The sequence below is a fragment of the Plectropomus leopardus genome, chromosome 12 (assembly GCF_026936395.1).
Source record: "Plectropomus leopardus strain MGB_pleo_1.0 chromosome 12, ASM2693639v1, whole genome shotgun sequence".
NCBI classification, from domain to species: domain Eukaryota; kingdom Metazoa; phylum Chordata; class Actinopteri; order Perciformes; family Serranidae; genus Plectropomus; species Plectropomus leopardus.
Genome location: NC_142187.1, coordinates 2,671,057 through 2,959,414, shown reverse-complemented (window position 1 = coordinate 2,959,414; position 288,358 = coordinate 2,671,057). Strand labels below are relative to the sequence as shown.

Genomic DNA, 288,358 nt, shown 5'->3' with positions numbered 1-288,358 from the left:
AGCGACCTGGTGACAAGGAAATGAACTTAGCTAAAATAGAGAGATTGAGAGGGAAAATCATTAGAAAAATTATCAAATAACTGGGAATATATATATATATATATATATATATATATATATAATTACTATACGTATGTAATAAAAATTACAGAAAAAATACATTAATTATTATTACTTATATGTTTATAATTTTATTTTTAATTTAATTTATTTTCTAAATTTCAGGGTATTTCTTCTAACTTTTTGCTATTTTTTATTCTTATTTTTTGCTAATTTTTGGTTAATTTCTTGTGAAGCTGTTTATTTGCTTGTTTCAATGATTTTGAAAGAAAATCCGCTGATCAGGCTTCAGAGAGTTAAGAATGATACTTGTTGTGGTATAGGTTTTTTTTTTGTTGTTGTTGTTGTTTTTTTGCTGTGTGTTTTCTTTTTTCCTTCCCACACCCGCTCTGTTCCTCTCGGCGTGGCACGCTCCGTCTCTGTCCTGAGTTGGCTCACCTGCTCTCAATCATCAGCCATCAGCTCCTCTATAAATGCCTGCTCTTCACTCCTCTGCCAGATAACTCCATCTCATTTGGTTGTGCTTCTCAGTTGTCGTGTTATTAAAAACACTGCGTGAGTCCACTGTAGCTTTTAGCGTAAACTCTTTTATTGAACTGTGTACACCTCACCCTAGTCTGTCTGCCTCCCGCCAGTCACCTCCCGCTGACGTCATCCTGTGCGACTTTGTAGTTCTTTTCCAAGTAACTCAGTTACACCACATCAGTGTTTCTTCCTCTATTGTTTTTCCTGTGCTAACCTTGTATTTCCAGTGGGGTTTTTTTTAAACTTTTTTTGTGTGCCTTGCTGCTTTGCCAACTGACATGTGCCTTGTACTTCTGTGTTTTTTTGTGTTTTACCTGGAGAGTCACCTGCTCAGCAGAAAACCCCGCCAGTGCCAGCCTGCCTTCTGCAACCTTCACCTGCATTTCTTGTGTGAAGTAATTTTTTAAAAGTTAAGGATTCTTGTGTCTGCCTCAGTCATTTGGATCCCGAACAGAGAAACCCATTTTGCCTGTTATCTGATTTGCTATCATTTTCTTCTGCTTTATAAATGAGATTCTTCATAAATCATCTGTAATGGGCAGTTAGCCATGAAATGTACTGAGCCCCATTAATGTTCCCCAGAGGATTAACGCTTTCCGGTTTGAATACTCAATTAGCTCCCAGTGTCAGGTTTAAAATACCAACTTTGCACCCAGATAGCCTTGTACCTCTCAAGTTGTGTTCTTGCAAAACTTAACTGCACATAAGTCTCTGATAAACATTATGAGTAGCCAAATAAGAGGAGATGACTGTTTTGTCATTATCTTGTTACCACGAGATAACAAAGCTCATTTTCTTAAGATCACAAAACAAAGCTATATTTTGTTTTCCTGTGATAACAGGATGTGACATTATCTTAAGGTTTTGGGAGTTTTTTGTTTTTTGTTTTTAAAGCTTGTATTTTTGAGATACTGAAATAATTAATAATTGGAAGCATGGCAGTTCCATAAAAATACATTTATGTTATACTTATAAATGATCACGGGCCACGCTCAACAGAGCAAATCTTTTCAGCAGAGTACTCCACCAAACCCAGAGACCAAGAGACTTGTTTCCACAGTGGACGATTTTACTGATTTTGTTTGATTTCATTACAAACTAATGTAATGTAATGTGAATATGACATACATAGCAATAGATTTACATGAACACATACACTTACATACATACATGAATAAACTTACATATTTTAATAAACCTTTGAAACCTGAGCAAATTGATTTGGTTTCTTAAAACATAGGGGAAAGACAATGAGCACCTTGAGAGGAAAGAAAGCAAGAAATCTTCCTGTCCTGCAAAAAAAAAGAAAAGAAAAAAGGAAATGTCAAGTTCTAATTCTATATTTAAAATTATGTTAGAGAAAATTAATAAGTACATTCTCTTTTTATAAAAAAACATTTTTTTAGTTTTCTTTTCAATCATTGTTCCTCTATGCTTTTTTCTTTTTTCTTTTTCTTTTTTTTTTTTTTTTGCTTATTTTCAATTAATTTTATAATTACTTAAGCTATTTCTTGTAACTTTTTACTTATATCTTGCTCATTTTTGGACCACTTCTTGAGTTGCTAACTGCTTTCTTCCTGTTATTGAAAAACAAAAGAAATAAAAAAGTCTAGCCAATATGTTTAGGCTTCAGAGGGTTAAGTAAGCTGAGGGAACACATCTAATGCTGCTGTGCAGCTCTCTGCTTCCCCTCTTCTTGTTGTTTTAGACATTTTTATCATTATATCTGGGTAGTGACCATAAATACACATTTATTTGGATACCGAATTTGCAATTGGCCCAATTAGTGCAGACAGGATGCTACTCTGTCACAGCAACACACAGCCTCGGGGGACATCTGCATTATTATGTCACAACTTTCCAAGCACAGTTCATTCACTGTAATGAGCCAATTCATTACCCAGAGGCTGCAGCAGACAATTACTGTAGTGAACTGTGAGTTCTCTACTGTATCTTGTAGTGCTGCTAGTGGTTGACTTGTAGACTGAAGAGTAACCTGTAGCTGTGGTGCCTTTGTGGTGCACAAAACCCAGAGGAATGCCAACTGTTTAAAGGAATTCTGTCTGTCAGAGAAGCTCACAGACAGACACACAATAAGGGGGAAGGAAGGAGGGCATGATGCAGAACACTCTTTGCGTCCCAAAAAGGAGACGATAAAACCAAACATTCCCTCTCTTCTTTAATTGGATGCAGCTTCTGTGAAGCTGTTTTTAGCTGCGTGAGGGCCCCCTGCTGTGCTGTGGAACTTTTCCCATACAAATTGTCAAGACACACAAATGACAATTTGGTTTATTTATGGCCCTTTGAAGAACTGAGTACTTGCAACCCCACCCCCCCACCCCCAAAAAACACACTTTAAAAAAGCACCAAAGTGTTTCCTAAAAACAGATATTCAAGTGTTCACCCACTCACACTCACAGTCAGTCCATTTGCTGTCAGTCCCCCAGTGCGTTGGAATAGGACAAGCCTATAATCAATTAGTTGTTCTCTCTTCATGTGGCTGTCAATTAGGCCGGCTGCTGATTGGGGATATGAGTGCTTGGTTCGCTGATCCAGCTGCCCTCCTCCTCTGATTACTACATTACTTACAACCAGTAACCTAATAACAACACTTTCACTTGACATTTATTAGACAGATGCCTCCTACTATGCTCGGCACAACATGATGGCCCCTCAATAACCAGCACTCATTTGACTTTTGACTTGTGGACTTTGAGGAAAAACATGGTGTTTTGTCAGCACCATGCATGCATCCATCTGCACCAACAATGTCTCCAATACCTTTTATTTCAGCTTGTTTGAGGTGGTAAAATCAACCCGAGGCTGGTTTCAATCTCTTCCAGTGAGGAGCATCCAATAGCAGTAAAGAATTAAGTTTGTGAATTCCTTCATTATAATATTCCCATTTCATATACCATAAATCTTTGATTAATAGCACGGGCTATTATTTGCTTAAACTCAACCTTTAACCTTAACCAAACTATATCTTAAAATAATATATCTTTACTATATCTTAATGGAAAATGTGTTGACTTCGAATCAACCTGACTGAGCTGTCTCTACCGTTCAGTTTAGATGCGTTCTGCTAAAAAAATTCCATGTTGCTTTGTCTTTAAACAGTCTGCCTTTTCAGTTGATAGGTTTTCATAGTTTGGCATATTTATTTAACCTTATATTTTAAAAAAAATCTAAAAAGGGTCAAATAATTAAAATAAAATTAAATAGAATAAATCTATGGTAAAAGTTGAGAATCTATGCTAATAAAATTAAAACCGACTATTTGCATACATAAATGTTGTTAAGTTATACATTTAATGTTATCCATTATATATTGGGTGAAAAAAAGTCTTAATCACTGTGAGAGTCTGAGGACAGAGGGATGTCGTATGCTGTAGAGCCCACTGAGGCAAATTGTAATTTGTGATAATGGGCTTTATAAATAAAATTGAATTCAGTTCAATTGAATTTGAATTTACAGCTATGGTTAACTGTGATAATACTAATGCTAATTTATAATAGCAAAAAAAATGCTTGAAACCATTAAAACAAAATTAACTTACCAGAAAGATGAACATCTCAGTCATTAGAGGGCCTTTTAGTACAACCGATCACTGAACAAGAGTTATTTAGACGACCAAAACTTTACAGTTAACTTTGATGAACTGAAAACGTATTTAAATCATCATGATCTGGTTAATTCTGCTATAGTATGGACTATGTTTTTGAGTTTTTCTGTTTTCCTTGTTTCATGTTATTCATGTTCTGCTTCCTGTTTTATTTTGTAGTATCACTCCTTGCGTGTCATGTCTGCTTTTACTTCCTGTCTTTGTATGTTTTCCCCTGGCTGTATCCAGACTTTGATAATACAGCCATGGTTTCCCCGCCTTACTGTTTCCCTGATTAGTTTCACTTGTCCCTTTGGTCTTCCCGCCACTGTGGGTTTCCATTAACCTTCAAATTGTGCACACTGAAATTGCAAATATGTAAATGCCTAGTGGAAACACAGCAATTAAAAAAAAACACCCATTTATCACAAAAAAAAAAAAATTATACCCACATAAGGTGGTATTTCAGGCAATTTGAAAAAACATATTTTACAAAACTGCAATGTAAACACTTTTTGGGGCTTTTCTAGGTCACATGATGCTATGGCTATGTGCTTGTCAGTAGAAACTGTCTCCCTCATGATGCAGCAGGAGCTACAAGAGCTGTTATTGCATCACATAACTCTTCAAAAGTTGAGCTGATCATCTGGAAGTCTTGAATCCAAAATTCGCATTCTGTATACAAAAAAAACAAAAACAAATGAAAGACAATTGACGAGGTTATTATATATTGTTAATTGTGAGATCACAGCAGAAAAAGCAACAGTAGGCGGTTTCAGTAAACCCCTCAAATTACACAAACTCAGGTCACATGATGCTATGGCTATGGGCTTGTCAGTGGAAACTGTCTCTCTCATGATGCAGCAGGAGCTACAAGAGCTGTTATTGCTAACTCGGATCATCATCCAAAAGTTTTAAAACTAAACGTGGAAATTGTGAAATCATGGACTATCATCTCTAAGAAATCTCTCATACCTGGACGCTCCCACGTACAAGGGCCTCGCTTTTCCATTAGCGCTCCATAACACGCTTACGTGGCCTTGGATTGTAAATAATGACGGTTAGTGTGGTGGTATAGAAATAAAGCTGCTGATGTTTTGAAAATCCATCACCATGCTTCTTAGATTGTTATCACCAGAGGAGAAGTTGCAGGACATCACTCAGTGGAAAAGCAGTCATCTTGTAATTGTGTTTTATTGACATTTTGAAAAATATCACTTAATTTATGTGCACATCTTTGTCTTTTGTCTGTTTCCCTGCTGTTTTCTGTCACACCTGTCTTTTATCAGTCTCATCTGTGCTTCCCTGTTTTCAGGGTCTTCTCTGCACACCTTTTTTGTTTTTTTTAGTCTTGTTTGCTCCACCCTTGTGTTCCCTGTCACACCTTTGATTGTTAGCCAATCCCTGTGTTTCCCTCCTTTTCCCTGTGTCCACCTCCCCCAGCTGTGCCTCGTTCTCCTGATTGGCCCTCTGTGTATATATACTTGTGTGTCTCCCTGGTCACTTGGTCTGTGATTGTCCCCGTTGTCTCGCTGTGTTTGCTGCTGTCTCCTCCTCTGAGTTCTTCCTTGTGATCCTGGTTGTTTTCACTTAAGTTTTTGATTCCTGTTGAATGTGTGCTTTGTGTTTTGGTTACCTTTTTGTTTGTTGGACATTTTAATCGCCTTTGAAGCTTGCTTTCCATTTTTACTCCTGTCTGCCCTATTTGTCCTGCATTTGGGTCCTCTTCTGAACTCATACGTGCATGGCACAAACAGTGGCAGCTACGCCTATAATCTGTGACTCTGAGGTTACACCATGATTACATTATCTAACCAATGGTATCACCGTGGTGGTGACATCTCATCAGACAACAGTCACCTGTAACCTAAAGCAGCCACGCCTTAAATTATGCATAACTTTAAGCCTTAATAACATTTAAACAGATGAGTTACATAAACTTATGAATGTTGAAATTAGCCATAAAGACCAAAACTGCTTTTATTTACCAAGTTGTGCTTGTCAAAAAGATTTCCACACACTTACTTACACATTTTGAGGTCATGTTTTGTTAAGTGGCTTGTCACCTTCCCCCAATGTTTTGTCGTACAAATTGCAACAAATTTTACCTAAAAATTAATTTCAAAAAAGAGGGAGGGATTATTGTAAAATAGTCCAAAATTCAGGGAAAATGTCTAAAGAAACTATTTCAATAATTGTAATATATAACATACAATTTCCTATTTTAAATTATGAGATTATGTTCTAAAAAAAAAATAGAAATTATGTTCCACAAAAAATAGTATAAATTGTATAAAATTCTGTACTTTTTCTAGGTCATTTTCTTGTTTGTTTTTGCCTTTTTTAGGTAATTTTCTTGCAACTTCTTAACCATATTTTCTCATTTTAGGGCCATGTCTTTAGCTTGTCACCTTCACCTAATGTTTTTGATAGAAATCAGAACAATTTGACCAGCTTTTCATACTTCAGTAAAATGAACAGGAACTGATGCTGGGAATGTGGACAGACACAGTGTGAAAGAGTGTAAGTTACAGCATGTTTTAGAAACTCTGTGGTAATATGTGACTTTGAGCAAATGGACTCGAGAATGAATTCCTGGTGTGTAAATAAAAACACCCCAGACCCTGGATTCAGTGAAAGATGAGCCAATTTAATCCTCTGCAGTCTTAAAAACAGTGAGCACAATACAAACATTAGAAGTTGTAAACTGAGTGGAGTGTAACATTTATAACTGTTAAACGGCTTTGATATCAGATAATCACGAGCAAAATATGGCAATAACAGTAATATGTTTGGTTGTTATAAAGGTCTTTGTGCGTCATTCAGGCTGCTCTCACACATCAATGAGTCACCATGGAGACTGACTTTAGGTATATATTACAGCCTGTTGAAGCAGCTCAGGAGGGTTTCCTACTCCACGTCTGCCTCTCCTTTCACAGCCATACTCTATTGGTCTGCAAGAACAACACATATAGTGTCGGCACCGAGGCTCGCTGTAAAAGTAATTGGTTTCATTGGAAAGTGGATAAAAAGCTGTGGCTGGTTGCGGAGGACTTCCTGCCGAGTTTGACCGCTCCTGGGTTAATCACGGTCCCTCTGAGGCTGGAAGCTTTCCCAGTCAGCACTGGCCACCAGCCACCCCGAGCTCTGACTTACAGCACAGCCGGCTGGGATCAGCTGCAGGGACACAGGAAAGAACTGTTAAAGGAGCTTTTTTAAAAATACTGCTGATGCAAACCGAACATTTCCTACTGCTGCAGCTTCACATTCAAAGCATTTAACCCATAAAACATGAGATAACTTGCATTATTAAGTAGTCACAAGAAATGTAACGTGTTTGTCGGTGAGATAAGGACATTTGAAGCATTTTGTGAAAGAGGATCAGTTTGACATATTGCAGGGAGGAATGGAAGAGTCATCAGCAGTCACAGGGGTGTTAAATGCAGGGATAGGCTGTACATCTTCAACTTTCACTGCACCCTGCTGTCTGCAGAATCAGGACATGTGCAATGTAAAATCAGACCACAGCTCCTCACAGAATGATGGAAAAATCCCAATTACTGCCTGATTTCCATATTAAAGCAACTGTTTATTTTTCTGTCCAGGAACTCTGTGACCTGCAGTGTTAACCTCTAGCAACACTAATTCTTCTATATAGTTTATATTTTTATGCTTTTATTGCTGTGGGGTCAAAAATGTCAGTGGATAGATGTGTAACAGTTGGGGGTAATTTTGGACTTTTGTGGCTCACACGGACTCACTGTATCATCTTTAAGATTTTTAAAGTGTCAAAAATACAAAAAAATATCTGAAATATGACAGGGTGGAACACAATAGCATGACTCATGATTTTATGGCCCCTGGCAGCCTAAAAACATGCTGATTTGTCTTCCGAAAAATGTCCCATTTAACTTAATTTTTCATCCCATTTTACCTAATTACATTAAATACTCACATAAACTCTTTCCCATAAAAAGTAAAGTATCTGAATAAACTTGGGTCACTTATTGCAAGGAAGAGAAAGAGAGATGAACTCTGAAGTGGGAAGTGCTCTTTATTCAACACTGCACACATTCAACATCAGACCAATCACATTTACATAGACTGGATGTTTCCAATTATGAGACATGGTGCAAAAAGTGTCCCATGACAACATATCAATAATCCAATAGAAACATGTACGAAGAACACAAAACAATGCATGAAAGGCAACGCCTGGGTAACTCAGAGCACATCCAAACAACTTTAAAAATACAGTGTCTCTCGGCATTCTGGAAAAACCCATATATCCCCAACACACAGAATATTGTAAAAATATGTCCAGAAAACCATATTACTAATTAGCATAATTATTTTTTAAAGAATTATTATTTCAGGCACTTTTATATGGTAGTTTTCTTTTATTATTTTTCTGTTTGTATGTTTTTCAAATCTTGCTTTGAATTTTTTTGTGCACTTTTTCCTTTGTTTTTTTTCCCTGTAATTTTTGGTTAATTTTCTTGTACTTTTTTTAACAAAACTTTTTTCCCCCAAATTTTTGGGGGCTATTCCTTCTTAAGATGCTCTTTGCCTTCTTTTCGTGTTTTTGAAAGAAATCAAGTCATTTTTCTCAGGTTTGAAAGGGTTAAAATAGTCTTCTTATTTATTTATTCATATATCACATTTTATTTGGAATGTTTAAGCATTTTTAAAACTTTCCTATTGCTGTTCTTTTCTTTTGTTTGTTTTATCATGCGCTTTTCATTAATGCCTTGCCAATATTTGGCTAATTTTTGTCACCTTTGCATGTTTTTGGTTGAAATCAAGCCACATTAACCAGATTTCAAAGGCTTAGGTCAATCATTCTTTTACATCCTTTGACTTGAGTCAAAGTTAGACTTGTCTAAATAAATTGCCCTCTCAAAACAATGTTTTCTTGTTTGTTAAAGACACACATCTAAAAAGACACACTCAGCTTCCTGAGCTCAGCCAGTCAAATATGTCTGTGAATTATTAACGCTGGGAAATGTTCTGTGGCTTTTTAAAAAGTTTATGGAAAACACCCACAAAGTGGAATAGCTGCAGATCCTTCAAGTCTTTGCTCATTTTCTGGAACTATCTCTGCTGCACCAGTTTGTTTTGCAGTCTTCCCGTTTCTCCCAAAAACACGAGCTGCCACTTGAGCACCATAAACGCAGTATTTTCTGCATGCGGGCTTTTGTTTTTGATTGATTTGACGTCCGCATAATGCTGACTTTCTCCATCCCATCGGCTGACTGAAACGGCCTTTTTGTGCCACTTGACTCCCTCACACACACACAGCTGCATTTGTCTTGCAAATCCATCCCCGCTGCGCCGCGTTCAGAGGAGGAAAAGAGAGCAGTCGGACATCAGTGAAGTTCAAGCCAGCGAACAAGCGGAGAGGCTGTTCCATAGCAGCCGCCTTTGTCGATATCAAAACGGAGAGCTGGTGAAAAATGATGCATGCTTTTACACCTCTGAATCCTGGCAACTGACAGAGCAAGAGGATGGGCACGGCGGGGTGGGGGATAAAAACTAAAAAAAAGAAAACTTTGCCTTCCCTGGAGGCTGAAGTCAGTGTTGGAGGCGAACAAAAGAGCCACGGTCTGAACGGGTTGAGTGTCCTCTAGCGCACGACGGGGATCAGCAGCGCAGAATGTAGGAGATGGATGGAGACGCACACGTACAAACGGCCGTGACTGAAATTTGCATATTTGTAATTTATCACTTTTTTTGTTGAGTTATTCAGGGATTTTTTTTAAGAATTAAAAAAAACGTGGATCATTTATCAACACGTGCGCTGAGCTTTACAACATTTTACAACGCAGGAATCACCAAGAGCCTCAGATCAGCTCTCATCCCCCCCAAAAAATATCACAGTTATTTACTCATTATATTTATGTATTTATTGCTTTTTATTTATTTATTTTGTCTTCCTGCTCTGGAATCAGCCCCAGTCTCCTTCATTTCCATATCTTTTCAGCGGAGCTTCCTCGTGAATAGACTGTAATATTTCATGATGGGGCACGCAAAAGCTGTGCACAATGCCTCTCATATCCACCCTGCTTTCAGCCGCAACAATGATCATAGCGAGACGTCTTTATGGCTAATTCAGTCAAAGGCGCATCTCCCGTCCTCGGGCGCGGAGGTCAGCCCGCCGTGTTCCGTCCACCAGGGGGGTTTTCAGAGGCTATAGGCGGCCAGCTGGCTCCGTCACACGACGCCACACACACACACACACACACACACACACAAAAATAGGCTTAACTTCCAATACAACAATTTCTAATAACACCCTGTACTAACACTTTGTATTTCAGTATGTTGTAAAATAATAATAATAATAATATTTTTAAAAAAATAACCTGTTGAGTGTTTAGAGGCTCGAGCTTGCTAAAAGTAGCGCATTTACAGCTTCCATCGAAAGTCGTTTCCTCGTCACATCCCACTTTTTTATCTCCCATGTTAAATCATCATGTTTTATATTAAATCTGGCACTGGACACATGTTTTTTAACCAGTCTGACTTTTCTCAGTCCTCATCTTAAAGTCATGGGATAAAGACCTGGCCCTGTCTCAGCTCTCGTGTGCGCTCACGGAGGAAATAGATGCAGCCAAGTGTATGTGCATGATCCCAGCGCGCAGCAGACGCACCATTACGCAATAAGGCCAAACTGCGTGATGGCTTGTTTCCAGCCATGAGCTTTTACGCATGAACTCACCGCATCCGAAATCACTGATTATAGCTTGAATGCAGTTTTTATAGAATTCTCCTTGGTGAATTGCTTGTTTGACATATTTTTTGGGCATCCTCCCTCTCCGACTCACGTGTGCACTCCAGTTCCAAATTACGCTTCTTTTTTTTTTTTTTTACTAAACAGAATTTATCACGTGAAGGTTGCAATGGTGACATTTCTGAGTAGATGCTCCTATTTTATTCTTCTGTTTAATCATAATTTACTCCCCGCGCACTCACTTCAGCCTCGCTCTGTCCATGCGTTTTCATAGATATTCATGCGCCAAAACCCCACTCCTTTGGAGCATATACAAGGTAACGCATCTCTTCCGTGGTCCAAAAATATAAAACAAGTTCTCTAAAATGTGCAACAGTTTGTGTCATAAAGAAATAAACTCCTCCTCCGATTATTAACCCATTAATTCTTCTGTCTTAGCCGCGTTGATTTTGTTCAATGGGGAAAGCTGTTCGTGCGCCCCGGAGCCACTTGTTGCCTGCGCATAAAGTTGGAGCTTTTGAGAAGTTAAATATCCCGGAAAGAACACAAGTTAGTATCTCAAGGGCTTCATGGGGACAAAAGACCAGCGCCTTAGCACCATATGCTTAATGGCTACAGCCGTCCAGCCTTTATTAAAGGCAAAAAGTGGTCCTTTAAAAGTTGGAAAGGCCCCTTTATTTGAGTTAGATGGAGCACTTGCGCACAAAACCAGAAGCGCGCATTGCCATTGACTCGGCCCCTTTCTCTTTCTTTCAGGAGTCTGAAGCGGCCACCGTCATCGGCCGTTTCACTCCAACATAAGCTTTTCATCACCCGGCTTTGTTCTCGGTGAAAGTAATGCTGCGAATCAAAGACATGACAATATTTTCCATCAGCTTGGAGACCCTGGACAAGAGCCCTCGAGCTTTGGCAAAAATCAGGGCCGGTTATTCATCCTGTCACTCCGCACCTGTGGTCCTGCATTCAAAGTATACAAACCTGTCCCTATTAACATTAATTATTCACAAACAACACAAAGGCTGAAATAGAGCAGGTTGAAGTCTGTTTATGGCTCCTAAATGTTTTATTCCTCTGAAGATGTGCCCAAAGCTTTTCTCTCTCCCTCGCTTCTAACCGAGTGCCTGTCTCTCTTTCAGCCTTGAGTAGCCCTACAGTTTGGATGTCACAATCGCAGCATCTGCTTAATCTTGCGGATAAAAATATGACACAAAACATAGCTAATAAAGGATTTGTTAAATCCCGGTAATGAGTGATCAACGCGCTAAACAATGGAGGAGGATAGTGAGAGCCGTATGGTTCCAGGGGCACCCGGGACAGTTTGCTCTCTTGTGGAGAAAGCGCCAGGTGATGGCAAGAAAATCGCCGTTCCGAGGAGGAGAACACACCAAATCCACCTCCTTTCTCTCCTTGAAAAAAAAAATAGAAGACATAAATTTAATTGGCTTATCAAGGCGCGGCGAAAAGACCTCGCTGTTAATTGGCTGGGGGCGCACAAAACAAACGCAGGGAAATGTTTAGCCTGGCTGGCCCGCGCTGCGCTTTCAGCCCGGTGTCACATCATTGAAAATGTGTTTTATTATTGCAAAACGTCACATGCTTTACAGTTGCCATATTGTTTCGTGGACAAAGGCTGATGGAACATTAAAGACGCGGAAAACGGTGCCAACCCGTCTCGAAGACACTGCAAGGGCCTCTCTCTTTGCTTGCTTTTAGGCAGCTGCTGTCCAGGGACTCGGGCGTATAAGGACATGAAAAGAGACAAAGTTTGAACAACCAGGTGCATCCCCCGGAGAACACGGCGGAGACCGATCTGTTCCAGCGGGGACAAGGAAGCGCTCATAAAGATGTAATTTAGATTGGAAGGTCACTTCTGAAAGAAAAGAGCGCACGGGAGAAGAGAATGATCCCGGCTGCTTCTCCTCCCTCACACACACACGCTGCTGCTGCTCGAGCACAGTAGACACATGTTGCTCACTGGCGGCTCACCGCGCACAGATCTGCCAAAATCAAACCTGAGCGCCCGCATTGCACGGAGCACAAAGTCTGGACAGGTCACAGCTGGCACACTGATGCCATGCTGGGCAGGAAAAAAACAAAACCTAGAGTCAGAGGTTTTAATGACTCCCGGGGCTGTATTTCCGAAGCGAGATAATCTGAAAATCAAGCCGATTTGTGGCTGTTGTTTGGCGTCTCTCATAGTGCGCTAACATACGGCCTTAAAACGGATTTAATAGATTTAGAGGCGACTCAACCTCTTACTTTCCTCTCATTAATCTATCAGTCAAAGCTGTTTAAATAAAGCTTCACACCTTCACTGCTGCTCAGATGCTTTTTTCCTTCATAATTACTCGATTCAGCTTCAGTCTCAATTGCAAACCAATATTCTCAGCCGCCGGTGCGTAAAAGTGCCAATCTCTGCATCATGCTGCTATTAAGACATCAAGTGACCCGAGTGACTGAATGGGCGCAAAGCTCTGTCATGAAAAGCAAAAAAGCAACAAGTGTCTGTGTGAAAGGAAGAAAATGACTAATTTCTCCCCTCCCTCCCTGCTAATGTGCCCGTTAATAACACCAAAAATGTCCCCATGGTGAGCTGGGAGGAAAATGTGGGATTTGGGGGATGCTCGTTTAAAAGAAGCCTGTATGTCATCTGTAATTAATCGCAAAAATACCTGAAACCCCAAGAGGATATGTATTGAGAAAATTTCACATTACAGTTCAGGCGAGTTGTATTTTAAAGGTTAAATCAAGCGAACTTGATTTTCCATTAAAGTATAAAACACAATATGACGTAAGACTTCATTTGTGGTATATATAAGTAGCCTTTGCGTTATTTCAGAGGTAAAACTGTAGATGCAGTGATATAATAACCGATTTACCTTTTAATGGAATCTAAGTTATTTGCGCTCACATTTATGTTGGAGCAGTTTTTAAGACAGCAGACTTTTAAATAAATAAGACTATTTTCACCCTTTGAAACCTCGGAAAAATTATTTGACTTTTTAAAAAAAAACATGACAAGATTAGAATGCAAAGAGCATCATTTAAAAACTGGCCCAAAAAATGCAAAAAAAAAAAAAGTACATGAAAATTACCCAAAAATTACGAAAATCAAAGACAAAATTTTTTTTTAAAAAAAGTCTAAAAGAAGTCAAATAATAGTAATAAATAAATAATAATACTATAATAAAAATAAAAACCCATAAACATTTCCTGAAAATAATTTTAGATTGGCTATATAACTATAAGGTTAATGTAAATATAGTTTTGGGACATTTTTCCCTATAGCTTTTTTTTTCTCCCAAATCTCCTTATGTTTTATAATAACTTCTTGTCAAGTTGCTCATTTTCATTTTCCCCATGTTTTTTTTTAAAGGCTAATTAATTTGTTCAGGGCTCAAAGGCTTAACTACTTGTGAAGGCGTCCAAACGCAGCAGAAGAAAAGTGATGTCGATCTTGGTTTCAAGGGGTTAAAATAATGGTCTCTTTCTGACTTAAGAGTGTATTTACAACAACACCGTCATTGTTCCAAACGCTTTTATATTTTTTATACCCAATTTGGGTAATCTATCGGAGTGCGTCATGCTGTTATAAATAACAGACTGACAGCAGCAGTCCGATAAATGCAGTGGATCTCAAATCTTTAATAAATTGCCTCTTCTGTAAACTTTCTGTTGAGCTCATGACTTCAGCAATGATGGAAAAGACTGAAATCAGGCACATTTAAAGTCTGAAATTACATTTCATTGAGTAGAACTTTAAGAAGTTCCACATCTGTGGTTGTTATTAGTGATTTTTCCTTCAATAGTTTTAATTGGGACCTGCAATATCTGAAATTCAAACATGCTTCCTGCATTTTCCCGTTTGAAATACGACTTAATTCAGATTTGAATTTCAGAAATCTTAGAATGCGAGCTCAGAAATGATAACAAAAATAAAATAAAATAAAATAAAACGGTTCCTCTTTTGCTTGGCAATGTACCGCGGTGTGGTTAATGTTGGTCTGTCTGTGTGTGGACAGTGTGGACATACTGTAGGTATGAAAGCGCGCTGCCTGTCTGGCTCTATATGGTGAATCAGCGGCCTTTCTTGCGCAGCGCCGAGCCTTTCTCAACCAAATTACCGCTTGGCGTGCCCCCTAAATGTCCAGGCCTGCTGAGAACTAAAGGAAATAAAACCTGTCAGACAGTAAAATGGTCATGTCCTTTTAAGCCTTGCCAAGCCCGTAGCCGGAGTGACAAGATAGCCGGGAGTATTTCAGCCTGTCCCTTCCGCTTGGCTGCGAGCGCACCAAAGGATGCAGAGGCGCTTTGCGCTGCGCACACTAAAAACCATCAAAAGGTGCGAGAAACTACAATGCTACCAGTGTTTTAACCCCTCGGCTGTGCTGCCACAGGGCCCTCCTGCCAAAGAGATGAAGTTGCCCAGCATTGACTCGCTAACATTTGACTTTCTAATGGCTGTAATAGGATTACATGCTCCTGTCGCGCTGGTAATGAGGAGCGGACGGACTCACAGAGGACCTGAGAAGAGAGAGAGAGAGGGAGAGAAACAACGCTGGAGCTCCCCGACACTTCAGAATAAAAAGCAGAATAACGTGGCATCCGAAAAAAAAAAAATTAAATACCCGTTTTTTAGCCGCAAAACACAAAAGAATTATCAGATAATAGTTATAGGATAAACAGAAATCTGCGCTCGTCTACCTGTTGCGCTGGCTGATTTTTTAAAATCCAAACTCTGGCAGTCCTGAGAGCAGCCCTGCAGCAGTGCTTTGCATGTCCCCTCCGCCTTGTGCTTGCAGCTTCAGGGGCCACATGGTTCATATAGGCGGCGGTGTGTTGGTGGTGTGGGGGCGGCCCAGAGGAGGCCGTGGGGACACATGTTGGAGGGATGCCGCTACCACGGGAAAATCTGTCCCGGCAGCACCTGGCAGCACAGAGCGGCATTCAACAGCTTCCCACCATCCTGCTGCACGCCCGCGTGCGCTTTAAACACCTTCAGCTGTTGTTGGTATACACTGTCTACTCATTAGCATCTCATTTGCACATTTATGTCACAATATTGGGCTGCATGAGTTTGGGTTAAGTTTCCCTTATTTATTTTCACTCTGTCACAGCAGTTAAGGAGCAGCATCTGATAGGCTGCTATACTGACAGACTACTCACCCAAATAATAAGATGTTAATATGAGGCATAACAACATGCTTCATTCAGTCAGGTACCAGCAATCATATGTGTGCCATGACATACATTATCTGAAGGAATATCACAACAGAAAATCAGGATCTGACTTAACTCTGCTAGATAAAATAATAATAATTTAAAAAAGGGTCAGTATCAGGTAGTAACATGAAAAGTGTATTGTTATAACAAGATGTTTGTCACGTTTACGAGATCTTTTCATACTATAACAGGATTATTTTCAAGTTTTTTGCAAGACATTTTAATGTTATAACAAGTTATTTTTTTCAAGTTTTTGCAATATATTTTCATGTTAAAACAAGATAGTTTTCACACTTTTAAAAGGCATTTTTATGTTTGTCTATGTTTTCACGTTTTCACAGATATTTAACAAGATATTTTTCGCTTTTTTTCACGATATTTTCATGTTATAACAGGATATTTTCACGTTATAACAAGATTATGAGAAGATATTTTTCCACGTTTTAACATGATATTTTCAAGTTATAGGCAACTTGACACATTACACGTTATTACACGATAGGGGATCACGTTATTAGCCTGCATGAAAGGTTTCACATTGTAAGATAAATTGTTATAACAAAAACAATCTGTTATAACATGAAACATGAAAACTTCTTTAATTTGTGTTGTGAAAACATGACAGATATTTTATTATAACTAGAAACTTTGGACAAGTGGTAACGGACAATGAATGAATGAATGACAACACACACACACACACACACACACACACACACACACAGGATAATGATAAGGACAATGAAAGTTCTTTCATCAGTAAGTGCTTTTATTTTCAGATTGAATATAAATATAAATCATTGTACAACAATATAAAAATATTTCTATCATTCATTGAAATTAAATTAGAACATATATTATCGCCTGTGAAAACATAAATAAATACATGATTGCCAGTTGCCTGAATTACAAAAATAAAATTATCAACATGATAAAACTATATACAACATTGAATACAATATCGCAAACTGTACAGTGAGCTCACATGGTGTTCACATTTTTGTTTTTGCAATGCGCTTTCAAACGCGCATTAACATAGTCCATTTCACATTTACAATGTGCGTTTTCCAGGAGGAGTCAGGGGGACTGAGGGGTTCGGGTTCAGGCCACCAGGCCGAACGGAGGCTCGTTTTCAATGTCTGTGAGGCCCGCTTTGTTGTGCAGTTTTCTGGGGTCCTCCGGGGTCCACACCTTCGCGGTGCGGATGATATTCTGCTCCCGGAGCTGCTTCTCATCCGACCAGGACAGAGAGTGACCGGCCAGGGGTGGCAGGCCGTAGTCCGGATCGCTAGGAGAGGGAGACCCTGAGGAGAGAAAAAAACAACAAAATTAATGTTAGTTATTACTTTTTAAAATTAGTTTTCATTGTGTTCATATGCATAAATCCAAATAATCGCATGCATACATCTCAGGTGCGTAAAAAGACAGTTGTTGCGTCACTTATCAGGATAAATGAGTTGAATCTTGAAATGGACCTACTTGTTCCTCTATGACAGATAATGACCTTCTTGGGCTGCGCGTGCGTCTCGCTGTTGGAGTTTCTGATGGGCAGATCGGACTGCACGAGCTCGGCGAGGAAGTTGATGTAGCCGATGGCGAGCCGCAGCGTGTCCACCTTGGACAGTCTCTTCTCGTAGGGCAGGGTCGGGATGTGGGAGCGCAGCCCCTCGAATGCGTCATTGATGGACTGCATCCTCCGCCGCTCGCGGACGTTGGCGGCCTGTCTCAGCTGCTGCATCTCCATGTCTGACCGCATCCGCCTCCTGCGTTTCAGCAGCGGCCCGCCGTGATGGTGTCCCATCTGCGGGGACAGGTCCGGGGTGCTGTCCGCGCAGCCGTACGAGAAGGTGGAGGACGAGGAGGAGAAGGACAGGTTGCCGATGTCGTAGTCTCCATCGTGAGGCGCTGCTCTGCCCGAGCCCTCTTTGCTGTAATAGTCTTGGAAATGACTTGCGAGGAAGTCCACGTCGTCATCCAAGAAGTCATCAGTGTCCAAGTGTCCGTCTCTCGAGGACTGGTCGGTGAAAAACTCGTCATCGTCGAAGTAAGGAGGGGAGGAGAAAGAGTCGAGCGCAGAGAAAGGGTCCAGCACAGAGTCCATGTTTGTCCCCGCGAACAATGACTCAGTGTTCTTTTATCAGCTCGCTGTGTTCCGCTGCTCGCCGTCAACACTTAGTTTTAGTTGAAGAACCGGCACGCGAGGATTCTTTATAGCGACATCCATAGTCGCGTGCCGCTGGCCAGGAGTGCCAACCAATCAAAGCTCTGTCCGCGCGGCGCACCTCGAGATAATCCCCCAGAACGCCACGCCTCCTGTCCTCGACAGTCCGGGGTCTCCGCTAACATCTCAACTCTGCGCTGACACACACACACACACACACACACACACACACACACACACACACACACATATACACATATACATATATATATGTTCAAGACAGGCTAAATACTTGGCACATCAGCCTGTTGAAGTTGGATTTTTTTCTGAAATATTTGAGTTTTTAATACTGTATACATATTTCCTGTATGTTCTGGTTGTATTTTGACTGAGAAATAAACATGTCGAATAATTATAACTTTGCTAAAATAACAGATTAAGGTGGCCTACAACCTTTTTCACAGTACTGTAGGTCTATTAACAGTTTGTGTGCCAATGACCATAGGCCTATTTTGACTATTTTGACTATTTTGAATGTTTGACGTTGCAGTTATCTGATTACAACAAAGACTGACTTAAAACATGTTAAAGACTAAAGCTGAAGATGGAGCTTATATATGTGGTGGACAATTCAAGTTTATTTCTTTTCATCTTGCAGGATAGTGGTGCAGGACATCAGTGAAATGCTTAGGTCACTAAGCAGCAACAGGTTCCACAAGGGTTTTTCACTCATAATTTCAAAATAAGATACCATTAAATAGCCACAATAGGTTCACACTATGTCAGCTGTAAAGCTTAATTAATAACATTAAGCCAACTTCTAAAAGGGAGCAGTGTGTGATGTCAAGCTGTTTTTGACACCACAGTGATATGAACAGGCACATTGCTGACACTAACAAAAAGCTGCCATTTGTGTTTTGGAACATAAAGCAGCGAACATAACAGCTAACTACAAATTCTTCCAAAATTTCTCAACTTTTCTTCTCAAATTTAATCAATTTTTAAGTCAGCCGGTTTTGAATTAAAAGAAATAAGTTTCTTTTCATAGTATCTTACCAGCAACCCCCAGTTTAACCTTTCAAAGGGGCTGTTACAGGAGATGGAGGCCAAGTCAGTGTCTGAGAATAAAAGCAACAGGTGTTATAAACAAAACAAACATCAGTGTTACAGTAAATGCTAAAACAGAGGACAAGCAGACTGGAAACCCTGACATCAATGATGTTCCTATGTCCACTGTTAAAAGAAAATAAATAATTGTTTTAAGTTAAAAAAAAACAAAAAACAAAACAGAACAAAACTCAGTGACCAGGCTGCCTTGAATTTTTTAATTTGGCAAAATTTGAGAAGACATCTTGAATCATTACAAAATTAGCTCAACTTGTCTTCTCAAATTCAGTCAGCTTAAAATTTAAGGCATTCCGGACACTAACCTCATAAATTTAAAACAACTAGTTTGTTTTAACAGTGTCAGTGGCGCATCAACAGAAATGACACTAACATTATATTATTATTATTTTTATTATTATTATTATTATTATTATAACCCATATCATTTTAAAGTATTTAAATAGGGTTGCATTTTATTAAATTTAACAAATTTTATTAAACATTTACATAACGTGGCAGGGAAAGGCATAGTCATGCAAAAATACTGCAGAAAGCCAAAGTGCATCAAAACGCTTCACTAAGTTATATTGACATTATTTTGACTATCTTTTACATCTAACATTTTTATTGCCTCCTCACACATGAGCCGGTGCAGAGTGTAAATAAACCCTGTCCGCGTGTTGCTGCGCGCGGCTGCAGAACATCAAAAGCTCGTGTAAAGAGCCTTCAGCCGGTCATTTATTCAGCAGTAAGTGGGCAGCACTCTGCCATAAATACGTGCACCAGTAGAGTGGTCGATGCGCTACTTGTGCCAGCCAGTGCGGTTTTTATTGGTAGAACTGGTCGACAAATAAAAGCACAGTGGTGGGCCCTGGAGCGCGCGCCTCTCTGACACCTCACGCGACATGTTAACGCTCCTCGGTATACCGAAAGGAGACTACCCACCGGTCTGGGGTCTATAAGTACACATCTATTCAGTCCATTCAGTGAAAGGGCTCACTTTGTTCTGCACAGAAATGGCCTTTTTTTTTGCAGCGCCGGGCTTGGTGCGCGCGCACCGCGTGTCTGTGGATGTTGGTGGGGCGATAGAAAGCTGCAACACGGGCCGCGGCCGTGGGAAGAAGGCCAGTTGCGTCCCTATCGCCAGTCAATGCAACATGTGTTATAAATGAGGCTTGTGCTGCTGTCTGTCTACATAATGAAGCTGTAGCTGGGAGCCTCTAAACACACACAATACACGCACGTCCCGGTACCAACCAGGTGCTCAACACAACACCAAACCCTGACAGGAGCCCGCAGGACTGCAATCACCTCCATCAGCATCCATCACTCGCTAACATCAACTTTATGGAAATGCGGCGGATTCCTCTTCATCCTTAGTGCTTCATCATCATTAGTTTAGATGGAGCCATAAATCCCAGCGAGGTGTCCTCTGAATGAGAGACAGACAGAGCCGGTCCCCACACACTAGTACATATTTAGTGACTGACCCTGTGTGGACAGTTATTCACTGTTAATTCCGACCATGTCAAACTCACTTTCTATTTTTTTTTTTGTAATTGAGCTGACCTTATGCACTAATCTATAACCCTTATCCAAGACGTCTTTCCCTTTTTATTTATTTATTTGTAATTCAATTCACTGTAAAATCTGACAAGTTGATCTAATAAATAAATAAATTCCTTCGAAAAGGAAACAAATATCAATATAAATCTTAATTTATCTTTACTTTCTATATAATTGTAACATTAACTTAAAAATTATTTATATTTAGTACATTTTGTGAAGTAGTTGTAACTTAAAAACGGCAAGTGAAATGAGCTTTTTCTCTCATTAACATAGTTCAGAAAGTACAAATATGATTGTCTAAACTGCAACCAGCAGAATGCAGATATATAGCACAGTAAACTTGGTTTACTGAAGTTGCAAAAATGCAGAAAGATTGATTTAACTAATCTTATCATTTTTTAGTTGCAACAACTTCACAATATTAAGTAAATATAACTAAGTTTTAAAAAAAATTACCAATTAAATATACAGAAACACCAGTTAAGATTAATTGTTATATTTACTTACATTCAAAGTCAGAATTTTAGAAATAGTGGTTTATATGCAATTAAAGAGGTTCTTTTTGTGAGAACTGCACAACAATGGCTTGATCCTGGTCAAAGAAAAAATAGATAAATAAATAAATAATGATGAATAAAATAATAAATAAATAAGAAAAATAAGAGCTACTATATTGCCATGAGGAAAGGCAACATATCTCTCATCCTTTTATTTTAGAATATGTAAAATTTGCAAACATCTACAGGTGGATTTTTTTTATTGTACTTCAAAAACACTGAACTATTAAAGTGAACTGTATGGCTACATTCCTCCCATTGAAAAGCCTTACAGTCTTGGTTTAACCTCTAAAATAATACATTATTTGCATTTAAAATTCTCTTGAGTCTATGTCATGTGGTCTACCACATGATACCAACAGTTTAAAACTCCTTTTGAAATATGTCTTGCACTGTCAAATCTTAGAATGTTGATGTCATGACACACCATAAGAACAAACTGTTTGTTTTAACTTGGAGAAGACAAGTTGCGGTAATTTTCAAATTATTCAAATTGTCTTCACAAATTTAGTAACTTATACTAAATAACTTATACTATGGTCTGATATATGCAGGATTCCTTTTATTTTTTCTTTCTCTCCTCATTTCAAGATCCCTTCAGATACAAAAGCCAATAGACATAATGTGTTTGAACACTTCAGTCTAATGAAGTGGACACAACATGTCAACCTTCACACTGGGAACAATTTGCAAAAACTTTTATGTTCCTTGCTGACTTTTTTGCAGGACCCTCTTTTATTAAAACTTCAAGGCAACAATGTGTGTGTGCACTGATATGTTTTTTTTTTTTAAGTGTGTGTGTCCCACACCCCCTTTGCTCCAAACCAGATGATAATACGGACCGTGCAGGTTTTTAACGCGCCGTGACCGCGCGCTCCACGCTGCCTCATTGATGAACGTGCTGTCATTCTGAACGGGCCGACCTGCGCAAGTGTTTCGGTTCCCATGCAGTCCCTCGGTCTGCAGCATGCAGCAGGCTGGACGCTGCATTAAAACCGGCCACACCGGTCACGGCGGGGGTGGCGGTGGCGGGGGTATACAGGGGTACCCACGCACGCATGCACACACAGACACACACACACACACACACACACACACACACACACACACACACACACACCAAACAAAACACACTGCACACACGCCTGCAGTTGCCTGTTGGTGGGGTTAAGTTGTAGTTTATATCTCAACATAATAGCGACCACACACAAATGCAATAAAATAATGTAGCTTTATGTCAATCAAATTTCTTTAAATAATTAAAAATCACTAGATACTAATATCAATGAGATGCAGGTTTGATAGGTGTCATTTTGACTTTTGACTTTTTTTTAAACTTTTCTTTAGAACCCAACATCATCAACTACTGCATTTATGCCAGCTCCCATTCAAAATATCCTATAATATAATATAATATAATATAATATAATATAATATAATATAATATAATATAATATAATATAATATAATATAATATAATATAATATAATATAATATAATATAATATAATATAATATAATATAATACAATATAATATAATATAATATAATATAATATATTATAATATAATATAATATAATAACAATCAATAAAAATGGTGGGCATTAAAGTAAAATGCTAAAAAAATGCATAAGAAAACAATGCATGTTGTTTTCAAATGTCTAAATATAACTTACATTAAAGGACAAACATTTTGTTTATTATTCCTGACTTTTTATATTCATATGAAAAGGGGATTTTATGCTACCACTAAATACAATAATTTAAAACACTTAAAAAAAATCCTTTTACATTGAACATAACATTATGGACACATTATTATCCACATCTCCATGAGGAGAAGCACACTTTTATCACAGTTTTCCTCAGTGACTTTGATCCAACAAGTTGTAAAAGTATAGAAGTGGTGTGTGTTTTTAGGTTCCTCTCTGCTCAGTGCCATGAACACCTTGCCTGTCTGGACCTGGAAAAGGAAATTCAGAAAGTGAACTGCAGCAGACAAATGTGTGGTATTAAACGTGGGGTTAATCCTCCCACACAGTGATTCAGTGGTAATCCCTCTAATCTCTGGCTACAGGGGATTATCCATCTGGATGACTAAAACAAATTAAAGGGATTTACTGAAGAGTAATTTAACAACTTCAGTCAATACATCTTCATCCATCACCCTGACCTTTGCTTGTTGGTCACTTGAAGGTCATTGGATTTAACATTTAGAAGTTGAAAAAAAAAGTATAACATTTCATTTTAAAAATGCTGTAGACATGTTCATTTTGGCCTTTCGTAAAACCACATGTACAGTTAAGTTATTATTCTTACTATTATTATTATTATTATTTCATGTATTTACCTCTTGATTCTAGATTTATAGTTTATTTCTTTATAATTTAAATAGATATAACTGTGATTGTGTGCCTTAAAAATGTTGGCTCCCTCTGCTGGGATGAACTATGCTCTCATATGTCGATTTAATTAACTCCACCTGGTGGTTTCTTTGTAATATTGCTGAATCCAAACACTGAAGAAAAATAAAATTATAATTGGAGCGCTGTCTTGATCTCGACCAAGCTGATATCCACTCAGAGGATTCAGCACCCAGTCTCAAAAACTTTAATCGCAAGTGAACACGTTGTGTCTTATTTTTACAGTTTATAGATTTCTGACATTTTACATGTCCTCTATAATATTTCTGGGGATTCGGATATTTCAATTATTATTTTATGCTGGGTTTTTAAGGCTGATAATGACATTTTAAACTAAGTATCTTGACTTTGAGTGTTCCAGCAAAACACCAACATAAATAAAATAAAGAGGCTTAGTGTTCTCTCCACCAAACTCACATATGTGTCAGTGTAATGATTGCTTGAAAAAATATTTAGATAATGATGTGGAATCTTCAGAGAATTTAATCCAACAATTAAATGGATTAATATCATAGCAGTCACAGGGGGCATTTTAGGGCAAAACAAGTTTACTTTTAAATTTACTTTTGATACTTTAACGTACTGACAATACTTCTTACTTTAACTAAAGTAGGCTTTTGAATGCACATATTGTTTAACCCTTTAAAACCTGGATCAACTTCACTCTGTGTTCCTTTCAGATGCCTTTCACAAGTATTTAAACCTTTGAATTCAAAAACAGAAAAAAGACAATTATCAGCATGCTAAGAAATGTTTCATAAATTTCAAATTGAAAGGCTGGGGAACTGTTTCAATTTTTAAGCACTTTTCGGAATTGTTGAATAAGTCTTTCAACATTTTGGTCTTTTCTCTGTTTTTTTTTAACTTTCTTATTTAATTATTTATTTAGACTAATTTTCAGGAAAATTTCTAATTTATTAATAATTTGCTAATTTGGGGGTCATTTCTTCTTTTGTTGCTAATTGCCTTCTTCCCATGTTTTTCACAGAAATCAAGCCAATTTGCTGCGATTTTTTATGAATAAATCTTTATCTCAATGAGGACTGTAGGACTATAGGACTCTGTGTTTCTGTGATTGTGGCAACAGCTCTGACAGTTGGAGATGTATGATTGGTTTGGTCTTTGGGTTTGTTTTTGGGGATCTGTCAGGGACTTTGAGGAGCATCTAGATCTTTGGTGTCAAAGTTTGTTGACTCAATCATCATGTGATGATACTGCTTTGGTTCTGGTTTTAGTGTATGTTTTTGGATGTGTTCTCTCTCTCCCTCCTGCTCTCCTTTCTTTCAGTTCAGTTCTCTGCCTCTGCTGCCTGCTCCTTTGTTTTTCTTGTGTACAATAAAGTCTTTTTATACAGACCTACCTTCATCACTCTCTTGGGGGTCCAAACAGGAAGGTGAAGTTCACTCACCACTGCTTCACACTGGATTGATCATGTTATTTTTCAAAAGATCCAAAACAGTCCATGCCAGCTGATGTGAAGGGTGACAAATCTGGCATCACACGATCCTGTGGAAGATCTGCCAGTTTTTGCTCTTCTGTTTTGGACTGCATTTGTCTGCAAAATACACAAATGCTGAAGAATTTGCAGAGGGCATCCAATATTTTTGCCTGAGTTTGGAGAGCATGTGATTCCTCTCAGAGTGACCAGTCTGAGTGTGTACATGTCTAAAAATTATGTGGGATTTCTTGGGTAGGTAAATTTTGGGTAGGTAAATTTCGCCCCCAGGCACACTCTCAGGACACCTTGATCTAGGATTGGATCCATTTGTAGTACAGGACTGTCTTCTGGGCAAGGTTTTCCTCTTTCAAGGAGGTAAATGTCTTGTGGGAAGTGTTGCTGTAGCTCCAATGCAACTGTAGCCCTCTCAGCATTTTTCATATCATCCACAGTCAGACTTGTGCTGATTTTCACAGCTCTGCAGTGTACCAGAATCTTTCATCTTTTGTTTTTGAACAGTCTCCAAGAGACAATGTCTCGTTGTCTGTATCCAGGCTACAGCCTTTTTGAAGCTGTTCCACCCTGAGTAATACTCAGTCTACTGGTGTGAATTTTTTTTCATCAATGTTCATCACTTTTACAATCACATGCCCATTCACTTCAGGGTCATCTGACGAAAAAGAGCTTTGCAACATTTTGTCTTGGTTCTTAGGCCACTGTTATTCCTCTTTTTAAGGAAATTCTGGTCAGTGGAGCCAGCATTTGGACTTCTAGACAGCCTCATTGTTTAATCTCTGGGAGGCATCATCTGCCAGATTTTGTTTAGATTCAACATTGCCCCACTGAGTCTCCTTTGACAAATTATAAATTACAGCAAGACTGTTAGCCTGCTAATATCAACATAAAATGGCTCTAACATCTCTTATTCTTAAACAGCGATATTATACATAGTTACTATGTTATGGTACTTTTTATCGTAATTTTTCTATTATATAGCTATGTTAATGAGTATGAGCTGTGCTTTGCATATTTTATTCCTTTTAATATGTTTATTGTATTCTTATGTATGGTCAAAAAGCAAAACCAAATCAAACCAGAGCAGACCAGCCCAGCCCAGACCAGACCAAACCAAACCAAACCAAACCAAAAAAGCAAAGTCCCTGTAAGTGAAAACCTTCTTGGCAATAAAGCTTTTTCTGATTCTGATTTTGATTAAACCTGTGCACTTCTGCCTCCATTTTTGATATCCTGTTATCCCCTGGATGCCTCTGCAATGTACTATTTGTATCCAGTGCTAATGTATTACCAACGGATGAAGCATTGTGGCCCTGTAGCAAAGTGGAGTGTAAGAGGGTCATATGATCAAGAATCCAGAGATTTCATCCTGACACAGTCCTGGAATCAATATCTTAACCAAGTGAGTCTTTATGGTCTAACCTTAACCATGCCATAGCTGTTACAAGAGGGAAGAGTACCACTGAGCAACTTCTCTTCTTAAGATCACCTTTATGGCAAAAGTAAAACTTTGTTAACTGTTGGTAAGAGCCTGACCATGAATCCCTCTCACCACCTTCACTCATATCCTCTTCTCTGCATTATAAGAATGTCTGTCATATGACTTTCTGCCTTGAAACTCATGATTACCCACTATGGGACTGTTTGGCACATTTTACGCACTTTTCATCCTTAATTTTTTGATCATTTTAGCTGTGTTAATCCATATAGCATACATTTTGGCAAGAATGTGTATCTTTGTTTTATCTATGAATTTCCAGCTCAGCTCCTACAATAAGTCTAAAATACACCGTGGAAACTGAATTGTTACATTCAGACTGTTAAGTGCAAGAACTGCACCACTGAAACACATTCAAACTGCAATTTTTGATCCCACAGCCATCAAAGCATAAACACATGCACTGTATTATTTCTGGGTGTAATTATGGGGTTTTGCCTTGGAATTTGTCATTTTAACTATTTTCCACCTGATGATGTCATTTTTAAAAAAATAATCTGGCATATGGAGGAAATGCTATTTCCACAATGTGCACTGTCTCAGTAAATGTTACTGCAAATCATTGACATATCCCAGGCTGTAATAACCAAAAACAAACAAACAAACAAACAAACAAACAAACAAACAAACAAACAAACAAAAACAACAACAACAAAAACATAACTGAAATTAATTAAATTAATTAACATAAAAAATAATTCAAAACATAATGGCATCAAATTTAAACAATTTAAACAAACAACATTTAAAGTGTAAAAATTCTTAAAATTAATGAATATTTGATATTAATGATTATGCCTGATGTTGGTTAAAAGAAAAAAAACTCAATGAAACTAGAAAATCACATTAATGTACAATATATTTTATAGCCTGATTTTGAAAAGCATGTTTTGTGTGCACAGCGGTTTGACACAAAAATTAATATTGTATAAAAATCAATGTTGCTGCAGGCTTTGATAGGCTTTGATAGGCTTTTTCATCTAAAAACATAGTGGCATTATGACAAGAACCTGGCATTTAAAGGGTGAAAATGACTGAATGTTTGATATTTATGATTAGGAAGGATGTTTGTTGAAGAAATTAACTTGATGAAAGTAGAAAATAATAATAATCTATAATATTTTTGATGGGCTTTATTTGAAAAGCGCATTTTGTGTGTGTGTAAATAAAGGGGATTAACACAGGTGGTTTCCAGCTGTTTGACCAAAGGACTCTTTTACTTTCCTGCAAACAGGAAAATCTGTGAGCTGTTGTGTCCTCTGCAGGCGAGCCTTCACTCTTGGACTGATAACTGCTGGACCTGGACTGGAGCAGCAAACTGTTTTCAACCAGAAACACAGTCTGAAGCTACCGTCATTACTGTTACACACCTGTAACTGAACATATACATAAACATAAAGCTCCACTTTGTGTCTCTGTTCCACACACACAAACAGACACTCATAGATCCAAACAGTGATGAAAGCAGGTCACGGGGGTGTAAGTGTACGAGCTGCTGCGTTAGCACCGGGGGAGGCCTGGGAATCCCGCCACATGCAGACAGGACTCGGACAGAGCGCGGATAGACGTCAGGAGGGTGTTTGCTCTGTGGACTGAAAGACTCTGTGGAGGATAGTGAGTGTGCACTGCCTGACGTCAGAGTTTCAGGTCAACTTTATGAATGATGACTCAGGTCTGCTGGCTAGACTTCCACAGCACACTTCATTTGACCACACTGATATGGTACAATATATAGTCCAAAATCACAGTATATATAACAATACAAGCAACCAGTGAGTGAGGGGGAGGGGAGGGGAAGTAAACCACACCCAAACTGCTAAAAACATGTTTGAAAAAAAAACAACAACCTTAAAAATTAGGTATATGATTATAAAGAAAACATTCATGAAGAGAATAGTACTTGTCATACTTGGGAGCAGAACAAGTATATGGACATTGAGCATCTAGAAGGATTACTTTTAAGCACTTTTCTAAGAAAAAATAGCAATGGAATTTTTTTCTTTGCATTGTTTAGTTTCTTAAGACAATAAAAATCAATGTTTTTTGTTTCTGACAGACTCCCTAGTGTTTTTAAGTATAGGCCTGTACCAACCGGTTGAGATGACCTTTCAAAACAAAAAGAAACATATTTCAATTTGTAGTACAATGTAATGCTATGTATATATACTTTTTCTAGATATTTACCATTACAGTACTTTGAAAACATCTCAAAAACGGTGACAAATATTATGCTGATATATATTTTTTCATCGGATATAGAATGGGATAACATTAAACATATGGTATTAACAGTGGTGAATATTTATCCTTTTAATTTCTTAAGAAATGTACATTTATTATCTAAGCTTCACTATCATTACCATGAAGGAACAATTCAACCACTTGGTTGAGCATGGCTTTAGACAGTAGGAAAAAAAAGAAAAAGAAAAAAATCATTTTAGCATATATATTTATTTATTTCTGCTCTGCAAATTGCAAGAAATTAGCAAAATGTGACAAAATAAATGGTGTGGAAAGAGAGAGAGAGAGAGAGAGAGAGAGAGAGAGAGAAAGTTATTAGTAAAAAGGGAAAAATGTAAAGGGAACTACATATATATTAATTTTATTTGTTTAACATGACATTACATACATGCATTTCTGTATAAATTTAGCACTTTTTTAAGGTAATTTCTTTTCTTTTTCTTTTCCTTTTTTTACTGTTATTAATGCTCATTTTCAGGACACCTTATTGTAACTTTTGCTAGTTTCACGCAAATTTTTACGGTTATTTTTTTTTTTGAGTTCCTTCTTTGTATGTTCCTGAAAGGCCAGGAAATCAGGCAAGTTTGCTTATGTTTCAAAGGGTTTACTACAACCAACAGAACATATTTTAAAATTGTGTGTTTAACATTCTTAATAGTGAACAGTTTTTCTAGCCCAGTTAGAGGATTGTTGCTTTGCTCAACGACAACTTGACAATAGCTCTAGGAGGAAGGAGGGATGAAGGAAGACAGTCCAGGCAACCTTCAGAGTCTCTATTCTGCCACTGTAAACAAACACCACCCTCAGGAAGAGACCAAAACACCCCTCCCATTCCCTTTCCCCAACAAGACGTCAAGCATGAACACCGCTGCAGTCTGTATTAGAAGGTTGTGTGTGTGTGGTGGTGGTGGGGGGGGGGGTAATTGACTCATCTGATGCTGGCTCTAATTGATTTTGGCGTTAATCTGGTGGCCCCAGACTAAGAGCTGGGCTAATATGTGAGGAGACTGGAGAGAGTCCAACTCTGCCCGGAGGCTGTTGACAGCTACAGGGAGGATTGGAGGAGATTAACAAAGATTTCTGAGCGTCCCGCAGGAACAACTCATCTCAACTGTTTATCTGCTAGTCTGTGGAAGCAACAAGACAAGGTCAGGGTCTGAGGAAAGCCCTGTATGCAAGTGGAGAGTAATTACATTCAAAGGTGTTGCTGGCAGTGTTTTGGGAAAACTGCAGGCTTCCTGGGAGCATCGGGGGCCCTTAGGACTCCCAGGTAGTGAGGACATGCTGGTGTTGAGTGAAAAGTGTCTTTGCTAAAAGTCTTTGACAGGGTTGTGGGATCATTGACTTGATATAGTCCTTAACTGGGATTTAGGGTCCTTGACTGTATATTGAACATTGCTTCTTGAGTTCTTCACTGGAATTAAAATATTTTCTAGGTTCTATAGGTCTTATATCAGGGTCATTTGAACTAAACCAATCTGTACATTGCTTTTCTTATCATCCTGCCACCACAGTCCAGATGAGAGAAATGTTGGTATACTCTATGTATTATCGTCCTTATGCACTAAAAGCAACAAGCTTAAAAAGGAGTAGCAGGGACTGCAGCAATGTGCAGCAATTTGTCAATGATTTTTTCATCTGGGTTTGCATATCAGATTATGTATGGGTTTATTTATTTTATTTCTGAAAGTTATTGGAGCTATATGCAACCTGAAAGAAAGACCGCTGAAAATGCAGGGTTACTTGTGGTTCCCAAAGTTTCCAAAAGTAGGATGTGAGCTGGGCTCCATGCTCCTCTTTAATGGAAGTATTTTCCAGTTTTGGTCAGGGAGGCAGACACTGTTTCCAATTTTAAGGGTAGACTTAAGACCTTCCTCTTAAACTTATAATTAGGGCTGGCTCAGGTTGCCTGGACCAGCCCCCAGTAAGGCTGCCATAATTTAATCTGCCAGGGGACTTTCTATGATACACTGATCTCCTTTTTCCTTCTCATTACTCTAACTCCCTTGTTTCTGCGGAGCATTTCTGCTCCCTTGTGTCCTAGTTTTCCTGGATCCTGGCTACAATCTTGGTTGTGCCTGATCTCAGTGATAGCTGTGCTGGTGCTGTGACCCTGCCTTTGGATACTGTACCTAGGGTGACCAGATGTCCCGCTTTGTGCGGGACAGTCACGCATTTCCATTATTTTTCACACGTTACGCAAATTGAGACGTTGTCCCGCATTGTTATTGACAATCAGACTCCAGTTTTGAAATGCGTTTTTTATACCGGTAATCTTGCATTTATCAAGCGGCTATGTGGAGAAGCAGTGAGGGCTGTCATCAGGGGGCGGGGCGGGCTGTTTAATCATGTCAATCAAACTGCGACGCGGACGGGCGCACCCACCGAGAAGAAACAATACAAACGAGGTGAGAACATGGGTGAGAACGGCATCGGCATGCAGCACAAGACATGGAGGAAAGGGAGGAAAGCTAAGAAAAGGAAATGCAGCTACAACAAAGACTGGGAAACTATCTATTCCTGGATGAAACCAGTGCAAGGCGAGTCTGCCAAAGTTTTGTGTGAAGTTTGCTTGAGTCATTTTTCCGTTTCACACTAAGGGGAATACGACGTGAAACGACACAAACAGTGCAAGACTCACAAAAAAGGAGGCTTCCCAGTCTAGTATGCATACGTTCCTGATAAAACCCAAACAAGATTCAAACGCAGATACGGTAACAGCAGCTGTGAAACACTCCCTATCATACAGGTCAGAAGACAGTGGTAATAAACAAACATCGACCATGTTTCCAGACTGTGAGATTGAAAAGAAAATGTCATGTGGTCTTACAAAGGCAGCATCCACAGTCACAGCTGTGCTGGCACCTGCCTCTGTGGAAAGTAGTTTGAGAGAATTAAAAACGCCAGTGGTTCAAGTACTCCCAAGTGATAAAAAAAGTCCACACGCCATTTTTTTCTGTGGCTTCAGATGCATCTAATCATGGCACTACAAAACTCTTCCCACTGTCTTTGAGATATTGGACACCAGAGCTGGGTTTGAAGAGCAAGATCCTTAACTTTTATGAGGACAGCCATGAGTCAGCTGCTACCATACACCGCCTGATCACAAGCAAGTTAGAGGAAAATGGCCTGCAACTGGACATGATTTCAGCTTGCATTGCTGATAATGCAAGTGTAAACTACGGGAAAAATAATTCTGTTTTCCAAAAGTTAAAGGCAGACAACAGTGGCATCATCAAGGCAAACTGTATGACCCACATAGGACACAACTGTGCAAAGCATGCTGGAGACATGCTGAACATTGATGTTGACTCTGTAGTGAACAAAATATTCACTCTTTTCTCAGTGTCTGCACAGCGCACAGAGGAATTGAAAGCAGTGTTTGCCTTTGTGGAGGAAGACTATCATGTTGTACGGAGACATGTACCCACAAGATGGTTGAGTCTGTGGCCTGCTGTCCAGAGGCTACATGACAGCTGGGCAGCTATCAAGAGCTACTTCTTGTCACTGGGAGAGAATCCGTGTTCCAAAGCACCGTGGCAGCTGTTCAAGACAGATCAGGATGGTGAGGGGACACCCCTTGACCTACAGGCCTACCTTGCTTTCCTCAGTAACATACTGAAGATCTTCCATGACATAATGCTCACCCTCAAGACAAAGCTCTGACAGCGACAGATTGATTCCTTCTTTGGAATGGAGACCAGTGCTATTCTCCAACATTGTCCTGACCAAAAGGCAGCAACAATCAAACATGATTTTTCCAGCTTCTACAGGACTGCACTCAACTACCTGGAAAAGTGGTATGTGGTCACAGACAACAACTACCAGAAGAATGTTGCATGCTTGGCGCTGAAGAGCAGCTTCACGTTCCCCCAGCTCAGTGATGCTGTGGAGGTCCTACAGATAGGGGGGAAACTGGACATGGATGAACTGTATGAGGAGTACTATGTGACTCTGCCATGCCAGCAGGAAATTGTGGAGAGAAGAGCTCCTGTTGTAGAGAAGAGGTCGATCTTGCTTGAAAGCACAAATACACCAAATCCGACTGCTTTTGCATCATTTCTCTTCAGCATCCCCATAACCAGTGCTTCTGTAGAGAGTGTGTTTTCCGTCATGACTGCAGCCTGGACTGACCAGAGGAACCGCTGCTGTGGAGCTTATCAAGAGTGAAATTCAAGTCAAGACCAACTTTGAATGCAGTTGTAAGTAATTCTACAGCTATGCACTTGGGCAGAAGGCCTTATTAGAAGCTGCATGCTCAAGCAAAAAGTATAAAGACAAGAGGAACATCTAAGGTAAGATAAAATTTGTCTAAGACATAAATTAGAATATTGTGAGCACTGAGCCAGTGTGGTGCTAGATTTTAAGTGCATTGTCTGTGTGTGCCCGGCCTGCCTGCAGTTGTTGCTGTGATGGAGAAAACTGAAAGACTTTTGATGGACAAAACTTGAAAAGAAAATCAGCCAGGTCTTCTCCTTGGTGTTGGAAGAGCATTGATTGTGTTAATATGATTGACAAAACTGAAAAAACATTATTTGATTTAATATAAGTTTTTGTTTCCTCCTAACCAGTTCTGATTCGTATTTCTGGTTTTATTTATTTTCTTTATTATTTTATGTTGTGCCTAATTGTATACTCAGTGGTGCCTTTAGTTGGCATTTTCCAGTAAATGCAGATCATTTTCAAATGCATTTCTTTTGTGCAGTTAATCTATATGATTCTGAGCTGAGTGAGTTTTGCTTTGTTCAGATAATCACCCTATGTAGCCTACTACAGTACGTGTAGCCTTTTCCAGTAAAAGTTCTACTTGATTATATGGTTCAGTATATTGTTCTACTAGAATAAACACTTTAATGTGGTTTTTGGAGTTGTGCTGTCATAGCATAGTGTGTCATTAAAAAATCATGAAAATGTCTTGGAAAGATATGTTGCTTAAAAAACATGAAAACTTCATATTATAGTATGCCGTGAAAAAAATATGAAAATGGCGTAGTATGGTTTGTCATTCAAAAATTAGACTAAATTCATAGTATAGTATGTCATTGAAACAATCACAAAAATGTAACTGTGTAGTATACCATTAAAGATTTCATTGTGTAGTATGATGTTATGATATCACAAAAGATATCATAGCATAGTATGTTGTCGAAAATGTCATAAAAATGTCAAAGTATAATATGAAATTGAAAAATTAAAAAAAATGTAAGTATAGTATGTCATTTAAAAAAATCATATAAACATAAAACCATGGAAAAAATTGTAAAAAAATAGTATTATATGTCTTTGAAAAAATCCTCAAAATCATAAATACAAATAAGAAAAATCATATAATGTCTTAGTATAGTTTTTCTTTCAAAACATCATAGTTTAGTATGTCGTTAAAATAATCATAAAAAGGTCATGGTATATTGCAATATTTCATTCAAAAAATTATATAAACATAGTGTTTTATGTCCTTTTGCTGATCATAAACACTTCAAAATATAGTATGTTGATTGAAATATTATAAAAGCATATAGAAGCGTAGTAAAATATGTAAAAAAAAAAGGGTAGTATGTCGTTCAAAAAATTATAAAAAATGTCCTAGTATATTATGTCTTTCAAATAAATGATAGTTATGTCATAATATGGCATTTAAATTTTTTTTTAAAAAAGTCACAGCATAGCATGTCGTTAAAAGAAAATCATAAAAATGTCATAGTGTAGTATGTCGTTCAAACAATCATAAAAACATCACAGCACTGTGGTCTCCATAATTTTTTAACGAAAGAAGTTTGGAACAACCTGGATTATTCCTAGAGCTAGCCACCTGGCTAAACTGAGCATTCGGGGGAAGAGGGTCTTGATTAGAGAGGTCACCAAGAACCCAATGGTCACGCTGGCTAAGCTCCAGAGATGCTGTGTGGAGATGGGAGAAACTTCCAGAAGGACAACCATCACTGCAACACTCCACTGATTTAGGCTTCATGGCAGAGCGGCCAGACAGACAGCCTCTCCTCACTACAAGACACATTTTTTTGTGATACAAAAAAATCACAAAAATGTCATAGTTAAATGTGTCCTTAAAAAAAATTATAAAAACGCCATAGTATAGTATGTCTTTACAAAAAATCATAAAAATGTCATAGTATATTATGTCATTCAGCAAATGATAAAAACATCATAGTATAGTATGTCATTCAAAAAATGATAAAAACATCATAGTACTGTATGTCTTTCAGAAAAGGTTTAAAATGTCATAATACCAAAAAAATTAGAAAAACATGATATTATAGTCTGTTGCTCAAAAAATCATAAATAGACTTAATATAGTATGTCATCCAAAAATGCATAAACATGTCATAGTATAGTATTTTGTCCAAAAATGCATAGAAACCTTGTATTATGGTATGTCATCCAAATATTCATTGAAACATCATAGTGTAGTATGTCATCCAAATATGGCATAAAACATCATAGTATAAAACATCATAGTATAATATACTGTTCAGAATGGCACATAAGCATCTTAGTATGGTATGTCTTAAAAAAATGCATAAAAAAATGCATAAAAATGCATAAAAATGCAAAAAATGCAATAAAAAAGTCATAGTATAGTTTGTCTTCCAAAAATTCCTATAAAAGTCATAGTAAAGTATGTTAACGTCATAGGATAGTGTGTCATCCAAAATGGCATAAAAATGTCAAAGTATAGTATGTTGGCCAGAAATGCATAAAAATGTCATAGTATAGTTTATCGTCCAAAGTGGCATGAAAATGTCATAGTATAGTATATCATCCAAAATAGCATAAAAACATCATAGTATAGTCTGACGTCCAAAAACGCATAAAAACATTGTAGTGTGGTATGTCATCCAAAAGTGCATAAAAATGTAAGTGCATAGTAAGTATGTCGTTGAAAAATGCATAAAAATGTCATAGTACAGAATGTTGTCCAAAGTACTACATCATGTGAAATATCTCACTTCAGGGTCCAAACTCTCTGCGTGCATTATCCAAATTTCACAGAAATGAACCACCGCTGTAGCTGGAGTTCACCAGAACCTCGACATACGTGGGGGTGCGAGGGCCCTTTCATTGCTGCTTGCAGCTTTAATTGATGTTTGGAATCCATGAGGTTGAGAGAGAGAGACTTTGATCCCTATCCACGGCAGGTGAATTTTAAAGTAAGTTGTCCAAAGCAAAGAGCTATATTTAACGTCAAACACAGGTGAAGTGTCAGATGCATGGGCTTTAGTTCAAGTTCAACGGAACATCGAAAACATGCAAAGTGACAGGAGGTTTGGTTCAGTGGGTAAATCAGGCGGTGAGAGTATAAGAGATGAAAATAGGAATGAGAACAGGTTAAGTAGAAGGGACAGAAAGACAGTAAGGGACTGAAATAGGGATGTGAGGAATGTGGCAGAGTGAGTAGGAGAGTCAGGAAAGTAGCAGAGTAGTAAGGTAGGAAAGTCAGGAACATAGCACACCGCAGCCTAACGCGAGTCTGGAAATATGAAAGAAGGAGATGATACATCTCTTAGTTCTTGAATGACAGGGAGCAGTTCTAAAACAAAGGAAGTCCGGTACGTCATTGATGACATACCTTGCAACGAACACTTCAAACAGCTAAAAAACACACCATTTTCTCCCTGTCTTTACTGATTGTGATTTTGATTGTGTCTTTTTCCCTCTGTGGTTTGGACAGCTGCTTGTAAAATTCACCTGTCCTGAGTGAGGTTTGAACTAATGATTTCATAGTCTGCAGACAAGCCCTCTAACCAACTGAGCTAAACTTTCAGACATTTCAGCTGTGTTTTAAGTTACACTTCAGACTCTTCTCTGGGAAGCATCCTGTAAAACCTACCTGCCCTGGATAAGGTCAGAACTCAACATTCCAAATAAGTTTTTGCTTTAATATTAACTAATCAATTAATTTACATGGAATTTTCATGGTATGGTCTAGAAATGATGCACACCAAGATGACGTGGAATTTATGTGCCCTCCAACGCCACCTAGTGGCTGCTGGAAGTACTACACCAGGGACTCTGCCTTAGCTGAAGTCGCACAAGTACCCTGACATATGCCAGGGTGCGAGGGCCCTTCCATCGCTGCTTGCAGCTTTAATTTGCTATATTTTTCTATTTTTTTCTATATTTTATCCTTCGATAGAGAAGCCCTTATCAACATCGGGAAAAGTTATGTGGGGTTTGCACTGAATGCAGCAGACTGCAGGAGGATCCTCACCAAAGGCATATGCCGAGCGGCCAGTCAGACCAGAGGGGAGAAACAAAACTAAAAGTGCTGCACAAAGAGAGCGAGAAGAGCCAGCATCAGGGCGAGGCTGACCCAACTTGGACCCAGAGCTGTTCCCCTACTAAACCTTATTCTGACTAACGTCTGGTCACAGGAGAATTAAGTGGATGAAATGTGATTGAGACTCACTCAGCAGTGTGCATTCAGAAACTGCCCTGTGCACATCTTCACAGAGACATGGTTAACCCCTAACATCCCAGATCAAGCAACTCCAAAGATGTAGCAGGATCAAGGACAAATGAAATTTTGTTTTTTTAACTTTGTTTAAAAAAGACTAATAAATCTGCCTTCTACCCTCTATTTCTGTCAGATTTCAAAGGTTTAAATATTTGTGAAAGATGCCTTAATGTACCACAGGAAAACTGATGTCAGTCCCAAGGGTTAAATACTTACCCTGATAACCCTGATTTCCATATCCTCTACCGCTCCCTCAAATAAATCAACATTGGCACATGATATTTCATACTCTCAAAGGCAGATTGCTTGAATCTAATAGCAAGATGTTAAAATATCAGGGTGTGATGGTAAGTGCAGCCTCCAGGGACAGCTGTGGGGCAGAATTTCATAACTGTAATGTACAATAAAAACACTGGATTCAGGGAATTACTCCAAACACGACTGGTCTAGTCAAAATTAGTGGATATTGTGCTAACTTTGCTCTTCAAAATCAGAAATTATTGCCAAGTACATTTATACATACAGGAAGTTGTACTTGGTGTTTTAGTGCAAAACAATTAACACAGAGGAAGAATAAAAATAGTAACTTTAATAGAATAAGATAAAAATATAGATGCAAAATAAAAAATATAAAATAAAAATTTGAATTATTATTATTATAAGTTACAAACGAATAATTCTTGTATAAATTAGTTTGAAAATAATTGGATGGAATCCCAAAGCGGATGTTAAAATATCGGTGGTTGAAATAACAGAATCAGTCTGCAGAGTGTTGTAGGAGGACATGCAGCCGTCAGTATTTATGCTGAATGTGAATGTGTTCTTCTCTGTAAGCACACGGTGGCAGTAGTGCACTGAGGATTTACTCACCATCTGCTGCAGGATTATACTGAGTGTCCTCCAAAGGGATCCGTGTGCCAAAAAGGCTGACAGATACTTTACACGTATTTACAGTAAGCCAGTACAGTGCCTGTTCAGAGCAGTGCCTGTTCAGAGCACTCCCATGGCTCAGCCTGAGGTTTTGCTACTTGGTTCTGTCTTGAGAACTGCTCATAAATAATTTAGCACTCTACACTGTGCTTCTTTGAGTCCTAAGCAATAAGTCTGCAGCCAAAACAGCTATAGATTAATTATGATGATTACAAGTGGCAAATATTAAATTAAGTTGCTATTCTAACTCATTTTTCCCCAAAATAACCTACAAACGGCCCTTTCTCAGTTATTTTTCATTATTATTTTTACTTTTTTGTGACACACTACTATGAGTTGTTTGCGTGTAGATGATGTACTGTATTATGACATTTTTCTCTGATGTTTTTGACATAGCCTACTCTATTATGATTGTATTTGCATTTTTAATACATTCTATCCTAAAAAGTTTCTATGAGATTTTTCAACTTTCATGAGGTACTATAAAATGATAGTGATGTAGTGACTATAAAATGATAGATAATGATTTGTTGCATTTTTAAGACATTCTATCCAAAGACCCCTTTTTTATTTTATTTTTAATCCCTACATCACTACAGAATTCTTTTTTTAACACATTTTACTGGGATATTTTTATGGATTTTATGACATACATACTATATTGTGATGTTATTATGTTATTTTTGCATTTTCCTACATCATGGAAATTTGTATGATTTTTTTGAATGACATATACTATTTTAATGAGTTTTAAACAACATAAAATAATAAATAAATGAGAAAAATACGACTTTTTGAACACAATATGAGGATCTCCCAAAAGGGCATACGCTGAGCGGCCAGTAAGACCATGATCAGATGAATTGCACTTAATTGCAAAGTCCCTCTTTACCATAAAAATGAACTTACTTGTTGGCACGACACAGGATTGATGGTAGTGCTCACTTTTTCTTCTGCGGACAAGCTTTTTTTTTCAGATGCCCCAAACAATCGGAGAGGACATTCATCAGAGAAAATGACTTTACCCTAGCCTACACCAGGCCATTCTCCAAAAGTATTCGCCTCACTGTGTGTGCAGATGCACTCACACCTGCCGAGTGCCATTCCTGAGCAAGCTCTGCACTGATCCCGCAGTTGAATCAACTTTAGGAGACGGTCCTGGCATTTGCTGGACTCTCTTGGTAGCCCCTAACCCTTCATCACAACAACTGAACCTCTCTCCTTGAAGTTCTTGATGATCCGATAAATGTTTGGTGCAATTTTACTAGCAGCAATATCCTTGCCTGTGAAGCCCTTTTAATGCAAGGCAATGACGACTGCACATGTTTTTTCTTGCAGGTAACCATGGTTAACAGAGGAAGAAAAATTATTTCAAGCACCACCCTCCTTTTAAAGCTTCCAGTCTGTTATTGTAACTCAATAAGAATGACAAAGTGATCTCCATCCTTGTCCTCATCAACACTCTCACCTGTGTTTACGAGAGAATCACTGACGTAATGTCCGCTGGTCCTTTTGTGGCAGGGCTGAAATGCAATGGAAATGTTGTTATGGAGGGGGGGGTTAAGTTCATTTTCATGGCAAAGAGGGACTTAGCAATTAAGTGCAAGTCATCTGATCACTCTTCATAACATTCTGGAGTATATGCAAATTGACATTATAGAAACTGAGGCAGCAGACTTAATGAAAATTAATATTTGTGTCATTCTCAAAACCTTTGGCCATGGCTGTATCATTTTTTTAAAGTTTAAATGAAAATACATTTCTCCTTGATCCTGCTACATCTTTGGAGTTAAAGGATGAGTTAAAATCAGCAGCTACTATGAAAATTCCATCCAGGTGGTTGGGCACATTGCTGCTGATGGCATCATTCAATTCCTGCAGTGCATGTTTTGAATTTGCATCCCAGTTTTGAGTCCTTTTGGCTGCCAGCAAGGTCTGCCCATCCAGTGTATCAGCACAATCTGGGATGTTAGGGGTAAACCATGTCTCTGTGAACATGTGCGCTGAGCAGTCTCTGATTTCTCGTTGCTCAGTGATCCTCAGTCACATCTCATCCACTTCATTCTCCTGTGACCGAACCTTAGCAGAAGAGGGCTTAGTAGAGGAACAGCTCTCTGTCCAAGTTGGGTCAGCCTTCCCCATATGCCGGCTCTCCTTCCTCTCTTCGCCGGGTGCTTTCAGTTTCGTTTCTCCCCTCTGGTCTTACTGGCCGCTCAGCGTATGCCCTTTTGGGGGATCCTCGTATTTCGTTCAAAAAGTTATATTTTTATCATCTATTTATTATTTTATGTTGTTTAAAACTCATTAAAATAGTATATGTCATTCAAAAAAATCATACAAATTTCCATGATGTAGTCTGTATCAAAAATGCAAAAAAAAAAAACATAATAACATCACAATATAGTATGTATGTCATAAAATCAATAAAAATGTTCCAGTAAAGTGTGTTGAAAAAAGAATTCTGTAGTAATGTAGGGATTAAAAATAAAAAAAAAAGAGGTCTTTGGATAGAATGTCTTAAAAATGCAACAAATTATCATTTTAGCGTACGTCATGAAAGTTGAAAAATCTCGTAGAAACCTTTTAGTATAGCATGTCTTAAAAATGCAAATACAGTCATAATAGAGTAGGCTATGTCTTAGACTTAGACTTAGATTTAGACACATTTATTTATCCCACTTGTGGGAAATTAACTTGTCACAGCAGCCGTGTGTACAGAAAAAATATATAAAATATCAATATATACAAAATATAAAATATACTGAAGTGCAAAAATACGCATGTATCAAAGAAGAAGAAAAAATGTACAGGTTTTAAATACAAAAATCAAAGATATACCAGAAAAAAATCAAAGATATACAGATTAAACAAGATGCAGGTAAGAATGTGGGAGAATGAGGGAGCACTGTTGTTGTATTGTAATAAATAGTAATAAGGATAATTAGGCAGGGGCATTTTTTAAAATACAACTGACAGAGAAAAAAGTGACGTGAAAGATGCAACTGGCAGAAACTTTTGATTGTAGTCCAGGTTATTGTTGGCTCAGGCTGGTGTTGTATAGCCTGATGGCCGATAGAAGGAAGGACCTGCGGTAGCGTTCCTTCCTGCAGCGTGGGTACAGCAGTCTGCTGCTGAAGGAGCTGCTCAGGTCTCCCACAGTCTCATGAAAGGGGGTGAGAGGGGTTGTCCATGATGGATGTCAGCTTAGCCAACATCCTCCTCTCACCCACCTCCTCGATGGAGTCCAGGGGACAGTCCAAGACTGAGCCGGCCCTCCTGACCAGCTTGTTCAGCCTCTTTCTGTCCCGCTCTGTTCTTCCACTGCCCCAGCAGACCACAGCATTCGAGATGGCTGATGCCACCACCGAGTCATAAAATGTCCTCAACAGAGCCCTGCTCACACCGAAGGACCTCAGTCTCCTCAACAGGTGGAGACGACTCTGGCCCTTCCTGTACAGGACATCTGTATTGTGTGCCCAGTCCAGTTTGTTGTTGAGGTGAACACCCAGGTACCTGAACTTCTCCACGATCTCAATGTCCAGGCCCTGGATGTTCACCGGTGCAGGCTGAGGTGGTTTTCTCCTGAAGTCAATCACCAGAAACATCAGAGAAAAATGTCATAATACTTAATAACAACTCATAGTAGTGTGTCACAAAAAAGTAAAAATAATAATGAAAAATAACTGAGAAAGGGCCTTTTGTAGGTTATTTTGTGGAACAATGAGTTATAATAGCAACTTAATTTAATATTTGCCACTTGTAATCATCATAATTAATCTATAGCTGTTTTGGCTGCAGACTTATTGCTTAGGACTCAAAGAAGCACAGTGTAGAGTGCTAAATTATTTATGAGCAGTTCTCAAGACAGAACCAAGTAGCAAAACCTCAGGCTGAGCCATGGGAGCGCTCTGAACAGGCACTGCTCTGAACAGGCACTGTACTGGCTTACTGTAAATACGTGTAAAGTATCTGTCAGCCTTTTTGGCACACGGATCCCTCTGGAGGACACTCAGTATAATCCTGCAGCAGATGGTGAGTAAATCCTCAGTGCACTACTGCCACCGTGTGCTTACAGAGAAGAACACATTCACATTCAGCATAAATACTGACGGCTGCATGTCCACACTCTGCAGACTGATTCTGTTATTTCAACCACCAATATTTTAACATCCGCTTTGGGATTCCAGGCAATTATTTTCAAGCTAATTTATACAAGAATTATTCATTTGTAACTTATAATAATAATAATTCAAATTTTTATTTTATATTTTTTATTTTGCATCTATATTTTTATCTTATTCTATTAAAGTTACTATTTTTATTCTTCCTCTAAGTTAATTGTTTTGCACTAAAACACCAAGTACAACTCCCTGTATGTATAAATGTACTTGGCAATAATTTCTGATTTTGAAGAGCAAAGTTAGCACAATATCCACTAATTTTGACTAGACCAGTCGTGTTTGGAGTAATTCCCTGAATCCAGTGTTATTATTGTACATTACAGTTATGAAATTCTGCCCCACAGCTGTCCCTGGAGGCTGCACTTACCATCACACCCTGATATTTTAACATCTTGCTATTAGATTCAAGCAATCTGCCTTTGAGAGTATGAAATATCATGCGCCAATGTTGATTTATTTGAGGGAGCGGTAGAGGATATGGAAATCAGGGTTATCAGGGTAAGTATTTAACCCTTGGGACTGACATCAGTTTTCCTGTGGTACATTAAGGTGTCTTTCACAAATATTTAAACCTTTGAAATCTGACAGAAATAGAGGGTAGAAGGCAGATTTATTAGTCTTTTTTAAACAAAGTTAAAAAAAACAAAATTTCATTTGTCCTTGATCCTGCTACATCTTTGGAGTTGCTTGATCTGGGATGTTAGGGGTTAATCATGTCTCTGTGAAGATGTGCACAGGGCAGTTTCTGAATGCACACTGCTGAGTGAGTCTCAATCACATTTCATCCACTTAATTCTCCTGTGACCGGACGTTAGTCAGAATAAGGTTTAGTAGAGGAACAGCTCTGGGTCCAAGTTGGGTCAGCCTCGCCCTGATGCTGGCTCTTCTCGCTCTCTTTGTGTGGCACTTTTAGTTTTGTTTGACTGGCCGCTCAGCATATGCCTTTGGTCTGCTGCATTCAGTGCAAACCCCACACAACTTTTCCTGATGTTGATAAGGGCTTCTCTGTCGAATGCCAAATATAGCAAATTAAAGCTGCAAGAAGCGATGAAAGGGCCCTCAAACCCTGGCATATGTCGGGGTTCTTGTGCTACTCCAGCTAAGGCGGAGTCACTGGTGTAATACTTCCAGCAACCACTAGGTGGCGCTGGAGGGCACATAAATTCCACATCATCTTGGTGATAATAATTGAGAGTGCAGTGAAATAATTTTCACTGCACTCTCAACTATGATTTAATCATGATCAAATTTTGCAATCAATACAAAACTATGTTTGTTGTTGTTGATTTCACGATATTGTTCCATACAGTAGTCTATAAAACTAAAGATAATGGAACATTGTTTTTTGTCACTGGATTAAGTTTCATGCCCTTCTATTTCTTAAAAAAAAAAAAAAAATGAAAAATGGGGTAGTGAATTACTTCACAAAAACAGAGTGTCTGTTTTTATGTTCTTTATATCATGCTATAAGGAGCATTATGTGTTTATTTATTATCCTTGTATAAAGAAGGCTGGATTGAAAGATACTGTGCAAAAAAAACAAATCCCTTGCCTTACTTGATGTGGTATTTTACAGCGGTAAAATAAAAATGGTAAATATCTAGTCAATTGGGACAACTACTATCCATACAAACCAAAATATCAGATGAACGTATTTACAAATGTTGCAAATGCTTATAAAGATCAGTCATGGAAGAAGAGTTGATAGTTAATTTTATTATGGGTTCATCAATAGTTATGGACATATAATCATCTCTTTACAATACAACATAAGATCAGAAGAGCATGACAGATCACTTCAACAGAATCTCATAGTTTAAAAAAATCAATAAATAAGAGCATAAATAAACCAAATACATGTTCTCAACTTAGATATAGATTCATAAGTACTAATATTGTGTCTGCATGCGTCGTAAAACACCCTCATCCATTTTTCTGTACAAACACAAGAGATCTGTTGCAGGTACGGGTGGAGAGTTAATGTACAGAATGACTTTATGAGGCTACTAGACCGTAATGAGGAAAGGCCCAACATAGAAAACAAGGAAGCACTTTATAGAGACCTCACACACACAGTGCATCTTCCATAATGGTATTATATACATATGAAACACAAACAACCTTCATAACACATAAACACTTGCACACACTCACACAGTTCGAGTGACAGACCACCATGTCTGGGAGACCCTGATTTTAAAGACTACATTTCCCATCTCTTCCTGAGGAAAAAAAAAGCACATAGAGCCAGCTCCAGCACACCATGGGTTGGCGTTACTTGGGTTTTCAGCAGCATTACATCCAAGGTTTGTCCTCTAAGGAAGTCCAGAACTGCCAATTTCAATAAATTTAAATTATGATGTAAAATTAAAATTTTATTTTCCATTTGCGTATACTTGATGTATGACTGATTTTAACTTGAAATGTATGAATCCAGATTATTTATGTTTTAAAAAGTATAATTAGTGTGAACATTTTAATTTCTGTTAACAAATATTGTCAAGCATTACACCAGCATTCAAACAAGGATCAGTTGTTGATGATATCAATATGATTAGACATTAGACTTTTGACATTAATAAAAACACTACTCGAGAAATGACAGAGATGTTTTCATTATATATAAAAAAGTCAAATGTCAAATGACGGTATACAGGAAATAGAAAAAATATTTTTATGGTGACTCTGAAGTATCACTAAATTAAATATCATACCTGCATTTTCAGTATATATTGATTGAAAAACATATTGATTCTTGCTTATTTTCCATATTCCATATTAGTTTATTTTTTTTAAATTAAATTTTGTTTTCTGTCGCATTTTGCTGTTTTCTGTCCTGTAAAATAAAAATTAACTACAACAAACTAAAGTCTAGCTTGCAATTCAATTATTATTATTATTAAGTTTTGGTGGAACTGTTTCTTGCAATCTGAAAACGTAAAGGTCATTTTGCATTCAATTTTCATTATAATCGCATTAACCCTTTGGAATACATTAATGTAAATTTTGACACAGATTGCATACAAACAAATCAAAAATGAAATTTGATCAAACTTTTGTTGAGCATTGGCAGCCTTGATCTTCCACAGTATTTTATCTCTCTATTTTCATGTTTCACAGTTGTCATCTTTGACACCACAGCCTCAAAGTTTGGACATTCTCTAGCCTGTGGCTCTGTCGTAATATAAATCATTGTATCTGAAGAGTCATCAAGGCTTTCATTCCAGAAGCTCCCAGAGCCCAATATACACTAAAAATTCCCAATGTGTACATCCTCCTGTTTACCCTGGTTCATATTCGTGTCATGTTATTCCTGCTCCACTGTTCCTCCCAAACACACAGACAAAAAGCTTGCTACTGGAACACTAAAGAAATGATTAAAAAATGGTAAAATTAAAACAAACAAACAAACAAAAAATCTTTCAGCATCTGTATGGCCCTTTCCTCTTGATAAGAAGGGTATTTCACATTAAATATGGCTCACTGTCATTGTCACTGTCATCGTCATTTAAACACAGAGGTAATTAGATCCTATACAAAATTACAACCCCTCCCCTCCCACACACACACGCACACGCCCACGCACACACACACACACACACACACACACACACACACACACACACACACACGCACACACACATCTAACCTTTACAAAAAGAAGAAAATAAATACTGAATACTTTCATCAACAACACATCATCTTCATCATCATCATAGTCAGCAGAATCCTGTGAATCCTACTTTTGATTTCCAGATTGTTGCTCTGGAGAAATGAATGGCAGTTATATAAGAGGTTGTCACAATAAATGTTGGCATAAGTAGTAGGCTAGTAGTATAAATGGTGTAATCACAGATAAACAACATGAAGTGGCTCTAAAAAAAAATCCCCTTGACCCCAGAGACCTTTGTTACTGGTGTACGCAGGTCTGGTCCAGCTGCTGAATATGAAACGTTGATTTGGAATGTCTTTTTATGGCACTTAAGAACTCTGGTCAGAAACTGTAGCAGCTGATCTGCCGCAAGTGTTGATTCACCTCTGTGACTGAATTCAGTCTTCTGTTGGTGTGTCCACTGCAGGACATGTCTCTGTGCAACGAGTGACGAGTCCAAACTTAATACAAAATTTGGTGTGCTTTATAAAAACTTTTATGTTTGTTTCCTTTTTTTTGCATTTAGAGGGTACTCCAGTGATTTAGCAGTGCACTTGCATTAAATCAGGGGACTCACAGGAGACAGGTTTTTGAAAAGTGGACAAAAATGAATCTGAAGAAGCTGAGATTTTCTCACCTTTAGTCCTAAATTAGGACCAAGTTGTAAAACACTTTCCATAATGCAACCTTAAAGTGTCTCTTTGTCATACCCATAGACTGTATATTACAAACTGATGACATGACAGTTCCACAAAAGTGAATCCAAAACATTTTGGATTGCCCCTTGGTGGCTGGCTGCAGTATCATAAGCCTTGTCTTCACCCACGTTAGTACGTAGGCCAAATTAAAAACTTAAAGTACACGTCAAATACAATTTTTCCCAAAGATGGTTTCTGTCATTTTAGTTGGTTCTTTAGGTGGTTCTCCAGAATTCTGGCTTCACTTTTGTGCAGTGGAGGTAAATGGAGACATGTCATCCATCTTAAAGTCACTGGAGTTAAAGTCACTGGAGAGCCCCTTTAAAGTGACAGCAGAAGAAATGACAATATAGAAGGATACGATTCAAAATTTTGCTTCGCTTATAATAACAGAACCAATGCTCTGATATTAAGCTATGTTAAGCTATCTATGGTATCCATGGCTATATAAAAATAACATGTCTCGCTTGCTATGCTCTGCTGGGAAACCTTGGGTCCCAGCATTTATTTGGAAGTCACTACAGTTGCAGACCAATTATCCCCCTAATGGCAATGACTCTCCCCGATGGCAGTGCCTTCTTAAGCAGAACAATGTTCAATTCAATACCACAGCATACAAAACTGTTCAAGAATATCCTGAGGAACATGTCAAAGAGCTCAAGGAATCGACCCGGTCTCCAAATTCCCCAGATCTGTGTCTGATCAAGTATCCTTGGGACCTGCCGGTACCTCACCTCCATTTTGTTCACATTACCACAGAATTTATCAGTATGTTCACATATACTTTAATACTAACTGTGCCAGTTTGTTGTAACAGTTGGGATGTATTTGTAACAATACATTATCTATGTTTTCATCTGCTCCACTTGACACCGCTGTTCAAAAGTTAAATTTTAGTTTTGTCTCTATAAACAAGGCAAGGATATTTCAATTGCATTTCTATCATCCAGCCATATTGTCATTTCTGTTCCTGTGTTCCTTTAATGCACAGGACAACAAAAGTTTTGGTGAGGTTCACTATCTTTCCTCCAAAGTTGCAAAACCACTTTGATACATGAAAATTATACTCTCACTGGCTAAACCACGATTAACCACTTCACTCCAATTATAACCTTTTATATGTGAAGAGGGTCAGTGTACCTTCTCTGGATAGAGCTGCTGATGGTTCCTGTAGCATTTTAACTAAGCAGCAGCTCCTATTCTTTCAAACAGCATGCACAGAGAAAAAGGGACCCTGAATTTATAGAAAGAAAGAAAAAAATCTCATTGACTTCTATCCATTAAGAGTATAATATAAAATGGGACTTAGAAACCAGTTATGGTAAACTATCAGCACATACTGAAGGATGACTTGTATCACCCCACACAGAAAGCCTGGTCACACTAACATTCATGACAGCGATATTAAACATAATTCAAATGAAGGGAATTATCATGTGCCGTGGGTGTAGTTTTGGTCTCAAAATATTCTCGTTTTTCAAATTACTTTGGTGATTTCTGCTTTGTATAATAGCTCTGTGAACCAGGAGCTGACCTCTTAAGGCTCATTTATGGTCAAAGTTAGATAGGGAGACGGATGGAGCCTCCAATGCAGTTCATTTTATCCATAATTGTGCACGTTTTCTGAAAGCTTACGAATATGTATGAAATTGAGCTGTGCCACTAGAGATGATGGGGGCAGTTGTAGTTCAACTGAGACATGATTGTTAGAGATGAAGAAGTAAACAAATTTCCATCCACATGTTGAAATGTCAATAATGGCCGTCTATCAAATTCAATACCACAATTTGCCTAAGAGGGCTTAACAGCATACAACATCCCTCTATCTTTGGACCCTCACAGCGACTGAGGAAAATCTCCCCCAAAAGACGGGGGGACGGGGAAAAAAATGGTAGAAACCTCAGGAAGAGTTACTAAGGAAGTATCCCCCTTCCAGGACTGACTGATGTGCATTAGATGACATCTACAACATTGCCTTTGTTAAAAGGTACATAATTACAACCTCCTGCACCATCTCCATATTTATTATTGTGTGAAACTTTGAAGCTGTTCTCACAAACTGTATGTATGTTTTCCTATGAAAGGCATTGCACCCAAATTCGTACATATCCTGCATATGTGACCAATGCACTGATGTGAGTCAACAAGAAGCAGTTCCAAGCGGTCTTATGAGAAGGTGGGTTGTGGTGGTGGATAGGTCACAAAAATCTGGAACTTTCCCCCACAACTTTCCCCCTGGAGTGCGCGCAACTTTGAGAACCTGAAGGCATTTTCAGGGACGACCACAGCATGTTTCTTTTCCTAAACCTAACCACAGTGACATAACTTGCCTATACCAAAAGATGCCTAACCACGTTTCATTTCCTAAACCTAACAATAGAAACGTTCATTGCCTAACCTAACCTCCATAACTCTACGTTAATTAACTGTAACTTTATGTCAAGGATGTAATGTCACTTGTGATGAAATAATTTGTATGATTTTTGTTTTTTGAAGATTTTTGAAGTTTTGCGCATGTTATGTTGCAGGATACGTAAGACCAGTTCTTTGAGAAGACATTGAAACTTTTAACTACCCCCTCTAGTGTCATCTAGTGGAAATATCTGTTCCATCATAAAGGACGCATGGAGATACAAGGGGATGTTTACAACTTCTGAAGCTAATGTATCTATTTTCTTATGTAAAAGAAGCATAAATAAGCCTTAAGGTAGCTGCAGAGTCCAAAATAAAGGAGGCCATCTTTTCTGGCTGACATTTCAGTTGGTGTCTTTACGGATAGTGAACCTCTGCCTGTCCTCCTACCTGTCATCACAATGACATTGTCAGCCTGTTTGATGTGACCAGGCCCTCAGCCATCAGAATTCAGTTACATCTCAGGAAAATTTGGAGCTGCATGTTAAACTCAAAACTGCCTCCTGAAGCTAAAACTATTTCAGCATTATAGAAAAGATGATCATATACAACAGATAAAAAGATCAGGCCATCTCTGACATTATTATGTCTCCTGCTCATGACTTCTGGCAAAATGTCAAAGTTGGTCAAAGATGCATCTCATCTCTGTACAGTTCATTGGTTTACGGACAGCTATGAATGGGTATTCAAATGTCATTCTTGTCATTTGTTTTCTAATTAGGACAATATGGTAGTGAAACAATTCTTCTATTGTCATTTTGCTCATGGATTTTTGAAATCACCCCAGCTCCCTGGAAGCTCTTATTTGGCAACCACAGGCTTCCTGCATATGGCTAGATTGATAGCCCTTTGTGTCCAAAACTGTCTGATGGCTGTCTACACAAAGAGAGATGTAACTTCTTTATTTAAACAGCCAGAGGATCCTATCTGGTTACTACCGGTCTTAAATTAGACTTCTTCAACCTGCTTAAATCTTGGCATGGCTCGTCAAAACATCTACCAATCTAATGAAGAAAACAATGCAATCAAACTTCCTAAAATTAGAGATTAATACTACACTGCACATTTGATTCATTCTCATTTCATTGTATTAATTATAGGGTCTTGTGTTACATAGTAAATCTTTGAGTTCACTCGACTAAATCTATCTCTAACGTCATGAAATATTGCTTAAGTTTAAATGTACCCTGTGAAATACAAGTCACCTCCAAATCCAAGAACAGACGTGCAGATCAAACCAAAGCGGGAGGAAACACGTGACCTATTCACAGGTGGTGATCAAACCAAGTCATTTGCCAACATTGTTAGGCATTTTTTTCCATTGTAACAGTGTCTTTGACAATATCAGCACTTTATAATTCACCTGATGGCTTTCTATGTTACACAAGCAGGGTTAAAAGACAATTGTGTTTATTTACAACTTGATTTTTTTTTTTAGTTTTGGTCGTCAAAAGCTGAATTGCTAAAATACAGATGGGGCAACCACACCAGCCAGCAGACAGTTTTGAAACAAATCTTTGAATGTTATAAAACTTGGCTGAAACCTGCCTGGTGGCTCCGGTTTGCGGCGCCCTGTGTAGTCCGTTCGACCCAACTGACGAGTATAAATTGATCGCAACCTAAAAGAATCATGTCCAAACCTATGGAAGTACATCTAAGTTTGTAATAATAACCAAATTTTTCTTTAAAATATTGTCTCCATTTTAAAGAGGGTTCACCATAGAGGAAGAAAATACCAGCTGATCTGTTACAATAATTTCTTAAGTTCAATGGAGAACAGATGGAGCGTGGAGATCAACAGTGATCATGGCATTCTCTTCTCCAGGTGGAAGAGAGAGACACTGTTTTTATATTACAACAGCCTGCAGTTCATACAGCCACGAGACCTGAAAGAATTACCTGTGAGTGTTCAGTATGGTCGAGTGTGAACCAGTGTGACATCCGAGTGTTTTCATATGACATGAGTTCATGATTTTGTGTTTACTACTGTGTGTGTGTGTGTGTAGGGTTGTCCATCACCTCTGTACATGTTTGTGTAATATTTCCCACAGACAAAACCTTCAGCATCTACCAAAAGTCAAACTCTGTCCTGTACGATCTGACAAAAACTGTTAGGCTCTGCCATCACACCAGTGGCTGCAATCTTTCTCTAAAACTTAAGGTATATCCTGCAGGAATTGTCTGTTACTACTTGTAAACACCTTCGCCAGCAAAAGTGAAAGTAAAGGCCAACCCCAGATTGCCTCCACTTGACGTTTTACCAAAAGTCAAACTCTGTCCTGTACGATCTGACTAAAACTGTCCGGCTCTGCCATCACACCAGTGGCTGCAGTCTTTCTCTAACACTGAAGGTATACCCTGCAGGAATTGTCTGCTTGTAAACACCCTCGCCACCAAAAGTGAAAGTGAAAGCCAACTCCAGATTCCCTCCACCTGACATTTTGCCCCACTAAAACACAACTTTTTTCACACTGTGTCTGTGATTTTCAGAGCTTCCCCTTGGATGCGTGCTGCTCACAGTTTGGCATCTGGTTGTTACCTTTTTATAAAGTCCTGGCTGCAACTGCATGCTGTGCCCAGGTACAACCTGTACTCATTCCCTGGTCATCAAATACAGATACTTTATCATGTCCCCTCAACATCACATACAAATGCACAAGGCATCCTTTACAGTCTCTCCTTTGCTGTCACGGTTAGGTTTAAGCAGCTAAACTACTTAAAAACATCATATTTTCATATAATGCTCATACAATGCTCTGTTAAAACAGCACTGAATTTTACTTTAATAAGTTATACCTTCTGAAAAAAAACAGCTTGACAACTTAAGGTATGTTTTTCCACAATGTTTGATGGTTTAGCTGGTCCTACCAGCTTGTGATTTTTACTGTAGTTCAGCGATGTCAAACTCAAGGCTCGCGGGCCAAATCCGGCCTGCCCGTGAGATAATATCAAATGTTTATTGGAGTTGTCCCGCCAGTATATAGCGCATGCACCATTAATAGTACAAATCCCAGAATGCACTGCAAGTGCGTTGGCGCATCAATCAAGATTTGCAAGCGTCCCTTCCTCCTCTGTTGACATTCATTAGCAACCTCATGCTGTCAGTCACCTCGGGCAAATTTAAGCGAAACCTCCAAAGAAATGCCCAAACGAAAGGTGGACTTTATCTGTTTGGAAATATAAAGGACAGACCTGGTTAGATTTTCATTGTAGAAAATTCTATTTTATTCTATTTTTTTTTTGGTTGTTTTGTTGTTGGCCTGTGAAAAAAAGTTATAATTGAAAATGAACTCGAAAGGCTTAAGACAGGGGCATGCAGATTTTTTAAATCTTATTTTATTTATTTAAATATGAAACAAATGCCCTGATGTGTCTTTTATTTGAAATTTGATTTCTCTTGTGTTTATAATATTAATAAGGTTTGCTTGTTCCAGATTCAATGTTTAAGCAAAACGTAAGTTTGTTTCCATATGAAAAAGTTTATCATTGTATATCTGGAGAGAAGGGATAATATGCTTGATTGTAGTCAATTCTTCAATAAATATCGAGACTTAGTCCCAGTTTTAAATATGGTCCACTGTGTATTTGAGTTTGACACCTCTGCTCTAGGTGGTTTATCCACTGAAACCAAATCAATGTCCTTGAGTATGAAGAAATAACAGAGTCATGAGAGGAAAGCAAAGGACATAAATCAGTAAGGCTTCTACCATGGAAAATGCATAAAGATTTTTTTTATCATGATGAAAACAATGACCTTGCAAATGACCATCAAACACCTCTTTGGCATGACCTGATCACAACAGCATGTCTGGCTGGTGGCCAATCCAACTAAACCATGAAAGACAAGCAAAAACTGGGTAAGGACCACCTAAGACCATCTTCGACCAGCTAAAACCAACTAAAACCAGCTACCAGCATAAGCTGTTTTTTTTTCAGCAGAGATGTATTCTTTAAAGGTGAAAGTCTTTGTTAGACTTTCTGACTCTATATACTACGTTGGATAGAATCCTGGTACAATTCATAGAGATGCCAAAAGGATGCCTTTGGCATCACATGTCATGACCTGAGAATGTGAACAGGCTGACAAAAAAAAGCCTGAACATCGCAAAATCATAACAAAAAAAGAAAATCCAGGCAGTGGGCAGAGTCTCTGCAGACAAGAATATCACCACACACTAAGAGTGGGTGATAACTGTGGGTGATGGGGGGGGGGTATCTCGATTAGCCAATCACGGGTGGGACAAACAGAATTGTCAAGCAGTGCAGTGGGACCATCCATCCATCCATCCATCCATCCATCCATCCATCCCCAACAACACTTTCCAGCTCCTCCTGAGGGACAACGAGGCGTTTCCAGACCGGATTAGATACGTAATCCTTCCAGTGTGTTCTGAGTATGCCCCAGGGCCTACTATCACATGCCCAAAACACCTCTAACTGGAGGCGCACAGGAGGCATCCTAATCAGATGCCCAAATCGCCTCAACTGGCCACTTTCGACTTGAGAAGAGCAGCAGCTCTTCTCTGAGATCCCTCTGGATGTCTAAGCTCCTTGCCCTATATCTACAGCTGAGCACAGACACCCTATGGACAATACTCATTTTGGCTGCTTGTATCCGCAATCTCATTCTTTCGGTCACTACCCAAAGCTCATGACCATAGGTGAGGGCTGGGACGTAGATGGAACAGTAAATCAAAAGTTTTACCTCCCGACTCAGCTTGCTTTTCACCACCACAGTCCGGCGCAAAAAACCCAAACAACCTATCCATCTCACGCTCCAGTTTACCCTCTCACGAACAAGATTACATGCTACTTAAACTCCTTCATCTGGGACACTAAATCTCTCCCAGCCCGGAGGGGGCAATCCATGCTCTGAATCCAATTTGGGGATAGTAACTACAATGGCAACCACTGATAGATGAGATAGACGCTGCTATCAAGGGTGTTCTAAATCGACATGTCTTCTCAATATTACCCAACATCACAGTTTGTTTTACTTTGCACAGCTCTACTCTTGAAATCCCTGCAATACCAGGTTGTTGGCATAGCTATGAATAAGTGTGCACTTTAAATAACTTTACATTCAGGTGAATATGTTGGTCTCTAGTGACTGGATAGGGTAAATTGAGGCTTGATTTCTCTTTAAAAAATTTTGGTTACACCCCTGTACCTTGGTTTGGACAACCATACATTTTTGTGTTTGTGTTGTGTATATTGTGTTTGTATGTGTCCTGCATGTCAACCCTGTTTGTCCCTGGTAGTGTCCTCATAGCCTTGTCTGAGCCTCGGGGATGTAAATCTCGATGCTGTCAGCGCTCTCCGTAGCTGAGTTTTGCCGTACGGATGCGGCTCTCTTGGCGGCCATCAGACGCTTCCTGGCCTCCTGTCGTTGTTTCTCTGAGCTCTCCAGTGAGCGGTCTCTGGCCAGAGGGGGGTGGTGGTGTGGGCCCTTGGGTGGCCTTTTTGGCACTGGAGGTGGGAGCCGCCTCTCCTGGTGGTAGAGGACGGTAGGGAGGGAGGGACATTTCAGGAAAAACACAGACGTGTTTGTATTTGAGAGTGTGTGTGTGTGTGTGTGTGTGTGTGTGTGTGTGTGTGTGTGTACATATGTGATGCCCAATGGATCTGCCATCTGTTGTGCACCTTTAGTGACTTTTGGTTTAATGTATGCCTATGCACGAGTGTAGTAAAGAGGTAAGATGAATGAGACATTCTGTGTAATTCTTTTTTGATCATCCTCCACATTTTCAACATACTGTATAACACACTGCTTCAGTAATACTGCAGCTACTTTAAATGCTGTTATTTTGGAACTTATTCCTTACATGTGGTGATGTGGTGATTCATAATTTTATGTAAACTTTTCTTTGCTGTACAACAGTCTATCTGCATGGGGACATCTAATCTCATACCTACTGTACGAATGTGTGTTTGTGTATAACCTGACCTTATGTAGTCTGTGACTTTCATAGGCATGCAAGGCAGGTATTTGGGCATTACTATTGGTAAATATACTGCAATTCATTGCTTTGAAGAGTATCTTGTGTCAGGTTCTGTTTCTGCACCTATTTGATATGTATTATTAACTGTATAACATGGAACCGGTTTCACCTCTGTGAAGATGACATAGTGTCCTATCTTTTTTTTATTTTCATGCTTTATAAATTGAGTCTTCAGCTATGAAAATAATGTATTCTGTTAAGTAATTGCTGAGATCTGGGAACATATTACATGGAAAAGCTGACATCTACAATAAATAGAGAGGATAAAATTTGAAGTAAGAAACTGGTCTGTCATCTCTGATGGATGTTTACAACAGACTGCTTGAATGATCACTTTATCACCCTTTTTTTCTGAAAAAGTTTGACTAACCTTGTTCTTAGATCTCAGCAATTAACTTGTTGTCATAAGTGATGAAAACACTGAGCCAAAACTATGATTATAAGACTAAGTCTGGGCTCAGTTTGAGATGAGCTTTGAGAATTGATGTGACCATCTACAGACCAGCCTGAACACTAATACTCAATTTCCATCGTCAAGTATGCTAATTTACGTTTTAAAGGATAGCTAAGGCACGACCCTTTCTACTCTCCCTGTGACTGGTTAGTATTTATTGCCTTTGTTGGTTGGTTAGGTTTGGTCAAGAGGAGGAAGATCGATTAGGGTTAGGGTAAAAACTTCCAGCTAAGGCAATCAGAAGCAGAGTAAGGCAGAGCTCGATGTCCTTGGAAATGCAAATTCGCATCCAGTACGGCACATGTTAGCTGTACAGGACTGGACTGCACTGGACTCATTTCTATCTTCTCATGAATCCTTTGTTATATTGTATTACTGCGTATGTTTCTCATTAGCATACTGATCTTTAATTAACATTTTAACATTTTTGGTTTTAATTTGATCTCATTTGAAGCTGCTGCATAAACAGTGTGCTGTAAGATGTATTTGTGGAGAAGGAATATTAGCCATACTCTCTTCTGTCCATCTATCTCGACGCTGGCAGCTACAACACACAACAAAAAAGCCACATATGGCGAGGCGACCGCGGGCGGCAGAGGGAAGGAAGGGCAGAAGGAAGCGTGGATAGATGGATGGAAAGACAGACATGATGGATCTACGGAGGCCCAGAGGTGTCAAGGCCTTGTGGTGTTGTTGGCATTGCAGTTATGCTGATTGATGCGTGGCTGTTTGCAAGCGCCTTCACTGTCAACACAAAAAAAGCACAAGAAAGAAAAAGACAACAATGAGAGCAAATGAGGAAGCCAGCAGAGTCAATATTCACAACGATGCAAAGCCACGACAGATACTGCTGAAAGAGAGCAACAGAGCAGGCGGGAGACATCTGAAAGAGATTTACAGATACACTTAGAGATATGCAGAAGGAAGAGTATCTGTATCACCACAGAGACCAAGTCAGACAAGCATGCACTCACTTTGCACCATGAGAGATAAGCTGAGTGATACGGCAAGCTAAAAACAAGGCTTTCTTTGCATTTGTTATGTTATGGTCATGTGTATAGTGTATAGACTGTTAAGTACCCAAGAAAAGTGTGAGTGAAGCTATGTGAATCAAAACTGTCTGGATTCAGTACCAAATCCCCATGTAAAGGTTGTGCCATGAGTTGACTATATGAATGACTATTGTCATCAATCATCAACATTGAAAATATAAATTCAAAAACAGGGGGAAGCAGAGATATGTCATAAAATCGCACCATTGCAGGTTTTGTGAAATACAACAAAAATAAGCTATAGTACCTAAATGAACTGTATAGTTTATATTTTTGGGCAATGACAATACGGCATCAGTCAGTGTAAGCTGCATTTTGATTAGGTGTTTTTTGTCTTTTAGCAGCAGCCAAAGCAAACTGTCAGAACTTAGCCTGAACTTTGTGACACTTTGATGTCAGCTGTTTTTGGTCTCAAAGGCTCTAAATCTGAAGTAGATGAACGTCAAAAGATTTCACCACGATTCCCTCATTGTCATGAACTTTAGTCTAACATATCAGATGTTGTTGGTTTCATCTATCTGTATAATTGGTGGCTTTTGGTAATTCAGATAGATGTGTTTTTAAATTAATGTCCGGTCGGGTCTGGTCTGGTGTACAAGCTTAAACCAGTGAGGTGAAATGTAAAGTAGTTGAGCAGGCATTTGTCATAGTAGAGCATTTTGGCAATGTTAAAAAATAGACTAAATCAGCAACATGTGCCAACAGCATCACAATGGTAAGACTTTGAACTGCATTGGTAATAAGCAGTTACCATATATGACAATGTGATGAACATAACATTATGTTTGTTCATAAATTGTGAGGGAGCCTCTAGTGTCTGGCCTTTGGTTTATTGTATTAAGCACTTTGTGAAAAAAAGTGCTATATAAATTAAGATTGATTGATTGATTGACTGATTGATTGATTACATTATTATTGGGTTTTTTGAGCTAGTGAGTGAAACAAATCTAGCATTCACTTCCAGCAGCATTTGTCTGGTGGTTGGTGCTAATTTCCAACCCTGCGAAACAGTTGATTTCTGTTGAGCCTACTGAATAATTACCTGGCTAACAAAATTTGTGTGTCCACTGGGTGTACCTGAATTGACTCCAAAGCACTAGAGTAGAAGTTAGGCGAAAAACAAGGCTGTTCAGTTTTTGACTAAATGAGATTTGGAAAAAGCAAAGCAGTAAAATATCCCTGTGGTAAACAAAAGTAATTTGTTGTCAAATGAGACATTTAATGACTCATATTCATAATAACCATGAAGTAAAAGAATATTAAACCTTCTACTCAGATGATGGTGTGATCCATGGCTAATCAGTCACATTAGAACTTGTTTGGGTGTGTGTACCTTTCTTTCAGGGGGATCCAGGGGTCTCCAGTTGTTGGCTCTGAGCTGGTGTAGCTCATCGAACTTTAGGCTTATATTCTCAATTGACAGCTGAAGCATATCCCAAAAACCAGCCAGGTCTGAGGCCACAGGACGAGGGTGGGCTTTGGGGTTCTAGGACAGCAGATAAGAGAGAAGGAGGAGAAAAACAGTATCAAAGCTGAAAGCCAGGGAAGAGGAAAATGGATAAAAATAATTTTACAAATTAGGTTGTCTTCATGTTTGTTTTTAGAAAATCACAAAATGTGTTGCAGAAAGGAAAAATATAAATAATTCCATTAATATGTTTCAATCCAGCATTAACATCGGGGGCTGGAAAATGAAGCCAAGGCAAATGTGCCAAAAACTGAAATTCCTCTATTGGCCACTTGAGGCTGGCTCCAAGAGCGAGTCAATGTTAAACCCGCATGTTAAAATGCCCAACTTTACAGAGGAAATAAACATGTTTACAGCCTGGCTGAAAAAAATAGCTTTGATCTCTGTGGCTAATTTCAACATTGATGACAACTGTGCGGGGAAGAATGTCTGAGATATTGGTGACAACATTTGAGACATTTGGAGTAAGTGTACAGATGTTACATTTTTTCTTCATGTACCCTGTTTTTTGATAGCCTTGCACCTACATGATAGGCATATAACTGACTGACTGACTGACAATGCCATCTCAAGAGCCATGCTGTTAGCTAACCCAATCGCCTGAATAAATGTTGGCATTGCACATTTCTGCAAACCATCGATACGATACTTTTACACATTATTATGTAACGGATGCATTGTAACTTTACATTTCAACAACTCTGTTGTTTATGTGTGGTTAGGTTTAGGGACAATTTTGATGGCACAATCTGGAAACGCAGTGATGTTTTGTTAAGAAACAGAAACAAAAAAAACCCACTACCAACAACACAAATTGAAAAACATCAACTGGTCACTAAAAAATACCCATGTTTGAAGCCTAAAAGGCCTTTAGAAACAGAGTTGACCTGCTAAAACCCAACTTGTTTTGCTGTTTTTTAGTCCTGAACAGAGGTCTGCAGCTTGGCAGATGTCTCACCTAGGTGCCATGCCATCAACCATATCTTTCTCCTCCATATGAGCTCATATACAAGATCACTTTAGAAATACTGATATGAAATGTAGAAAATTTTCAAATGTAACATATCCATGGTTTGCAGAATTATACAATGCAAACACTTTCTTTTGTCAACTCCGAAATGCTAACATGCCTGAAATATTTGTAACAATTATTTATTATTGTTTAGATTTAGTCTCATTTTTGGAGGCTAAAAACAGAATGTCATATAAAAAAGTATACACCCATTTAGAAAAAAAAAGACAAAAGAAAACTTGGAGGACAAAGCTGTAAAGAAACCAATGGGCAAAGGACATCAAAAGTAAAACAAGAAATCCATAATGTGTTTGTTTAAGAGTCTATTACATAAAAACTGAAAGGTGTAATATTGGTTAAATGACTGACTACATGTTCTCAGTGTGAGTGTTTCAGACTCACCAGATTCTCTTCACACAGCTCCCTGAACTGCTGAAACTTCTGGGACATCAGTAGCTGAGCACTTCCTACAGCACTCCTCATCTTCCCGAGGACTGTGAGCATACACACAGGATTTAGAAAGAGACTAAACCACAGTACACCCATCTGCTCTCGAGAAAATGTACAACATGTTCTAAACACATTTTGTGCTTGGTGTATTTATCTTTTTATGACTCATAACAACACCATTGCTAAGCAAGTGACAAAAATACTGTTGTCACATTTAGCCATTTTTGTCCTTAAGGGCTTTTGTATGAGTCCACCTTTAGAGGTACTTAGGTACTTTATTTCAATGTGAATATACAGTCAGCTTTTATGTCCCAAAAAACATCCCCACTCCTGAAGTATGGTGGGAATATTAAGACCCATTTACATCTGATATGTTCTTAATCATGCACTTTGCTTTGTTCGTGTGAAATTCTGAATGGTTTTGCATAATCAGGCCTAAAATAAACACACACATTTGAATTAAAGTGTTCACAACATTGACATACACCCTGTGGTGAGACATTTCTCCGTATCAAGTGGTCAAAGCAAAAAAGTTTGGGAACCACATCTATGAGACTACTAGAGTTCAGGGGAAAATTAAATTATGTCTTTCCGAAGTAGGAACACACATACTACAGATGATGAATAACACAAACAAAGACATACTATCTTCAGGCAGGTCATTCTCCCGCTGGTCGAGCTCCATCTGTCGACACCAGCCATCCATGCGGTCAGTCTCAGCCTGCAGCAGCTTCAGAAACCAGCGTCCATCTCTGTGACACACTGACCGCTGCACCACCTGCCATTCAAAACATTCAGATGTTCACTAACATGCATCTGCAGAGGCGACTGGTAAATTCATTATCATGTACCAAAGCCAGCAATGATGAAAATTATAAAGCCTATACATGTCTAAAAGTTAATATTATGTTGCTTGTTATGAATTTACAATTTTACAAGAATGAAATTAACTTGATAAATTACCAGCTCATCCTTGGGTCCAAATGGACATTTCTGCTAAATTTGAAGAAATTCACTAAAAGTGCTGCTGAGATGGAAAAATGAAATGGATGTGTGGACACAGTCATCTTGATTAACATCCCTGGAAATACTGAAACATTTGGACCACCTGGGGCAGCTGGTCCCCTCTGCTAAGAAAACTGAGTCAGCTGCTGTCTAACGAGCTGGTGCAAATGCAAAGAAGCACACACTGCAGGAACAATTAATGAGCACAGAGAGCGGAATCTGTGTAAATAAATAAATAAATAAATAACAATATATATATATATATATATATATATATATATATATATATATATATAAATTTGTGTATTTCGCTTTTATTGCCAAAGGTTTTGGGCATGAGCATTGTTGTTTGCCCCTTATCGAGGCATTTGACATTGCAAATATGGGCCTATCCTCACATGGTGGCCTCACATAATAAACCTTTGCAACCTATCCAGCCACTGACTTTAAAGTGTATAATGATAGGGGCTATCAAAGAATTATTTTTTTAAATTGTGAGTAATACCAGAATTTTAATATGTAATTGCAATTAATTACATTTTTTTAATCTCAGTTATGAAGTCCGTACTGACAAAGTAAAGCAATTCTTACAAGACTTTCTTGATAAGAAATCAAAAGACAGCAAAAAGAAACAAAACTGAACAGTGTCATGGGAAATGATAGGGTTTGGGGTTGGTAAGGGGTAATCTTGGGTGTGCTGGGTGGGTACGTGGGTTTTGGTTTAGGGTAATGTTAATGTGTTTATGCATGTTTTGTACATATTTTTACGTGAGGACTCCAGAAAGAATAGTTGCTACCCTAATAGAAACTATTGGGGATCCGATCTCGTAAATAGACAAATAAATACATTAACAAATAAGGGACCCCTATTTTTCCATTGCCAAAACCAATTCTGCCCCTTTACTAGCATGACAGTCATTACTACTGGATTCCTAATGTCTAGTTTCAGATGATACCAGTATCATCACTCTAGCTTCAAAACTCAACCTGGTACAGCCTCTTAAAGACAGGAATATCTGCTGGCAATTAACACGATTTAAAAATAAAAACAATAGCACGTTATAGAGGGAACTTAATCGCATCGCTATGAACACATATTAGGGTTGTCAGTGCTGACAAATTACCTATCACCCCTTGTCATTTCTTTCATTTTTAATATGAAAATATTCAGAAGTGCAACTTTAACAGCAGCTTAATATGATGGAAGCAGAAAAAAATGACTAATTGACTGGAATTACTTCCCTGGACCTGTTATTATAATGTCACTGAATCTGCTCCCACATACCTCCAGAATAGCAGAGCTGTTGAAGTTGACATCAAGTGAGTCATCTGTTACGCTGTCTATCCAGGGGTCTGGAGGGGGGAGGATGGACGGGTCAAAGCCCACATCATCATAGTCATCGGAGGCACAGGCGTGGTAGTGGTTCCCTGAGCCCTGAATGCTGACAGTAGAGGTGGCAGCATCGCGGGAGTATTGTCGAGAGATGGCACCAGATGACATGACTTCCATGTCAGTGTCTGGGGAGTCTAGAGGGGTGTCCAGCAGGTCCGGCATGTCCAGATCTGCCTGGATGAAATAATGAATGAATGTCAATAACTGACTGAATAAACAAACAGCTCCAAACCAAAATTAAAGGTGTGAAACCTTCCCTGGACCACAGTCTGAACAAAAGCACAGATCTTTCATCCAAAAAACAGAGGTGGTCTTGGTCGAGATCAAACTGACCATGGTTTGACTCATTTCTGGCATGAGGGCATGAAAACAATTTTTTGGGATGTTTTGGACTTTTTGACCAATTAGAGGAAGTTTTGGCAGGCTATTGTCAAGTAATAAGAGTTGTGAAGCATGCACTCCCAACTCCTTTTTCTTTTTTTTTTAATTCATGTTTTTGTCAGACAACAGAGCATAAGAATCATTGACTACAACAATCATTACATCCATATAGTCAGCTCTCTGTCCTTTTTTTTTTTTTGGTTTTGAATAAGCAAGACAAACAGAACTACATAACAGCTAGCACAAAAAAACCAAAAAAAAACAAACAAAAAAAAAAACAACAAAAAAAAAAACAAAAAACACAAACCAACAAACAAAAACAAAGTGCCTACAAACTTAACTTGACATCTGGGTATACTTGACTCTTGACTTTCACATCCAATACAGAATAAACCTAACTCACAATATCTGACAAAGCAGATGCATCCTCTAAATATTGCAAAAAGGGACCCCAGACTTGGTTAAAGATATCTTCTCTCCCCTTAACTCTGTAAGTTACCTGTTCATATAAAGCCATTTTGGTCATTTGTTCAGTCCATTCTTTAAAACAACAAACAATAGATGACTTCCAGTGCCTTAATATTATCCTACAGCCTGTTGTGGTGGCTAGACACACCCATACTCTCTGTCTTCCAGTTAGATTTATGTTATCTGGTAAAAGACCCAAGATACACAAAGCTGGCGACTTAGAAACATTAATATGAAAAAGACCATTCAAGAGCTTAATGATCCCATCCCACAAGTGATCATTTTTTCCACATCCATACAGCATATGAACTAAAGTCCCTATTTCTTTCTGACATTTCCAACAAGTATCTTTGTCAACTAATTTCAGTTTAGCAAGTTTACTGGGGGTCCAATAGTTTCTGTGGAGTAATTTGTAATAGATAAGCTGGGACTGTGTTTCGTGTGAGCAACCATACCAAGATGCAACCAGTTTCTTCCAGCTATCCTCTGAAACCTGAATTCCCAAGTCTTTCTCCCAGCACAGTTTCAGCCCTTCTAAATGAGGTGCACATGCCTCTCTAAATATCCCATAGAACTTAGAAGCTCTGATTCTTCTGTTATCAGGAATTAGGAATAACTCTTGGATACTAGATGGGGGGTCTAGGCCAGTTTTCAAATTAGTTTTAATACAGTGTCTGATTTGTAAAAATCTCCAAAACTCCTTCTGATCTAGGTGAAATTCTTGTTTAATGTCAATGAATGATTTCAAGCCATTTGACCAAATACATCCCCCAATTGGTTAATTCCTGCACTAGCCCACTCAGCCCACATGAAAGGTGATTTACCAATTAATAATTTCTTATTAAACCAAATAGAGGCTCTAGAAGTAAGATAAGGATTGGTATTAATGAATTGATGAGATCTAAACCAGGTTTCTTGTACAAAAGCCAGAACAGGGTCTTTAAATGGTACTGGTCTTCCTTTCTGAGTGAAAAAGGCTTCTAATGATGTGGGAGCCAATAAGCTTTCCTCAGTTGCTACCCATGATGGCCTCATTTCAGGAGAATTATTTATCTTAACTAGCTGGGAGAGAGAAATGCATAATGGTACAAGTCCACCTTGGGTAAAGCTAACCACCATTATCTTGGGCAGCATAAAGTTTGGACCCGATTAAAATATGGCTTTTTGCCTGCCCACACATACCCCTCCACAACTGTATTATAAAGCTTTAATAGGTTGTGTGGAAATGTTATAGGTAACATATATAGAATATACTGGAGCTTTGGGGAGATTATCATCTTTACCAAATTAATTCTGCCCAATAATGAAAGATTCATTTTTGCCCAATTCTGCAGAAGAGGGCGAATGTTTTGAATCACTGGAGAGATATTAGCTTGCATTATTTTATCCAATCCGGGTGTCAATTTAATCCCTAAATATGTTAAGCCCTCAGACATCCACTTAAATTGCCATGTACTTCTAATAGCTGGGGGACAAAATTTAGAGATAGGCATAGCCTCCGACTTAGACCAATTAATAGTGTAGCCAGAAATCTCAGAAAAAGAATCAATAATTGAGGAGATGACAGGAACTGCCAATTCTGGATTACTTGAAATCAAGAGAATGTCATCCGCATACAAAAAAGTTTTTGTTCTTCTTGACCCATAACTACCCCTTTAATGTCTTTACATTCTCGCAATGCAATAGCAAGTGGTTCCAAAAATAAAGCCTTGCCTAGTGCCACGACTTAGGGTAAATGATGATGACATTATCCCATTAGTAAGAACTGTAGCCATAGGATCTGTGTACACTACCTGTAGCCACTGCATAAAGGTGGGACCAAAACCAAATTTCTTCAATGTATAGAACAGGAAGGCATACTCAACTTTATCAAAGGCCTTCTCCGCATCTAGGGAGAAGGCGACAACAGGATCTACATTATTCCTGCTCTTCCATAATACATGTAATATCCTGCATAGATTATCAGCTGAGCACCTATTTTTAACAAAACCCACCTGATCCCTATGTACCAAACTAGGAAGCACTTTCTCAAGTCTAGCGGCAAGTATCTTGAAATAATCTTTTTCATCAACATTAATTAATGAAATTGGGCGATAATTCCCGCAATACTGTGGGTCTTTATCTTTTTTATGTAATAATGTAATCACTGCGGATCTCATACTAGGAGGTAAACTACCCTTCTGTAAGGCATCTTGATACACAGCCAGAAGCCTTGGAGACAATTCATCTATAAAAGCCTTATAGAAATCTGATGGAAATCCATCATTGCCTGGAGCCCAATCTGAGACTACCTATCGCCTGTTTGACTTCATCTAAGGTGATCTCTCTTTCTAGAAAATTTCTTTGATCACTGGTCAAGCTAGGAATTTTAATAGAGGAAAAGAAATCTGACATCCTCTGTTCTTCTACTAACCCATTGGAGGTATATAACTTTTGATAAAATTCAGCAAAGACCTCATTAATTTCTTTTTATTAGTAGTCAATTTATTATTATTATCAAATATAGAAGGAATTAGATTACTGGATTTTATCTGTTTAACCCTAAGCCAGCATTTTACCTGTTCTTTCGCCTTGTTCAAAATATTTTTGATTCAGACAGAAAACTGCATATTCAGCTTTTTTCTGCAACATGCTGTTCATCTCAAATTTAAGCTTAATTAGTTTATTCCATACTTCCCTCTCAGGATGCTGTATGTGCTGTTTTTCAAGATCCTTTATGTCCTGTTCTAATTTTAACAGTTTATCCCTCTGAGCTTTTTTAATGGATGAGCTATATTGAGTAAGACACGCTTTAAAAGCATCCCAAGTTATTCCAACATCGCCAATAGAACCTTCATTAAACTCCCAAAACTCATTCATCTTTATCCTTATAAATTCACAATAACTCTCATTCTGTAATAAAGAGTTGTTTAAGCGCCACCTAAGTGAAGGTTTAACACTTTCAGTACTAGATAAGACAAGTTCAATAGGGGCATGATCAGCTATAACAATGTTACCAATAGAGGAACCAATAGTTTGACACACCAGAGAGCGAGACACCAAGAAGTAATCTATTCTAGAATATGTAGAGTGCGGATGAGAACAGAACGTATAGTCTCTTTCTTGAGGATGTAGTAATCTCCATATATCCACTAGGCTCAATTCTTCTGTCATAACGTCCACAGCCACACAAACTGGGTCATTAATTTGTCTGGGCTGGGAGGATTTATCCAGGAACATATCCCTGACTTGGTTAAAATCCCCCCCAATTACAATATTAGTGTGTCCAATATTCCGTACTATGTTACAAACTTCATGGAAAAATTCTGGTTGAGGAGAGTTGGGAGCATAAATATTAACCAATGTCACTTTCTGTCCCTGCAGACACGCATCCAAGACCACCCATCGACCCTCTTGATCAGTGTAATGCTTGACTACCTGAAAATCTAAGTTTCTCCTTATCAATATAATCACCCCTCTTTTCCTATTAGAGAATGTACTATAATACACTTGGGCCACCCAATCTCTTTTTAATTTTAACGACTCCTCATCATCAAGGTGTGTCTCTTGAATCAGGGCAATGTCTGTTTTTTTCTGCTTTAAATATGTAAGAATTTTTTTCTTTTAACAACATTATGGCAACCCGCTATATTCCATACACTATTTTACACAAAACCATAAAGTCATGCAAGCCATATTATTTTAAATGGGCAGTTAGCCCAAAATACTCCAGTTTGTCTAATCCACACAACCTTAAAACCATTTTCTTGATAAAACCCAGTAGCAGTATAAACACATCTGCACAAAACAGTAGGCACCATAAAATGAAAACGAAAAACAAAAGAGATAAGAACGATTGGGCTAAACCAAGCCCAACATAACAGGAACTCCATTGGTCCGTAGCACTCAATGATCCCATAATGGCTTCCTTCTTCACTCGTTCCTCCTCCCTCCCCCCATCTATATATCACAACCAAAATATGTCGAAAAGTGACCTAAAATGCCCAATTCACTTAATAACATTCCACAAAGTCCAAATCAGGCTGCAAGATAGTTCTTAAACCTTACTCCTCGTGTCGTAAAATTGTCCATAGCCTTGAGTAAAGCAGTTTGTATTCTACAGAAGAAGGAAAACAAATTGCCTAATAATAAAATAAGTAGGCATAACCATAGCTTAGAAAATGCTAAGAGTAAACGCAGAACCCATGTCTACAGTAATACTGCTATGTTTGACTGAACTATAGCTATCTTATTACCCATTTTCCTCAGTGTTGGAAACCTCATCTCCACCTCCATCTGCCGGGTCGATGGTTGAATCCAGGCCGCTGAGAAATCGCTTAACCTCTGCTGGGTTGGAGAACTGATGCCGCTGGTTATCCAATGAGAATGTCATGACGGCAGGAAAGCGAAGGGCATAGACAATATTGCGTTGTTGCAGCAAGTCATGTACCTCGTCAAATTTCTCACGTTTCTCCTGTACTTCCTGGGCGTAGTCCTGGAAGAAAGCGGACTCACATGCCTTTCCAGATGATCTGCTTCTTTCGGGTCAGCCATGCAGTACAGATGCTTTGGCATTGTCCCGTAGAAAGCGGACGACGATGTGTCTCGGTCTCGAATCCGCAGCAGGTGGTGGTGCGGGACCCACACGATGGATTCTGTCTATTTCGTACCAATCATCAGCCTCAATGTCCAAAGCCCCACTCATCAGATCTTTCAAACATCCCTCAAGATCCCGACCCTCAGTTCCTTCTTTAATGCCCGATATTCTGACATTTTGGCGTCGGGAAAATCCCTCCAGTGCCGCCAGCTTTTCTTGCAGCCGCAAGTTCTGTTTCACTTAGTTTTTGCTAACTGAGCTAGCTTTAGCCTCTTCATCTTCCAGACGGGATATTCTTGTCTCTGCTTCTTCGACCCTATCACCAAGGCTGTTGACGGCTTCATTAAGGGACTCAATTCCACCTTTCACCGCATTCATGTCATGATCTAACTTCTCAAGAATCGATCTTATGGCAGTCAGCTCGGCAGCTACGTTGTCTTCAGATGGGCTCTCACCGTTAGCTCCAGCAGGTGAATCAGCCATTCCAGAAGACTTAGCCTGAAAGTTTTTGGTTTTTCCTCGCGATGTAGTTGGCTGGTTCCGCATGAAATAGTGAATTTTCTGACTCCTACCACTGCCGCTTGTAATGCAGCTACACCACAATAAAACTATATGTCGACTGAAACTGTTTTTTAAGGAGGTTTAGGAAGCAAATGAGCTCCGCTCCGGTTTAGTCAGCCATCCTGGGCGGGCGTACCACGTGACTCCGACCCGCACTCCCAACTCTTATTACTTGACAAAGTTGTACCGTGTGTGTGTGTGTGTGTGTGACAGAGAGAGTGATGGTGGATGTGCTTAGAGCAGACAGCTGTTTGCAATTGGAGCTAAGGAGAAATTGGTAGTATGGTTGTAAAGTTTTTCAGTGGTAGTGAATGTACAGTGTAAGTTTAGTTTGTCCATGAACAACGCAACATATCAAAAAGAGCCATGGTAGCACACAGGGAGAGGAGAAGACCACTTTATAAAGCATGAGTTGTACAAATTCACAAAACCACTGACACTGTTACTATTATTTTGAAGAAGATGAGACAGAAAGTACTCAAGAGGATGAGAGAACCCGTCAACAAACCAGTTAATGAGTGTATGGGAGACGCAGCTCATATAGGTGATGACAACAGGACAATGGTATGTCATGTAGTGCACACATAAATACAATATAAAACAAAAACCAAGCGCATCAAATGTATGCAGTGTAGCAAAAATGCAAACCTTGGTTCAGACTTTAAAGTATGAAAGGCTCTAAGTGGGCCAGGTAGGACTTGATTGTGATGTTGTGTCTGCATAAGTACTGAGCATAATCATCACAACCTTGATTCACCTTGGTGCTCTGTTCCAGAAACTACTTTTCACTTTTACGCAGATGATGGTCTGCTGTGTGTGCCTGTAAAGGCAGATGATCATGATACTTTTTTTAAACCTTCTCCTTTGATTTACATGTTAGAGATTACTACAATGTTTGATTCAACTTCCTGAGCATTGCTAAAAGACAGATTCTTTTTTTTTCCTGTCCAAAACTGATATGGAGACCCCTACGCAGGCTTTTGGTTTAATGAGACTAGATCACCGTGTTACTGTATTTGGGTCTGTTGGCTTCTGTCAACATCATTTGGAAAGGGTTTTATAAATCCAGCTATCCTTGTGTCCCTTTCAGATCATGTGTTTTTTAATGTTTTTATTCATATTTAAGTGGGTTTTTCAGGTAATATAATTTCAGACTGAGTCCAAATTTTACCACTCCTGCAGACCACAGCTACATGAACACAGTCTGAAAGCTTTACAAGGAAAATGTGCCCATCACTGGGCTCAGTAGAGTGCTGCTGCTTACAAAGAAAAGGTCATTCTTTGAGTATGTATCTACTATCAGGGACTCCAGTGAAATACCCTTATCCTTCAAACATTACAAATACATGAAAGGACTCATGCAATGGTTAACTTAAAAAAAAAAAGAGGACACAAAAAATGCAGCAGTCATTAAACTGCACATCGATCTGGAAAGATATTTTTACATCAGACAGTGATCAGAGAGTGACACACTTCTGCCAAGGTTGCTCAGTCCCATAAACTGTTATTTATAGACAGAAAATATTATGAAATATGTGACTGGCTGTTCTGACTAAAGATCAAAATATAGATATTTTGTTAAGTAATGACCAGTGGACAGGCAGGAAAAAAATATCACTGCCATGGACGAGCTGAGTAATAACAGCTGTAATGGATGCTTACCTGTACAGCTGCTGTCACACTGTTGGAGCGCTGGAATCGACGATACCTGATCACAAGAGGGAGACAAACAGACAAGACTAAACACCAGGATTTTTCCATTTGTGCTCTGTTACCAGGCAACAGTTTCATGATTCAAGGATTTATTTGTCACATACTCATATTTCTCTTGAGAGGTTATGAAAAATAGGGGACACTGGTTTCTTGTCACAACTCGCAGTCCCTAAATGAACAGGTAAACTGGGGTGCCCTCCTGGGGCCAGCACTGGCAGGGGAGCTCATTGGCAAGTGTCTGGTGGGTGGACCCTGATGCCAGTCAGAAATAACTATCTGAAGTAGCCATGGACTTCACTTGTATAGCACTTTTCTAGTCTTCCAACCACTCAAAGAGCTCTCACGCTACATGTCACATTCACTTATTCACACATTAGTGGCTGAGGCTAACATAATGTACATGGTGCCACCTGCTTCTCATTAACCATTCACACGCCTACTCACACTCTGATGGCGCACCATCAGGAGCAATCAGAGGTTCAGAATCTTGCCCAAGGACACGTCGACAGGTTGACCGGAGGAGCCAGGGATCGAACCTACCTCTGAGCCACAGCCGCCATTACATGCAGGGATAAGCACTCGCCTTCATTGTCCACTGGGCAACACACAAATTTGTGGACCTAGGCCTGCTGACTCTTTGAGTCATAGAACAGATCTTGCACTGTGGAACCTCACCTCTCTCGCAATGAAGTCACCTTGGTTAGTGCAGGAGGTGAAATTACATATAGTTGGGCTCAGCTCAGTGCAAAGCACTGAGTCTGGAATCAAACTCTAGAAGAGGGGCAAGACTCTTTCCTTTTCTAGAGTTGCCCAAGATTAGAGGCGCTAGGTGGATGTGGGGAAAATCTGACCACTGCTGACCACTCATATGTTGGAGTGCGTCCCAGAGAATGGGAGGGTTGCCTCTGTGCAATAATTCCCCAAGAGCAGGGCACTGACTGTTATTTGGACCCTTGAACTGAACAACAGTTCAAGACAATCCAGCCCTGGATCCTCTAGGTGAGATCCAAGATCAGACACTGGTGTTCCCAGAACACTTTGCAGGGATTATATGCACAATCTGGTTCGTCAGCAAGTTATCATTCCAATTCATCACATGGTCCCACTCTGTCAGTGACTTTCCATGTCTAAATATGATGTTTTAGGTATCCTTCTGCCTGTTTACACTGCGGGATGCAGGACCAATCATGTCAACAAATGCACATGGTGGGATGAAGCAGCACACGACTGTCACAAAGATTGGGATTAGGCAACAAAGATGGTTAGGTTTAGAAAAAAAAAAGAGGTACATGGTAAGGTATAGAAAAAAAATCCATACATTTATTTTACAGGGGAAGTTAACTCCAGACTCCCACACGAAAGTCAGTTGTTTGTGGTATCCAACTACCTCCACATCTGTCCACCCTGTAAGCGTACTCACACACCTTAAATTACGTGGTTACCAGGAGTGTTTCTTCCTGACGCGACTGGTTCTGTCCGGCTGAATTCTCAAATAACACCGCCTGTGCATGTTGCATGTGGGCCTGCCTGGTGGTATAATAACAACAACACCAGTTCTGTCTGAGGGCAATCTCATCTGATGCCATCCAGCCTCATTCCAGTTGGATGCAGAAGGAGGCTTTTGGCATCATGCTTGTATGCCGAAAGCACTGACAGAACGGAGCTATATGACATGTTTGGAGTGAGAACGGGCTGGGTTAGTGAAGGCCTTGGAATCTCCCAGGAGGAGCAGGATGACATTGCTGGTAAATGGGATGTCAAAACTACCGTGTTTGCTGGCCTGTTGCGACCACTACCAGGCCATGGGCAAGACACGGAAAACAGACTGATGCATTGATAGACAGACTTAATTTCACTGTCAAGGTGCGAAAGAGGATACATTAATATCACTGGCAAAAAAACCAAACAATTTCTGAGTTTAGATTACTAATTTGAATCATTATCTAGTGTATTCTGAGCAAGACAATGGGTGTAATCAACCCCTGCAACCCTGATGTACTTGAGCCTTTTAATACAGGCACAAATATCTGTGTGGCTTTTTCCACAACAAAATTATTTTGATAGTGAGCATTTCAGTTCAGTTCGTGCACCAGCATATTGAAACATTTAATTGTTGCTGATTCAGATAAAGAGAGGTTTGACCAATGAAATGCCTGAGATGTCACAATCACCAAAAAAGAATCCCACACAGTTCACGCATTTGGTTACTGTGATGCTTTCCACATTACTGTTGGTAAGCATTGTCTTTTGTAAAACATTATATGACAGTTATGCAACATGAAACGTGCTCATTCAGTTTAGTTTCACCTAGTTAAAATGAATGCAGTCCAATTTATGAAAGCCACAACGCCCCGTCCCTGGTGATCTGTTCCAGAGATGTGTTGATTCAACCCTGTGGCCATCCTGCAGGCTGTAGCCGGTGGTATTTGTGAGAGGTATTAATATTTGGTCTACCCTCATTGATATGAATTAGCTGGATAAAACTTTGGACCTGACTAAAACAGTTTCAACAAAAAGTCAGCATTACAACCTTCACAGAGGTTACTGCTGCAGGGCTGCTGGACCAGACTTCTGTCCCAGCTGGGTGTATCCAGCAGACTAGTAGACCTCACAGTCATGGGCTTAACAGCCTCAAAGATTAGGTGAGGGTGATGAGATAATTCAGTCAGTAGGCTATGTGGTGAATATTCTAAGTATACTGAATTGGTACCTTAGGGCAAACCTAGAACACATTGGAGGGATTACATATTACATATCCCATCGAGCCTGGGAGTGTTTTAAGATCCTCCAGAGCTGGCATGTGGAGGGCATGGATGAGGAGGAGAATGTCTGGGCTGCCCTACTTAACATGTTACCACTGTGACCCAGACTCAAAGAGAAAAAAATGATGAATAGATGGTTTAACCCACTGAAAACTTGTTTTCAAATTGAAAAATTGTTAATACGAAAATATAATACTTACACGTACATTTCTTGCCAAATTGGTCATTGCCTTTTACCCATATTTCAAAAGAAACAGAACCAATTTGCTCAGGTTTCAAAGGGCCAAAAAGCTTGTGTAAGGTGTCTGAATGCAGAACATGAAAACTTATGTCAATACAGGTTTTAAAGGGTGAATGTACACTATGTTAAAGTTTATTTGCAGGATTACAGCATTAGAAACAATGTTGCTGTTAAATTTGCATACATATTTCCTTTTCCTCCTCAGTTTGAGGTGAATAGTATTGGTTGCTGTCTGGTTTAAAAGAAACCTTATGAATTCATCAGCAAGACAGATGTCTCTGCATGGATACAATGTCTTTATTATCTTTCAAAATGAGTTGTCACTACATTAGTTTTATAAAAAGCTTGAAGGGACAGAGGTCTGAGAGAAACTATGCGAGTCTGGGACTCAAGTGAGACTTGTCTTCAGCCTCAGATGTTAGAGTTCATTACAGAGGATAACCTTGGCAGATGAGTCTGGGGGTGATTGTTTGTAACCAGAGAGAGAGGAATAATTACACGACAGTTGGAAATGACTCAGCCAGTCTGAAGGAAAATACACCTCATGTAGTGTGACATCAATGACAGAATATTTAATCTGATCAGAGTACCCTACTAAATACTTACTTACTGCTAAAACAAACTAAAAAGACAGTGATCTTGATCTTCTACTCAGTGAGCTGATCTTTCACACAGTGTGAGCTCACTGGTGCAATATTCAACTGTGCATGTAAGAACATTTTCATGTGCCTTGGATACCAAAGCTTTGTACATTGTTTTTTTGTTGTTTTTTAAATCTCGACTCAAGATTAAGTTATCACCAAAAAAACAAAGGACAAAACTGTCCCAAAAACCTGGATGTTTCAGAATTAAGAGGTTAGAGTAAAGATGGATTCATTGCCTACACAAGAAGTTAATCAATAGTAAGGACTGACGGCACAGGTTTTAAGGCTGCACCTATTGATTTTTTTCTCAATAAATCTAACGATTAATTGTTAATTAGTGGACAAATCTAACTAAACAAAATTGCAAGTTTGCCTAAAATTCATGGGATTGGCTGAATTTGTGTTAATTGTTGTTGCAATATTACAAAATACTGAAGGGACTGGATTACTCACCCCGTGTGACTGAATCTGTGGATGAAACTTTGTTTGAAATCTGCTTGTGCATACCATTAAGAAGAGCTCAAATGCAAAGATGTGCTACTTTTCCGTGCATAAGAATGTTCATGCAGAGGTGTTTTAAATTTCAGGTTTTAGCAAAAATAAATGTGTTTGGAAAATACTGAGCATACATCTGAGGCTTGGATTATACTGCATGAGTTGTGTGAGAGTTTGTAAATAACTGTTTTGATTTAGTTTTGCTGTTGTTAAACACAAACCCCGATGACTACTATTCATCAAAAAATTTCTGTCTTTTTGGATTCTCAGGCATCTGATAAAAAAAAAGTTTTCTTCACAAATTCAATGTAGGATGTGGTGAGGAATCGATATATACAAATAGTCATTCTGTGGGTGAAGTTCTACTTTAATTTATGCATCCATCCATCCTATATTGCTACATATTTATATTCACTATCACTGAGGTGCTAGAGGCACGGATTGGTCAGGCAGGTACTTTGACCAGGTCGCCAGTGTCATGCATACTTAACGACATCATTCATATCATGCACACAAAATTGAGATGAAAATAAAGCAGAACGCCAGGGCCAGCACACCACATCCTACTTACAATCTTGGCTTGTGTTTGTTTTTATCTGTCATACTGGATTCCTGTTTAGAGTAAGGAAACTGATAAGATTTTTGTGGATTTTGCCTTCATCACATACATTGGAAACACATTACAAATGGATCACTCAATGATCAGTGTTAACAGGGGAAAGACCACCGTGTGCAGAACCTGTATCAGTGTTCATACGGAAACCCAGCTATTGTTTTATGACAGATTACATACACAGGCAAATGTCTTTTCCTTGCTTGCTCTGAAACCAAACGTTCAGCCATATTCAATGTGGATGTTAACGTATATACTCAGTAGAAGGTCACGAAAAGGGAAGACTGAAAATAAATTAAATGTGTGCCTCACCCTCTGTCATCCTCTACTTGCACCCCTACAGAGGTGAACTTGGATGGGTCCTCTAAATCCGGAATCTCCTCTGGTCCATCCACCTACAGGAGATAGACAGGAAAAATCCAGAAGAATTAATAATTAATATTGACTCGTGGCCATGCATATTAAAGATACACTCTACATCATCATTTAAATAACTGTGGGCGATATTTTCAATGTCCCATCCTCTACGTCCTCCTCTGCTGTCTCTGTCTCATACCTGGATGCCTATGGAGAGACATTTGCCCTTCCTGAGTGCTTCTTTTCTGTATATGTCCCGGTGGTCTTCAACAACTTGTCCCCTGGTCAGGACTGGAGTGGGGGGGCTGACTGTCATAGTGCTGTTACTGACATGCTGACTGGCTGGTCCATGGACCTATAGGACCAGAATGAGAACAGACATTAAGTTAATTGTGAATTTTGTTTTTCATTGTTGCTTGACAGTGTGCGCTCAAGCATCACCATGTTTATATAATCAGGCACTCATGATAATGGACAAAAAGCCTGTGGCCGGTGGCATCACTGTCGCATATTAGAACAAAACAACTCAGCTTTGACAGCTTCATTTATTTTTATTTCCTAAAATTAGTTTCAAATGCATTCACAGTCAAGCAGATGTATTCAAAGAAAAGACAGTAGCGGAGTAACTAGGAGCAGCATGAATGGAAAATTGTAAAACAGCATACCATAAATTTAAATTTGGACAAAAAGCTTCTTCTAAATGGCTATCAACTCTGACACACAAAACCAACTGAAATCAAATTGATTCTAGACCTAAAATACCTCACAACAATGGTCAAGTAATGGCTAAAAGCAAACCAGAGGAGCATACACTCTTAGCTCATTGTGCTGAAAAATTCCAGAGGATATAAGTGTAAGGGTATTGGTGTGTTGTGGTATGTGTATTTTAGTATATATTTTGCTATATGTGTACTGCAGTATGTGTATTGTGGCAAATGTTGTACTGTATGTAATGTGATATATGTATTGTAGCTTGTGTATTGTGGTATGTATTTTATTGTGTTTTCCATGTCATAAATTCAAATTCAAATACAATATTAAAAAAATTATATATAATCACTTCCCAAAATTGGGAGACATTTTTTGTGGTCTATTACAGCAACCCAACTTCATAACAGCCCAAATGTTGATGCATACATGAATGGTACAAAGCACTAACCTGTGCATTAGCAGCTTCTATGGCAGCAGTCAGGGCCTTCATGCTGTCGATGCTTTCTGTTGAGTTACTGAGCCCCGACTGGATGGTCATGTCACCTCTGGGTCCCTCTTCTTCCATGTATGCATCCTGGTTGGTTTAGGAAAACATGGCACATTGATTTATAGTAAACATTTTCATATGACCATTAATGTGACATAGTATAATTTTTAACATTTAAATTAAGTTGAAAACAAAGAAACCTCAACAAAAGTTCATTTGTGTATTTATGTGTTGGCGAAGACATCAGGTGTTTTTTTTCTGTTAGCTTTGCTGTGATCATCAAAACATTTGCCACCCTGGCCATGACGAGCACACGGATATTGTGTCAGTAAAATAGATAAAATAAATTGGACCCAAAGCACTTTAAAGTTAAACATGTACTAATATAAGTGCAGTTGCATAGTAAAAACTAGAAATACTGGCACATGGTACACTAACATTTTACATCCATGTCTGTGAAAAAACAGATGCTTCACACACTGAAGATCTCTACAATCAGCACAGTTTCATGGTGGTTCTTGAGTTATGGCCAAAAACATGCTGAATGAGGTCACAGTGACCTTAACCTTTCAGCTTAGACCACCAGATTCTAATGAGTTCGTTTTGAGTCCAAGTGGATGTTTGTGCCAAATTTGAGGGAAACGCCCTCAAGGCCATCTTCAGATACTGCGTTCATAACAATGAGACAGAAGTCCCAGTGACCTTTGAACACCAAATTCTAATCAGCTCATCAATGAGTCCAAGTCATTGTTAGTATCAAATATGAAGACATTCCCCCAAGATGTTCTTGAGATCTCGCTTTCATAAGAATGAGATGACTTCAATGTCAGCATGACCTTGACCTTTGACCACCAAAATATAATAATAAACTCGAACATTTGCGCAAAATTTGACAAAATTCTGTCCAGGTGTTCTTGAGATATTGCTTTCAGGTGAATGACACAGATGGGTTTACAGTGACCTTGAACTTTGACCTATGACCACCAAACGTTAACAAGTTCTACCTTGAGTCAAAGTGGACGTTTGTCTTTAAAGAAAATCGCTCAAGGCGTTCTTGGGATTTTGCATTCAAAAGAATGGGTCAGATGTACAGATATATGGACAGACGTATGTATGGACAACCTAAAAACATAGTGTCTCTTGTCATGGCTGTCACCGGCACAGAGACATAAAAAGCAGCAAACAATACCAGTGGCAAACATAAACAAGTGTTAGTATCAGTAGGAGTTGTGATGTTTTACTTCAACAATAATGGACAGCTTGCAATGTGCCAGGTACATGAAGGGGCCTATTTACAACCTGCAGTGTCTTTATCAGTACTGTTCACTAAAGTCATTTATCAATAATTGATAGCTTTAAAGGAATAATTCCTCTGTTGTCCCTTATGAGGTTTGGTTCTTTAAATCAAGGTTTTAGAGGGTGCTGTATCTCATATATCTTAAAAAGACAATACAAATGTGTGATTCTGGGATACAGAAATGGAACAGGGTTAACAAAGACAGGAGCAAGTCAAATTCAAGGACTTTCCAGTGCTTTTAAAAGAACTCATGTTTATTTTCAAGGATGATATTGTTTTCTCCACAATCATCAGTTGCAACAGGACTGTGCAAATTTGTTGTAAACATGCTACCTGGGTCTAAAATTAACTTATTATTGACAACTGGTGAAATTATTCAGGTATGCCACTGGTGAAAAACAAAAGGTTTACAACATTTATCTAAAAAGTTTTGTAAAATGATTCTGTTCTCCTCTAAATATATTCAAGTGTTTTTCAAGGACCAAGTTCAGAAATCCAGGAATACCAGGAATTAAAATTTCTAAAAGTCAAATTCAAGCACCTTCACTCACACAAACCAATTTATGGCTTAATTATTTATGATGATTGTAGTAATAATTTCTTTTTATTTGATTTGACATTCTTTTTTTCCTTTTCCTCTTCTTTCTTTTCTAAACAAATACACAATGATTTCTATCATGTCAATGCGGTATATGTGCAGATGTGTGTAAATAAAGTACAATTTTATATCCACATTCCCCGCTACAAACACTTATTACCCAGCCCTCTCTCTCTCACATGCGTGTACACTGCATTTCACAAAAAAAAAAAAAAAAAAAAGGTAGTTTGGCTTTAACCAAATCATCAGTGTTCTTTGCTTTAACACCTTTAGGAAATCTGTCAATATCTGCTTGGCTTTTGGGGGGGAAGGGTTTCTCAGTGAATGACTGCCATTCCCAAGCATCTTGGTGCAGGTGTACCTCCAGAGTTGAAGGGGTGTTCTGTTTTTTCCTGTCCAAACTGCCTAAACTATAGAGGGAAACTCTAAATTTTGAAATGTGCACGTCCATTGATGCTGATTCAGGAATAAGTCCTCAGAGTATTTTCACCATTATCCACAACATACATTATTTAACAAACAGATGTGCTGATGTTCTGTAACTCCACGAGCTGAAGCTGAACATAGTAAATGTGTGTATCTGTGTGCAGTACCTGTGCAGACTCTGTGCTGCTCTGGGCTGTGATGGAGATGTAGGGCTTGGAGGCTGTGGAGCAGGTGGATGTTCGGGGTGGCACTGGTGGAGGGGTTTTCTTATAGGTGGTGATGCATGATGAAACTACAGAGAATGAGAAAGAGAGAGGGGAAAATTGTAGAGGAATAGAATAAAGTTACATTTCTATACAGTAAACTGCACCAAGCTGCTCAGCAAGAAACTCCTATAAACACAAGATCTGGTTTTCTGATTCCACAGGTGTTAGTACACAGTTGCAACAAACTGCAAGAAAAGTGCACATTTGTGGCACACTGTAAAATCTGACAAGTTGATTTTACTGTATCTAATTTTTAAGCTTATGTCCTGGTGATTAAGGTCATTTTTGGTTGGCATTGACAACATGTGTAGTTGTTTCTGCTTGTTGATCTGGTGTGCTTGTACTTTGACACACAAATTTCAAATGCTGTCTTTTAAGCACAATCACACTTGAAGGGGAACTCTGTTGTTGGGGAGCACGACTGCATGTGAGGAAAAAGTTATATAAGCCTTCAGTGTCTCCACAGGGAGCTGTGTGGGCTGAAAACTACAAGGTAGAAAAGTTTTTAAAAAATCTGGGGGTGTGGATTTAAGAAAGACCTGTGTGGCCCGCTCCTCATCACTGCTTCTCTACATTGCAGACACTCCTCCTGCTTGCTTTCTGCTTAGCTGTGATTTTTGCCATTTTTTATACTTTTTAATAACAAATCATATGAGGACGTTTCCTGTAATTAATTGAGCAAATCATTTATGACAACTCTGGATTGCTATTATCTACTCTGAACTCGGGATGTCCCGCTTGGATGCAAAGGATGGGTATTGGGCCCCATTTGAAACATTTTTTAATTGACCAGTATCAATAATTTTGAGCATGCGCCCTGCCTGATCCTTTTTTTCAGATTTGCTGTCACACAGCGATGTAAACATAGAGCACAATTTGTGGAAGATTTTCAGGTTTTACTGTAATATTGCTTCTCTAATATCATAATAATAATAATAATAATAATAATAGCAGTAATGGGATACATAGACTGCAATACAACTACGTAAAGCCAAACAGTCCCTTTGAACCCAAGCGAGGGGAAACAAGAGTGTGGATAGAATTAAAATTAGAGGGCAAATAATGCAAAATGCAAGTAAAATGTCAGTATAAAATAATACAAAGGAATACACAAAAAAACAACTACAGGGGCGATAAAAGTAATAAAACCACAAAAAAGTAAATAAAATAAATTAAACATAAATTAAAAAGGTAAACATTGTTTTTTATGTTCAGCTGAAGATGCTACACTACTTAATTTTTATTGCTGATTTTTAGTGAACTAGTTTTACTATCATGCTGTAATAAACCGAATTCTGACCAATTTTAAGTTCAGCTATAACACTACTTTGAAGGGAAATTTTGATTACATTACTCATTTGTAGTGTTCTGTACTTTTATTACAGTGCTACACATTGAGAGCACAAAGAAAATCAAATGCTGCACTAAGTGGAACTGTGATAAGAGTCATATAAAAATAGGTTTCAGTTTGTTTACTTTGTTATTTTGTAAAGAGAATCATTTGTTTTGCTGAGACAATAGAGAAAAACTATACATGTCAGGTCATGTGATGATAACTCTGTAACTCCACAGTAAGGAAGATGTTGGGATGTGGTTGGAAGCTAGTGAGCAGACCTTGACTTAAGTTTTTTTAGATTTAAAACAGACGTAACAGTTTAACTTCACTGGAAGCCTTTTCTGAATATTGCTGTTTTGAAGCTATCCTCTGTGGGCCCCGTGGTGAAACTGTCTCTGAGCATGCACAGCAGCAGTTTCATTTCATCCATATCTGCATTTTTTGACAATCTGCATCGCTATGCCTCTTATTTAGCCAGTGCCTCCAGAAAATCCAAATATAGACGTGAAATGACATTTATCCATGCTTGTGTTCATGAATAACATGCAGCCTGAGGGGGAAATATGCCACCTCGTTAGCAATGCAGCTAGCTGCTCATACATCTAAATAACAATATCGAGGAAGAAAACAGCCACATATTGCAGAAAACATATATTCTCTTATAAGTAGTAAACCTGTTCTCTACCACACACTGTACTACAAGATTTTACACAGTGATGGTGGTTAGTTCACTGCTTTGGTGTAGACTGAAATTTCCCCCCAAAAAACAAAAAAACTATATGATGGAATGTTGTGGATTTTGGTAGAGCAGGATGAATCCTAATGACGCGATCCTCTGAACTAAAAATGTCCACTAAGCTACTTAGGCGACTACGACACTTTCTTTAGGTGAAAATAAAATTTTTGTTGTTCATTTTTAGTGGACTAATTTTGTATAATGCTGGGATAAGCTAAACTGTGACCGGTAAATGAAAGTTCAGCTATAACACCACTTGAAATGAAATTGTTATTATATTACTCATTTGTAGTCTTCTGTGCTTTTATTACAAAACAACACTAAGTGGATTTGAGAGCTAATTCTGAAGACACATCTGTTTACTTTGTTATTTTACTGAAAAAAAGCTGCACAAGGTGGAATTGTGTTATGAGCCATAAAAAATATTTTTAGTTTGTTTACTTTGCTATTTTGCAAAAATAAAATAATCCTTTTTTTCTTGTATTGCATTGCAGAGCTCTTAAACTGTCAAGCATATACACTGGATTGATTTTAATAATTTTAAAGTACCTGAAGTGTGACTTTATGCAGTGACAAGGTCAAGGTCAGATTTATTTATATAGCACATTTGAAAACAACCAAGGTTGACCAAAGTGCTGTACAAAAGTATTGGACAAAATAAATAGTCAATAGAAATACATAAAATGCAGTATGAAATGCACAACTAAAAACCAACATACCAAACAATTAATCAAATACAAATATGAGGAATGACTGGCTCAATATAAGTCAAAGGCCAACGAGAAGAAGTGGGTCTTGAGCAATGACTTAAATTATCCAAAGTCTGGGAGCTACAGCTGTATTACCCAAGAAAATACAAGTATCAGATTTAGACACGGTATCTGTGGATTCTCAATATCAAATGATGTGGATCGAGTTAAAAAGAACTGAACTGTCTTCTCTTATCCACAATACTCACACTAACAGGAGCTGAGTGGGTACAGACAGACTGTGCTGTCCCTCTCTGCTCATCAGGACTGCAGTATCACAGACTGCCACAACTGTTACAGAACATTGCTTTACTCAAATCAGTGACAACTCTGATGTGACACCTTGACCATTAGCTTACGACTCTCATGTGACACCTTGGTCATTAGCATACTACTGGTCAACCTAGGTTTTATATTCCAGCTCTCTGCCATTCAACTTTTAGAACTGAAAAAGCCTTTTGGAGAAGAGGCAAAACATCTTCAAGAAACCTCAAGTCCAGTTTCCACTTTAAAAGAAACCTTGGATTACCATGACCTAGATGACTGAGAACCTACAGACATGGTAAATATTATATCTGCAAAAGCATGTTACTGTCGCTGCCAATTCTGAGGCCTATGCATAAACAGTCTCTGTGGGTCCCCCACCATTCCCCTATTGATCCATGTCTATCTCACGCACTATTTGATTGTTTTTATTTATTTATTTTTTTATAGTAAAGACATGGCAGTGAACACTGGAGCTCTGGCTGCATTTGGAGACGAATCATAGTGCAAGAGGCGGACTAAACAATTTTGCACATTGATATCAGGTAAATCAAGCTGAGTCACATTTCTTTTTAGAGCATATTAAAAAACAACAAATGTTGACCAAAGTGCTTTCGGGGAAATAAAATAGAACAAAAGCATGATTGAATAAAAACACAGGAAATGTATATAAATAAAAACGGCTATACATAGGAGAAAGTAAGTAAAAGGGGTTTTTAAGGCAGGTGCCTTAGAGAGCTTCCACTTTTTTTAATACAATACTTTAATCTTTCAACCAATTTACTTTTTAATTCAGTGATGGCACAAATTACTTCTTAAACAAAATATTATTTTCCAGCCTTACAGAGAAATACTTGATCTGTTCCCCTAAACCCACAGATTAAAAAGTGTCACTTAGAAAGTGTTCAGCAAATCAATTCATTTCCAAAATCAGCTCATTTTAACATTAACCCCCTCCCCTTTTTCACTTTAAAGGATGGATGGTTTAACAGACAGTTCTTACAAATTTGGGTGGAAAAGGACATTTTCCAATATGTAAAAGGTTAAAATATACAAATATCTTCTGTTATGAACGACAATCATCTGTTAACAGTGCTACAAAATGTCTGCACTGCTTTTTATGATTAAATTCAGTCACACTCTTTTAAACAAATTTGTTTGAACAAATAAATACTAATTTAAAATTAGTATTCCTGCATTTTGTGAATTTAATATATTCTAACTGTGCTGTTAAAATGGCATTACATTTGATTAAGAGCGCATGATGACTTGTTTAGCACTCAAAACTCAAAGTTTAGGATTTAGGACTCAATTGCCAGTCTTGTTTTGGGACTTGACTCAGGACTTGAGTGCAAAAACTTGAGATTTATAACTTGCAAAACAATGACTCGGTCCCACCTCTGCTGAGTGGTCACACTGGCTTTGCTCATACTAACACGATTCCGCCCACCTGCCAGGATTTATTACAACAGGATCCACTTCTTGTGTGGTTTAGAAATAAGAGACGATAAGACATGTATGTCTGGCCTGTAGCATCACGGGCTGTACAGGACACAGTGGAGAAGAAACAAGCTTGCTCATGTACTATTGTCGATAGTAGTACAGCCTGAATGTTGCAAGAACATCACTGATTTCCTGCCAGACTTTGTGATCTGTGTGGGAAACATTTATTTGTGGTTTCAGTGGGAGTTACGTGCTGAATATTCCTTGAGATGGAACATCTCCTTTTCAAGGGACTCTTGCAATAACTCTAACTGAAGACAGCTTCCTGAACACAGCTGTCATCACAGTACTCAGCTGGTTCCTATTTTTTAAAAAAATGAACTCAACAAACACCTTTATGAATCAGCTTCAATGTCTGAGTAAATATGAATATTCAAACTGTAGCCGCATGTCTTCCGCATCTGAAAACTGTCCTCTGACCGCTGCTGGCTCCAAGCCTTTAAAACCTGAGCAAAAAGGTTTAAATCTCTTCAAATACATGAGAAAAGGCAATGAGCAAATTGCAAGTATAAAATACACCGCAAAGAAGTTTTCACGCTCGCATGAGGTGGTATTTCATGCGCTTCGAAAAAAAAAGCCATATTTTACAAAACTGCGATGGAAACATTCTTTTGCCTTTTATAGATCACATGATGCTATAGCTATGTGCTTGTCAGTAGGAACTGGCTCTATCGGCATGATGCAGCAGGAGCGACAAAAGGTGTTATTGCATCACATAACTCTTCAAAAGTTGAGCTGATCATCTGGAAGTTTAGAATCCACAATCCAACAAAGCCTTTCCATTATCGTTCCATAGCACACCTTTGTGGCCTTGGATTGGAAATAATGACGGCTAGTGTGGTGACTGCAATAGAAATAAAGCTGCTAATGTTTTCAACATCCATCACCATGCTTCTTGGAATGTTATCACCAGACGAGAAGTCACAGAACATCACTTTATGGAAACATATTGCAATAGTTTTATCCACTAAAGTTTCAAAAATATCGCTTAAGTTTTGCACAAATCTATAATGGAAACTCATCTACTGGCAGCCCCATCGCTCAGGCAACTCTCCAAATGTAGTTTATATACCTAAACGTTATATTTCAGACTGTCAACTGATTAATTTTTTTAAATTGCAATCAATCACAGAATTTCTGTAGTTAATCACGATTTTTTGCATTTTTTTTAAATCATGTTTTCAATTTCATTATTCTTCATCTCAAAACAGTTTTAAAGTCCATATTGACAAGGGGAGGCATATCTTACCATATTGTCTTGATTAGGAATCAAATGTTAAAAAAAAAACAAAACGACCTTGGACTAGCATAAAGTGAGCACGTCTGTAAAAGGGAAGACTCATGGGTACCCACAGAACCCATTTTCATTCAGTTATCTGGAGGTCAAGGGACTGCCTTGGGCTGAGACCTGTTCCTCTACCAAGCCTTCTTCTGGTTAATGTCCACTCGCATGCAATGGATGAGATGCGACTGGCGACTGAGGCTTTCTCAGCAACGGGAGATCACAGACTCTGCGCACATCTTCACAGAGACATGGTTAACCCCTAACATTCCGGATGAAGCTGTTGCACTGGATGGGCGGACTTTATTCAGAGCAGTCAGGCCACATGACTCCTGCAAGAGGCGAGGAGGAGGGCATTGTGTTTATACAAATGATGCTTGCTGCTCAAAAGCAGTTAAAGTGGATGGACTGTGCTCACCAGGTGTTGAGATTTGGGTGCTAAGATGTCATCCTTATTATCATCACAGGGAATTCACCAGTGTTTTTATTGTTGCTGTTTACATTCTCCCAGATGCAAATTCAAGAAATGCACTTCTGTGCCATCTTCAATGCTTCAATGCTGCCATCAGCAGCAACATCACCAAGCAATCGCTGGAATCTGGTGATTTTAATCAAACAGACCTCAAATCTGTCTTACCCAAATTCCACCAGCATGTCCATATCCCCACCAGAGGAAGGAATATCATGGACCACGTGTATACAAATATTCCTGACAGCTACAAAGCCCTCCCACATCCTCACTTTGGCCTATCAGATCATATTTCTCTGCTCCTGCTGCCGACATATTGTCAGCTGATAAAAAGGCTCAAACCAACAGTAAAAACTGTTGAAGTGTGGACAGATGAAGCCACAGCAGCTCTATAGGACTGTTCTGAGTGCAAAGATTGGCCAATTTTCAAAGATGCTGCCACTCTACATAATAAAAGATCAATCTCGAAGACTATGCATCTTCTGTGACATCATCCACCTATCTATCCATCCGTTTTCATCCGCTTATCCAAGGCCGGGTCGCAGGGGCAACAGGCTTAACAGAGCACTCCAGGTGTCCCTCTCCCCAGCAACACTTTCTAGTTCCTTCTGGGGGGCCCCAAAACATTTCTAAGCAAGACGAGATATGTAATCCCTCCAGCATGTTCTGCATCTGCCCCGGGGCCTCCTACCAGTACGACGTGCCCAGAACACCTCCAGCACCCTGGGGTAGACTTTCCCTGGTAGGCTGAATAGTGTGATACCCCAATATTTGGAGCACACACTCCGTTCCCCCTCTATGAAAATGGGAACCACCACCCCCGGTCTGCCACTCCACAAGCACCGTACCCAACCTCCACGTGACACTAAACAGGTGTGTCAGCCAAGAAAACCCCTACAATGTCCAGAGCCTTCAGCATCTCAGGGCGAATCTCATCCAGACCAGGTGCCTTGGCACTGAGGAGCTATTTGACTGCCTCAGCACCCTGGCCAGAGATACAGATGAAGGTTCCCCCAAGTCTTCAGAATCTGCCTCCTCCACAGATGACGTGAAGGCAGGGTTCAGGAGGTCCTCATAGTGTTCCTTCCACCATTTGACAATATTCCCAGTCCGGGTCTGCAGTTCTCCTCTCCTGCTGAGTACAGCCTGAGACAAACCCTGCTTGACAAACTCCCTTGAGGCTAACTGAAAGTCCTCCTCCATGGCCTCCCCAAACTCCTCCAGAGTTTCTGATTTGCCGACCTCCGCCACTGCAGCCCTTCTGGCCAACCGGTACCTGTCCACTGTTTCCGGAGGCCAACAAAGCCTTGAAGGCCTCCTTCTTCAGCCTGACGGCCGGCTCCGGCTATTCCCTCCCAGAGAGGTAACGTTCCACATCCCTAGAACCAGTTAGTGACACTGAGGATTGAACCCTTTATGAACTGCTCTTAGTCTCGCCCCTCCCCCGAGACCACTTTGCCTTGGGAGACCCTACCATGGGCTAGTATCCCCAGACAACACAGCTCCCAGCGACAGTAAAAACATGAAGATGATTGTTGATTTTAGAAAGAAGGAGACAAAGACACACACTCCTGTCTACATCAGTGGAGCTGAGGTGAAGCGAGTGAAGAGCTATAGGTTCCTTGGAATTACTATCACTGAAAACCTACTGTATCTTGGTCATCACACATCACCACCCATGTTAAACAAGCACAGAAAAGGCTCAACTTCCAGCAGAAACTTAGGAAGGCTTAATTCCAGAGCAAGATCCTGGTTAACTTCTACAGAAGAGCAATAGAAAGCATACTGAGTGGAAACATCACGAACTGCCATGGTTCGTGCACAGCCCAGGACAGGAAGGCTCTACAGAGAGTGATTAAAACTGCCCAGAACATCACTGGTTCCCATCAACAGAGCATCGGTGACCTTGGTGACCTTGGTGAAGTCTGATGCCGAACCACCAGATTCCGGAGCAGCTTTTTTCCCCAGGCTGTGAGACTCCTCAACTCCAAAAAGCCAACGCCAAAAAGATGCAGCAACATTTAGGATCAACTTTAATTTCACTTCTTCTTAAATCACGTTTAAGAAAAATGGAAATAAATCTACTTTGTACCTTGTACATTGTAGATGTTAAAGTGAACTCTTGACTAAGACTGGCACAGTACCTGTTTATGTCCTATTATCCCTTGTGTATGCAAAATATTGCCAGGTGGCTGAAATGCTATTTTTTTAGGTTCCTCTCTGCACCTCGCACTTTCATCTGTACTCATCTTGTCAAACTTTCCTCCTCCATTCATGCAGAGCAGGACAGCAGCACTAAACTTCTAAAGCTAACTTGCATATATGCAGATTCTCAGAGGTGTAATGTAAAAAAAAAAACCTGTATATTATATTTATATTAAGTACTCTGTACTGTTACAGTACTTAAGTATTTTTGGGAGTATTTTTACTTTAATTGAGTTTTTATATTCCTGTCAACTTTCACTTTTACTTTATATTTCATAAATCAATTGTATACTTTTACTCCAATAGTTTTCCTTACTCATCGCAGTTGATTACTGCAAAGTAGGAAAAGAAGGAGGGAGAAGGAGACAGGCAGAGTAATGAAGGAATCTATGGGAAGTAAAAGCTGAATTTGGTTCACTGGAGTTCGTTATCTGTGAGCTGGGTGGGAAACTGATGATGAATTCTTATTTGATGCTTTGTATTTTGATTTATTTAATGTCTTCAGCTGTATGAACACATTGTAAAATGAAGGATCTTCTAAGTAGCACAAGTTCTGTACAATGATTTCATGGGGCAGTATTGCAGTTTTTGTTTTTTGGCTGTGTCCATGTGGTATAAGTGCTGTATTGTTGCTGAAATAGCACATGACTTTTTTTTGTATTAAAACCATTTCCTTAAGTGGAGCCCAAACTCTTAATTCTTTTGTATATGAAACTAGGAAGACAAAGATCCAACAAAATAGCATTTGAAATCTTGTGTTTGATTTCTCACAGATTCATAAACATAACCATGAAAGTTTTCAGTGCAAATCAACATCGCTGTGATTTTCCAGATATGTCTATCAAAAATTCTTGAATATTTTAACACAAATGCAGTTTGCATCACGGTTCCTTCAAAATATGAGACAGTGTACTGTAATCACTAAAACCTCTTCTCTGTTACAGATTAATCAAAGCTGTCATTGCCTACATCTGTCTCAAGCCTCCTCCATCTCTGGCTCTGTAATACTTAGATTAAGACACAAACTTTGAGTGTTGGCTGTGAGGGTGCCTAAGGGCTAAACATGGAATATGAGGATAATCCTTATCGAGGGAGGTTTTTACCCAGTAAATTTAAATATGCAGGGAGAAAAGCCTCCTCCTCCCTGTCTCAGCCTCCCAACCCTCAGCTCGTCTCCAGACGGAGCTGACTTGACGACTGTTTCAGCAGAATAATCTGGTTGCTTTTGGACAGGGTCAGGGCAGCTCAGCTCATGGTTTCTGATGCATCAGCAGAACGTTAAACGTTCACCGTGGCCTCATGTGAAAGAAGGATCTCTGGCTTCTTGCTCCTGGAAGTCAGCTCCTCTGACTGACATGTAATGTGTTGAAAAACTGTTGGGCTGAATGTCAAAGGACAAGCTTCAATTTTTTTTAGTCTTAAAGAGGGACACCACCGATTTGCCACATCAACATGTGTCTCCAGGTGTTGTGGGGGACCAATGCAAAAATTGAAAAAGTCTTCTGTGTGAATTCTGATAAATGTCATCAAGTGATGTCCCATGAGTCAGCATTGGTTGGCTCAGAAGACTAGTTTGAAAAAAAAAAAGAAAAGAAAAGTGTGATTTTGAAAAAAAGTGGGCTGAGCAGATCTCTGTAGCCAGCTGCCCATCTCTGTTTGTAGGTAGAGGCACCAGACTACAGACCACTAGCATGACACTTCTCCATCTCTCAAACCCAGACTAGATCAAAACCTTGTACATGACTGGACTTTGCATGACACACTAACGGGATTTTAATATAAAATGAGGACTTTTAATTTAAAAACTTTATGGCTTTGAACAGTTGGGGGTTCAGTCACAAAGTTTCGTTGGCCTTGACCTTCACTTAAAGAGCCAGCATATTGTGGTGGTCCAGCCTAAAATTCATGTCATGTTAAAATGAAGAACAGAACTTTTACGCATGGGATACACTACACCATTTTCACAGTCCTCAAAGCACAAAAAACTGGGGGTACACATTAACTGACTTTCTTCCACAGATTTTTTATGACAACTTCAAAACGGTCACTTAATGACTGCACAAGATGAGGGATCATAGACTACATGACTTGTAACGCCAACTGAATGCACCAAACTCTCATGAAAACACTCAAGAGAACAAGAACTCTTAAGAAGAAGAGGGAGAAGAAGAAGAAGAAGAAGAAGAAGAAGAAGAAGAAGAAGAAGAAGAAGAAGAAGAAGAAGAAGAAGAAGAGAAACAAACATGGATACAGAACAGGCAGCAGCAGTGTTTATATGCACCAACATCTGCACTGAGAAAGAAAAGAAACAGAGAAAACGCATTTTGCTGAATTGGTGGAGGGGTAGACGTGGGGAGTATGGACTTTACAGACTGCAGAGGGAGCTTGCGGTGAGTGAACAAAGTACCCTCTGGTAAAGTAACATGCTGGATTGTAGCCTAAGCAATGCTGGCTAACACTAGGTACAATGTAACGATAATGATAGAATGTTCATTGGCTACTGACAGTATGTATTCCCTGGTTAGGTTGGTGACCAGTGTACACTACGCCACAGCATCAGCTCTAAAAAATCAAACGTTTGATGCGCTCTGACTCAGGAGCATGTCAGGAGAAGCCTGTTCTCCTCATACACTTGCCATGCCAACTGTTTGCAATTGGTGCTGACTGATACAAGCGAGGACGGAGTTGTCCTGCTTGTGAATCCTCTAGAAAATCTTGTCTTAAGATGTGTCGTGTAACCCCAGCTTTACGCAGTTGGAGATACACTGGAGCTGATTTCTCTGGAGCTGCACCCACAAATCATGCAATACAACCCTCCCCTCTTCAGCTCCAGGTGATGATGTACATTGGTAATGTGCAGCCATCCAACACTACCAGAGCCAAGTTCCCCCGATAACTATAGTTTGTGACATGTAATATCAGATCTAATTACTAAATGACAAATTCTGTCATTGTGGTAGCACCCATTCCGAACAGGTTATCTTCATTTCAGTTTTAATCAGTATCTCATTTTCACCATCTCCTCGTAATGGTGGCGGCACCCATTCTTACATTGTAACACTTAACAGTAATTAACTCCATAATTTCACCATTCTAACATTACAGTGGTTACAGAAAATGAACCAAAAAAAGGTGTACTTTACTGTACTAAACTCATGTACCAGCTGTCTAGTTTGGTATCTAGCCTTTTTAGCTCCCTTAAAAACTATAAAAAGGATGTTGACTGGTACTGGTGTAATTGGTGGAAGGGTCCCACAAACAACCAAATTTTGTATGGGAGTCCAGAGTTTACTTCCCGTGTGGACGTTTGTTTCTTTCTACACCTTACCGTGTGCCTTATTTTGCCTAAACCTAATCATACAAAACTCAATTGTCTAATCCTAACCATTTTGAGGGTCTGCATTGGTTGCCAAGTGTTATTGTGAAAACATAAGGTGCATGCTGCATCATCCCACCATGTGCATTTATTGACATCCCGGTAAGGGCATCTTGGAGCGTAAACAGCTGACGCAGAAGGATACTTGAGACATTGACGCAGAAGGTCACAGTCATGCAATGTTGCTAAACTCAGGCTGATACTAGAAGGGACCATCGAAATCTGCCATGTAAGTGAGCTGTCCTCAATGCATATGATAACATTCAACAAACGTGAATGACCTTTAACACCTCTCAGTTTCCACACCTGAAACAGTCTGTCATTATCCTCTGTACCTAACGGGAACTCTAAAAGGTCTTACAAAATGTGATTTTATTGCAATGTTATCAGTGCTCACAATCTTACTGCTGATTTAGGTGTGAAACGCGCTGGTGTTGACCTTGCAGGTAAGAATGTTTTTCTTGGTTGTCACTGTGTTCTGGGCTTGTTCCTGCAGGCTGCTGTCTGTTCTCTACCATCTGCAGAGATACTTTTTCAGCAGCTTGTTTTGGGGACATCAGTGTATTTTATTTATTTTCAGCCTCATGCTCCTTCTGTAGATTTGCTTTTCAGTCTGAATGATGTACAGGTATGGCTCTTCAAGGTTCTTCAGAATGACAGCTGGTTGCCATTGGCTGCCTGCTTCTTACTGTTTCTTCTTCTCTCACCTCAGATAGTTTCCCTGTTCCACAGCCAAAGTAGTGTTTCTGCACAGTGTGTCTGTTTGCCCATCTGCTCTGTACATGCTTATACACTCTTGACTTTTTTACATTTCTATTTCTGTTTTCAGTGTCATACCCATGGGAAGCTGTGAAAGGAAGTAGCCCACTCCATCCAGTGGTGTGTTTCTGCGCTCCAAATGGGGAACGTATGGATCTCAGAGACTTTCCTGTGCTTTTTTGTCAGTCTTGATCAGTTGAACAGCTCTTTCTGCCTGTCCATTGGATGTCCATTTCAGCTCCCAGCTGGTTTCAAATTCCTGCATTTCTCCACTTACTAGTTGTTATCCATTGTCTGAAAAGAGCTTGTCAGGTACTCCGTGTCTTGGAAAAAAAGGATTATATCCAATTTTTTTTTAGTAGAGTTCTCTCAGGGGCTTGATGAGATATCACATGCTCTCTGTGCTTGTTTCTCTTTTCTTTTCTTTTCCTTATTTTTTGCATGCTGCACATTTTTGCACAACTCGTTTTGCAATTTCTGGTAAAAGTAGGATATTTCTGGCTCATTCTTTATGCTTCACTAATCCCAAATGTGTCTCATGAATTTTCATGAGCATCTCCTCTCCCATCTTCATAGGCAATACCAGTTTTGAATCACTAGTCCTTCAGAGTATGTCAACTCCTCTCTTTAAGTCCAGCACTTTTGTATTGACTTTGCAACTTGGTTCCACTATATTGCCTCTCTGACCAGCCTTACATCCCCATCCAGCTCTGTTGCATTTCTGAGTTGCTGACTCCTCTTCTCTGTAACAGAGTAACTTTTGAACTACATATAGGTCACATCCAACATCTCCTTCTGTCTGTCATTTTAGCGATCCTTCAGGCTGGCTCTGCTTAATGCATCAACAATCTGCACGTTCTTTCCAAGCTTGTATCTCACATGTGGGCTGTAATTTCTGCAGTCTCATTTTCAACTGCTGCAGTTTAGCTGGAGCTTTATGAAGTGAATTTTTGAAAATTGTCTCCAACAGTTTGTAAACCAACTCCTGAATAAAACCTGAATAAAACCTGAATATGTCTCCCATACAGGTACTGTTGAAATTTCTCTTACAGTCATATACGATTACTAGAATAAGTTTTAATTTGAACATATCTTTGTTCACAGTCTGTTGGTGACCCTCAGCCATATGCCACAGGTTGTCCTTGCAGGAACTGTGCTCCCACACTATCTGAGCCTGCATCCACTGTCAGCGTGACAGGCTCTTCAACAACATAATACTTTAACACTGGTGTGTAGCTCACATCTTTTAGCTGTGTGAAGCTCTTGTTCTGTTCATACCTCCAGTGCCAGATGGTTTCTCCTTCCAGTAGCTTCCTGAGAGGTGCAGACACTTCTAAAGAGATCTTGGATGAGTTTTGTTTGGTACTGCACCATCCCTGTGAATCTTTGCAGTGCTGCCTTGTCCTTTGGCTCATCAAGTTCTTAAATGGTTTGCACTTTGTTTACATCAGGTTTCAAGCCATCCATGCTCAGCACATGCCCTGAGTAGCTGATTCCACCACCAAATTTGCATTTGTTTCTATTTAGTCTAGTTCCCATGATTAGTTTTGATCACTTCCTGAACTTAATTTTGAACCATCCAGAGCATTTTGACCAAAGCTAAATTATATCAAAACCTGAAAAGTTGGTTCCATCCAGACCAGCTGCTTATCAGGAAAGAGGTATTGGTGGATTTTAAAACTTGTTATCATGTGACTCTCAGTTGGTGCCCCACAGAAGAATTTCATCTGTCATATTCATAGCTCCTTCCATTCATTCTTAATGCTGGGGCAGAGACCTCTGACACACCTCTAATCTGATGAAACTGTCTGTTCTCACTCTGAACTTGTCATGCGTCGAATGAGACTGCAATATCATATACCGGTGGGCGCATCCACATGCAACGCACATGGGTGGCGTCACTTGAGATTGCGGCCAGACGGAACCAGTTGTGTGTCAGGTAATAATGCTACTCGTAACGGTGTAATATAAGGAGCACAGTGCACTTATAATGCAGGTGGGTGGGGAGGTTGATGGGTCCCACAAACAAGTGGCTTCCTGTGTGAATGAGTGTTTTTTCTACACTTTACAATATTCCTCTTTTGCCTAAACCTAACCATCCAAGACTTTGTTTCCTAACCATCGTGACAGTCAGCGTTGTGGTGTAAACACAAGGACCATGCTGCTTCATCCATCCATGTACATTTGTTGACTTCATGTTAATGGGACTGGACTTGCCAGTAGTCTGAGAACACCTTTGCTTTCAGCATCTCTGCAACAACTTTCTCTGCTGTTTCCAGAGGATAATGCTCTCCTTTTGATGCTTTGTTGAAGTCCTGTTTACGCCTCAAGATATGCCCTGATCTTTTTTGTTTTTACAAGTCACCATGCTGCTGACCCATTCAGTGAGTTCTGTCTGTTTTTCTGACACCAGGGCTTTCCATTATCCTCAGTTTCTTCTGCATTTCTTTTTTTCAGGGCCACAGGGACATTTCTGGTTGGCTGAGTCACTGGTGGAACTTCTGGGTTTTACTTTAATATGGTTAACTTCTTTAACACAGCCCAGTCCAGTGAATAAATCATTTTCAATCAAGATGTCTACCTGTTTCTGTGTTTTTTCACTTGGATAATCTTCCTAGTTAAAGACTGCACATGCTTCTAAGTAATTATTTTGCATCTGGCTTTAGTACTTGAATATCCAGACATGAGTATTTGTCCATGTTTCTGCTTTTAAGGTGCTTCTCTTTTTACCCTTCTAAAAAGCCACTGGCTTTTTGCATGATTTGTTCAGTTTCTTTTCATTCAGTTTCAGTGCTTCCAGTTCTCTCTTGGATATGACAGTGCAGTCAGCACCTGTATCTATCAACACTGTGGGTGTCTGGTTGTTTATTTTCAGCATTTCTTTCCAGTCATTTTTGTCTGTTTGCACATCCACTTTGTCCAGCTTGCTAAAATGACTCATTTCTATTTCTCTCCTATGAATATGTCATCATCACTTGCTGTATCATATTGATTCCATGTATTTTCCATCAAATCTCTGTATGTACACGCCTTGCACCCATTCTTGCATAGTGGTGACATGAGTTACATATTTGGTCATATGTAGGACATGTTTTTTGGCTCATGTTTACACCTGCACTTTCTACAGTCTGCTTGTGATTCTCTTTCTTAGACTGTGCTATCCTCCTTTCCATCTGAACTACCCCATCTGTTTCTTCATGTTGCTTTTTAATCTGGCTTTGATTCACTTTACTAGCCTGGTTATGCCTACTCCTCTTTGTAGCATTAAATCCAGCTCTCTTAGCAGTTTGTCTCAAATCTGATCTGTTACACCACAAACAACTCTGTCTCCTATCAATGACTCGTTTCAGTGTTTTTTTCAGATTAGTTATATAAGCACAGATGGACTCTATATTCCCTTTCCCCTGAGTGTATAACCAATGCCTTTGGTGTAACATTGGTTTTCAAGGTTCATGATAGTTTTTGAGCAGTTGTTTTAACATTTCAGGTCATCAGCATCATTGTCACACTCATAGAATGATGGATGAAGATGTATGACATGACAGCTCCCCCAAAAGTAAAGCCAAAACATCTCGATTGCCCTCAGGTGGCTGGCTGCAGTATTGGTCATAAAGCCTGCCTCCACCATGTTAGTAAATGGGACATGGGCCAAACTAAAAAATCTCAAAGTACAAATCAAATAAAGTTTTCCTCAACAATGGTTTCTGTCATTTAACATATGCTTGGCTGGAATGAGTTATATAATGCTAAAAAAAGGGGATCTGATGCTGTGATTGATACCTGTGTCAGCAAATCAGTACACTCAAATTCAATGGCGCTGCTTGTGATTCGTCAGATGGGTGTTTGAGTGGGCGCTCGAAGACCGCAGACATCACTACCGATTCTGTCTTAAAATTAAGTCACCAGATGGCAGCGGCTGTATGCAGAAAATTTTGGCTTCACTTGATGTGGACATGTCGTCCATCTTTATATACAGTTTATGGTCAAACTGAAAAAGCTGAATTAGGGCTGTGTGATATGGCTTTACAATAACATTGCGATATTTAAGGCTATATCACGATACATGCTATATATCTCAATATTTTTAAATGTACTTTAAACTAATGTTAACTACTATAATACAAAATTACTGAATGAACTGCAGTTACAATACTGTTAAATAAAGTAGCTACTGCAATAAAATAAAGTTAAATCAACTGCTGTTATAATAAAAAATCCTAAAATTCACCGAAAAGGAAGTTCAATAAAGTACTTTCATAATGAAATTTGAAAAAAGTATTGTCATAAATAAAGAAATCAAAGCTGGACCCATGGTGCGGTTATTTTGAAGGACCTGGCTTGTCTCAGGCAGGAAGTGTTGATGTTTTTGTTGTGGAATTGAAGCTTCCGGTCAACAGTTGGATGTTAGCGTTAGCAGACAGTTAAACAGATACCACAGCACCTTTAACCGTGAGAATTCATTCACTGTGAGCAGCAACAATGTAACAGCTCTGCAGTTCAAATATTACTAATATTTGCAAGATGCTCTGGTGCTCCGTGGTTGCAAAATGTGACTAAATAGTCAAAATTAGAGCTCTGACACACACATCACCTACTCACACTACCAACACTACCACTAGTCACAGTCTGAAGCTCTGCAAAAGCCCTGCTGTTTTTGTGTGTCGTTGAGAGAGAGAGAGAGCCTTCAGAGTAAGTGAGGGAACCCAAACCCCTGTGGCTAAAAAAGCACCGTGACAATTTATACGCGATATCCACAATATTGTACCTCGAGTATATTCCATATTTTGCCGTACCTCTACCTTGAGTGTTATATGTAGTATGTCCACTGCAAAGGGTCAATATGTAATGACTTGGGATGGACATGCTCACAAGGATCCATGGAGGTCATCTCGGTGTCAAGAAATGCAAAAGAAGTGTGAAAGACGCAGCCTTCTAGCCTGGAATCAACGAAGACACTGAAAAACTGATAAGCAGATGTGACACATGCCAGAAACACCACAACGAGCAAACCAAAGAATCCATGATGGTAGCTGCTGAGTCAACAGCACCGTGACGTGCTGGAAGGAGTGAACTTTGCTGAAGGCAGGAGTGAACTTTTTTAATCTCAGGGGTAAAGACTGTCTCATAGTTATTAACTATTACTCAGACTTCCATGAAATCTCTATCGAGTTTTTCTGATCAGTCTGTGCAAATACAGACTCAGAATCCACTTTTGCCAGGCATGGAATACCAATCATAGGGGTGAGTAACACTTGCCATGTTTCAACAGCGGAGAGTGGCAAGATTTTGCATAACAGTAGAACTTGAAGCTTTTGACATCTAGTCCTATTTATGCACAGTCAAAGGAAAAGCTCTTGAGTGCGGACTGTCACCAGCTGAGCTGCTGATGAATCAAAAGCTGCGTACCATCCTGCTGAGCAACTCCATGCAAAAGAAATATCCAGAGCTGGAACAAAAGCTACAACAACAGAAGAGGAAATAGAAGTCAAATTGCCAAACAGCTTTCACTACTGTGAAGCAAGCCACCTAGCTCCACATCATTCACTGTGACTACAGATCCTCAGACACAATCGCCACAGTGCACAAGATATACACAAGAGACTTCAAAAAGTTAGAGAGTCCCACACTGAGTCTGAGTCCATCTCCTCACCTCCTACAGAATGCAACACCGACACATACTCCATGTGAAGCTGTGGCAAGATTTACAAGACAAATGACAAAGGAAACCTGAAAGACTGAATTTGTAAGCACAGAAACATGACGACTGAGGTTTATGTGTAGATTAATGTCTCTTACAGACCTCTATAAGACAAAAACAGTTCATGATGTTTGTGTCACAATGATATGATCTAAAGAGAAATTTAAGATAACTGCCAGCTGTTATTTGTTTGTCTACATTGAAAACTTTTACCACAAAGATACGTGGATGAGACGATTACATTACCTTGACCACAAGGTGACATGAGCAGTTTGTGACCTGCTGATGTTATAAAGGGTTTTACAAGAGATGAAGACCTAAGTACGTTGTTAATAAATCATTTCATGTGGTATAGGAGCCAGTTCATAATTGCCATACAAAGAAAAAAATAATTAGTGGTATAAGAGGACCTGAAACTAAAATAGCACACTCGTTTCCTGCATGTAATCAGAGCAGCATTGCACTGTCCTGTAACTAAATAGGGAATTACTTATCCAGCAAGATGGAGGGCACCATCAGAGTAACAGGGAGTTCAGTGTGAAAAAACTTTGAAAGCAAAGTAGCCCATAGTTAATATGAGAGGTGGTCACATGACAGTCAATTAAGATGTAAGACAATCAACCATTGTCTAGCAATGTAACGAGGACTAATGTTAAGCGAACAACTCAAATTTGTAACAATTTTAAAAGACTTACAACTTATTAATATAGAAAGCACTGTAAACACTGTAAAAACACGTTAAAATACAATCGAAAAATATTCTAAACCGATAAATCAACAAGTTTGAGCACAACTAAGCTGTAAAGGCGGACAAGTGGGTTGAGTTTCTGTGTCTGGTGTGCTGACGTCTAACGTCCCCGACAAACACTGTAGTTTTAATTAAGCCACTTGTTAGCAACCGCCTTTTTTAAATCTTCAAAATTTCAAACCCAAGTTCAAAATTTGGGTTTATATAGATGCACTTTATGTTGCGCAACACAAGCTTTATATATCTTTAGCCTGTGTTAGCCACAAACCTTATTTAAGGCATTTTACTGAAAACCCATTCAAAAAAACCCAGAGATGTTGAGATGAGGGAACCCGAAGTGCTAAAAGGATAACAGACTTCCGTGTTTTGGGACTCATTACTTCACTACTCTATGTAACCTACAGTTATCTACAGTTGATAATATTGCATTGTCATTTCAAATCAGCTTTCAGTGTGAGAGAGTTGTTCAAACGACTGGAAGGTATGTGTTGTTGCAATGAAATGTCAGTCATTAAATGTAAAAAAAAAAAAAGAGATACATTTCAAATTATGCTATTCAGATTGTTCTACAATGTAATTATTCAGGTTAATCAATAAAAATCTAAATAATGTGATTCATATTCAGTTTTTTAACTCTTAGGGCCTGTTTTAATATTACACAGACTTGTATGACTCTTCTCACTAGATACACTCTTCAAAATCAAGCTTTAAAAACTACTATACATTAATATTATTCTCTACTTTCACTGAGCTATTTTTTTTACCCAACATCAGTTATAATCATAAATATCAAGTGTTCATTAATTTTGAGAATTTTAACCCTTTAAATGTCAAGTTTTTTTTTTTAAATATACATATTTTTTCAACATACTATATGCAGAGTGGATCTTTTTTATTTTTATTATTACCACAGCCTGGTATATATCAATGATTTAGTTACATTGATGTGATTATTGGCATTGACATTCAACAGTATGACTGCATTTGTTTCCACAGTGTATTGTAGACTTATTGTGGAGCTGAGCTGGGCATTCCAAGATTAAACAAAAATACACAGTCTTGCCAAAATCTATGTCATATGCATGAACACAGCCAAAATGAAGAATGAAAAGCGTGTAAAACGCACCAAACAGTCCCTAAGGGTCAATGCAATTATTCAAGGGGAGCCATTCAAATTCAAATCAGTGTTTTAAATGTAGTATGTAGAGACACGTCTGTGCCCATAGCCACAAATTCACTGTTTGAACTGCTAAATTTGCCTAAACAGGTCTTAAATGAGAAAATGCTTGCGATTCGTATCATAAAACACTGCAGTGTTGCCACAGCTAAATGTGTAGGACCTGGTCTCTGAACTAGATGGGCTCTGCTAAGCTCTGAACTGCAGCAGAGTTTCTACCCACCTCCTAATTTCCCTAAGCTTGAAATATTACAGTATCACTTGGCATTACTTCTCCTCTCTCCAGCCCTCAGTGGTCTGTGGAAACTTTTGCTTAAATCCCACACAAGGGGGAGTGAACTTCTCATGACAAGTATAACCTTTGTGTAAAACTACTTTAATTAATATTAAATTATGCAAAACCTTTTTCTTTTTCTGACTCTGTCAAGTCTCCCAGAATGGGCCACGACCTTGTGCCTTGGACATCTGTAACAGCTACACTTCCTGCCCTCTCCACTGCTCTGATACATTTATTTCCTACTTGGCCAAGTGCCACCAGCTCAACTGGCCTGCATGACCACCAGTTTCAATGTCAGGTCAATGTGAGCTGCTCTGACACCCCCATCTGTGTGGCAGTAGCCGTTATAAAGCCTGCAGGAAATTTTAACGCACATTACAAACAGTGAATGCAGCTGTGTTATTTATGACAGCAGTGTTTAGGGGCTTTATGGAGCCAGGACAGTGACTTTATATTTGGGCATTTCAAATAAAATTTAGCACTGAAAACAACTTTAAAAGGAAACACCGGCATTGAAACACTTGTATCGGAAGACAGAGTTGTATCGTCACAAAAAAACTAAAACACAGACACTAAAACTAGAATTACCACTTTGAGGTTGTCAAGTCGCAGTGTTCATTCATGTTTGTCCAGACTCATAATACACGAAGTAAAGACTTAAAGGAATCTAATAACATGTTATTAGATTACATTTACTTCTTGGCAAAATGTAAATGATCACTTTATTGACATGGATGATTCCAGAGAACCATTTCCAGTGAGAAACATGTGGTCAATACTTCGGGACTGTTTTTACAGAGGAATATAGAGACTTGCTTTGTGTCACAGTGGTGTTAAACATTTACACTCTTCACAACTCAACCTGTCTCTGTGCAAATCAAACACATGGGCTTCCTACTGGATTGGGGCAAAATGAACGCATATTTGTTTGTCCACTCATCTTTGAAAACCCGGTTTTCTTGGTCAACTTTTCTTGTCTTTGCACATTTGGACAGTGACATCCTCACTGCATTGGCAACATAATGTACACTGACAGAAGATGCAGAAGCCTTGCCTTCTTGTGCCCAGAGAACACGAACACGAACACTCGTTAGCCATTAACTAAAATGCAAATTTTGAATGGACGCCATTTAGCCATGTGATGACTTGAACATAATACGCTCACTGGCTGTCAACGTTGCTGTGACAACAATGTCAAACAGGGAAAGGATTATGATTAAGTTTTAATCTCTGGTCAGGATTGTTATGATGATCTCCAAATAGACAATATTCTACAAAACTAACAATTTATTGGTCAGTATAACACTTTTTCTTTCTCAAAGTAGTAAACGTGCACATTGTATTATTGCACTCCTAATATGAGGTGTGGGCTGGGTCCGGATTGACTTGCCGTCTGGTCTGAAACCGGACCGGAGTCTGGACTTTGAGAACGTCTGGTACAGACAATGCTTCGAGTATGGCTGTTCTTTTGCTACTTCTGTTCCTGAGTTATATAGCTGAATAATGCCAAGAAAAGTGTTTTTGCAGAAAATTATGATGTCAAAGAGGAGTTGATCTCTGACCTTTTGGATATGTCCCTCCTGCTACATAATTTATTGTATTTGTTATCTGTGTAAAATGTTGGCATGGTTGTTGATAGTATTGAAACTGAGTATATAAACTGTACAGTAGACAGTTGGAACGAGTGCTCGTAAACCACATTCAACAAAGGTCAAACATCACACTGAGAGAAAGTGTTTGAACATAGCTTTTTAAGAGTGTAGTACATGAAGACTGTTGTCTCAGTCTTTCCTATGAATATGGAGGATGTTATATGGCTGTTGTCAAGTGTGCCCTCAGCAGCTGAATGGAGAACACAGAGAGGGCTGGTGGGAAAGTTGGATGTGTGAGGAAGCACAAAGAGAGGAGGTGATTAACTGGGCTTACACAGCTCATCAGGCCGCTCTGCTTCTTAACTCACTCTGACCTCATTTAAGTTGCTTTTTACTACTGAAACCTCTGACTCTGCCACCCTCACTCTTCAGTCACGCTGCTATTCACTAATTCTTTCTCAGTGGTGGACTCTCATTTTTAAGTCTCTGTATTTTTTTTAACCTGCTCTTTTTTTTATTATTCTGGTGTTTGAGCTTTTTTTGCATACACTCTATTTGTCTTTCTTCTCCCCAAGACTGATCTTTATTCATTCTCTCTTTAACCACAAGCACCATTATGCTTCAGCAACTACAATGCTCTCTGCTGTCAAGGACATCAGCTAAGAAGTAGAGCAGGAAAGCTCTCTTACAATGTATGATGAGACAGGCTGCACTGATTCAGCTCTAATGCACTGCTCTGTCAACACCCAAGTCAAATTATCCAATTTAAAATGACAATTTCCTGCAATTTTGGCCTTGAAAGAAACCTGTGTGGGATCTAGCCTTTCAGTAAGATGTATTTTTGAGGATTTAATTTCACCTGAGCCTCCTCCAACCGACTAATAACTTTAATGTTGAAGATAAACTTGCATTTACAGTATAGATATATGTACTCAGTTTTTATTGATCTATTTTTTGCCTTGAATTGAAGGCCAACATTATTAAGCATTAAAGACTAAAATGACACTACACAAAATGTATTACAGATGTATAGAGAACATGTGCTAAGAATGTGTATTGATTGAACCTATAGAGAAAATCACTGTGACAACAAAAGTCACTGCCGGATAGAAAACTGGCCTCTGTTTTCAAAAGTGAACTTCAGTAATGAGTTCTAAAACCTGGAATTCTGTTTTAGCACCTCTGGTTCCCTCGTCGTTAAAGTTGTGGGCTTTTTTTTATGTTTTTAGTTGGAAGTCTGAAATAAGTTGTGGGCTTTTTTTTTTATGTTTTTAGTTGGAAGTCTGAAATAAGGTCTTTCACGTTTTGTTCTACGACTACTAAAATATGTCCATAAATACCCCACTGAGAACTTGAAGCTTTTATGCGTCTTGAAAAAGACTGTTGCAACAAGTGGCTGAATGAGACTACAGAACATCATTAAGCCAAACTGCGCTGAACATGGCTGTACAACCTCGTAGCGGTGGCAAGGCAGCCAAAGTGTAGTTCATTATAGCCTAGCATTAGCTTTTAACTTCTGGTGATAACATTTAGGCTTCAAAAATCCTAAAAGTAGTGTTCATGTGTGAAGATTATCTTGCTGAACATAATGTGCAAGTATCATAAAAGTTTGTTCCTCAAAGAATTTATTTTCTGGTTTGATCCATAATCTCAAGGAAAAATCCTAGGGCATTTTGACGAAGCAGCGTTGTGTTGCGTTTTGTTGCTTTTTTAACGTCTTTAATAGTCCACGGTGTTGTGTTGACCTTTTAACGTGAGCTCCTCCACTGATTGTTGGGGTTAGAGATCGGTAGTTATTTATGAGGGGGTGGTGCAATATGGGTAAGGCATTCTAAAACAGTTAATAAATAAACAAACATAAAAATAAAAATGAACAACAACAATAAATATCAGTAATACTAATACTAATAATAAGCACTGGTGTTGTTTATGGTGGAGGGAGGGTAATTAATTGGGAAATAAATCAACATATGTTTACACTATATTTATTTATTTGCTCCGCTTTACCTTCCACAATAGCTGATTGAGGCAGCGGTAGACCAATAACAAGTAAAATGACTGTTTTCCTCAATGGACTCTGGTGTTTTTGATATAAGGGCTTAAAATCGCCATGAGTAAAAGCTGTTTTACAGCAAGGTAAAAATGGCTTAAAACTAATCAATGAAAACAGAGTTTGCTCAGTGCATTTGATAATTTGTACACGATGTGCTGGTTTGTTATTGTAAATAAACACTATGATTCAGTTCATTTTTCTTCCTTAACAAGCAAGCAACAGGAGATAGTCAATGACAATTGAGGATGCAACATTACAAGAATAGATTTTATTGAATTTTATTTTGTTCCATTTTATCCTGTATTGTAGAGAGAATCAGAAGTGTAAAAACAATGCATTGTGGTTTTTTTATGGTCTTATGTGCCAGACTCATTTTCAGCAGGCAGCAGCTGCCAGGCCCCAGAATTTAAAATGGCAAATTGTCATTGTCATGATTTGTAATCCTTTGCAATCTGAGCACATTGGCTTAATTAAAAAAAAAAAAAAAAATATATATATATATATATATATGTATATATATGTGTGTGTGTGTGTGTGTGTGTGTGTGTGTGTGTATATGTATATATGTATGTATGTGTGTATATATACACACATACATACATACACACACACACACACACACACACACACACACACACACATATATATACACTTTTTAAAATGTATCTATCCTTGTGTATCTTTTCTTGTTTACTTGTTAACTTTTCTTTTGGCTTGTACTCTTATTTATTACCTTTGAGCATTTCATTTTGTTGTGATGTATTATTGCAAAAAACGGGCATGAAGTTAGTTTTTTACAACTGCCTTTTTTTGTGAATCTTCTGGCTGCCAGTCTAAACAAATTTAAAAAAAAAAAAGAAAAAGAAAATAAGTACCACAAAATGTAATAAGATATGTTAGTACCAGGTGGAAATGTGGTATTTGTGGCAGTACAAACACACCGTAAACTGAATCAATGAGCTGCATTCTTTTTTAAGTCTTGCAAAACAGCCTCTCTCATTGATTGTTAACATCAAACTTCATATCAAACTGTAAGCGTGTTTTTATCAGCAGTCACTAGGAATACTTTACATAACAGGTTGATGCATGGTATATGATTTTGCTGCAGGCTTAATACAGCTGGGTCAGTGACATTTTCTCTCGGAAGCAACAACAAGCCGAAAACAACTAAGCGAGTGCTTCACTGGATGTTCTAGCTGTGGGTAATCTCTTCAGGGAGACAACATGTTTTCTCTTGGGTTTCCTTGCCTTGTCTGAAACTCATGTTTGATCAAACATACTACTCTAACACTGTACATGAGTTGACAAATAAAAATGCCAAAGGAAGCCGTTAACGTCCTGTGGTGATAATAATTCAGTTGCACAATAGGCCTGATAATTCAGTTCAGTGGACATCGGACCAACATTTATCAGCACAATCTCCAGTCATGTGGATGTGGAGCGAACCATCTACTGTACTGTGTGACTGCAGGAGAATATATGTGTGTGTGTGTGTGTGTGTGTGTGTGTCCATTTATCCTCTTGGTTAACTCTATAAGAATTTCCCAGAGGAGCAGCGAATGTAGGTCATCTCCGGTTGAACACTTTGAAAATACTGACATCCCTAATGCCAAACAGCCGACACTGAGTCCCCTGTGGCATCCACTCTGGCATGTTCTCATCTGAATACCACGCATGAAGACCGCCTTTTTTTGGCTTTTACAAGATTATCTCTGTGAGATTTCTGGTTCATTGTTACAGCGTGCAGCAGAGTGCAGAATGCAGTTATGCACGTAACTACAACCCGAAGCGTTTTATAATTCTCTCTCCTGTTATGTGTGTAACGGCATGATGTTGTGTTGCACTGTGAGTTCTGTAAAAATTGCCTCTGAACACACAGCAGCACTGTGGCTGATCCTGTGTACACACCAGACATGGAGTCAAATTAAAAGAGTGACTGGCTCTTTCCCCAGAGGGATCTCTGCAGTACAAAGAGTTATCTACTCATGTAATCTACAGAAGTGCAGTCCAGATTAAAAAGGAGACAACAACAAACTGAGCTTTGAGGTGATCTCTGTTAAACCAACGGCCTACACTGTTTCTGGAAGAATTCCTCTAGTCTTTTTCAACCTCTGGTGTGCAAGTCTGACTAATCTGCACCACACACAGACATGGTTTCTATGAAAACATTGGACCTATATACAAACAAATCTTCTATTATTTTCTACGTATCCACAATTTGTTCTTATTTTCTGAGTAGCCACTGATTTTTGGGATTCACAGTCTTTTTTTTTTTGGTTTTCTCTTCGGTAAGAGAAATTTTACAGGTAGTCAAGAGCTCTGGTACCAAGATAAGAGAAAACATCTTGTTTTCACAGGCCACAAATTGTTGCCCAGTGAGAGAAAAATACATTTCATATGGAACATTGCATATCATTTAATCAAATTTAGATATTTTTTTAGGGGAATTGGATTGTTAGATTTCAGGGCTAAAAAAATGCTTCTATACTTGGTGCATTGATCCCAAAGACTGTGATTTCAGTTATTGACCGGAGCTGAAAGGTAACTAAGTATTTTTACTCAAGTACTGTACTTAAGAACAAATTGGAGGTACTTTTTTGTAACTCGAGTATTTTAATCTCATGACACTTTCCACTTCTAATTCACTACACTTCACAGGGAACTTTTGTACATTTTACTCAACTACTGTTATTCGATAAATACTTTACAAATAAAGATTTTTGCACACAAAACAAAAATATGAAAATACACAAGTGTAGCTGAAACAATTAGTCGATGGATTAGAAAATGAATTGTTTTTAAAATCATCAGTCATTTTACAGTAAGCCTACATCAATTTCACTACAACAAAGTTCTTCTTATTCCACCTTTTTTTGGTGTCATGTCTCCAGTCTTGGCCATGTAGAAGACGAAGAAGGTAGAAGGTACATTTATTAGTCATTTTTTAAACAAAGTTTAATAAAAAAGGATTACATCCAGCCTCCATTTTCTGTTTAAGAAAGAAAGTAAACTCTTAAAAACCTGAAGTAACGCTGGCTGGAGGCGGACTTTAAATCTCTGTTGCAGCTCCTTAATAAGTAATTTCTACTTAGAGTTTTTAGAGTTTGTTGTGTATATTGTTGTATTTAAATGTTATATTTGAACATTCGAAAGACCACATTCAGAATGATGCAGGCGACAAATGTGACTAACGCTTCATCTCATTAGACTTCACAGAAAAGTCACTTGAAAATGGAGGCCAGATAATTGTCAGCTCTCCTGAGAGAACTGGGAAGCTGATTCATTTGGCTCATCATATTATCACAGATCGGAGTACTATTCTCAGGCTAAAGCAGCAGTATGCCTGTTACTCATAATGATGAGCTGGTGATGTAACAGCCCAGCGGAAAAGAAAAAAGTCAAATAAATTCATTTATTTTATCAACTGATTGAAGGTGTCCCTTAGTCAAGACTGGCATTCTACTTCTACAACAGTGAATTGAAGGCTTTTGTGGTATTTAATGCACAGTATATGCATTGGGTGAATCTTGTGCATGAGACATGGCAGCAGTACAAAGAGAGTGAGGAGTGCACAGTGAATGCAGGAAAATGCAGACACAGTGGTTTGGCTGGCGTGATTCTTTTCTCTGAGATCTGAAACTGAACGTTTTATGAAAGACAAAGGTCACAGAATTGTTGAACTGAGTGTACCCTGGTGATCTTTTGTTGAGCTCACTGGCCACATTAACCCTTAGGGCCCACTTTAATATTACACACACTCGTACTGCTCTGCACACAAAATGCACTTTTCAAAATCAAGCTTTAAAAATTATCATACATTATTATGATTGTCAGCTTTTATTGTTTTTTTTTAACGAACATCAGTCTTGATCATAATAATAATAGCAAATATTCATTAATTTTTTAGAATTTTAACCCTTTACATGCTTGGTTTTGTCAAGATGCCACTATGTTTTTAGATGAAAAAAAAACAAAAAACAAAAAAAATCCACATGCACAGAAAAATACAAAATTAATTATTTTCAAATACTACATGCCAAAAAGTTTTTTTCCCGTTTCTTTTTTTGGGGAGATGATCATAGCCTGGTCATGATCACTGCCACGTGTCAGTGATTAGCAGCAACATTGATTCTGACAGTGCACCTAGTGGAAATAGCATGTATTTTCTACAAATGCCATATATGGTAAAAGAAAAAAGAAAAGTACAATGCATGTTTTTTTATGCTTTGATGATAGTGAGATCAAAAACTGCAGTTTGAATGGGTTCAGTGGTGCAATTTTTTTGCACTAAAAAGTCTGAATGTAACAATTTAGTTTCCACTGTGTATTTTTGACTTATTGTAGGAACTAAGCTGGAAATTCACAGATAAAACTAAAATACACAATCTTGCCACCTAAATGTGTGCCATATGCATGAACACAGACAAAATGATCAGAAAATGAAAAAATGAAAAAATGAAAAGCCCCAGAATGTCCTTAAGGGTAAATGAAAGGCCTGTGCTGCAAATGTATGTGTGCAATCATTTGTTGTGACGCTTAAACTTTCAGAGAGGCAAATCAATGACAGCAATGCTGCACAGCTGTGTGAGAAATGAAAAACCTACATGTCTGTGAAACTGGGGAAATATGTGACTGTGTTAAGGCCACATGGACGTGTCCCCAAAGCCTGTCTCTGCTGATGTGGAAGGAGCACAGGGGGTACTGCAGTTGGAGCGCACTGAGAAGCAATGCGATGATCATAGACTGTATGAATTATGGACATAGCCACCTTGAGTGCTACTACTTAAACTGTATAAAAATGTATAAAAGCTTTTATCTGTCAAAGGCACAGTGCACTGATACATGAGGCATTGTGCCCTTACTTTGAAACAATATTTGTTTGTGCATTTGTTCAGGGCATACTACTTTTAAAAACAGGTTTTTAACTTAGTTCTTTGTCTTACTGTGTGAATGGAGGCTGGCAATTAAGAATTTCATTGCATGATGTAAAAAACTGTTTTTACTGTGGATATGACAATACGTTTCTTGAATCTTGAGGTCACCCATTGGTTTATGGACTTCTTTTCTGAAGCCTCGAGTTTGATGTTGCCATCTTGGTTTTTGGTGCCAGAAGTGACCATATTTGTATGAAAGTGTGAAACCAAACACTAGCTGCTTGCTTGGGTACACAGTGTATTTACACCATAAACTGTAAATAAATATGGACGACGCGCCACCACTTACCCCTGCTATGCTAAAACGAGGTTAAAATATCCCGGTTACAAGCATTGCCATCTTGCTAGGGTGACATTGGGAGCGCCGCATCTGTACAGTAGCAATTTCCACAGGAGGGAGTTACTACCCAAACACCTGTCCGACCAATCGTGGGCAGCTGCCTTGAATGTGAATGCGTGGATTGGCTGTCACAGCTGTCAATCATGGCGGAAAAGCCATGATCTTAAAGCCAAAAGATTTAATAACTCAATAAAACCAAACTGATGGTGAAACAAAACACAAAAAAACATCACGGTAATGAGAACTACCTTCAGTGACAGAAACCATGTTTGGGAAAAATTTATTTGGTGTGTACTTTGAGCTTTTAGTTCAGCCTATGTCCATTCACTAACATGGAGGGGCAGGTCTTAGGACCAATACTACAGTTAGACACTAGGGGGCGATACAGATTGAATAGCCTCACTTTGGGGGAGCTGTCATGTCGTCCATCCTTCGATACAGTCTATGACTTAAACCCATTCAGTGTTGGACAGTAGTGTCACTACAAGTAGCTGTGTTAGTATCTTAACCATATTTCTCAATAGTGGTGGTAACGTCACTACTTTCTAAGCTTTGCAGTAGCAAAGCTGATTTATGGACCAGGTAGTGTGGTAGCATCCACAAAAACTATATTTCTCTAGAAAAGCTCCGAAGTAAAGCAGACTTTTTGCTGCAGAGGTCCAGATAAAACTACAGATAGTAAAACTGAGGATATGTAATGTGACTGATGCGAGCACTACGCCGAAGCATGCAGATGAGGGAAGCGCTTCTGTGTGGCACCACACACTAATCCTGCAGTTGATTTTGCTTGCTGCTTCGCCATTGGCTTTTCTTGATAAGACCTGCCTTACTCTGCCTCTGATTGGCTAGACTGCATTTCTTGACCTAACCCACTTACGTGTCTTGCTGTGCTTGTCAGAGGTAAACACAACTGACAACTGACAGACACCAGCTCGAGATACGGACGATACAATAAGAACGAAACACAACGACGACACACAGAATGACAGGAGGGAGAACACTTCACTGAAAGCAGATGGCAGATGTCATCTACATGTCAATGTTCCTTTTAAAGGCAAAATAAGACAGTGCTAAACTGTCAAAAAGGGACCACAAATATATTTGAATAAGAGGCCACGGACCACGTGAAATGCATACTTATGACTGACTCATTTTAGTGGAGTTGCAGTGGACACTAGAGAAACAGACCACAACAAAGGCCAAGAAAAGAGCTGGAGAGACAGAGAATAGTATTAAGTAGGAAGAGAAGAGAGAGAGAGACATACTGATGTAATGTGTTATTAGCAGGACATGTACATGTTCTCCCAGTATAACAAGTTTGGACACATTTGTATTGAAGCTTAACTAGAAACACTGCCGTGTGGTTATATGCCTCTGTGCACCAGTCAAGTTGCACATGCGCAGTTTACATGAATGTCTGTGAAAACATGGATGCTTCACAGACATCTTCCTCCAGGCAGCACAGAAAATCTCTACAGTCAGCACAGTTCCAAGATTGGTGTCACCAATTCAGTATCTGACCAAATATCACCCCTTTTGTTCCTGACTTATAGCATTAAGTAACATTATGCAGTTGACCTTTGACCTTTAACCAACAAAATCGTATCCTTTAGTCCACTTTAGTCTCAAGAAAGTCCCTCAAGGTGTTCCTGAGATATTGCTTTCACAAGAATGAGACAAATTCAAGGTCACTGTGACCTTGATCTTTGATCACCAATATCGTATTAGTTCATCCATAAGTCAAAGTAACCATAAGTTTGTGCCAAATTGAAAGAAATTCCCTCAAGGTGCTCATTAAATAATACGTTTACATGACTGAGATGAATGTGAGGTCACAGTGACCTTTTCCTTTGACATATGACCATTAAAATCTAATCAGGTTATCCTTGAGTCCAAGTGGGCATTTGTGCTAAACTTGAAGAAATTCCCACAAGACATTCTTGAGATATTACTTGCACAAGAATAGGCCAGACAGACAACCTGAAAACATAATGCCTCCGGCCTCAGCTATCACCAGCACCGAGGCATGCAAACACACATACAAGAACATGCAGACTGAACATCCATTCCTGTCTTGTCGTGGCCTACCTGTGCTGCTCTGGATTGTCCTGACAGTGGTGGCAGATGTGCGTGGTGGGGAGGATGGCAGCAGGAGCAATGGTCTCCCTCCTTCTCCTTCCTCCTCCCCTGCACAGCCCTGGTCAATGGCACGCACATAGCTGTGGCTCCGCATTCGGAAGCACCCCGGCATGGGCAGGGTGTCCATGGTGTCCATGCTGTCCATGGCAGCCTCCATGGCCTGGGCCTGCATCTCGCTGTAGACCTGCTCACACACTTGCTCGATCTGCCCGTTCACCTCCACCTCGCTGAGCTGGAGGAGGAGAGCAGAGGACATCAGAGGAGGAACAGGTAGAAAGAGGGGAGAAACAAAAGGAACAGATTAAAGTCATTGAAAATATCATACATTTTTTAAAAAAGGCACATTTTTTTGTTTTGTTAGAGAGACGCTTTGAGCATGCAGGTCAAAACAGATTCAATAGGGGCCTACTTGCTGGCTTGTCCACTTAGTAGGATTTTAATCCGTTTGCTCTAAGCCAGTACAAACCCTTGGGTTTGTACTGGCTTACTTGGGATGCAGGACTCTGATTGAGGCTATAACTAAGGCAGCTTTCCAAATGTTTTAGAGAGGTCTTGCTCCCTGTTGATGAGCACCTCAGCGTGGAGTTTGTTGCCACGGCAGGGCAGCAGGGCCCAAGCACAACCTGGGACAGGCTTGCTATTTTTCCAGGGAGCTTACTGCCAGTCCATTCAGGATATCACGATGTTGCAATCTCTGTGTAGTCTGAGCGACCTCACTATTTTTTCCGATCACAACCACCACAATTTAAAACGGGAAAAACACAACCATTTTAAAAACTCTCATGTTCCTACCTCCATCAAACTTTTAAACCACGCTGCTTAAGGCTGCAGAGATTGCAGTAGTTTCATAATGGTTTTAACAGTGGTGTGTGTGTGCAGTATATGTTGCAATGTAAGTACAATATATTTTATGTGCAATTTGGTGTGATTTGGTACAGCTGGTGCTGTTCTTATGTGGTTTGTTTTATTCCTGCTATGAAGTCATATTTACAAAGCATCTGAGTCCAAACAAATTTTTGGCTTAACTGTCCGTTATAACTTATAATGGACAGTTATAAAAAAGAAATCTTTTAGTGCTATTGATTCTTTTTCCTCTAGCAAAAACATACCATCCACTTTGTTCAATAATAACACATACTGACTTCAACAGTAAGTCATATTGGTTGTTTTTGAAAATGGTTCAGCGGCATTTCTCTTTATGGTCTCTGTCTCAAACATATTAGATTAACGACTGTGACTGGCTCTGCACATCTCAGGACGCTGGAAATCTGTCCAAAGCGGAGGGGGACCAGATGCATCTGTCAGAGCAAATCAAATGTGCGCTCACAGATTTTTCTGGTTCCCAAGCGAGGAACAGATACCTGCTGCCTTCAGATGGCTGCAAGGAGAGTCACCAGAGTGAAGAAAAGGCCTTCATTGTAGAGCTGCTAAATGTCATGACAGAGACTTTTCCTTCTCAGCAGACATTAATGCCTTCACTGCTGGAAAAATATCTGTTTTATCATGTTATAGACTAAAGTTGTTGTTGCAGTCACATCTAAATCACATAAACAACCAAACTAATTAATATTTGCACATTTACATTTCTGTTGCACACTGTGCACTAGCATGTCTTGGCATTTGATTATAGGTCAGGTCAAGTTTACAGTTGTATGAAAAAGTTTGGGCACCCCTCTGAGGCTGCATAATAATTTACTTTATCTTCACAGGAAATGATCAAAGTGGCATGCCATTCATTTCCTAATCAAAGCTGAGTACTGGGGTGTTTTTAAGACAAAAAATTTAAGTGTGGCAATATTCAATTGTATGTAATTAAATCAGAGGTTAGAAATAGGCTGTGCAAAAATTTGGGCACCCTTGTCATTTCACTGATTTGAATACCTGTAACTACTTATTGGAATACAAAATTGGTCTGATGAGCTCATTCAGCATTGAACTCCACACACAGGTGTATCCAATCATGAGAAAAGGTATTTAAGGTGGCCAATTTCATGGTGTTCTTCTCTTTGACTCTCCTCTGAAGAGTGGCGACATGGGGGCTTCAAAACAACTCTCGAATGACCTGAAAACAAAGATTACTGAGCATTATGATTTAGGGGAAGGCTACAAAAAGCTATCTCAGAGATTTCAGCTGTCAGTTTCCACTGTGAGGAACATAGTGAGGAAATGGAAGGCTACAGGCACAGTTCTTGTTAAGGCCAGAAGTGGCAGGCCACGAAAAATATCAGAGAGGCAAAGGCGAAGGATGGTGAGAATGGTCAAAAACAACCCACAGACCACCTCCAAAGACCTTCAAGATCATCTTGCATCAGATGGTGTGGATGTGCATCGTTCAACAATTCAGCGCACTTTGCACAAGGAAAAGCTGTACGGGAGAGTGATGTGGAAGAAGCCTTTTCTGAGCACACGCCACAAACGGAGTCGCTTGAGGTATGCAGAAGCACATTTGGACAAGCCAGCTTCATTTTGGAATAAGGTGCTGTGGAGTGATGAAACAAAGATTGAGTTATTTGGGCATAACAAGCGCCGTTATGGATGGCGGCAGAACACAGCATTCCAAGAAAAACACTTGTTACCCACAGTAAAATTTGGTGGAGGTTCCATCATGCTGTGGGGCTCTGTGGCGAGTGCTGGTACTGGGAATCTTGTTAAAGTTGAGGGTCGCATGGATCCCACTCAATACCAGCAAATTCTTGAGAATAATGTTCAAGAATCCGTCACAAAGTTGAAGTTACGCCGGGGCTGGATATTTCAACAAGACAACGACCCAAAACACTGCTCAAAATCTTCTCAGGCATTCATGCAGAGGAACAAATACAATGTTCTGGAATGGCCATCCCAGTCCCCAGACTTGAATATCATTGAAAATCTGTGGGATGATTTGAAGCGGGCTGTCCATGCTCGGAAACCATCGAACCTGACTGAACTAGAGATGTTTTGTAAGGGAGAATGGTCCAAAATACCTTCATCTAGAATCCAGACACTTATTACAGGCTATAGGAAGCGTCTGGTGGCTGTTATTTTTTCAAAAGGGGGCTCAACTAAATATTGTTGGGATTTTTCTGTTGGGGTGCCCAAATTTATGCACGTGTCTAATTTTGTTTTGATTCATATTGCACATTTACTGTTAATCCAATAAACCTCATTTCACCACTGAAATATTACTGTGTCCATCAGTTATTTGATAGATCAAAATGAAGTTGCTGATACAAACACCCATGATTTATAAATGAAAATGATGGAAATTGTTAGGGGTGCCCAAACTTTTTCATACAACTGTATATTAGCAGGTCATCTGTGAAGTGATTTAGAGATTAAGGAGAACAGATCCGTTTGTGTTGAGCTTCATGGGTGTGAGATGAGTGATGTTAGGGTCACCCTACTTACCCTTACCCTAACCCATAAGAAAATTACCTAATGTTAAATCCTGTTTTGAAATGTTGGCATTAGAATGCCCTTATATAGCACCGTTAGGCCTTGGGCCGTATCACGGTATTACGGTTTACCAAGATAATTCGAAATCCAAAGGTATTTTTTTCAATACTATCATAAAGCTCAGTCTGTGGAGTCTCAGCTGAGCTGAAAGACACAGTGACACCTAGTAATGGAAGGAGAAGTTACAGGACTGTAAACAGCCAGCAGCCAGCAGGCAAAGAGAAAGCATTGCAACTAACTTGGTGAATTAAGTATTTATTACAACCAAACTGTAGCTGGTGACTGTTGGAACAGTGGGCTTACTAACTAGATTACTTACAAGAGTAACCAAGACGGTTTGGGCAAGTTTTATTTTGTTTCTGTTGAGTTTGAATGAAGTGTGTTTGATGATGAGATAAGGAGGCATTTAAGCCTTGTCAGTCTTTCATGAAAGGTGAATTTAAAAGGCGTACAGTTGTATTTCACTGATTACTAAAGGACAAAGGTGTGACATTTTATGGGTTACAGTTGTGTATTTATTAGTCTAAAAAGTAAGTAGCACACTCGCCGTTGAGGGGTTAGGGTCGCACACTTAAATCATTTAATACTGTATACCCTGGTGAAATTTCAGAAAGGTATGAAATGTTACATACCACCCAAGCCTAATCACTGCATATACTGTAGGATGATATTGTGTGGTAACCAAAAAAAAATCTCCAGCAGTTTTCTTTTGCTTGTATTCAAAATGCCAACAGAACTGACCTCTGTACTCATCCTAAAAACAGCTGCGTCGCTCCAAATGATTTACTGTTCAACTTTTCTAAACGGATATTTCAAAATGAATGTTGTGACTGCTGCTGTGCCATCTGTGTAAAATGATCAGAGACTGTAGATGAAACACACGCATCATTTCTGCTGCTGTGTGATGACTGCATGTGTTTCAACCACTCAGAAAAGACTTCTGTAAGTTGTTGTGAGCAACTGACTCATCAAACATCAGAATCCACATTTCCACCAGACGACGCTCATGTGGATAAAACAAAAAACACAAAGCAAACACAAAGGCTAGACTCAACATAAATAAAATGTGTTTTGTGATTTTGGATAGATCTGTCTGCGTTTGCACACTACAGCCATGAAAATTGCCTGGCATCTGCGACAGGAGGTTGTCAGAGTAGCTTTAACACAAATGCATTTTAGAGCCAAAATGAGCACTGAAATTGCACCGTGCCATCTAAACAGCATAAACACAGCCTCATATGCTTTTCACCGATTCACCAGAGTAGTTAGTTAGGTTTTGTATTTGAGATATTTGAGTTATTGTCACTGTAGTCTTTAGATAGTCAGCTCCATTTTGCTTTAAGGAGTCCTCTTTTTGTTACATTTGTTTCATTGTTTTGACAGCACCTGGCGGCTCTTATCTGTTTTGTAATTAATATCCACTTGTCTTTTGAAATAATTACACCTTAATTCACAATCCCCTCCATCGACTGTTTGTGTTACTTCCCTTTTCCCTATTGCGAGCTAGGTTTGTAACAAGCTCTTAGTCTTATAACCAGGATTTTCAACTCAAGAATATGTTTCTAACCACACAGTCTTCCTGCTATGGTGTGAAATCTATTATTTTTCAGTGTCACTTAAAGAGCTAGATGGTTGTTTTCTCTCTCTGTATTTCACACACAAATAGCAAGCCCACTGTAACATCCCATTATTGGAATTCTATTTCTAATATTTATCTCCCTATCTTTTATTTATTTATTTTTTTTTTTACAATCATTGAGCTTAATTCTCACATTGACTTAAATTGAAAACAAATCAGACAGATCTCAAGACCAAAGCATATTGAGGCAAGTGGTTTAATTGGGGTTTTATGGTCGGGTCCATGCAGAGAGGGATATTAAAACTGTTAATAGAGGCAATTTAGTATGGTAGTGGTAATTAGGGACAGGTTCAGGATGAGTGATGCAAGTGGAGGTTCAAGGTGAGGTAAAGGTGGGACAAATGAAGGCTTATTGGGCACAGCTTCATTTCACCTGCTGGAGCTTTGAAGGAAACAGCAGCCTGCTAGGAGGAAGGGCAGAGTCAAAGCAGGTATAGGTGCAGACTGCTGCAGGCAGGTTAGTCAGTAACGATCATTCCAGTGTTACCAAAATGGTGCCAACACCACAAGTTTTCTTTTTAAGACCATATTACCTCAAAACAAGATTGAACAATACTTATATTTTGATCATGGGCAAGTGGCCAGTGTATAAGCCAGGGAGGTGTAAAGCTAAAACAAAATAACAGCCATCGGGGTGCAGTTTCTTCAATAACCATGTGCTCATGAATTATCTCCTACTCTACTAACATGGTAAATCTTCAAAGGGTAATGAAGTAGAAAAAAAATGTAATGCATTGCCACTTCATCTGGTGTAATTCTGTATTTTTTATTGTCAACAAATCCCATATTGTGCTTCACATGGCTCAGTACTTTCTTACTTTCCTGCCCTGTCTACTCTCAGTTCCAAGACCATTTGTTTCAACTTAAGATGCTAGTCTTCATGGCTTTATAACTCACAAATATGTAGTTTAATTTCAGATGGGGTAAAAATTTGTTTTACCAAACAACTATGAAAATATGTTAATACATTTTTCTCAAATATTTAATGTAATCTGTCTTGTTAGTCTTTATTTCTCATTGAAATTGCACAAAAATCCCTTGTTTGCTTTTTTTAGATGCATTTCAAATTGGTTTTGTAAAAGAGAGGGAGAGCCTGCTTGTCGTTGTGGTTCTAAATAGAAAATTTGGACCTAATTCCTAATTTCCCCCATTGTAGAAATCTTGCTGAAGGGATTACACAAGACAGCAAGCACTTAACAGCTGTTTACAGGCATCTTAGCCTGCTAATTTTGAGTGAAAATAGCACTCTGACTAATAAATCTATAAAAAATGTTGCTCTCTTTGTGAGAACAGTATTTTTTAGGTTTGTTTAGTTGAAACAGCTAGCACCCCTACGGTCCAATATGTTGCATACATTGAGGACTTTGATGTGCTCAGTAACTTTTTTCCTCTCTCTCTGAAATGCCGGAAAATCCATCTCCTACTCTGGTACCTCTTATTACAATTGAAGCACTGATGATATTGATTATATCAATACAATACTGTCAAACCCTAGTGTCATTCAAAATAAGAGATGTCATTTCCTAAAACAGCTGGTCTTTGTAGTCTTTATCAAATGCCACACAATCGGAAAGCAGCAGCATATTTGTTGGAGACTATCCACATGAATCCACATTTGGTGCTCTAGTGAGTATTTGTGGCAGCAGGACAGTGTGTGTGGGTTTGAGTCAAAACACACAACAGTGTGTTCATAGTAATGAAGGAATATGTCACTCAGTGCAACACTGCACCTCATCGATGTGTGTTTAAATAGTTGTGGATAACAATGGAGCTCTATGGAACACAGTAGGAAGATATATTGGACACACCATACTCATTAGCAGATACATTCAGAATTGGTTTGGGTCTGCATATGGGATTTGTTGACAATTTAAAAATATAGAATATTACCAGATATACTGTCTCAGAAACACTTGTAATGTGATGGATGGATTTGCGGAGTTGGAAACATGACTCTCATCCTCAGTCTTGCCTGTACAGTGCAGACATGCTGATGGTGCACTGTGCACAGACCCAAACTGTGAAGGGTACACTGTTTTTCAACCAGGACTGTATAGAGTCCTCACATATCTGGTAGGCATAACCAGTTGTGTGGCAGTGTCTTATAGGGTGGTCTCCTAAGGGCTACTATGAGTTTTAAATACAGTATATTCATCCCATGAGTGAAGCGACTTTTGTTCCTCAAAGTTATTAAAGACAGAGCTTCTCCTCAGGCTTAGTGTTGTTTCAGGGTGAGTTCAGACAGACACAAGCACTGCATGAAAAGCACAGTGCTGTCAGTCAGCTAAATAAGGCCACTGCATTGACGCAGTGAAGATGCCTATGCATACAGGCCTAGCTGGTCCAAAAAAAAAAAAAGGGAAGAAAAAAAATTACACCTTTCTGGTTGTATACACCATCAAAAAAGATCTCGACAATAAGCACAGTTTCAAGATTGGAGTCACCAGTTCAGTATAAAACCAAACTTCTACCCTTTTGTTGCTGAGATATTATGTTGAGTAATGGCCAGAAAAGTGTTTTTGCAGATGTCACATAGAAGCTGACCTTTCACCTTTCAGATATAAAATGTCATTACTTTATCATTTGTTAGATATGTGTTCAAAATCCTTCAATGACTGTGAATGTTCAGTACAGAAAGTCCAAATGGGCGTTTGTGCTAAAGTCGAAGATATCCCCTCGAGGTTATTTGAGATATCATGTTCATTAGATTGAGATGGATGCAAGGTCATGGTGACCTTGACCTTTGACCACCAAAAAACTAATCTGTTCATCCTTGACTCCAAGATGAGGTTTATGCCAAATCTGAAGACATTCCAGAGAGGTGTTTTTGTTATTGTGTTAAAAAGAATGAGCTACACTTACAAATAAGCTAATAGTCACCTTGACTTTTAACCTATGACCAAGTGGATGATTGTACCAAATTTGATTGAAACTAGAACTTCCCTCAAGGAATTCCTGAGATATTGCATTTACAAGAATGAGATGCAAAGACGCCCCCAACACATAATCCCTCTGGCAATGGCTATCGCAAATGCAGAGGCAAAAAAAGAAGCAACAAGGATTTTGGGGCAAAAAATTTAAATTCAATGCAATACAAAGTAATTTGGCAAGGCTTACTAATCAAATATATCCACATCCACTTATCCACTAAGTCTGGCATGATTACATGAAAGACTAACAGGACTGGCTGCAGCTTTGCTTTACAAGGATTACACTGAGGGCTATTTTTAGTGTTGATACAGGGTAACACACCCATGCCCCAAGGTGGATATATGTAATACACTTGTGCTTATGCACCGCTGCACCTCTGGGCATACCACAGCCTCACTAAGAGCTTCAGTTTCTACAACTTAGCCATCTGAAACAGCTTCTCTCAATCTTTTAGACCTTCAACTCTTAACAATCTAATTTATGCAAGAGTACAAAGCATATGCATTATGGAAAGTTTGATCATCTGGGTGACGTCAAAAGTTTCAGAACAAATAAATAAGTGGACCTTGAGTGGAGGTTGTTTAGTCATAAGCTATTCTCATTTCCAAGGAAGTCAACAATTACTTCAGTTAGATTCTGTTTAAATCTAAAGCAAAGCTGCAGCAAGTTTTCTAAAATGAAGGTATGGTAAAAATTTGTACATGACGGTAAATATTTCATTAAAGTCTGCATTGAAAAGCAGTGAACCCATCCTTTAAAAAGAGAGAAATAAAGAAATACGAGAAATATGGGCATTCGGTGAAAGTCAAGGATTTGTTTTCATACCCCATCACATCCATCCAAGCCTTGTGTATCTATGTAAAATAATTGGTTGGGATATACTGTGAAGACAAACGCAGCAGTGTTGGCAACCAACCTGACTGATGGTGCTCATGGCCCTCATGTAGCTTTCATTGCGTGAGCGGTATTGGGGTGAGGACAGCAGCGATTTGGGGTCGAGGAGGGTTTTGGGGTCCAGGGTATCCAGGCTTCTATTGATTGAAACCTCACTCACCGCACGCAGGTAACTGTGGCTCCTGATCTGCAGTTTGGGGGAGTGCTCCGTGGAAATCCTGACAGAGGGATGACAGGGACGGAGAATTAAACATTAAACATCAACATTTATCAATCAACTGAGTCATTACTGAGTCATAATAACACAACAGTGGTCAACATTGAAAAATAAAAAAAATTAGACTGACATTGTCTTTCAAAGGTCTTCATAGGACTACTGAAACCACTGAGAGGGGAGTATTGTTCATCATGAACAAGACTCCCCTCAGTGGACATTCTGTTCATCCACCACAACAGGAATTGATTCCCTCCGCATTGAACTCATTACCATGTCTCAGTGTGACTCGGAACACTTTTGCTAATTTATGTCACTCTCAAATTGATTGTCTTGTTGATAGTGTTACTGGCTCACTGCGATCAGCTCTCGACTCTGTTGCTCCTCTTAAGAAGAAAATAATGGAACAAAGAAAATAAGCTCAATTTGTATTCCCCAGACCCACAAATTAAAACAAATTTGAAAGAAACTGGCGTTCAACCAACATGGAAGAGTCCGGTTTAGTGTGGCAGGTCAGTCTTAAAACATATGAAAAGGCCCTCCACTATGCCAGAGCTAACTATTACTCATCGTTAATTAAGGAAAATAAAAACAATCCCAGGTTTCTTTTCACCACTGTAGCCAGGCTGACTCAGAGTCACAGCTCCATAGAGCCTGGTATTCCTTTGGCCCTCAGTAGTGATGACTTTATGAATTTCTTTAATGATAAAATTATAACTATTGGAGATAAAATCCATCACCTCTTGCCCTCAACCAACTTGACCTCAGATACAGGTAATTTGGATGTGGCAGTAGGGCCTGAAGTTTATTTAGACTGTTTTTCCCCCATTGACCTTCACCAACTCTCTACATTGATTTCCACATCCAAGCCATCAACATGCCTGTTTCCTGATGTTAAATTCGGACAAAACTGAAGTTATTGTTCTTGGCCCCAAACACCTCAGAAACTCATTTTCTAAGGATATAATTCCTTTAGATGGCATTGCCTTGGCCGCTAGCACAACTATAAGGAACCTTGTAGTTATATTCAATCAAGATCTATCTTTTGCCCCCCATATAAAGCAAACTTTAAGGACTGCTTTCTTTCACTTGTGTTACATTGTAAAAATTAGACATATTCTAACTCAAACAGATGCTGAAAAAGTAGTACATGCATATGTTACTTCTAGGCTGGATTACTGTTACTCCCTATTATCCTATTGTCCCAACAAGTCTCTGAAGTCTCTACAACTGGTGCAGAACACTGCTGCACGTGTACTAACGGGAAACAAGAAAAGGGATCATATTTCTCCTGTTTTAGCTTCTTTGCACTGGCTCCCTGTAAAATCCAGAACTGAATTTAAAATTCTCCTCCTTACTTACAAAGCTTTGAATGGTCAGGCTCCATCCTATCTGTCACAGCTCATAGTTACCTGTCAACCCTCAAGAGCACTGCGCTCTGTAAACGCAGGGTTACTTGTGGTTCACAGAGTCTCCAAATGTAGGATAGGAGCCAGAGCCTTCAGTTACTACGCTCTTTTATGGAATCATCCTCCAGTTTTGGTCAGGGAAGCAGACACCGTCAATACATTTAAGGGTAGACTTAAGACCTTCCTCTTTAATAAAGCCTATAATTAGGGCTGGCTCAGGTTGCCTGGATCAGCCCCTAGTTAGGCTGACATAGATTTAGTCTGCCGGAGGACTTTCTAGGATACACTGAGCTCCTTTTTCCTTCTCTTTCTCCCTCCAATTGCAAACGCTCATGTCTTTTAACTGCATTACATTAACTTGGTTGCCTCTCCGAAGCATTTGTGCCTCCTTGTTTCGTAGTTTTCCCAGATCTTGGCTGTGCCTGGATCGGGGTGATGGCTGTGCTGATGCTGTGACCCTGCCTTTGGCCATGCTCGTCCTATGGCTGCATTGATACTATACCTCTGGCTCGTCCTGATCGTGGTCTTGGTTGTGCTGTTGCTGTAGTACTGTCTGAAGCTGTGCCGTTATTATGAGTCATGCCTCCACTGTGAATATACGTATGGAAATCTTATCAACACCTACAATATTTGCACGTAACATCACATGCTATCATAGAGTGCATTTAGTAATTTTACGCCTATCACTATTGTTATATGATATACAATTGTTACCATCATTGCTGTGCATCCTTCCCCCTCTCTCTTCCACTCTCTCTCTCTTTCTCTTTCCCTTTTGGCATTACTGTAATTTAACTGTTATTTACGGCATCTATTGCACGTCTGTCCATCCTGGAAGAGGGATCCCTCCTCAGCTGCTCTTCCTGAGGTTTTTACCATTTTTTCCCCCCGTTACAGATTTTTTTTAGGGGAGTTTTTCCTTAGATGATGTGACGGTCTAAGGGCAGAGGGATGTTGTATGCTTTAAAGCCCTCTAAGGCTTTATCATTAATGATGATTAATAATAATGATTATGGACTTCATAAATAAAATTGAATCAAACTGAATTGAACAGGAACAAAGTGAGGGCCATTCTTAGACAACATCCGGGACACACTCTGCTTAACAATAATATCTGCACATCATGAGTATCTGCAGATAATGGCTTTAAAATGAAATATCAGAATCGGCCAACATGCCAATTTCTGCTTGTATAACAAACCAATATATTTGTCTTTCACTGACAAAGTGAACGTGCAAAACATAAACCTAAGTTAAAGTATTTTTCTTATTTTGCACAATGAATAAATATTACATACACCGAAAAGCATTGTATATATGTCTCTATCTGCCAGTGGGCCATCACGATAAGAGTATTCATAATATTATGGTAATTCCACTGAAGAAGAGACTTGATGATCACTAAAATTTGGTGGGGGGAAAAAAAGTGGATATATCTATATCGGTCAAAGATGCTATATAACAGCATATCGGATATTGGCAAAAAAATCAATATTGTGCAAAAGCAGGGTTTTTCAACATGCGACAACCAGCTTAAAATAGGGTACAAACTAATTTTCCTTTGCTAGTAGACCAGAGCTGTGTACACAGTTGGTGTGCACGTGTTTAGCTTTTTGTCCTTTTATCTGGTGTGTCACAGTCAGTGTCAGGAATGCACCTCAAGAAACAGGTTTCTGTGTCCAGTGGAGCAGATGAGAGAGTGTTGATAAAACTCAGATGTTGATAAAACTTATGGTACAGCATTTCAAAGAAGTTTATAGTGTAGAATTTCAAAAGAACGGTCCAAAAAGTCAACATTTAAAGACAAAGGCCAGGTGAGAGGGTTTTTTTTGCCCAGTGGAAAAGGGATTTAGACACCACCAACCAGACAGCATTTTCTTCCCTAGGACCATCTCTATCATACCATAATCAGACTATTGGCAAAAGACTTTCACACTGGTGTGAAATACCAGCAAAAACATTGACAAATATAATTCCACAGATGACACTAACAGCCCCAAAAAGCAAACATCAACAACAGAACACCTCATCATTATCACAGACCTATTCACCACACATCCACACAGTACACTACATATCATAAGGTTCAGTATCCTCACTCACAGAGGCTCAGTCACTGTCAGTCACTGTATGTTTGTTCATAGTTTGCAAGCCCAACTGGTTTGTAGGGATGGCGCCCTACAGTAAACCCTCTGCCTAAGGGTAACGGCTCGTATATACTAAATAGGGAATGTGAAAACTCTATCTTAATTCGACCGCTCTTTCCTCACTATTCTGGACTTACAAATGATCATCATTTGGTTTTGCTTCTGACATCTTGACTATCCTATGCAGTTTGTTTTTATTACTCACAATACCAGGCAACAGAACATATAATTAAAATGTTCCCCACAAAGGAGCAAGAGATAAATAGCAATATACAGTATGTCTGTCAACTCTGAACTGTCTCAGTTTACGCATGAAATACAGACGGTGCAGACCTTTTTTTATAGATAGCATGTGTTTGAATTCTATGACACTTTGTTCCTATATAACTGTTGTTGTCTACCGCTTCAATTTTTCCCCAATCTATAGTCGTTTGTTGGTGGGTGTTGTTACCCGTTTTAAAGATGATTTCTTTCGATTTCTTCCTGTTCAAATGAAGAAAACTGGACCTACACAGACAAATGAACTAATTTTCCCTCCCACAATAGCTGCTTTCATCATCATTTTGAATCAAACCAATGACTGCCATGTCATCAGCAAATTGAATACTAACATAATCAGATGTGTTGCCTCTGCATTGTTTGTTGTCAATAACACTGAATAACACTATGATAATAAGTAAAAACACTGGCCCATTCATTCTGACACACTCAGTACGTTCGCAATTCGAACATTAAAATGATTGTGTTCATCCGACTAAAGCCGAACCTGAACTGGCCTAGGCGCTCTGCAGATGCTCCACAGTCCCCGCACCAGGCTTTAAACCGAAAGTCAAACAGTATAAATTCGTAAAAGAAAGCCAGGAAAAAACAAAGAAGAGGGGAAGAAAACACTACACCATTAAAGCGTAGAGTATTCACATAATGTACAGTGCTGAAAAGTTCTACATGTTGTCTCCATTGACATACAACCCATTTGCCACTTGTTTGGTATGAGACAGAACAGCTCAACCAGAGGAAGGTTCAATAGACAACAAGTAATGACTCCTAAAACCTGGAAATGACTTGGCATTTTAGCCAAGTCTGGAAGTCAATGGGTTTTTGGAAAAGGTTTTTGATTATAAGCCTTAAATAAGAGTATTGGTTTACACCAGCTGAAGACACTTTCATGTTTTGTTCTGCGACATAAGATACTTAAGTAAATACCACATTGTGAACTTTGACACTGCGTCTTGCAAAACACGTTTGCTAACAAGTGGCTAAATGAGACAACAGAATGTCATCATCGAACTGCACCAAACATGACTTTACAGCCTTGTAGTGGTGATGATGCAACCACAGCGTAGTTCGTATTAGCCTAGCAATAGCTTTTCACTTCAGGCAATTACATTTAGCCTTCAAAAATACTAAAAGTGCTGTTCATTTGTGAAAACTGTGTTTAGTTTAAATGTTTTAGTATAATAAACATTTGTCTACCACAGAACTTTTTTTTTGCAATGATCCAAAATCCAATAGAAAAGTCCATAGGCTTTTAGACGAGGGAACCAGGGTGAAGTTAGCTTCTGGTCTGGCCAATAGAAAAATGTCATCCTTGGGGCACTCTATTGCAACTAGCTCAAAGGAGGCATCCACCTACTGTGGCGGAGTCCGACATACTTCTGTCAATAAATGGATTCTACCCCGGCGCTTGTTTACTGGGACAAGAACAGCATACCAATTAAATGGCCTAATCGAGCTATGACCTTAACTGTGCATGGAAACATACTGACTAAAATCAGTCAGTCAGGAATCTACCCATAATGTTCTTTTAAAGGGAGGTTGTTTACCTATATGACCTATAATATAAGACATTCTGTAACTGAAAACATGGTCATAAAAAAAGAAAATGATTATACATGTCAAATGTGTGGGATTTAATCATTGATTGCATGTGTATGGCATCAATTTTCTTTAGTACAAGTTTAGAACCTCTCCCACACACACACCTCTATAATGAGGACTCTGAGCATTTTATGGTCATTTTCGATGATGACATTATGCACGTAGTTTCTCTCACTACGGTCTCCAAAGCATCAACCACATAATGACAGTTTAGATTATAAAGGAAACTGTCTTCTCAGGGGAGTGAGGAGGAGAGAGATGTGGGAATGTATTTAATTCACAGTGTACTCTGCACGTCACAACTTCCATTCAAGTCTGTATCACAGTCACAGACATGTTGTTGTCAGATTCAGGAGAAGCCAGGAACACTAGCAAAATAGGTTATATTTTATTCTAGTGGTTCTATTATAAATTGTGCTTTTTATTTTGTGCACTTCATTTTATGAATGGTTCATTTTTCTCATCCCATGTTGTTTTGAATCTGTGATTGTTTTTTTCATCTGTGCTTTTAGTTTGCAGAATACACGATAAAAATCAAACCCAGCCATATCATCAAATTTTTAGTACTACAACTGCAATGCAGTTTTGTTCAGACAATTTTTAAATAAATGAATAAATAACACAGAAACGCGATAGTAAAGATACTGTGAACAATCTTTTTTTTTTTTTTACAAAAAAGTATGGTGAGGCAGCATTCTGTTTTTATGCATGAATGGCTTGGAACAGACTGCCCTTACATATAACAGAAGCAACCTCTGTATATAGTTTTAAGAAGAAGCTCGAGATCCATTTCTGTGCTCTTGCTTTTAATTAATTCCACCTTCTATTTTTATTGTATTTTATTTGCATATTATGGTTGTTATTTCTTATAAACTTGTTTTATGCTTTTAATTACTGTTTTAACATTTGTGTTTATTTGTCTTCCACCTCTGGCCTGTCTGCAACTTATATTCAGTGTCATGGTATCCATGTGCTGTATAATGATTTGATTTGATTTATTCATGTGTATATATATATATATATATATATATATATATACATATATATATATGTATATATATTCTTCTACATATTGTTAGATTTTAAAGAATGTAAAGCACTTTGAGCTGTATTTTATGTATGAAAGGTGCCATACAAATAGAGTTTTTTTCAACAAAAAAAACAAACAAATAATGCATCTTGAAATGTCAAAATGCTGTGGGGTGAATTACATCCCTTGTAACAGTACAAATTCACATTCAGTAAGCATCCAATACTAAACAATACACAGCTCTCAAACTTTTCTTACTATAGTCATTGTACTTTAAAAAAAGAGTATTATAATTATTATTATAATAATAATAATAATTATTATTATTATTATCATGAAAGCTGAGTGTGAGGCGCTTAGGATGAGAGTCAGCATCTGTAAATCTGAGGCCATGGTGCTCTGGTGGAAAACTTTGGATGCCCTTCTGGGTTGGGAGAAAGTCACTGCCCCAAGAAAAGGAGTAAGTGTAGACGTAGCACTAGACTGTCAGGGTGAAGAAAGCGCTGAGCCGGAAGGCAAAGCTTTCAATTTACTGGTCCATCTATGTTCTGACCCTCATGTATGGTTTTGAGCTCTGGGTAGTGACCAAAAAAATGAGATTGAAGATAAAAGGATCCTCCTGGGCACCTCCTGTTAGTCTACCGGATAAGCAGGGGGATGAATGGATGGATAGATGGATGATATGAAATTGTTCCCAAAACTACAGTGGCTGCCCATTCTTAGCTTGACATCACCAAACCAAATCCCAAATATCAGTTAGTCTGGAACCTCTCAGTTCATTTACAGTTTCCAGTGAGTTATTAACAGCTATAGACCAAAATGGCTGTGGATGCAATTGGGTAGACCTAAAAAACAATTAGAGCAACTTTTGGTAATTTCGTGGCCAGGCTCCCTTGGTGCACCTGCGGTACACCTGGGCACAGGGTGGGATCAGAGAGAATACATTATTTTAGGTGTGTGCATTAGAGGCCGTGGCAGTCTTGGTCAATCTTGGTCTGGGACTCGGGACAGAAATCTTTTTTAAACTTTGAGAAGTGTGAAGCTTTTTAGTGATTCACATTTTTTTTGTGGAGCTGTATGAACAGCTTTTAATGTGTCAGTCTGCAACACGCCCATTGATCTGCAGAACAAACTGTGTAGAATAATGAATCACAGCCACATGTTTGATGTGCACATAAGCAGGGGAGGTTCTGAAGCTCTTTTTACAATAGTCTGATGTTTGTAGCACAAAATGTAACCAGCAGCTCTGCCGAGTGTAATTGTGGTGTGAAAATGACATTAACAATCCTGCTGCAATTATCTTCTGTACCGGGCCTGCGGCCTCAAGCTTATAACCGAATCACAGCTGTGCCAATATTCAGTACAACAGCACTCTGCTCCTGTGACATTAAATAGGTTATTGTTGCTGTTACATTAATTAAGTAAATGATACATATTACCAACTAAAAACTGTTTGCAAGTGTGTCTTCAAGAGGATGATTTTGACTTTTTTAAGTAAACTCTGGATGATGAATCAGCATAATTTAGGTCAGGGATACTCAAATTGCTATGCTTGGGAGGCATGTTTGCAAAATGACAGTAGGCCAGGAGTCAGTCGCAGGAAGTCCTGTACATGTTTCTAGGTGTTAAGGACATTTCAAGGATTCTGAGATATTTCTCGGATTTAAGCATATTTGAGGGATTTTAGGACTTTTCTTGTTTCAAGGATTTAAGAACACTTCTAGGTCTTAAGGACGTTTCAAGGATTATGTATGTTTCTAAGATTTTCAGACATTTATAAGATTTCTGGACATTTCTAGGATTTTAGGACATTTCTACGATGCAGGGATCCTCCACTGCCAGTTTTTTGATGAACAGGCTCTATTTTGATACTGTTTTATGCACTCTGGCTTCTCATGTATACTAAAAGTACGGCAACCAATTCCCAGGGTAAATCACTTAATTTTTACTGTGTATTAGAAAATACTTGGCTCCTTATCGGGGCCCACATCTGGACCGCGGGCCATAAGTTGAGTATCTCTTATTTAGGCTTCGATGTCTGGAGGTTGGCCAGTATGCAGATCAAACATATGTATTCATTATTGACTATGATTATTGACTCAGTTTTTCATAATGTTAAAATTGTGGGTTTAGCTGCTGCTTTGTTCAAACTGAATCTGTGGGGGCTGAGGAGCAATGACCCTGAGCCCCACTGTGGGTAGCGTCACAGAGGGCTGACTCATAATGCAACGACCTCATTGATACCGGATCTCACTCCAAACTAAACTGAAAAGTTGGCAATCCTGGTTGATATTCTGCAAACTTTTTTTACTGGCCTGTTTCTGGACTTTATTGAGAAGTACTGATCAGTGCAACCGGATCTCACAGAAATGCATGAAATGAGCACAATTGGAAAGTCAGTTAGGATCCTTAGTCATGGTGGGCACACAAACTGCCTGGTTCAACAATGTCATGCATATGTCGTATAGAGAGCGAGAAACTTGTTGTAAGGGGGAGGTCGAGGTGTTAGACAGGTCAACAAACAACAAACAGCCAGAAGACTGCTGCTGTTAGAAGTCACATTCTTCCAGCCACAATCGCAGACCTGTCTGTCCTCTTCTGTGGTGAAACTATGGCTTCAGGCCTCCTCTGAAGAGCTCTCTCTGCTCGCTGTCAGCTCTCTTGTGAGGTCAACAGCCAGAGGTCCTGCCTGTCAGTCATCTACCAGCCCTGCCTTTGTTGACTCTCTGGCTCTAGTTCTTATTCTTGCACGACTCTAAATAACTATTTAACTGCTGGAAGGATGACCTTTTTTACCTACTGAAACCTGAATATTGGCTTGATTTCTGTCAAAAACATGGGAAGACGGCAAAAATAACCCAAAATGTAGCAAGAACCTCATAAAAAGTACAAAAGAACTACCTAAAAAAATAACTTTCGACGTGTTAAATATGCAATGATGATCACAAATACATATTTTCCCGAGCTTTATTCTTTTTTCCCCAGCCTTTAAAGAAATAAAATAAAATTGCTAAATCTACCAATTTCTTGCATTTTGGGGAACATTTCTTACCAAGTTATTCATTGCCCCCCCCCGCCACCAACCCCCCCCCAATATTTTTGAAAGAAATCGCATCAATTTGCTCAGCGTTCAAAGGTTTAAATACACAGGTTCAATTGTGACCTGCGGCCCTTTGCTGCATGCACCCCCCCCACTCCACTAGCTGTCCTATCAAAGAAAAGTAAAAGACAAAAAATAGTCTTTAAAAAAATAAAAAATACTGGGGCTACAGTCATCATTGGTAAATATGAGCTTATATCAAAAATAATTATGTTTCTAGTTAAATTTAAGCAAAGGTTCATAAAGAAGTAGAACAGTTTAAAACAGGTTGATCTGAAGCCAGGGGAGGCCGGTCCAATCATGAGCAGTCAGAGAGAGGGAGAGGGTGTGTGCACGTCATGGTGAGGAGGAGAGGAGAGAGCAGCGCGGCCGTTCCCTCGACTGCTCACGGTAATTACTCGCACTATTTAGAGAGCCGTGAAAGCTTAATTAGGCAAAGGTGATATTTCTGGCTTCCTGCTGTAGATCAGACTGCAGATTACACGTCTCTCAGGAGCAAACTCACCAGGACTACCTTTAGCAGCTTCATCATGGCTGCAACATTACACTGTTCCATCTGAACACCTCAACAGAATTTTACTCAAAGGTTTGGATTAAACACGGCGATTGAGTGCAGCCCTTTCAAGCCCTTATATACTAGAAGGGACACCAAATTATTATTAGCTTTAGGCAGTTAAAGATTGGTTTAACTTAAAATAACAAAGCAGATTTTAACAATATAAAAATATACACTTGACAAAAATAAGTAATTAAACTGGATATATATTAATGTAAATATTAACACATAAATTATGTTAATTATTATAGATTTAATGTCAGAGGGTTGGAGGGTTGGCTAACTATGGTGGCTGATGAGAAAACACAAATGGTCCGATCTAAACTGTAAAATCTTGTTGATCTTAGTTGATCTTAGTATTTCTGATTCTGATTCTGAAAAACGTGGAAATTAATGGCTCAGTCTAAGGAAATACAAACATGGCTCTTATTTTCAGGCGATAATACACAAAAGAAAACATCCTAATCATTTATCATTATCATTTAAAGTTTCTACCTGTGTGTGGGCGTCCACAGTGACAATCGACTGAAGTGGAAGACCAATTTGGAAGCTCTATGAGAGGGAGATGAGCAGATTCTGAGGAAGCTGAGATCCTTCAGTGTGTGCACCGAGATGTTGGGAGTCTCCTCCCAGTCTGTGGTGGGCAGAGCTGTGCATTACTGGAGTGTGATGGGGAGCAGCGTTTGAGCCGGCAACACCAACACACTGAGTAAACTGATTAAGGCTGGTTCTGTAACTGGCAGCAAACCAGGCAACTCTGAAGTTATGGTGGAACAAACTCTTATCTATTATGGTTAATCCTGACCACCGTCATCACCAACTATTGACAGACAACTGAGCTCTTCCTCTAACACACTAATTCAGCTGTTTTTAAAAACTCACACTGTCTAATGTATATACCGATAGTATGTAATCCAATATTTATATTTTATTAGCAGCAGTTAAGCGTATTCAGTGTATTGTAGTATATTCATTAAATTGTTTATTCCAAAGATTTACAGTATATCATAGATTATAAGATGTTTTTATTATTCTGTGTTGAGGTATTTTAATTTATTGTAATTGTGTTTATGTTTTTATTGATGTATATTTTTCTTATGTATTTACTCTTTCAGTAACACAAACATTTCCCAATTTGGAATCAATACAGTCCATCCATCCATTAATCCGTCTGTCTGTCCATCCATCATCATCCATCCATCAATTATCCATCCATCCATCCATTCATCCATCTATCCATTCAAGTATTCATTCGTCCGTCTATCCATCTTTCTGTCCATCCACAACAAAAGGTCTTTTAAATTTTTTTATCAATCAAACATTCTCTCTCTAATATTTAGGGAGTGAAAAATACAGTACGAACAGTAAGTTGATTGTGAAAAAAATTAAACTAATGGATCAAATTGTAATAAAATATTTTAAATACAGAGTATACTGCAGAGGTAATTAAAGAAAGGAATAAAAAGTGATTCATAAGTGTAAGGAGCAGCTCGCGTGGAGTCAACCTCCGGTTCCTGCTGATTATCAGGTCAGGTCTATCCCACACCACCAGCCCCATCTGTCTCTTAATTAGATAACCAGACTAATGTAAAAACACCACGTCCTGCTGCAGGCTTTGTATGACTGTAACATGGCTGCAGTGACAAACACACCAAATGTGCTCTTCACCATAATAGCACCTGAATAAGGATCACAGTGTGAAATAAACTGGTTTTATTCAATTCGTCAAATCATTAGGAAATTTCCAACTCTTTGTACCAAATCTTTCTCTAACGATGTCTATAATTAACTATAAATGAAAAATGATCAGTGAAACATGATCATTGTGAAGCGGTGTGAGCTCCACATTTCTCTGTAGTTTTCTAACCCTATGCTTTTAATTTCAGATATTCACACATCTCTTTGATGAATATAGACAGCAATATGATGACACCTAACTCTGCGTTTGGTACTTCTTGTGCACTTCAATTTTTTTTTACATCATTGTACATGTTTGGTTTTTACAATGGAGTGTTTTTTGAAATGGTATGTGATGTGAACTTCAACAGTCAATAATAATGCTGTTACATGCAGGCAGAAAAGAGAATAACACGTTTTTCACTTGACAGTATGGTGGCTGTTAGATGATGACTGTGGGACCTCAATATGCTCTGTGCCTTTTAAGAAAGTCTCCTTTGAGTGTTTCAGAACCAAAATGGCCTTGAGTTGTCTATAAAGTGAAATACAAATACAGGTGGAAAAAATGCTAAAAGCTTTGTCCTTTGAAAATGTACTAAAATGCTAAAAAAAAAAGTTTGAGTAAAATAACAGAATAATAGGCCTGTCCATGTGTACGATTAACACATGCATGGTTACAAAATAGTATTGAAAAAAAACTAATAATAATTTTAAAAATAATAATACATTTAAATTATGTAACTACAATAATTATAAATAAATATGTATGTATGTATGTGTGTATATACACACACACACACACACACATACACATATACATATACATATATATACACACACACACACACACACACACATATTTATATATTTATATTTTCCCCCTAAAAACTTCCCCTAGCTTTCTGAAAATAAATGTCTAAATGCACTCATTTCTTGCAATATGTGGAACTTTTTTTTACCAAGCTGCTTATTGCCTCCTTTCTTTGTTTTTGAAAGAAATTGTACCAATTTGCTCAGATGTCAAATGTCAGAAAGCAGCACAAGAAAAGTGATGTCGCTCCAGGTTTCAAAGGGTTAAACAAAGAACACGGGTTTAAGATTGAGATCTGAGATTCACCGTAAATTTATGACGTTAGGACAAAGACAATGAGATCTTACTGTAGAGTGGTCATCTCAGTCAGAGACGGCTGTGTGGCTTTCAGGTAGCTGGCCCGGCGCGCCTGGATCTTGGGCGAAGGTTTGGGACTCCCATCAGAGTCTCCGCTGTCATCCTCAGCCATGGCTTTGACATAGCTGCCGCTCCTCATCCTCCGACAGGGGATGTCATCCTCCTTCCCCAGTGGAGAAAAGCCGCCCCACTCATCCTGAGGTACCTGAGGACGGGGTGGAGAGGACAGAGACACCCAGTCAGGAGGATCCTTTCCGCTGCTGTCTGAGTCCCAGCCACCAAACTGGCTAACTAAACTGTCCTGATGGTACATTGGAACTCTACAGACATAACTAGCATGCCGCACAGAAATAACACCATACAGAGCAAGATCTAGCATCCAAGAACAGACTGGACTAAACTGATGGCTGGCATTTTTCTTAATCCACCACTCTTTCACACACATGCACCCATACTCAGCTCCCACACTGCTGTGCCACACTCTGTCTGCTAATGAGCATGAAGCAGTGTGTGTATGTGCTGTTTCTCTCTGGCTAATTCTTACATCTGCTTTGCAGTTCTCCAACAGGGCAGTGTCCATACATCAGCACAGGAGAGTGTGTATATGTGTGTGTGTATATTTGATCTGACCTGAGGGCCTGTGTGTTAATTGAGAAAGGCTTGTTTAATGGGGTAACATACTGACCGGTTTTACTGACAATAACAACACAAAGATAAATACATCAACTCAACAAACTTCATTTTACAAAATAACACGGAAAAATAGCACCAGAGTTTAAAAGAGGTTTACAGAAAACAGATGTGGGCAAAAAAATAAAACCAGATCAGGCTTACTCAATAAAATAAAATAAAATGAAATAAAATCTGACTCCCTACTAACCTAATCAGCAGAAATAATGTATGCATTGTACATTTCTGCAAACCATGTATATGTTTTGTTAGTATGTAGCGGATACGTGGAAACAATACTTTTTAACACCACTGTGGATGACGGGTGGTTAGGTTTTGGCACAAAAACCACGTGGTTGTAAAGATTTATGTCAAAAATTTAGGGCTGTCAGCGTTAACGTGTTAATTGCAATGCCATTAATGTCCGAAGTTTATGTGTTTTTTCTTTTTTTATTGCATTAATCCCTTGCCGACATTCCTGTCTTTAAGAGGGTGTACTGGAATAAGTTCTGAAGCAAGAGCAATGATACTGATATTATATGAAATTCGAAGACCTAAGAGACCTAGTACTAGTTTCTCAGGCAGGGGGTGACATATTGCTCCAAAGCTAAGCTACATTTTGGCAATGGAAAAACAAAATGGTCATTTCACAGGGGTCCCTTGACCTCTGACCTCCAGAAAATGGGTTCTGCTGGTACCCATGAGCCTCTCCCTTACACACACGCCCACTTTAGTCCCATGCAGTTTTTCTCTCATTTGATTCCTGATTGAGACAGTCTGGTAAGATATACTTCAACTTGTCAATATGGACTTTAAAAGTGTTTTGTAATGAAAAATAATGGAATTGAAAACATGCGAATAAAAAATGTGATCAGTTGTGATTAAATATAGAAATTCTGTGATTAATCGTAATTTTAAAAAAAAGATCATTTGACAGCCCTATAAAAAAATATGTTTGGCTTAAAATATCAGGTTTCAAAGGCCTAATCCCATCCCCACTGGAGAAACAGCATCACATACGCCCACACTTGGTGCCTGAGAAGGTGCTGAAAACACAGTGATGGGTTGCAAAATACCCATGTTGGGTGCCTAAAAAGCTGCAGGTAACACAGCAGCAGTTCTCAACAAAACAACCATCTGCGGTGCCTATAAAGCATCTGGAACTACTACTTAACACCCATGTTGGGACCTAAGAAGTCACTGGAAGAAGAGCAACAAGTTACTGCTAAACATCCATGTTGGGTGCCTGGAAAGTTGCTAAAAGCACAGCGATAGGTTGCTTCTAAACACCCACGTTGGGTCCAGAAAAGCTGCTGGAGACGCAGCGACCTGTTGCTCCAGAACACCTACATTTGGCACCTCAAAAGCTGCTTGAAATACAGTTAGGGGATGCTAAAAACACCAATTTTTTGTGCCTAGAAAGCTTCTGAAAACAGAGTGACGGGTCAGTACAAAACACCTGTGTTGCAGTGCCTAAAAATCTACTTGAAATAAAGTGCCAGGATGTTAAAAACCACAAATTTTTGGTGACTAAAAAGCTGCTGGAAATACAACAGATACAACCTGTGATAACTTTACCACTGATGCCAACATTGTCCTGTGGTGACTGGACTGGCAAAAAGGGTGTGGGGGTTTGTGCTCCTTGATGCAATGAGAAATGACAAAAATGAAAATGAAAAAAAAAAAACAAATGACAGTAACAAAACTAGTTTCTGTCTCCTCACAATAATAATTTTGTCTAACAATCTCAAGTTATAAATGCAACTTTAAAACCTAAAATATAATCATAATATAGTACCACAACAACAAGCGAAAAAAGCCATAAATAGACACTGTGTGTAGACTGTGTCAGTCTTCACATTTAGTATTTCTCACATTTCTCTCTGTCTAATGAGAATTGATATGCAGACAATGCAGCCAGTAAAATGAACCAATAAAGAGGCCTGGAGTCTGAGGGCAGTTACATGGTGCAAATGTCTTCCTTCACTGTCCAATCTGACACGTTGATTTAAAAACCAAAATAAATAAATCTAGGACACTGATTGTCCTAATAACAATGTAAGTCAATTTAACTATTAATTTTAATTTGTGTTTACTTTAAATACCGTAAATTAATGTAATTTAAAAACAACTTCACAAAATTAAGTAAATACGGATAAATTTCAAGTGAACTTAACACTGAGAAAGTAAACATAAATTAAGATTTTCAGTTTACAGTACAGTACAGTACAGTACACAAATGTCAGATTTTAAAGCTGTTTCTCTCTGTTTGACATGAACACAAAAAAATATAAATGGGACACAAATATAAGAAAAATTATATTAAAAGACTATTAATTATGCTATGTTGCTAATATGTTATAGTTATTATACAGAAAATAATCAAGTAAAAGAAGGAATATTGTGCATATTTTGAATTTGCTCATTATGGATTGGTGCAGGTGTCTTTCCAAACAGTGGGAGCAGCAAGAATGATTTATGAAGAGCTTCCTTATTTTGTTTCTTTTTGCCAACATTATGGATGATAATGGCATCCAAATAACAGAGAGCTGGCCAATAAAACTGCAGGTTACACATTTTTCAAGAGGCCTCCATTACCACGGCCTCCTCTCCCTGTAGACATGTTTACTCATAGAGGGAGAGGCACAGGTGGAACTAATAACAGAAATGAGACTCGGCTCCATTTAGCTGTGTCACTAAGCCGTGACAGAGAGCCAGCAGGCACAACACCAGAACCCTGGACCTGCCACCTGTATTAGGACACAGCTATTATTGATGTCATTAGTTACACCTGAGTGTGAAAGCTCTAAATGTAAGGCGAGCAAAGGATCTATGACAAACGCTGCCTTCAAAAATCTTTAAGACTAATCCAACACTGTTCTGCCTAAGTAAGTTATATGTGCTAATTACATGTATTACAGCACTGACTGATTCTGGTCCCAGGCTGTGTATTGTTAATTGCAACAGGCAGCACTTCTTTGCCTTTTCCAAGAGACTGAGTAATGCTGCCCTCTAGCCCACCTGAAGGTGTGTGAAATATCTGTAATGCTGTCTTTCCCTCAGTACCTGCTACAGTACAAGGCAGATTCATAGTTCACTGGAAAAAAAATAAAGGGATGCAGGACAAGAGTGCAGCGGTGTAACAAGTAGGAAAGTTGCTCTACTTAAGTAAAAGCACTAATACCACCCTCTGAAAATACTCAGTTACAAGTAAAAGTTATGCATCAAAAATGTTACTTAACAAAAGTTAGTAAGTATAATTGGGAACATGTGCTAATGTGTTTAAAATTGTGTTTTTAATAAAAAAAAAGAAGAATGAAGAAAACAATGCAAACAAATATTACATTTTTAAAAAGGAAGAAAAAAGACACTCCCCCTCTCAAAAAAGCAAAAAAGAAGAGCAAATATAAATGTAAATTTTCAGTCAATCAGCTAATTGATTATTTAACTAATTGTTTCAGTTTGTTTCAGCTGTGTGAATGGGGTGGACCTCTAAAAGTAGCATTCTGTTAAAAAAGGCATCTGTGAAATTTCTGCCTATCACAGCTTTGTATTTCTAGGCTCTAGAAATAAGACATGGATATCAAGACATGTTTCCATAATAAAAATGTGTTTTGATATCCATATAGCTTTGAGGTGCAGGGCAGATATTAGTGAAAATCTAAACATAATCCAAACAACAGGTGACGGATTAGATGAGATGAGAAGGTAATCCCACCATCTCCAAAGAGATTTAATTCTGCACCATTTTACCCATAGGGTGGTGCAATATATTGATCAAGTTCATTACTGCAAAAACTATTACTTTTTACAACCATCTATTTCATAAAGGAGACATATCAAAATTATATTAAAAAAACACTCATCATCTTGTTCTATTTATCTGAAAAAACTAAAGCCCTTATGAGGATTTCTACCTGTTCTACCTGCTGTACTAAACATGAGGCTTGTCTGTTAACCCTTAGGGCCTGCTTTAATATTATACACACACTTTCTGCTCTGCACACAAAATGCGTTTTAGATTAGAAAAATATTACACATTCATATGATTTTCTACTTTTATTCAGTTTATTTTTAATCAACATCAGTCCTCATCATAATTTTCAGAATTTTAACTGTTTAAATGACAGTTTTTTGTCATGATGCCACTATGTTTTTTTTTTTTAAATTGTGATCACAGTCTGGGACATGTCTGATTAGCAGCAGCTTTGAATGTGACAGTGCACTTCATGGAAATAGCATGTACTTTCCCAAATATGGTAAAAATTACATCATCAGGTGGAGAATAGTCAAAATGACAAATTCCAAGGCAAAAGCCCAGAATGATACAATGCATGTTTTTATGCTTTGATGGCTGTGGGATCAAACACTGCAATTTGAATGGCTACGTTTTTTTATCTTTTCTTTTTCTTTTTTGCATTTAACAGTCTAAATGTAGCAATTTTGTTTCCACGGTGTATTTTAGATTTATTGAAGGAGCCGGGCTGAGATTAAGCAAGAATGCCAATCTTGCCAAAATGTATGCCTTATGCATAAACACAGCCAAATTTATAAAAAAAAAAATTAAGATAAAAAAAATGTGTAAAATGCACCAAACAGTCCATAAGAGTTAATGATAATATGTTAAGCTGTGACGAAGCTCCATGATGTCATTTTATGTAGCTTTTCGTCTAAATATATACAATTCACCACAGCTGATTAGTTTGGACTAACCCTGCCTTTTTAGTGTCTTTGTTGCCAGCTGGAGGAAATCCAGCTACATGTGTCAAACTTGAGCATTTATCGCCTTCAGACCAGAGGCCAGAGTGAGAATCTGACAGACAGAGACAGACAGCAGGAGAATGGTCCCGCTATTCTGACTAATTATATATGAATCACAGAGGGGAAGAGGCTGAACTGATCTGGGTTCAATCTCTCGCTCTCTCTCATTCTCTGCTCTTTTCGTGTGTGTTTGTGTGTGTGTGTGTGTGTGCATGCATGCGTGTGTGTGACGTCAAAGAGACACAAATGAGCAGTTTGGCTATAAAAAGAGAATGCGGGGAAAGGACCAGCTGCAGTAGCATCAGCAGCGCCTCTCACCCACGCACAGGCCTCACTTCCACTGCAGCTCAGTACTCATTCTACTGTAGCGGATCACTGCTTTCTGTGCTCGACACTGTCATTAGTCAAGATGCTGATTGTTGGAGATTTGGTGCATTTTTAAGGTTTAACAAGACAGCCAATCCCTCATCTGTCTGTCCTTGTTTTCAGGAATAAGTCACAGTGCATGTTGCATTCACAGTGACAGTGTGTATACAGCGCATATGTCCAGAGCATCCACTCTGTGTTTTATATTACAGACTGTAGATTGTTTCCTAGGCAACACTTGGCTGTTTTGATGGCTTAAGGCAGCCGCGTCAGAAATAACAGGTACAGTGCAGCCAACAGCCATGCTACACAGACACTCAAGATAATGTAATTTACAGATTCAACAGACAGAGCCGTGGGGAATGGGGGAAGCTTTAAAGGGACAGTTCACCCCAAAATCAATACACAGATTTTGGCATCTACCTGTAGTGCTATCATCAATCTAGAGTCTTGGAGATACTGGCTGAAGAGGTGTAAAATATAAAACTGATTTCACAGATGTCACAAGTCAGGTAAGACGGGGGAAGATGCCCCCAACCCCTCAGTTCCTCTCCTAACAAATATATAGCACTAAATCTACTCTCATTATGTACTGAAAGGCTGTGCTGTAGTAATTCATCTGAGTATCTGCATTATCAGATTTACCTCACCAGAACTAATTTACTGATCTATTTTTTGTCCCTAGAAAATAGTAATCTATATACTTATATGAAGTTGTACATAAAAAGCTTTGATAAATAAATGATGATGCAAATTATTAAAATCAAACATACTGTGTATAAATATGCATAGTGACTGCCCTATAAAAGTTGAAATATGCTATTGCAATTGAATTTTGCTCTTGGCTGATCATGCTTTCATCACCAACCGAGCCCCCTGTTGCTGCCCTCTCACTAACCAACTACTTTGTGTGTGAGCGGGGGAGCAGGGAGGTGCTGTGGATCGACAGGCAGCACGATTAGATAACTAGATGTATCTTAGCCCCCTCCAGGCCATGCCAATTTTTGTGACTATTTTCATATTTCAGTGAGGCACTCAAGCAAAATGTGCAGGGTTTATTTACTCTTTAAAAAAATTAATTGACCCAAGTTAACTCAGGTAAACTTGGGTCAAGAACACCTGCTTAGAAAGGGAGTGAAACTCCCTGGAGGCATCTTACCTCTAAATATTATTTAATTCGATTTATTTAGTATATAGTCGTGTGAGTCACAGTTCATTTTTATATATATCAGTAGTATGACATTGTAGTTTCAACAGCTTGCTAGCTTTATTAGCTAGCTAACTAGCAATCATTAGTATTGTTAGCTATGTAGACAACACTTTTAACAAGCTTGCTGGAGGAAGACATCCTGAAATTTAAAAAAAATAAATAAATAAAAATAAGCCTGAAGGCTTCTAATCTGTTAGGGTTTGGAATTTACTTTGTTTTGAACCCTTTACAAGATTTAAATTTTTGTGTTTTAACGACAAAATTGGCAACTCTGCCAATTTATTTCGGCCAAGTGCTTCAGTTTATGCATCATCACTCTGTGCGTGCTACACTCATATCCAAATATTTTTTTAAAATTTTGCAGTTAATTGACAATGTTCTTAAGGGGGGTATCTTCCCCTATCTTCTCCTACTATTATCTGTGAAATATTTAGACAATATTTGGGACAAAAAATATCCGGCTGTTCTTTTTTATTAGCTAAAGCAGCTCTAAACTGCCATAAACAGGTGGAATACGCCACCTTTTACTACACAATGGAGAGTTTTCAGTACACCAGAAGACATTCAAAACGAAACAAAAGCTGTATGCTTTCACTTTATGTCCTCACTTCTGCCATGACTGCAGTATTTCTGAATAGAAGTCTGTATCACAGTTAATGAGTCACACTGCTACTTCATGAGACTGACAGCAGGCAGAGTCCATTTATCTATGCAGAGAGAGAGAGAGAGAGAGAGAAAGACAGACAGAGAGAGAGAGAGACAGTGCGAGAGAGAGAGAGACCAACAGAGAGAGAGACAGAGAGAGAGAGAGAGAGTCTGAGCCGCTAACTGATCTTTTGCCCACAGGTGTACTGGATCCTGAGACAGTCTTTCTGCTGATCAGTCACAGAAGTAACCGATGTTTTCATAATCCAGACAGGGTTAAAAAGCTTTTATAAATCACAAAGTTCCAATCCTTGATTGGCTGAGCCATGGACCGGGTCAGCATTAACAGTACTTGCCGAATGAGCGTCACCACTAGTTGTTGACCACCTGGCTTTAGCCCTGTCCAGAGCAGGGAGGCTAACCAGTGAAGGCCGGAGGGTGGGCAGTGGGCACCATGTTTCTATGTGTTAATTTGATGCACCATATATCAGTCAGAAAAGGCAACAGAGGATAAATTTTACTGCCTCATAGGGCGCCCAGTAGCTAACGTGGTAGAGAAGGTGCCTCAGGTACAAAGGCTATGTCCTTACTGCAGCGGCCAAAGGTTCGATTCCAACCTCAGCCCTTTAATGCATGTCATCCCCTTTCTCCTCCTTTTACTCTTAAACTATCTTGTCAAATAAAATCCCACCCCCAAAAAAACAAAAACAAGAACAACTTAGCACTTAGTTTTTCCATGTCTGAACAGAGATGCTTCCAACGCGTCTACTGGTAGCACAGAAGATCTCTACAATCAGCACGGTGTCAAGGTGGACACCTAAGATTAGAGTCACCAGTTCATAAATGTCTCCCCTTCTGTTCCTGAGATATGATGTTGACTGATGAAAAAGTGTTTTTGCAAAAGATTATGATGCCACAGTCAAGTTCACCTTTCTCCTATTAGACCTCTGTGTGAAATTTCCCATAATTAAATATGACTTCTTGCATTATGGCCAAAAGCATGATTTGTGAGTTCACAAATATTGCTTTTTGAGTGACCTTCAGCTTTGACCTTCAACTACCAAAATCAGCTCATTCTTGACTCCAAGTGAACATTTGTGCCAAACTCAATTTTTTTCAGATGTAACATTCACAATAATGAGTCAATTGCAAGGTCACACTGACCTTGACCTTTGACCACCAGAATTATAAAATCAGTTTATTGTTGAGGCCAACTGGACCTTTGTGCCAAATTTGAAGAAATTCCTTTGAGGTGTTCTTGAGATATCGCGTTCACAAGATTGGGATGGACTGATGGAGAAACAGACAGATGAACGGGTGGACAGCCGGAAAGCTGGACGGAGTTTCGGCCACAAGCTATCACTAGTGCAGAGGCATAATAAAACAAAACACAAAACAATAAAATCTCACCACCTCTAAATAGACAGCTCTAAAGCTCACAGAGTCAGTGGAGCACTCGACTAAAACAAAAGCCCCTCTTGTATTTCACTCTGCATTTTCTCTTAAAAATCAACTGATAAGTTAGCAGTTAATGGGTGTCACGCTATCAAAAGCAAAACTGACATTCCAAGTAGTAACCTTTTTATCTGTCATCCTGACCACGTCTCTCAGCTGTTCTAACTCATACACAGCCTCTCATGGCTTCTTGCCTCATTTTATACTGCAGAAATAGGAGATTGAGTTGTTGAGGATTCTGGAGATACCTTCAGTACAGTACAAGTGTTTATGTTTATTCAAACATTGCACATTAATCATGCATGAAGAGCACAAAGTGGGCTCCGGTCAGAAATGACAAACTGACTGCACTGTAGAAAGCACTCCAACAGATATATGTGACATGATTATCATTAATAGACGACCAATAAACCACTGCGTTTTATGTCTTTGGAGCTGCTGGGAGGCTTTTTAAGTGGCACATCTATGCAAGATGTGTTTTGATGTTTGTTAACGGGAACTTAATGCGGATCAAAAAAAGCAGACCCCAGGAAGTGAGATCCACAGAGTGGTGCGTATGACAGGACTTTCTGTACTGAATACTGAATTTATCAAGACAACTGGTGAACATGAAGGAAAGTGTTGAGTGTGCACTGACAGCAAGCAGCATCAAAACCAAATAAAAGTGGAAGTAGATCGGGAAGACATGAGAGAAATGAGGAGGGTGTTTCTGAAGAGCCACGTTACAAATACAGACCTGCTTTTCTCTGGAGAAAAGTTCTCTGTTTCACAATCTACGCTGTCCTTTGTCATTTCATTGTCCACTGTCGTGTTGGTAATACTGATGTATGTCATTCATGTGTCCTGTACAATGTTACCACACATCTGCACAATAATTCCCTACCACACACTCACACACACACACACACACACACACACACACATACAAACACATTCAAACCCACAATTATCACAGCACATTCCAGATAACACATTACTGACAGCAGCAGGTGCAGGGGAGGCCATTTAACTTTCACAGATACAACTTACACATTGCAACCAGCTGAACTACATCCCTCATTTGAATTCTGGGCATTTCCAAGACTCAGAATTTATTTGGCAGCCAAAACAGATTCCGTTGTCCTGAAAATAGTCAGAATAGAAATGCAGCTCAAACATTTCTTGTGGATTGTCTCTCAGAAAGCAACATTTAAGTATGATTTGTAGATTTTTGATCTTTTGTCCCAACTTTCCTGCGTCCATAAGCGATGTGGACGGGGCTGCAGCAAAACATATTTTAGCCATTGTTAGCGCTGAAAATATTCTAAAAATAGCGTACCACAAGGTATCTGCCAGGGGCGTCACAGTAGGGAGAAAAGTGGGAGTGATTACCCAAGGCACCAAAGAAAGGGGACCCTTGAAAAGCAGTAAGTGCCATAACTCAATTAAAGAAAGAAAGAAAGAAAGAAAGAAAGACAAAGGGAAAGAAAGAAAGAAAGAAAGACAAAGGGAAAGAAAGAAAGACAGAAAGAGCGAAAGAAAGAAAAACAACCTTGTAAAAAAGAAACAAAAAAAACAAAAGGTGCATGGGAGAGAGATGGCTCAGCAGAGGAAGCGTCCCACAGAGGCTGCTATGCATTGAACCCAGAAATTGGTGCTACGCCCCTGGTATCTGTCAAACATATTCAAACTCCTCTGTGTAGTTAAAGAGCTCCCCATCACCTGGCTCACCGCAGCACTTCACAGACCAGCACAGCACAACAACACGCCATCGACATGAAAAAGAGAGGAAAGGCAAAGATCACTGGTAGAGAGGCAGGAAGGGAAGCACTACTAAATTAAAAATGAGGTCTACAAACAGGAAAGGATGTCGTTCTTCATGAGGTCATGTCATTACCTAGCATTCAGAGAGTAAGGCTGCTACTGGCTCTGCACTTACTTCTCTCATCAACTCAAAAGGAGGAAAGAGGAGGAAGAGGAGAAGGAAGAGGGAGGCTCTCCAAACCAAGAGGAAGTAAAGGAGGTAGAGGTGGGTTGGTGGGTGGCAGAAGGGGGTGTGGGGAGGTTGGGTGGATAAGAAGCGTGGGGGTGAGTTGGGTGAGTGGAGGAAAGTCAGGAGGGGAGGAGTGGTGGAGGAGAGGGAGGAGGTGGCAGTGGGGTTCTTGAGAGGTCAAAGTAGTAGACTGGTGGTGGGGAGCAATGTTCCCTGTAAGGCTGTGGACACACTGCAACATGTCACTGACTCTAAGCACATAGTGAACTGTTCATCTGTTAACATTAGACCTATGGAGTGTGGCCTTAAACTGCATTTCAATCAGGTTTGAAAGTGGAGAGCCTGAACAGGCTTAATGTCTGTTTTTTACACTGTTTTTTGATGTCATTTGGAAATGTTTATTTTAAAGAGGGGTTGGACCAAATACACTGTTGACATCAACCTGCTGAAACTGTTAAGTGCAATTTTTCAGTGTGTTCTGACCTTTGATAAACCAAAGGATCAGTAGGTAAATGGAAAAAATAATCATTGGATTCATCAATAATGAAAATAATTGCCATTTGGTAATTATTATAATATACTATATGCACATAAATGGAGATGCACATATGATCAATTACATTAAATGCATTTAACAAAACATTATGGAGATCCAAGGATCCACTGGTGTTTTTTATTGTATCAGAATAGCTTAAAGTTGTCTGTAAGTTTTTTGTTTGTTTACTTTTTACAATATGTTATTGTCTTATTGTGGTATATGTTTAGATGTTTGTGTTATCATGTAAAATGTATCTGTGTTGCTTCTGTTTTGCTATGTGAAGCACTTTGGACTACATGTTGTATGAAAGACGTGTAAATAAAGTTGAGTTGATGAACCTGGTTAAAAGTGAATGATAACTAAAGCTCATATATAGTGTGTCCCCAGCCTTAGCCAGTGATGTCCAGTCATTGTATTCAGCCATGTCAATCTGCAGTTGTCATTCCAGCCAAACACTGAAGCATCGCAGGGACTATACGATAGAAGAGACCTTCACTCTGACTGAGAGCAGCCCACCAAACTTGGATGCACTTCCACTCATCCCTTCCCTAGAGCTGCATTTACTAAAATTGCTGATGTGGAAAAGCATAAATGCATGCAGCGAACAGCTTTGAATGTCGCCCTCAACTTGGAAAAATGGGTTTTGATAGGCATCTAAGAGGAGGTGCACTTTGGGAGAGTCTAACACACTCAGAGGATCACCAGCACAGACTGATCCCTTTCTCGTGTTTAAATGTCCCACACTCCGCCATGAAATCCATCTCATAGAAATACACATACATTACATAAAATATCTAACTACTGATTTAACTTTCGTGATTTCTTCTTTCCTCCATTTTACAGCTATTACTCTCAGCTCACTATAAGGTAGTATTTAAACCTTTGAACTCCCATGAAATTGGTTATATTTCTGACAAAAATATGGGAAAAATGCAATCAGAAACCTGGCATTAAAAGGTCCTGAAAAGTACAAAAAGAACTCATTTCTTTTTACAGTCGTCACTGCCTTTTTTTTAATAATGTATTCAAGCCAATTTGCTTTGGCCTCATAGGGTTAACATTATACTTATTCTGCTGCCTTTTCCCAAAGCATCTAGTATTTATTTTAGGCTTCATTACATACTAAATGTTAGACAAGTGCCCTCTGAGTTTAAATCTAAACAGAACTTAATGAGTGTTATCTCTAAATAAGGAGGGATTGAGTTTTCCCAAAGTATCCCAATACCACAAGTATTAAAGTACTCTCTATGCCCTGCTGCCTAAAAAAATCAAACAGGCCTTTTTAACTTTGTCACAGCAGGTTGAACACAGCTTTGGCCAATGAAATAAAGTTTGAGGCTGTGTTTCAAAACCAATTAGTGGGTAGAGTCATAATACACATTTTATCGTAGTCTTTACCAATATCCAACACGTCATCAATCCAAGTCGTTAAATATCAATTGTAAACACAGGTACTGCGGCAATCATTCTCACTGTATATTACAGGTCATTCTGGGAACCTTTTCCTGAAACAATTTTGGATAGGAGACAACCTCAAACTTCTACTGGTCATTCCTGCTTATCTAGTGCTTCGTGACCTTTGTGACTGAAATATCGTGCCAGAACAGCAGCTGTGCATGTCCTAAAACTTCTGTCTGAATTTTCCAAAACTTTGGCCACCTGTCCGTTCCACTAATGGATTCCACTGATTGGTTTGCCCTTCTGGAACTGGTGCTGCTCTCCTGCAAAGTCGTAGAGTGTCGTAGTGTTTGGTAGGGCTGAAAACCTGATGTCTCACAGGACTGGACAGCACTGATGTAAAGGAAACATTGGTGAGGAAAGTAAGTTGTGGAGAAAAGGGAGGCAACAGAGGGGAGAAGAGTGAATCGACTGGTTTTGGATGGGAGTTGGGAAGGAATTAGTTACCTGTAAGAAATGGCAAGAGCGCTCCTGCTGCTGACTGCCCTTAGATTTGACTAGAGCTCTATCTAGGTTTAGGTTACCGGATCCTGCGCTGGCTCGTAGCTGGTTGTGGCTGCTGTTGTTGGTGTAGACCTCTCGGGCCCTGCTCACCGTTAGGCTTGATGACCATGCCCCTTTCTTCACAATGGGCCCGTCCACAAGACCCATTGGCATCAAGGGGCCACTTCCTCCAACGATACCGCCACTGGTGTTATTGCTGCTACCACTAACTGGCACACATGCCGACGACGCTGCGTACTTCACATCGTTGTTGCTCCGGGAGGCTTTGAGTGCAGAATGGTGGTGTGTGTGGCCATGGTGTGCGTGGGTGTGCGTGTGCTCGTTAAGTGTGCCGTAAGGGTCCATCATGAAGTAATGCTGGGACTGCGAGGAGGAGAGACTAGGGAGGGGAGTCTGGGGGAACTTGTCGTGGTTGTTGCCGGGGTACCGGCCCATTGTCATGGCGATGGGCGAGGGGGAAATGGAGGGTGAGGGTGAGGGCGGAGGTTGGTGGTGGTGAGGGTGGTAGAGACACAGCTCCCGTTCCAGGTTGTCATCTGAACTCCAATATCCGGAGCCTGGAGCAGATGCTGAGCCGTGGAGCTGGTGGTGGTGGTGGTGGTGGCTTCGATGCTTGGGCTCTGCTGATCGACAGCGCTCACGGCTCTTGCTGCGCTTCCGGTGACGCACTCCCACTGGTGGAGTTTCACCCTCTGGGCTGGCCCTTGAACCACCACCACCACCTCCTCCACCACCACCACCACCATTAACGCTCCCATTATTGGCCCCCTTGGAGGACTGTGTGTGGTGTGGCCCCTCCAATGAATGTGACTTGGTGAAGAGTTTCTGGACTGAATGGACAAGGTGGCGAATTCTCCCTGGGCTGTCATTGTTGTTGTTGTTGGCCCCCATCCCCCCACTGTGGGCCAGCACTCCGCGTTTGTACTGCAGTGTATGGTAGCCGTCTCTGGAAAATGACGGCTGACGCTCAAACGGGTCCGCAAAGTTTGCTGGTACCCGGGTGGGCGTTTTACCTCCATAGCCTCCTCCACCTCCTCCTCCTCCTCCCCCTCCTCCTCCTACATATGGTACCATGGCCATACACTCATCCTTTACCTCAGGATGGTGAGATGAGGAGGTGGAGTGGCACCTCCTTGGGAAGGTTCCGTATGGTACGATGCTGTTGCTGTCAGAGGGGTACGGGGAGCGCTGAGCATTGTAGTAGGACAGCTCAGCTGGATGCGGCATGGGGATGGGCACAGGCATGTCATTCTGACTGATCAGATATGGCTTGCGGTCAACATGGTGACCCAGTAGATCATATGATGGTTCATAGGAGACCACGTGATGGTGACTCCGACTACTGGACAGGCCTTTCATGACAGGGGGAAGGATGGGTGGATGGATAGAGGAATGGTATGGATGAGAGATGCCAGGCAGGCCTGTGACCAGAGAAGGGCTGCAGAAGACTGTCCCTGAGAGGAGAGCTGCAGACTCTGAAAGACAGGAGAGAGGAGCAGTAAGACAAAGAGTTAATGTAAGGCAACAAGTTCAACAAAAAAAAAAACAAAACACAACTCATACCATGTGTTTGCGTGTTTGTGTGTATGACACGGTGACAGGCAGGACGACAGGAGACCCTGCTCTCAGTGTGAGTTCAGTGGGAGTAGGTTTCCAGCCTGGTTATATTGAAAGAATAAATTGATACCTGAATGTTTGATCACTGACAACTCCAAACAAGCCAAAGAATATGTAAATACACAGAGTTTGCAACAAAGCCGTTGCTTAGGGACTGTTCTGTGATGTTTCCTGACATTTTGGGGGATGTTCCACGCTATTGTTCCACTATACCTCAAATGCATTTTTAACATTATTTATAAGAGGGGAAAAATGCAAATATGAAAACAATTTTGCTCTTGACAATGACTTTCGTTGACAAAAATGCATTTTTCTCCGCTTTTTGTCCAAAATGTTGTTTTTTTTAAATGAAAATTCACAAATACGCACAAATCCCGATGATGATAAAGAAGGAATGGAAGAAGCTGAGATAAAAGGGGTTCTCTTGTGTATGAAAATTTGTTCTTCATTTTGATATATTCACTGTTTATATATTCAAAACATGAAAAAGATATTCTAGGGGTCTCAAAAGATTAGTAAATACTACCAAAAAATGATAGCTCTGGAGATGGAGGGCTAAATGTATCAAGACAGAGCCCTCTGGGTTTAATTAATTCACATTAGTGTTGCCATCCTTCAGATTTCTATTTTTTCTTTTTTTTTTTTTGATCTCATAGAGATTCAAACATCACACTAACAATGTGCAGAGTATCTAAACCTTAGAATCCTGACAAACCTAGCAGATGATCATCAGCCGGTCAATTTTGGGCAGTCGGTGAGTGTCTGTCACTCAGAAACAGTTTGTACTCTACCCTTCGCAAAGTCCCGTCCCTTTGTGATGGTCCCTCAGGCTGTTAGAACCAGCCTGACGCCCACACCGGCCCAGCATTTATGGTATATTTCAGATTCAAGCACCATTAAAATTTAATTTCAGGTAGCGGGCATTAGAGCTTTGATTCTCTGCTCATGCGGGAATTGGCCTAGGCTGTAATTTCTTACTATTCCCTTGCGCTTGAATCAGGTTGGGTTCTTGCTAAATTAAAGTTTATTTTGTTTTTTTTATGACAAAACATCAACCCCAAATTGAAGCAATTTTTTTTTTTCAGAATGAATGAATATTACATACAGTGGTAGGCAATGTATTCTATGTCGCTGCTTTTTCTGTTATATGTCCACCTGCTGGTGGGCCATCATGATAAGTAATTCCACTACAGAAGAGACTTAATGATCACTAAAAACAGGTTTGAAAATAGTAGATATAACAATATCAGTTATCTGCCAAATGAATTGTTATATGTCAGCATATCGAATAACATTAATAAATCAAATATCGTGTATCCCTGTTTGTCAGGGTTTGAGGGAAAAAATGTGTATTTCTTTTCAATCTCTCCCAGCAAAGGCAGTGACACACCAAGTCGACGGCTTAGGTTGGGCCAACGATGAGTTTAATAGACAGATGAGCTGCTGCATCTATGACTGCATTGAAAAGCGTACCTTCAGGATTCCGAAATACCCTGGTAAATCGTAATACCACCATACTGCCCAAGCTCACTGCCCACAATGTTTTCATACAAAGGTTGAAAAATGTCAAAGTATCCCTTTAAGTCCCACACACATAGGCTCTGAGAGGCTCAGCTGGTAACCAAAGACAAAGCCGTTGGTTGGGGCAACACCAAACCTCTACATCTTTGGAGCAAACTGCTTGGTGGTTGATTCAAGAACTGGAAACAATAATTCTAAACATAAACAGAGGCAGCAGAGGGATTGTAAGTAATAAAAAAGGATGTCCTTTTCTGGTCTAAAGGCTGTCTTTTTTTATTTCGACTCAATGTACAAGGCAAAGCCATCCAGGCGGCTTGCACTTAATAGTGCAGGTAACAGTACCGTTAGAAGTGCCCTCTCTCCCACCTTATATAACAGTGAGTTTATATCTCGGGCGTCTATGGGAAAAGGCTCCAGGGCTCAGACTGCTCGCAAGGCACTTTTATTACAGATGAACAGCCATGCAGGGCCGCAGTGTTGATGTGAATGCTACATGCATGGCTGTGTGTGTTTTTGCACTCTTGTGTTTGTGGAGGAGTTGCGAGATAGGTGTGTGTGTGTGTGTGTGTGTATGTGTGTTTCCTCTGTCCTACTTGGCCCATGACACAAGTGCTTAACACAACCTGACAGTCCCAATGGTAGAATGGCCACTAACAAGCTACAGTAACTCCCAGTGAGCTGGGTTAAGCCACACACTCGCACACACTCACACATACTCACACACACTGAGATCAGTAGATTCCCCATCAACACCCCCTTTGGAATTCCATCCCAATAAATCTCACAGATATTATACAAACCATCCATACAAATCATTATGACTGCTAATGGTGTGCAGCAAAATTAATAAGCGATAAAGCCCTGTCAATTTCTTTGACACATATGGTATGATATAAAATCATCACTGTTTGTTAAAGCAGTACAATACAGTTAAAGGTCAGTGTTACTGTAGTTTAAGCCATGAAAGTAGAGCATTATCTTGACCAGGAAATGAAACTCACTAAAATCTGTGCTTACTGCTCAGCAAACCCACATTGATGATAAATAATTCAGCACACAAAATCACATAAAACCACAAGGTCATTTTTAAACTTTGCATTTTATCTGCATTAACCCCTACATATACGGCTAGATTAATCTGATTTAAAAAAAAATAAAAATAGAAATAATAATAAAATAACCATTTGTTTCCCCCATGACTTTGTTCAATAACAGATTATGATTGACAGCAATGCAAAAAGTGCAGTGCATAAAATCCCTGAGCTGTCAAAATAATATTAAATCATAAATAATAAATTACTACAAAATCAAATATGAAACAATTCAAAAACTAAATGTTGACAGTTTTTACAACATACTGTTATGTTTCCTTACTTTTTTGTTGAGGCTTTTGCTTTTGTTTTAGATGCTGCGTCATAACTGTCGTGCTCACGTGCCATGTCGTGTCACTTTTGCATATTTTGCAGCTAACACACTTCTTTGTTTTGCATAACGTGAAGTGCTCCCAAACTTTTGAAGTTTTAGTATGAAACGTTCTCTCTGCCTCCGCCATGCCTCTTCAAAACAACGGCCTCTCCCGTCTGCATGTGACATAAACAGTCCCGCAACACAGTGAGTGATGTAATAATCACTTGACACAACAAATCGATCATTTTATTCGTTGCCAACACATTTAATAATCAATTAAAATAGATTTTATTGATTCGTTGTTGCAGTAATATAATAATAATAAATAATAATAATAATTCAGTTTTGCAGTATTTCAAAATATTGACATTACTGACTAGCAATGAGTTAAACTACTTTGGTATGTTTTATATAACCATCTATAAATCTTTAAGGATGCTGTTGCACCCAGCATGTTAGGTTCAGTCAAAAGGAACTGGTTAGTGAGGTTGCTTTGGGCTGCTGTGGAGGCAGAGTGTTTGAAAAGGTCTGAGTCTGCGTCTCAGCCGCCTCTGATACAGTTCATGTATCAGAGGCGGCTGAGTGTGAAAGCAAACTCACTGACTGCAGGATTCTTTTGATAGAAAACATGAAATTTCAGCATGATTTCTATTAAATCTATCTGTTGGTCATGAACCATTGAGGAAAGGATCTTATAATAGACCTGTATGAGCAAGGCATGTATTTATGTAAATCATAACCATGGTAACAGTTCTGTGCATCAGCAACTGAGCGCAGGGCTTTTCCCTGATGAAGCAGAAAGTCACAAGCAGTTAAAACTGCAGTCTGTTGTGCTTGTATCCTCTGTGTACTTGACAGTTCATCAAGTTCATTAAAAAGTGTGTGACACACAGATCCCACAGTAACACACACACCAATAATTGCTAAAAAGACATGAACTGGATGGCTAAGATGCAACAGTGTATCATTATTCCTCTGAGCTACAGGTGTGAAAGCAGCCGAATTCATTATTTTCACAATCTAGCTGGGAATTTTAAAATCACCCTAACAGTTAATATCTCAATTTACTTACAATATTTTTGGTCATGTGTGGGCAGTTTACCAATTAATGTATGAAAGTACACTGCTGATGACACAAAACAAAAAGACTCACGTTAGGGCTTAAAAAGAACCAAATATGGATGCACAAAAGCATTTATAGTATAATTTATCATATCTTTTACCATATCTATAACATTACCCACAGGACCACTACTAACTACTACATGTTCTTTTTTTAAACAGTTAATGAGTTGTGTAAATGAGTTTCTCCTGAGTCTAGTTTCTCCTCCTTAAATAAACGTTTCCTTAGATGTTTGAAAACACCCCCAAATTAAACATGTATGTTCATGATGGGAGGAAGTCCTGAATTACTCTGTCTCACTGGGAGGACATTGTACTCACAACACTTAGTCTAAAAATAAAACGTAACTGAATCGAGGGAGGAAGTGATTCACTTCAAATGATGTGTTAGTGAAGTCAGACATTACTGTACAAGGACCCAAATAACAGGGGCTTAAATAAGCAGCTTTTTCTCCAACCAGCAGCATTATGCATCTGATTACATCAAATATGAGCTTATGTAAGAACCTGAGCAAACACAAAGTCTGAGTAGCTAGTGGACAGTCAAACTGAATGCAAGCATCCCTACTACTTAAGAGGGACTGATAGAAAAGGCCACCTTTGGGTAGATGTTGCCCCTGACTTTGATGGCAGCAGCCACAAGTGAGCAAATCAGCGCTTTATCCCCCTTTTCTGCAGGGCAGACTGTTAAGTGTTACAGCTTTCCTCAAAGTAGTGAATATGATATATCAATGTAAACATCAATCAATCAATAAATAAATACATTCCATTTTATGAAACAATGAATAAATAAAAAAATAAGTGAATAAATACATGAAACAATAAATAAATAAATAAATAAATAAATACATACATAAAAACTGTAATACAATCAAAAGGGAAAGATATAAAGGTGTCCACAAAAAACCACAGCACCTTACATAAAGCTGTGAGCTGGCCTTTATATTACTGACACCTGCAATGCCTCAACACCCACACATTCATTATTTTCCTTCAACATTCCATCGAGTTGCATAAACATGCATGAATATATATTTGATATGTCATAGTACTCAAAAGTAAGTAAATGTGTTTTAGTCATATTTTTACTATACTTGTTTCCATTCTATATTTATGCTCTTGAGTTTTGCAGTACTTTGCTTTATTTCTACTCCTATTAATATCTTCAATGTATTCTAAGTTTTATGGATGTACCAAAAACCCAAAGCAAATTTGTGTAAGTGAAAAACTCTCTGACAATAAATGCTTTCTGATTCTGATGATTTTAGTCTTGACAGTTAGAAAGAAGTGAATATTGAACAGTTGATTAAATACAGAGCAAAACAAACTGAACAACAGGACGACTATGATAAAATTCGTGCTGCCTGACAACCCTCCTTCATCTGGTAAGAACATGAATTCCATTAAGATCTATTTGAAATAGTTTGCCCTGCTGAGTTTTGATGCAGAGTGTAAGGATTCTTGAATTATGGCCAAAAACGTGTTTTGTGAGGTAACATTAACTATAAGTTTAATCCAAATATTAATCAGTTTATTCTTAAGACCAAGTGGACATTTGTGCCAAATTTGAAAAAAATTCCCTCTGAGTGTCACAAGATAGACACAAGGTCAGTCACCAAATACCATCGAACTAAAATCTGTTCAGTCTTGACTCCAAGAGGGCATTTGCGCCATATTTGACATTTGTGCCATAATAGGTTTTGAATAAAACATTAATATAGCAACAACTATTTTCTATATAAAGGCAAGTACATGATTGCTCACTAACTTACAACCAATAGTTTATATCATGTTACTCCCCATAAAGCCACAAACTTGTTTTTTGCCTTTTTATCTTGAGTAAGTCCTTTTTGGTAGCAACTCCATGCATCACTTAAGTTGCACTTACATTTCCAGCACAGAATATCTCTACAATCAGCACAGTTTCAAGATTAGTGTCACCAATTCAGTATCTTCAATGATAACTGAAATTTGATGATTGCACTTTTCGCATTTTAACTGGAGATTGTGCTCGCTCTTTGTATTGTGTGATAGTTGTATTTGTTTAATAGTTGTATTTGCTTGTCTGTATTGATTGTTGTAACCTTGTTTTAAGCTGCCCTCTTGGCCAGGTCACTCTAGGAAAAGAGATTTTAAATCTCAGTGAGTCTTTTACCTGGTTAAATAAAGGATATATATAATTCGTCATCTGACCAAATGTCTCTTCTGTTCCTCAGATATAACATTAAATAATGGCCAGAATATTTTTTTTGCAGAATATTACAATTTCATAGTTGACCTTTGACCTTTTGGATATAAAATGTCATCACTTCATCATTCTATCCTGTTGGACATTTGTGCGAAATTTTGTCATAATCACATATGAATTCCTGCATTATAGCCAAAAACGATGTGAAGTCACAATGACCTCAACCTTTAACCTTCGAACACAAATTTCTAATCAGTTCTCGAGTCTAAGTGAATGTTTGTGCCAAATTTGAAAAAATTCCACCAAGGTGTTCTTAAAATTCAAGCTTACAGAATCAGACACATGCAAGGTCACACTGACCTTGACCTTTGACTAGATATAACGATTAACTCAACTCGCGATTTGATACAAGTCACAATACTGGGTTCATGACACAATTTTCTCAAGATTTTTTTAAAACAAAAAATTAGATTACAGAAAAATTATGACTGAAAAATATTCTGTTAATTATTTCAAACAAAATTATACAAAATACTGCATTTTCTATTCTTATTATTTCTGAGGTAGGGTATAAATAAAAAAACAAAACAACACAAACTATGTAATGAATGCATTTCTGGACATTCACAATCTCCCCTGCTGTTAAAAAACTCTTTCACTGGGACAGAGGTGGCTGCTGTGAGAAAGGCTTGCTTTTGCTAGAGGGCAAAGCAGAGTAAATTGGCCATTTTCCACTTGTAGGTGATAAGTTGGGCTCTCTCTTTGGCTCTCGTATTCGTTTGGGTGAGCGGGGTTGCAGCTTGTCAGTGTGGTTTGGCCATGTAGTCGTCGGTAGGAAGTATCGTGTGTAGGTGGGGCTGACTAGAGCTTTTTAGTATGATGCCGGCTCACACGCTGCATCATCTTAGTTGTACTATTTGTGTAGTTCATCACCTTCTTGCAATTGTTTTTGTCTTTTCTGTTAACTTCTTGCCTTTATTACTTTCTGACTTAAGGAAGTTCAAATGCCGCCACACTGAGGGTGCATCTTCTCTTTCAATATGTCACGGAGCCTTTGCTTCGACTTATTTATGTGGCAAGTTGTCTCTAGTCTCGAACATGATGTAGGACATTGAACACGTAAGACACTGAACATAGAACACAAACATAGAACATTGTGGCACGTCGAGCAAGCCAAGTCAAAAGTAGATTACGCCCTCTGCTGCTCGCTTTTTAACTGCCTCACAATGCATCGTTACCTCCCTACCTTTGACCACTACAATGTAATGAGTTGATTGTTGAGTCAAAGTGAACATATGTGCCAAATTTTTAAAAAATCCCACAGGGTGTTCTTGAGAAATCACATTCACAAGAATGACACAAACAAGGTCACAGTGACATTAACACTTTGACCTATGAACACCAAAATCCAAGTGTATTTTCAACTCCGAGCGGACATTTGTGCCAAACTTAAAGAAATTCCCTCGAAGCATTCTTGATATATACTGTCAATAGAATGGGACGTACAGGCTGAAGGAAAACGAAATGCCTGCTGGCTTCAGCTATCACCAGCAAAGAGTCCTAACAGCACTACACACTTGATGATGTTTATCAACCAACTGTCAACACCAACTGTCCAAGACTGGAATTGACTTGGTCCAACCAAATCAGAACTGTAAGGTCCAACAAGCAGAATGTTTTTTTTGTTCTTTTAGTTATGAACAGAACTGACGTAGTTCATGTGGATTGAGGGATCATCTGACATAAAGAGCCACTGATAGAGGACAACAAAAGCCATTTTCAAATCAGAACCAGACCGTCAACTGGTGTCATCAAAACCTGATTGTTATGTTGTTTAATTACTGAATGTAGGCTAAGATTTACTTATCACTTCCAGATCTCAAAGAAGAGCAAGAACACGCCATCCTGTGAACTGGATTTTAGCTATTTAAACAACTGATGCTTGAATGTAAATTTCTAGAAGGAGAGGCGAGAGGAGAGAAGTTGTATGAGTAGAGGGGAAGAGAAACAAAGCTAAAGCAGTGGACAGAAACAAAAGTCTACGAGATTATACAGGAGGGCTAAAACGCAGATGAAAGATTGACAGCTAAACCCCACCCGAACCCATCTTTTCCCACCACCTCCTGCTGCATTTTTCAAAGAGCTGTATGTGCCAGGCAGGCTGGGTTGATGCTGTGTGTGTAGGCGGAAGGAGAAATGAAAATAGGGCTGAGATCAAGTTATTTTGGGCTAAATGGAAGCTGGCGAACAAAAAGCCTTTGAGTCACCCTCTGAGGGTGGATACCAGCACCGAAGGCAGACAGAATACTCATTTAATATAGCCAGATGGGCATTTACTTCCATACCAGGACACACACAATCACACACGCAAAGGATATACCTAAACGTCACATTCAGCAAAGTGCTAATTCTGTTTTACAAGGACATTGATTCTTCCTTACACCCCCCTCAATATTTTTCTACATCAAAAAAACAATCAAATGACTAAAAGAAACAAACATGGACTTTCAACCAGGAGGCCGCTGTTTGTGTCCCGTATGAAAACCAAAGTTATCGTAGTTCTGCAACTGTCTTGCACAGCTACACAAGTACGTACGCCACTGATAGATACCATGACAACACATACAAAGCTCTAGCAAAACTTCAGTCAGGACAATTCTTCTTTTGCATGCAATTCACTTGTTGCACTTATGTTCTCTCCTAATTTCTTGGTGTCAGTCAGTGCGTTTCCATGCACAGTTTAGTCAAGCAAGGGTTATAGCTCAAGTAGGATGTTTAATTGGACTGCTGTCCTGTCCCAGTATACAAGCACCAGGGGAGAATCCATTTATTGACAGAACTCCTCCTCCGACTCCTCCATGGTAGGTGGCGATATGTCCCCTTTCAGTTAGTTGCTACTGGACCTTTTCCAGTTGACCTATTACATCATGTACTGAACAAGTTAGCCAGCGACAAATGGGTTGCTTGTTGATCAGTGAAAACATGGTTTACTTTTCAGCACTGTACATTTCATACATACTTACACTTTTTTATTGTCTTTTGTTCTTCCCAACTTCCTTCTACAAATTTAGGCTGTTTGACTTCCTGGTCAAAGTCCAGCATGGGGACTATGCGCATGCACAGCACGCCTATGCCAGTTCACCCTTCAGCCGCTCTCCTGAGTTATTTAACTCCAAATAAAGGGCAATTTTCTGCCATGATTGACAGCTTCATAGACCAATTAATGCACTAATGTTAAATGGCACTGCTAGCGATTAGTGATGACATCACCAGTGTAAGATGGCCGTACCCCGAATATTTAAGCTTTACTTAAGCGTAGCAGGGTTAAGTGGGGCTGCATCATCCATCTTCACACACAGTCTGTGTTTATAATGAGATCCCTTTATATTCTCAGGTGATGGTTAATTAAACATGCATCTGTACCTCATACAAATATATTGGATATTTGTTTTGCTGAATTTGGCAAATCAGACATTCCAGACTGGTTGTATAAAAAGTTCGTCAATTGATCAGCAGAAGTCAAATCTGGGGACATATACAAATATCACAATATAAAATGACACAATGAGGGTTTTATCCATATCAGCCACTCTCATAGTGCCAACCGGTGCCAGTGCATTCACTGAGTGCTCATGCATTTAACAGTAAATTAGCGCTCATTAGAAAGTCTACTATTGATGGTGTGTAAAAGTGCTGGTGAGAAGCTGTGAAATCTGAGAAAGAAGAGCTGGCTGCTGAATGGCGTTGAGCTCTGCTGTGAGAAAAATGAAAGCCACAAGACAAGAAAAAAACTGGCAGTGAACTCAATTCAACATCTGAATTCAACAACAGCAGCAGCAGCGGTAGACTGTTCAATACATCTTTAGAACAATAATAGGAGTTTGAATGACCTTAAATCACCTCTACTTTTTTCCAAATGGAAAAAAAAACTAACAAGAAGCTACAAATATAAACATTAGCACTGCCACACACAGAGCCCAGGTAAGAACACATCTCTGTGTGATTCAGGCTTTCATAATTGAACAAGACGTGGCCTAATGGCAGGTATAATGGTCTGTAGTCATCGACTACACTTAGAGGACTGCTATTGTCAACCAGTCACTGCTCAGACATCACTGTGCACGCTGAGGAAAATCAATACAGAACGGGACAACTGGCAAAACCATTGAAAAGAGCAGAGGGGAACCCTAACGTAATATATTGATTCTCTCTCCCTCTCTGTCTGATCTTTCTCTTGGGGTTTAATACTCTTTTTCCTGGATGCCTTTTGTCTTTTGTTATCTCAGTGCCTTAGTGCTTCTCAATAACCAGAAAACCTTGCATGACATCAACAGCAAAGACGGCAAAGCTAATGGAAAGATAAACTAATCAGACAGCGATTTAGTTAGTTTAGATAGTTTCGCGACGGTAAGAAAAAAGAAGAGCCACATGTCTTTACAGGTATGACCAGTGGAGTAAGGTAGTTACAATGGACCCCAGTGCACACTATTATGAAGGGCCCTTGTACACACTAGTTACTAGTTATGCCCCAAAACTAGCTATCAAATAATCATATTGTGTTACTGGATGACACCAACATAAGTATCACCTGCTTATGCACGCAGGTAAGTAGCACTTACGCGCCAAAGATCAAATGAGAGCGTGCACACTGCCTGCCTGAGCAGCGCTTGTCAGGCGCGTCTGAGCTGCGTGTTAGCTGCAGCACAGCTAGAGAAACGGTGGCTTGCAGATTTTTTACGCATGCGGCGGACGTTTGTCAGCGGGAATAGACAGCGAATATGGTGTTTTGATGATTATATTGACTCTATACCACTTTATACTTCAGTTTAAAAGTCTCTCTCCTTCACAGAGATGAAGAAATACAAAGACATCTGTTTTACTCCAACTTCCTCGCTTCCCTTTCAAAACAAGAGCCCTCGGACAGCATCTCTGTGGACAGAATCCCATCAGTTGCTGAAACAATGCATTTTACTATGAAACATTTACAGGACCATGTTGTTGGCTGTGCAGGAGCTTGCACGACTTCATAAATGAGTGGAATTTATACAGAAATACAGCACTTACAGCAGCAGCGACGCTGTATGTGTGAAGACCGCATGCATGAAACACGCTGCAGCTCGGCAAGGCTGACATCTCACGCTCCTGACTGTGTGAAACAGGCCTTACATCCTCCTTGCAACACATCGACGCAGGTTATGTAAATCGACGTATTTACATAATCAATTACATCGATGCTTCGCCCCAGCCCTATTCTTTTATGAACACAGGCATATTTCTAAGGTGAATCTGAATTACTCCCGAGGGTCCATTTTCTGCCGAACTCTCTCTATGGGTCCCCTCAACCCAGGGGCCCCAGTGCAACCGCCCTGCCCACACTGTCTGTATTGACGCCCCTGGTCTTGACAGAATCTTTAATTAAAACCACTGGTACCATGCCAGGTGGAGCCATCCTAATGTGGGTTTGTTACAAATATTCTGCCTTCAGTTTTTCTTGTAATGTTTAACCAAATGTGACAGACAACTGACAAAAAAATTCTTCTTCTAACTGATAACTTATTGATAATCACCCATGAATAAAAAATAAAATGAACTTACTTACTAGTAGCTACAAACAGAAAACAAAGATTCACTTGGATAAAGTCATAAGGTGCAAAAACAATATTGATGACAGTGAAATATCACAGGAATATTTCAAAGTGTCAGAGTGATGTTAGAAATAACATACAAAAATGTAAAGTGTGTTCAACTCTAAAGTCAAGGAATTATTCGTATATTATAGGACCACTGTATGATGTAGCCGAAGACGTTTCCAGTCGCCGAAGCTGTGGGTCTCTCATCAGGATGAGGACATCAACTAAGCAGTCTGTAAACTCTCCTCCTTCCAACTTCTGCTAGCTAGCTGCTAGAAAACCTACAACTACCAGAATGCATCAGATCAGTAAAACTCTTGCTGGTGGGTGACCTACTGCAACCTCATTGGTTTGACACAATGGTGGTCGGCTAAATCTCGTATTCCGATTAAACAATAAGCTAAAACATGCTGAAAAGATCCGAAGTGAGAAATATGCAAGTAACAAAATATATATATATACACACACACATATATAGAGAGATGTATAGATATATACAGTATATATATATATATATATATATATACATATATTTAGAGAGAGAGAGAGAGAGAGAGAGACAGAGAGAGAGAGAGAGAGATCTCAGCGCTGCTTATTTTTACTGTTTGATCTCCATTTTTTCAGACTCTGTTTTCACTGCGTTCCCTTCCCGTTCACAAACTCAAAGCATAATACAGCAAAATAGGGTATTAAAAAAGTTTTTGAAAGATTTTTGGCAAGAAATGGACAGTGTAGTAACATAATATTATATGAATATTATATATTCAATCAGCAGTGCCTTGTTATACCGTTGGATTGGATTTCAGTCTCAGTCAGAGTTTGAGAGAGAGAGAGAGAGAGGGGGAGGGTGTACATGATGGCAGCATGGTTGGCTGGTGCTGAAAGGGTGCTGAAATGAATCATTTTTAAGATGCATGGCAATGTGGTCATTGTTCTGTATCAATGCATTGACACCACATAATCATGTAACACTGCTTGTTGATTTTCCAGCCGTAGCAGGACAACGAAGTTCTACAGTTCAGAGAACTTATGTCGGCAGCATCCAGCGACGTTTGGTGGCTACATCCCATTGAACTGTGGGAGAACAGAGCTAGCTGACAGCTTGTATGTATTGATGAAAAAGAAGCCATATGCATTAATATAGAAAATTAGGGATGCAATGAATCGTGATGCATCATGGAATTGAATCAAACCATGAGAGCAGTGAAGATGCACAGCCCTAGCAGGCAATAGGAAAATGGTGAACTACAGCCTGTACGTCAAGCAACAGGCCTAAGAGCCAGCAAAACTCACTGCCAAATGACATCATCTGGAGGAATATGTAGGCACTGGTTTGATGGAAAGAAGTCTACCACAGATCATCTACACATACTACCCACATTGTTTTGATACGAAGCTAAATTATAAATTGTTGATGTGTCTAAAATATTTCATGCAGTCCTGCATGAAATGATAATCCTGCATGAAATGATAATCAAAAATCAGTAACAACGGCATGTTATGGGTAAACGCTAATTTTTGCAACTATGTCCATGGAAATGGAATCGGCCAAACACCAAAATAAAACTATAAGGTACAGATAACTAAGCCAGTGTTTCTCCTTAGATGACCTCAGGTCACACTGTTAGTGCGGAGGCTGTAAGATCTCAGTGGTGAACTAAAATGTTACAAATAACCTTTTGTTAGAGTGTGATGAGGAGCAGGGTATCAGTAGCTCTGATGGCTTGTATAGGGACAACCCACACAGTCAGTATTTCTGGCTCCACCGATTCAGTATCATTACCACAAACTGCTGCTGCTCTTTCTGCCATACAGGACCACTGATACTAGAAACTACTTTTTTAACAAAACTTCCCATCATATTATTATAAACATGAAAAACAACAAAACCTCAGGGCCATCATTTCGTTCACATAGGACTACATTGTCTTGATGATGGAGACATATCTTGCATCCTGGTGTTTGGTGGTTGGACAGACCAACAGACAAGTTTACACCAGTACACCACAAATGATCCTAGAATCTCTAAAATATGGAGCACCACCAACCAATCATTCTAGTCTACCTATTATCTTATGGTGAACACAAAATCATCAAAATAAATAAAAGATAATAAATGCTGTCTGATTACACTGTTTGAGTTTAAATCGACCTCGTCATCTTCACAGTGTCCGCTACAGCTGCAACATAAATCCAACATGGCCGCATGTGACCACCTGCTGGGACGGAAAAACATTACAACACTTCACATATGCAGTCTAATGTGTGTGTGTTTTCTCTGAGATTCTCTCTGCCTTTCACTTGTCTCTTCTTCTGTCTCTCCTCATCTTACAACATTACCAAAAGGAGAAAGGATGTGTAACCATGGTAACCACAGCAGTATGTGAAACAGAGATGAGTGTACAGAAATTTAAAATGGAAAACACTCATTATACCTCCTACATTCCACATCATTTAGTGCTCTTTCCAGTTAGACCCACATAGGCACACACACACACACACACACACACACACACACACACACACACAGAATGTATTGTTCTTTGGATGCTAAAAATATGTATTCAGTCAGTACCATAGAAACCACTGTCTATAAACAGCCGAGGCAGGAGGGTTTTCCTGATGCAGCCTGGATGTGTTTGAATGAATATGAGACATGATACTGATGCATATTTTGAGCTGGAACACAGCGAAGCTAATCAGTTCCTGACTTCCTGAGCAAGAGAGTGAGTGAGTGAGTGAGTAGGTGATGAAGTTACACCACTGGCCGTTGCTCTTTCAAAATGAATAGGTGCAAACAGTCCTCAAATAGCAGGTAGATGCCAAGAAATGTTATCAGTAGGAAGTGGAAATGAGACACTGATGATTTCTCACATCACAACCTGTGCTTTAGCTCGTATGAACAGCGTGGTTGCATTTTGTTCCCAAAACTGTGGTGATTTAAGTGAGACTGTATTACTCAACATGTCATAGATTTACTCTGAAATGTTCCAAGGGGACTGTTGGTTTGTCAGAACACATCAAAAGTTAACTCACATTGCGGAGAAAATAACACGGCTGTTTTGTTCATTCATTCTCTGAGGAACAGGGAGTTAGCAGGAGTCACGGCTCTGAATAAATGACCAGTTCAAGTCAATATTAGTCAATTTTACTCCTATAATGTCAAATCACAACAAAAGTCATCTCATGACATTTTTGTTTTTTTATAAATAGAGGCCATACTGTAGTTTTAATATTACACACACTCGTATGGCTCTGTGCACAAAATGCTCTTTTCAAAATCAAGCTTTAAAAATAATATACATCAATATTATTTTCTACTTTCGTTTAGTTATTTTTTAACCTACATCAGTCCCAATCATAAATATCAAATATTACTTAATTTTCAGACCTTTAACCCCTTAAATGCCAGGTTTTTGTCATGATGCCACTGTTTTAAGTTGCAAAAAACATTTTGTTTTCCTCAACACTCAACATGCTAATTTCTTTTTATTATGTCATCTTCTTACACTACTTCTTGTATTATTTTTTTACCGTCTTTTATTGCTTTCATTCTTTAATTTTCTTAAATTGACTAATTCAGTCCTTTAACTGCCGTTTGAGATCTACCAGCCCTATCACTTTTATTCCTTTTAGCGCTGTAATCTTGTTGACCTTTTTATACACATTTTGTTCTTGCCTCTTAGTTTGACTGTTTTAGTCCTTTCTCTGTTTAGAGTTCCTGCCTTTGCTTTGTCTGTCAAAGCACTTTGTAAACAACTGTTTTTAAAGGTGCTATATGAATAAAGTTGTTGTTGTTGTTGTTGTTGTTGTTGTTGTTGTTGTTGTTGTTATTATTACCACAGCCTGGGATATGTCAATGATTAGCAACAACTGTAACGGGTGTGGTGAGGACCCAGATGCAGTACAACCGTAACCAGGATTAGTTGGTAATAACTTTTATTCAGAACAACACAATTCAGACACGGGCAGGATGAGGTAAGTCAGCATACAGTTCGCTCTCGGGTCGGAACCCACAACACAGTCTCTGGAGGGAGATCAAGCAACGAGCCGGGTTGACGCCACTCGGCGTGGATGTGGAGGAAACCCCAGAGCCCAACAGCTCGACAGCACGGTGGAGTTACCGCCGAGGAGAAGGCGGAAGCGTGGTCGGGGACAGGCGGAGGTTCCGGTCGGTAAGCAGTCCGATGATGCAGCGGTACTGGCGGGGATGGACCAGGAGGATCTGCCGGGCCAGGCGGAGAGGTTCTACCAGCAAGCAGATCAGAGACGCCAAAACAGAGCTCGTGGTCGAGGACAGAAGGCAGGTAGGCTTACCGGGATCAGGCGAAGAGAGCAGGTCGGGGACAGGCAGGGTCGGCTTTCGGAGATCTGGCAGGAGAATGCTGGAGAGTCTTGCATAATGCGTAGAACAATCTGGCAATGAGAGTGTGTGTGTGGCAGGCTTATATACTGGGTTGATTACTGATGAGATGCAGCTGGAGGTGAGTAGAGCAGGCAGAGTGGGCGTGGCCCGCAGGTAGAGTGAGCAGAGGAAGAGTGAATGGAAAAGTACTGAGGAGGGGAGAGGAGCAGGAATCGCGGACAGAACCCCCCAAGGGACGCCCACGACGCCCCACCACGTAACCACCGGGCAGGGCGGGCGGCGGGGCCCGGAGGAGGGTCAGAACTCCTCCGAGACCCCAGACACTCCCCCTGGCCGACATCACCGGAGTCCGAGGCAGAACCCACGCCGTCATCCCCGGCGGTGCGGACACAGGAGCAGGACGGAAGCAGAACCGACCCCCACGCGCCGAGGCGGATCCGGAGGGCTGGTCGGGATGTTGCCGATGGAACTCTCCACCAGGTTGTCATCCAGGATCTGGCGCAGCCGGAACTCCATTTATCGCTTCCTCCGGACCGCATTCTCCCAATCGATTTAGGTATTGAAGGCCCCACCACGACGCAGAGCGCAGTAGCGGCGTATCGTATAGGCAGGGGTCCCATCTATGATGCGGGAGGAGGAGGAGGTCGGACGGAGGTTGCAGAGGGCTCTCCGGAACGGCTTTGATTCGGGAGACATGAAAGGTGCAGCATGGACCCTCATGGAGCGGGGTAATCTCAATCGGACCGCCACTGGGTTGATCACCTTGTCGATGGGGAACGGACCGATGAACTTGGGAGCCAACTTTGGAATCCTCCTTCAGGGGAGATCCCGTCGACAGCCAAACCTTCTGCCCCACTTGGTAAGTTGGAGCTCGGGAACGGCGCCGATTAGCGTCCGTGGGCGTAACGCTCTGGCGGACCTCAGTAGAGCAGATCGGGCCCGGGTCCAACCTGGCGGCAGCGACGGATGAAGGCCTCCACAGAAGGGAAGGCGGTCTCCCTCTCTTGGTCGGGAAACAAGGGAGGTTGGAACCCATACGCATTGGAATGGGGATGCCGTTGCAGAGCTGGTGAGGGTGTTATGAGCGTATTCTACCCACATTAGATGCGAAGACCAGGAAGCGGATGTCTGGATGCCATACAGCGGAGTGCTGTTTCCATCTGCTGATTCTTACGCTCAGTCTGGCCGTTAGACTGAGGGTGGTAACCGAGGACAGGCTGACCGAGGCACCCAGGAGGCGGCAGAATTTCTCTCCAGAATGAGGAGGTGAACTGGGGACCCCTGTCCAAACCACATCAGTAGGGAGACCATGGAGACGTAAACACGTGTTCCAGGAACAACTCAGCAGTCTCTTTAGCAGATGGAAGTTTAGGCAGAGGCACGGCGAGCTATCTTACTAAACCGGCTCTACCACTGTCAGGATAGTGGTGTTGCTCCCGACAGCGGCAGACCGGGTTACAAAGTCCACGGAGATGTGGGACCAGGGATGAGGCACAGGTAGGGGCTGAAGGTGACCAGCAGGAGGCTCCCTCCGGGAGCCTTATTCTGGCTGCAGACTGGGCAGGCGTTGACGAAGCCCGAGATGTCCTCGCCCATGGTGGCCCACCAGAACCGCTGCTGCACCACCTCCTTGGTACGGGCAATGCCTGGGTGACAGGTGAGCCGAGAACTGTGTGCCCACTGCAGAACCTCGGACCTCAGATCTTGTGGAACGAAGAGCCGACCTGGCGGACAGGAACTGGGCCCCTGCTGGTCCTCCACTGCCGCTTTGACCCACCTCGATGGCCCAGGTGAGGGCGGCCAGGAGACAGGAAGCAGGAATAACTGTCCGAGTTGGAGGAGTCCCTTCCAACCAGAAACTGACGGGACAGGGCGCCAGGCTTGATGTTTCGGGAACCAGGTCGGTAAGGACAGGGTAAAGGTGAATCTGGCGAAAAACAGAGCCCACCGGGCTTGACGGGAGTTCAGTCTTTTGCAGAGCGGATGTACCGAGGTTCTGTGATCAGTCCAGACGAGGAAGGGGACCTTGGTCTCTCCAGCCAGTGTTCCACTCCTAAGGCCAACTTAACTGCCAGCAGCTCACGGTTACCACATCGTAGTTCTTCTCAGCAGGGGACAAACCATTTGCAGAAGAAAGCACAGGGATGAAGCTTCCTTGGCAGATCGTTGAGAGAACGCCCCACACCCACATCGGAAGCATCCACCTCCACCACGAATTGACGGTCAGGGTCCGGAATCAGGGAGGATGGGAGCGAGCTGAAGCGCTCCTGAGTGTACGGAACGCCTCCTCCGCTGCCGGAGACCAACGGAAGGGGATGTTGCAGGAGGTGAGGGTCAGAGAGGAGCCGCCACAGCATGTAGCCCCGGATGAACCGCCTGTAGAAGTTGGCGGAAACCCAGGTGGAAACGTTGAAGCTGCTTATGGGAATCAGGAACAGGCCAAGAGGTGACTGTAGAGACCTTAGCCGGTCCATCTCCATATGGTTATGGCTTATGATGTGCCCAGGAAGGAGACTGTCGTGGCGTGAAACTCGCACTTCTCGGCCTCTTCACAAAGAGGGAGTTGCTCAGCAGGCGTTGCAGGACGGTCTGATCGCAGTGAACGTGCTCTTGCTTCGGCGGGAGAAGATCAGGATGTCGCCCAAGTACACGTAACACGAATTTGTTGAGCAGGTCCCCTGAGCACGCCATTGATCAGAGCCTGGAAAACGGCCGGGCATTGGTTAACCCAAACGGCATCACCAGGTATTCATAATGTCCTGTTGGTGTGTTGAAGGCGCTCCACTCGTCCCCTCAATGGATCCGAACCAGGTGGTGGCGCTTCGTAGATCCAACTTGGTGTAGATAGTGGACCCTTAGGGAGCTCGAACGCGAGGCGATGAGAGGGAGAGGGTAACGTTCTTTACGGTGATGTCGCTGAGACCCCGGTAATCAATACAGGGTCGTAGGGAGCCATCTTTCTTGCTTCACGAAGAAGAACCCGCGCCTAGCCGGGAGAGGAGGAGGGACGATGATGCCAGATGCCAAGGCCTCTTAATGGGTGTCCATGGCCTCTTCCGTGCCGACAGGGAATACAGACGTCCCTTGGGGGAAATAGAGCCAGGAAGGAGGTCAATGGCACAGTCGAGGGACGATGTGGAGGCAGTGACGTGGCCTCTCATCTTGCTGAAGACCTCGGAAGTCATGATACTATGGGGGTACCATAGAGAGAACTGGCGAGGAGCAGGAACTGGAACAGGGAGCTGGCACCATGGCGTGACTGCCTGTTGAAGGCAGACCTGATGGCACGAAGGACTCCACCCCAAAATGGACCCTCAGACCAGTCGGCCCATGGGGGTTGCGTCGACGCAGCCAGGGGTACCCAAGGATCAGGGGAAGATCAGGAGACCTCAGCACATGAAAACGGATGGTCTCCAGGTGTGTGCCCAGCAGGAGCATGGAGATGGGCGTAGTCTGGTGGGTGACCCTTCCCAGGAGGTGGCTGCCTAGTGCGCTGGCCGGAACAGGACGGGCAGAGGGTCCAGCTCGATCTCCAGCTGCCGAGCGAAGTTCCTCATCGATGAGGTTAACATCAGCTCCAGAGTCTATGAAGGAGGCGAGAGTGTGGGACCCCTCACCCAACAGAAGCTGGACATGGAACAGGGGTCGTTGGTAGGGGGCAGAGTTCAATGATCGGCTCAGCAGGATGCCCCATCTACCGCTGAGCCCCTCCCTTTTACTGGACACTGGAAACAAAATGGCCGGCCTGGCCACAGTAGAGGCAGAGGTTCCCGCGACGTCGCCTCTCCTGCTCGCCTGGTGACAACCGTGCGGCCCACCTGCATGGGTTCGGCTCCTGAGGTGGGTTCAGAATGGAGACCGGGGTTAGCAGGTGGCCCATGATGATGAACGGAGAAACGGTGTTCAGCCCCCTCCAAACGTTGCTCTCTCCTTCTGGCTTGAATCACTTGTTCAGCCTCGTGGTCAGTCTGACCAAGCCATCCAATGAGTTGGGGAGGTCGAATCTAAACCAGCTCGTTTTAATGTACGGAGCTAGCCTGCTTGAGGAAGGCGTCGATTGAGCCGCCATGTTCCACTCCACTCGGTCGAGCCCGGGTTCTGAAGTCGATGGCTAAATCAGCCACCGCTCGTTCCCCTGTCTCTGGCTCAGAAGACCCCAGTGGCGCCAGGTCCTGCTGGTACTGGTCCGAAACCTTTCGTAGTTCCCTCCGCCAAGGACTGGAAGGAGGAACAAGCTGGCGGTTTCTCCCATTCCGCCGCTCTCTCACAAGCCAGCTCTGCCGGTGAGGTGGTTAATGGTGAAAGCGACTCTGGCTCCTCCGTATTAAGGTGTGGCTGCAGGGCAAACAGAATCGAACAGTTCAGAACGGGTTACAACCCTCTGGATCCCCGGCGAGTCGCTCAGGAGCCCCCACCCGAGGTTCGGATGCCGGGCTGAATGTCTGTGGCAATACAGGGGAAGCTGGGGCTGGTGTTGGCGGAGCGTGCTTGAGTCAGCGAGGAAGCCATCTGCTGCACTTGCGGTGGCTAATCTGCGTTAGCGCAAGACGCTTCCAACGCCGGGCCGACATGCAGCTTCGGGTTGCATTCGAGGTGAGCTGTGCTTCGTTGTTGCAGCATTCCCTCGACGCTGGCAAGACGGGACAGGAGAGCGGTGTTGTCTGCTGGGTCCATGTTTGGCCAGATTGTACTGTAACGGGTGTGGTGAGGACCCAGATGCAGTACAACCGTAACCAGGATTAGTTGGTAATAACTTTTATTCAGAACAACACAATTCAGACACGAAGCAGGATGAGGTAAGTCAGCATACAGTTCGCCTTCGGTCGAACCCACAACACAGTCTCTGGAGGGAGATCAAGCAACCAGCCGAAGCTGACGCCACTGGGCGTGGATGTGGAGGAAACCTCAGAAGCCCAACAGCTCGACAGCACGTGTGGAGTTACCGAGGAGAAGGCGGAAGCGTGGTCGGGACAGGCGGAGGTTCCGGGCCGAGTAAGCAGTCCGATGATGCAGCTGTACCGGCGATGGGGATGGACCAGGAGGATCTGCCGGGGCCAGGCGGAGAGGTCTTTACCAGCGAAGCAGATCAGAGACGCCAAAACAGAGCTCGTGGTCGAGGACAGAAGGCAGGTAGGTTTACCGGGGATCAGGCGAAGAGAGCAGGTCGGGGACAGGCAGGGTCGGCTGGAGATCTGGCAGGAGAATGCTGGAGAGTCTTGCATAATGCGAGAACAATCTGGCAATGAGAGTGTGTGTGGCAGGCTTATATACTGGGTTGATTACTGATGAGATGCAGCTGAGGTGAGTAGAGCAGGCAGAGTGGGCGTGGCCCGCAGGTAGAGTGAGCAGAGGAAGAGTGAATGGAAAAGTACTGAGGAGGGGGAGAGGAGCAGGAATCGTGACAACAACATTGATTTTTATACCTTATTATTTATTGTGCAGTGTCAAATACTCACATTTGTACCACTCTGCACACAAAATGTGCCCTTTGATATCAGGATAAAAAAATATTATCTATTAATATTATGTTGTATTATTATATTGTATATTGTATTATATTGTATTATTACTACTTTCAGTGAAGGTCTTTTTTTTAACCAACATCAGTCCCAATAATAAATATCAAATACTGATTAATATCTGAATATTAACCGCCATTTTACATGTTGGGTTGATGCCACTATGCTTTTAGATGAAAAAATAAATGCATGCAAAGTAGATGTGATTGTGACAGTGCAACTAATGGAAATAACATGTATTTTGTTCATATGCCAAATATCGAAAAAATAACATCATCAGGTGGAAAATAGTAAAAATGACAAATTCTAAGGCAAAAGCCCATGACACCCAGAAATAATACAATGAATGTTTTTATGCTCTGATGGCTGTGGGATCAAAAATTGTCAGTCTGAATGGGTTTCAGTTGAGCATTTTTTGCTTAATAGCCTGAATGTAACAATTTAGTTTCCAAAGTGTATTTTAGACTTATTGTAGGAGCTGAGCTGGAAATTCCAAGATTAAACAAAAATACACAATCTTACCAAAATGTATGCCATATGCATGAACACAGCCAAAATGATTAAAAATTAAAAATGTAAAGTGCCAAAAATGCGTTAACAGTTGAGGTTTGCAGTTGAAGCCTTAAGCCATGGTCACACTCCGAGCAACACATCAACAGACCACAGGTTTTACCAATGGGAGCCGCTGACATGGCACTACAAAAAGACTAAGGGTGTAACCATCCAGTAATCAAGATAGACATATTGATTTCATGATTGCACTTTCATTTATTCAAAGTCAAAACATTGATCTATATCATTGTCTTTAGGATATGCCTTTATTTTAAAATGCCGTTTCTGCCTCTGACAGAGGTGGGCAGATGATGAAGAAACCAAGGAAAAGACTATGAGGATAACACTGTTAACACGGCATTAAACTACAGTGTGGAAATATTTTGAAAATAAATGTCAGCAGAAAGAGCACATGCTGGTTTCTTATAAAGACCACATCTATATTGCATCATGAAGGCATTCATAGTGAATTATAATGCATTCACAATTCTTTATGACTGCACTTAAATACGCACATAATGCTTACTGATGCACTATATCAACAGTCATAAAATATTGTAGATGTGACTTATGATGAATTATGAGCATCAACTGTCTTATGGATGCTCCTGACTAGTTATACACTAGAGGTTGACTGATGGGGCTTAACTGTAGTAAGGACTCATAGTGTGCTATAACAGTCCATGCAGTATCATAAGTTATCATTGTATGTTTTAAGTAAAGTGAGGTACATATTGATGCATTTATAATCATCCATGCTTCATCATTATGTTTCACTGTCAGTGTTAAGTAAAGTGAGAATAGGTATAAGGTTTTGCAGTTGCATTTGTTTGACATCAGTGGTCATGTGCTAATACAGTTGATAGCATATGTTAGTGGGACCACAGTAGCAAATTGCCGATAAACATTTAATACCCATAAATTCACATTATAGACACCATCACTGACTATACCACAGTTCAGCTATAGATTAGATTTCCTCCTACTCTCATTCTTTGCCTCGGGATATGCAGCTGTCAGACACTGTAGATGCAGCTCATTTTCTTCACTCACACTCTCTTGGTCTTTAGCTGAGTAACATCTATGTTACACACTAATCATCTACAGGATGCAGTTCATATGTAGAGGGCAGTGTACTTTTTCCTATTTGTGATAACATGAAGTTACACAAAAGATGAGCTGATGGTGTCACTTAGAGAGAGACAGCAACATATAGCCTTTCTGTGAACTGCCACAGGCTTCAATATTCTAGATTTAGAGGATATTTGAGACTCCAGTTGCCACAACATTCTGATTACAAGAACAGCTTCTCAGCAATTTTTGCAAATAGGTGCTCAACACTCTAAGTGCCACTGAAAGATTAAAATAAAGATGCTTCTTTGACACTCTTAAATTAGTAAATCTTCACATACAGAACTCAAGGTTGCAGTTCAAATGCCAAGAGGTAGAAGACATTTGTCCACTCTTTGACATGTCTAATAACAAAGCAGACTGGTAGTCAGGAGCTGCCAGTAAGGCAAGCTTTGGTATATGACAAACATAATATTTATAGGTCCAAATCTGATTTGTATTCAAGCGCCAAAGGTCTGGAATGATAGTGATAAGCAAATAACTTTTATTAAACTTGCTTATATATGTAACATGTACCACACATTCAAGTTTAAGGTAGTCTGAGACAAAATACATTCAAGCTGAATGGAAAAATGTCACTGTTTGATTGCAATGAGCTGGTTGATTTAAAGCACTATCCACTCATCTTTGAAAACTTCCTCACCCTCACATCCTCACCACAGAAGCAACTTAATGTACACTGACAGAAAGATTATTCCATCTTTTTTCATCTATAAAAACACACATAACCTTCAACTGAAATCCAGTGAGCAGCAGAGCTGTCAGTCACACCAAAAGCCTAGCCACTAAAGCCCAGTATACACTGTGCAATGTTGGGCTGTCTCAGATGAAAGATGACCATCATGAAAGAAACGTGGTGATATCTGTGTTTGTGGCTCTAAAACGGTGGTCCTAAGCAGCACAGTGAGAGAGGTTTAAGGATGGCCATAGTCACAGTCTTGCGATCAAAGACTGTCTGGGATAAAATCCTGAGAGTGTGAGAAATTTGGCATAAGCATCTCACTTTTTGACTGCTGTTATGACATTTACTGACCGACCAATAGAAATCTTCTTCTGATTTTTTTCGACACACATAAATGCCACTATAGCGAGGGCTCGATTTGTTTTTTTTATATTTTTTCTCTACCACTACAGCGGCATAGATGGATGACACATGCATGGATGTTTTGTTCTTGCATATTGACATCAATGGGCGTAGGTCGTGGCTTGCAATTCAGTAGGTGATGTCATCATACATTCTGCATACATCAAATTCCATGTCATACCCAAGTTTAATGGATCCACATCGCACAGTGTAGATTTCACTAAACTCGTAAAATCTCGGTCTGCAGGAGACTTAGGTAAGCCTTTCCCTTTTACTGTAAATTCCCTTGCTTATGTTGACGATGAGATGGAATGTGATTATGATTGAAGAATGTATATTCAATCCAATATGGACCTTTTTTATGACTTCTGTCAGACTGCATGGAGGACAGAAAGTCGCTGTAAGCTGCTATAGTTGAGGAGTGTTGGTGCTGAGTGAATCCTCTTCAGCCACTCTCAGATATTTATATCACTGCATCTATCACAAGGAAAGAACATGGAGTGTGCAGAACATTATGAATGCTGCTGCTTTATATGAAGAAGACAGGTAAAGGTGAGGGGAATCTAGAGAGAACCCATTGCTGCTCAGTGCTTTCACTTGTGAGCTTTCCAGCTCACATAAAGGACAGAAGATGGGTTACAGCTGCGTTATGCAACATTTCTTTTAGCAATACACTGAGTCTCAGGTCAAAGTGCTGTTCTGGTCAATTTAGTTGTCAGCTTAGGAACTGGTTTCTCTTAAACTGGCTTTTGTGACTGACTCTGTGTTTGGTTGATGGCATATTTTCCATGTGTTTGATGCATTAGTTTTGCGTGTGCTCACAAATTAATGCCACACAGCAGTAAGATGAAATATGCACATGAAAGATAGGGGCAGCGTAGGGGTAGTATCGTGATGTGATTTAGCAGCCTTACATTCCATCTGCAATGGCGCCACTAGGCGGGTTTCCATTACATATTGGCACAAAACTTACACACAATATTTTCATGTGTGGATAAAACACACCTGGGAGATGACTGCATTTCCACTGAGTGATGTGACTTCTCCTCTGGTGATAACATTCCAAGAAGCATGGTGATGATGTTTAAAACATTAGCAGCTTTATTTCTATTGCAGCCACTACACTAGCCGTCAATATTTACAATCCAGGGCCACGTAGGCGTGTTATGGAGCCATAATGGAAAGACAAGCCCCTTATACATGGGAGTGGCCATGTATGAGGGATTTCTGGGAGGTGGTAGTCCAAGATTTCACAATTTTCAGGTTTGGTTTTAAAACTTTTGGATGATGATCCGAGTTATGTGATGCAATAACAGCTCTTGTAGCTCCTGCTGCATCATGAGGGAGCTAGACCCTACCAATAAGCCCATAGCCATAGCATCATGTGACCTGACTTTGTGTAATTTGAGGGGTTTACTGAAACTGCCTACTATTGCTTTTTCTGCTGTGATCTCACAATTAACAATATATAATAACCTTGTCAATTGTCTTTCATTTGTTTTGGTTTTTTTTTTGTATACAGAATGCAAATTTTGAAGACAGTCCACTCACGGTGCAGGATGTCTACATAAACATGTGGTTAGAAAGCAATGAATCTCCAGCATAAGCTGGGGTTAATCAAACTGCAAAAATATAAAACCAAGACTGAAATCACATATTGGAGCTGGACAGACAAAAAAAAACCCTTAATAGGATTATGAGGATTTCCGCTGGTTGTCCAAATGTAATAGTCAGTAGGTAGGTGGAAAATCTTTACCTCAGAACTGACAAGTTGAAAGTTAAGCAGTGACCCAGAACTCCAGAAAAGTGACTTTTCTGGCCCACTCTGTGTCAAAACATAATTTGCTTTTTTTGCAGGTCGTTCTTAAGAGTCTGCAGCCACACAAGTGGATCTGTTTTGCTGATGTTTCAAAGGTAGAGAGTGCCCTAGGGATGATGTTTTTAGGAGGCCGATGTGAAAGTTTGCTGTGCCCTGGTTCCCTCTTCAAAAGGCCTGTGGGACATTTCCATTGGATTTTGGATTATTGCAGAAAATACGCTTCTACAACTTCAATCACTGAGTGACTTATTGCCTTTTCTAAGACATTGTTTGATAAAAATCTCTAAATGAGACAAAACCATGTAGTCAATTAACATTTTGTTGCGTTTAATTCCCAAAGAAAGGTACACTTGGAACCAGTCTTCCCCAGAACACATAAAGCAAACCTCTGAAGCAGTCTGCTGCCAGGGTTGTTCATTTTTAAACTCTACCTATAATGTCAAATATCTTGGCAACACCAACAACAAGGTCTTGTATATGAAAACAACCACCAGACCAGTATTTGATGAAAGAAGTGCAATTCCTGGGTGTGCTGCAGGATGCCATTGTGCTGTCATTAAACATCAGCTGACTGCTTTGACTCGGTGTCCATGTTCTGTGTGTTATAAGCTATCTCTGAATGCTGTAAGAACATGGTTTAAGGCTGAGGGATTAACTGTCCCTCTTGCTGCTTGGAGTATGTGAGAGCTCATTCCTAAAGAGTGTATGGAAGCCCTGAGAGGCAGTGAGAAAAAAAAATGTAGATGATCCATTTTTTAAGTTTCATCAACATTGTTTTCTCTTCGGTGTTTGTGAAAAAAAAGATTTTGCCAAGATCATGTTTGTAATAAAATGAAAAAAAGCTAACAAGTTAGATGAGACCATTTTTTTGCATCTCAGGGCTTCCATAGCCTGTACTGCCAAAACCAACTGTAGAACAATTTGCTGTAATTTGCCATAAATGGTTAATTCCTTGACGCCAGTATTGGCTGAACTCTGTAACTGTACTGAAGAAAGCCGTGAGGACTTCATCCAGCTGGATAGATTTTATCAATTGACAAAACATCCATTAAAAGCCCATGGAGAGTGGGACAGATTAAGCACTGCTGCAGGCTATCCACAATTGCCTCTCCATCCCCCCTCTCTTTCCTTTTCTCCCATGCGTACGACCCCCAGTCGACTAGAGATGTACGTCAGAATCTGCGTGGAAAGGATTTTTTTTTTCTCTTTCTTTTCGCCCACTGACTGTTATGATTCAACGCAGCTTTTAGAGCAGGGTTGAGAAGAGAAGAGAAGAGCGTGGGCTTAACCTGCTTCTCCCTGTGTCTCTCTTTCTATCTCAGTACCTGCTTCCCTTCTGCACAGAGCTGCAGAGCTGCTCTCTTTCACTCAGAAATTAAATCCTGGGTTTGTACGTGCCTGTGAAGCCTACAATATACAGACTGATAGAATGGAACAGCTCAGTGGTGGGATGTGTGAAGGAGGTGGGGACCAAAACGACCAGCCGACTGTGAAACAAGCGTGAATCATATCTTTAACACCTATTTTCTCCTGTCAAATTCCTCACAAACTATGGTAGACTGATTACTTCAGACTGCATGTCGTAGGGTTATTTTTACAGAATTTATGCATCCATAGACAGATAGCCAAAATGGCTCGTTCCAATAGTGGATACATGGTGCATAATGCATTCAATCTATTGGACGGATTGTCGAGGATGTCCAGTCAAGTTTGCCTTACTCTGAGATAGGCTTGGCAGATACCGTGATTACGGTATACCCAGATATTTAGAAATCTTGAAGGTATACTGTTCATTACCATCATAAATACATAAGCTCCTCCTTTTGATAAACTCATTGTACACAGTGCACAGCACGCACCACCACAGCTCAGTTTCCGGTCTCTACTGGTGAAACAGGCAGCTGAGCTGAAGGACACCGTGACACCTAGTGGTGGAGGGAGAAGTAAGGACTGTAAACAGTCGGCAGCCAACAACAGCAAAGAGAGACCCTGAGAAATAACGACACGTGTTTTACATCTAATTTGGGGAATTAAGGGCGTATATTGACCAAACCATTGCTGGTGATTGTTGGAACATGGACTTGGTCTTTCCTTTGCGTTTACAAAAAAAAAAAAGTTCATATGATAACATTGTGAAAACGATCCTTGTGTACATGGATTTGCAAAAACAACCAAAAATGCTGCAGTATGCATGCCAGGCCAGTAGCTGGCGGTGTAACTTTTTGATGACACACCATAGAAGAACACTAGTGCATGTGCGAAGTGTGACCGTGACCTCACCATTCTCGCATTGCCAGTTTACACAACACCAAAAACAGCAATGTTTTAAAAAATGACACTCTGGCACTCGCTTTCAAATTTGAATTTTCAGGCCCTTAAAATGCCATTGTCGTGAACAAAAGGCCAAACCACAACAAAATTTTTATTCGAGCTTGAATGAAGTGAGTTTTATGATGAGTTAACGAGCCAATTAAGCCTCATCAGTCCTTTGTGACTGAGAGAAAGTTGATTTCAGAAGGTATACAGTTCTATTTCTCTTTTTAATAGAGAAAAAAGATGTTACAATTTTACTTTTCACGACATTTTGTGGATTTCTATTTTGTATTTATTAGTCTGAAAAGCAGTAAGTAAGTAGCGTTCTTGCTGTCTGGGAAATTAGCACAGCACACTTTTACCATCATATACTGTATACCCTGGTGAAAATTCAGGATGATATGAAGGTATGAAATATTACATACCGCCCAGGCCTACTTTGAGATATTAGAGTAGTAACAGAAGAGATGATCATTTTGTTTCTCTGTATTACTGACTGACTGTAAATTATTATCTAGCAAAACTGACAGTAAACTTTGGTGGCAGATAGCTATTACCATATTGGTCCTAATTTCACACCCCCATTCAAAAACAATATCTATCCTGACACTCTGAGAGTGATGTATGATGTATAGGCATTTCTAATAAGTGTGATCCCAGCAGATCCCGTATAAAAACTGTAGCAAGAGCGTTGTGACCATCTGTTCGTGGCTGAATTACTAATGAAAAGAAATCAGACACAAAATTGAACTTCAATGTCAAAAAAAATGTCAAATTCAAGTAAGAATATGCTACAAATATGCTACAAATATGAATCCCATGTGATCTCAAGGTTTGGACCATAACCTGCCAGGACTTATTTTTGCCAAGGTGTTAATCCTAGAATTTATCATTTATGCTACTGATCTCAAGTGTTGGTGAACATTACTGTTAACAAAAGCAACCAGCAGACTGACTGGAGTGAGCAACCCTGCCAGTAATCATTGTTGCCTATAAAAAATACGATGTAAAACCCAGGCTGATTTCAGGCCGATAGCAGCAAACTGAAATTTAAACTAACTGCTAGTCCACGTTGTACTGTGGTTCAGCAGACACGGTGATTCTTATCACGCGATCAGCACCTTTCTTGCTTCAGGCTGCTGGAGAACTCCAGGGATTTCATGGCTCACAGGAAGCACTCTAAGATGAATTCACAAAGAGTTGATTGCGACTTCTGATAGCACCATGAATTGTGCATCTCTTGCAACCGCAATCTGCCACGTCCCAAGGTCTGATTCACAAAAGATATCGCCATCGTAGTATTACAGTGCTAACACACCCATAGAGTTTTGCACCTGAGTGCAATTTTTTAATCTGATTGCGATAATCCATGTGGCAAAGTATCAATGTTGCCTTTGTGTCAAGAACACAGTAGGTAAAACAATGGCAGAGAGGACAGAAAAAAGTTTGCTGCAGGACTTTTGTGTGGATTAAGTAAAATCTCCATGATTGCAACAGCAATAAAGTAAGACATAGTGAAACAGAGTAAGTGTGCTCACCTCCTTTATATTCCCATCATTGTAGAGATGTTGCTAACTGGAAGGGATTGACATCTCTGTATAACTGCTCTCACATTAACTCCAGTTATCTGGGAAAAGACACAATGCACACACACACAAAGACACACACACACACAAACAAATATACAGTTAATACAGAAGATACATTTGTGAAATATTTGTTTTCAGTAGATCATGTGAGCCACATCCAGTCTCCTTACTCCTGCACAGCCAGACTTCTGTGTAGTCAAGCTCACACAAGAGAAGATTAAAGTTGGAAAAAGAATCATGGTCATGGCTACGGTAAAGATTCCTTCAAGGGCAACAACAGAGCAACACTTAGCTGCATCCACAGGGGTCCAAGTCCCTTACCTAACAGCTTTGAGGTTTTCAACAGAGGGTACACATGTTTTTTCTATAAATGCTGTTTTTACTTATGAAGACAGTCACAGATTGGAAGCCCTCTTTATATTCCATAAACAGACTCGGACACATATAAGCGATCAAAAGTATAAATAACAAAAAGCATGAATGCTGTGCGCGAGTACTTAGTCACATTTTGCAAACATGGAGCACCAGCGTGACTTGGGAATCTTTGCAGTCTATGAACTGGAGAGCTGTTGGTTTGTTTCCAGCTCGCAGTGGATGAATCCTCACACCACGGCTACAATTTTAACTTTCTGATAAAGCAAACATCAAACTGTTGACGGAAGCTTCAAGTCCACAGCAAAAGTATTGATACTTACGACCCAAGCAGGCAGGGTCCTTCTAAATAAAAGCACAAGTTCCGCTTTGATTTATTTAATAACAACAATACTTAATTTAGCTTTACTGTAAAAGTAATTTATTTAACGTTATACTTTATTTAACATTATAACAGTGTTTTTTTTTTCAACTTTATTATAACAGTAGTTTAGGTAACTTTATTTTATGGCAGTTGCTCTGTTATTTGTATCCAAATATCCAGATATATATCATGTATCGCAATATAGCCTAAAAATATTGTATTATTATTATTCGGCCACATTGCCCGGCCCAAATAATTTAGATGCGGATGATATCCTGCTTCACTTCTCTTTCACACCAAGTGAGCCTTTTAGGCCCCTTGTTTTCCTTAACTCTATTAGATTTTTTTTATTATATTTAAAAAAATTACACTTAAAATTAATTTCATGAAAAACATCTTCAAACATCATTTGATAGCCCAAGTACTGTACAAACAGTTTTGCATTTTTATCTACGTGGCTCAGGTAGTACCTTTATCTTCTCTGTTTTCTCTTTTGTATGTTGTATATTATCCTTATAGAACACCTATGTCTTTGAAAAGCGCTTTATAAAAACATTTCTTTTAACTTACTTAATCTATTAAAGTCAATGCTGCTGTACCAGAGGTTGTTGCTATTACCATTATGTCCATGCTGCATTTTGTGTAGCTAGTTGTGATCTAGTACACACTAGTAACACTGTAAACTGAATTTGTTTGCAATACTTTTGTATTCAGGGTCTAGTTCATAGTATAAGTGGCTCCTAAAGCCACTCGAGACAGCGGCTATGGTTATATGAGCACCAATAATCCTCTATTATTCCAAATATGATAATATTCTGAATTTGATGCAGGTCATATGAACAGCATATTCCATTTAAATATTCTGAATTAGGCCGTTTTCCAAATGTAGCATTGTTATGATAAAGACGTGCGATTTGACGGTATTATTCTGGTTTTAGGAGCATTATTTGGGCATGGAATATGCGTCCTACCTGGGGTTTCTACTGCAGTTTGTGATACACGGCCTCTTGTCTGATTATGGTGGCTTCTGTGTGTTGTCACGGATACGTTGTACACAAACCAACTCGCAAACAGTTTGCAAAGCTGTGGGTTAGAGAAGCATGCAAAAGAAAATCCCACATTTCTGCTCGCAAGAGGAAACACACCTGCTTTTAAACTTTGTGAAAGACATAAATATCAAAAGGTTTTGTATACGTGCAAAAATCACAGTTCCAACCTTTTCAAGAAGGTGACGGAAGGAAAGAGAAAGTCTGACAAATCCACCACAGGCAGGGAACTGTGAAAAAAATTCTATTACAAGTGGTTCCATCTGTTCTTCTTTTCCATATTATGATGTGATAAAGGACATGATAGGACATGTTAATTGGACTCTGCTTGGCTGCATGTATTAATGGAATACTCATTTTTATTAGACATGTAAACACTTTAGTAGGAATATTGTCTTTTTTGGATTAAGGGCAAAAACTGGACTTTTTTGGAACTGTAAACACACTCACTGACTCTAAAGAAGATTTAATGGCTACATAACAGTACTACAGTTGTAGATGCATGAAGATGAGACTACGGTTCTATGCAACATGCTGCAGTGCAACCCTCTGTGGTCTAACCCCAGTAACCACGAACATACGTCTGGTTAACATTATATCTGGTCAGTTTGGGGTGGAGCTGTCCAGACTGCTGTGGTGCTGATTCCTGCTGATGTACACCAGCTTGTTTTCCTTCAACTTGAAATGTGATCAACTGGATGTATATGTGTTGTCACATCGTATGAATAGATTATATTTAACTGTTGCTGGCTGGAGAGACGATAACATGGTTGTGTAAATGAAGTCTGACATCAGTCGATGGCACAGCTAAACCTCCAAAAGGCCTATGAAGATCCACTACAGAGCTGCCGACCATTGTGGTTGACAACAGCACTGCTGACTCTGACACCATCAGGGTATGTAACATGGTAAGCCACAGCAGAGGCACAACTGAGCACAACTGTTAATCCCAGGCGACACACGGATGTTGCACATGTGAGCTATTTTGACTGTGATGCATGTGATCAGCACATCATATGTGAAAATATACATGATGCTTATTACTGGGCTTAACCATGCATGTAAATTGTCTTTCAGTAAACCAGATGTTACTGGTGTTGAAGTAAAATAACACGTTATTGTTGTACCCACACAAGGGACCAAGGATGGAGCCTTGGACAGCACAAGTCAGGTGCCACAGAAGAGGAGGCTTTGCTGAGCACTACCAAAAAACAATTTGACTGTTTTAAAAATAACAGTCACAGTTAATCTGTCTTTTAAATAAGATATGAACCAGTCCAGTGCAGCGTTCCTGATGCAAACCTATTTCTAAAAGCGACCACAAAGAAAATAATTATCAACTGTGTCAAAGTATGCACTAGAGTTTTGATGAATATTGCTTTTCAGACTAATAAATACACAATAGTAACCCACAAAATGTTAAGAAAAGTAATATTCTCACAGCTATTTTCCTTATAAAGCAGAGAAATACAACTGTAAACCTTTTGAATTCAACTTTCTCTCAGTCACCAAAGACTGATAAGGCTTAACTGCTTTGTTAACTCATCATAAAATACTTCATTCAAGCTCAGCAGAAACAAAATAAAACTCACCCAAACTGTTTTGGTTACTCTTGTTGGTAATCTAGTTAGTAAGTCCACTGTTCTAACAATTACCACGTCCAGTTTGGTCCAAATAAATCCTTCACCAAGTTAGATGTAAATAACATGCCATTACTCCCCACAGTCTCTCTCTGCCTGCTGGCCACCAGCTGCTTACAGTTCTGTAACTTCTCCTTCCACCACTAGGTGTTGCTGTGTCTTTCAGCTCAGTTACCTGTTCCACATACAATGAGTTCAATAGAAAGAGAGCCAGCTGTATTTATAATGGTTGCTTGGTAATGGAAGAGTAATGTCTGAGGAGAAATAATAAAAGATATTAAGGTTTTTTTTTTAATTTGATGTTAACTCCTAATTCTTAGGATTTGGCTGAATGTGCAAGCTTTAGATTAAGGTGGTTCAGGCACTTAGGGGCCAGGACATTTTTACATGAATTCATTAAATACAGTGACAAAAACCATTTACATACAAATGGGCTAATTTTCCACTTGGTATAAGCCACTTGTACTAATAACATGATGACATCATCAGACTTTACCAACATTCTTTTTGTCCCCCAATGTTGAACCTAAGTTGGCACCAATGATCGAATTGAATATACCATGTTTGTGTCATCGCACTCTCTCTTAACTTAAGCTGTTTGTTTTCTTTCCTCACTTCCTTTTCTCCTCTCGTGCCCTGAGCTGAACTGACAATCAGAGAGATTTTACTCACCAACAGGCTCTGCAGCCGATTAAAATGCTAAATCAGCCAAGAAACAGGTGACAAGGGCCAACTGGTGCACAGGGTACAGGAAACACCACAAAAATGAAGGTGAAACATTAATTGACAGCCGACCCTCAGCTAGGTGTGTCAGGACCCTAAAGGACTTGATGAAGGCTTAGATAGGTAATTGTGTCCTTTACAGTGACAGAACTGATCTGCAATCAGATCTGTTGTCTCGTTTTGTTTGTTATGGATAAAAATTGCTCACAGATCACTGGAGAGGTTTAAGGTTTTGAAGACAATGAGTTAAGACACTTTGTTACAATGATGTTAAATTCCTGAGTAGAAACTGAGTTTGAGGAGTCTGTAGATTAAAACATAAGGTCAGGAGGCATATCACTTTTTATCATAAAACCAAGTGATTCAAATGAGGAAACACTGAAGTTATCTCTGTGAATCACAGCCAATCCACCTCACCAACCTAACACTCGAGGCATGTGAATATATTTAAAACTGGGAGGAGATGTTTCATTTAATGCAACACAGTCTGCTGGATTTAACAAAGTCCCAGTAAGCTTGAACAAATCTTACCTATTTCATAAAATGAAATCCAGGCAGAAAATTCTTTGAGATCTGACATTTAAAGTATAACTTTGATATTTTTATACCTGTAACCCATTTTTCCCATGTTTTTTGTGTAAGAGATGAGTGGAAACACAGTTTTTGAAATTATTTTAGTATTGAGAGAGACTGCCGCAGCTGCTGAACAAGCTGCAGCAGTCAGTTTACCTAAAAACGCTTGTTTTTGCCACTGACAGGCTCAGATTGTTATTTGAAGTGTCTGAAAAAATTAGGGCTGTTCCTGACTCAGAATTATGTCAGTCAAATCAGATTTGGCTGTTCAATGAATATTTGACAATTTGTTTGATTTTCTTAAAGAGTCACTATGGGGACACATTCATGTAAACGAGCTAACCTAGCTAACAAGGGATTGGATAGCATTTTTTGCTGACACTAGATATCAACCAAAAGCTAGAGACTGTGTCTTTTTAAGTTGCTTTGCGCTTTAGATTCAACACTTCTAAACAGAAGAGAGACCATGGTGTTACCTCAGAGCCAAAGGTGCAGAGTCTCGTCTTTGCTGCATCATGCACGCAGCTGCTTTTAACAAAGAGTAGGGTGAAAGTCAAGAACGCTCACTCTGCAGCAAAGTCTAGGCATCAAAAGATACTTAGACCTAAAAAAAAACCAAAACAAAACACGACTGCTCGACTTGAAGCAATCTGAGTTGACTGAAGGTCTCCAACTGATGATTCAAATCTCCAGATTTTTAAGAGGTAGCCCTGATACAAAAGGATCCTTATAGAAATTCAACTTTTTTCCTCACCTTTTGCTGATCAGGTCTGGTGGGAACTCCCCCACCACTGAGACCTCTAATGTGCAGTCTCCGGCTCCGAATGATGTGTCCAGCACAAGATGGTAGCCAAAGTATCCGGAATATTTTACCTTTACTTAAGCATAGCAGAGGTAAGTGGAGACGTGTTGTCCTTCTTTATATACAATCTATGACACAAAGCTGTACTTTCTGTACTCCAACACAACAAACTCTTCCCAGCACTCCTCTCTCAAACTCTTGCCAACGTTTTAACTGTTACTTTTCCTGCAACAAGTCACGTCTTTGTGACATTTAGGACGAGCGAGACTTTGTCAAAAAAACAGACAGCAAAAGGTTAGGAAAAATGTTTCATTTCTCTATAGGGTCCTTAATGTTGTCCAACACTTCAAATAACAATCTGAGCCTGTCAGTGTTAAAAACAAGCACTTTTAGTGGATGTAAATTGACGGTGCACAATGTCCCACAGGAAATACATTTCAGCCTGTTTTATTGCTGCAGCTGCAGCTGCAGCACTGTCTCTCTTAATACTGTACCAACTTCAACAATTGTTGTTGTCTCCATTAGTCACTTAAGCCCTATTCACACGGGACTAGTATTATGTAGAGACCTCTGTCAATTTGTAATAATTGCGAAGGACGTCTGTGATTTTAATCCGTTGTGATTCGGCTGTGTATGTAATTTGTCAAGTAAAAATTCCAAGGCAAATTACCTGCCGTACTTTGGCAAACACAGAGGTCATGGGATACTATTAGTCCTGTGCGAATCAACATCTCTGTGGTTTGCTGGTGATTTGGGGTTGTTTTTTCTTTGTTTGTTTGTTAGTCTGTTTTTCTGCGTGCCATTTTCTGCCTTTGTCCCAGGTGGGAAATATGGAGGCTGCAGTGGAATTTAGAAATAAATGTTTTGACAGGATGGAAATTTGGGAGGACTCATCTAATTACACAACATGGAGACCCATTCACAGACAGAGCAATCTCAAATCCATCAGGAGCGCAAAATCTCAAAAGTTGATGAGATGGATGACATGTATGGCAGTATGGAACATTTTTGGGTCTTTCCACAGAATAAGGGGAGGGTCGGATTTAAAGAAACCAGGGTGTTAGTGTGGAGTCTTGACATCGTATCTGAGGAATAATATCTGTAAAATACAGACATCGCTTATCCCATGCAAGTGCACTGCATGAAACACGGGGGTGGGGGGTGGTGTCATTTCTAAATTACATGAGGTGACCAGGTATACTAGTCCAAGGCAAATAGGGCTTTAGAAACAAAATCATGAGAAAATAGGGTCCAGGTTGAAAAATACCAAAGTTTCTCTTTAACAACCCAAACACTCCGTATTCGGAGAAGGGACATGGACCAGAACTGGCCAAGGAGGCATGAGGTGAGGCAGCAAGGATAATAACATCCAGTGTGTGACTGCATTTCCAGCGGGGGACTCTGCTAGCAACAGGAATAACCCTACAGACACAATGGCTTTATAACTGAAGAGATTTACTTATGTTTGTGGCAAGCATTTGGGTCACTAATCTTCTTGGGTACAAACCATTTGAACTATAGAAGGCACTGAACAGCCAGAAAATAAATCAGTGCTGTGCATATCCAAAGCAGCTATAGTTGGACAGTTTACAAAGCCAAGTGTCCACAACATACAGACAGCTGAAAATATTTTACAAGCCCTGTCATCTCCGATACAGCATGGGACCAAAAAAAACAACACTGCTTTAGAGCGACGCTAGAGGCCGAGCAATCGCTTTGAGTTTCTCCTCCACAAACTCAGTTCCTAGTCGAAATGAAACAACACTGATGCCATCAAGTGTAACAACTACTCAGGGAGATATTTTTCCATGAAAGTGAATAGTTTCCCATCTACATGTGGTGAGCCACGCAGATGAGGTTTTATTCAGACCCGTATGGCAGCTACTTAGCAACTCAGTCACCAGAATAAATGTTGGCAGTGAAGGTTTCTGCAAACCACGGACACATTGCATTTGTACATTATCATGCAGTGGATTTATTAAAAAAGTTTATGTTTCTTTACTTCTCAGTGGCAGTGTGATTAATATGGGGGTTAATGCACAAATGGTTATTGGTTATGGCTTAACATAGGGTTCTGACACATTTTACCTGAAATTTCTGTGACTTTTTCATTACCTTAAGGCAAATTTTAAAGACCACACATTTTCTGAAATGACCATCAATACTCCTATTTGGTTCTTATACTATTTTTATACAGTTTGTAATCGATGAGAGGGGGGCTAAAATTTCATGACTTTACCAAAAAGTCAGGGTGTATTTCATTTTCTAAAACTTGGAATTGCTGGCCTGGAAATTGCCATTTGCAAACTTCAGGACTTTTCCAGGTTTTTCATAACTGTATGAACCCTGCCTAGCCTGTTTTTATTGTGTTTTCTGTTTTGTAGGCACAATCCAGTCTGGGAATTCAGCGATGTCTCTGTAGATATGTATGAAATATGCAAATGCGGGGTATTTGTTGTTTGCAAAAACATATAATGCCGTTATTTTCTCCAAGTGACTGGGCTGAAAAAGATCGACGAGTGGAACTGAAGGCCCCTCTCATCCTGCTTGTCACCTGCTTGAGGAGTGGGTGTTTAGCCAGGGCATCACGTGCAGACCCGTCTTCAGCCAAGAGGAACTTTCTTAGCACATCCAGCTCAGAAGGTAGAGCAGCCACCTGCTCAGAGAACACCCAGCAGGCCTTGCATGGAGGAGGCTTGCTGGCAAACACCTCCTTACTGACAGCAGGGGAAGAGGATGTCTTTTCCACCAGGTAGTACAGATAACCTCATAATAAACACTCTACTCAAGTGCAGAATGCACCATGGAGAAAAGACATGTTATTATCTAATCACAGTCACTGATTGAGGTTCAAATTCAAAATGCATTAGATGAAAGTTAAAAACAGTTCATTCTCGTAAAACTTTTAGATAAAATGAAACATGATCACAGCCTGTTTGACACTGAAGTTACAAAACCTGATGGTCAAAATATTTCTATCGGAGATGATGTGTTGTACTCGTCTGCACTCTGCAACATGATTGTTTTGTTCAACAAATGGCCACAGAGGTTTTGACTGGAGGCCAACTGGCTAAAATGACAGCCTTGAATCACTGCAACAAAAAACCCATAAAACTAAAATACAAACAGCTGCATGCAACAGAGATACGGCAGAGGAGAGAGTACCGCAGTGTTCTGGCAATGTATGCAGCTCACAGCACCCCTAGTTACCACAATAAATGATTCTGTTTGCCCAGAGAGCAGACAGACAGGTGGGAGAGTAAAAGCATTGTTAGTTGTTTGACATCCAGTACCTGTTGTACCTTTAAAGGAGCTGGATGTAGCATTCAGAGCAGGAATGTAGCAGCAAACAGCTACTATGTAAAGATGCAGTAATGTCATCCTAAGCAGAGACGGACCTCACACTCCCTCTGTGTGTTGCAATCTGAGCTTCTCTGTTTTTTTACTGTGGTCCAGGTGCACATGCATGTTATTGTGTGTATCCCGCTGGCTAGCACATTTGTAATAACAATGCAATGCAAAATTTTTGGTGACTGGCTGCTAATATTTCAAGATTTGTTCCATTATGTCCCATTTTACCTGACTTCACCATAATAATATTTTTTTCGGAGGCTGTGCTGTTCGGGGGTGTTTTCCATTGGTCATTATAAAAGGTACTCGCTGCTTGGTGTACACATACTGACACACACACCAACAGCAGGTGTTTAATTGTCTACAAATAAGCCATTTCTAGCTCTTGTGCTTCACAGATTAATTTGTTAACCGTCTCAGATTTGTCCCACAGCTGATGATGGGAAATGACACCCGGGGGCCCTATTAAGATTTTTTTTTCCCGCTCTCTCTGGTGGAAACCTGATGAAGTTGTTGCCTGGAAACAGGCTCATTAAAAACATGCTGCTTTTGCAGACCCAGAGTTTGAATGGCAGACGTGTGTTCAGCCTATCTGGGTCTATACTGTGTGATAAAAGGATCAGAGAGCTGCTGCACTTCAAACAGTCGACTGTAAGCAAGCTCCACCATACACAGCTTATTTACATATTAAAGCCATGCTTGCTATTTCAAAATACATTGTAGTTTCACTAAGCTTTTATCTGCTGCAGTGTAGGGTGTAAATATTAGCCCCAGTCTGATGATAATACATTACAACCTGAAAGATGAGGCCTCAGTACAAGTGCTCCAAGTCTGAACTGAAGTTAAAGCTTGACGAGTTCAGTATGCTTCATTTACAGGTAGGAGGACAGCGTTCTCACAAGGCAGGTTTCCATTAACCCTAAAATTGCACAAACTGAAACTGCAAATATAAAATATGCCTAATGGAAACTCGCCGATTTGGAAAAAAAATTTATCGCATGCAGTGGTACTTTAGGCAATTCGAAAACAGCAATGGAAACACTTTTTGGGCTTTTCTAGGTCACATGATGCTATGGCTATGTGCTTGTCAGTAGGAACTGGCTCCCTCATGATGCAGCAGGAGCTACAAGAGCTGTTATTGCATCACATAACTCTTCAAAAGTTGAGCGGATCACCCGGAAATTTTAAAACCAAACGTGAAGATTGTGGAATCGTGGACTGTCGCGTCCCAGAAATCCCTCATATGTGGCCACTCCCACATATAAGGGTCTCACCTTTCCATTATGGCTCTATAACACGCCTACGTGGCCTTAGATTGGAAATAATGATGGCTAGTGTGGTGGCTGCAAATGTTTTGAACATCCATCACCATGCTTCTTGGAATCTTATCACCAGAGGAGAAGTCGCAGAACATCAGAATGTGGAAACACAGTCATCTCCCAATTGTGTTTTATCCACATTACGAAAAATATCGCATAAAGCACCCAGACGCATCAAGACGCACGCACGCACGCACGCACGCACGCACGCACACACACACACACACACACACACACACACACACACACACACACACACACACACACACACACACACACACACACACACACACACACACACACACACACACACAGTGTTGCGTAGTAACTGCAGCTCGCCAGTATCCAATTCAGCCAGCGAGACCTACTGGCACAATACAGCTATCATGCTTTTGATTATATTATTGTGGCATTTAACAGAGATGTTTATGTATTTATTCACCTGCTGAAAGAGCTCAGGGAGCTCATGAGACAGCAACTCACTGCAGACACAGTTCACAGTAGGGCTGCAACCAACGATTATACTGATAATCGATTAATCGGACGATAAAATTTTTTCAATTAATCGATTAAAAAAATAAAAATTGAAATAATAATAAATAAAGCATTTTTTTTCTCCCAACACTTTGTTCAAAAACAGATTATCATTGACAACAGTGCAAAAAGTGCATACACAGGAGGTTGCTTGAACACCCCTGAGCTGTCAAATTAATATTAATTAATAATATAATTAATATTAAATTATAAATAACTACAAAATCAAATATGAAACAATAAAAAAACTAAATGTTGACAGTTTTTACAGCATACTGTTATGTTTCCTTACTAAACTGAACAAGCGTCGTCTCTTGTCGAGACTTACCTGCCTTTGAGCGCTCCTCCTCACTTTTGCTTTCGTTTTAGATGCTGCATCCATCATAACCAGTCTGCTCGCGTTTCATGCCATGTCACATATTTTGCAGCTAACACACTTCCTTGTTTTGCATAACGTGAAGTACACCTGGGCAATATGGAAAACAGTCTCAACTCGATAATTGTTTTACATATCATTTGATATTGATATATGTCACAATATACATCAAATCACTATTTCTGTCAAGCTTAAAGGTTCCCTTTTACTCTAAGTGAGATATGAAGATATCATGAGGTTAATTTTGGATTAAATATTTATTTTCTGTCAGACAATGAACATGACAAATATACTGTAGAACAGGCATCACCACCTGGTGATCCAGTTACTAAAATTTCCTCCCACCAAAGGTCCGAACCTCATACCTAAAATCAGTGTCACAATTAACTGAACATTTTACTTCCATTACGATTCATTTTACAATTATTTTGCTTTTTTTGCAGTTTATTTTTTGCCGTCATAGTTCACTGACTGGAATGCGTTCTATCTACATTCTATTGACTCATATCAAGGAAAAGTTATATCGCGATAGACATCATTATCGTTTTATTGCCCAGCCCTAACAACATGAAGTGCTCCAAACTTTTGAAGTTTTGGTACGAAATGTTCTTTCTGCCTCCGCCATGCCTCTTCAAAACAGCCTCTCCCATCCCCAAATGATGTAAACAGTCCAGCGACACAGCAAGTGACATAATAATCGCACGACACAACGAATCCATAATTTTAGATTAAAATTGATTTCATCAGTTCCTTGTTGCAGCTCTAGTTCACAGTCCTTTCATGTTTTCAAGAAGTATTTTCTGACATTTAATGTGTTAAGAAAGAAATCACTGATTTTGCTTTACACATACAAACAAACCTATTAAAGACAGACCGTATTTCCTGCTGTGTTCAAAACAAAAAGCCAAAATTATAACATTTTTCATCCATTTATTGTCCGGGACCACTTGTCCTGAGCCTATTCCAGCTGTCACTGTGCGAGAGGCGGGCTACACTCTGGACAGTTCGCCAGAGTATGGTAGGGCTGACACATAGAGACAGACAACCATTCACACACACATTCACACCTACGGTCAATTTAGAGTCACCAATTAACCTGTCTTTGGAATGTGGGAGGACGCCGGAGAAGCCACACAGACACGCGGAGAACATATAAACTTCACACAGAGGGGCACAGAAGATGCTGTGGTGCTAACCCCTACCCCACAGTGCTGCCAGTACGAATACCAGTATTAATACTGATTTAAATTTTTAAAAACAGGCAAATTTCTCTGGCATTTCAGAAACAAAATTCATCCTTTTATTTGTATTTCTAAAAATAACTACAATACCACATCTTACATTTCATAAGGTTTTTTTTTCATATGTTGTGAAGGAGAAGGGTCACTCAGCTAGGCCTATGGCTCCATCATTGTTCACAGTCAAAGATCATATTCTGTGATGCTAATTTTAATAAATAAATTGATTAAAGTATCATACAATAAAACAATTTTAAAAATCAAGGAAAGGCCTCTGGCATTTTTACTTTTTTGCTGTACCGAAAACATATCAAACTCTGAGACCACTGTACCTTATCGAACCAAACCCAAAATTTTGTAAACTGTTACCCCCCGAATACGTAGTAGTGATTAGTTTTTACAAAGGCTGCCCCTTGAATGTCAGAGATCCTAAACTGACTGAGTTTGCTTTAGGTCGAGCAGTTTTTTTCTGTGCAGTGTACCTCTGGTGATGTTTTGGTCCCCAGATTTTGCTGCGGAGTGAGCGCTCTTGACTTTTTTGTTACTCTTTGCAGTTACAGACATTCAGGCAGTGGCACCGAGCAAAAGAAAGACCATAACTTAGGTTGAAGAAACCCACAGCAACTCAAAATGTTACAGTCTCCGTGCCATTAGCTTGTTTGCTATCTGATGCGAATGCCACCGTTACACAATGAGCCCATTCAAACTTTAAATTTTTTTATGGAAAACAAAACGAATCGTTGAATATTCAAACTTAACAGCCAAATCTTATTTGACAGGCAAAGTTCTGAGCGTGGTCCAGCCCTAGTTTTTATACACAGTAGTTCACATGTGCGCTATTGTCCATAGAAATTCCATTTTCCAGTGTCATTTTATGTGGCAGTGACCTTGGCTCCAGCCGAAGATGTTTTTGTGTTTTGTGTCTGTGTCTTGTTTGTAGTGCAGCGGGGAGGAATCCGCGTCAGACAGTGAACAGGGGGTTGTGTTATTTGTGAGTAGGTAGGGGACTGCTGCGCTTTTGGGGAGCTAATCATCTCAGTGGTTTAATATGATAATCCATTAAACCATTTTAATCCCTGCCCTCAGCCAAAACATCTTAACACAAAAAAAAATGCTGCAAAAAAGATTCAGCTCAACAGCCGGAAACACAAAACAGCCCAAACGCTGTCAACTTTTAACTGAAAAGAGGTCACTACTGTGGAGACATAAAGAAGCTACACAAAAACAAGACAGGGACGTTGGTATCCTGCAGGTTATGCAATGTCCTACTCTGTGTTTCTGTCATGCGTCTGTCATGGCTGAGGGATGCACACAACATCAGGAAGTTTTTTACATTAAATGTTTGCACTGATGTCTACATGCAAAATTAAATTAGAGTGTCATGGTAAGGACTTGGATGAATTGTGATGAGGGCATGGACAATTCTGCATCAATGCAGTGACAGCACATAATGAGTTATAGCCACAAAACATTGCTTGTTGATTTTTCAGATGCGACCAGACAATGACGTTCTACAGTTAACTTCCTGGTTGCAACCATGAATTCCATGTTTAAACATTTATGTTGACATTTAAACATTTTTTTTTTTATGCAGAAGTACACTATGCTATGTGCACTATACACTATAAATTATTTTATATTATATTATTATGACATTATTTTATATAAATTATTTATATTAAGTTTGATGCCATTTTAGTATTTACGGTTTTAAATCCTCCTGTTGTCTGCTGTGTTTACACTCATCTAACGTTTGTGATGTTTGCCACATTCAGGGCGTTCATTCTTAGTGCAGAAACAGTTGCTAGAAGCATTAGTTTTGTTGTTGGGATTGCAACATTTCAATTTAGTAATAATAATAATAATAATAATAATAATAATAATGATAATAATAATAATAATAATAATAATAATAATAATAATAATAATGCATTTTATTTATAAGTGCCTTTCTCAGCACTCAAGGATACTTTACAAAGATAAAACAATTACAATAAAACAACAGATAAAAGCTACAGTATAAAATGAAACAATGCAGTTACACAGAGTAATTTGATTTGTTAAGAAATCTTTAAATAATAAAAATGGGGGTCATTATTTATTTTTTATTTATCTGACTGCTTGTATTTATTGATGTAAAAGTAGCAATTTATAAAAAATTGAGGATGCAATGCATTGTGATTCATCATGGAATCGAATCGAATCAAACCGTTGACATGATTTTTGCCCTAGCAACGATCAAAGTGAATCTGAGTAAAAATAAAACAACAGGGATGATCCCTTGATCAAACTGTCCCTGTTTTTAATATTTCTGCCAAACTGAGACTAGTTTATTTGAGGGCTTCGGCTAATGTTGTTGAATGACAAAAGATATGTGTAGAAAAATAAGGGAGGTATAAAACGTTTGGTCATCACTTGTTACCAGCTCTTGAAATACTGTAAGTTAAAATGAAACATAAAACAGTCTTAGGTCTCTGTCTCTCTAACACAGAGAAAATGTAGGGGTCCGGGACAGTAGTTCAGAGAGCTTTTTTTCTTAAAGGACGTCTTTTCTATCAATGAGTAAACTGAAGACCCCTGACTAAGCAACATATTTTATGGATATCTTTTATTTATGGCTGTCAAACTATTATTTTTTTTAAATTAAGATTTATCCCAGAATTTCAATAGTTAACTGTGACTAATCGTATTTTTTTTTTTAAGATTATTTTATTGGCATTTTTGCCTTTATTATATAGGACAGATCGTGAGTGTCAAAGGACGAGAGAGAGGGGATGACATGCAGCAAAGCTGGACTTGAACCCGCAGCCGCTGCGGCACGGACAGTGCCATTATTCATGGGGCGTCTGCTTTATCCACTAAACCACGCGACGCCCCTTAATTGTATTTTTTAATCACATGTTTTCAATTCCATCTTTTTGCATTTTAAAACAGTTCACATTGAGGTACCTGGATTCCTCATGTTGCCTAGTTTCATTAGATATCAGTATCATCACTGTAGCTTTAAAACTGAGACTGATATTGCCCCTTAAAGGCAGGAATGTCAGCTGGTGATTAACGCAATAAAAAAAGAAGGAAATAACCATACGTCATGCACTCAACTTAATCGCATTGTGATTAACACATTAACACTGACAGCCTACTTTTATTATATTCAATGCTTAACAATAAAGAACTGATATACTGGAGAATTTTAATGAAAATTGAGCACTCTAACCCTAACCCAGTATTATTAATTGTTTAAATTTGTAACATCATATATTTATAATAGGCTTCTTTCTTGAAAAATTCAGTGTTTTCTTCTCCTGACGCCTGGCCTTCAGTCTTCTAATTGTTGTAATTCATTACTTTTCTAATGCAGAATGAGAGAGAGAGAATGAAGGCTCTGTTAATAAAGCTTTGATTCAGGTTTTCACTGTGCTTTTTTTTCCCTTACTAATAATATAAACTTTAAACTCCACTCCATTAAGCTTTGGCGAGCCAAAGGGGAAACTAATGGTCTCAATAACATCAACTTCAAATGTTTTATTTTATTTGGCCAACAGTCCAACATTCAGTTGCAAGACTCAGTATTTTCACACGTAATATTGGAGAAAGACAGGCTGGACTTTCCTAAATCCAGCCACCTGCCATATCCTGCGCTATTATCCAGCGCTTCAACAGCTAGTATGGAGTGTCAGCGTGTAGTGGCTGTGGCTCAGGAGGTGGAGGGGTCTTCCGCTAATCCAAAGACTGGCGGTTTGATCCTAGGCTCCTCCATGTCTAAGTATCCTTGGGCAAGATACTGAACACTAAATTGCTCCCAAATTGCTGGAGATTGTTGTTCCATCAGTGTGTGAGTGTGTGTGTATGGCTTCTGAGTAGCAGGTGGCACCCTGTGCTGTAGCCTTGGCCAACAGTGTGTGAATGAATGCGTGAATAGGTGAATGTGACATGAAATGTAAAACCGCTTTGAGTGGCTGAAAGACTAGAATGGAGCTAAACAAGTGCAGATCCATTTACCATACAGTCTAGTAGGGATGCACAATACTCGATTTTTTTGACAATATCCGATATGCCTATACATAACAACTCATTGGTTGTTACCAATGTTACTAACAAATTTTGGTGATCATCAAGTCTCTTCTGTAGTGGGATTATATATACTGTATATATATATATATATATATATATATATATATATATATATATATATATATATATATATATATATATATATATATATATATATGTGTGTGTAAGGTTTATTGTGCATCTCTACAGTCCAGCTCCACTCAAATTGATTGTGAGACAGTGATGATGAAATACTAAGTGGAATTAGATTTGAATTTTTTTTTGGTTTATCTTTACAACTAAAACATGTCCATGCAATAGCTACAGCTGAACATCCTACAACGTGGCTTTAGTTCACCTCACCATCTTTGTCAACAACAGACAGACAACCATTCAGACTCACAATCACATCTACAGTTAGAGGCTGCAATTTCAACTTCCCTGCATGTCTTAATAAACAGGTTAATATGTTTGTATGGAGCCTATGTGAAAGGACTATTGGAGTTTAAACTGTACATAAAAATGAAACTAACCAGTGGCAGCATAAAGAAATCATATGACCAAGTGGAGAAAAGACACAGAGACGGAAAGCACTGATACCTGTCTGATCTCTGCCTGTACTGTCTGTACTGACTGTACCTGACTCATTCCTGTGCTTACATTGCTTCTATCTTACAAGGACACACACACAAACGCACACACACAGACAGACACACACAACAAAGCCTAGAAAGTTAAATGGGACATTTAACTCATATTTAATGTATCACTCACCAGCAGGCCCTGTCAAACCCTTCACTTTCAGCCAGCCTCCAGCACACACACACACACACACACACACACACACACACACACACACACACACACACACACACACACACACACACATAACAGAGATGCACAGGTTCAAAACTAGGGATTTACACTACATATGGTATACACACACACACATATGCAGGATTGGGTGTATTGGATTAAATCCTTGATTGCAGTGGTAATTGTCAAGGCTGCGGATTAATCTGCAGACCACCAAGTCTTTAATATCAGAAAATATTCAGCTAGAATTACCGCTTCACAGTTGTATGGCTCTGCCCGAAAGTCAAGTTACAGTTCACATCCATGACTGTCTAGACTCACATGTAGCCAGTAGACAAGGCTTCAAATGTTTCTGCAGCAAACAGGAACTACAAATTTTGGATGCTTCAGAGCAGCAGTACAGAAGATCTCTATAATCAGCACAGTTTCAAAGTGGACGTCCCAGTTTAGTATCAACACGTCATTATCCAGCCAAGTGTCCCCTCTTCTGTTCCTGAGTTAAGACATTGAGTAATGGCCAGAGAAGTGTTTTGGCAGAATATTATGTCACAGTGAAGTTGACCTTTGAACTTTAGAAACCTTTAGGCCACCTAAATGTAAAAATATTGACCTAGAAAAGTGTGCAAATGACAGAGGAATCATTTCTAGCCTGGAATAGGGAGTGGGGGTGAGACACTGACTACAGCAGACTGCTGTCTATCACAGGTCTGAAACACTCCTGGCAACTGCAACATGCTAACTGATGACACTACCAGGCCAGTGGATCCAAACTCAAAACCTTGTAATAAGTCAAATCAACGATTGCCAACTAAATGGCACAGTTAAAACACACACTCACACAGATGGCAATGGAGCTGCAGCGCAAGGAGCCAAGTGGAAGAGGAGCCCGAGATCGAACCGACACAAACGAGAGTTAGTGTACATTTGCAGCCCTACCTCCTTTGCCACGGAACGTGAGACAGAAAGTGACCTTTGTCCTGGAAAGGAAAGGTCATATTGTGTTTAAATTTATTACGAGTCGACACTTCCAGAGGGGATCTCAGAGTTCAAAGCTATGCAAACATCCCATATATACACACACATTTATGTTATTGGTAAAATAATTATAACCCCTGTATTTGATCTGTGGGAGTCACCTCCAACCTGTGACATCACAGGGATGCTGGAGATGTAGCGGGTCCAAAATAAGACGAACACGAGGTCATTCTAACCTTTGACCATTAAAATCTGATCATTTCATTGTTGAGTTGAAAAAAATCCCCTCAAGGCATTTTTTAATTATCACAGTCACAACAATGTGATGGATGGACAACCCGAAAACAATCAAGCCACAACGGTTGCTGACACAGAGGCATAAAAAAATTCACCATTTTTAAGAAAGTCCTGCAAGGTGTACCTTTAAATACAAACAACTGCAAACAGCTGAAGACATAAAAGAGAGAAAGAGATGTATAGATAAACAGTTTAAAAGAATATCTTTAACATCTGAAGCCATGTATGATAGGATGCAGAGAAATGTTCCTTCCAAGGAAATATTGATTTGTTCTTGTGACCTGCTGCTTCAAATACATAACGTCTGTTTCCAGGGCGATTTCACAGCTCTGCACATGGAAGTGAAAAACTCTCCATACTAACCTAATCAAGATCCCCATCTTTCTTGCATGCTTGTTTTAACCACAATGATGCATAATCAGTCGGACTGAAATCTTGAGGACAAAAACTTTAAACCTCTGGTGTGTGGAAATAATTTGGGTTTAGACCGTCTGAACAAAGACATATCCTCTGAAATCTGTAAGGGGACAACATCCCAGGCAACAGAAATACAAATCACCCCTTTGAACAGAGGGGTAAACTACAAAGCAAGCTCAACAGAACCAGGCTTTCCTATGCCTTAGCTGGCTTGGCAAATCCTAAAACTCCGGACAGAGATAATGAATGTCAGTATGGTGGTTTTCAGCTGTCTCTACAAACCAGGTTTTCTCCATCAGGGTCTCTGTGCATTCCCATAAAAGGGGACGTCTGATGTCATTTAACTCTTCCACAGCATAAAATGGACCAATCACATGCTGCCAACTTCCAACTAGAAGTTGGAAGAATATAAAAAAAACACTGCAAAAAATTGCTAATCATATAAATTTGTACTGCATAAATTCACCACTATAAAAAAACTGATCACTTCACATTCACATCATATCAAAAAATAACCAACTCTGTCATCATTCTGCAATAAATGGGAACATCACCCACAGATACAACATTGTTTGGACATCACTCACTGATTGAATACGTGTAAAAAACATTCTCTCCACCTATTGAAGTGACTGTATTGAATTATTTGAATTTTATTGACAGTCACAGCAGTAACACTCAGTGCAGTCTTGATGCATTGGTTAATGGAAAATATCATGAGGTGAAGCCAAGGGATCTATTCAGTCTCTGCCTCTGAGGTAAACCTTCTTTTCAATATGCAACTCTGAACACAACCCCCCAGGGAGCAGGTAAGGTGTGCAGCATAAGTTACCATGGCAATCTTGCCAAGTTAAAAGAGAGCCACTTTCATGACACTGAAAACTCAACATACCTCACAAACCCATTAAGCAAAGATGAATTATACCAATTAGCACTGTAAGAGTTCAAAAAAGGACAGTAAGTGGTACAGGGGCAACTGTGGCTCAGAGGAAAAGCGGATCGTTCATTAATTGGAAGGTTGGCGGTTTGATCCACGGCTCCTCCAGTCAACAAGTAGGCTATCATTGGCTATGATACTGAACCCAAAACTGCTCCCATTGGCTGTTCCATATGTGTGTGTGCTTGTGACTGGTTACTGAGTAGCAGGTGGCACCTTGTACAATAGCCCCGGCCACCAGTGTGTGAATGGGTGTGTGTATGGGTGAATGTGACATGCACCGCCACTCAAAAAGCACTTTGAGTGGTTGGAAGGCTATAAAAGTGCTATAAAAGTGCAGTCCATTTACCATTTACCACTTACAACAACACTTTAGTGATGGCTACATTGCAGACTCTTTGGTAAGACATGAAAAAGATGGAATGACAGACACAAGCTTATATAGACAGACACTCACAGCTTAAGTAAGCTGGGCAACATCAAAAGTACAAGCTTGTGCAGTTCAAAGATGTAATTAGAAACTTGAATTACCACCACCTCCACCACCAATCAAGTTTAACTGGCATCTATGTCTGTGAAAACGGATGTTTCACACAGATATTACCTCAAGCAGCACAGAGGATCTAAAACATCAGTACAGTTTCAAGGTCAGCATCCAGGATTAGTGCCACAAATTCAGTATCTGGCCAAATGTCTCCCCTTCTACCTCTGGGTTATGGTGTTGATTAAGGGCCAGAAAGGTATTTCTGAGTAACATTATGTATGGTCATTATGTAACATTATGTGAAGTTGACCCTTTGATCCTTAGACATAAAATGTCACCACTTCAGCATTATATCCTTTTAGGTGAATTTTGTTATATTTAGTGTATGCATGCTTGAGTTATGACCAAAAACATATTTTGTAAGGTGAGAGTGACCTTGATCTTTGACCTCCAATTAGGGCTGGGCAATATGGAAAAAAGTCTTATCGTGATCATTTTTTTTCACATCAGTCAATGTCGATATGTAACACAATATACATCAAATCACAATTTCTGTCAAGCGTAAAGGTTCCCTTTTACTCCTAAGTGAGATATGATGATATCATTAGGTAATTTTTGATTTAAATATTTATTTTCTGTCAGACATTGAACATGACAAATATACTGTACAACAGGCATCACCAACTGGCGGACCTATTCTACTAAAATTCAAAGAGGTCCAGTTACTAAAATTTCCTCCCAGCAAAGGTCCGAACCTCATACCTAAAATCAGTATCACAATTAATTAAACATTTAACTTCAGTTTCAATTAATGAATGATTATTATGCCTTTTCTGTCTTTTTTGTAGTTTGTTTTCTGCCCTCATAGTTCACTGACACAGTTTCATTTGACCACGGTGTGTTGGAGTATGATAAACATATGATTTATTTTTATTTATTAAACTTTCCAGCATTATATAAAAATTAAAAGTTCCATCTTAAAGAAACTTTAGGTCAATTTAAGCACATTGAGCTGATAATAGGCCAACCTCTCCTGACTACAGACTCTGACTTCAACTCCCATGAAACTTCTGTGACACGTCTGTGAAACGTCTGCGCTATTAATCATTTTACTCAGGAAAAATAAATACATTTTGACTATGCCTGCTTCTCCTATAGCTGCCAACAGCTTGACAACATTCCCAGTTAGAGAAAGGGTGAAAATAAGGTAATATGCCTGTGGCCCCAGGCCCCCAAAACATTACATCTGGGATGAGACATGGAGCGATGCATCCTGGTGTTTCTAAATAACTCATCTAAAGTCTGATTAAACCGGAAACTAACACAAAGTAGTCTGGAGAATTCTAAAGAAGTCAATTTACACCTCTGCAAATTTGGCTGTTTCAGACACTTTGGCGCTGTAAGGAGAAGCTCCACTCTGTCTGTCTGTATCACTGCGCTGCTGTTGGACCATCAGCTGTTTGATCCGCGAAAAAACACTGTGGAAGCACATACAACTCGGCTGTCAAACACTCAGCTGTATTTTCCACGGCGCTATTCTTGTTCTCATTGGCTGCTCATGTTGTCTGTCAAAACATGGCTTGAATGCCTTCTATTGACATTCTGTCGTCATTCAATCGACTACGTCTTACATTTCAATCAAGGAAAAGTTATTTCACGATTGATATCATTATCATTTTATTGCCCAGCCCTACCTTAAGTCACCAAATTCATTAATTAGTTCATTCTTGAGTCCAAGTTGACATTTGTGCCAGATTTGAGGAAACTCCCTCAAGGTCTTTTTGAGATATTGCGTTCAAAAGAATAAGATGGACACAAGGTCATAGTAACCTTGACCTTTGAACACCAAAATCTAATCAGTTCATCACTGAGTCCAGGTGAATGTTCGTGTCAAACTTGAAGACATTCCCACAAGGTGTTCTTAAGGTTAAGGGGTAAAGAATAACACTGGAGGGGCCTAGGAAAGTGGAAGTGGCTCAAGTGAGGAATGAAGCAGTAAAATATGCAATCAAGGCAGACAATGTGACAGACACAGCACAAATGAACCCCTTTACAAACACTGACTAGTGTACGAAATGCCATGAGTTGCCACAGTTGCAGCGAAAGCCAAAAAGAGCTTAGAAAAAATGTCAGAAACTTCATCAAATAGTGTAAAGAAGATGTTGGGTCCTGGCATTCATGTGACGTCCACCAACCCAAAGACTCCTGCAAACTGTTGCTCAGGAATATTCCAAGGAATGTGACAAAGCTCAAGGTATCAACCTGGCCTCTGTATTTCCAAAACCCCAATCTCATCAAGCATCTGCAAGACGTGCTGGAACCCAGGCCCCACCATAGATCAGGGGTACCTCTGAGATTCCAGCACGTTCTACAGATGCTTGATTGAATTAGGAATTTGGAAGCCAGGTCGACACCTTCAGCCCTTCCTCACATTCCTGCTCAATTTTTGAAATGTGGCATAGGACTGTTCGATATGACGAAAATATATCGTCTGACGAGAGAAAAGAAAAACGTCTATTGTTTCATATAATGCTTTCTGTTTATTCCGTTAACATCACCTGCAACAAAATGGTTGATACTTTATTTAACATTATAACAGTATTTTATTAAACTTTATTATAACAGTAGTTTATCTAACTTTATTTTATGGCAGGTCAATAATTTTGTATTTAAGTAGTTAAGACAAGATTTAAAAATATCAACATATATATTGTGTTTCGCAACATAGCCTTAAAATATCATAATATTTGAAAAGCATATTGCCCAGCCCCCGTGCGGCATGGTGCATTGTTCTGCAGAGTGAGTTCCTGGTCAGCAACGGTGTTTGGGTGGGTAGAACGTGTCAAGTGGTATCAAAATGAATGCCAGGACCAAAGGTTTACCAGCAGAACGTTGAATTGTAAAATGATAATCACTTCACCAACCAGTGGTTTTAATATTTTGGCTGCTCAGCGTACACATATATATCAGGAGACAGTCACAGCAAAGAAAAAACTGAGTCACTGCGATTGCACAACACCTGAACTAACCATGGACAAAGAGGATGTTACAGCAGTCCCTTTTTATTCAAACTTTAAACTTCGGTTTCAATGTGAGAAAAATGAAATAATATGTAATAAAAAATGCACAGTGTGTCAGTACACCAGACCGTGTCCAGTGCTCTACTTTTTCAACTTGCTGCTGCAGTTTGCTGTGTAACCATGGCAACTCCAGAATCTACAATGATGGAAACAATAGGAGCTGATTTTACTCTGAGTTCCCTCAATGATACACTTGATTATCTATCTAAAGAGGTGATGGGAAGGTCAAGATAAGTTGAGAGCAGCAGTCTGGGTTATTCAGGCTAGTAGATTCACAACACTGATGTCTTCACAGTGTAGGTGAGCAGACACCCTACAGGACTTATACAACATCTTATCATGACAGCTCATGTGGGAAAGCAACATTCTGCATTCAGACAAATAGCCTTTTGCTTCACAAACAGAAACAGTAAATATTTGCGTACCGTTTTTGTATAGTTACGCATTGTGAGAAAGCGCGATGTTCTGATTTGTTTCGCAGTGTCTCTGTATTCTTCCACATAGCTTATCGTCAATCCAACATGTCCTCTGAGAAGTGTTAGTGTGCTGTGTGCTGAGAAGGCAAAATCTTTCAACTCTGTCAGCTCTCTGACTGCTCCGGAGGAGATTAACATTTTCTCTGTGTCCTGTTACGCTGACTGTCAAAGCCTGCTGGGCCAGCAGCCTCAGAATGTACAGATGCTCTGTTCTTATCAAACCTATTTCTATTTTTCCATCTTACCAATCAATTCTGAACAACACCGAGACCACATCAACACTAATGCGTTACTTATACAACAGCATTTTCAAACCAAAATGCTCTCTGGACACACCAACATTTTAACACTGTTTCAAAAATAATCTCCATCCAGGCTAACACACCAGAAATGGCATATCACATGAGAATTAACCTACACTGGGCATGCATGTGCTGACACATACGCAATGCAACTGTAACCTCAATGTTGGAGGGTTACAGCAAGGGCGCTAAAATAAAGTGATGGTGTCCACTGCGGTACTCTCTGGGTGCGCCTTCTTAGGTGTGCTGGCTTTGACACAACTTTTTGGGTACACTCAACTGGATGGCAGCTGATATTTACAAATAGAAAGCATTTCCCATCACCCATGTCTTTTATATAGGCTGACTGCAGACACCTCAATAAAATAAATCAATCTTCCCCATATTTTATGATAGTGCAGCAGCTACTGAGCAGACCTTTCATTGCGCAATCTGTCATCATTGTTTACGCTAGAGTTGCTTGGTTACTGAAAATATTAAGAAGGAAGCAAAGGTAGGACCCAAGGTTTCTTTGCTTGGACTGACGATGAGGTGGAACTGTTACTGAAAGTAACACGAGTTTAAGGCGGTCAAGAAGGCAAAACACAGACCTGGAACTGCTGCAAAGGAAGTAGTGTAGCTACAATGTTTTGGCTTGAAGAGTAATGACTGGCAAGACCCACTCAGGAAGCAAACTCAGTTATGTGAGCCATGTTTTTTAAAAAACATCCATTTTCGCTTCTCCGGACTGAAATGCAACCCTGGAGTTTTCAAAATAAAACAGGGTCAATAGCGTTTTTCATAGGTCTCCATTTTATGGGATTCCAAAATGTTGCTAGACATATATGTAAGAATAGTAATGTGTTTCAAAACAAAAAAAATAATACTGTTGAGATAGCTGTTTTGGAGTTGAGTTTAGAATAGCCTATTGACAGTTTGGCTTCTACAGGACATGGCAATAAATGAGGAGCACAGGAGAAAAGTTAAATCAGGTGAAAAGATTAAAGCTGCATGCTTTTGTTTTGTACACAAGGTTGGTTTTTATATTCTAGGAGACAAATATGTTGCAACAAACTAAGTAGTGTTGAAAAAAAATGCCACGTATTGATTTTAAATCTCTGGAGCTGGACTGTTTATGAGGAGCACTATTAGAATGTACTGGTCCGTTACTCATTGTGCCATACTCATGGAGCGCAGAGCATACTCTGAACACAGATGGAGCAGTAGAACACCAGTTACAGTAGAGGTTAGAATTAACAGCTCATTGCGCTGGGTCTGAAAGTTTGCAGCAGCTGCTCTTCTCATCAATTGATCTGGTCAGCTCTGGCAGATCAACAATTTATCCATCCCACACCTGAAACTCCTAAAATTGCTACTGGGGTGAAAGAGAACTTCTGATGAGTTTAGCAAAATTGTCCAAATTTGAGAGGGGGGACTGAATGATTTTAAAAAAAAAAAAAAGGGACACACATACAACATAAAATAAAACTGTGAAAAACACTGATATGTTACGCAACTTGCTTTCAGTCATCAAATAGAAGCAATACAGCCATAAAGAGTGTTAAAAACCCAGTTTATCTTGTTAGTCACCACCCAGCGCAAATTTCACTCTGATCTACAGAAGTGACCTACTGCAGTATCGTATTTGAAATGTGCAGAAACTCCTCTAAGACTGTCTGTTTTAACTGTATGCTCCTCGCAAGGCACATGCAGACACACACACAAACACAAACATGCTGCAGTGAAAGTATCCCGGAGGTAAAGCTTGAACCTTCCTCCATCTCCTGTGTGCTGCTGGCTCAGTTCCCCCCGTGGGAACAAGTCTATCTGCCTCTTCACTGAATGCAGTGGAGCTCATTTAAATACAAACAGCATTATACATCAGCACCGCTCCCACTTTAAAAATATCCTTCTCATCTCATCCCATGCATGTATGAATGGTCCCTTACAGAAACAAACTTTAGCTCATTTCTTGTGGACGTGGTTTATTCATCTGGCTTCAGTATGGTTGTAAATATTAACTCAGCTTATTGTATCAGAGGATATCTTTACTGTTAGTCACTGTGACAGGCTGCTCTTCAGATGGGATATTCCTCTTTTCCCCAAGGTCAGTGGGCAACACAAGCACCAGCTGACAAACGGGGAATCCTCTCTCTCTGTGTCTCTCTCTCTCTCTCACACACACACACACACACACACGCACACACACACACACACACACACAAACAAACACAAAACACACACACACAGAATGCACTATCATCCATCAAAGTGATTCCATCTGGCTGGGCTATCCCCACGATTCACTCTGCCCCACTTTCCATAGTGGGCACTTTTCCAATAATATGGTTCAAAGCAGACTTAGCTCATTGTTAACCTGTTCACACACACACACTCAAACACACACACACCCACACACCAGGGTTTCTGTTATCCAGTAATTACTGCTTTCTTTTATTTTCTTTAAACTTAGAAAATCTGTTAAAGTCCAACATATTTAAGTGTCTCTGGACATAATGCCTGGTGAAAATAATTCCCTCTGAGAATATATAGGCCTCACACTGTGTCCTAACACTCCACTGCCACCAGCTGCGGTGTGGATGTTAGGGGAACTGCCCACTTGATGAGCTTCCCCATGGTGATGTATCCTATCATGGGATGTACCTGATTGGTTGCTGTTTTTTTTTGTTAGCTGTTTCAAACAGGAAACAACATGACAGCTTGCTCATAACCTTTCTGTAATTCTGTCTAAAGAAACCACCAAAATGCATTTCTGAAAATATTTGAAATGAGATGTAGGCGATGCCTTTACCTTATCTCGTTTCATCACCTAATTTTTTTAAGGAGCAGCCACAGCGTGCTGACAGACTCATTTGCATAACACTGAATCTAGTCTGTTTTATAAAAATAAAGTTCGGCTGCTGCATCGCAACCCCTCATCCAAACTCACTGCGACATTACCACCATGCATGCATGTCTGCTGCTCCTGCTCTCCACTGGAAATTATCAGAGACGTCTCATGGCCAGATATCGTTGAAATGTGCCGTAACAGCAAGCATAATTCAGAATGCTGTCTGTCCACAGTGAATCCATATTTCAGCTTTTTTCGGTGCAATGAGGAGGTGTTGTGTTGATAACTCCTTTCAGCTTCACACATCAGCTGTTCTCCATCCATTACTGAACTCTTACAGCAAACAACATGAATAAATAGAAACAGGGAGTCTGAAAAAAAAAGATCAGCTCAGGTCAGTAAGGACATTCCTTAGTTGCGGCACCTTTAGCTAGGACACAGTGAGGGAAAGTCTTTATGTTTACATGTTGTCCTAAGTAATGCTAGTGTAATATTATGTATTTTTTAGTTTCAGATAGTAATTAATCACATGCCTTTAAGATGTTGCTCGTAATATAGCCTGCGTCATATTTTTTAAGCTCAATAAACACAAAGTAATAAGCAGGAATTTCTCCCATTTGTCTGGGACTTCAAAATATTCCAGGACACACGTACCCATCCTCATAGAACTCTTTGTAGGAGATCCTACGAAAATGCACATGCAACAGTTCCTATGATATCCTTAGAATTAGCACCTTACAAATGACACAAGTCCTTAATGCAAAGTTATGTAATTATTATAAAGTTACCGAGGTTATGTTTATGCAGGTTGAGTTACTGTTGATTCTAGGAAAAAAAACATGACGATATACCCTGAAATGACTCAATGTTCACGCGGTTCTCAACACGCGTTTCTGTGGGAAAGTCTCGAAGAGGATAGGTAGTTTAGTGACCTATCTAGGGACAATTATTTTTTTATCCGCTATCGATTTTTTTTTTGATTAATCGATTAATCTATCGATCGTTATTTTTATTGATCTAACTATTATTTTTTATTACTCGATTAATATAACAACAAATTTACTGAAAATAACATTTTAAAACTTGTCATACACTGCAGGGCATTATTCCCCAACAAAAAATAGCCCAGTCTTAACTGATAATCTGTGTTTTACAGCCTGATATAAAGTCTCTCCAAAATAAAATTAATGCAAGAGCTTGTTCCACTCAAGTAAAAGGAATGTAGTGCAATCTACGTTTAACAATCCAACAGCAAAATAGATAAATAATGTAAAATTCAAGTCACTTTTAGGAGGAGTAACAAAACAGTTACTCTTTGCTACAGTAACAAACCTCAAATCTAGCAGCCCAACAAAACATCTTACAGTAAAATTAGTGCAATTTGAAAAACATTATAACTTTTCTCTAACATAAATAATAATAACCAGTAAATTCTTTCTGCATCAGAATAGTCCAGCCTTAACTGGGCCTGAAGGCATATCGCTGCCTGCTGATATGAGTGCTGTATTTTCATATTTATAAGCACATATTCCACTTATTTATGAAGTTATACAAGCTACTGCACAGCTGACAACCCCATCCTGTAAATGTTTCAAAATAAAATGCATCGTCACCCCAGCCCTAGACCTATCCACCGCTACAACCCACCTCCTTCAAGACCACCTGGGACCACTTCCTTTTTTATTCCTCTCTTACACAATCCGTAGCTTACGCACAAATTAATGGCTTATCATGACGTGGGAAATGTACAGGTTTCGGTGCATCGCTTTTCAGAGGAAAAACGTACAAACAGCCTGACACACACACCTACCAAAGCAATTTGATAAAATCCTTTTGGTAACACAGCCATCTAGACGTTATAGAGGATGACTGTATACAGATCTATATATACAAGAACAAAGAAATACAGTGTAGGTAGAATAGTATTCTACAGGATTACTATTGGATCTGTCACATCTGCCAGTACAAATAGATGCATACTGTATATGCATATCTTATCAACAAGAAACCTGCTGGCATCAGTCTTGGGTTTTCAGTGCCAAATACAAATCTAGGTATGTTCTAACACACTCTGGCCAGCTTCAACCTCTAATGCTGCAGCCGCAACATCTCCACTGTGCTACACAGACCCCCCGCTGAAGAGAATGAGGTGGCTGTTTTTCAACACTGTGCTAATGTCTATCTGAATGTGGCCTAAGAGATGAAAAGGATCAGATTAAAAATAGAAAACTGGCAGATGCAGGATGCTAAAGGAGGTGGATCAGGACTGAGACATCACTGACAATGACAGTGTTTCCTAAACCAGTGCCGTATCTATCTGGTGCTTGACAGTGTTTGTCCATTGGCTGTACAGATAAAAGATACATCATTTTATTTATTTGTTTTTAAATCTCTGAATGGACTGGCCCCGAGGTACCTGGCTGACATTGTTAATTTACACCAACCCTCCAGAGCCCTTAGGTCTGCTAACCTAGCCATTTTAGATGTGCCTCGTTCTTTTTTAAAATCTAGAGGGGATAGAGCGTTTGCGGTCGCAGCTCCCACTTTGTGGAATGCACTCCCCCTCAGTGTGCGCACCGCAAATAGTCTCTCCACTTTTAAAGCCCAACTGAAGATGCACCTGTTCACTTTAGCCTTTGGCGGAGCATGATTAGTTTTATTGGGTTAATATTCATTTTATCTATATCTATATGCAACATGTTTTTATTGTTGCTGTTGTTTGCTGTTGTTTTACTTGTTATTCTTTTTATTGTTTTTACTATTTTACTGTAAAGCACTTTGGTTGGCCACTGGCTGTTTTTAAATGTGCTATATAAATAAAGCTGACATTGACATTGACATTGACATTGACATTGACAAAGACATGATGGTAAATGTATGAGTGAAGCTCCACAGCTTTAATACTCCTTGTGAAGAACAGCAGGGCGGATATGGGGGGTGGAAGGTTCAGTACAACAGCTCAGGGAGGCAGAGAGGGCAGAAAAATCTTCAGTATGGCAGAAATATAAAATGCAAGAATGCTTCTGCTGGACCAACAGCCAGAGGTTATGTATAATTTATAAGAGTACACTAAAATACCTCCACTTAAGCTACGACATGAAAGCAAAGGGGGAGGTGAGGGAGGTGGCTACAGAGGAACGGAGAGGTAAGCTGTCAGAGAGTTTCTTTAGTTCAGTACAAGAAATACAGCTGAGCTCAGTGTAATGGGCTGCAAGAATGATTCAACAACAGTGGGATCCACATTTTACCACATCTCTGATAATTATCTCCATGTGAAAAGTTGCAGGAGGGAGATTATGTTTCAAGTACTGCTTAATCGCTTCAATAACAGTCACCTGGATACAACTTTACTTCTCATGAATTCATTCATGCCAATTACATCAATTACATCATTTGTTGTTTCTCTTGTCAGTTTGATTCTTAAAACGCTTCCACGTTCTGCTGCAGAAATCCTTACAGTACAACTGTTACACATGAAAAATGAAGCCAATGCAGAAGTGGCAAAAAGTGCAGTTCCTCTAATGGCCACTTGAGGCTGGCTCCAAGAGCGAGTCAATCCCCATAGACCCCTGTGTTACAGTGCCTAACTAAACATGTTCACGGCGTGGTACAAAAAACAGTTTTGTTCTCTATGGATATTTTCAACATTCATGACAATCGAATGGGTGGTGAAATTTTTTTTAACACACTCATTGACATTTTATAAAGGCTTATATTTATGCTCCTGGCTCCAAGATGGCAATAGACAAAATGGCAAACTTCATGCTCCAGGACTGGAGTTTTGGTCTGATATGAACATTTCTGCCGGTATGACCGATCAGATGAGACTTTATGTGACTTTAGTTGAAACAGGTCAAATTTGTCCTGATTTGGTTTAGGCTTTCATTAGGTTGGTCTCAGGGAGAACATCATCCAAGCCTGTAAAGTCTGATGAATTTCCACAGTTTTGCTTAAAACATGTTGATGTTGATTGAAACCTGAACAAATTGGCTGGACTTCTTTTTATGTTTTGTGTTTTTAAAAACATTGAGCAACTCAACAAATAATGACCAAATATTATATAATTTAATAAAAAAGTTACAAAAAATTACTTGAATGTTAACAACAAAAAAATGAAATTAAAAACCAAAAACAAGGATATGAATGAAAAAGTGAGAAGAATATATATTTTGTTGTTTTTTTTAATATATAATTCTAATGTTCATAAATATAATTTCTAGTCATTTTCCATTTTGATGATTTTCTAATATGTCTCTCTCTCTCTTTCTCCTGTTTTAAAAATGATTTAATTTTCATAATTTTCAGGCTGTTTTTGTCACCTTTTACCACTTTCCTGCAATTTTATAGAAGAGAATTTAACCTTTTGCTCAAGTTTCAAAGGTTTAAATAGTTGTGAAAGACGTCTGAATGCAGTACATGAAAAACTGATGTCCCTTCAGGTTTCAAAGTGTGAATAAGCTCTGTTGTTTTGCCCAGTGAATGTGTACATTTAAAAAATGTATTTTATGCTTCTGCCAGAAGCATAAAAATAACATTAAGCTTAATATGTCAATTTGACTACAGTAGAGATTTAACGTTCTCTGCAATTATATTAACAAGTATAAAAACATATGTGTGTATGTGGCCAAAAGGAGTAGGAAAACACTGGCATATTTGATATCAGCAAAAATCCAACACTGCCATACACCCATTCAAAAACTCCACTGACTTTGAGACAAGTGAACCGGATGTGCTGAAACTCTAATTCATTTCCAGGTTTTATTCATACACCACTCTATACAGCTCCTCTGCATGGTCTGCACTTCCAGAGGACAGCTCTGATATCCACTGTGCACAGTTAATGCAGTGTGACATCAGAACAAGGAAGCCTGCAGCTCTTGTGAAGTCATAGCCAGGGCCAGTAGACTGCACAGAGAGACTCCTGAGTACTCATGAGTATGTTTGAGATGTGTGGCTTTAAGAGTTAAGGGGGAACTAGGGATCATACAGATGCTCCCACTTTTTTCAGGTGATCAATTTTGAGGAATTAGCATGCAAATATACTGTATACCAATGTATTTTTTGATACTACCACCAGGAGTTAGTCACACTATAATAAAAGACAAACATAAGGGCTTTTTAAAGTGCTCAAGAGAGGATAATATAATTAGGTACTGCAGACAACAAATATCTGGACAAAATGTTGTTCTACCTAAAGCACACAGCCTCACTAATCAATATCACCACCAACAGTGAAAAAAATGTGAAATATGAATTATCTCATTTACTCGTCATGGTGTTCTTGTTTGAACTGCGTCCTGCTCTGCTCTCTTGGATGAGCGAGCTACAGTATCGCACACAATGAAGGCAACCTGGGATGCCCCAGTGTAAATCACTACACTGTGCTCCATTCAGAGGGTTTTACAACATACTGCCTGTTTCAAACAGCGTGACTCATTAACCACCATTTGACCCTCACCTTGTGCTGAACGTAGCCCTTTCATTTGGTGGCTGCAGATTTTTTTTTTTTTTCATTCTCGGAGAGGAAATGTATAAAAATGTGAAAAATAATTTCCCAGACATTTAATTTGATCTTTTTATGTCACTTGCTATTCAGCTGTTCTCAGTACTGGTACTAGAAAACATATCACTATCCACACTGTTTTTACTTTTCCATAATGCATGGCAAACCTGCATAAGATGTTGTCCATTAGTTAAATGTATCTGTTCAAGTTGTCTGAAGGACTAACTGAATTGCCAGAAAAAAATGTTGGCTTTGTACTTTTCTGTAAACCAAGGATATGTTTGCAAGTTATTATGTTACCAACACATTGCAAATGTATGTTTCAAAAGTGCTGTGGTTAACATTTGGTTAGATTTAGGCCATAGACTAAAGATGGACAACATGACAGCTCCCCAAAAGTGACGACAAAACATCTCGCTGGTGGTTGGCTGCATAAATGTCTTAAACCCCGCCCCCTCCATTTTAGCAGATGGGACATAGGACAAACTGAAAACTCACAGCACACATCACATGCCAGGTGCTTTCTATCATGTTAGGTAGTTCTTATCACGCTGATATCTGTGCAAGTGTTCCTTTTTCTCATGAGTTTGGTTTAAATTGGTCATTTGATGCTATGAAAAGGGGTTTTGACATCATGATTGACAGCTGTGTTCACCAGTCGGTGTGCTCGCAGCCAGTGGTGTTGCTCTTGATTGCTCGGCAATAGATTGCCCCGGGGATGACATTTTATCCCTCATCAAAACGACTATAGGATTTTTCTATCCGATTTTGCATCACTGCTGAGAATAAGCTTTGTGGTAAACAAACGTTTATGATACTTACATGTTTCCTTCAGAAAGATAATCTTCACAAAAGAACACTTTGAGAATTTTTGAAGTCTAAATGGAATCGCCAGAGGTAAAAAACTAATGCTAGGCTAAAACAAACGTTACCAACACAACGAGGCTGTAAATCCATGTTAGGTGCAGTCCAGTGGAAAGATGTTTGATAGTCACAGTGACGTATTTACTTAAGTATTTTATGTTGTTGAACAAAATGTGAAAGTCTCTTCAGCTTGTGTTCACCACAGACCTTATTTCAGACTTCTAACCAAAAACCTATTTAAAAAAACCCACTGACTTTGAGACGAGGGAACTGGAGGTTCTGAAATGGTAACAGATTTTTAGAATTTAGGACTCATTACTGTTCTGTATTCCACACTGTGGAGACTGCTACTGCGTCCCCAGTTACGGCAGCGGCCATATCCAGGATATTTTGGCTTTGTTTTTGTACAGTGGGGGTGAGTGGCGACGCGTTGTCCTTCTTTATAGTGCACACTCCGTGGTTTAGGCACAAAAACAACTTGGTTGTGGTTAGGAAAATATATTTTTTGGCTTAAAATACCCAGTTTTAGGGGCACTGTTCCTGCTAGAAAAAACAGAAATGTCTCCGTAAAAAAACAACCACCCTGCTGGGAAAACAACACGTTACTAAAAAACAACCATGTTTGGTTCCTAAAAAGCTGGTGGAAACACACTTGCCAAAAAGCATCTGTTTTTGGTTGTTTTTGGTCTTGAGCAGCTGGCTGCAGTGGTCTGCAGCTTAGCATTCAGCTAATGAAACACTATCCACCGTCCTCCAGATGACAAAGTCAGCTCATATTCTACATCATTTTAGAAGTGTTGATATAGTGTATAATAACATATGAGACATGGCATGAAATGTATTTGTGGTTTGCAGAAACATACAATGCCAGCATTGTCTTTTGGTGGCCAGGCTGGAAGGAGATGGAAGGTATGAGAGTTGTGCTTTCTAGCAATTTTAATTAGTAAAAAAGTCAAAATGAGACCAGCTGAAGGAAACTGCCACCCTGAAACAAAAAACTCCATCAGAAAATAATTCCATGAGTGAACATCACACATGGAGTGGAACTAAGAGTGGAGGAGTAACAGGCCGCTCAGACAGAATGTGTAACGTCATATTTTAAGTGTCAAGCGACTCATTGTGTTCACACGAGATGTGTTGTCTAGGCGGCACATCAAAACCAAGAGCTGTGAAAGTACCAACAGGAATTCACTCTGACACCATGAGTGACTCATAAACTGGCTAATGTATTGAAATAATTTGAAGAAGGTCAGAGACGAACTGTTCTCAAACTGCACTCGAGAAAAGCAGCAAAAAGCAAAGAGCTTAAACACAGCAGATTCATCAGCACGGCTACCTCTTGTCAACATTTTCATTCATACAATTGTCTTTAAAGGCACAGTATGCCATGCAGTATAGCACCTCTCTACATGACAGATCTCCTTTCATGATTAGACGGGCCAACCCTGAGGTCAGCTAACACACAAGAGACACAACGTGTGCCTGCTAATTCTAGTACTCAACATTTGATGGATACAATTCTGTGAATTCAAAATCTGTGAACAGACATGTATTTCAAAGCAGGAAAAAACATACATGTTGACAGAGGTTATGGTTGGAATGCAAAATGTGGATTTTTTTCAGCCAACAAGAGATAATAACTTGCTTCTCATGGCTGATACAGAGAGCCTACAATACAATTTCATAGTTTATATATACTTGAGGGTACAGAAGGCTAAGATTTAGTAAGAAATTACAGGTGATTGAAAATTACATAGCCCAGGGATGTCAGTTTTGGTTAATTTTGCTTTTGAAACACTGATACTCATTAACCAGCAACTAACTGGTCAAATTTTCCTTTTTAAAAAAGATGCAGAAGAACGTCAGGCGCAGTGAAAGTTAAACTTAAATATTCATTGCGCTGGGTTGAAAAGCTCGCCATTCGCCTCCCTGCACCAGCTCTGAACAGATCAAAAGATCAACTCTTCACCAACTCAAACTCCTCCTGAGCCGACTTCACGAACACGCCAAAATGTCCGCATTCAGACAGACAGCACAGAATGATAAAGACACAACATTAAAACAACATGAACTCCGCTGCTGGCTTAGTATTGTCAGCACATTTATCTGCGATAATTTCATTATAGGAACAATCTGTGATTTAAAAAAATGTCCAAATATTGGCCAATAATTTATACGCCCAATATTTGTGCATTCCTTGAAAAAGTTCATGTCAGATGCTGCTCCAGAGCACTTTGTGTAATGAGTGTTGCATCATCACCGCAAAGCAGTGACTGCAATAATGAGCACTAGTCACGCCAACTAAGAGAAGAACAGGAGAGGACTTCAGAAATGGGGATCACCGTCCATGTGTGCGCGCATGTGTGCGTGAGAGTGAAAGAGGGAGAGACAGAGTGAGACAGTGTATGGGGAAAGAAAAGGTGTTGCTTGACACTCTCTTAAAAACAACAACAACAGTACTTGTACTTAGATTGTCCTTGGCCCCGGGTCATGACTCCCATTAACCTAGCACTCACACTTCCTTTTGCTTTGGACTTTTCACACATCAGGTTTCCCATGTGGGATATCCCCACCCCCAGACCAGAGCGTACTGAACCCTAACACAAGGCTGAGTTAGCCGGGATTCACACCGTAAACAGCTGCGTTAAAACAATGCAAAAGGGGTGTGATGTTTAAAGTACTGTGAGAAAATAAAACATGATCCAGGAAGTCCGCTTGGAGTAACAGATTAATGCATTCAAAGGCTTATAAGATGCTGAAACAATGGTTTGTAACATTCTAACTTCTACATGTTAGCACAGCAGCAACTGTGTTGTCTTCCCTTCCAATGATCGTGGTGGCGGCAGCAGAATTACGGTGTTCACATGACTTTATCAGGAATGTGCGCTTGCATAAATGTGATAGGGCAGGATGTTTTCAGGCAGGGCTCAGGTTGGCCTTGGGTTAACCCCACAGACATGGATGAGCATCCCTGTAAGATTCAGATACTCAGTTTGGGAGTTCTTGAAAGCGGAACGTTTGAAGTCTGGGTGAAGCCTCACTGCTTATTTTGCACAGGTTATCCAGCTTTCAGCATCAAACTTTGACACCAGCAACCTGGGTCTGCATCTCGTCTACTGACATTCAGTGCCGGTTTCCTGTCACCATGACAACTAGGGGTCGACCAGTATTGCTTTTTCAGGGCCAATACTGATACTGATTATTAGAATTTAATGAAATCGATAACTGATATTTGGAACTGATATGCATTTACAATAAAAATGTAAATATTTCCGTTGGAACTCTAACAAAGTCTTAAGCAAATGTTAAATCAAAACTGAATCTTTCAACATAATATACAGCAAGTTCCCTGCAACTTTTTTTTATAAAGTTCAGTGAAAATTTAAATAAAAAGTGAATAAATAAAAATAGCTCCATGAGGTTTTACCCATGCTGAGACTTTCACTGCATGTATTGCAGACTGCCTTCCCTGGTGTTGGTTGAGTGTAATTTGCACATGTTTTCATTATATTAGTTTTTTGACGATCATTAAAATAAAACGTTGAAACAGATGATCTTCAAAATGCCAAACTTCGGCCCCGATAAACAGCCAGGCAGATAATCTGTCGACCCCTAATGAAAATAATCACTACCTAAGCTGAGCTAATTATAGCTTTACTTATCATAAAGGGCTAGCCTTACCCATATGGTAGGATCAATTCACCCGAAACACAGAAACACAGCTTTTTCAGTTACTCCTCAGATAATTTTGGTTTTATGTATTGTGTATTGTGTTATGTATGTATTGTGATTATTAACATATTTTAATTGTGTTTCCAGTTCCATTATTTTGTGTTACAAAACAGTTCCATATTGACAAGAGAAAGCAATTCTCACCAGATTTTCTTGATTAAGAATCAACTGACAGCAAAACAGCTGCATGGGACTAGCATAAAGTATAGCATGTCTGTAAGGGGAGACTAATGGGTACCCACTGAAGCCATTTTCATTCGGATATCTGGAGGTCAGAGGTCAACAAACTCAATAGCCATGTCATTTCTCCATCACCAAACTTTAGCCTAGCTTTGTTCCACATTCTTACTGAGAAGAATAACATGGTTGGTGCCACTGGATTGCTCTGGAAGTCTTCTAGTTTCAGTTGATACCAGCATTATCACTTTAAAACTCAGCCCGCTACAGCCTCTTAAAGATGAAAATGTTGACCAGCAATTAACATGATTTCAAAAATTTAACATGTTAAATGATACCTACAATCACGATCAACATCAATAAGTATTTTGGCTGTAAGTCAAATCACTGAAAAAATAAAGACTTGCTTAACTTGCTAAGAATTGTTTCACCTTGTCAATATTGACAAGAAAACTGTTTTGAAATGCAAAATTATGGAATAGAAAACATGGTTAAAAATACAATTAATTGTGATTAACTTTAGAAATTCGGCAACTGATTGTGATTTTTAAAAAATAACTGAAAACCCTATTAAAAACTTCACAGCAAATTGCCTTTGAGATGAAATGTTCCACTTTGTACTGTGTGAGTTTGTCTCGCCTGTTGTGTGTCCTTGTTTCCTCTCTAGTGTGGTACTGTGATGTCATTTCTGTGATGTGATTACTGAAATAAGAGCCAGTGTAAATAAGTTTGACATTATTGAGCAGTACAAAAAATACTTGAGTCTTTACTGAGATATGAATTACTCTGGCTGGATTGCACAGACAAGGATTAACTTTTAAACCAGATTAAATCATGGTTTAAATTTAAATTCTGTTGCACTAAAATTTAATTCAGAGATTACATTCAAACCTCTCTTTTAATCTTAGTTTAGTTTTTACTCTAAACCTAGATTAAATTTAATCCTGCAGCATCAACATTTTAAACTCCAGTACAAACTGTGATACAGGGTTTATTTAGAACCTACCGTTGGGGAGGTTTAACTTTTACTGTGGCTACCTTTTTGAGAAGGGTCGACCTAAAAATAATCAAGTTCCTCAAAGAAAGTTGACAGAATCAACTTAATCGACTATGATGATGATTTTTTTTGCCTCTTTTAAACTTACTAGGTGCATGTTGATTATGTATTTTATTTATCTAAGTATTTCATCATTTATTTATCATTTTAATTCCACTGTGATGCTTGTCTCTATTGATTAAACTTTAAATTCTGTTTAAAAAAATAAACTTCGCTAAAACAAAGCTTAGTTTTTAATGGTTCAACAGGGCCTGTTTTTGGGTAACTTCCTCTTTTGTTGCTCATTGCCTTCCTGCCATATCTTTGGCAGAAATCAAGCTAATTTACTCAAGTTTAAAATGATTAAAAGAAACGATCCATACAGTGTTAAAAGTTCCACAAATTGCAAGAAATTAGTAGATTTGGAAAATTATTTTTAAAAAGCTAGGGGAAAACGTCTATGGAAATAAGAAAAAAGGTAAATACTTCATTTATACATTTTATAGTTTTTTGCGGGTCATTTACTCGTTTGTTGATTTTTTTGGTTTCTTTTTTTTTTAAACAATTTTCAGGTAATTTTGGTGTGCTTCTTTTTAATAATATCTTGCTAATATTAGGGTTATTCCCTCATTTGTTGCTCATTGCTTTCTTGCCATGTTTTTGACATCCAGCAAATTTGCATGGGTTTCAGAGCGATAAAAGAGAAGATACATTGAGTATTAAATGCTCAACAAACTGCAAGAAATTAGTAGATTTGGAAAATTAGTTTTATAAAGCTAGAGAAATGTCCAAGGAAATAAGAAAAAGCTCAGGAAATACTACACTCTTAATTCTCATAAAGATATATTAAAAATTCTGTTACAGGACTGTGATAATTTTTCAGCACTCTTTCCAGGTCATTTACTTGTTTTTTGTTGTTTTTTTAACTGTCTTTTTCTTTTTTGTTTTGTTTTAAATCATTTTCAGGTAATTTTGGTATATATATATACTTTTTTTTTACTAATATCTTGCCAGGGGTAATATTCTCATTCGCTGCTCATTGCCTTCTTGCCATGTTTTTGACAGAGATCAAGTCAATTTGCTCAGGTCTTAAAGGGTTAAAAGAGATGATACGTAGGGTATTAAAACCTCCAAAAATTGCATGAAATTATAAGATTTGGAAAATTATATTTAGAAAGCTATGTCGAGGGAAATAAGAAAAAAGCTAGTGAAACACGAGATTTCTAATTATCATAATTATAATGATTTTCTAATGCACTTTCACTGTTTTTTTTTTTTTTGCTTGGTCTGTTTTTTAAAATAAGTTTCATGTAATTATGGTGTTGTTTTTTTTCAAATATCTAATTTTGAGGTTATGTCTTCATTTGCTGCTCATTACCTTCTTGACATAATTTTGACAGAAATCAAGCCAATTTTCTCAAGTTTCAAAGGGTTTAAAGAGAAGATACATAAATAGATTATTAAATGCAAAGCATATAGTCCATCCTGCAAGAAAAAAAATAAATGAGGGTGGTGTTTTGTATATCTGATTGACCTTTCCATGCTGAATGTGCATAAAATAAAAGCAGCCCTCCCCGCGCAGACACTGTGCCCACACTGTTATAATTACCAGTTAGTCTTCTTGAATTAGAAACACGCTGGAATCTGCTTGTCCTCTCATCCTCAGCCACAGGCGACAACTGACGTTAGCTCCTCTGAGCTCACTCATCACTGAGGCGGAAGATACACAGTGCACATCCCCGCCGAAAATGACTGCACCACACAGCACTTGAGACATCACATCAGCCTTTTCCTTCTTATCTCAGGCTCGGCTACTCTCGACCAGTGGAGCAGCCACATGCATGCGTGCGCGTGTGTGTCTGTGTGTGCTCCATGGCAACCCCCCATCCAGCTACGCTCGAGCCGTCTGCATGCACCTTCAATGTGACAGAATCAAGGAGGTCTGACAGCATGAGTTGGGGACCCCCCTGTTTCAGTGTCTGTGTGACACGGAGCAAATCTCACGTCACATTTTTGACCAGATACAGTGAAGCTACTGACGCAACCCCGCTGTTATTCACGAGCTCCGTCCAGAAAAGCGTCTTAATTTCAGCGAACACAACCACTGCACCTACTCCCAAAGCTCTGACGTCTGTGTCAACACTGTTTTCTCCCACTGAAATGTTTCCTAACCGCTCGGCAGTCAACTGTCTATCATTTCACAAACTTTCACTTCAAATTAATGTCGAAATTCTTGAAGAATTTCTGTGGTTTCATACATTTTTCGCCATAATTTTTGACGTTACACTCGTAAAATTAGCGTTAAATTGCCAAAACTGTGTATCCGCGTGAATGTCCCCATGCGCTGTGAAGGCACGTTTCACTGTTGCTGTTTGGAGCTTCCATTACCGCCACTGCAGCTGACAGCATGAAGCGCATCCCGCGGCCGCTAATGACGGCTGGAACATCACAAACACGCCGTTACACACACACATCTCAGCACCGGTGGTGCTGCTTACCGGTGAGTCATTCCGTCAACAGGCAGCGGAGGTATCGATAAGCTGTTGAATCCTGTGCGTGCCCGTCGCGCGCTCGAACCCGAATCTACCAGTAAAGGGTTTAAACCCCGGCAGCGGCAGCGGCGGCAGCTTACCTGGACTGCAGCAGCTCCTCACACCATCGCTGAGCGGAGGCACCGGCTGCTAAATCCAAAAGCACGTCCGTTTCTGGAAGCAAGGCGAGCACCGCGGAGTCACCGGTGGAATGTGTGTGTGAGTGAGTGTGTGTGTGTGTGTGTGTGTGTGTGTGTGTGTGTGTGCTCGCGCGCGCTTTCGTGCATGTGCGTGAGTGTGAATGTGGGGGCATCAAGTGGCGCAAGCTTGTGGTCCGTGAAATTGCGGCAAGTTAACAACAGACAGGCAGAGTGACACCGGAAGATATGTGAATTGTTTTACACAATAAAAGCAAACGATTCATGTGCGACGTAAAGGCAAAAGAATGACATTTAATTCGAACCAGTCAACTCGAAATGATAGCCTATTGATATTGTGTAAATGTGAAACTGTGAACTTCACTCAGCAAAATAAAGTAGGCTATGTGTAAATATGGTGGTAAAAAATATAAACCAGGATATGTTTGTTATTTTTTTATGAAATACTTTAGAATCTTGTCATTGTTTGTCTTTTCGTCCTTCTGATTCTTTATGCTGTTTTTGTTTTTTATAAAAATTTAGTAGTAAATGAGATGCACATGCACATATTCTAAGTAGGAAGTGTAATAACCCTCACCTCCAACCTACACCTTTCAGTCTGTAGATATATTATATATACTAGGGTTGCAGATTGAAAGCACTTTCCTTAATTTATTATTGGTAGAATTAAAGATTGATTATGATTTGTCAGCATTGCATTGTCTATCGATCAATCACTTAAATTTTACACGTTCGATTAAGTCATTTATGACTGATTATTCGATTATTGATTAATTGTTAATATTAGAAATTATCATTGATAATATTGACAAAATAGGGAAATATATCCAAAAACAATACCAATTATTGTTATTACTATTATAATTAATAATAATAAATGTAATAATATAAATAATATTATCAACAATAATAATTTATATTATTATTAATTATTTGTTTGTTTGTTTTAACCCTTTTCTCATCTTTTTCCAAATATCAGGATATTAAAAGAAATTGTTTGTTTGTATGTTTTGTAATTTCTTCCCTAAATTTTTTTTTTCTAAAGAAATCGAGCCAATTTTCTCAGGTTCCAAAGACTTAAAATTCACCAAAATGCAGGAGATTAGGTGTGTTATGGTCAAAATATTTGCTCAGGATTCAAAGGGTCAGATAGCTTGTGAAAGGTGTCTGCCCGCAGTACAAAAAACTGATGTCGATCCAGGTCTCCAAGGGATGTTCATTTCTGACTGGCACACAAATTAAAGACTTTATTTTGAAGTTAAAACGGAATTAGAATTGTGTTACTGCCAAGGATTTCACTGTGGCCGATTCATCCACACGAGAGAGAGAGAGAGAAAGCGGCGTTTCTTCCAAGTGTAGCTTGTAAAACCAGAAGTGGAATTGTTTTTTATTTCATTTTGATTCATGTATTCGTGTGCATGTGTACTGCAAATTGGGGAAATCCCTGTTATACTTGGCCAAGGCAAAAGTGTTTCATCTCAAACTTGTGAAAATAAACAAATAGCGTGAAGTCAGGTAACGTGGGACAGATAAGGTTTTACATCTTGGACTCTTTAAACACCAGCAACCAGTCACTGAATATGCTGTTGCCACAAATGTGCTTTACAGAAAACAATCATTTTTATTAATTTGGGATAACTATTATGGGCGAAGCAAAGAGTCAAAAGTCCACTGGTCCAAGAACTTGCAAGGAAAGCCATGTTCATTTTTTTCATGTGGGTAGTAAGAGAACTGCAGCTAAAATAATAAGGGTTTAACAACAAAAAATGGTTGCAGGTTGATGCTTTTCATTGATCATGACTTAGAATTACAAATATTTTTACAATAAACTTTAATCTTTATTGGAAAGGGTTTTGAGTGAGTAGTACTTGCTGCACTCAAGTAATATGGGACAAAAAAAAAGAAGCTAAAATAGGACATTTTTCTAAAGTAAAACCAACATGATCTTAAAGTACTAGGGGGCATAACATGTGACTTATTATATTGTGTACCACCCTGTCATGGTTCTGACATTTTTAGTAATTTTGTCACTTAAAAAATATTGGGGGCGCCTGGTGTCTCAGCAGACAGAGCGGCGCCCCATATACAGAGGTGGCATCCTCGCTGCAGCAGCCGCAGGTTCGATTCTGGCCTTGACCCTTTGCTGCATGTGCCCCCTAAGTGTCATTTTATGACACAAAAATATTATATAATAGTACACAAATATTTGGTAAATTTATTCAACATGTTGACCATGAACTCATACAGAGAAATATGGACCCTGCACTTGGACTGGTCGGGAACCACTGAAATACATAAAATGAAACCTAATGTATTTCAGCTGTACCAGTAGACATAGATTCCAAACAATAAAACCATACCTCCACTACTTAATTTAAGGAAAAAAAGAAAACAACAACAACATACCCAATTACATCACATTCTCAAGCACACTACATTCATACATGTCAAATTTCACTTTCCATTAATGACATACTCATTCAGGATGCTGTGTCTGTTCCATGATAGCAGCAGGGTTAATAAATGAAGTGGTGTATTTAGCTCAGGGAGAGCTAATGATTAAAAAATTCACACTGCAATTAGCACTTCATCATGTGGAGCAGGATGCACCTGAAGTAAAGACGTGGAACTGCCTGATGAGAAGAAGACAGAGAGAGAGACAGAAAGAGGGGAGAGGGGGGGGGGGGGAGATGATGCACAACAAACAGGAAGAAGGAGCAATCACATTGGCACCATCTCACTTTAGATGCTGCATCCATGGCAGTGAATTGTTTACTCGACACAGACTGAACCTGAGCCTTTCACCAAATAAGATGACTGAGCCTCACAGAAACCAACACTATGATCAACTTCCAGGTCAACAGTTTCCTTGTTTCCTCATGAATGCTGGGTGGAAAGATCATCTTGTCTTATGCTGTCAACTTCTTGAGCCTTCCTCAGCTGTTCCTCAAAAGGTGGCTTTTCCAAAAATGTTTTAACATGTTTGTGTAATTCAGTGGATTTTAGCTACTAAAATCAAGGAGTACAAACTGGAGTTGTCTTGAGTTTATCATCAAATATCATGCAGTTTTATTGGATTATTTCACAGTGCCACAGTCCTATTTTTAGTTTGTATAAGAACAATAACACAACCCCAATTCCATGAAAGTTGGGATGCACTTAAATAAAAACAGAAGGCAATAATTTGCAAATCTGTACCCATATATATTCAGTTGGATAAAATACAAAGACAAGATATTTAATGTTCAAACTGACAGACCTTATATTTTTTTTTGTAAAGATACATTTATTCTGAATCTGATGGAACTGAAGAAACTTATTTCTAAAAGTTTAAAAAAGAAATTATTTTCCATTCTTTTCATTCATTCTTATATGGTTTATTTGTTCATGTCAGTGTATAATTTCCAAAATCCCATTAAAAAATTAATTTAAAATGTAATTTAAAAAAAATCCCATTATACACTTTTTTCTCATAACACTTCTACACATTTCATGTACATACAGGAGCAGGAAGAAGACAATCTTATAACACATGTCCCTTTCTTACTCATAACAAAAGCTGCTGTAAATACAGGAATTCATGGCCAACCTTTCTATATTTACCTTTCTTATAGTCTCTACAGTCATCTTAATATAACTGTTGCTCAGAAAGTTCATAATGTCTCATTATTTTTTCTTTATACAGTACCTCCTTTTGAACTGAATAACATTTGAGCTGCATTTCAAGTCATTATCCAGAGAATTTCACAGTTTGATTCCATATACTGAGACACACATCTGCTTTAATGTAGTGCAAGTGTGCTGACCTAAAATCAGACTTTCTTCTATGATCCTCATCATTGGATGTTGATATGAACAACCTCTGTAGATTTTCAGGTAATAATCTGTTTCTGGTTTTAAACATGCCAACTAATGTTTTAGAATCAACTAAATCTTTAAATTTCAACACACTTGCACTCGCATGAAATATGACTTCAGGAATAAGAATAAGCTTCTGGAACAAGCAGGGATGTCCCTGAAAAAAGACATTGTCTGGATGGCAGCATATGTTGCACCAAAACCTGTATGTATCCATGCCTTCTTGATGCCTTCACAGATGTGCAAGTTGCCCTTGTATGAAAGCTCACAGGCATTCAGATTTTTACAAATTGGTGAACTTCATGCCATCCTTGTTTGTGAACGACTGAACCTTTTGAGGATGTCCCTTTCATACCCATTCATAATGCAGTCACCTCTTATTAATGAACTTGTTTACCTGTGGAATGTTCCAGGTGGTTTTTGAGCATTCTACAACTTTCTCAGTCTTTTGTCGCCGCCTGCCCCCCTTTTAAAAAATGCACTGCGACTATCAAATCTAGAGTGAGTGTTTATTTACAAAGGGCAACACATTTCATCATTCCTGTCATTCTTGTCTTTGCAGTATTCAATTGCAAATCATTGCATTATATATTTTTTTGTTTGTTTTTTCATTTATTTTTTAACACTTTTTTTGGGATATTTGCCTTTATTTGACAGGTCAGTGTGAAAGCATGAAAGAGGGGAAAGATGGGATGACATGCAGCAAAGGGCCACAAGCTGGAAGAAAACCAGTAGCTGCTGCAGCAAGGACATTGCCTTTGTACATGGGGCACTTGCTAAACCCACTGAGCTACCAGGCGCCCCCACATTTTGATTGTATTCATGCTTTACACAGTATCCCAACTTTTATTAAATCAAGGTAATCTTTTATATAGCACCTTAGAAAACTGAGTTTACAAAGTGCATTGACAAAGAAATCAAGCAAGATACTCAGAGGCAATGTAACACCACAAGCCAAGCAGTAATGCTGAACTACAGCAAGATAACACATTTCATAAAATTAAATGGGAAAGATGACACGAAAACATATTAGAAAGAAGACAATGATCTTTAGAAATACAAATGATTAAAAACTATTTCAAAAATACCATTAAGAGTAAATAAATACAAAAATAAAGTAATAAAAACAGTGATCACATAATAATCTAATAAGAGTAATATAATAAGAATACTTATAGTACTACATATGATAAAAATGATAATGAATATAAAAATAATAAGGAAGAGGAGAAGGATCAAGACCAAATAAAAGATAAATAAGAAGATGACATCATATAAAAGCAAATCTATAAAAATGGGCTTTAAGGATTTATTTATGTGTGTGTTTGTTTATAGGACAATTAATTGCATTTGTCTTATATAGTAATTTATTTATATTTATCAGTACAGATGACTTTGAGTATTGTCACATAATCATATTTTAGACTATTATTTACTATGTTGTAGTTACATTACTCTATGTATACTTCACTTTGCTGACTTTGCTTATCCAATCCACATTGTGTTTGTTAGGTTAGGACAGTACTGCACTATTAACTCAAGTTCTACTCTTGCAGTTGGTAAATGCTTGCATTTCTACTCTTTAATCTAATTACTCAGTTATAGTTTCATTTTTAGTTCTTATTTTTATTTCATCTACATCCTCTGTGTGGCAGGGGGTCCTCTGGCGCTGCTGCAGTCTGGTGTGGTGTGGCGGAGCCCTTTGGACGGTATGGCTTTGGTTGCATCAGCGTTGCAAAACTTCGTCTGGCGTGACAGCCCAGGGAACGCACATCTCCCCGTACAGGTAAAGTGCGCTTCCATTTCCTTTGCTTTGTGCGTAATGTGCGCTCTGGTGACCATTTCTGTCTGTTGCGGCGCGGCTGACTGCTGCAGTCCAACTGATTGTTGCTGGAGGCTGGTGGGGGCAGCGGTCCTGTGTCCGTGTGGTAAGTCGCCGTTGTCAACCTTTTCTGCTTGGTTGTCATTCGGCTCTCAGCTGACTGTGTGCATCTTTGTGCAGCAGCGTGGCAGAGCTGCGGCCCTTGATGCCCTGACCCGGCTGTGCAAATGTCTTGACAGCTGGTATGTATGAGTCTAAATTCCTGACACAAGCCTTAATTAAATAATTTAATATTAGTTTTCGTCATGAAAATTGGCTCTTTTTATGCGTTATTGCTTGTTTTGGGTTCAGCTGTGTTTTTTCTTGGCCCGTTCTGGCTGTTTCGGACCGCTGCTGCTATTGGCTTTTTGAGGCTTGGCGTCGGCCTTCGGGTCTGCTTTTGCCCATGTGAGAGCTCTCCCTGTAAATGAGGAGCTGTCTTCCGTCGCGGCTCTGTTTAAGGGCTGCTAAATATCAGCTGTGGTTTATTTTTAAAAAGAAATAGTTTAACCTTTGTATAATTGATATTTGGTTATTTTCTTGTATTTTGGCTTTATTATTGTTACTTTGCCCTTAGTAAGGGTTTATTTGGGTTTTTTTTTTGTTTTGTTTCTATTGTATGCATCAATTTTATTGTGAGGCCCTTCATGGCCCGTTTTTAACATTCTTTTCCTGTACTCAGTTGCTGAGGGCCCCGTGCGGCAGTCCGGTTTCCCCTGGTGGTGGTGTCTCTTCCCGATTCCCTTTTTTGGTTGATGTGCAGTGTCACAGGTGATTCGTTTAAGGACCCTTACCCCTTTGGATCCCCCCTGTCATCCCCCAAGCCATGTGCTAATTTTGAATATGAATACAGTTGTTTGATGAACTACCATTACAAATATTTTGGGGGTTATTTTCTGTTTGGTTAAATAAAGCTTTGGTTGTTTTGGTTGTTAAAAATTAATAATTAATTTTGTTGATATGAATAATTTCAGCATTCGTATTATTTGGTTTTGTTAAATAAAATGTATTATTTCTACACTGAAACTGTCTCTTGCCCATTTGGTTATTATGAACCTGCTATCTTGCTTATACATATATTAAATTTAGTTTTAGAATTTCCTGTGGCTGAAATTCCCCCAGGTGGCATTGTCGCAACAAAATCAGATAATTTCAGTCCTCCCTCATACTACATCTGTATTTATTTAATCATTGTTTTTTTATTTTTCTCAATTCATCAGCACTCTCCTTGCACTGCACCAGAATATCCTCTCTGTGGATCAGTAAAGGCTTATCTTATCTTCTACAATTCTACAATAGAATTTCATTTAGCAGACGCTTTTATCCAAAGCAACGTACAACACAAGCAAGAATTTAGACTTAAGGAAAAAAAACCCTTAGTAAGTGCAAAAAGTGCTTCAAGTGTGATTGGTCACAGGTATTGCCGTCTAGTGGCAGAAGAAGTGCCACACAGCAAACCAAAGTAATAACCAGTAGTGACCTCATTCAACAATCTCAGTATCACTACTTATGATGACAATCATACAACATCACACAACTTTGTCAGTGCTAGATAATCATTAGGAGCTGGGTTTTGGACCTTCTGACTTAATTTACCCCAAAGGGCAAAGCGGAGAAGAGTCAGGTTAAGTGCCTAGGTGTTCTCGGAACAAATGAGTTTTCAATTGTCTCTTAAAAGTAGAAAGGGACTCAGCAGAATGCACAGAGTTTGGAAGTTTGTTCCACCATTTGGGAACAGCAGAAGAGAAGAGTCTAGCTAGAGATTTAGAGCTGTGCTGGGCTGGAAGCACCAGGCGTCTTTCGCATGCAGAGCGTAGTGGGCGAGAAGGAGAGCAGACCTGCATCAGGGAGTCCAGGTAGGCTGGAGCAGTTCTTGTGATTGTTTTGTAAGCCAAGAGAAGAGCTTTGAATTTGATTCTGGCTGCCACTGGAAGCCAGTGAAGAGAAATTAGCAGCGGGGTGACATGTGCTCTTTTGGGCTGGTTGAAGACCAGATGTGCTGCTGCATTCTGGATCATCTGAAGAGGTTTGAATGAGCATGCAGGGAGGCCTGCCAGAAGAGAGTTGCAGTAGTCAATGCGTGAGATCACAAGAGCTTGAACCAGAAGCTGTGTGGCCTGATGGGTCAGGAAGGGTCTGATCTTCCTGATGTTGTAGAGGGCATAACAGCAAGACCGTTACCTTACCTTAACTTTTCTTTTCTTTTATCATATTGTATCGCATTGTATTGCATTCTATCTTTTCTTGTCTTGTCTTATCTTAGCTCATGATGTGACTTGGTCTCCATGTCACATTTTTTCAGTCCTAACTTCTCATCAAATCTGTCTATCCATCTGTTGCTGTGCCAGAAGCTTCCCCAGTTGCCATTGTGTCATAAGACAGTATAAAACAGTGCAGTGCTTGCATATGGATTTTCGCCTGCTCAAACATGCCTCATTTGTCTGTGTGCAAAAAAAAAAAAAAAAATGATGTCACATCGTGTTCTGAATTCTGCTAATCTAGTGAGGGATCAAATGGCTTTCACTGAGATCTCTGCAGCATTAGCTGCGTAAAGCCCTGCTCCATCGGAGTGAGGCAAGAGTGTGGGAGACGTTTTTTTTCTTCCACAATGCTAGGGACCAAGCTGGCAGGCATGAGTCACAGGTGGAATTTCAAAAAAGAAGTTTGTACTTATATACTTTACAGTATCAATAAGAGGTCACCTAAACAGAGCCAAACTCAGCCTATGACGAGACAAAACTGACCTAATAGGGGGAACATAAAGGGGAACATACTCCAAAACCCTGATCATTATTGGAACAATTAAAACAATGGAATAACATAAAAATAAGCACTAACAACTTAACCCTATGGGACTAGATCAGATGTTCAGAAAACCATATGTACAATTATACCAGAACAGATCAATTAAAAATGCAAAACATAGTGAATGGTAATAGTAAAGTAATTTTCTTGCTTGTTTTGTTTGTTTTTAATCTTTTTTTTCCCTTATTTTCAGGTAATATTTCTTTTTTCTAGTTTTTTTTCTTTACTAATTTATGGCCCATTTGTCTAGTTGCTAAGTGACTTTTCCCCAAGTTTTTTTTTTCTTAAAGAAATCAAGCCAATTTTCTCAGATTTCATAGGATTAACTACAAATATAGCGACCCGGGGGGCTAATTTGTCTCATCAGTTTTAATCATCAGCTTCTGTAAAATTCGTCTTAAATTTCCATTCAAGGCGCATCATAAGTCATTTGAAAGTTCTTCTTTGTCCATTTTTAGCACATGTACATGCATGTTCTCCTTAGAAAGGTAACACTGAAGTTTCCCCCCAACAGTCAGAATCACTTTAAGTGCTTTTGTCATTGAGTTACATAAGTTTAAAGACACTGAACTCAAATGTTTTATAGCCTTGCCGGACTATATTCTTGAAAAAAGATGCTGCAAATGGCTGTCACAGGCAGGTATTAGCTGCTACTCACTGTGAGGCCACAGTATGAGTGTATCTACTCAAAGCTCTAATTTCATAACAACTCTATAGAATATGACTATTCTGCACAGGTATTTCTAAGGTTATGTCCAGGCATTTCAAAGGACACTTTGGAGGCTCCAAAAGGACCCTGTTCACATGGCAAAAAGGTTGCCATTTTTTTTAACGCTTCAATGTACAATTATAATTTTGGGCTCTAATAAAAGCTGATACTCAGAAGTATCCTCTCAGATATACACAATCATTCTCAGTATTACTCAAACAGAGTAACAGAAGCTTCAATCCATTATAATGTATATGTATATGTATATGTTTATATAAAAAAGGGTAAAAAGAAGTGCTGTGGTGGAAAAGCAAATCCTAAAAAAGTAACAGAGTAAACTATTTGCATATTATCATACATATTTACAGCAACCTATTTCACAGCAATTCACAGCAAACCGTTTACACATCAGTACATATTTGCATATCTATTTACATTCCACACATTAAAAAACACTTAATTAAAACAATAGGTAAGGCGCAACACTAAAAGCAGGACCTCAAAGCTAAAGAGAGGCATGTGGAGGTCAGACCCTGAGTATTGGCCACTGACTTTTAACCTGTCACTGCCTATCCATACCCCCCCCCCTCCCCTCCCCCGGCTGATGGAGAGCTCACCCTGCTGATGGCTCTGTTCATGACAGTGATTCACAATCAAGGCTGCAACATCATGCTGGCCAAAAATAATTCATTTCTGCCTGACTGAAACCTGACTCACTGATATGATGTCCACATCCATCTAGAAAAGTTTTTTTTTTTAAGAGAGCTGTCCTTATGAGCTCCCTGTTGTCTTTGAATGCACTTGTATTGATTTCCTAGATGTAGACATCTTCCTACATGCTTAAATGACGACATTTCTGCCTTGATATGATTAATCAACAATGACTTCTGTTTTATAGTAGTGCCAGCAAGTGCGGCAAAGTAGTGACAAAGGCCCCCAGTGCATGCAGTTATGATAGGTCCTCACAGACCATCTTTAAACAAAGATGGGAGTTACCAACTCTCCATGTACGATCTCCTGTTATCATCTAAACCCAAGTTCCAGGGGAGGACTTTTTGAGACTGGAGTCAAGAAATGTTTGTCAAGAAATTAACCTGATGACTGTCAAAAAGCTTAATTCCTGGTTTACAAAACCTATAAAGCTGTGATTTACTCTATGTTAGAAAATCAGAGCTCAGAAGCACCGAATGTCTCAGCTGTCTCTTATTGAGCCACTAGATGGCAGCAATATATAATAAGATAAGTAGTAGAATGGAAAACATTTACTCAAGTACTGTATTTTCATTCAAATGAGGTCCATTTAACTGAATGCTTTTTTGACTGTAAACTTTACTTTACTTTTGCTGTAAACATTTTTGCATAAAACAGGAGTTTAAAACATATGTTGTTTTGTACTAAATTAAATAACCAAACCATTTATGAAAGTACAGCTGCAATTTGTAAATTAGTCTTTTGACTTACAGAAAATGAATTGTCAATTTTATTTATATAAACAGTATATTATAGATAGATAAATAGATAGATAGATAGATAGATAGATAGATAGATAGATAGATAGATAGATAGATAGACAGATAGATAGATTAAAATAATATTTTTTAAAATAGTATTTTTCTCATTTGTGTGTTTTTTTTTAAAAAATAATTCTAAAATCTTTGCTGTGGGTCTGTTTTTCGTCATTTTGAGGTTTAGTTTAGGGGATGCATTTTGTGTTTTTAAAGAATTATTTTTGTTTTTTGAGTGTTTTATTTTATTATTCTGAACTTTGTGGGTTTTTTCTATTTTGACTGGGCACTTTTATTTTTAAGTACTTTTTGTATTAAATTGTATATGTTGGGCACCTAAATGTGTTAATATTTTAGTCCCTCTGGTGTTGTTGTTGGTGTTATCTATCCATCTTTGAATATTACATCTATATTATAATTGATGATTTTATCACATGTGCATGTACACGTTCTATACATTCTATAAATCTATAATCTATTACCAATATCAGACTGGTTGATGATTGATGATTACAGTTCAAACTGTATAAAGACACATTTGTTCGTAGCATCTTTCAACAATAACACATGCTTTGACATGAATAAAAATTAAGACAAGATGTAAAATAAGTACAAAACAATATAGAAAGTCAGTTGTAAATAGGATTTTAAAGGTGTAGCATAAAACAAAATAGATTTTAAAAAAAGGGTTAACATATAACAAACAGATAAAAGATAACCCCTCCACCCAACAACTGAATCAGCTTTCTTCTTCTTTCTTTTTTCTGCACCAGACGGATAGGTGCGTTTCAACGCCATCATGGCCCATGATACACCCAGCTACCGCACAAAATAATGCTAGCCTTATTCTCATCACTGACATGATGTGTGGCTGTCAGTCATCGTATACCTGTCGGCAGACGCCACTCCTTTTGCAACAGCCCCATGATGATTTTGACTTGATTATCCCACAAACACAAGCCGCAGCTTCCCTATCATAGCAGCTTAGTTTTGTTTATATCCTACATTTAATTTTAAGCATATAAATTCATGACATGAGGGGGCTTGGCTGGCAACAATAGACAGGTAATTTTAATTCTCCCCAAATACTGTACATTGAGGCTGAACTTGCAGCTTGGGGACCCTTGGCTGCAGAGCCTTATGCATCCACATGGTCTACATATAGTAAAAGACGGCTCTGACCTATCTCAAACTGATTTTCAACAAAAAAACAATTTAGTAGTTTACTCTTGGTGTATTAAAACCTGTCTGTGTACATTGTCTGTACCTGTCTGTGTCCTTGCTAGCAAATTGGGGGTGTACTATCTTTTTTTTTTTTTTTTTTTTTAGTAAAAATGTATAACTTATAAATATGGGTGCCTTTTTTATGTTTTAAAATCCCAAATTCTCAGAGTAACAGAGGTATGGAAGAAAAGAAAGGAGCTTCTTAGAGCTGCACAACAACCAGGGGCCTTGAACAAGCAAGTTAAAGCTGTGGTAGGCAGTTTTTATTTTGGCTTTTTTGGTCAAAAATCCCACAATATCCTTTAAGGCTATTGCAGTTCAAGTTGTTTGAGAGAACAACACATATGCACCTCCTCTTGGCTCTGTAATGATTTACTAGAAAACTGGGACTCAGATGCAAAGAACACCAACAACAGTTCATCATATTTGAATATTCCCCCTGGAATTTCAATCAATAAAGTATTTCTGATCTTACATGTATAGGTCAGTCAACGCAGAAGAATCTGTTCAGGGAAATCACGCAAGAAACAAAGTCCATAAATTCAAGCAGGGTCAAAAGCCCGGGAAGCAAACATGAGGTAAAGGCTGGAGAGCATCAACACACTACAGCAACAATGACAAACTGACAATTGGATGCAGGAAACACTGGGCTTAAATACACAAGAGCTGATTACTAACTACACACAGGTGAGTGAAAACTCAGGAGGTTAAAGTAACAGCACACACTCTGAGAACACATTTCAAAATGAAACAGGAAGTGGACACAAACACATGAACAGAAACGTCAGATTATCAAAGGCTCTGATTTCAAGCTTTAGTTAATCTAGCCCATGACAGGAGACTTTGGCGTGAGGGCGTTTCTATATTTCTATTGGCTGCAAAAGCAGATGTACATTTCTGTCCCATCAGTTAAATTCTGATTCAGTGGAGAATCCTGCAGAGAAAGTTGTTATTCCAGCAGTGGCAACAACTACCTGCACTGCAAAGCAACTGACACCTGTTGGCCTTTATGAATGGATTAAAGACAGTTAAAGAAAAAAAGATATCTGGATTTGTAGCATTAGTACTGTCTAGATAGACAGATTAATTGATTTTCTATTTTATTTCTTATATTGTTGTAATATTTTCTTAATGATTTTGAGGGGTTTTGTGTTTTTTTTAAATGAATTACATTTTTTGTGCATCTTTCCTATCTTTTAATAATCTGGAGGTTTTGGGGTGTTTTTATAATTTTGAGTTTGCATTAGGACGTTTTTTATATTTGGAAGTTGTAGGTGTTTTAAAATAATTTTAATGTTTAGATAGATAGATGGATAGATGGATAGGTAGATAGATTTTAACAGTTTTTGATGTTGGCAAGGCTGAAAATGAATATAATGCCACTGTAACCTGCTAGCACTTCCTGTTCCGTTACCATGGATATAGTCCCCTGAATAACTGAAACCAGAGCCCTTTAAGAGTTTATTCTAGGGCACTAACTGAAACTAAAGAAAAGTTTTTATTTTGATGATATAAGAGCACCTTTTACATGATATTTCAATGTTTTTTATGTATGTTTATCCACAAAGACATCAGAGGACATCATTGGACAGAGTAAGTCTCACTGATTCCACAAATACCTAAGACTGAACAATCTGTCGGTTCATGACTGGAAAGAACGGGTGTTGTTTCTTACACTAAACCAATAATTAGGCAGGGCTATGGTGAGTGTGTGTGTTTGTCTGTGTGTTTGTAATTGTGTGTGTTTGTAATTGTGTGTACTTGTAAGACATTATTTACAGAGCAAATCTGAATCATAATCAGTGAAACACCGTGCCTTCATGTGCTCCTCGGAAATATCGTATTTATGAGTTAGGAGCACTTTAGTGGCCCTGCAAAATCGTAATTATGAGTGGGAAATTGAGAAATTTTAATGACATCTGAGTTGCCAAATTTGACTTTCGCGTGACGTTTCAGGGCAGCAGAAATGACTGAAAGCATAGAAACAATGTAAACATTTGATGGTAAAAAAATATATAATTCATTACTTTGTTCCTGGCAAGTATCATTTACTTTTAGTAGCTGCAAATTTTAGTATTTGTGTGTAATATGGTATTAATGTTAACTGCTCCATGTAGAGTGACCTAGATTAAATATATCCCTCAGACATCACATGTATGCAGCAACAGCACTGACTGAGTGGTGGTGGAGGGGTGGAGGGATCTGTTTCAGTCCCCAAAAAGGCTGTGTCCGGCCCTGCAGAGAGCCTTAGGCGTGCACATCCCACGCTGTATGCAGCCTTCCTGAACCAGCAGCAGCAGGAGCCGGATAACGCAGATCAAAGCAGGCTGAGAGGAGGTGAAAGAAAATGTCGACTTCAGGATATTGCGCTAAAATCCGCAGGATCTGCTGCTTTAAACCCTGATCCCGGAGCAGCTGAGAGTAGCGCGGGCTGTGAGGATGGATGTGATGCGTGTGTGTGGATGATGTGTGCGCAGCAGGGATTAATCCATCTGGGCTGCGAGCGGACACACTCAGGGAGAAACAGCATCGCAGCTTGCCTCTGAATATTCCCGAATAAGAGGAGCAGAGGAGAGGAGGAGGAGGAGGAGAGCTGCAGGAGTGAAGGGCGCCACCATCGCATGTCTGCATGGCTGCTCCGTCCTCCTGATTGACCGGCCCGCTTCAGGACCGTCAAGCCAAACCCACCGCCCGGTGTGAGGACCGGGGGAGGCGATATAAAGCCCGCAGCAGCAGCAGCAGCAACAGCCTGTCAGCGGGTTTCTGTCAGCAGATCATCATCCTCCTCTCTGCTTTTGGATTTACATATTTTTTGTGTTGTCAGGACAGCAGTGAGCAGGAGCAGCCATGTCTCACGGATGGGGATACGGACCAACAAACGGTGAGGCTCTGACAGCACGCAGCAGCTGCTGGATGTTCAGGTTAACAGGTTGAGGACATGCTGCCACTCTCTGCGCTCACTCTGTCGTCTCTAACATGAAATTCATCAGTAACACTGTCATCACTGATATACTGACATCAGCACAGCAGTCTGCTCAAATGCAACTTCAGCTTTGACACTCAACTATTCCATTCTAACTCTTCGATTTCTTTCAAAAATGTGGAGAAGGCAATGAGCAAATTTGTGGGGAAAAAATTACATGGAAATTACCCTCAAATCAGCAAAAAAAAGAAAGAAGAAGAGATAGAAAAGTGAAATAGAAAACGAAAACTAACAAGAAAATGGCACAAGGAAAAAATGTGGACAATTAAAAAAATATAGTATATAATATGTATATTTTTTCTGTAAAATTTAGACATATAGTTATTTTAAACTGAAATCTAGTTTTCTGGACATTTTTCCAGTAGTTTAATAGTTTTTTTGTGATCATTTTGCAATAGCTGTCAACTCATTTTCAGGTCATTTTCTTTGTCACTGTTTAGTTTATTGTGGTTTGTGGGACATTTCTTGCCAATCATTGCCTTTCCTCAATGTTTTAGAAAGAAATCTCACTAACCATGTTTTTTCATCAGAAATCCAACAAATTTGCACAGACTTTTAAGAGTTAAAAATAATACTATTTACACAGAAATGTAATAGTAATAATATTAAAGTATTAACATGCTGAGATAGTTTTTGATAGTTTTAATACATTACATTTTTCTGATATTTATTTCATTTTACTTATATAGAAAATGAATTAAAAGCGTAAGGTGTGTAACAGTTGAAACTGGCCTGGCTCAGTTAAAAACTGATTTTCAGCAGGTTCATGTTGAGCATTAATCATAATACAAAACAAAATGAAAACATATTTTCTGTACTTTACTTTTAGTGAGTAGGCTATTTTTGCATTGCTGTGTTGGTACTTTAATAAAAGTAAATGGTCTGAATACTTCAGTGTTTCTGAGCAACCCAGAGTAGTTTTTTTTTTTTTTTTAAAGTAGAGGCCTTTTTTTTGTTTGTGATGTAATGTGACGGACCTGAATACTTCTTTCTGCCTGAACAAGCAATAGTGTCTTGATGTGAAAGGGTTCCACACACAGAACATCATCAAACAGGAAAAAACACAGTGTTATATACTTATTAAACATTAATATTTAACATTTGTTTCACACATGTATTTGTAGGACCTGACAAATGGGGAGAAGATTATCCTGTCGCTAACGGGCCCAGGCAGTCTCCCATCAACATCGTCCCCAAGGAGGCCCAGTTTGACCCCTCTCTGAAGGCTCTGAAACTCAAGTATGACCCCTCCGATGCCAACGGCATCCTCAACAACGGACACTCCTTCCAGGTGGACTTTGTGGACGACACAGACAGTTCCAGTAAGCACAGCTCACGGCATTACGACACAGAGCCACAAAAAACACTATAATCCTGTATTCATTTGCATATTGACATTGTAATTGCAGTTGTTCTTTTTCACATGTTTTGCATGACTGTAGCAACAAATACATGTATATACACAAGGGGTAGGAATCACCAGAGGCTCCACAGTACAATATAATCACAATACTTAGGTCATAATACAACATTGAGATTTTATTTTTTTTTGTGATATGCTGAGCATTGCAGTAACATATTTTGTGATATGTTGCAATTAATTGCCTTTTTGCAACTGTAAATTATGTCCCCCCAAAAATGTACGAGGATAAAGTTTTGAGTCTGTTTTTATTGCAGCAACATATACAGTATATCCAGTGCACTGAAAAAGTAACTGATTATTCTAGTGACTTAAAAAAGGTCAATTTGTGTTTGTGATATATTAATTTATATATTAAAAATAGATACATGACATCACTGTAACAATACAATATTGCCTCCCTAAAATATTGCAATACTTTGTTGTATCAATTTTTTTCCCACCCTGGATATATACAGTATATATTTACAGATTAAAAGTTTAAAAATATTGATAATTTTCTTGGCTATTTCAACATAAAACGATTTAATTAAAAAAACAAATGTATTATTTACATTTTGAGTAGTTTTGCTACAGTGGTCAACACTGAGGGCCCACACCCGGAGGATTTAGTGTTCGAACCCACCAGCCGGCTGCATGGGGCCCTTCTGTGTGGAGTTTGCACGTTCTCTTTGTGCCTGTTTTCTCCAGGTTCTCCGACATCCTCTGAAAATTCAAAGACATGCAAGTTAAATGGGGACCCTAAATTGTCCATCGGTGTGAATGTGAGTGTGAATGGTTATTGCTGCGAGTTACACTTCTCACTGATGGTGTGTTTTCAGCGTAAGCTTTTGGTTAATTTACCAGTGATGGGTGTTTTCTTCTGTTCTTTGTTTTGTTGTCCACATACAAAACAAACCCTGCATACAAAAATACATCTGTTTTTAAAGAGCCCTCTTTATAGCCTAAAAGCATCAAATAACTTTCAGAAATACAGAATAGTCCTCTCAGACATCTGACTGCACCCAGCGAAGCCTTTGTGGCAGGAGATTCCAAACTTCATTTATGTATATTAAATATCATGTAATATATGAGGTTATGGGTTCAAACACAGTTTTGCCAGTATGAGTGAACTTTATCGGTCTGTCTTGTTTGTGCCTCCACCCCTGCTGTGGTGTGGCAGATAAGAGCGTGCAATGATGTCAGCACGCGTTCAGTATCTGAAGGTCAACAGGACATCTGTACCACCTCGCCCTGCTGCACGCACACTGCTTAACAACAACATGCATCCAGTGCAAATCATAACATACATATCAGGGTGAATTCATTATCACATCAAATTGTAATTCTGAATTCTGTTTTCTGCAGCAGCAGCAGATTTTTTCTACTGAAGTTCGCATGAACTGCAGGTTACTATGAAGAACCATCATAAAGAGACAGACACACGGCCTCATGCAAGAAACTATATAGTAACAAATTTTCTCTTATTTTTGCTGCTATCCAGGATTTCTTCTTATTGGTTTTTGGGATTCACCATTTTTTTCTTATTTCTGCTTTTCTCTTAGGTAAGAGAAAATTTTACGAGCGGTTTAAGAAAAAGATCTCATTTTCACAAATTGTTGCCCAGTGCAAGAAAAACAAGTATTATATTTGAGGAATGTTTAAATGATGCATGAATAATATTTTTAAAAAGTTAAATTAAAAAGTAATTTAAATAAATTAATTATGAATATTCAGGGATACAAAATATGACTATACTTGCTGCATTGATACCAATGACTGTAATCTCAGTTACTGTGCGTCCCTCTGCTGACCATAGCAGGAATGTAACTGAGTACATTTACTCGTACTTTACTTAAGTACAAATCTGAGGAACTTTTATGTTACTTGAGTATTTTAATTTAATACCACTTTCCACATCTACTCTGCTACACTTCATTTTACTCCACTACTATTATATTTACAAATTAAGATTTTTGCACACAAACCAAAAATATAAAATATACAAGTGCAGTTAAAACAATCAATCAATTAACTCAAAAAATTAAACTGACAACCACTTTTTATCATCTTGTGAGTCAATTTTCGTGAAAAAAACATTTCATGGTTCCAGCTTCTCATATATACTGTTCAAATGAGGACTTGCTGCTTTTAATTTTAATTATTTTAATAATTTTGAGTCACTTAAGTTATTGAAACCTTTTTTTACATGCATACTTTTACTTCTATAATACTTCAATACATGTCCCTGTAATCACATTTACTATTTAAAAGTTTATTAAACAGTAGACCTATGCCAACTCCGCTACTGCTTCTTCTTACAACCTTTTTTGAGCAGTAATAAGCCCAGCGCTGGTCCCCAGTCTTGGAAGCAAGACTGAGCTGCTTTCACAAAACAAATGAGCAGGGAGATGTGGACACTGGCAAAATGGAGGAAAGTTTGTCATCGTTCATTTACACGTTACCACCATTCTTCGGACATAAGCAACGAAGTATCCCCTTAATACAGGATTTTTTTCTGGCAATGATGCCCCCGATACTCAGTTCATAATGATGCAGGTGTATTAATAATAGAATACTTTCATCAGTGGGCCACAGGCTCAGTCACCATTGCATACATAGAGACTTAACAGACATTTGCTGAAATCAGAGTTTTTGAGATTATCACTTTAAATCATATTTTTTTCCTCTGTGTGTCCCTAATGATCGTGTTATTTTGTCCTAACCAGCCCTGACTGGAGGTCCTATTTCTGGAACGTACCGTTTGAAGCAGTTTCATTTCCACTGGGGAGCCAGTGATGAGAGAGGCTCTGAACACACTGTCAACGGCATCAAGTTCCCCTGTGAGGTACTGAAGCTGCTTGAGCTGCTGCGTCCAGCTTCCACATACAGTAACAGAGCCTCAATGCAAGAAATTGCTGGGTTGTGTGATATTAATAGTGATATTTTCTTTTCTTTGTTAAGCTATGGGAATATCTGGGGTAAAAAATTATAGTAGGTAATTAAATGGCTATAAATGTATAAAAGATTCTGGATTCCATCAACACAAATCCATTCCTCTCAGTATGAGGAGGCTTTTAAAGTAACGGCATTAACACCATTACAAGAAGGACACACAATTTACAGATTAACACATACAAACTGAACTCAGAATGTGTAAAATCCCAAGTGTGGCCCTGCCATGATGACACTAAGATCAAGAAATCTCCATCCATCCATTTTCTTCCGCTTATCCGGGGTCGGGTTGCGGGGGCAGTAGCCTAAGCAGGGAAACCCAGACTTCCCTCTCCCCGGCCACTTCATCCAGCTCTTCCCGGGGGACCCCGAGGTGTTCTGAGGCCAGCTGGGAGACGTTGTCTCTCCAGCGTGTCCTGGGTCTTCCCCGGGGCCTCCTGCCGGTGGGACGTGCCCTGAACACCTCACCAGGGAGGCGTCCTGGAGGCATCCTAATTAGATGCCGGAGCCACCTCATCTGGCTCTTCTCAACGCGGAGGAGCAAGAAATCTATCAGATAAATTCAACACGTTCTCATTCCAAGTCATCACGTTTTGCTGCCCCATCAGTGGACTTCAATGTTTACATATTTCGCTTTAAATACCCTGCTGTATCTGCTGTTGACATTCCAGGATGCCTGTCGGCATGTCAACAACAGCACATTGTTAGGTTAAGTCATCAAAAGCAAATGGCAACCAATGCCAGGACGTCAACAATATCACATGATTATTTGTTAGGTTCAGGTATGGATACACATGATTAGGTTCAGAAACAAACATAATGGTTTGCCTCCACATTCAGACTAGAAGCAACCTCCTGGTTGAAAGTCCAGAGTTTGTTGGACCCATCCTTCACCTCTTCTGCCTGCCCTTTAGGGACCTTGCAGCTCCTTATATTATGTAGTTACTGGCAGTGTTTCAACCTGATGGCATCCAGCCCCATAACTTTTGGCTGCAACAGGTGACATCTGGATGACTGGCGGCACCACAAAAAAATCCATCCAGCTGCATTTCGAACTGACTCTGCCTGTCTGTGTATCATACTGCCGTGATAGGTGCTGTACAGACGACTGGTGGCGTATCATAACACCGCAAAAAACTGTGTTACAAACTGACTATGCATGGTGGCATTATGCATTATGCCACCGCAAAAAGGTGGCTTTAAAATGTACAAAATGTACATTTATATTTATATTTTAGTGTTTAGATATATTTATTTTATATTAGTTCTTATATTTAAATTTTATCGATATATTCTATGCTTTCCTACTTCCTTTAAGACTTTTGAATGGGAGCATCTGTAACTTAAGGCAATTTCCCCTCAGGGATCAATAAAGTATTTCTGATCTGATCTGATTGCTGTTGATGTCTGACGCCAGAATCACTGACAAAGTGGCAGTATTTGATGACTTCGAAATAAGAATGGGCAGAATGAAGCTAAGCGTTATCACAGACTTCCATAATTGTGTGCAAAGACTTGCTGAATACGATGCATGCTTGAAAACAATTGCAACTGGCTATCTCTTAAGATCTGTATCAATTGTTGCAAAAAAAAAACAAGCTATCCAGTGGAGTAGTGGAGGGTTTACGTAAGTTTACAAGGTATACTCACCTTTTTCTTATTCAGTTTACAGTATAGCCACCTATCAGACAAAACGCCTTCTGAATATATAAGAAGTATACACACTCCCTCCTCTGTAACATACCCATATATCCTATAGTACATCCACCTCAACTCTCTCTGCACCGCTGACATTAGAGTTTTGGACAAGATTACACATTGTCTGCAGCTTCTGCCTGAAAAGTCAAACTTTGCCTCTTTTTCTTGTTAGCTTCACCTGGTGCACTGGAACACCAAATACCCGAGCTTTAAAGAGGCAGCCAGCCAGCCTGACGGACTCGCTGTGGTTGGGGTCTTTCTCAAGGTGAGTCAACAGTGATTCATCGAGCCATCCATCTGTGACTATGCTACATAGTCATGCCCTGCAAGGGACTGTGGAAGGCTAAGAGGACAGCCAAACAATAAAGACTGTATCCGAGTATTCTGAAACTAACTTTGTGTGTGTGTGTGTGTGTGTGTGTGTGTGTGTGTGTGTGTGTGTGTGTGTGTGTGTATGTTGTGTTTCAGATTGGTGCTGCCAATCCCAGACTTCAGAAAGTTCTGGATGCCTTGGATGCTATCCAGACCAAGGTAAATATAGTGATTCCAGAACTCCCAAAACACTGCTTTGCCCAAGACAGATGTGCTCATACATTCAGTGAACAGAAATATGACTCACACTCTCTTTCCTTCCTCACTGCCTCTTTTTCATCCCTCCTTCCTCAACACCTGCAGGGAAAGCAGAGCGCCTTCAGTAACTTTGATGCAAAGACTCTCCTCCCTCCTTCTCTGGATTACTGGACCTACGATGGCTCTCTGACCACACCTCCCCTGTTGGAGAGTGTCACCTGGATCGTCCTCAAGGAGCCAATCTGTGTCAGCCCTGCACAGGTACTTATACTTGCTTGACATACCCGCTTCACCTACACAAAATCAAAATCAGGGCTCCACGGTAACTTTTTTTCCCCCTAATTGTACATATGCTCCTACATGACAAAAATTAGGAGCACAGTTCAAAATGTTCAAACACAGAGTTGATTGAACCATTAATTTCGTGTATATTATGCGTGGATGTGCAGTCCTTCTCTTTGTGTATTGTTTTGGTTCTGCAACACAGTTTTTTTCCCACTCTATGAGTGAGGTGGCTGATCAGCACATTCTAACTCCAAACTCGTCACGTGGTGCCGCTCTGCCAGGACCTTCCACATCTACATGTCATTTTAGGTATCCTTCTGCGTCAGCTGTTTACGCTCCGGGATGCCGTCACTGTGGTGTCCACAAATGCACATGGTTTGATGCCACCTGTTGCCTTGATGTCATAGAATGCACATAGTAGAATGGCCCTAATGATAACACATCAGCAAGGACTGACACAATGGTTGGGATTAGGCAACAAAGTCACAGATGGTTAGGTTTAGGGGAGAGAGGCAAACGGGAAGATGTAGAGAAAACCCCCCACACACACATCTACACAGGAAGCGAACTTCAGACTCTTGCACAAATGTCTGTTGTTTGGTTGAAGGTGGAAGGTGGCTTTTGCGGTCACGCTTGTACGCCAAAAACACTGACAGGATAGTGCTATGTGACAAGTTTGGATTGAGAACAGGCTCGGATGATAAATTTAAAAAATCCACTGGCCAAACATATTTTGTAAAAGCCAAAATGATAAATTACCTTTTTTGTTTCATATATACATTTCTTTCTGTGCATTTAATTGAGATAATAATGTATTGTGTTGAAGGAAACTTAAAGAGGAAGCCAGAGTAAAATCTGAAACAAAATGATTAAAATATATTTAAGCTCCTGACCCTCAGAATAATTTTCCTCTGGTAAGCAGTGAGGCAGTGGACCAGTGGACAGATCATAATCTGTCCCTGTAATTTTACTTCGTAAGCAACAAATCCATGTTGAAATTATAGAAATAAGCAAGAAACCTCGCTATCCAAAAATAAAAATACACAAATTAGTAAATAACCTGTAACTCCCCACAATGGACTTCACTCTGACTGATTTTATGAAATAATGTACAGAACCGGTTAACATGATGAAGTGATGTTTTGTCCACTGTAGTCAAAGATAGCCCAGCTGATGAAAACAGCTGCTCAGCTGGACAGACGTCCCAGGGACAAACAATACTGCCAGTGTATCTGTCCATTCACTGCTACAACTAACATGCATTAACTCAGAGCGGTATGTCGCTTATACAGTTCATTACTTTACTGTTTTGTTGGTAGCATGCGTGACATGTAAACAAACCACTCACCTATCAGCTGTGATCTCAGAGCGGGCACTGTTAAGATGGGTAAGCCCTTACTTCCTTATTATCCATATTTAAAAAAATACTGTTGCAGGTACCACTATCATTGTTGTAGCGACCATACTATATCAAAGCACTTGTAAAACAAACTTGCTCTGCTGTGAGTCCCACACAATACTTGCAAGACAGGTTCAAGTCTGTAGCAATCTCCCTCCAGCCAGCAGCCCAACATATTTAGGTTTTTGTTGTGAAACTTGAAGGAATTCCTCATTTCAAACTTGTCTATTGCGGAACTTTCAATGTGAGCAACAGGAATTGAAAACAGGGCGTCTGATGCAGTTAATTAATTTTCAAATGTAACATGACAACCTCTTGGACCCAAGTCACCAAAGGCTATAACAGCACATTTTAAATGTGATATAAGAAAGGGAGCCCTTGCATTAGTTGAGGCCACGTTTCATTTGTTCAAGCTGTGACTGTTTTAAGGCAGGAAGGTTGTTCTGCACTGAATAACAGGATAAAGTAACAAATATATGCTGTATTGAACTTGAAACAACTGAAGTGAAGCCACAGCTGGATTACACACTAGATATGAATTAAATATAGCTGGAAAGGTCATGTGGTTCTGAGTGTTTCAGAGCATGTGTCTATGTGTGTGAACGTGCACTCAGTAGCCTGTGTGTATTTGTGGTTGTCCTAAATACAGACATTTTTCTTGGCAGCCCACCCGCTGGTATGTGGGCTTGACATGCTGCTTCAGCACAGCTTTTCAATCATGAAGTCTGCAGAGACTGCTGCCGAATTCTCCCGTGGAAGCTCTAAGTGTTCAACTTCAAATGAGAAAATAAAAGGTGTGAAGTGCTGATCCTCAGGGAGTTTGAGGAATCAAAAGAAGCAGCCAGTCACTTCCTGCAGAATCAAGATGGCTTTCTGTTTCTTCAAAAGTCCATTTTTTATTGTATTTTTAAAAAGCCTCATGCACACTTTAAACTTTAATTTAATAATTATCTCATCATTGTGCTTGGTTTAAGAGGCCAGACTGTTGGTCTAAATACTGTCAAGGTCAAGAGCATTAGAGGTCATATCGTTCTTTGGAGCAGGGCGGGTCTGACCCTTGAGTGCCTTGTGTTTCACTTAGATTACACTAACTGTCTGTATCTCTGCTGGCCAATTTGCGGTTTATCTCTTCGCATAATGAACATTACCACCCTGCACCATCATGTGACATAAAGCCATGCTTCTCTAAAGGTTTAATGCTTAGTTGTACCTCATTGAATAATAATAGATGTACAACTATGACATGTTCTCGCATAGAGAAATATTTCCCCCCATAGATGAATACACCACCCTGTTGCACTGTACAGTGCAACAAATACTGTGTTGTGACAAAAAAGTGCAGGCATTGCTGAGTCGGCCTGCTAAGGGAATCTAGCTCACCTGCTAGCTAATGGCTAAATGTCTCCCAGAGGAGCTGTTGTTTATACCACACTGCTGCTTCAGTCCTTTTACACACACACACACACACACACACACACACACACACACACACACACACACACACACATATACACAGCCAGGGCTTTTACACTCACTACACTTGGTTCCAGTAGGTCAGTGTTCAGAGATATCTTGTACTGCAGAGAGAAATGAAAGCTGTTTCAATTATTCAACACCGTCGGTATACATCTTTACACTACTATGTGTCAGTGTCTGCATGGCTGTGTATTACATCACCATGTGCACATAGGAGATAACCAGTATTGTAGTGGTAGTTGATAAGGTGAGTGTACTACTAGATAGATGGTTATGTTGCCAAGGAGGAAGTGTGTATACTCTCCTACACATCCCAGTGGCCTTTTGGAATACAGTATTCTGTATTCTGTATATTTTACAGTATTCTGTAAAATGGACAGAAAAAGAGGTGAGAATAACCCATGAACGTATACCCTCTACTGGAGATAACCCCTACAGCAGGATGGTGTGAGGTGGCTGCCCTGCAGAACACTGTGTTGAAAACAGTAGGCAGGTTTCCATAAGAGATTTGTGCAAAACTAAAGCGTTATTTTCAAAATGTCAATAAAACACAATTGTGAGATGACTGTGTTTCCATTAAGCAAACCTATTTGACTTCTCTTCTTAATAACAATCCAAGAAGCATGGTGATGGATGTTAAAATCATTAGCAAGTTTATTTCTATTGCAGCCACCACATTATTTCCAATCAAAGGTGATGTAGGCATGTTATTCGACCAATGATGGAAAGACAAGCCCCTTATACATGGGAGTGGCCACGTATGAGGGATTTCTGGCAGGTGATAGTCCACAATTTCACAGAGGAATTGTGGATTCAAATCCGGATGATCTGCTCATCTTTTGAAGAGTGCCTGCTGCATCATGCCCGAGGGATCCAGTTCCTACCAACAAGCACATAGCCATAGCATCATTTGACCTAGAAAAGACAAATAGTGTTTCCTTTGCAGTTTTGCTAAATGCAGCTTTTTTGAATGGCCTGAAATACCACTGCATGCAAGCTTTAAAACTTTTTTTGCACTAAAGATGAGTTGTTTTTTCTCAAAAATGTATTTGTTTCCATTTCCTTTTATATTCACATATAATCAGTTTGCGCAGTTTGAGGGTTAATGGAAACCCGCCTATTGTTGAAAAAGTAACACAGCTGACGGCGATGCATTCTGCTTTTTGTCTAATTTAGCATGATGCAGGTGTTGTTTCCTTCAGTCACAGGGACTGTGCAGTAGCTGAGTGAACACTGTATTGCAGGCCTGTTATCTCCTGCATTAATTAAAGTGCATGTTGATTTGGCCAACTGAGGATACATGGGGATGTGTCATCATTCTGGTTCCTATGCAACACACACACTGTATCCTTGCCGCAGAATCGAGAAATGTCTTTGCCGCAGAAAACATTTGCTTCTGATTGAATGGTAAGCGTTGGAAATCTGAAGCATCCAAACAAATTTTTTGGGTGTTGGCATAGCCTATTATATTTCAAAGTGATATGAAGTATGTATGAGAAAAAGCAGAACACTGGCTGATCGTAGGGTTGTGCCTCTTAGTCTGGACATTCACTGCACCGATTTTAGAAATGTTGCTGTTTAATTCCAACTCCTATTGTGCGACAGAATCAACTTTGATGTAATGTCATGTGCTCACACTGGACAGTCCGATTGTCAAGCCACAAACAGAGAACTCACACTGCACATTTAAAATAGACAACAAAAAGACTCATTTGGCCCCTGCCAACTGTCCTGGATATTGACAGTCAATAAAGATTTGTGTGAGAGCTCCAAGGAGGGTAGATTTTGTTTTTGCAAGTGGAGGTACAATAATGCATTATTGCCAATGTTCCTTTCGTTCATATTGGTTATGAAAGGAGGAGAAGAAAATGTCATGTATGCTGCTTCCACAGGTCCATTAACCTAGCCTCCATTTTTACTGTCCACATGATGTGTCTATCGCCATGGCACTTTCAGATGGTCTGTTTGCTACTTTGTGCATTGAGAAAAAACAGGTGTCTTGGTGGGACTAATTGCCCAAAAGCATACAGACAAAACTAGTTCTTTTATTACGATAACTGAACTGGGCAGGTGAATGATTGACAAGATTTCTGGCTAAGGGCTGATCTGTATTCCTAAAGGGTTTCTTTGGCTGAAGGTGTGGTCAGGTTGGCTTGCAGGGAATCATAGCAGAGATCACCAAACAGGTCTTAGCAAAGTTAAGCAACAATCCAGCAGGGAATTATTGTCGAACTGGCTCTCTTGTTGGTTGCTGGCTTGATTGCAGGCAGGTGTATAGATTGATGAGTGCCACCAGGTGTGTAGAGTGAAGGAGCACAGACAAAAATCACACTCACACAGACACAGGAGTCACCAAGGGCCAGTCGTGACACATTGAGCAAGCAATTTACAGTCTGCTCGGACTAGAAAGTAGTTGAAAAACTTGTACTATGTACAACATAGTTCATTTCCCGTTGCACCCTTTGTTTCCTGAGTACAGAATAGAAACTGAAATAGACAGTGGAATGATCCGCATTGTCCTCCTGTTGGAACCATAATCAACTCCCATCTTCTGTTTCTGCCAGCATTACATTAATGCAATTGACCTTTACCTGGTTGTTGCTCGCTTGGCATCAGAGGATACTTGTGTTAAGTTGAGTTTTCTTCTTTTTTCTCTGTTAATGCTGCCGGACAACTTCTAAACCTCCGTAGCTCACCACGTGGTGCAGACTTGCATTGTCACAATGATAATCATCCAAAGTCACAATGATAATCATCCTATTTGCTTAAGCTTTGAGTCTATATGTGTGAACAGCCTGTAAGGGTATAGCCCAAGACAAGGCAGCAGAGCAACAACGTTGCCAGGTGCAGATGATGTAGGTAGATCCATCATGCTGTCAAAGATCATTACAAGAGCTGTATCTGAGTGAAGCACAGAGCACAGCCCAGGACATGGGTTCAGTGATTCATACTTTAACATCAACAACTTCATCCTGACCCTTGTCTTTTGGTAAGTCTATTGCACTCTCGATGATGACGCTACTTAATCATCTTTCTCTCTTTTTCCTTGTCTTTCTCATTAGATGGCCAGATTCCGTGGCCTCCTCTTCACAGGAGAGGGAGAAGTCCCATGCTGCATGGCGGACAACTTCCGACCTCCTCAGCCTCTGAAGAGCCGTCAGGTCCGCGCTTCCTTCAAATAAACCCTGCGCCATCTTCATAGCTTCTTTGCCCTCTTGCTTATCCTTCTTTCCCTTACTGAACCTTCTTACTCCTATTTTTCTCCACATGCAGTCTTTACTTAGCTTATATTAGCCCTTTTGAAATCAACTTGAAAATTAGAATACCATATGATGTAGACTACCTGGATGTATCTTGAGCAAAAGAAAAGAGCTTTGGGATTTACACATTAGCACATTGACCCCATTTACACTTGTTAGTTCAAGGATCTAATTTCCAGCAGATTACAATACGTTTTAGGACGATGGTACAACTAAAGTTGTTTGGTAACTGCCAGTAACGTTAGAAGAAGAATGAATTCTATGTTTGTTTAGTGCATTGTTAGTTCACTGATGTATAAAGAGAACTGAAGACAGCAATGGAGGCTCTGCCCTGTCCATTCCAGATTTCAGTGGTGTGTAAAGCAAAAAGGTTCCGCTTCTAGATACCTGTACCATTACCCGTGTCCTCCACATCGTTGAGGCCGTAGAACAATTGTGCTGGAGCCGAGCGGCTAACTTCCACTTTAGCCCTCCACTAACTTGAATGGGGTTAAAATGATTTTATCATTTGGCTCTTCTAGATTTTGGCAATGTTATCAAACTAACTGGATCAAATCTCAAACATAAAATGAGTCATTTTGCAGGAGTTGTGACGCTCCCCATGTTACTCTAAGGGAAAAATCTTTTTGGGCCCACTGGCATCACATAGTTACATGATTTGGCCACTATGTCAAATTGGCATCAAAGACCTAGGGGCTTGCTTTAGTTACAACAAGAACTGGTTTAGCTAGCATAAGCTAAATGGTATCCATAAGTGAGCACAAGCATGTTAATGAATAGTATAGTATAATAGTATTTATGAAAACTAGGCAAAACAAAAAAATGTAAGGTAGTTTTCACAGCTCCAAGTCATGTTGTTCCTTAGCTCAGTGCTCTGATAGGAGCTATTTTTCTGATTACTTTCATGAGACAGAAAACAGCTAATCTTTGTGTTATTTTAGTGTAATTTCATCTACTATTATCACAAGAACAAAGAAAACAGACCATGGCTATTAAGAAAATCAGACAGAGAGCGCTATCTCTACAGACTGCTTACAGACAAACTATAGGGGAAGTAAAGATTACATATGTGTCTTTGAGAGACAGATGCATGCCAAGTGTAAATGGGGTCATAGATTGTGCACGCATTAACATTATACACATGTTTTCCACTTGGTCAAACACTGACTTGGTACAGACACAGGTAGCCCAAGAAATTTAGAATATATTAGCTAACAGGTACCAAGGGACTAATAATACTGAAATGGTCACAATAATAACAATGGGAAATGGATTCTAGCCCCTGAGCTCCTCATTTTGTTTGTAACATTTTATGCAATACATACACTTTTTTTTGCATCCCTAAACTAATATTTGCTTTATTCTTATTGAAAGTGTCTATTGGTGTGCCAAGACAGTGAGCCTTCTCATAGGCAAAACCTACTGAAAAGTAGTTTTTTGTGTATTATTATAGAAAATGTGTATAAATATAATAATTCCATCCACAGCAGTATACTTTTTGTTAGCATGAATGCTTTTAAGTTAAAAAATAAATAAATACAGATGACATAGGCAGCTGTATATTATGGGAAGATGTGAGCTATATACTATAGTTACAGGCAAAAGCAATCCTGGGCTATCTAGTGTATTTAGGTCTAAATAACATGCAGGGATATTTATCAAAAATAATAATCCCTCCACACTTTTTTAAAATATATATTTGCCTTTCTTGAAAATGAAAGCCTTCATCAACTTCCTAAATCTTCTTTCTATGCATTTCATTGTGTTGTGAATTGTGCCGCAGACAGTGGCTCAGATTGTTAAAGCTTATGTTTTTATTGATGCCTCATTGTGTCAGTTTGGGACCAAGTGATTGACACTTGTGTACATGTAGCTTTTTAGACTGAATGATCACCTCATGATGGTAACGCTATGGAATGTTCTGGTATGTTGTGAAAGACAGTCCTACCACGTATCGACAGATGGTACAGTGTAAAGCCGTGTCCACACAGATGCGAGTTAAATGAAATTTGTGAGTTGTTTTGAATGTGTAGGACTTCCATACATTCTAGATTAATGGGGGTCAGAATATCACTGAGACATCTGCATTATTGTGGTCATTGCTCATCTTAATTTATCAGTGGCAGTACAAGTGTTACTCTATTTTCTACTTTATAAAAAACAACTGAACTACCTATCACCACAGTGCATTAAACATTGCCTTTAAGACTTGGAGGGAGATAAAGAACTGACTTATGACTTAACATTAACACAAGTTATAGCATCAACATAGGTCAGAGATTTTTTCATTAAATTCCTACAGTTTGTCAGCAATATCGTAAGTCACAGAGATCAATGGCCGATATTCATAAGAGACCAGTGCAATGTTACTTTTTAGCTTTTATACCAGTGTCAAAAAACAATCAGTTTTCAGAGTGAGGCTATAATGAAACAGCTGTAACCCTTTAAAGTGTGTCACTTAAAACTGCTGTCACATTACAGATGCAAAAATACTGTTTTTGTGAATCTGTCATGTCATTATGGAAAGGAATTTTATCAATAAAAACTCAGAATTTACCAGATGTCTCAAACTGTTTTTCTTTCTTACATCTCCTAAACACATATAAGCCTTAATTGTGAATTCAAATCACAGGATGACTCAAAAGGGTTTGGTTATCTACAGATATTTTACTGGTAGCTGTGCTAGCAGTGTACATAGTAATGTTGGGCTGTGTATTGGTATGCCACTTTTGTCCACATGAATTATCTCACCATTGAATGAATTGCTGTGGAATTTTGTACAGACATAAATGGTCTCCAGAGGATGAATCCTACTGACTTTGGTGATCTTCTGACTTTTCCTCTGGCGCTATTCAATGTTTTTTCATGGAACGGCTGATCACAACAGTTTGTATGATATCATACAAATTATCCCCCCACAAATGATGTTACATCCGTAATGTACAGTTATGTAGTTAACTTACAGTTACAGAGGTTTAGGCGATAAAAACATTTGAATCAGGGTGGATGAGGTACTGTGTTGAGTGTTTGTTACTGTGTTTGTTAAATTTCAAATAGTAATTTATACAATGCAGACTTTCAATAATTAAGATATATATATCTGTAATAGATCAACTCTGCTGACACTCTTGGAGTGGAGATGAGTGGTGTTGGCGTGTGATGGCCTTATGTAACAATGTTTGGCTGCTTGTTGGTGTCGCTACCAACACTCCTTTGTTCATGTCCTCATCATCACAAACCATTAGCTGGATGGTCTCTGTTGGTCTTTGTTAGTCTCTGACAGACTGTCAGTGTTTCAGCTGTAGTGATGGATGGAGGGGGGGATGATGAGGAGACGGACGAAAAAATGAGACAAAATCAATCACACACATTAAAATGAAAAATAAATGTTTCCCAGTGTATAAAGTGACAATACACCAAAAGATGTTTTATACACAACAGTCAAAGATTCAGAACTGTCTCAGATCATCAAACACCTTGTACAGATGGAAATAATCTGAAATACAGAGAAGTTACTTGAGACGATGAGCAACATAGTAACAGAAAAAACAGTGATACTGCAGCATCTGCTGGACATGGCAACCATGTCCACAATTTAGGCTGTTTGCTGTTTAGATCTCAATTAGATTTTAATGATGATTCATGTGTGAAGAAAGTGCAGTTGAGGATTTACAATGAAGTGTAATATGTAGAGTCTTCATGGCATATCAGCTGTATTTCAAAGACAGCAGACAGTAATGACACCAGCAGAGGATGTTGTTGAAGGCAAGAGAAATACACCATTGTACCAAAGAAGTTGAAATTGTAATATTAGAACATTAACATTAAAATTCATTAAACACGCATAACAACAACAACAACACCTGCTGAGAAGACTGAGGTCCTTTGGAGTGTGCAAGACTCTGCTCCGGACATTCTATGACACTGTGGTAGCATCTGCTCTTTTCTATGCAGCGGTCTGCTGGGGAGCAGGGAGCACAGATCGGGACAGAAAGAGACTGAACAGACTGGTCAGGAGGGCCGGTTCTGTCCTGGACTGCTCCCTGGACTCCATTGAGGAGGTGGGTGAGAGGAGGATGTTAGCAAAGCTCACATCCATCATGGACAACCCCTCTCACCCACTGCATGAGACTGTGGGGGCTTTAAGCAGCTCCTTCAGCAGCAGACTGCGACATCCACCCTGCAAGAAGGAGCGCTACCGCAGGTCATTCATCCCATCTGCAATAAGACTCTATAACATCAGCATCACTGGCTGAATAATTTGCACAACAAATTTTTGTAAATTCTATTCTCAAATCCATCTTTTGTGTACATACTTATTCTATTACTTACTTATTATTATGTGTACATACCTTTTTCCTCTATGTACATACTTATTTTATTACTTATTTATTGTTATTTGTTATTGTATAATTGTGTTATTGTATAATTGTGTTATTGTTATTTTCTTTGTTACATTCCACTTTCTCTTTTTCATGCTGCTGTAACATTTGAAATTTCCCCCAATGAGGGATCAATAAAGGAATATTCTATTCTATTCTATATTCTATTCTAACAACAACAACAACAACAACAACAACAACAACAATAATAATAATAATAATAATAATATCGGGGTGCGCCAACATTGCGCCCAGAAAAAAAGTTGTCATCACAGGCTGAACTGAGGCAGGCTACACTGTGATGCCTTCAAGCTCTATTCAGTAAAAATACAGCTGTTTGAAAGAGAGATTTGTTGATGTTTTCACAGTAATATAAAATAGATTAGAAAGGGATCTGAGATATTTTAATTATAGCAAAAGGCTTTTACTCTGGCCTATTTTTTAAAGGCAATATTTTCCATGAGAAAGATGGCTCTTTTTGAATTTATGTTCATTCACTGGTAGTGTAATGAAGGGCCTTATTACTTTAAAAAAGTGCTGTTTTTTATAGTGTCAATTTCTAAGTTTCCCTGGCACAAAAGAAGTGTAAATAAAAACATAATAACAACAACAATATGAGATTAGCGTTACCGGCTATCAGCCAAACTATTATTTTAAACTTTGGTATTAGTATCAGCACAGAATTTCAAAATTGGTACATCCCCTGTGTAATTAATTAATTTACTTTTTATTGTTATTTTTCATTATTCCATATTAATTTATTGTTTGTTCTCCTGATCAAGTTTGTTTATTCTTTTTTCACCAATTTTTAATTAGATTATTACAGTATAAGAGTATTTATTGATTATTGATTTATTCAATTATTATCACACATGCACAACATGATGCGGCACGGTGGCATCGTGGTTAGCACTGTTGCCGCACAGCAAGAGGGGAACAGGGTTCGGTCCATTCTGTGCGGAGTTTGCATGTTCTCCCCGTGTCTGCGTGGGTTCTCTCCGGGGTCTCTGGCTTCCTCCCACAGTCCAGAGACATGCAGCTCAGGTTGATTGGTGACTCCAAATTGCCCTTAGGTGTGACTGTGAACGCCCACGACCGTTGTGAGGACAAGCGGTTATGGACAATGAATGAATGAATGTACAACATGTAACCACGAATGAAAGCAAATTAGCACGTTCTTTTTTTTCCAGGTTGGTGTGAGGGTTGGGGTGGGGTGTTGTACGTCGCTTTGAACATTGATATGATATATATAAAACATGCAAATACATTATATTTTTGGTTTGCAGAAACGCAAATTGCCGACAGTTTTCCTCTGTCAACTGTGCTGGATAAAGCTAATGGACAGAATTTTAAAAAACATAAGTTGGAATTCTCCTTTAACTGTTGTTTTTGGTTCATTGTGTCTCTCCTTGTCCCTGTCATCTTCTGTCTGATAAATCTGGAGAGGACATTACTGAGAGGACAGATGACCCAGAATTGGCAGGAGCACCAAAAATGGCCATGACCACTTCAACGGCAAACTGATGAGGTTTACAGTGTGTGTGTGTGTGTGTGTGTGTGCGTGTGTGTGTGTGTAGCATGGCTGTCAGAATATGAAAGAGGCTTTGATAGCTGTGAATGGGCTCTCTGCTCCACAGACTGCTCCAGTGTTTTACAGTGAGACAGTGGCAGACAGAGTGAGGCGAGAGGAACTCTACTCTCTCTGAAAGTGCTTTGGAATTTATGAATGTGCGGGATGTGTTGTGATGGTAAATATGATTTTTGTTAATCCACTGCTCCCCAGATTGTGTTCTGCTTTGACAGAGAGATGCATGACTAATCCTCTGTGTTAACTCCAAATATTATGTAATGAAAGGATTCCCTCACCAGTTTCCTCTCTCTGGCACTCCATCCTCCCCTCCCCCTGTCCCACCGTAACATACAATGCCACTCTCTCCACGGCTGGGTGACAACAGTAACCATGGCAACAGCATGTTCATGCCATAAAATATAGAAAAGGAGGGTGCAGCAACATCTTTTCATTGGAGTAGTTTGTAGGCTGATCTGTCTGATGTGTTTATCTGTAAACAGAGATCGTCCTCATTGGCCGCACCTTGATTATCCTGCTGGAGGTCATGACCTTAGAAAGATTATATATGTGCATCACTGCAAAACACTGCTCTGTGGTATTTTCTAGGTTTGCACAGATATGCACCAAAGTACTACGGTGAGAGACGTGGCATGGGAACCATTTAAAGCTCACTGGAAGAGAGCACAGTTATGGAATCAATGACTGAGATTATATGGACATGAATTAAAAAAAGCTTATCACAGTTATGATCATATTCAGGATATGGTGTTTACATGGGCACAGAGAAATGGGATTATTCACATTCACTGTATGCATCCCTGTTTCTTTCAGAGTACTCCAGCTAGCACCTTTACTAAAAGGTGGTAAAGGTCTTAATACAATTTTCACTATCTATTTCTGGTGACAGCCATGCATCACGTGGAAAAAATTGGCGAACCACTGTTTCTCTAGATGTGCCGCAGCTGACCTGACCAGTGCTGCTCATGCAGGCAGTGTGGCTGATTGATGCTTACGCACTGCTCACACTTGCAGTGTGTCCCAGGTGTTAGATTGAAATGCTGCCTGTAACGACATAATTTAGGGAGCACGAAGGTCCCTATAGGGCTGGCAGGAGGGCCAGTAAGTGGGTCTAAAAAAGCCTGGACTTTCACCAGGTGGGTCTATGTTCGCTTACCATCTTAATATGTTTTTCTACACCTTACCATGTGTCCTTTTTGCCCAAACCTAACCGTGCCTGCCTTTGTTGCCTAATTATAAGCATGTGCTTTTGATGACATCCCAGCATATTTTGCTGCTATGGACACTGGTGTTGCCCTTAATGATTTATGTATCTGAGGTTTTTGGCAGTCCTTTTATTCTGACAGTGTGGCTGGGGATGACGATGTCATCAGGGATTCGTTACGTCATTGGGGATTCCCTCCTCCCATGCTCCAGGGTGGCTTTCTGCTCCACGCCTTCCTGCCAACCAATCGATTGCCGCCAGCTCTGCCTCTTCCTCACACGTTGAGCACCTGCTCCAATTGTGTTCCGTGAAGACTATAAAAGTCCACAGTAACTTCGCCAGTTGCTGCTGTGATTTCGTGTGAGCAGTCCGCCTCTGTGCTCTGTGCCTCTAGTTTGTTCATTGTTCATTTGCTCATGAATGTTAGCTCGATTGTTGTCACACCCAGGCACTCGATCGTGTGTAAGTGAGCTTGGCTCTAGAGTAGATTTTGGGTTTGATCTTCGTGAAAAATGCATTTTCCGCTCTTGCACCACACCACAGGCTATTATACTGTATGTCTAACACACTAGGTCGTATTGGTGGCTGCATTATTGTGTTTAGGGTAGGTAAGAGCAGTGTAGACAGGTAAGCTTTTTGTCTCTTTGATTTAAGTGTGGGCTGGGATGGGTAGCTATAGCTTTCTTTTGTTTGTTTTATGGTTTGCTGCCATCCTTCACCCTCTCCTTGTGTTCTAGTGTTGCCTGTTACTGCTGTCCAAAAACTAACAATAAACAGCTTTCTCGCCAATTTTACCATCACAGTACTTTGTTACTTCCCTTTGTCCCCAGGCTTTACATCTTTGGGTCGTAACAGTTGCCAAGTGCTATTGTCGCTTAAACATAACCACATGCAGCATCATGCCGCCATGTGCTTATGTTGACATCACAGCATTCGTGGCAGCACGTCACAGCAGACACAGAAGGATAATATAATATGTAGATGTGGAAATCCACTGACAAAGCAACAATATATGATGACTTGGGATGAGAACATGTTGCAGAATGAGGTTTCTTAGAAACAGAACACTGTGTTTACATGCTCAAACACCTAAACGGGATAATCCAAAAAACTCAATCATAAAGAGGTTATTTAAGTCCATGTAAACCCACTGTGTTACTTGTTATGGGAGAAAGCAGGCTGACAAAAAAAGCTTTCTATTTGGAATGAGCAAATTATTGGCTCATGGTCAAAAGATGTGTTCACATTGTTCTAACAACTATGGGTTCTGTGAGGCATCTTTGAATAATGAAAAGATCAATTTTGTTCCGTTGAGACACTTTGTGTTTGCTCAGAGTATAAAGCACTGCACTGATATGGATGAACCAAACCTGTGTCACTTTAAAAGATGATAAAATACGAATATGATACTGTGGGTAAAGCTGTATAAAATATGTCTAAGCAAATATCTTTCTCTGGACAGCAGATTATTTCACCATGTTCAAATTGGACTTTGTGTCAGTCTGGAAGAACACATTTGTTCAATGTGCTTTCTATATAATATACATATCCACAGGAATTAAAGAAAATATAAGACAATACATCATTCAATTAAAAAAAAAAAAAGAAAAGAACCAATTCACATGTAGGCTATCTTGCCAGAGTTTTCTGAGCCTGGATTACCAAAAGCAGCTCTCTGATGCTGCTCTCAGATTTGTCCAAGCCACACATGAAGCGTAAATTCAATCGGGAAGACTTTCTTTTATGCTTTATTCATTCACAATTCTCTCTCCATCCCACCACTTCCTCCAATCAGCTGATCATAGGTGCTCACTCTCAGAGATAACCAATCAACTTTGCCACAATCTCTTTCAGCCATTCAGGTGTCAAAGTTTAAATCTGTTCTCCTCTCTGCTGCTGTCAGCTGTCATTTTAGGTGGAACTGTCACGCTCACCTCCACTCATCTCATCCAGAGCCCAGGACGAGCGCATTGTAAGCCCACTCCTCTTGACACCAAGATCCTCAGCACCCTCCTCATCTCACCATCACCACCACCACCACCAGTGTCTCAACTCCATGGGGGGTTCCCTTATCTTCTATGTCTTTGATACCCTTCTTAACATCATGATGGTGTCTAAGTGATGCAAAGGTGCCATGGGGAAGGGTGGGGGGTGGGGGGGGTGTGATCTGATTTCCCAATACTTGGCTAAGTGTCTACAAGTTTTGTCTAAGTTTTTTGCCCAAACCCATGTGACCCACCTGGGGCATTGTATCTCTAGGCAAAATTATTTTGGAAGCACAACCTGCTCAATTAAAGCCAAATCCTCAGTGGGTGGACAAATAGCCGACCATCCTCCAAAGTAACCTATAAGAATCTTTCCTCTGGTTTTCCAGAGGTGATTTAAGCCTGCTACAGACTGTAAGATTTTTGATATCTTCTAAGTTAAGTGCAGCTACACTATGTGACACAGATTTGATAAACTTGGGTACGACATCAAGTTTGAGGTATGCAGGCTGTCCAGAGACAACGCCTACCGAATTGCAGACTACAACGTGCATCCATTAATGTCAATACGCAAGAAAAAAACATCATAAGAATGCATCATCCACTGCAGTGGTGAGAGCAAAATATAAACAAACATGAGTCCTTGCTATAGTGGCATTTATATGTCAAAAATACGTAGTGCTGTTTAACATTTGTGCTCAAACATTATTCATTCAGGCTGTCTTTGATTGCACTGTGACAACGACCATCCTGGAACCTTTCTTTGTCCAAAATCATAGTATTCACCCGGTTTTAAAGGGATCTCCTCAGCCCCATTAAGGTTGGCTGATAAGCTTCTGAGTGAGCTCCCTGAACCTTATCTGCAGCTTTAGTCTCTTCTACTGGAGGCTTCTCAGGAGGAGCATCAGCCAGCTGTGAAGAAGACTCCTTGCTTTCCACTGTAGTCAAAAAATTCAGATGTGAAGTGGTTATCAGGATGGTCACCATGAATGTTAATATCTTACTTTTTACTTTTACTGAAGTAGAGAAACAGAATGCTTCTTCCACCACTGCAAAGAGGACATCAGAAATCCCTTCTCTGTGCTGTTCTGGAGGGCACTTACAAACAATAGATTTGTCCTTTCATTTTGGAGATGACTTCTTTCTTCTTTTGTACCCATAATCTTGTAATCTGTTCAGGATTTCCATCCACAACAAATCTGACTCTTTGTCTGTTGCACGAATGAGTTGCTCACTGCAGCATTGTTGTAGCACTAAGTGGCTGTGACTTTGGCGATGATTGGGTTTTCCATTAATTATGGGGTGCTAGTTCAGTCCCTAGTTTCGACAGTCTGCAGGCAAACAATTTTCGTAATGATGCATCATTGTTTATTTGGTTGTTTTGTCTCTTATTATCTGCACAACCACTAGTCCGACCTGTGGTGTATTTTTTTGTTCGTCATATTTAGGTTTTGTCCCATGTTCTTGTCTTGATTTCTGTCAGCCGTCTATGCGTCCCTATACCTGCCCTTTCTTGTTCTGTAATTTCTTTAACACACAGTTTAAAAAATGATACTAAGCAGACCTTATCGCTTTTGCAGCTCGTTTCTTTTATCTCTGCAGCCTTTACCCCAAATTATGCACATTGCAATTATCCTCAGCGGCACTGACAATTCCATTTGCTGCTGTAAAAAGCCATGGATGTCAATTTTTAATGCATGGAATTTATAAAGGCACATTCATAAATCATTTTCCTAAAGGGCAGGATGAGTTGATCCATTATGCATCTTCTGGCTCTTCTGAACTGTCATGTCCGAGGTATGGTACTGTATATGTTCATCAATCTTTTACCAGCATACCATTGCTGCTTAGACCTGTTCTTAGCTAGGTGAATCAGTCTGCTGCCACTCCCCTCCCATCTGATTCACCTAAGATTTATTTTTATTTTTATTTTTTTTAATTGTCCTCTGTGATAAACATTGCTTCATTCTTTTTTTATTTCATTCATTGCTGTAAGGTCTAACATGTACATTCATAATTTCAACTGTCAACAGTCAACTGTTTGAAACCAATGTCCAAGGGATATTTAACTGCAGGTAACCATAGCAACAATAAGGTATAAACCAAAAGACTAACTTACCAATGGATTAAACTTTTCAGTGACTTAATCACAGACTTTTCTTTGTGGTAAATGTCCATGAAACAAGTGCAATAATGCACTGCAATGTTTATATATAAAGAAAACAACTGACTGCATAGGAAAAGCCACTGTACTTGGCATTGCAGCGTAGGCACAGAGAGGTAGGTAAATATATAACGTAGGTTAGCCTTGGTCCCGTGTATCTATATAACTGGCCCTGTTCCAGAGTAGATCTAAATAATGATTATATGATATGCCTTTTTAAGCACTTTTCTTTGATCTCAGTGGAAATGAGATATGAAAAAACATAAAAAATCCGCGCACTAGCATATGCTCCCAAAAGATTTATTAAATACCTCCACAGGTGTTGTTTCAGGCAATCGCCCTTCCTCAGACATGGCAAGATACAGAGACACACCCCATAAATAGTGTGATTTATGGGGTGTCGATTGCCCGAAGCGTCACACGTGTGGATGTATTTATCTTAGTAGTAATCTTTTGGGTGCATATGCTAATGTGCAGAGTCTTTCATTTTTTTGTTTCTGCTTGAACCAGCACCTAGTTTTCATCGCCTTTGGATGTGCGTGCTGCTTGAACTTTTCTCAATAGAAATGAGGCCAAGAGGTCACAAAAATATGTCAAGGAGAGAGAAGGAGCTATTTATCTCATGAGGTGTGCCCCAGGGTTCCATATTAGGTCCACTGTTGTTCTCCATAAACGTCAATAATCTTTACAAACAATTATCATTTGCTGCTCTCCATTTTTATGCAGATGACATGGTTGTCTATCACTATTCCCCCTTGGTAATACAAACTCTGGAATTCCTGAGTCCTATTTAATTAATATTGATGAGTAACTAAACCCACTACATTTGGCTTTCAGTCCCTACTCACTGAAATGTGGAAAAAAGTCTCAAAAATTGGCTGGAGGGCTGGAAGGTGGGCTTAAACACAGCCAGTCACCTAATCGTGCTGCCTCTTGATCCACAGCACCTCCCTGCTAGCTGCACACACACAAAGTAGTCAGTTGGTGATGAAAAGTGGGTCCTGCTACCAGTATTAGCCAATAGCAAAGTTCAGTCGCAATAGCAGGTTTCAATCTTTAGAGGGCAGTCACCATGCATGTTTCTAACACAGTATGCAGAATTTTATAATGCTTTACACTCACATGTCATGAGTTAGACCTGAATCAACCAACAACCCTACTTAACCTCCATATATATTGCTTTTTAACTAAAAAAAAAATGCTTTGGAGCTCTTTAAGCTTATTGGTTGGTTGTTGTGCCTGTATGTACAAATGTAACATATCTATGGCTTGCAGAAATGTACAATGCCAACATTTTTCAAACTTAAGGATTCAGAAAAACTTTTTTTTCACCTTGCCTCTCAGGACCTCCATATCTGATGTGTAAATATTTTTTTTCTTTCAGTGTAGATTTCCATCACTGTCTAGAAGACTTGTGATGTTTAGTGTGTTTATGTTTGCGGTATAATCGAAGTGTCAGTGTTGTTACTGTAAATATATTCAGAAGGAAAAAGATTATACCTTCAGTTTGACCTTTGGTATAATGTGCATGAGTGGTGACAGATCAGCGTAGACTAGTAAAGGTTATAAATTATAGGTTATAAATAAAAACAGGATTTCATTCCGGAAAACAAACATAATGCTTTAGCCTTAAAACAAGGCTATGTGTGAATGACAAGTTCTGAACAATAATAACACCTTGATTCGTTTATGTTGTGGCCCTTTCAGTTTCAACCCATTGAGCAGATGATATCATAGAAAGACTGGATGTTAATTTTCCAATTGGAAAAAAGCATGACTATGGGTTTGTCTGCATTTAAACAACATTTGGTGGCTTCAGAGCTCCTGAAAACACAACGATGACTCACTGAAACACAATCAGTTTTGTTGTTTGTTGCTTTCAAACAACCACCTGACCCTCCACCTCCTGCTTAAAAAAATAGCTCAAATAATAAGTGACTTTAAAAATGATGATATGATGAAAGGTACAAATTTAACATATTCATGATTTGCAGAAATGTAAAATGCCAGTATTTTCTTCTAGCAACTGGACTGTCCAGAATCACTGATGTTAAAGAAAAGGAATCTAGCTCCTTATTTCCATTTATACATGGAGGGTAGACCTAGTGTCATTGACAAGGGCGTGTATACCCCTGAAATCTGATTTGGCCACCCCAGGTGCCAACACATTATGACTTTCTGCCCAGTCAGTTTGAACTGTTTGATTAGTAAATTGAACTTTGGTTTATAGGTGCATCTTGGTCTTAAATCAGAGAGGCAGTGATTTGCCAGAGTAGTGTCTACCGTGTCTAATTTTACAAATAAATTGATATAACTGTTAAAAATATCATTCAGACAGGCTTATTCATTGGACTTTTTTTGTTACTTTTCTTTTGATTGCACTTTTTACTTGCTATTGTACTTTTTGAGTAACATTTTCTTTAATAAAAACTGAAACCTTAACTTACATTTGTGTGGTGTCAATCTGATGTGTTGTTATTGGTAAATCTATTTATCTAAAATCTTAAACTTAACAGAGACTCTGCAATGATAGTAATGAAGGTATGTATGAGTGGTGGAGATATAAATGGTAAATTGAAGCTATCCCGATGCATGTGCCTGCAACAGCGCTTGCACTTCATGCCATCCACTGCATAAGTCAGTGCCCCACTTGGGCCAACCCAGTGAAAATGCTGGACATGTCACTGGTCGATAAGAGATTAAATTAGTGCTTAAAATATTGATAATAGACTCAATACAAAAATCAGGATTCATTAATTAGTTAATTCCTCAAAGTAATTATGGACATTCTTAGTGTTGGATTATATATTGAAGTTGAGTGAGACTGCATGGAAAGCTGAGTTGAGTTGAGTTGAGTTGAGTTGAGTTGGGAAGGTGCAGGGGGTTACAGCACTGAAAAACTGCAGATAAAATCCAGGCACATGTCTAATGACAGATTGAAATCTAAAGCAGGGTTCAGGTCAGTAAACTGAGACTCTCATTGTGTGAGTTTTGCTCCATCTAGTGTTTAGACAGCACACTACAATGAGTCCTGCATGAGGGCTCAGTGTTGCTGTGTGGCCTCTGAAATCCAAATTAGCTGATGGTGCACACACTTGACTGATCAGCAGCTACTTAAACTCAGGTGTGTCTGCTGATCATGTTTCATCACTTTGTGTGTTGCTCTGTTTCTCCTCTCCAAGTTCTTAAAAAAGGTAAAGTGTCTCTCTACATTGTTTTTTATCAGTGCACACAACACAGAAAACAGACATGGAAGGTTTAGCAGCAAAACATTAACAAAAAAAAGCTATCAGCAACTTGGAGAAATGACCTGAGAGAAATGACCTGAAAAAGAAAGAAAATAATAAGAAATAATTAAAAACAAATTGGGAGAATGTTAAAAACCCCACAATCATAATTATTAAATTGTATATTCAAAATAGTGTCACATAATTACTTTTAGGGTTTTTTTTTTTGGGTCATTTTTCTGTTTGTTTTCAGCCGGGGGGGGGGGGTTGTTCCAAATTTTGAGGACAACTTCCTGTGACTTTTATTCATTTCTATTGCATTTTTTGGAGTAATTTCTTGGAAAGTTACTTTTTGCTTTCTTGCTAAATTCTTAAAGGTAATCAAACCACTTTACTTTAAGTTTCAAAGTGTTAAATTAGTGGTTTGGTTTGCTTAAAGTACAGAATACAACTTTAATTTAATATCTTTATAATGACTGATAAGGACATTAGAGGGTCAGACAGTTGCGTGGTTGGAATGATAAAGAAACACTTATCAGCACTGACTTTGTCTGCTTCTGGTAGCACAATCGATTCAAATGTTTTGTCATGAACAGATGTGAAATGTCAGATTTAAAAAAGAAATCAGTTTCTTGTATCCATGCATACATGCAGTTCACTTGCCACATACAGTAATAAGACAAAAAATGATTTTTTTTAGGGAGACATTTTGACTCCAGAGTAGGGATGAAGCTCTTTTAAGTGTAAACCTGACGAAGTGCCTGCTGCCCCGCAAGTGAAAATGTGAATGGAATGCAGACATAGAGAAACACAAAAATGAGTCCTAAAAATCAGAAATGGGTTTACATTTTAGCACTCCTGGTTTCCTTGTCTCAAAGTCAATGGGTTTTTGTTAACGTGTTTTTGATTAAAAGCCTGAAATGAAATCTGTGGCTAACACAAGCGGAAGAGACTTTTCACATCTGTTCTATGACATAAAAGACATCAGAAAAATACATCACTGTGAACTTTGAAGCTTTTTTATATGGTTTAAAAAAAGGCGGATGCTAAAAAGTGGCTAAATGAGACTACAGAACACCATCAAAACTAACTCGGTTTACAGCCTCGTTGTGAAGGCGACATTGAGTCATGTGACCATGATGTAGTTTATTTAGAATAGCCTGCCATTAGCTTTTTACTTTTGGTGAATACATTTAAGCTTTAAAAAAATCATAAAAGTGGCATTTACTTGGGAAGATGATCTTGCTGAACAAAACGTGAAAGTATCATAAACGTTTGTTTGCCACAGAGCTTATTTTCTGCAATAATCCAAAATCCAAATGGGTTTTTTATAAGGGAACCAGAATGATGCTGACTTCCACATCAGCCTTCAGAAAAAATGTCATTACTGCAGCATGTTTATTAGTTTGTTGTTGTCTTTTTAAGTCACTTCTAGCATTTTCCATTTTTTTTTTATTGGTGATAAGGTGCAATAACATACAACAGTGACGCTACTGAACAAAAACACTAAAACAGACATGAGGATGACTAATATGCAATGTGGTATAAGGAGTCCAGGCTTATATGGTAAAACATGGCAGGGAGGATTAGGGTTAGTCATAATGACAGCGTGGATGTCCCAAAATAATATATGAATGGATTTGTTAATTGGTTACCCAAAATAAATAAATTGAGAAAGGAAAAAAAAAGTAATAAATAAATAAGGAAGTGAAAAAAGAGATGATAATAATAATAATAATAATAATAATAATAACAATAATAATAATAATAATAAATTAATAAAATAATATTATAATAATAATTTATAAATAAAAAAAATTAACAAAAAATTTCCAGGGCCAGTGATGCCAGCCAGGGCAGGACAGGCAGCGACCCACAGTGACCTGCAGCCCCCAGCAGGGACAGCCCAGGCATGGCCAGTACAGCATTCCAAACTCTCAACTCCCAGAGGGCCAGAGAGAAAACTTTTTGTGTTATTGTTGTGTTGTTTTTTTTTGTTTTGTTTTGTTTTGTTTTTGTTTCTGTTTTCTTCATTTTTTGTTTGTTATTTAAGTATATATTTTAAAGTTGCATGTCCTCTCATGGGCAGAAGACTCCCAGCACCCGGTAGGGGGACTGTCCAATACTGGGAGTGACTTTGCCCTGTCTCTGTATATAAGAACTGATAGATGATTTGCCCTCTAAGGGGGAAAGAGAGGGGCAAGACCACTTCTAGCTTTTTCATGACACAAATTTGCAGTGAAAAGGTGTGCATTCAAATACTAACTGAGCAAATGCAATTTAATTCGCCACTGAAAACGGTTAGAAAAACAGCACTATATTGTCCTGTTTTAGTAATGTTTGTCTAAATCTACAGAGGTCGGCTGATTTGGGGAACTTGAGCCGCAATTACTTCTGGATAGCCATGACCCCCCAGGCAATGGAGACACCACTGTGTGGATGCACGACTCTCTAACAGTCCTCCTTCCTCCACCTCTGTAGGTTGAATATGGCAGCTGTTAACAGACCTCCACCAGCTCGTCCAGGACAAATTGGAGGAAACCTACATGCTCGCTCTAATAGCAGCGTACCAACCTCTGATCCACAAGATCCAGGACTGCACGGCACTGGTCAAGACCCAGGACCCTCTTCCCACCCCCATCCACACGCCTCTGCGCGGCCTGTTTTCTACGTCCATGCGCCACCTCCACCCCCTTTCGTCCACTACCAGTGGCCCATGCCCTTTCCCTATAATCCCTTTGCTGGCTTTCCAGGCATGGGTGAGTCTTCTGGGCTTTTCTTGTTCAAATTGTATACATTAAAATGATTTCATTTCTGTTATTTGAGGTCAAAGCTAAAAGGACTTCTACTGCTGGGTACAGTTTACTTGATACAAGTGGTGGTCATAATAATATGAACACCTGTGCTAACCTTTTGTCCACCAAAACAACAGTCCTGAAGTATAACATAGGAAACTTTTATTTGCAAAGTTAGAAACTCAAGTTTTTATACTGTAAGATGTACTTACTGGATTTGAACCGTCAAGGTTAGTTTGATACTAGTACTTTTTTACCTCTCAGGCTATGGTATGGTCATGCCCCCATTCCCTCCTCCTCCTCCCTACATGGAGGCTCCAGCCTACATTCTGCCCCACCCTCACATTCAACCGGTCGACTACAGACGTTTGCTCCACCCCCCTGTCCACGCTTCGTCTGCACCCTACCAGAACCCAAACCAGCCTCGAAGAACTCGCCCACCTCACACTTTCCCTGTTAGAGAAACTGTGAACTCTGAGGTCCAAACTGAACCCACACAGAGAGGCTTAGGAGGTTACAGTGACGGAAGCCCACTCGTCAGCTCTGAATCGGGGCATGGAACAGCCTCAAGCTCTCCGTCCTCCTCAAGTTCCAGCTCCCAAAAACAAGGCCCCGCCCAGGTCGAGAACTACACATTACCCAACAGTCAAGCAAGAGGAATCCAAGGTAAAAGGGCCACAAGCAGCACAGTCAAACACATCCTCAATCCTATCAAAGCAACTCTGGAAAGAGAATACAGGAGAACACAGAAGAGTTGTCAAGACAGCGTTGGTAAAGAGAATGTTGCCCCTTGCCGAACCAGTCACTGCAATATGTGGTCAGTAAGTTCTCCAGATAGTATGATTCCTGTATGTAGCTCCTCTCAACAAGAGGATGAGGTTGTGAAAGAGAGGCGTGTCTCTGTTCCTGACATTCTGATGAGTTGGGGGGGTGGCACACCACAGGAAATGATGACGAAAATTGCAGATAGGCTGCCTCAGAATGACCACCAGCTGCCATCTTATGAAACAGAAGTGGAGCAAGGTAAGTCTGCTTGCCAGAGTCCTGCCAAAAATGGTCTAGTGGTTTCTGAAAGTGCTAATGATAACATAGAGGTTGACTTAAGTCATAAAGACACTGCAACCCTATCCAAAGTCCTTGAACTGAGAGAAGCTCATGAAGCGCAAGAGACAGAATCCAGAAGAGAAAATGAGCCTGCCAGAATGGTTGGCTCTGTAGGGCATTGCCTATCCTCCAGAGATGAACTCCAAAATTCACTAAACAAAACTCATAAGCTTCCTGATAATGAGCAAGAAGATTGCAACGAGACAAATCCACATGAAGACACTTCAGACATCATTCGCTATCGAATGTATGTAAATAGCTTTCAGCTGAGGAGAAAAATGAATGAGTCCGTTTGGTCTGTGGAGTCTCTGGCTCCCTTTATCCCCACAAAGGAAAATCTACTGCAGAACAGCACATTTGAGCCCAAAGTCATTGTTGAGATGACGGAGGAAGCTGACAACAGTAAACCGTCAACCCAAAATGACATCCTAACTGTCAAAGCAGGTAAAGAGAGGAGGCAGACTCGGAGATGTTCCTCTTCTGACTCTGTCCTGATGTCAGACAGCTGGCTCCTCTTCAGCACCCCAGCTCAAAAGCTCAGTCCACCCAAGAAGCCAGAACTAGAGAGTGAAATTGACTCCTCAGAAGCGTGGACACCAAAGCAAGACCAGAGCATGGCTCCTTCGGAAAAGGATCCACCAACCTCCATGACTCCCCTGCCGAGTAAATTAATGTTGTCTACCACCACTGAAGAGGACGCTGACAAAAATAGGTCTTCTGAACCTGAGGCTATTCAAAGCCCAAACCAGGTATGTGTAATTGTAAATGAGCAGCAGGAGAAAAGCCCCTGCTCTCCTTTGCAGGAAGAAATTCGCCTCTTGAACTCTGCGGCAGGGGAGAACAGGTCACCTAGAGGCCAAACTGGAGTGGACGTGGAGGGAGAGGACCAAACATGCAGGAGCAAACAGGTCAGTGAGTTGTTTAGGGAGCAACTGTGTGTCCCGATGGCTAACCAGGAACTGGCCGAAGTGTCTCCATCAAAGAAAAATTTAGTGGACTTTGGGGTCCAGTTTAGTGGATGTCATTGTCCATATGAAGAGATGAAGAGCAGCATGGGGCCAGATAGAAGGCAACAATTTAAATATCCAGGTGATCAGTTTCTTCTTTTAAAAATAATGAACATCTGCGTATTGTGAAAATGTGTGTTGTTCATGAATGGTTGCCTATATCCATAGATATGAGGAAAGCCAACAATGGCCAGGCTGATGGATTCAGCATGAGGGGAAACAAAAACCAGAGGAGGGGTCACTGGAGAAACAAGGGTCAAGGTAACGCATGTTATTTAGGAAAGATGTCACAAATACAGCATAATGTCACCAGGTCAGAATTTCAGTTTGGTTTATGACCAAAATCCTATAAAAGTACTTTTTGAAAATCCATTTTTCTAAAAGAAAATAAATGTGCATGCTCAAATTAAATACTACTTGATTTTCAAAAGATGCTTGTGTATAAAATCTACACTGCAGCTTTTACAGGACTGGTAATCTGGTGCCCAATCAAACATCAAATCATGAATGTATATAATGTTCAGCTTTCCTAAGTAATTTTAAACACTGGCCATTCATCCCATTCTCAATCTGAAGTGGTCAAATTCCACCACTTTTTCAGTGACTTTGGCATGTGATCCTGGCACCACAAACCACCTTTTACGACTATATGATTCATGATTCAGTTTGTAGCCTTCAGCTGAGAACATGGTCGGAGAGAACTTTTCACTGTGTTATTTTATGCAGTTGAGAATGCAGCCAGATGGAACCTGTCATGTCCACATAATACGCCATTGGATGGCGTCAGGTTGCTTGGTAACAATGTATTATAGGAAGCATGAAGGTCCAACAAACCCCAGACTTTCATGGGGGAGTCTGGTGTTTGCTTACTGTCTAAATATGATGGGTATTTTTTTTAAACCTTACCATGTGCCCTTTTGCCAAAACCTAACCATTCTGACCCTTGTTGCCTAATGACACACTTATGTTTATGTTCTGGTGTTGGTCGCCATGTTCTCTTGTAGTGTAATCCCATTATGTGCCTTTGTTGACATCTTGCATTGGTAGCGGCATCCCGAAACATCTACAGCAGAAGGAAACCTAGAACATAATATGTAGATGCAGAAGTCCACTGACAAAAGTGACTATATGTGACTACTTGGGATGAGAACGTGTTTGACCATTTAATGACCTGATAGTCATCCTATGAATCCTAGAATGTGGTGTAAGGCAAGGCAACTTTATTTGTATAGCACATTTCATACACAGGGCAATTCAAAGTGCTTTACAGAGTGATATAATATAAAAACATTAACAATAAAAGAGAGAGATAAGATATACAAGGTGAAATCAATTACTGATAAAAAAATGATAAAAAAAAAGTTCAGACAAGAGGTGCAAAGATAAAAAGATAATTTAAAAAAAAATAATTTAAACTTTTTTAAACTTGATTTAAAATCAAGTTTAAAAAAGTGTAAAGTAAATCATATCAGAGAAGAGAATAACATTGAAGCCAAAATATATTTTATGTCATGTTTTTAATAATTCATCCCACCACAAAGTAACAAAGGGCTTGAAATCTTGTGTGCTTATAAAGTGTTCTTCAAGGTTGAACATTTTCTTTCCCAAAGTCTACTGAAATAGGATTTTCATATTTTAAAATCAACTTCTGGACTGTGTTTTTTGACTTACAGTGACCAGATTTGATTTTGATTTAAATGTTGCTGAATTCTGACAAGTGCACACAAGTAAATAACACATTTCAGCCCAGTCACCAGAGGAAAATGTTGGCATTGTAAGTTTCTGCAAAACTGCAAATACATTGCATATGCATGTTTTATGCACATTACAAATGTTTATGAAGTGTAGTAGTCTATGAGCTGACTTAGTCATCTGGTTCGGGCACAAAAAACATTTTATAATACACATTTTTTTCTGGCAATACCTCCACTGGAAAGATGGAAAACACTCACGTTTTAGAGCACAGCGATGACTCTAAATCACAACCGGTTTTGTCGTTTGTTGGTCTTGAACAGACACCTGTTAAGCTGTAGACCACTGTTCAAGACCAACTAACAACAAAATAGGTGCAGCCTGAATATCCACACACATCACATTATCATAGTTCAAAATTGTAATTGACATTTCACAACAGATTGTTTCTTTTAATTCTACAAGTAGCTGCCCCTAATTCACTTTGCAATCTGGACTTACGGCCATATTCTAATACTTTCCAGCAAAATGCACAAATTAAGCGTTTATGAGCAGTGTATTGCCATTTGACTCGGTATCAGTCACCAGTATAGCTTTAAGAATTTGAGGCACATTTTAACCCTTTGAAATCTGAGCAAATTGGCCTGATTTCTTTGAAAGAAAAAAAAAACAAACATTGGAAGAAGCCAATTAGCAATGAAAGAAATTACCCAGAGATTGGCATAAAAGAAAATAAAATTTAAAAAATGGAAAAAGTGCTTAAAAAATCTAATTTTGTTATCCATTTTAATTATGTAATAATGGTCATTATAAATGTATAGTTTCTTGCAATTTGTAGAACATATCCCGCCAAGTTGCTCATTGCATTTTCCCCCTATGGTTTTAAAATGAATCAACAATTTACTCAGGGTTTAAAGTTTAAATACTTGAAAAGTGCACCTGAAAGCAGCACAGGAAAAGTGACATTGCTTTCAGATTTCAAAGGGTTAAAAAAAAAAAAAGAGAAAAAGCTAACCACCAGATGACATCATACACTCACTAACATACTTAGCTAATTTCTTTCCTTTGATAGAGTTTGTTGCTTCTTCCAGGTGGAAATGGAAGGAACCCGCGGTACTGAGCACTCATGACACTTGACAACTTTTGGTTTTAAAGAATCAATTTAATATTAAAATGAATTTGTATGAAATAAACCTATTTTTCAATTAATGTTTTGTATGTGTCATCAATAATTGAAGTGTGAGATTTTCAAAGATGGTTTAAGATTTTGACAGCAACTTGCAGGTTAGTTTGTAATCCTTTGACTTGATACACAGAACTCTTATGTCTATATGACTCTATCTGTAACTAAAGGTTTCAGCCTGTGTAGACCTGGTATTAGCATTTAATTTGGTGACCTGAACGCAAGTGGACAGCCAAAAGGCCCACAGTTCTTATGACCACACGTTTGCTAGCTGCTCTATAGCATGCTCGCCACTCACATTAGCAAATGTGTCAGTACAGCTGAGGATCTCACTGTTAGCGGGAAGCAACTCAATGGTCACTCAGCAATGGTCACGCACTAAGTCCAATTCGACATAAAATGGGCAGAGCATTAGCACAGTGCCACCAAAACAACAACCAAGTCCTGCACTGATAAAGTCCTTGCTGGTGACATATCAGGATGGCGTTCGCAGCTTCTGTTGTCAGATTCATCTCAGATCACCTCAGCAGGGGCTTTGAGGGATCGGATCACAATGCGACTTGGTGGCCATTTACTCCTGTATTTACCGCTCTCCATTTGTCATTAGATTGCCCGAAACACATATTAATGCCAGGTCTAAATACAGTATTATAGTGTTGAAAAAGGGCTCTGTTATGTTGTAGGGAAGCAATACCGTAAATTATCTCAAACTGGAAGCAAAGGTTTCACAGCATAGCTGGAAGTAAGAGTCAAAAGCATGCTCCTGCATCTGATTTCGAACACAGGCTGGATACAGTGTAGGATAATGGCACAGTCAGACAATGCTCTTTCAACCCTGAACAAATTTGTTTCATTTCTTACAAAAAGAGAACACCACATGCAACCAAAAAAGACATGGCCCAAAACTTTGCAAAAAACATAGTTTTCTGGACATTTTCCCCTTTTTTTGGATGAATTTCTGATAATCAGCTTTTACTTATTCCTTGCACTTTGTGGAACATTCCTTATGAAGTTGGTTGTTGCCTTTTCCCCTATGTTTTCAAAAGAAATCAACCAATTGTCTCAGGTTTCAAAGGATCAGGTACCTTGTGAAAGGCATCTGAATGCAGCACAAGAAAACTGATGTCAGTCCACCAAAGGATTAAGTGGAGGCACTCATTTCCTTCAGAATGATGGGAACTGAGGCCTAACAGTCATATCAGATGTCAGAGGTCGTCACCCAGCTGAATGATCTCATCCAGCAGGAAGTCAATGTCCTCTGGCTGTGTGGCAGGATTGGAGAACACACACCTGAAGAAATTGACTTTGTCCCCTAGCGACTGATAGCCAATCAGGACAGAGCCCTTCTCCATCATCCTGCCTTTGATCTGAGGAGCCACCTGCAAACAAAGAGTGAAGATCACCAGTTTTTTTTGTCAGTTTCTTTAAACTACTCTCCCCCAGTTTCTATAGTCAATCTAAAATGAAGAAGTGGTGTCTGACCATCACTGAGGGAGTCCGGAGGACCACAGATGCTCTGTACTGACCTTGTGGAGTCTTGCGTCTCTATCAGGTCCAGGTGGCAGACCTCTCAGACTGGGAGGGATGTACCAGAAACACACGTTACTGTGCTCCGGCTGTGTGACAAGCAGAGGACAGATATACCCAGTAGAAACTGATTGGGGATTAAAAGGTGAGAAAACAACTACAACTGAACTAAAACTGAATACTAGGATCAAATATATAACATTACAACTAGTCTACCTAATATGGTGACCCTGAGAGCTCAACACTCTGCAAGTAAAACATGAAATAAAGTTAAAAGAAAGATCCACTACACAGTGAACTTGAACTTTTACCCTTAGGGAGGCGTTATAGACTACCAGCAGCGAATAGAAATAACTACATGAAATCTTTTGTCCTATGTGCTGTCAAAGCGATAAGTGATACAGGGACTCTTCCTGGGGTATGGGGTGATGTTCCTGAGACATTTCTGGAGGTTTTTGCACAGCATGATAATTTTATATGGATATTTCTTTCTTGTGAATTATATCTGCTCGAATGAGTATCACCAAGACTTTAATTTTATACTTGTACTTACTTTAATGTATGGCTGTCCTTTTTATTTTATGTTTTTATGTTCTTAGGGTATGTCTTTTATGCATTTTATGGTGAAACTGAAGGCAAACTTTGACATCTGTGGACAATTAAGTTTTCGAAATTTGTTATTCAAAAACATGCAAAAACACACAACACAAGCAAATGAAGAAACATTATAAATAACTTGATGACACATGCTCAGTAAATTAGAAAGAGCAGAACAGAATTTGTGTCCTGGGAACACAAAAAAGGGATGCCCACTTCTGGGACATACTTGTTGTCTTGGTTTTTGGCTTAGTTACTGAAGTCGGCTATCCATCATTGTGCTCGCATGATTCACACATGTTAAGCGAATGCTAACTCTAAGTTAACAGCAGATAACTTTAATGTGGATGCTCACACACACCAACAAAAACTTGTAGACGGGTGCATAGAAGGACATTGTCCATAGATGGAGAAAAAAAGAGAATTCCAGAACACTGTCCTGTCACTTTCAACTCTATTATTAAGTAAACAATGTTTTGGTCGTCAGGTCTTCATTAGATCCAACAGCAGATAACTGCAGTAATATCTGAATCACGTCATCATGTTAAAATAAGCTGAAAACTTCAATTTGATGCCATTTTCCAACAGTACTGAGAAAAAGCTGACTTCTATAACTTCAAAATCCACAAATAGAAACAAGCCCTGTGTGCATGGGTTTTTAAAAGTAATTGGATACAGTGCTGGAGGCAGGGCCCCATTCAACTATGAAAGTTGCTCACTGCTGATGAACCTCAAAAAGCTCATGTGTGGCGTGGAGTAAGTGTACGCCATTCCTCATGTATGCTGTTTTTTGATAGCCTTGCACCTACGTGATGTGCATGTAACAAACCTCTGTCAACTTTTCACAGTTTGTAGTTGCCCGCAGTGTGATCAGAAGGATCAAAATAATTTATTCATCATGTTAAAAACCAGCTGTACCTTGTGTTTGAAGACCAGCTCAAAGTCTGTCCTCCCCTGCAGCAGATCATACAGATACTCAGCATTCTCTAAGCATTTGTTGACCTGAGATCCAAAGCCCTCTGAGCCCTGAGACAGTGAGACACAGAGACAAAGACAGACAGACAAACAAGCAGATGTCTTATCACACATCAAACTAACAAAGGGGTTAAAGTGAGACTAATTAGTAAAAGAAATTAGACACTGTAACCAAGCAGCACCCAATAATGTGAGAAAATGCTGGCATTAGAAAAAGAAGACACAATTGATCCCAGAGAGGATTTTTTTTCTCTGACATCTTTTGCATGTTAGATACACACATAACACACACATGGACAAGCAGGACCTAAACACACAAATTAAATGGAGACATAATCGTTTCTGTATATATTTATATATAATATATATAAATATATTATATTTGCAAGTTTGGTACATATCAGCATTTCTTAAGTGTCATGGTATATGAGCTGACATTGTCATCAGGAGGTGGAGGGGATATTAGATGGTTTGACACCTTAGGCCAAACACCTTCCAAGCCGCAGACTACTGATCGAGACCAACCAACAATAAAATGGTATGTGTTGGATTTAGTGGGTCATTGCTGCTTTGCTGCATTGCTGCAACTTTTCAGGCACCAGTTGCAGGTGTTTTGTAGCAACCCACCAATGTGTTTCCAGGGGATTGTGACCCCAAAACCAGATATTTAAAGCCCAACAATAACCAAGTGGGTTTTGTGCCTAAACCAGCTGCACCACACATTTTCATGGATGTATTTTCAAAACTCTTCCATGACTTCTCAAGGACCCGTAATAATAATAATAATAATAATAATAATAATAATAATAATAATAATAATAATAATAATAATAATAATAATAATAATAATAACTAATCAACAATAATAATAATAATAATGTCTTGCCCTACATGCTCAGTGTTTTTTTTAAACATTTTAGATTCAAACTTTACACAAACATAATTTTAGCTCACTGGCATACACGTATGGAGAGAGCAACAACAGGAAGAAAATGAAAAAAACATACATCTACATTTATGTGTAATGTTATTATACGTAGATGTATATTAGAACAATGTTACATGACAACAGCTTCAGAAAACAAATGATGTAAAATGGAGGTTAGATTACTATAACAATTTTTGTAAACACAACAAAATTCAAGGACTGTTATGAGATTTTTTTCAGGATTTTTACTTATTTAATGATTTAATCAGGCTTGGAAAATCTGAATATGCAATTCTGTGACTTTTCCAGGTTTTCCATTACTGTAAGAACCTTGCTTGTTAACCACTGCATTGATGAAACATAAAGTTTAAATGTATCTGCTACATATTAACTTGTAAATGTATTTGTGGTTTGCAGAAACATTCTTCTAGCTTTTTTCAAAACAAAAGCATACACAATAGAAGCAGTTGACTTTGGGTGCTCTCTATTCGTGTGTGACTGGAATGTGCTGACATACACATTTTCAAGAAAATTATGAGAGCTGATTTTTTTAAACACCAATAACACCAACGTCAACTTCATCTGATACTTTATTCCTCTTAATAACGATGTATTCAACCTGTTTCAGCCTTTACAGATTGCATTAAAGTGGACCAGGATGGGGGTGATGCAACCAGTCATCAAAATCTAACAGAAGATGGTTACATCCTGTTATCAGCATTGATCTATTATTAATGCACAGATTCAGATTGAGGCCGCCAACAGCTGGTGCATAGTGAAAATGAGAAGGAGGATTCTGTACATGGATACCTTTGCCTTCCACATCAGCCACAGCTTAAAGACGTCGACATGTCGGCCACACTGGATGCTCTTATCTCCAGTATCGTAGCTCACATCGTAGGGTTTGTCTGTCTGGAAAAGGTACTCAGCCCCCAACTCATTACACTCCTGTAGGAGACCCTGCAGAGGAGAGAGGTACATTGCATGTATACCAAAAAGTATAAGATGTTATTTTAAAAAATTCAAGGCTTTACAATCTATGAAAACATGTGATGGTCTTTATAATAAACAGTTATTGTTATTATGTTGTTATCAACATACTGAGGCAATGTTTTCATCTCTTCTTTAGTGACAAAGAGAAGCACTCTCTTCCTACTGAAGTAGGAATGGTCTACAGTCAGCCACTTTCTAGACGTGCAGTAATCATGTGATGATTCTGCTTTGGTTTTGGCTTTGTAGTATGTTTTTGGAGGTATTCTCTCTCTCCCTCCTGCTCTCCTTTCTTTCTCTTCTCTTTCTCCTGCAGGGCGTGTGTGTGGCAGGAGGTGTGTCTGGTTCCTCCTGCAGCAGCAGATGAAGCTCACCTGTCCTGTTCTCTGTACTGTGTTCCTTCAGTGAACTCTATAAACCTTGACAAGCCTCCAACTTTTTGTAATGTATATAGTAAAGGATAACATCTTACTCTCTTCTTGACGAGTATGGCAGAGCACTGCAGAGGGACACCCATCATCTTGTGAGGATTCCATGTGACAGACCAGGCCCTGGAAAACAATAGTTTCAAATTTAACAATAAACACTGAATAAGTTATTGACATTGGTTACTTCTAGACCAGTGATACTCAATTTATGGCTAATCTGGCTCCCCACAGGGTGTCAGGTGTCGCATTTTCTAATTCACAATAAAAATAAAGGGATTCGCAATGAGAATTGTTTTTGTACTTTTAGTATACATAAGGTGCTGGAGTGCAAACATTAAAATTTTTACTCCACTTCACTTTTTCACTTTTTATCACAAAAAGTGCCAGTGGAGGATCCCCCACACCCCCGATAGAGGTCCTAACTAAGCTCCTAAAAATCCTTGAAAATTCCTAAAGCCCTAAAAATGTCTCAGAATCCTTGAAACTTCCTAAATTTTTTAAAATCCTAGAAATGTCCTAAAATCCTAGAACCTACCCAACATCCTTAAAATGTCCTAAAATCCTTGAAACTTCCTAAAATCCTACAAATGTCCTGAAGTCTTAGAAAAGCCCTAAAACCCTAGAAGCATCCTAAAATGCCAGAAACATTCTAAAAACAGAGTAAATGTGGACTTCAAAACCGTTTTGGAATGAAAAATAATGGAACTGTAAACGTGATTAAAAAATGCAATTTATTGTGATTAACTTTAGAAATTATGTGATCAATCATTCGAAAAAATTATTTGACAGGCCTAAATAAAACACAAGATCAGTAGATTAGGCAAAAAGATAAACAATGTGTCACAAATTCTCATGATCTGTAACGAGTTGCAGTGAGGTGGATGTTGTGGAAAACAACCAGGAATTATTAGAGCGAGGAATCAGGTCAGATGGCTGGTAGGTTATGTATCAGAGGAATTTCTTTTCAGTTGGACCACCCTGTTGATTGAGTGTTTGCTCATAGTGTCAGTTGAAAACATTGCTTTGTTATTGAAGTTGACTTCACAGTGAGTTGTAGGCTCACACAAAGACATGACGCTGTTTGAAGTGGTTGGGTTGTGTGTTGATGCATTTACCGTTCAATGGCCTGTAGTTTCATCCTGTGCCTGTCTGACATCAGCAGGCCTCCACCCCAGGCCGCCTGGACGGACAGAGACAAATCCAAAAGACAGGACTCAAAAAACACTGCATCAATGAAGTCCAACACATTCTGATCAATGTGGTGTATAATGTGTCTGCAATACATATTAGTCATAATGCTGTATTTTTGTGACTGTGTGATCTAATTATGAGCAAAAGTGTTTTAGTTTAGCCTTTGCAGACTGTAGATAGGCAAATACACTGTAAACATGATCCCACACTGGGTTTCCACTCATCAAGGTGTGCTTTTGGCTTGGCCCAAAGGCACACCTTTCCTTAATCAGTGCACTACCTTTACTTTTTTTAAATGAAAAACCTTAAAAAATAGTTTGTACATTGCTGGACTTTGAGGGCAGCAGTATTCATGTTCATATTATTGTTGGTTGTTATTGGTTGTTCCAAAATTGCATCTCAATGTAATGAGTATTCTCCAAATCTTAAACAAATAAGTTCTGCTGGACTGATGTTTTGGTTTTTGGCCCGTTCTCATTCCAAACTCGTAACATAATGTCACGTTGACAGTGCTTTTGGTGTAAGATTGTGATGCCAAAAGCCACCTTTCATGTCAGCATGAAACGCCACTGGACAGCGTCAGGTGGCATGTGCCGTGTCCGCATGATAAGCGCTGGACGGAACCTGTTGTGTCTGCATGAAATGCAGCTGGATGCTGTGGAGTGTCATACCACCACGGGAGGGGATTGTCCTCAGTATCTTTCTGCAAAATCACTGACAGAGTGGCAGTATTTGACTTCCTCGGAATGAGAACAGGCTGGAAATGAATGTAAGATGTTATTACCAAAAAAAGTGATCAAAGTAAACTTCTGTGTGTGTGTGTGTGTGTGTGTGTGTGTGTGTGTGTGTCTGATAGAGAGAGAGAGAAAGTGAGACATTACATCCACATGCATCCAGAGTGTGTGTTTCTGGCAGATGTCAGCGATGGCGTTGAGAGGGTCAAAGGCTCCATACACTGTGGTTCCTGCTGTCGCATTCACATAGAATGGAACCAGACCCTGGAGAGAGACAGAGACAGAGACAGAGACAGAGAGACAGAGACAGAGACAGAGACAGAGAGACAGAGACAGAGACAGAGACAGAGAGAGACAGAGACAGAGACAGAGAGACAGAGAGAGAGACAGAGAGAGAGAGACAGAGAGAGAGACAATGAGAGACAGAGAGAGAGAGACAGAGAGAGAGAGAAAGAGAGAGAGAGCGAGAAAGAGAGAGAGAGCGAGAAAGAGAGAGAGAGAGAGACAGACAGAGAGAGAGAGAAAGAGAGATGGAGAGAGAGAGAGAAAAAGCTGAGACTGTTCTCATCACATGTTCTGATGTGTATGTTTCAGCTATTAGCACTTTCTTTCTTTATTAGCAATTTCAGGGATGAGGTTTTGGCATTAACCAGAGATGTAAAGCATGTTTTTACACTGTGAGATAGAGGGTATTTTGAAAGCATCTATTATTTTCTAATTTTTCAAAAAACTGTTTATAATGCAATTATTAACTGACATTGCTGTGCCTTTCGTGCATACCTGTTCTTTGGCTGTAACAATGGAAGACTCAAGTTCAGCTGGAATCATTTTCCCTCTTGAAGGACCAAAGGTAGAAAAAGACTCAGTCATCAGCAGCTAATTGTGAGCCTTTAATAACCCTTTTAAACCTGAGCAAATTGGTTTGACTTCTTTCAAAAGCATGGGGAGAGAGCAATGGGCAAATTAAAAACACAAAACTGAAAAAATGACAACAAATTAGTAAGAAAATTACCTGAAAATAAGCACAAAAAAGAAAATAAAAGGAAAAAGCAAGTGAGAAACTGACTCAAAATAAGTGCAGAAATTAAAACATATATATATATATGTATATTTATTTCTGTAAAACAATGTTAAATATTTAATTATACTGATTATAAATATATTTTTTTGGCATATTTTTGGCATAAGTTTTTGATCTTTTTTTAATAGTTCTTCTTTTTTGTAAAACATTTTTTCAGTTATTTTCTTTATCACCTTTTACTAATTTCTTGCCATTTGTGGGACATCTCTTGTCATGTTGGTTGACAATACAGTACAAAGTATTTTATGCATAGAAGCAACTACTATATTGTAAACATGAGTAACAGCATGTGTATTCACTCATTGCATGGACTAATTTCCCCAGAATACACACACACACACACACACACACACACAAACATACACAGAGAAAGAGAGCAAGCTGCAACAGGTGAGCAAACATGTCTTTTGTGACTTCACAGTGACTATGAACAACACACATGTGCACTTTGTGGGTGTCTAACTTACCTACCTTTCATCACATTTCACCATGACCACATTCTCGGTGCCCAGCCCCAGCACGGCTGCAGATTTCTTCACTGAATAGTGACTCTGAATGGGTGAAAACATAGCTATTCATCTGCATTTGTCTTAATATCAAAGACACTACAAACAGGTAGAACATCCATTCAGCTGAAGGCAGCGGCTGCATTGTTTGGTTCTAAGAAGAAGTTCCCAGGTGTACAGGTGTACATGACAAATGTGAGAGCCCTGCTTCTGTCTCCAGACTCTGAGCTGTGTGTGTTCACTAAACTCTATGATTTGGACATAAAGGCTTGGTGTGCACAGTGCCATGAGCTCTGAAGGCTTAACTCAGCGGGATGTTTTTGTAACCTTTCCACTGAAAGCATTCATATAAATGCTTTACATAAGCATTTAACCCTTTGAAACCTGAGCAAATTGGCTTGATTTCTTTCAAAAACATGGGAACAAGGCAACAAAAGAATGAAAAAACAAAATGTAGCAAAAAATTAGTAGAGGAAAAAAAAGGTACCAGAAAATTACCAAAAATTATTACCAAAAATCGTAACACAACAAAATAAGCAAACCAACAAAAAAAGAAAAAGGAAAAATAATCAAGGCAAACGACCAGAGCAAGACAGCAGTGACTGTGTTTTCAATATTTTGGCTTCATTTATGCAAAATGAGGGAAACAAGACTGAAAAGGTGCTTTAAAAAAACTAATTTTCTAACATGATTTTAAATATCTAATTATGACAATCATGTACTTTTCCATTGTAGCTTTCCCTATTTTTTCCCGATTTTTTCCTAGACATTTTATAAAATTATATGGAAAATAAAATAATAATGTTCTAAAAGAAGAAGAAGAAATTGCACCAGTATGCTCAGGGTTGAAAGGTTTAAGTATTCACAAATGTCTCTCAAGCTGAGAAACTGACTATAGTGCAGGCTTTTTTTCAGTGAAGGGGTGTTATAGCTTTCTATAGATTCCAGTGTCATAGAATCACAGTGAACTTTGCATCAAGGAAGGAAATATCCTTGTTGCCAGGGACGTACATTTGTATATGGAACAGTAGGGACATGTCTTGACCAATATTTTGGGAGGACAAAATTCTCCCTACTAATATCTGAGTGAACTTATCCTCATTTTACCAGTTCTGTGAATGAAAAAACTGGACAAACTGCATCTCATATCAATTCAGTAAGAGACGGAGCATTTTATTTTTTCATACAGTACAACACTGTAGTGTGCCCAATCAGTAGAGATGGCAATTTCAGCACCAGAGATCGAACTGTTTTTGTGCTTCCACATAGTTCAAAACAGGATTCGAAATGTCACATGATCATGTCTAACCCCTACAACGAATTTTAAAGGGCCACAGGAAATTCTGGTGTTTGATATGTGTTGACTAAGTTTAGATAGATAGATAGATAGATAGACAGATCGATACTTAGATAGATAGATAGAAGAAAAGAGAAAATATTATTTGTATTATTATTGTTGTTATTAAAGATATATATATATATGTATATATATGTACACACACACACACATTTATATATATATGTTCAATTTGGCCATCAACTGATCAGAAGTGTTTTCAGTAAGATTTGGTATTTCTAATAAAGAATACAACACCTTGAAATTTGCCTCATCCAGAGATAGTCCTAGGCTGATCATCCTGATGAGGTGAGCTCAACATTCTGTTTCTCTCTCAGTTGCAGACCAAGCTGGCAGCGTGACGAGAGGGAGTGACAATTTCTAAAATTCAAAGTGCTCACATCAATACAGCTACTAAAGCTGCAGCTACAGGGGCTTTCTAAAAACCACTATATAAATCCAGGAAATACTAAAGTGAAACTCTCTCTGGACGAGAAGCGGATGGGGGATTGTGGATGGATACAAGCGACCAGTGGGGCAGGGCAGAGGCAAACTGTGGCGAATTGGTCGCATACATGGGCCTTTGCCATCAGAGTGTAGAGTGTGTTGTGTGATTACATGTTCTGAAGTGAAGAGCACCAGCCGAGGCAGAGCTCCCATCCCTCTGCTCTTTACCTCTGGGTAGAAGTGATATCTGGCCACCAGGATGCTGTACAGGTTGGATATTGTCCCTCCTTCAGAAAACGGAATACACACTTTATGAGCCTGTTGTTGTGTCTCAGTTCCGCACTACATACGAATTCTTGGTTTTGTGTTGCACAGTGTATGAGAATTAGAAAGTGCATTGTTCACAGATTCTAAAGCATGCAATGATGTTAAAGAAATACCTCCACTGCTGTACAAACTGAGACTTTGGACACCACAGTGTACACAGCAGGGGGGCTGCAATTACAGACGGAAAACCAAAACGTTGATAAAACACTATTAGGAGATGACTGTGTTTCCAGTGAGTGATGTTCTGCAACTTCTCCTTTGATGATAACACTCCAAGAAGCATAGCGATGGATGCTAAAAAAACGGCAGATTTATTTCTTTCGCAGCCACCACACTACCCATCATTATTTGCAATCTATGAGAGCGACAATGGAAAGGCGAGCCCCTTATACGTGGAAGCAGCCACATATGAGGTTTTTCTGGGAGGTGATAGTCCACGATTTTACAGAGGATTGTGGATTCAAAACTTCAGGATGATCCGCTCAACTTTTTAAGAGTTCTGTGATGCAATAACACCTCTTGTAGCTCCTGCTGCATCATGACGGAGCCAGTTGCTACTGACAAGATTGAGAGACTGAGAGTTTTGCAAAATATGGCTTTTTTGAATCAACTTAAATACCACCTCACATGAGCGTAAAACGTTTTTTTGGGGTTTTTTGCCATAAATCAGAGTTTTTTCAAAATTAACGTTACCATTTAGCGTATTTTATACTCGCAATTTCAATTTGCTTAATTTGAGGGTTAATGGAAACCCACCTACTAATGATAACTGTTAATATTGTTAATGTATAGTTTATGTTTAAAAATAGAACTTTCCATGGATTTATGAGGCAAAACACAGGTGACTTACTGAGGTATCCACTGTCATGTTTCAACTGTTTTTATCAAACAGCTCATCCCTCCTACTGTATCTTTCTTGCATGTGTTACCTGGACAGAAGATTCCATCTCCCTCATCATCAGACCATCCCACAATGCTTTGCATCTTCCTTAGCAGAACTTCCTCCAAGAGGACAAAAACGGGAGACACTTCATAGGTAAATCTGGAAAAGAAATGTATGTATTTTAATCAAAAGGATAAATATGAGGGGTTATGAGATGAATAATTGGAGTGTGAAGAAAAATATCTCTGATCTTCACTGTTTTGTAAAATATTTCACAACATAATACTCATTTCTTATGGCCCATAACCATAAGATGTGGTTTGTGTAGAAAATTAAACCATGTGAAAAGATGAAATAGCTTAACCCTCATCCGAAATGTGAAAAGGACCCCTGCTAGACAAGCATTTTGCTTCAATCCGCATTTTTTCATGTTACTTCTTAATCTTAACTGGCTGTCAAATAAGTGTTGTGGAATAAAAGTAGAACTTCATTCTGGAATGTGGTGCACTACAACTAAACATAAAATGAAAACACTCAAGGAAGGAACACGTAACTCAGCATTACTTAAGTACAGTACTAGTAGAAATCTTACATGTTAGTGTTGGCTGTAGAGGTTAACCACTCGCCTGCCACTCCAATTACGTCCAGACCTGAGGAGAGCTGGTTGAAGAAACGGGGATGGCCTGGAGCAGTAAAAGGCAGAGGTCGGAGCGCATGAGTGATAGGCTGCACAGGGCCTCACGCCTAGTAAAATGGACCTGCACTCATATGGCCCTTTTCTATTCGTTTGACCAAAGCACTTTCACTCCACGAGCCACATTCACCCGTTTACACGCACATTCACACACTGGTGGCTGAGGCTACCATACAAGGTGCCACCTGCTACTTAGTTTTTAAACATTCATAAACATTCACACGCAAACATCAGGAGCAATTTGGGACTTAGTATCCCGCTGACCGAGGGGCCTGGAAAGCAAAAAATTTAAATTGAAAATAAATGAAGAGCTACTTGCATACATTCTTATTTGTGTCTCAGGACAGACTGTGTGAGCTCACTGTTGTATCCACTGAGAAAAATGGTGCATCCAAGTTGAGGTACATTGATAGGACTCCTCAGTTTGTGGCCAAGAAAGCAAAAAAAAAAAAAAGCATGCATGCCAAAAGCCAGAATTTTGTTGCTTTTGTACACTTTTCATGTTTATAATGTCATTTTGGGACATTTTTCTGTATTCCTAATCACATACACACACACCTGTACTAACACCATACTTGAGTGTGTCTCTACAGTCCACGAGTATCTGCTCTAAAGTTTCTGGTTGGTCAGGCAGGTCCAGACTGAAGCCCTCCAGTCCCTCCTTCAGTTGGTGAGGATGGTGGAAGTCAAGGACCTAAAACACACGCAGCTGTCATTTTCCATTCCATTATTTTTTGTCTATTGAATACTGTACATGCATCTAGTACACATTTCGTCAAACTAAACTAGATTTTGGATACAGCTAAGAATAGTTACGATACCATACCATACCATAACATATGAAGTGTATCATATCATATCGTATCGTATCGTATCGCATCGTATTGTAACTATTCTCAGCTATATTCAAAATCTTTCATTAAATTAGAGCTCACTAAGGCCCAACATAGCTGACAGTGGGAGAACGTGTGGTTTTAGTGGTACTGAAAAATATAAAAGTTAAATTAATTCTGGATAAAAACAAGGATTAAGAAATCTCAGTCTCTGGTGTTACATAACATAGTTTTACATTTTAAGCTCAGTGGCTAAAGACAGTAGTGCTTGCCTTGAGAAGCCGAGGACAGGCCCATACTTGAAATGTCCAACTATGCATGTTTAGGAAAACAGTAATACTCATGCTAAGCCTTTGGCAAAGAAAGCAAATGGCACAAATTTCATGCCAGGTAGGACTGAACGAATCAAGGTAAGGGCAAGTCAAAACAAGTGCTCTCAAAGCTTCAATTAAGTTTAAGAGTAAGGCCAAATTTCAGCTTTGTCAGGCCATGCACGATAAAAGGGTGGGCAAGAATTGATTATCTGTTCATGAATGGCTGTTGGACAGTCAGATAAATTTCTGATGTGCCACACGTCGCAGGCTCTCGCAGAGTTGAAGCAGAGCCACAAGTCCATTCCCCAACATCAGTGCCTTTTTTTCTTACTGCGCCTGCGTGAAGTGGCAAACAGAGTATCTGAAAACGCAATGGCAACACAATTCTGAACGCTGATTAAAACTAATATTCGCAGCAAACAGTCTTAACATAGGAAGTGCAGTTTATGGTTGGTAACAACTGCACACCAAGGAATGTTAGGGCAGCTAATGTAAGCTATCAATATAACAGTAAAAGTTGCTAGCTGACCTCCATTTCTGACTGTCCACGTCTTCCAAGCCATCCGCAAGTCCATTTGTGCCAGCGCCTCTTCTTCTTAGAGGTTTCGGCACACAGGATTGCACAGATTATCAAGGTAGCACGCTTGTTAGTATTGTTGCTAATACCTGCCCCAGCGTTTTCAAACTAATCTTTATTGTCAAGAGCCAGGACGGTCCTCAGGGGCCAGTGTGAGCACATTAATTGTGAGCTTTGGCTTTACGTCGCAGACAATCTCGTACAGTATGAGTTGGGATTAAACAACAGCGTTTCTACAATTGTACAGTGTATGCTCAGTTTAAGAATTTTATTTGTACTTCTAACACTCTTTGACAACTTATGATTACTGATGGAACATACATGCGTACATGTATGTCTCAGTCGTGATGTGTCTTGCTCTTTTAACTTCTTGACATGAAATTTCCTTTTCATGTCTATCAGCAATGTTCATTGGACCACTGAACCTTAATAACTGCCTCTGGAAGTACATAGCTTCATAATGAAATGTCCCCGTAACTTTTATGCTTTATTATTTCTATAGCTTTTTAATTCCTGTCCAGCAGATAGACTGGCAAGTTTCGAGTGGAACTGAGCAGAGTGCTAAGACAGTGTACAAAATTGCTGTAGAAATCAGACCTTGGTGCTCCTCTGACTCGACTTGCTGATATAATTCAACAGGATGTTCACCAGCTCCTGGAGGAACCCTCTGGTCATCTCCTCACCACCTGCAGCAGGGAGAAGGTCTGCACTCACAAACACACACACACACACACACACACACACACACACACACACACACACACACACACACACACACACACACACACACACAGAGGATCACTCTGTAACTTGATTTGGTTGGTTGAGCTAAACTTTGTTCATCAGTCAAAGAACGGGCCCCCCCTCAGTGACAGACGGAAGCTTCTGGTCCTGACTGCCCCTCAGACTGTCAGGAGGACCAAACCCAGTGTGTGAATGTGAACAGCCTGAGCTCTCACCTTTGCTGTAGATGCTGCCAAAGTCAGCAGGTGTCAGTCCTCTGTCTCTGACTGCTGCTGAGTCCTCCTGCTGTTTGTAACTCCCAGCTGACTGATCGATGATTCTTTCTGAAGGCACAAATCAGACGTGTTTGTATCATTTAACTCAGTGGGAACAATCCTTCTGTATCTGATCTGGGTGAAATGATGATGAACACTTGTGTACTGTTTGTAGGTCTAGTGTTGTCTTATAATGTGCCAAAGACAAATTTCCCTTTAATGCAACTAATGGACAATAAAATCCTCTGAATTTGAAATGGTTGACAGCTTGCAGCTATAAACGTGAAGGTATATGAAGTGAAAACTCTGGTTCTGACAGAAATGTGTCCATAGCACAAGTATAGAAATGTGTCAAGTACAGAAAGTTGGCATCCAATGCTTTATTCATTTACGTGAGAGTTACTGATTCTATCATGAATTAGCCGGTTTTAGGCTAAGGTCTGATATGGCTTCTTGTGTCCTCTTTTTTGAAAAGAAAAAGGGTTTGTGGAAAAATGTTAACTTTTGTCTTCTTTTCATATTAACACTGTGTTTTGCTCAGACTGCACTCTCTTAATGTCACAGCTGTATCCAACATGACAAGACAAAGTCAGCATTGTACTTTACTACAGAACACAAATACATTACATTTGTAAGTTTTCATACATATTGAATGTCATTACTGTGTTTCCAGGGACATTTTAGATATCAAACTTGTTTTGTAGCGACCCATTACTGTATTTACAGTTGGGATGATGGTACAAAAAGCAGTCTGGCCAAGATTGTGCCCCCAAATCGACATTTCAAGATAAAAGATTATCTTTTTTTACCATAACCAAGAGGCTTTTCTTGCCACGTTAACCACAGCATTGGTGAAACACAACATAACAGTTTCAGTGCAGTTTCTGCTACTTAGTATTGTACAAATGTTACCAAGGTTTGCAGGAACCTACAATGCCAACATTTTTTTCAAACACATTCTCATTCAAAGTCATCACATGGTGTTGCTCTATCAGTGACCTTCCATGTCTATATGTGATGTTATCTCCTGGATGTCATTATTGTGATTACAACAACTGCACATGGTGGGATGATGCAGTGTCACTAACTGACGCGGTCTTCCCGTATTTCATGCACTTGCAACCAGTTCCATCCAGCTGCATCCTATTTGACATGCTGGGTTGAGACTGTGTGGTGACCAACCCCTGAGACAAATATGATGTCTATCTGTCTGTCTGTCTGTCTGCAGTGTCTGTCTCTGTTTTTCTGTCTACCACTCCATCTCTCTATCAAGAGCACGTCAAGGGCATTAGTGGTCAGGAAATTGATCTCTGAAACACTTTGCATATTATTCAAATGGATAGAAGTACAATGTTTTAATGCACAGCCAGTGCTGCTTACTGTGATATGGACAGTACATTGATAAGTGCATTGATAAGATAATTGATAAGTACATTGAACATTATAATTATTAATTTAAATTAAATGTTAAAATAGTTACTAAATGCAATGTACTATAAAATGTACAGATTTAACTGTAAATTAATTAAAAAAAATTCTGATGACAGATTTCTCAATAGAATGTTTGGGCAGGGTTGTACAATATCTCTGGATGTCATGGCAATCTGATATTTTATAATCAGCATTTTAGAAAGTTTAAAGTCACTGTTGAACTGTTGGGAAATATGAGTGAACTGTTATTCATCATGTCTGTGATTATTTTATTATGTGTTTATTTCACTTACACAGTGGTGTGGATGAAGTACTTGAATTAAAATACAATACAGTAAAAGTCCAGATTTCTAACCAGAAAATGGCTTTGGTAGCAGTTAAAGTCACCTATTAGAACATTACTTTAGCAAAATTGTTAAAATTCTTAAAATATCAGATATACTGTACTTCAGTCTATCACTCTGTTTTTATAAAAATAGTTGAACTAATGACATATATTTTCTCCATGTTTTGCTCAGTTGACACCAAACTTGCTACAAGGAGTCTTCAGACTGTCCTACACAAACCAAATACACAGATTCAGCCTATAGTGCATCGCATTGTTTGACCGCAAACAGTGCTGAAAACATGTACTAACAAATTCTCAAGGTTCATGAAAAGAAAACTGAAAGAAACGTTGCTTTCATGGTAGATTAAGTGAGTTGTTACACACAGAATTTTGTTTAACAACACAAAATTTTATCTCAAAAACAGAATTTTAGACAGCATTGTGTATTTCTGCAAAGACAACTACATGCCATTGTTCATTTTAGCAAGTTTTATCCACAGAGCCTTCACTCTGTGCTTGCTTAACCCTTTGACACCTGGATCATTGTCAGCCTTTGTGAGTAAATTGGTGTGAAATCTTTTTGCACTGAGCCACTTGGCATGAAATTTTCTCTAATCCCACTTAAATATTATAATTAAAAAAAAAAACATAATACAGACAGAGAATTGTGTAAAATGTTCCTTAAAAATAACAGGAAAATTCATCTTAAAGTCAAAATCACCTCAAAAGTCATTGAACCATCAGTCATTTTTACACATTCATCCTCTACTTATTGCACTCACATTTTTTTACCATTTATCAGCTGTTGTGATTTCTTCTTTTTATGGATTCAATATAACATGAGATATCCATAAAATATGTCAGTCAAGGTTTTCCAGTTGACAATAACAAAAAAGCGGTCACGTAAAGAGAGTCAAACTGCTGTTACCTGGCAGCCGTAAGAAATCCATCTCAGATCAGTTCTTCAAAGATGGTTCAAAGCAACCTGGCTCAGTCCCACTGTTACTGTTCTCAACAACAGGCAATGATTCAGCCTGATAGCTGCTCAGTCACAAGTCTGTCACAGTAATTCATCCAGGTGGTGTGAGGCTGCTGCCTTTAAAGAGCAGCAGGTAAAGGGAGACCATGGATCTATTATAATCGAGACGGTAGGTTTGAGCTTCCTCCTCCTCTGTGCCCGCCTCCCGCGCTGCCCACTCCGCTGATTGGACAGCTTGCCGAAGCCACCCGAGGAGAAGCAGGAAAAGACGAGCACGCCCTCCCCCGCTTCTGTTAACCTCCTGACTACCAGGAAAAAACATTGTCACATTACATTTTTTCTAATTCCCCATTCTTTGTAAGGTTTACAACAACATTGTTTGGAAAAAAAAGTTTTTGTTTTTAAGATACAGTGGACATTGGAACACCATACATGTGAAACGGAACCTTGATGGCAACTAGTTAGTCCCAGAGAAAATATCAAAAAGTCAACATAAGAATGTTTTTAACATCCACATAACTGTCTAACAGTTGCTTTGTTGTGCTTTGAAGATATCATGTGTCCACAGTGGACATCAGAACGTCGTATGTGAAACAGAACTACGATGGCAATCAGTTAGTCCCAAAGAAAATACCAGGGTTTAACATCCACATAACTGGCTATCATCACTTTTGTTTTGTTTTGCCTTGCCTTGTTGTGCTTATTTGGTATGATACTTCAAAAAGCAATTTCCCTTCTTGGAAACACAATGGAACGCCTTGCACTTCGTGCACATCACGTATGTTTTGCTCTTGCAGCCGGATCTGCGACATCTTGATGCATGTGTTTCGTCCACCATCTCTGGAA

The 288,358-nt window shown here is 39.4% G+C and overlaps 5 protein-coding genes across 8 annotated transcripts; 2 read left to right on the top strand and 3 right to left on the bottom strand.

Moving 5' to 3' along the window:
• Positions 1-16,894: 16,894 nt before the first annotated feature.
• On the bottom strand, positions 16,895-18,350 carry ptf1a (pancreas associated transcription factor 1a). The gene is made up of 2 exons (XM_042497032.2): positions 17,626-18,350; positions 16,895-17,450 (listed from the first exon to the last, which is right to left on the bottom strand). Exons 1-2 carry the CDS (start codon positions 18,245-18,247, stop codon positions 17,248-17,250), a joined length of 825 nt encoding a protein of 274 aa, XP_042352966.1. The 5' UTR covers positions 18,248-18,350; the 3' UTR covers positions 16,895-17,247.
• Positions 18,351-53,297: 34,947 nt separating this feature from the next.
• LOC121951344 (disks large-associated protein 1-like) lies at positions 53,298-219,161 on the bottom strand. Of its 4 annotated transcripts, none has more exons than XM_088085119.1 (16): positions 219,034-219,161; positions 178,034-178,122; positions 146,170-147,701; positions 132,639-132,853; positions 119,492-119,687; positions 110,520-110,802; positions 78,835-78,959; positions 76,308-76,433; positions 75,348-75,503; positions 75,104-75,186; positions 69,986-70,031; positions 62,230-62,511; positions 60,585-60,717; positions 59,892-59,983; positions 58,343-58,495; positions 53,298-54,992 (listed from the first exon to the last, which is right to left on the bottom strand). In XM_088085119.1, the coding sequence occupies exons 3-16, from the start codon at positions 147,583-147,585 to the stop codon at positions 54,768-54,770; spliced, it is 3,531 nt and encodes a 1,176-aa protein (XP_087941245.1). In that variant the 5' UTR covers positions 147,586-147,701; positions 178,034-178,122; positions 219,034-219,161; the 3' UTR covers positions 53,298-54,767. The 4 variants fall into 4 exon arrangements, with proteins under 4 accessions (XP_087941245.1, XP_087941248.1, XP_087941246.1 ...); XM_088085122.1 differs by having other exon boundaries at positions 147,322-147,701; XM_088085120.1 differs by having other exon boundaries at positions 218,900-219,039.
• Positions 219,162-233,399: 14,238 nt separating this feature from the next.
• On the top strand, positions 233,400-249,633 carry cahz (carbonic anhydrase). The gene is made up of 7 exons (XM_042497767.2): positions 233,400-233,933; positions 235,160-235,357; positions 238,164-238,282; positions 240,260-240,352; positions 240,556-240,618; positions 240,763-240,918; positions 246,880-249,633. The coding sequence occupies exons 1-7, from the start codon at positions 233,900-233,902 to the stop codon at positions 246,997-246,999; spliced, it is 783 nt and encodes a 260-aa protein (XP_042353701.1). The 5' UTR covers positions 233,400-233,899; the 3' UTR covers positions 247,000-249,633.
• An 11,824-nt stretch (positions 249,634-261,457) lies between these two features.
• On the top strand, positions 261,458-269,434 carry LOC121950982 (uncharacterized). The gene is made up of 5 exons (XM_042497134.2): positions 261,458-261,594; positions 264,109-264,386; positions 264,687-266,615; positions 266,702-266,794; positions 269,317-269,434. The coding sequence occupies exons 2-5, from the start codon at positions 264,116-264,118 to the stop codon at positions 269,343-269,345; spliced, it is 2,322 nt and encodes a 773-aa protein (XP_042353068.2). The 5' UTR covers positions 261,458-261,594; positions 264,109-264,115; the 3' UTR covers positions 269,346-269,434.
• On the bottom strand, positions 267,732-287,649 carry gad3 (glutamate decarboxylase 3). Its single transcript, XM_042497135.2, has 16 exons — positions 287,462-287,649; positions 284,736-284,843; positions 284,374-284,480; positions 282,611-282,746; positions 281,951-282,041; positions 281,405-281,517; positions 280,320-280,435; positions 278,331-278,410; positions 277,559-277,613; positions 276,926-277,042; positions 275,969-276,033; positions 274,898-274,976; positions 274,246-274,395; positions 272,451-272,558; positions 270,935-271,024; positions 267,732-270,787 (listed from the first exon to the last, which is right to left on the bottom strand). Exons 1-16 carry the CDS (start codon positions 287,481-287,483, stop codon positions 270,614-270,616), a joined length of 1,611 nt encoding a protein of 536 aa, XP_042353069.2. The 5' UTR covers positions 287,484-287,649; the 3' UTR covers positions 267,732-270,613.
• Positions 287,650-288,358: the final 709 nt, after the last annotated feature.

What these genes read in the sequence shown, in the direction of transcription:
- gad3 (XM_042497135.2), bottom strand. Translation starts at nt 287,483, where the DNA reads ATGGATTTCTTACGGCTGCCAG. An exon ending in CAAGTATGGTGTTAGTACAG is followed by an intron (nt 282,042 to 282,610) that starts GTGTGTGTGTAT and finishes TTACTGCTCCAG; the next exon opens with GCCATCCCCGTTTCTTCAAC. An exon ending in AAACTACAGGCCATTGAACG is followed by an intron (nt 274,977 to 275,968) that starts GTAAATGCATCA and finishes ATTGTTTTCCAG; the next exon opens with GGCCTGGTCTGTCACATGGA.
- ptf1a (XM_042497032.2), bottom strand. Translation starts at nt 18,247, where the DNA reads ATGGACTCTGTGCTGGACCCTTTCTCTGCGCTCGACTCTTTCTCCTCC. An exon ending in TATCTGTCATAGAGGAACAA is followed by an intron (nt 17,451 to 17,625) that starts GTAGGTCCATTT and finishes TTCTCTCCTCAG; the next exon opens with GGTCTCCCTCTCCTAGCGAT.
- LOC121950982 (XM_042497134.2), top strand. Translation starts at nt 264,116, where the DNA reads ATGGCAGCTGTTAACAGACCTCCACCAGCTCGTCCAGGACAAATTGGA. An exon ending in TGCTGGCTTTCCAGGCATGG is followed by an intron (nt 264,387 to 264,686) that starts GTGAGTCTTCTG and finishes TTTACCTCTCAG; the next exon opens with GCTATGGTATGGTCATGCCC. An exon ending in CTGGAGAAACAAGGGTCAAG is followed by an intron (nt 266,795 to 269,316) that starts GTAACGCATGTT and finishes TGCTTCTTCCAG; the next exon opens with GTGGAAATGGAAGGAACCCG.
- LOC121951344 (XM_088085119.1), bottom strand. Translation starts at nt 147,585, where the DNA reads ATGAAAGGCCTGTCCAGTAGTCGGAGTCACCATCACGTGGTCTCCTAT. An exon ending in AGCTGTGTGAAGAGAATCTG is followed by an intron (nt 58,496 to 59,891) that starts GTGAGTCTGAAA and finishes CTGCTGTCCTAG; the next exon opens with AACCCCAAAGCCCACCCTCG. An exon ending in TGGATCCCCCTGAAAGAAAG is followed by an intron (nt 54,993 to 58,342) that starts GTACACACACCC and finishes CTCTACCACCAG; the next exon opens with GAGAGGCGGCTCCCACCTCC.
- cahz (XM_042497767.2), top strand. Translation starts at nt 233,900, where the DNA reads ATGTCTCACGGATGGGGATACGGACCAACAAACG. An exon ending in GGGATACGGACCAACAAACG is followed by an intron (nt 233,934 to 235,159) that starts GTGAGGCTCTGA and finishes ATGTATTTGTAG; the next exon opens with GACCTGACAAATGGGGAGAA. An exon ending in GGACGACACAGACAGTTCCA is followed by an intron (nt 235,358 to 238,163) that starts GTAAGCACAGCT and finishes TGTCCTAACCAG; the next exon opens with CCCTGACTGGAGGTCCTATT.